This window comes from Rhinoderma darwinii, chromosome 11 (genome assembly GCF_050947455.1).
Source record: "Rhinoderma darwinii isolate aRhiDar2 chromosome 11, aRhiDar2.hap1, whole genome shotgun sequence".
NCBI classification, from domain to species: domain Eukaryota; kingdom Metazoa; phylum Chordata; class Amphibia; order Anura; family Rhinodermatidae; genus Rhinoderma; species Rhinoderma darwinii.
The window spans coordinates 26,859,831-27,126,484 of record NC_134697.1 but is presented as its reverse complement, the minus strand read 5'-3'; the positions used below and the strand labels follow the sequence as shown (position 1 = coordinate 27,126,484).

General features: G+C 42.2%; 8 protein-coding genes across 11 annotated transcripts in view; 6 read left to right on the top strand and 2 right to left on the bottom strand.

Moving 5' to 3' along the window:
* LOC142662932 (uncharacterized) overlaps nt 1-29,156 on the top strand; it is a 130,310-nt gene extending 101,154 nt beyond the window's left edge. The window contains exons 48-67 of the mRNA XM_075841226.1: nt 2,811-3,036; nt 4,104-4,230; nt 4,795-5,020; nt 10,628-10,754; nt 11,764-11,885; nt 12,269-12,326; nt 13,028-13,111; nt 13,789-13,965; nt 15,823-15,904; nt 17,129-17,285; nt 17,758-17,832; nt 20,081-20,243; nt 22,119-22,324; nt 23,683-23,898; nt 23,983-24,107; nt 24,246-24,336; nt 24,938-25,006; nt 25,160-25,262; nt 27,739-27,795; nt 29,013-29,156. Coding sequence (XP_075697341.1) covers nt 2,811-3,036; nt 4,104-4,230; nt 4,795-5,020; nt 10,628-10,754; nt 11,764-11,885; nt 12,269-12,326; nt 13,028-13,111; nt 13,789-13,965; nt 15,823-15,904; nt 17,129-17,285; nt 17,758-17,832; nt 20,081-20,243; nt 22,119-22,324; nt 23,683-23,898; nt 23,983-24,107; nt 24,246-24,336; nt 24,938-25,006; nt 25,160-25,262; nt 27,739-27,782 — 2,478 coding nt within the window. The 3' untranslated portion in view covers nt 27,783-27,795; nt 29,013-29,156. The remainder of the gene's footprint in view (nt 1-2,810; nt 3,037-4,103; nt 4,231-4,794; nt 5,021-10,627; nt 10,755-11,763; nt 11,886-12,268; nt 12,327-13,027; nt 13,112-13,788; nt 13,966-15,822; nt 15,905-17,128; nt 17,286-17,757; nt 17,833-20,080; nt 20,244-22,118; nt 22,325-23,682; nt 23,899-23,982; nt 24,108-24,245; nt 24,337-24,937; nt 25,007-25,159; nt 25,263-27,738; nt 27,796-29,012) is intronic.
* A 25,029-nt stretch (nt 29,157-54,185) lies between these two features.
* Nucleotides 54,186-71,363, top strand: LOC142663640 (CUB and zona pellucida-like domain-containing protein 1). Its single transcript, XM_075842387.1, is given in 9 exon segments — nt 54,186-54,369; nt 56,446-56,575; nt 57,834-58,036; nt 62,441-62,588; nt 63,183-63,394; nt 65,032-65,204; nt 69,006-69,391; nt 69,496-69,761; nt 71,112-71,363. Coding segments are annotated over 9 exon segments (1,872 nt in total). The 3' UTR covers nt 71,282-71,363.
* Nucleotides 71,364-78,942: 7,579 nt separating this feature from the next.
* Nucleotides 78,943-89,435, bottom strand: C11H10orf88 (chromosome 11 C10orf88 homolog). Its single transcript, XM_075843199.1, has 5 exons — nt 89,029-89,435; nt 87,334-87,622; nt 84,056-84,262; nt 81,432-81,757; nt 78,943-80,768 (listed from the first exon to the last, which is right to left on the bottom strand). Exons 1-5 carry the CDS (start codon nt 89,175-89,177, stop codon nt 80,525-80,527), a joined length of 1,215 nt encoding a protein of 404 aa, XP_075699314.1. The 5' UTR covers nt 89,178-89,435; the 3' UTR covers nt 78,943-80,524.
* Nucleotides 89,423-166,894, top strand: LOC142664175 (disintegrin and metalloproteinase domain-containing protein 9-like). The gene is made up of 23 exons (XM_075843200.1): nt 89,423-89,522; nt 103,253-103,521; nt 113,035-113,123; nt 118,343-118,410; nt 123,308-123,386; nt 123,955-124,034; nt 125,035-125,203; nt 126,302-126,364; nt 135,626-135,697; nt 136,302-136,471; nt 138,293-138,377; nt 138,449-138,573; nt 139,256-139,427; nt 139,558-139,647; nt 142,199-142,394; nt 142,779-142,884; nt 143,964-144,138; nt 144,573-144,653; nt 151,761-151,866; nt 153,740-153,866; nt 163,235-163,334; nt 164,413-164,462; nt 166,431-166,894. Exons 2-23 carry the CDS (start codon nt 103,434-103,436, stop codon nt 166,522-166,524), a joined length of 2,385 nt encoding a protein of 794 aa, XP_075699315.1. The 5' UTR covers nt 89,423-89,522; nt 103,253-103,433; the 3' UTR covers nt 166,525-166,894.
* Nucleotides 166,895-181,807: 14,913 nt separating this feature from the next.
* PSTK (phosphoseryl-tRNA kinase) lies at nt 181,808-192,603 on the top strand. Its single transcript, XM_075843198.1, has 6 exons — nt 181,808-182,056; nt 184,553-184,838; nt 187,073-187,271; nt 188,342-188,420; nt 191,142-191,235; nt 192,005-192,603. The coding sequence occupies exons 1-6, from the start codon at nt 181,820-181,822 to the stop codon at nt 192,226-192,228; spliced, it is 1,119 nt and encodes a 372-aa protein (XP_075699313.1). The 5' UTR covers nt 181,808-181,819; the 3' UTR covers nt 192,229-192,603.
* A 617-nt stretch (nt 192,604-193,220) lies between these two features.
* Nucleotides 193,221-204,650, bottom strand: IKZF5 (IKAROS family zinc finger 5). Of its 4 annotated transcripts, none has more exons than XM_075843193.1 (4): nt 204,381-204,649; nt 200,989-201,157; nt 197,528-197,767; nt 193,221-194,871 (listed from the first exon to the last, which is right to left on the bottom strand). In XM_075843193.1, exons 2-4 carry the CDS (start codon nt 201,119-201,121, stop codon nt 193,934-193,936), a joined length of 1,311 nt encoding a protein of 436 aa, XP_075699308.1. In that variant the 5' UTR covers nt 201,122-201,157; nt 204,381-204,649; the 3' UTR covers nt 193,221-193,933. The 4 variants fall into 4 exon arrangements, with proteins under 4 accessions (XP_075699308.1, XP_075699309.1, XP_075699310.1 ...); XM_075843194.1 differs by having other exon boundaries at nt 204,395-204,649; XM_075843195.1 differs by having other exon boundaries at nt 197,528-197,710; nt 204,381-204,648.
* A 120-nt stretch (nt 204,651-204,770) lies between these two features.
* On the top strand, nt 204,771-223,316 carry ACADSB (acyl-CoA dehydrogenase short/branched chain). Its single transcript, XM_075843197.1, has 11 exons — nt 204,771-204,880; nt 206,990-207,158; nt 211,430-211,530; nt 213,891-214,097; nt 214,395-214,565; nt 216,011-216,136; nt 216,525-216,617; nt 216,948-217,037; nt 217,799-217,936; nt 219,052-219,151; nt 222,353-223,316. Exons 1-11 carry the CDS (start codon nt 204,851-204,853, stop codon nt 222,421-222,423), a joined length of 1,296 nt encoding a protein of 431 aa, XP_075699312.1. The 5' UTR covers nt 204,771-204,850; the 3' UTR covers nt 222,424-223,316.
* A 35,655-nt stretch (nt 223,317-258,971) lies between these two features.
* Nucleotides 258,972-262,125, top strand: HMX3 (H6 family homeobox 3). Its single transcript, XM_075842386.1, has 2 exons — nt 258,972-259,521; nt 260,433-262,125. Exons 1-2 carry the CDS (start codon nt 259,221-259,223, stop codon nt 261,047-261,049), a joined length of 918 nt encoding a protein of 305 aa, XP_075698501.1. The 5' UTR covers nt 258,972-259,220; the 3' UTR covers nt 261,050-262,125.
* Nucleotides 262,126-266,654: the final 4,529 nt, after the last annotated feature.

Sequence of the window (266,654 nt, the reverse complement as noted above, 5' to 3'; positions counted from 1 at the left end):
TACAGATAGAATACCAGCTGCTTGCTTCTTCCCTAAATAGTTCTTGCATAATTTGGAGGTGTGCTTTGGGTCATTGTCCTGTTGTAGGATGAAATTGGCTCCAATCAAGCGCTGTCCACAGGGTATGGCATGGCATTGCAAAATGGAGTGATAGCCTTCCTTATTCAAAATCCCTTTTACCTTGTACAAATTTCCCACTTTACCAGCACCAAAGCAACCCCAGACCATCACATTACCTCCACCATGCTTGACAGATGGCGTCAGGCACTCTTCCAGCATCTTTTCAGTTGTTCTGCGTCTCACAAATGTTCTTCTGTGTGATCCAAACACCTCAAACTTCGATTCGTCTGTCCATAACACTTTTTTCCAATCTTCCTCTGTCCAATGTCTGTGTGCTTTTGCCCATATTAATCTTTTCCTTTTATTAGCCAGTCTCAGATATGGCTTTTTCTTTGCCACTCTGCCCTGAAGGCCAGCATCCCGGAGTCACCTCTTCACTGTAGACGTTGACACTGGTGTTTTACGGGTACTATTTAATGAAGCTGCCAGTTGAGGACCTGTGAGGCGTCTATTTCTCAAACTAGAGACTCTAATGTACTTGTCTTGTTGCTCAGTTGTGCAGCGGGGCCTCCCACTTCTCTTTCTACTCTGGTTAGTTCCTGTTTGTGCTATCCTCCGAAGGGAGTAGTACACACAGTTGTAGGAAATCTTCAGTTTCTTGGCAATTTCTCGCATGGAATAGCCTTCATTTCTAAGAACAAGAATAGACTGTCGAGTTTCACATGAAAGCTCTCTTTTTTTAGCCATTTGGAGAGTTTAATCGAACCCACAAATGTAATGCTCCAGATTCTCAACTAGCTCAAAGGAAGGTCAGTTTTATAGCTCCTCTAAACAGCAAAACTGTTTACAGCGGTGCTAACATAATTGCACAAGGGTTTTCAAGTGTTTTCTAGTCATCCATTAGCCTTCTAACACAGTTAGCAAACACAATGTACCATTAGAACACTGAAGTGATGGTTGCTGGAAATGGGCCTCTATACACCTATGTAGATATTGCATTAAAACCAGACGTTTGTAGCTAGAATTGTCATTAACAATGTATAGAGTGTATTTCTGATTAATTTAATGTTATCTTCATTGAAAAAAACTGTGCTTTTCTTTAAAAAATAAGGACATTTCTAAGTGACCCTAAACTTTTGACCGGTAGAGTACATATCGTTCAGCAGACACCTATCTCTTCCCACTCCTCTAGAAACATATACACTTGGTACGGCAGAATGTTCATGTTTATTTCCATAAGGAGAAGGCGGAGAGGGGATTTAGCTAATGACAGCCACTTCTACCATCAGGAGACAGATCGTCGTCCAATACTGCCAAAATCTTCAGGTTTCGCCAACTTTGATCTGAAGGATAGTTCACATGGCGTTTTTTTGTCGGTGATTTTGACAAGGAAACCGCATCGGAATCAACATTAAGAAACGCCCCAAATCGCCCCCTATTGACTTCAATGGGAGGTAGAGCCTTTTTTTTTTCCTGGGCAGCTCGTGGATGCTCGCGAAAAAAAAAGCAGCATGCTCTATCTTCAAGCAGTTTCCGCGTCTGACCTCCCAGTTAAATCAAAGCGAGGTAGAAAAAAACTGCTGCACTCGTTTGGAGCATTTTTTGTGTCTTTTTTCCGCAGGTTATTTCATTAGATCCAAGAGCTGCAAAAGCAAAGAAAAAAAAAGCATCAATAAATACTGGCAATTCACAACCTGCCTCAATATTCCTGAATGAATTTTGAGGCAAATTTTTTCTGCCTCAAAAATAGCTGTGTAAACTCACACTAATGTGTATGGCCAGCTGAAAATGGAAAACACATTTATGGCCTCTCCTCAGGATAGTCTACATAAGGCCCCCTGAACCTGGCCGGAGCCGTGTGTACGGTCCGTGATTACGGCACAGACGGTCCGCGGACAGTCACTCCGATTATAAAGTATAGGAGCACGGTCCGTAAGTGGAAAAACATAGGACATGTACTATTTTACATAATATTACAGAAAGACCTAGATAAGCTGGCAGCATGGGCAAAACATGGCAGATGAAATTTAATGTTGATAAATGTAAAGTAATGCACTTAGGACGCAATAATAGCATTAATTCATATACATTAAATGGAATAAAACTGGGGATAACAGAACAAGAGAAGGACCTGGGTATTCTGGTAACAAATAAGCTAAGCAGCAGCACTCAATGCCAAGCAGCAGCTGTAAAAGCAAATAGGATTTTAGGGTGTATAAAAAGAGAGATAAAAACCTGTGATTCAAATGTAATATTACTCCTCTATAAATCCCCTGTAAAGCCACGTATTGAATATGGAAATCAGTTTTGGGCTCCACATTGTAAAAAGGATATAGGAGAACTGGAGAGGGTTCAAAGGCGGGCTACTAGATTATTAAATGAGAAGGGAGGTGTCGCTTACAATGAAAGGCTAGAAAAATTGGGCTTGTTCAGCTTAGAAAAAAAGACGTCTTAGAGGTGATCTTATTAACATGTATAAGTAGGTGTGTGGTCAATACAGAGAACTAGCACATGATCTGTTCTTTCCAAGGACTCTACAAAGGACCAGGGGACATTCATTGCATGTGGAAGAAAGATGTTTCTGACATCAATATATGAAAGGATTCTTTACAGTTAGAGTGGTCAATCTACGGAATGCCAAAAGGTAGTGATAGCAGATACTATGTCGGCATTTAAAATAATGCTAGAAGATTATTTATTGACGAATGACATTGAGGGTTATAATTAATCTAGGAATGAATGACAGGTAATTTACTGTTGAACTTGATGGACCTGTGTCTCTTTTCAACCTGCGTAACTATAATTTTAGACATAATAAAAGCCAAATTGTTATTTCTTCATTTTTTTTTTTACAGGACTTGAGCCTAAAAATAATTACAAGTGCTCATATTAAAAGTTCCAAAATAGAAGGTGGACCATTATTAACATTCAGATCATCAAGTCGTAAGAAGGTCTTTGTAATAAGCAGTAGTACAGGTACAATATTAAACTCTTTATTTTTATTCTGTATTTATAGAAGCAAATATATTGCTTCACTTTACAAGAAATTCAGAAGTTATATTTGTATTATTATATATCACTCCCAATATTTATCAATCAATTACACATACAGTATTTCCCTTTATACTCCACAGTGCCCATATAACAGAACAAGCTAAAAATCCCCCATAACAGAGCAAGCCACAGTGCTCATATAACACTACCCGCTACACAGTGTGCATATAAAATCTATAATGCCCCTATAACAAGGCGGGTCCCAGTGCCCCCATAAGTGTCAGCCACATGGCTGGCGCCTAGAATATCTAGTAAATATTTCTTATTGACTGGAACGCTACTAGCGAGGGCGAGAAGACGACTAGTAGGGGACTACTTGCAAATTTTAATTGCAAAAGGTTTTCTTTAATGGCTAACTAATGGGAAAAACGTATAGACATAACGGCAAATAGTTATTGCTGTATTTTAGACAAGATAAAAACCTCAATCTTAAGTAAGATCAGGCATAGGAAATTCCCAAATCAGTTCATAGATAAGAGTGTGAAGGTTTCAATACCCTCTAATCCAGATCAGGTTCATAAAGACGAGACCAACGCCATGTCTGTACACTAGACTCCTTAAAGTGCCCCTCACTATCATTACATTTTATATTACAGAAATTAACGTCCTAGTTTATGCTGATTGATTACTAAATTTCATGTGATTGTTTGATACAGAGATCATGTATTCCCAAGATTTAACAGACTCTATTAACACTGACGTCATGGGTGCCATTTCTACAGGTTCCATAGTGAATACAATCAATCCCATTCTTCCGTCATTTTATTTTCAGGCAGAAGTTGAAAACCTCTCTTTGTCATGTAATGATCACACAGGTGCACAGCACGTTACATTATCATAGAGTTCTCTTGTAACGAACCATGCACCTGTATGATCATCCCATGACAGGTGAAAGATTCCCCTTAGCTCTTTCTCCCAACAGGCCCTTCATTTCATTTATATTTCTAAACCATTCATTGTCAATTGGCCTTTTCCTTTTTCTTCCTTAGAAAGTGTTGATGACGATGACCATATAGTCATGAATAGAATCGTCATACCTAATAAAGTGCAGAAGCAGAAGTCAGTGACAAGACATTACTTTCCTGAAACATGGATATGGAAACTGGAAGCTGTCGGGTAAGACTCTGTTTCATCAGACTTTCGGCTAATGCAGGGGAGGAAATAAATGTATTCCTCTCTTTTAACCCTTACCAGATATTTTTTTTGAAATTAGCTATTGTGGTGATCATAGGGAGTAGAAAGCATTCCACACTGAGAATGGCCTGCAGAAGCTGAAGAAGCAGTGGTTGCCTTTGCCAATTCTTCTGTCGATTTTGTAATAATATAGAGCTAATATGCAAACACTTGACGTTAAGACCGTCACTGGCCAGCGCCATTTGCCCACATATCACTTGTTAAAAGAGTAACATGAGGTATGTTCTAGGTTTGGTAGTAAAGTGCGCAGTATAATCCTAAACTGTTTGCTGTAATCACTGGAATAGGTTAAATAGAAGAATTCATTTATTTTAGCCTTCTACTCATTGAGTATCCCAGCTCTGGGACCGAAACCTATCGGGCGGCCGAAGAGGTGGCCGTCTGTATTGATCCCTATGGGAGTTACGGAAACAACCGAGCAAGCGGGCTCAGAGGGATCACACAAAAGTAATTTCCTTTTTTTTCTTCCTTATCTGCTCTAACTAGGGACTCTGGGATTGCCGTTCTCCATGATGCCGCTCCTGACACCATTACAGATTGGCGTGGTGGGGCTTTCTGTATGGGTTCTGGTGGTTTTGGGCTTTCTCCATCTGCAACTCTTCGAGTTTTCCAGCCTTTCTTTGTGGACATCACTTTGCCATATTCTGTGATCAGAGGAGAAACTTTTACTCTTAAAGCCACAGTTTTTAACTACTTAAAACAGTGTATAAAGGTAAAGACCAACATGGTTCAGTCACAAGAGAATCAATACAACAGTGAAGCGCATGAATCATAAATATAGTTGGAAGAAATTTTGGCAATTGGATTGACATAATCTGTCATTGATTTAACCAGTGTCTGAGACATAGTCTAGTAAATAGTATCTCTCAAAATGTCTCTTATAAAACAGGCATAAGATCATGGCCAGGTCTAACCTAATGCACGTGTGCTCCGTATTTATAGGACTAAATTCTGTCAGCAGATAAGCGTGAACTTGTAGCACCACCTGCAATGAGAGACACATCCCATTTAAAGTCCCACATTTTCAACAGTATTAGTGATCATAAGCAGCCTACTACTTTAGGCACATGGCCTTATTGTGGATCCATGTTGTAGGGATCTGTAATACGACGCACCCTAAGGCCGAATTCAAATGAGCGCACATCTCGTCCGTGTGATGGCCGTTAAAACAACTGCCGAACGCATGTATTTCACACGTTGTTTTAACGGATCGAGTGAAGGGTCCGTTGAATAATAGGACATGTCCTATTTTCTTCCGTTTTCACGGATCCCTCGATAGACTTAAGTCTATGGGGATCCGTGATTGCTGCCATAATACATGGATTATAAACACAGTGATGTCACAGTACAGGATAATCAACACAGTAATGTCACAGTACAGGATAATCAACACAGTGATGTCACAGTACAGGATAATCAACACAGTGATGTCACAGTACAGGATAATCAACACAATGATGTCACAGTACAGAGATAATAAACACAGTGATGTTGCAGGATATATATAATAGACACAGTGATGTCACAGTTAGGCCTTAGTCACGCAAAAGTGTCTTATTTGCATCTGCAAAAAACTGACCATTTTTAATGCATATTTCCATGTTGCATAGTGTGGTTTCCGTGGGTCATTTGTTTTTCTTGTCCGTTTTTCTCCTCTGCCAGCACTACCTTATTTCAGTTTTCTTTTGTTTCTGAATTTCTTTAGCAACTGATCCTTGAAAAAAAGGACAGCACACGGATGTCGTCCGTGTGGTGCCCATTTTTCATATGTACCCTTAGACTTTAATGGGTGAGTCTGATCCGCAAAAACAGATTAGTTTAGGACATACTGTTAGTTTCTCGAAACAGACATACTATATGCTATACTAATAGCCCCATTCAATTGCATGCACTGGCGTAGCTATAGGGGTCGCAGCGGTCGCAATTGCGACTGGGCCCCGAAGCCAGGGGGGCCCATGGTCCCCCGCACCACATCAATAAAAAGTTACTATAGTAACTCGGGCCGCGGGCCCCTGTTACTATAGTAACATACTTTACTTACCTTCCTGGTTCCGGATCGCAGCGGAGGTCCTGACGTCAAGCGCTGTGCGCAGCGCATGACGTCACAGCGCTATGCGCCGCACACAGCATCAAGACGACAGAACTCCCGCCGCGGCCGAAGAGGAAGGTAAGATTAGCCCTGACTGGCGGGGTCCGACTCCCGGGACCCGCCAATCAGCTGTTTTGAAGGGGCCGCAGCACTCGTACGAGAGCTGCTCCCCTTCATTCCTGTCACTTCATTCCGGTCACACTGTGAATCGGTGTCGGCGATTCACAGTGTGAGCGAGTAGTGAAATGAAGGGGAAGCAGCTGTCGTACGAGTGCTGCGGCCCCTTCAAAACAGCCGATTGGCGGGTCCCGGGAGACACATCAGCTATTGATGGCCTATCCTGAGGATAGGCCATCAATGTTTAGGGACTGTACAACCCCCTAAGCCTACGATGTAGCAGGCTTAGGGGGCCCATGAGACAGGATCACAGATTGTGTGATCCTGTCTGCTGGGCCCTGCATCTAAGCCAATCACATGGTAGGCTTAGATACATGGCCCATGCGTGATCCTGTCTGCTGGGCCCTGTATCTAAGCCAATCACATGGTAGGCTTAGATACATGGCCCATGCGTGATCCTGTCTGCTGGGCCCTGTATCTAAGCCAATCACATGGTAGGCTTAGATACATGGCCCATGCGTGATCCTGTCTGCTGGGCCCTATATCTAAGCCAATCACATGGTAGGCTTAGATACATGGTCCATGTGTGATCCTGTCTGATGGGCCCTGTATATAAGCCTACCACACTGTAGGTTTAGATACAGGGCCCCAGCACACAGTAATCTTATACTGTATAAGATTACTGTCTGCTGCACCCTGTATCTAAGCCTACCTTGTGGTATCACACACAGTATCACACATGGGCCCTGTATCTAAGCCTAACACATGTGTTACTAATAATTTTTTGTGTGTTTTCTTACAGGTTCGGTCGTTGGACTACGTCGGATTCCAGGACTACTTCGATGACAGCTTTTTTTTTATTATCAATAAAATGGTTAATGAGGGCTGTGTGTGTTTTTTTTTTATTTCAATAAAATATTTTTTCTATGTCTTTGTGTTTTTTTTTAAACTATATTACTACCGCCTTAGTAATGGCCGCCGGCTGATTGACAGTATCCATTGCTAAGGCGGGGCTTAGTGTTAGCCGGTGCAGAGGCTAACACTAACCCCCTTTATTACCCCGGTACCCACCACCACCAGGGGTGCTGGGAAGAGCCAGGTACGATCCAGTACCTGACCATCTGTAGTGATGGTCGGCCACTGGGGTGGCCGCAGGCTGGTATTATCAGGAGGGGAAAGGCCAAAAACAGTGGCCCTTCCTACCCTGGTGATGCTAGGCTGCTGCTGCTTTATTGTATCTGGTTGGTTATGAAAAATGGGGACCCCACGTCATTTAAAAAAAAAATAATAATAATAATAATTGGAAAGAACGATGTGGGGTCCCCCCCAATTTTCATGACCAGCCAGATACAACACAGCAGCAGCAGGCAGCATTACCAGGGTGGGAAGGGCCACTGTTTTTGGCCTTCCCCAGCCTAATACTACCAGCCTGCGGCCACCCCGGTGCCTGCCCGTCACTACAGATGGTCGGGTACTGGTTCGTACCCGGCTCTTCCCAGTACTCCTGGTGGCGGTGGGTACCGGGGTAATAATGGGAGTTAGTGTAGCCTCTGCACCGGCTAACATTAAGCCTCGCCTTAGTAATGGAGGTTGTAAATCAGCCGGCGGCCATTACTAAGGCGGTGATAATAAAGTTTAAAAAGATACAAGGACATAGAAAAAATATTTTATTGAAATAAAAAAACACAACCCTCATTAACCATTTTATTGAGAATTAAAAAAACGCCGTCATTGAAGTCCTCGAATCCGAAGTCCAACAACCGAACCTGTAAAAAAACACAAACACACAAAAATAATCAGTAACACTTAGGGCAAAGCCACACGTGGCGGAATTCCTCTTGAATTCCGCAGCGGACAATGCGCAGCGTTAATCCGCAGCGGAGCCGTTTGTCCATTGACTTCCACTTTTATTTAGCAGTGTTCGTTTAGACGATGCGTAAAATTCCGCTGCGGAGCATAGGCTGCGGAACGGAATTTCGTGTCCGCAGCATGCTAGAGCTGTTGCGGAGTTGTGGCGGACTGGTTGCGGACTCATGGCGGAATTTCTCCATTGACTTCAATGGAGATTCTAAATTCCGCAATGAAGTCCGCAGCTGTCATCCACATGTTATGTGTGCTGCGGATGCGTCTTGCTTTTTTGACATGACATTTCTTCATTCTGGCTGGACCTATGTATTTCTAGGTCTACAGCCAGACTGAGGAAGTCAATGGGGCTCCCGTAATTACGGGAGTGTTGCTAGGAGACGTCAGTAAATAGTCACTGTCCAGGGTGCTGAATGAGTTAAGCGATCGGCAGTAACTGTTTCTGCACCCTGGACAGTGACTACCGATCCCAATATACAGCAACCTGTCAAAAAAATAGAAGTTCATACTTACCGAGAACTCCCTGCTTCTGTCTCCAGTCCGGCTTCCCAGGATGACGTTTCAGTCTAAGTGACGGCTGCAGCCAATCACAGGCTGCAGCGGTCACATGGACTCACGCGTCATCCAGGGAGGTCGGGCTGGATGCCGAAAGAGGGACGCGTCACCAAGACAACGGCCGGTAAGTATGAAATTCCTTTACTTTCACTAGGGAAAGTGCTGGCCCTTCTCTCTATCCTGCACTGATAGAGAGAAGGGAAGCACTTTTCCCGCAGTCCGCAGCAGCTAGTCCGCATCAATTTACTGCACATTTTGGGCAGATCCGCCGCAGAATCTGCAACGCAGATTCTGTGCGGCATTGATGCGGACAGTTGCGGAGGAAATCCGCCACGTGTGGGCATGCCCTTAAAGAAGCAAAATTATTATTCTTAACTATCCTGGGTCCAGCGCTGGAGACGCAATGTCAGCGAGCTGGGCGCTGTATCTAATCCAATCATGTGTGATACTGTCTGCTGAGCTGTGTATCTAATCCAATCATGTGTGATACTGTCTGCTGGGCCCTGTATCTAATCGTATCTTGTGTGATACTGTCTGCTGGGCCCTATATCTAATCCGATCATGTGTGATACTGTCTGCTGAGCCACTGTATCTAATCCTATCATGTGTGATACTGCCTTCTGAGCCACTGTATCTAATCCTATCATGTGTGATACTGTCTGCTGGGCCACTGTATCTAATCCTATCATGTGTGATACTGTCTTCTGAGCCACTGTATCTAATCCTATCATGTGTGATACTGTCTGCTGAGCCACTGTATCTAATCCTATCCATAGTTTATAGGGTCGTAGTGCTATAGATATGCTATGCTGTCTCATATACACACTTTTTTTTGGGCGGACACATATGTATTGGGGCTATTTCCCCTGACATTTTAAGCCCTGAGGGTATGTTCACACGGCAGCGTCTGTTACGGCTGAAATTACGGTGCTGTTTTCAGGAGAAAACAGCACCGTAATTTCAGCCGTAATGGCATGTGCAGGCGTCTTTCGCTGCGTCCATTACGGACGTAATTGGAGCTGTTTTTCTATGGAGTCCATGGAAAACGGCTCCATTTACGTCTGAAGAAGTGACAGGCACTTCTTTGACGCGGGCTTCTTTTTTACGCGCCGACTTTTGACAGCGGCACGTAGAAAAAAATGACCGTCGGCACAGAACATCGTAAGACCCATTCAAATGAATGGGCAGATGTTTGCCAACGCTTTTGAGCTGCATTTTCGGACGTAATTCAATGCTAAAACGCCCAAATTACGTCCGTAAATAGGGTGTGTGAAACCAGCCTTAGTGACGCCCCCGGCTGCTAGTGCTGCATTGTTGGGTCACTTAGGAGACCCAGCGATGCAGCTGAAAGCTGCGGACCGTCGGCCATGAGAAGTTTGCGGGGGGGGGCCCAGTAAGAATTTTTGCATCGGGGCCCATGAGCCTTTAGCTACGCCCCTGATTGCATGGGTTAGTGCACTATCCGTTGTTAAAACAGTCAGCACACTGATGAGAAACACGTTCGTGTGAATAAAGTCTAAAGGGATAACTGTCTCAATGTCGTTACAATACAGGAAACATGCACACAGTGATGTCAGCATGCATGGAGTGACATATAACTATACTTGGTAGTGAAGGTCTTTTGCTAAATGATTTGAATTGCAAATGAACTCTCTGCAATACAATAACTATCAGATTTTATTTTCTTACTGACAGGTTAGGACTACGCTTCAGCCCTCTGCAGAGTTGGAGGAGAGACCATGTAATGACTGTCAATATAGCAGCTGCCTCTGTGTAGATGAGAGCAAAACCTTCTACTGGAACCTAAAAGCCTCCAAACTTGGTAATGTCCTACAGTGAAGATGATTTGTCCAGTTTTCTATTACACCATGGGTGAGATTTATAAAAGCTAGTACAAAGAAAAAGCCAAAAACATCCAAGCAGATTACAGCTCACATTTTCGAAGGTAGATTGTTTTTATGAGAAAATACTTTTCCTATGCATCAGTTTTCAGTGGCACACTTACAGTACCATAGAGGCAGAATGGTCCGCTTTAGGGAGGGTGCCCTGTGAGGTTCCACAGGTTGCAACAGCCTCCCTAGCTGATGGGGATGCCAGGGGTTACCTGGCACCCAAAGATTGCAAGCCCCACAAATCTTAAAGGGTAACTAAACTTTCAAAAAACTTCGGACATTGCATAGTGACATGTCAGAAGTTTTGATCGGTGGGGGTCTGAGCACTGAGTCCCCCACCGACCGCTAAAATGAACCAGCAGATGCGCTCGGGTGAGCTCTGAGCCGCTTTGTTTCTGATCGGCTTTTTTCGGAAAGCCAAGCAATTGGTGTACGGGCTCAATAGAAAATCTATAAGCCCGTATACCGCTCGCTCGGCTTTAAGAAAAAAGCTGAGCAGAAACCAAGCGGCTCGCTATGACATGTTAGAAGTTTTTTCAAAGTTTAGTTACCCTTTAATATTAATTGTATAGCAGTATTATTTAGAAATTGCAAGGCACTGTTATTAGATTACTTTATATATGAAGCTATTATTTGGTCACTGTATGTTGGTATTATCTGAGCACTGTGTGGTGGCATATACAATGTGTGGCACTGCTGCTTGCACTGTGTAATTGTATGGAGGTGTTATATAGCCAGTGTCTATCACTATAATTTGGGCACGATACTTTCTGTATATTAGGCACTGTATAGTTTTTTGTACACTAAGACAGTGCAATAAATGCAAAGGGCACCAGGAGAAAATACTGCACAAGGAGCAAAAGTAAGGCCAGCCCTGCATCTAAGATATGAAATTTATTTTTTACTTACATTAAATATTATTTTTATTGATATATCCAGGGCAGGTGAATATTACTGTCACAACCGAAGCTCTGGATACGCAAGATTTATGTCACAATGAAGTGCCTATTGTCCCCAAACAAGGAAGCATCGATGCAGTAGTTAAGCCATTGCTTGTTCAGGTCAGTTTGTTGGTTTAAAAATTTGACATTGTAAGGGCTCATGCACACAACAATGCCATATATATGGACCCTGTATGGCGGCAAGTTGTGCGCCTGCATATAGTACCTCCATGAGTTCCCGTATACACCCCTAGGAGTAACCCTTCCATCATATGGCATGTGACGAGCATGCCATAATTAGTTTTTACCAATTCTCACAGAATCCGTGAGCAAAAAAACCTCTGTGTGTTAGAGTACAAATTCGGAGGCACATGAACGCATGAATCTGTACCACACGGATTCATACGACCATGTGAACGAACCCTAATAGTGGCGTATGCTAAATAAAAAGACATGTTCTATGCACCTTGTTCTTACCAGCTATATATTGGATTTCTGTTCAGGCAGGCGGCGTGTTGGAGGAGAAATCGTACAGCTCTCTACTGTGCAGCCAAGGGAAAGGTAAGAAAAAAAGTGTAATACAAGTGCTATTTTAGCCATGACGAAAAGAGGGTCAATAGTTTCTCTACCTAAACGTACTTATACACAAATTCACAAAGCATATATGGCAGCACACGGAGAACATACGGCTTCCTAGTATGGAGCTGTAGCTATTGGACAATCTATCGCTAGCCATCAATTTGTCAAGGCTCATAGCCGAATTGGCATTACGTTAATGACGGGAGAAGGGGTTAACTGATGGGGTAAGACATGACAGCCAATATAAAAAAAGTGCAGATGGTTTTTGGTATCGGATCAAAGATGAAGAGGCTTTGGACAATCCTGAAGGGACTCACAAGTTTGTGTTGATATCCGCACAGGGGGTGGACTGCATCAGCAACCAAAAAAAAGTCTACAGTTGTGTCAAAACTATAATAATATTTAGAGTCAATAAGAGACAAAGAAACAAGATGATGGTGAAGTTTATGCCACACTGGTCATTATTGTCATACTTATAGCCATGTGACATTCATTGTAGACTACCGTAGTCAGTGTCATTCTTCTATTATAATGCTTACATTTGGAAACACAGTCTTTTTTAGTGCACACTTACTCCTCATATCTACAAATCCCCAGATTTAATAATTTTATGCAACAGCTCATCCCTCCAAAAAAATAGGATACCAGCCCTGCAAATTTCTATATGTGTTTCTTTGTCCTAGATGATTCTAAGGTGGAAGAGATCTCACTGAAGGTTCCCGAAAACATTCTGATGGATTCCGAAAGAGCCCATATTGCAGTGATTGGTAAAACTGAATTATAATACTCGCATAATATGTATCATTTCGTGTATTCGTTTCTGATTATTGTTTTGTGAGCAAGGAGAAATGTAATATAGAGGCAGTCCATGCTGCTTCGTGGAGAGAAGGGACTAACCCTGGTGTCGAGAACATGTGCAGGACTCCCCTCCCTAGGGTAACTGCATTGTTAGCAAATATGGCGGTGGAGAATTGATCCAAGGTTCATGGAAAGGATGTCAAAGGATAAAACAAACACCATACTTTTCAGTCCTGGCAGGGAAACCCAGCAGCATAATGGGGGGTCCAATATGGAGCCCACTCTCTTTTATGTACGCCACTGAGTGTGAGTGAATATATTAAAGTTGAGAATCCATCTTTGGCTGGGCATTGCATGGCAGGACACTGTGTTTTGTACACATAATAAGATTTTTTTATTCCACCAACAACGTTTTATGTAAAAGGACAATATTCTATGAAACTTAATTATATAATTTATGATTGCAACACAGAAATGTGTGCACTGCTGGATGTAGGCCCAAAAATAAATTTAATGACTACAACCCACAGAAGAATTAAAAATAGAACACATGTTTAGTGAACATCTTCTGCTGTCTTTTTTAGCAATATTTTAGAAGAATTTCGCAAAAATAAAAAAAACTTAACTACCAATTCTATTCCAACAGGAGATCTCATGGGCACAGCAATGCAAAATTTAGACCGTCTTCTGGCCATGCCATATGGATGTGGAGAACAGAACATGGTCCTGTTTGCCCCCAACATTTTTATCCTCCAGTATCTGGAGAAGACTCATCAGCTGAATATTGAGATTAAAAATAAAGCCACTAATTTCCTGGAGAGCGGTGAGTAACTGTTTTTATACATTAACCTTTATACTTGAAGACAGTTTTCCTCAGTCATCTGGATCATTGTGACTTACCATGACATCATTCCTAGTGTAGTTGTTCAATAAACCCAAAACAATATGGCTGGTACTACAGATCAGCCCCATTCAAGTGTAAGGCATTCTGCTGATCAGAATCCTGCGGGTCAGACCTGCCATGACCAAATATTAATAGCCAGTCTTAAAGGGGAAACATGGCAGTAAGTGTAAAATTTTACTGCAGTGCCCCCACAGGGAAAATTAAGCGTTGCACAGTGCCCATTCAAATCAATATGTTGTCTATATAATGCAGGACAGGACAGGTCCGCCAGAACGAGAGATGCTATTTATAACCGCTCTCCCCCCTTGTCCAGATGTGAGGATCCCAAACAGAGAACTTCCCCTTATTAACTCAGTATTCCCTAATTGGTTATTTGAAAATGAGTCTTCTAGTCCCTTTAAAGGGAATGTGTCGCTAGAATTTTTTTTTTTTTGTTAAACAGTTAGTATATAAATGATTACACATTGTTCTCATTTTTTTAATTTTTTCACAAGTCAGGAAATATTATAAATTAGATTCTAATTTATAACATTTCCATGTGCTGGTCACTAGAGGAAGCAATTCCCAAAATTGCAGCATTGGCATGTGGTAAAGCAACCTCATTGCTTTATGCTGCAAATTTGGAGTAGACACACTCGCTCTAGCGTCCTCACACAATCCCCCCTCCTTTATCCTGGCTAGTGCCAGGAGAAAGGAGGGGGTTGAATGTTCAAACCTCCTACACTGTGTGTCGCCATTTTTTGAGCGAATGCACAGTGTAGGAGGATTAGATACAGTGGTAATCACACAGTATAACACGAACATACACACACATCACATACACAAACATAACTTACCTGCTCCTGCCGCCGTCGCTGCCGCTGGCTCGGCTCCCTGTCCTTGCTTCCGAACATATTGACGGAATCCGCGACCGGAAGTAGTCATCTTACTGTCCGGCCGCGGCTTCCGGTCCACATGAAAATGGCGCCGGATGTCGCTCTGCCGAAGACCTTCCTTTTGGTCTGTGTGGGAGTGGCGCATGCGCCGTTCCCACACAGACAGCATACACTATAGTGAGTGGAACGGCTCCCGTTCGCATTCTCTATGGGGATGTATGTGCCGTATTCCATCTCTGTATGTGTCGTTAATCGACACATACAGAGATGAAAAAAAAATGGCAGCCCCCATAGAGAAGTAAAAGAAAGAAAAAAGTACAACACAAAAACACAAATAAATAAAATTAATTTTAATGACATAATAAAAGCAATAATATATATATATATATATATATATATATATATATATATATATATATATATATATATATATATATATATATAAATTAGTGACACCTTCCCTTTAAGGACGACTTGTATGAGACTTGAGGAAGTCTGTATATGTATATTGTATTACAGGAGAAAGGAACCTTTTCAATAGAGCCATTTACAAGTTGGGTTAAACCAGTCAGTACTGGGAGTCTACTCTATGCAGCCTCCCTGGGTATTGTATGCCACTTTCATTCATGGCAGCAGTGCTGTAAATTTACCATAAATGATGGCATGAACACTATTGCAGTTATCCTCCATGGTGATTTTCCAGTTCAATTGTAAAATTCATGATACAAAGACATTTCAACCCCTGTTATCCATAATAAGTTAATGCCTATCTGATCATAATTTTGGTTTAGCCAAACTATACAATGTCAGATTATAACATTATAACTCATTTTAACCAGACAATTCTGCACCATTTTTTGAAATTTAAAAATGTGAATTTGATTTCTGCAATTCCATTCAGGATATCAGAGGGAACTGACTTACAAACGTGAAGATGGATCATACAGTGCATTTGGAAAAAGTGACCCAAGTGGAAACACCTGGTTAGTTATAACTATTAGCATTGTCTCTTAAAGCAAGTCAGTTCATCGAGAATTGTGCTGCTATAATGTTGTGATTGCATAAGAATTCTCTTTTATTTTCTAAGCCTTGAGTGAGTATTCTACAGCTGCCATTTACATTTATATGGAGCAGTAAATTGGTATGAAGTGTTAAATGTAGAGTGAACTTGTGGATTGCCCATGGTAGGATGTACAATGCCGGATGGGCGGCAGATGAGATGACATTGTTTTGTCCCTTGTGACTGCTGCAGTCAATCACAGGCTGTAGCGGTCATATGGGGCAAAATTACATCATCTCAAGAGGCTGGGACATGTTGCTACGGAAGACAAGGAGAGGTGAGTATGACATTTTTTGTTTATTTAGGGGTGGAATTACAATTACCCAATTGCCCTGTTTGACTTTCTGATGTCTTCTCGGACTATATCCAAATTTGATACAGTCCTAGAAGGCATCAGAGAGTCACACAGGGCAATCAAGGCACCTCCGATCCATGGCAAATTTAGCAAATTGGACAGTCAATTTGGTAGAATCGACCCCGAAACGGGAAATTCGCTCATCTTTACAAATAATCTTTATGGTTCATTATGGGTTTCCCTTTTTTACATAAAAGAAGTGTTTTGTTTTTTAAACTGTCCTGAAAAGAGAAGAAATCAGGTTGGCACTGGAATACCACATTAATGAAGCAATGGCAGGACTTCAATATTTCATCTTTACAATTAATGTGCTGAATATTATTATCATGACTACACTGAAATCCTCACTGGCGGAAACAACATCTTCAACATACATTTTTATTTTTTCATTGAAGCATTAACCTAAGAAGGCAACAGCAGTGTGCGAAAGTGGATGGTGATAGCCAAGGAGAGTCGATCCAAGAACTCACCAAGGGCACATAAGCAAACTGGACAGACAATGGCAGCACTCGAATGTGTAGATAAATAAAATAAGGTTATTCACCAATGTAACAGGCAATGTTTCCACTCCACCAAGGCTTTGTTGAGGTAGCTGAAACATTGCCCATTACATGGGTGAATAAACTGACATCATTTTTCTACACATCAGAGTGCTCCCATTTTCTGTCCAGTTTGCTTATATTCGCTGTCATGTAGCAGCTGACTATATGACAGTCTTGTATATTAAAATACTAGGAGATGTGGCAGCTATTTACAAAACTAATCTCTTCTCATTTTTACTATCCTTTGCAGGTTGACTGCCTTCGTAGTGAAATCCTTTAGTAAGGCTCGACCATACATCTTCATAGATGAGTACCACCTTAAACATTCGTTCTCCTGGTTGACGAAAAACCAACAAGCCGATGGCTGTTTTAGGAGTGTAGGACGGCTTTTCAATAATGCCATGAAGGTACACTGAAGATATGTTTATTTATGTACGTCGTGTATTACCTAACTATGGGTGCTCTAGAAGACCAACTCTTTGAGAGGACCAACTTTGATCTAGACCAGATTTTTCTTTGACAGATTCCTATTTCCCTTATATTGTATTAATCTTCTTTGTACAGTGAAACCTCTTTGACACAATCACACAAAATGTTCTTCTAGACTTGTGATCTGCTCAAAGCAGAGGGCCAGCATTCATAGGATATTAGGGAATTTAATCTGTTACAAAAAATCTGCTAAATATGGCAGAAAAAGAGCAGAATATACTGAAAAACTTTTCTATATATGCTTTTTGTTGGAATAAATGTAATAAATTAGAGCTTTGGAGGCAGTAAACCATTCTGGAAAAGGCTATGCACTTTAAATTATTGCTTCTGTTATTGTCTATAGCTCCTTTGCTTATGTGGTTTCATGCAGAATACTCTGTTTTCTTAAAGGGCGGAGTAACCGATGAAATCTCCCTCTCGGCATATGTTACCATAGCTCTGCTGGAGGCTGGTGTATCTATAGAGGTAAGTGGTCCAATCCATTAAATATTGTAAAATTGTTGTAACTTCACACTACCCCTGTCATGACTTATACTCTATATTATATTGAATTGATACCATGTATGTTCTTGTTCATATGGAAAAAATAAAAATATATAATTATAAAAAAAAAAAAATATTGTAAAATACACATATCTCCCCCTACTCCTCCTCCCTGCACAGTGACCTCTGCATAGACCACAGACCATGCATCAAACATTCTCGAGATAACCCTACAGTGTATGTGGCTGCTGTAAATGATGCACACAGCAGCTGCTCTGAGCACAGCCGTCAGTCAGCTGGAGTGACGGATTTAATTTAAAGCACATAGATGCAGTTTCTTTTGCATAGTGGATGCATAGATGCTGCATCTCAAAAAACAATCATTTTTTAATTAAAGTGTATTATAAAAAAAAAATTCATGCATAAATACATACATTAAAAAAATTACAGCAAAGTCCTTTATATAGTCATTTATGTAGTCATTTATGTAGTAATTTATATGGTCATTTATGTAGTAGTTTATATAGCCTTTAACGGATTCCCGACCGCTGGCTGTGTTTTTACGGCCAGCGGTCAGGGTCCTTAAAACCCGAGCCATAGACTTTTTACGGGGCAGCTGAATGTCGGGTCTCCGGCTGTCAGTAACTGCCGGGGACCCTGAGGAAAGGATAGAAGTTTCGCTGCTTCTGTCTTCTCTGATCACTTGTACACAGCGCTCAACGAACGCTGTGTATAGGAATAGAGGCAGCGGCCGCGCCGCTGTCTCTATTCCTCCCGGTGATCATGTGGTCACATGATCACCGGGTGCCGTTACTGACAGACTGCTGCTGGGTCTTACTAGACCCAGCACAGCCCTATTAGTGACAATCGTCACTATGAGAGGGCTGATTTCCCCTGTAACTGGGGCTTCAGTGCAGCTCCAGTTACAGTGGAAAAGATGGTGTAAAAGAAAGAAAAAAAATATATAAAGTTCCCCAAAGGTCTTTTTTGACCTTTGAGGGACAGACCATAGTAATAAAAAAATAGTAAAGTCAAGTGCAAAAAAAATTAATAATAAATACACATAAAATACTCACCCCAAAAAAAAACATTCCCCACCCCCGCCAATCATTGTTGTAACGCTAGCGCTGACCCAATTACCCTAATATAGACATGTAATATATTAAAATGTACGGTAGACAATGACGATCACAAATAAAAGGTCTATTTTAGGGTAATACTTTGTTATTACAAAAAAAAAATAGCTGAAACGTAAAAAAGCTTATTTTTTTACTATTATTTTCAAACTTTATGAATAAAAATTCTAAAATAGCAAAAAAGGTGCGTATAAAAATGATAAAAAAAAGAAACCTGCATTGTCTATGGAAAAAACTTCGCAAAAATCACGTCGTAAGCCCAACAAACAAAAAAGTTATAGCCATTTAACTAACACGTGCTAAAAAGGGCTAAACGGTGTCTGGTCCTGAAGGCGCAAAATAGCCCGGTCCTGAACTGGTTAATGTTAGTTAAATTGGTCTTCCCACTTTAGACATATATGACATATCCATTGCCCTTTAACCCACTTCTACAAGCCAAAGCAGGCAGAAGCAGCCAAATAAAAAGGAGACCAAATGTGTGCTCTTGTATTCAGTTACCATGGCTTGCGGATTGGTGGTCAGAGGACCTCCCACCTTTTCCCAATAGTTGGGGGTCCCAGAGGTGGGTCCTCCTAACCATAACACATTTTAAATATCTAAACTGGGAAAACCCCCTAAAGGGGTTTTCCGATAATCATTATTTATCACCTATCCACAGGATATCTGATTGGTGAGGGTCTGCCCAGTTGGGACCCCCACCGATTATGAGAACAGGCCTACTTGCCATTTCTGGGAGTCCCATAGGAATGGAGCGGTAGTGCGAATGCCCGATTAATGCTCCATTTATTTATAGGGAGCTGCCGAGCGCTATTTTCTGCAGCCCCATAGAAATAAAAGGAGCGGTGGCTGAGCATTTGCACTACTTCTCCATTCATATGGGGCTCCCTGGACGACAAGATAATCCTGTTCTCGTGATCAGTGGGAGTCCCAGTGATTGGACACCCACCGATCAGATATTTATTATCTATCTTGTGGATAGTTGATGAATGCTGATTATGGAAAAATCCCTTTAATTGTTGAAAAAAAACAAAAACACTTCTACCATGGTTACCATCTAAAAACATACTCTAGTGAGATATAAACTTCTGTTTCAGGATCCTCTGGTCAGAGATGGAGTGTCTTGTCTGATGAAGGCAGCTGAGAAAGTCAGTACTGTATACAGCCAGGCTCTGTTGGTCTATGCCTTCACTTTATATGGAGAAACAGAGCTCAGGAAGGTTTTGATGGACAAACTTGAGGCACAAGTTGTTAGAGGAAGTAAGTGATGAATGTATATGAATTCTGCTCAAACCCAAATAAGAAAACCCTAAGGTGGAGAAAGGAAAGGACACATTAAATGTTAGCAAAGCAATCCAGTTCGCTGCCCTAGTTGTGTGTTATGCTGCCCAAGGAAGAGTGGCTTGTTGGCCACCTGGGATCCTATCAGTCATCCCCCACCTACAGTAGTTAGGTCCCTAGTTCTGTCCGAGCTCAATTATTTACATACACATATTCAACAGCAAAATTTAAACATCCAATATTTGGGATCGCTTATATGTAATGACATACAAAAATCAGCCAGAATATTAAAACCACTGACAGGTGAAGTAAATAACATTATTATCTAATTACATGGGCCCCTGTCAAAGGGTTGGAATATATTAGGCAGCAAGTCAATAGTCAGTTCTTGAAGTTGATTTGTTGGAACAGGAAAAATAGGCAAGTGTAAGGATCTGGGCGACTCTGACAAGGGCCAAATTGTGATGGCTAGATGACTGGGTCAGAGCACCTCTAAAATGGCCGGTCTTGTGGGGTAGTCCAAGGAAGGACAACCAGTGAACCGGCGACAGAGTCATGGATCATGGGTGCCCAAGGATTATTGATGTGCGTCGGAAGGCAAAGCTAGCCCGTCAGGTTCGATCTCACAGAAAAACGACTGCAGCATAAATTGCTGAAAAGGTTAATGCTGGCTATGATAGATAGCGCGCTGTGTTTGGGTCTGCATAGCTTCCAACCGGTCAGCACCTCAAATGGGCCCGTTACCATCAGAATTGAACAATGGACAATGGAAAAAGGTGGCCTGGTTTGATAAACCATGTTTTCTTTAACTTCATGTGGACACTGGATGTGCATGCGTCGCTTACCTAGGGTAGAGATGGCACCAGGATGCACTATGGAAAAATGCAAGCCAGCGGAGGAAATGTGATGCCTTTGGTTATGCTATGCTGGGAAACCTTGGGTCCTGGCATTCATGTGGATGTTACTTTGACATATACCACATACCTAAAACTTATTACAGATCAAGTACTGTACACCCCTTCATAGCTACTCTATTCCTTGATGGCAGTGGCCTCTTTCAGCAGGATAATGCGCCCTGCCACAGTGTAAAAATTGTTCTGCAATGGTATAAGGAACATGACAAAGAGTTCAAGGTGTTAACTTGGCCTCCAAATTCCCCAGATCTCAATCCGATCGAGCATCTCTGGGATGTGCGGGAAAAACAAGTCAGGTCCATGGTGGCCCCACCCTGCAACTTACGAGACTTAACCCCTTCCCGACATTTGACATATCCATACACCAAAGTCAAGTAGGGGAAGTATGGAACGGGCTCACGGAGTGAATCCGCTCCATACGATGCCGGTGTCGGCTGAATGTTACAGCCGACACTTCAGAGTAACAAGCGGGATCGCGCTGGAGCGTGATCCCGCTTGTTTAACTCATTAAATGCTGTGGTCAATAATAACCGCAGCATTTAAATCGTTAGAAAGAGGGGGGCGACCCCCTCTAACAGCTGATCGCGCTCCCCGCAATCAAATCGAGGGGTGGCGATGGTTGCTATGGCTGCCTGGGGGCCTAATGAAGGCCCCCAGGTCCGCCATATTTGTGCTCCTATTAAGCCCTCTGTTTCCATGAATAAGTATGGAAATCTTTCACCCGCCAGGGATTAATAAAACCAAAAAACTCATTTAGCTCTTGCAGACACCAAATTATTGCATTTCAGCTTAAGTCTTGTTATAATTACTGATTGAACTTCTTATATATATTACATGAGCATATATATATATATATATATATATATATAATTGACAAAATTAACAATGGGCGGGGATGGTCCGTGAGGTTTGATAAAGGCAATCTTTATTTTCCATGCAGATCGAGAGTTGCACTGGGAACGCGAGTCCAAACCTCAATCTGAAGACTCATACTGGTACCGTGCCCCATCAGCAGAGGTGGAGTTGACCTCCTATGTGCTCCTGGCTCTCCTTTCTGGTCCAACTCAAGACTTGGTCAAAGCTTCTCAGATTGTGAACTGGCTGAGCAAGCAACAGAATCCGTATGGAGGATTCTCTTCCACTCAGGTACAGAAGTCACTTTATTAGCATTACGTCAAGAATACTTAAAGAAGTTGTCCATTTATTTATTTATAGAATATGAAATCATAACATTTTCTAATATAAGTATATTTAAAATTATGATCACGTACTTTTTTGCATACCAGTGCAGTTGACCCGTCTCTGCACTGTAGAATACTGTAGACCACAGATCAGTCTTGTGTTATTCATCCATGGGCTAATTGAATAGGACAACATATGGCGTCAGTGTGATTATTATTATCGTTATTGGAACAAATACTTCACCGTCCGTATATTTTCTTCTATAACATGGACCTAGGTAATGTATAAAGTGTCTGCCTGTCAATAGGTGATTATGTCATTTTGTTAATAAAGTTGACTGTTAAAAAAAACACACACTAGACATAGAGGGGAAAGGGAGAAGTATGCTTGAGCTGCTACTACACAGACACTGGCAGACATAACGCCGAGATGCTGCTGTAGGTAGAAATACTTTATAACTTCTGCTTCAACTGTTATATACCCGGGCAGTGATCAGTGACCACCAGGAATCACATGACATGTGGTGGGTGTCACATGACTGATGCTGTCTTCAGTCCATTCAGTTAGCCCATGGATGCATTACACAGGAATAATTGTTGTTAGAAGAAACATACGTGAGAAGAATTTGAAATACATGTATATTACAAAACTATATGATTTTCAATTCTATGAATAAATAAGTGGAAAAAAGTCATAACTGGAAAATACCTTTAAGCAATGTTATAATATAGTAAAATGGAAGGCTTACATGACACTGGTTACAAACCATTTTTTTCACAATTATACAAAAGTTTTCATCGTTATCATTATGTTTTACTGTGACACAGTTATCATAAAGAGTCCGTGTTGTGGTGCAAATCCCAGTAAAGTTTTTGTATCATAATTGTTAATGTCAGACAGATAATATTCCTATAATGATCCTTGTAAGTAAAACTTACACAGATACAATGCATTCACGAGAATACATTTTAGCAATTTAACACAATCGGAGAGATTTATTACTACTGGTCAACTTTACATTTCCGCCCACTTTGTCCAACACAGTCACATGTGCTAAAATAAATTGCACAAGTGTAGAAATAAGGCATTCAGACTGAACGCCATGATTTGCAAATTAGCCAGAAGATTGACATAAAAATATTGATAAATCTGCTCCCCTACGCAGGAATGTAAGCGGTATAAGGTTACATAACGCTTTAATAATGGAGCTCTATACATTTCAACTTGTTTTACATGGACAAACTTTTTGCCAGTCAGACATTAAAGAAATATATAGTAGCTACTCACCTGATGTCAAATTAATATCCCTTATTTCTCTACAGGACACGGTGGTGGCACTTCAGGCTTTGGCCAAGTATGCAGAGGCCACGTTCAGTGACAAAGGGGATGTGACTGTGACTGTAACTTCCAAAAAAGATTTTATGAAGCAGTTCCACGTAAATAACAATAACCGACTTCTTCTGCAAAGTACATCATTACCTTCTATACCGGGAGAATATACGTTGAGGTCTTCAGGGAGTGGTTGTGTCTATGTACAAGTAAGTTGGGTTTTTGTCTCATCCTTCATCTTTGGTCTACCATCTACAGTCCATTTATCTGAACTACATTTCCTACTCTGACAGACAATCCTGAGATACAACGTTCCGCCACCTAAACGAGAAGAAACATTTGCCATCAACGTGGAGACTCCATCAAGTGAATGTGCAGAAGATTCATTGGCAAAGCTGGAGATCAAAATCACAGCTCAGTGGGTGTCTTCTCCTGTCTTATAAATTTTTATGCTTTGTCATGCATTCTATATTTTAATGTTTTTCAACGCATGTTTCAATTTGCCATGATGTCATCAATAACCTTTGAGTTGCTTTCTGTTGTTTTTACTCTGTAGATATACGGGTTCTCGGGAAAAATCCAACATGGTCGTTATAGATGTAAAAATGCTGTCTGGATACATTCCAATGAAGAGCACAGTGAGAAAAGTAAATTACGTTTTCATACTCCTCATTGTCAGTTACCAGAGTATAAGTATTAACTTTCCAAAGACTGTTCTTTCCAAAATAATGCTGACCATACGCATTAGATCGCTATTGGCCGGATGATCATTCAGCTAACAGTGAACATACTCAACTCCCCCATAAACATGCCCAACTGGATTGATGGAGCATGCATGTTTATTTCAATGGGGAAATAAGCTGTCACATACATCTCCATCTCTGGCACCACTTATCTCCTGAGGGAGCTAAGGATTGAGTATGTTAAAAACCAATATGGCTGATTCTTCTTTCCTTAAACAACAGATATCAAGGGACAGCCAGCTGCCCTCCCATACACATTAGACCATTGGTTGATCCTGTTGAAGCTGGTGGGCTCTGCCAACATATATCTAATATGTATGGCCTGTTTTATACAACGCCAGTCTCCAGTGATATCATAACTAGAAATGGATCAATCACCAGGTCAGAGTTTTGCAGTAAATCAGAGCGATTCACATTTTAGAAAATCTCGAAGAACCAAATTTTAAAAAATTCACTCATCTCTAATCATAATCTGAACTTATATCTGATTTTATTTTTTTCACAGTTGGAGAAAGAGAAATTGATAAAGAGAAGTGATATCCAGACTGATATGGTGACCCTGTATCTGGAAGAGGTTAGATCCCAGATATGCCATTCACTATAGAAGCCAGTTGATCAGTATTGATAAGACTTGCCTATGTTATAATAACGGTAACTTAGTTATCACAATGACTTTCTCGCCTTCTTATGGTCCACCATGTTCACATCTGCATCTTTTTCCTTGTAGCTGGGAAAAGATTCTGTCACTCTTTCATTCTTTATTGAACAAGATAGTAAAGTCAAGGACCTGAAACCAGCCATAGTGAAAATCTACGATTACTATGAGACCGGTAAGATCTTCCTACTGTGTTTATAAACAGCCTGTAAAAAAAGTTACTTAGTGGTCAAGTTTTTATGTCAGCACAGGGTTACACTGCGGCTACGTAGAGGACAGTTGGGGATCTTCAATATGGCAGCATTCGAGTAATTCAAACTTTAGGGAGATGTGGAGCTACATGTGACCAAAAGTAGAATTTACATTTTTTGCCAGGACACGCTCGGGCGACTCATACAGTTTAGGGGTATCAGACCCTCCCTGCTTCTCCCCATAGTAAAAATCTGACACAATTAACTCACCATGTCATTGGTACAGGCAAGTTGGAGGAGATGCCCCCGGAGCAAAGACACATCAAGTACGGTACTTCACGCGTTAGACCCTCTTCATCCCCCTATTTCTCACTTAAGATGGCACCATCATCATGAAGGCTGAGAGAGTAGAAAAAACTCAACCACTCTGCAAGCCACATTGATTCTGCTCTTAAAGAGGCTCTGTCACCAGATTTTGCAACCCCTATCTGCTATTGCAGCAGATAGGCGCTGCAATGTAGATTACAGTACCGTTTTTATTTTTAAAAAACGAGCATTTTTGGCCAAGTTATGACCATTTTTGTAGTTATGCAAATGAGGCTTGCAAAAGTCCAAGTGGGTGTGTTTAAAAGTAAAAGTCCAAGTGGGCGTGTATTATGTGCGTACATCGGGGCGTTTTTAATACTTTTACTAGCTGGGCGCTCTGAAGAGAAGTATCATCCACTTCTCTTCAGAACGCCCAGCTTCTGGCAGTGCAGACACAGCGTGTTCTCGAGAGATCACGCTGTGACGTCACTCACAGGTCCTGCATCGTGTCAGACGAGCGAGGACACCGGCACCAGAGGCTACAGTTGATTCTGCAGCAGCATCGGCGTTTGCAGGTAAGATCGACTTACCTGCAAACGCTGATGCTGCTGCAGAATCAACTGTAGCCTCTGGTGCCGATGTGGCCGACATGATGCAGGACCTGTGAGTGACGTCACAGATCTGCACTGTCAGAAGCTGGGCGTTCTGAAGAGAAGTGGATGATACTTCTCTTCAGAGCGCCCAGCTAGTAAAAGTATTAAAAACGCCCCAATGTACGCACATAATACACAGCCAGTTGTACTTTTACTTTAAACACACCCACTTGGACTTTTGCAAGCCTCATTTGCATAAATACAAAAATGGTCATAACTTGGCCAAAAATGCTCGTTTTTTAAAAATAAAAACGTTACTGTAATCTACATTGCAGCGCCTATCTGCTGCAATAGCAGATAGGGGTTGCAAAATCTGGTGACAGAGCCTCTTTAAGCCACATGTGGCTTATCAGATACAGATTGTGGACTGCTGGTCTAGACTATTTATTAAAATATTTTGTGCCAATAATTTGCACATTTTGTACCAAACGTAACACTCTTATCTGGCTATTAATTTCTAACATTATAATATGTATAAAACATTTTCTGTATGTAGAACTATAAGAGTCTTTTTTGTCCTATCCCTGAGTTATAGCACCTACTCTTGCCAGTCCCCGCCGTGCACTCTTTTATGCATTGATATTTGTGATACAAGAAGTCATAGGAGACTCAGAAAGTGCTCACTAAAGATCTTACCAGAGTTTGTGGGACAGGGACTGGCTGATACAGGGACTATAACACAAGAATAGGCTAAAAAAGGTAATCAACTCTACGTTAGAGCCAGACCTGTTCTTAAAGTTTTATCTAAATAGGAGGTCCAGTCCAGTTATGGCTCCAGGCTGCCAGAATTGTAGTATTTAATCCTATGGCTGGGTAAAGGAAAGCATTATGCTGGCACTATTTGTGAGGGGGTGGGCAATCATTTATAGATGGACACTGCTGACACTGTTTGTGGGTTGGTACTCTACCGGCATGGTTTATGGGGTATATGCGGTTAATGGAGGCACTCTGGCTGTTGATCTGGGGTGTAGTCTGTATTTGGGACATACCATAAAGATAGTGCAAAAAAAAAAGAAAATGTAGAGGACAAAGAGCAAGAACAGAGGAGGCTAGGAAGTAGTATAATAGACTGGGGAACATGGATACAAACCTAAGCTGCAGACCAGCTTATAAGAGACTATAGGAAGGGGCAAGTCACAAAAAGATTACAAGATAATAGAGATGTGGGTCGCCATTGGAAATTCAAAAAGATCATGTACGTGTGTTAATGTTGAGTGTATGAGTGTCTCCTCTTGATCTCTGAGAAGTCCATGGAAGGAATTTTCTGAGATTTAATAATGATCGATTTTGTAGCCAAATTATTATGTTTTCAAACAATGAAGATCCTGTACTATGATCACTGGGCTACATTGTGCAATAATGCCCCTTATAAATTCTGATCATTCAATATGTGCTAAAACAAATCACTAGTTCTCGGTGCACACCGGCTGTGGGATATTCCACTGTAAGAACTTTAAATCTTTTTCCAGTCAAGTTACTGATTTTTAATACCTTCTTTCAGATGAATATGCAGTTACAGAATACAATTCCCCTTGCAGTGGATAATAGTTAAACCGAGGTAATAAAAAAAATATAAAATCATTATTTGCCTAAAAATTATGTGTACACTTTTGCAACCATTTTTTATTGCAGCAATGCATCTAAAATAAAAAATGACGCAACCTTGCAGATAGTCCTGATAAAAAATCTAACGTTTTGTGTATACAGCTCTTCTCCAGAGCGGTGTCTCCATGGTAACAAATATAAACAAACTCTGTGTACGCATGTCATATATTATTCCACTCCCTCTAATCTACAGACTGAAGAAGAGGGGCAGAAGGAAAAGTGGAACACATGACTGCACATAAGTTTAGAAGCTGTAGACACAAAAGGATAGGAGATTTTTAATCAAGTCTCAACTTTTTATTTTATATTCACTATTAATAATATTAAATTTGCTGGTAAAAGTGTGCAAAAGTGATTCTACCAATAACATACATTGCTGGCGTTCATTTTGTAGAATTCTTCACATTTTAATGTGTGTCCAGTTCAGTATTCAATATTCACAGTAGAGCTATTTTGTACAGGGAGTGCCTGATGTCACTTTTTTTGTGACTTGTGACTATAATGTTTCTTAATGAAAATTTATCTTTTCGAAAGACAATAAAGGTAAATAAGAAAATAAGAGTCATTTCAAGGGACGAGGTCCTCACCCTACTCTGTATAACAGGAGAACAGGGGTGACCTTAGAAGTGTGTGACCTGCACAGGACGCATCAGCTGCCACTGCTGGAGGAGTGACACAGAGGGCCTGGTACCCGAGGCTGTTGACAATCATGAATCTTAATATTAATAGTATAGCAGTATTTTTAAACATTGTATAACACTGTTATTAAATTACTTTATGTATGGAGCTGTGATTTAGTCACTCTCTGTTGGTATTATATGAGCGCTGTATGGTGGCATTTCCTATTTGGCACTGCCAACAGAATGTACTGCACAGGGCATCGTCCAAGGTATAGTCAGCACTGCAGAGGGGGTCTGGTCCTCCATGTCCTATTGTACCTATTTTCAAATACTTTTCATTTGAAAAATTCAAAAAAATTCCTCTATATGGTAAACATGAAAAAAATAATTTTGGGTTCTATATAAGAAGAGTGGCAGAATTTAGGATGTATGAATTACAATGTAACAATGTTGTGGAAAACTGTGATGTCCTGATGAGTAGAATTAACATGAGTAATAAGTCTTTGTTGGTTCCGTAAGATGAATCTCACTTCATTTACTTTTATTCCAGGAACGGGATCCAAAAATTCAAGATGATGAATCATTATAATGTGACTATTTACATGTATAATGACAACAGGTCTACAGGCTACAATGAAAAAGATCAATATCAGATACATTGTATGGAACCTAAATAAATAACAGTTATATGAAAGATGTAATATCACTGTCTTGTCTATAACCTACTTATTATTTTATAATTTTTCTATTATCAAAACTTCTTTCCATTTACATAATCTAAATTGCACAAGCACCATAGCGTCCTTCCCACCATATGTTATCTACATAAAGCCACAAATGACAGGAGGGGAAAAGGAGAACATTTCATAGGCACTGATCTCGGGAATGGTGATCGCCTGACCGCCATTATGCAAGGCGTGGTGACCAGCTGCATCCAGATGGAGATTGAATGGAAAGGTGGCTGCCCATGTGTGCATAAATGCTGTTTATAGCGGTTTTTAAGTCATATGCAGTGTTTCTAGGATATATAAATAACTTTTTTTTTTTGTTTGTTTCCCTGTGTCCTTGTCGGTGCTGCTGCTGGGTGACAGTCTGTAAGAAGAATTACTCTCCTTCTCCCTCTGGCAGCTGACAACATAATCCCTTCTTACTTCCCCTGCAGATAGGTAACATGGGATACATAGTGAAGAAATATACTGTATGGCATCCACCGTATACTCTCCCTTACAAACCAATGAAAAAATAATGAAATACAACAATAAAGGCTGAGTGGTCACGTGCAGGGTTCATATCAGCTGTCAGGATGCAGAGCTTTACAGTCATAATAAGCTAAGGAGGATTCTCCTCATATATACTGCCATGCTACTGCAGAATCTCTGCTCCTTTCCTGACAAGCAGGGCAGAAAGTTATTTCTAAAGGCTGCTCTGTGGTGAACAGAGAATCACTATGCAGAGATCTGGTACTGGGTAGAGTGACAGAGAATGCGTGTCCACCAGTACTCATCTCAGTAGGTGGACATGCACATTGCTATATACTTTGAACACTAGGTGGCTTCCAATGGTGGATCATCTTTGAGCGTTTTGGGCGTGAATTGCGGCAAAAACCGTGACAAAACGGCATTGTGTATATCCTGTAAAGGACCTGCAGACATAAAGGTCACATGACCTTATGTGTGCAGTATTTATTACTGATTAGAGACCTGCTGGTCACCGGAGGTCCTAGAACAGCAGCAAGAGAGAAGATCGTGAGGTGAGCTGCGAGGTGAGTATAAGGGGATCATGGATTTTTTTAAGGGGTCTGTGTTTAGGGGGTCTGTATTTAGCTGGTCTGAGTTCTGTATTTAGAGGGTCTGGTATAGGGTCTGTATTAGTTTAAGGGGTCTGTATTTAGGGGGTCTGGTCTGGGGTCTGTATATTTAGGGGGTTTGGTCTGGGGGTCTGTATTTAGGGGTCTGGTCTGGGGTCTGTATTTAGAAGGTCTGGGATCTATATTTAGGGGGTCTAGACTGGGGTCTGTATTCGTTTATGGGGTGTGTATTTAGGGGTCTCGTCTGGGGTCTGTATTAGTTAATGGGGTCTGTATTTAGGGGGCTGGTCTGGGGGTCTGTATTAGTTTAGGGAGTCATGTCTGGGGTCTGTATTTAGGGGTCTGATCTGGGGTCTATTAGTTTATTGGGTCTGTATTTAGGTGGACTGGTCTTTGGTCTGTATTATTTTAGGGGGTCTGGTCTGGGATCTGTAATAGTTTATTGAGTCAGGTCTGGTCTGGGGTCTATTAGTCGATGTGGTCTGTATTTAGGGGAACTGGTCTGGGGTCTGTATTAGTTTAGGGGGTCTGGTCTGGGGTCTGTGTTAGTTGGTCTTGGGTCTGTATTATTTTAGGGGGTCTGGTCTGGGGTCTGTATTAGTTTAGGGAGTCAGGTCTGGAGTCTGTATTTAGGGGTCTGGTCTGGGGTCTATTAGTTTATGGGGTCTGTATTTCGAGGGACTGGTCTGGGGTCTGTATTATTTTAGGGGCTCAGGTCTGGGGTCTGTATTTAGGGGTCTGTATTAGTTTATGGGGTCAGTATTTAGGGGGACTGGTCTGGGGTCTGTATTAGATTATGGGGTCTGGTCTGGGGTCTGTTGGTCTTGGGTCTGTATTATTTTAGGGGGTCTGGTGTGGGGTCTGTATTAGTTTAGGGAGTCAGGTCTGGAGTCTGTATTTAGGGGGTCTGGTCTGGGGTCTATTAGTTTATGGGGTCTGTATTTAGGGGGCCTGGTCTGGGGTCTGTATTAGTTCAGGGGGTCAGGTCTGGGGTCTGTATTTAGGGGTCTGACCTGGGGGTCTATTAGTTTGTGGGGTCTGTATTTAGAGGGACTGGTCTGGGGTCTGTATTAGTTTAGGGGGTCATGTCTGGGGTCTGTATTTAGGGGTCTTGTCCGAGGTCTGTATTTAGGGTGCTTGTTCTGGGGTCTGTATTTAGGGTGCTTTGTCTTGGGTCTGTATTTGTTTAGGGGACTGCAATAGTTTAGTATTCTAATATATTAGTCTGAGTAAAAGGGGTTATCCAGGCACATCGATAGGTCACCAGTATGAAAAAACAGTCCGTGCCCAGACAACCCCTTTAATGTATGGTTCTGGGCTTGGTGTCAGAATTTTTGTGTTTCTATAGAGGCTGAAAATGGCTGCAGAAGCGAGGGGCAAAGATGTCTCATCAGGAGAAGTCGCCATACCAGTCTGTGTCAGATGTAGAAGAAAAGAGAACGACTCCCATCAGAGAAGACGTCACTTGTGAGTCACTGGATCCGTAGAGGATCTGTCCGCTCTCCTGACATGTCTGTTGTGGGGAATCCTAATATTCCAGATAAAGTCTTTGCATACCCAGGACTAATAGACAAATGCGTGTTTCCATTTCCATTGTCAAGGGGATGTGTCCGTACACAGTGTGATACAGTCAGCAATGGTTGGAGACTGTCAGTATGTAGGGACAAAGCCCTTTGACTAGAGGAATCATAAAACTAATTTGTCAATGCTCTTACAGAAATATGGTATTCACTATAGACACAGCAGAGTGGCGGTGGGGAAGGGGGCCCCAAGTTTTGGAACAGCCCAGGGCCTATGGTCTACTTAATCCGCCACTATGTAAGTAAATCTCATAACTTTACTGGATCATTATTTTTAACAACATGTAAATGGAAAACATTGTTAATTGTCCTATGATCTATACAGTGAATATGATATTTAATGGTGGGACAACCTCTTTAAGGGCTAGTAGAGAGATTTTTGGATGAGAGTCGATCCAAAGAGTCTGGGAAGGCTGGGGAGTTTTAGGATCATTGTGAATGGTATCATTTAGAATAAAAATCACTAACTGCATCAGCTCTATGTTAAGGGCTGATAAGAAGAGGACTCTATAAAGATAGACCGCCTGCTCTGGTTTGTCATATGATACATAGGGTCATTGATGATAATAATAAAGTCACCATGAAGCAGCACATGGTCTTGAAGCATTTTCCTTATCAAATTGTAACATTGCCTGTGAGGTACACAAGCCCAAGAAATCTCCCCTTGACAGCTTAAAGTTTCGTCTGGGAATAAGCGAGGTGAGGGTTTTCTTGGTGGAGTATGACCCGGTGGAAAGAGTGAGATATTCGAGGATTGAAATACCTTAGCTCCACCATCTGAGTTGGAAAGGAGGTCTGTTGATCCATTTTAGGAGATGATGAGGGAAATTGGGAAATTCCCACTTATAGGCAATTTTGTGTTAACAGTAAATGTGGGTAGTCGATTGGAATTTTCTTATTCCATAATATAAACATGACATTGCAGTCTGTTTTTAATTATTCTATTCATCCACCTAAAAATAGTTACAGGATCATAAGTAAAAAGTTATCCCTTGTTAAGATATTGTTTAAAATTGTGCACATACCGGCAGTTGTCATTCATGGATACTGTATGTAATGTACCCACTTTATTATGCACTAGTTTTAATAAATCTTCCCCACTGTGTCACTGTCATCCAAAATATAGAAATCTCCGCAGAATCACCTGTCATCACTAACTCTGGGGCATTATATACTTAAGTCATAAGGCAGCCATCTTATATACATTATCTGGCTAGGAGTTTGTGGACACCTGACCATAACACCTTCTGCATGTGAGCTTGTTGGACAACCCAAACCATGGGCACTAATATGGAGTTAGGCTCCATTTTGCAGCTATGGCAACCTCCACTTTTCTGGGAAAGCTTTCCACAAGATTTTGGAGCGTGACTGTGAGAATTTCTGCCGATTCATCCAGAAGAACATTTGTGAGGTCAGACACTGATGTTGGAGGAGAGGGCCTGGCTCACAATCTGAGTTCTAGTTCATCCCAAAGGTGTTGATGGGGTTGAAGTCAAGGTTCTGTGCAGCCATTCAAGTTCCTCCACACCGAATGTGCACCACACGCTTCACCACTCGATGGCTCTGCTCTGTGAGTTTGCATGGTCGATCACTTTGTCATGAGCTGTTGTTACAGCAACGTCACACTAATAGAACTTACAAGGGACCGGGCCGATCTAGAAAATCTGAAATGTCACAGACTGACTTGTGGCAAAGGTGGAGTCCTATGACAATGCCATGTTTAAAGTTAAATGAGCTCTTCAGTATGACCCATACTACTAGCAATGCCTGTCTATGAAGATCGCATGGTGTTTGCAATAACACCTCCGTGGAGGTCAGCTATAACCTATTAAAGTGGAGGTGAACAACGGCAGGTGTTCAGTAGAGTTTGCTAGGGTCAGGCAATATTATAACTTTTCTGATAATAATGATATTAACATACTAGTCCTTCCCATATATTAATATATGAACTCATATATTATATAGATTCATTATACACAGAGTGATCTATTTAAGCATTTTTTTATTTTAATGTTGAAGATTATGGCTAATAGTTAATGAAAACCCAAAATTTAGTCTCTCAGAAAATTAGAATATTGGGTAAAAGTTGAAGATTGTAGACTCATGGTGTCATACTGTAATCAGCTAATCAACACAAAACACCTGCAAAGGTTTCCTAAGCCTTTAAATGGTCCAACAGTCTGGTTCAGTAGGCTACACAATCATGGGGAAGATGCTGATTTGACAGTTGTCCAGAAGACAGTCATTGACACCATCCACAAGAAGGGTAAACCACAAATGGACATTGTTAAAGAAGCCGGCTGTTCACAGAGTGCTGTATCCAAGCATATTAATGGAAAGTTGAGAGAAAGGAAAAAGTGTGGTAGAAAAAGGTGTACAAGCAACAGGGATAACCGCAGCCTTGAAAGGATTGTCGAGAAAAGGCCATTCAAGAATCTGGGGGAAATTCACAAGGAGTGGACTGCTGCTGGAGTCAGTGCTTCAAGAGCCACCACACACAGACGTATCCAGGACATGGGCTACAACTGTCGCACTCCTTAAAGATAACGTCAGAAGCGTCTTACCTGGGCTAAGGAGAATAAGGACTGGCCTGTTGCTCAGTAGTCCAAATTCCTGTTTTCAGATGAAAGTAAATTTTGCATTTCATTTGGAAATCAAGATCAAGTGGAGAGGCGTCAATCCAAGTTGCTTGCGGTCCAGTGTGAAGTTTCCACAGTCAGTGATGGTTTGGGGAGCCGTGTCATCTGCTGGTGTTGGTCCACTGTGTTAGTGCAGCCGTCTACCAGGAAATTTTAAAGCACTTCATGCTTCCCTCTGCTGACAAGCTTTATGGAGATGCTGATTTCATTTTCCAGCAGGACTTGGCACCTGCCCACACTGCCAAAAGTACCAATACCTGGTTTAATAACCACAGTATCACTGCGCTTGATTGGCCAGCAAACTCGCCTGCCCTAAACACCATAAAGAACATATGGGGTATTGTCAGGAGGAAGATGAGACACCAGACCCAACAATGCAGATGAGCTGAAGGCCGCTATCAAAGCAACCTGGGCTTCCATAACACCTCAGCAGTGCCACAGGCTGATCGCCTCCATGCCACGTCGCATTGATAACACCTCAGCAGTGCCACAGGCTGATCGCCTCCATGCCACGCCGCATTGATAACACCTCAGCAGTGCCACAGGCTGATCGCCTCCATGCCACGCCGCATTGATGACACCTCAGCAGTGCCACAGGCTGATGACCTCCATGCCACGCCGCATTGATAACACCTCAGCAGTGCCACAGGCTGATCACCTCCACGCCACGCCGCATTGATAACACCTCAGCAGTGCCACAGGCTGATCGCCTCCATGCCACGCCGCATTAATGACACCTCAGCAGTGCCACAGGCTGATGACCTCCATGCCACGCCGCATTGATAACACCTCAGCAGTGCCACAGGCTGATCGCCTCCACGCCACACCGCATTGATAACACCTCAGCAGTGCCACAGGCTGATCGTCTCCATGCCACGCCGCATTGATAAGACCTCAGCAGTGCCACAGGCTGATCGCCTCCATGCCACGCCGCATTGATGCAGTAATTCATGCAAAAGGAGCCCCGACCAAGTATTGAGTGCAGATACTGGAAATATTTTCAGTAGGCCAACATTTCGGTATTAAAAATTAGTTTTGAAATTGGGCTTATTTAATATTCTAATTTTCTGAGAGACTAAATTTGAGGTTTTTATTAACTGTTACCATAATCATCAACATTAAAAGAAAAAAATGCTGGGAATAGATCACTGTGTGTAATGAATCTGTAGAATATATGAGCTTCACTTTTTGAACTGAATTACTGAAATAAATTAACTTTTTGATGATATTCTAATTAATTGAGAAAGATTAGTATATATCACAGATTAATACCAGATTTCAAAGAGTATGCAGAATAATATTACAAAATGATACAAAATAATCTGTTCCCCATGGAGCTATTAAGGTGGTTCCACATGCAGCAGAGCTTTTACACTATAAACTTGGGCACAAATACATAGCAAATCCGCTGAATTCATTCTTCATGCCAAAATGTATTTCGACATGGGAAAATCCATGAGAATTCTACAACAGAATAGGCATTCAAAATCCACAGCATGCCCTATCATCCGCGCAGATTTTTTCTGTTTTTTTTAACCCTATCCACATGTATTATATTGTAAACGGTCGTGAATTTTCAGTACATAATCTGCAAAAAAAATCTGTCAAAATTCAACCACGTCTGAATGGGGATTTACTTTCCTCATTCTTAACAATGACAGCCCTAGTGTCCCTTTTAAAAAAGGCAATGTTCTCCTGTACAGATCACTTTTTTTTATGGAAGTTGATGCCTGGGCTGCACTAGACCTTTATGGTCTTTTTTTCTGTGATTTTTTTTAAATTGCCCACTGATGGGTTACCATGGAAAACAATGGGCCTGCAGATCTCCAGTGCTGGGGCATGCTGGTCACTTTAGCTAGAAGAGTACTATGTATGATACACATGCACTAATAGGACATATAACAAGGTGTTGGTGTAATGTTAAGGAGGACTTGGCAGCACTCTGTAAACTATATTTACTTTTCTTTGTAAATAGTGCCCAAAATTAGGCTCTCACATTCTCTTACGAGGGAACGATTTAGCTTGGGTATATGGCTCTATCTCGGGCAGACTGCCCTCCCTCTGACAGAAGCAGAGACCTAACCAAGGTAAAGCTTAGAGCCAAATATCTCCACTTTAGTCTTTTCCCTACTATACACACAGAGCCCTCTTTGGAGCTTTGCTGTACTGAGCTCTCTCTCTTAGTATGACAGATGTGTTGACCTTGACAATCCCTTTTAGACACTATTCACATCTGAAGTCGCTTTTTCTTTTTTATGTTCCATCATAGGATGTAAAAACATTAGCGCCGTTTCCGTCGCATGAAAAAACAGAAACCAACGGTGATGGACGGAACCCATAGACTTTAAAGGATTGCGTCGGGCTTTCGTCATATAATACTGAGCTGTTGTAAATGGTTGTATGCTGTAATACACAATAAACTGTAATGGATGCCAAGTTATACCACCTTTAATAAGAAAGGAGCTTAGATAGTTTCTCATACCAACATATTAGGCTGCTTTAAGGGGACCTGGCACCTCTTCTGACATGTCTGTTTTAGTAAATACTTGCATTTCCCATAAAATAACAATTCTGATGTACCTTTTATTAGAACTCTACATTGTGATATTCCTCTATTATTGCTTCCGGAAATAATTGTGTTATTCCTGCTAGAAAAATGTATGAATAAATTGACATCTGGGCGTTACCATTCCACTGGTCAAGGGTGTGTACAGATTCCGACCTTGTCCAATCAGTGCTGAGTGTGTAGGGACAAAGCCTATTGACAAGTGGACTGGCAAAATTTATTTATCAACTTATTTATACATTTCCAGGAGAAATAACAGAGGAATGGTACAATGCAGAGTTCTTAGGAAAGATGCTCCAGAATTGTTATTGGGATAAGCCTTTAGAACATACGAGACCAAGAGAAACTTTATAACATGTAAAAATATTAAATTAAAAGTCAAGGAAGAATCTTCATACCTAATTCACACACTACACTTGCATCTTCACTATGGTCACAATTGTGAATTCTCCATGGCCGGCGAGGACACTGCCACAGGACAGGCTCTGTGCCGATACAGTTCACATCATCCAGCAAAATGCTTCCACTGCCACGACCAAAGCGCGCCAATGCTGGAGCCTGCAGAGCGCGCCCACAGCCCAGCTGCCTGCACACCACCACAGCTGAGGACAGACCCCAAAGGTCATCACACACCGTTCCCCACGCACCCTGGTACGAAACTTCTAGACGTCCCTCACAGCGATGACTTCCATTTACAAGGCGCAAGTTGAGATTAATCTCTAAAGACATGAGAAGAAAAACATTTAATGAACCCTGAATTTGACTTTAGGAAATTTGCATCATGCATTCTTAAAATGGTTCTTTTATTTTTTACCTACATTTTTTTACTGCAGGGGATGGAGCTATATTTATAACTATGGCATTGAATAAGCATTTACATGTGTAATAAGAACTCACCAATCATGTTTTGTCTTACTATTGTGGTAGGCAACTCTACAATATAGCAAAATAAAAAGAAATACAAAATGTCATTTAAAGAAACAATAAAATATGAAACAGTGAAATGGCGGCAACGGGACATAATCTAATAGAAATAAGGAACTTTCTCATTGTAAATATTTTGGGGGATAATATTACTGTGTGTGTTACCTGGGGGTTTTGTTGGTTGAGAACCAGCGGCTGTGAGGAAAAAGAACAAAATATTATAAAGGGACATATTATCCACTAGACATGTACCATCAGAAACCACCTGGAAGCGGAGAAATCTTTCAATATTCTATTTCTCAAATTCTGAGTGATCTCGGTCTATTTTAAAACATGTTTAGCATTGGAAGCAGAGATGTCTGATTCTATAAATACTTTTAAATGTACCGGAATAAAGCTTGGATTTTTTATCCTTATTTTTTCCGTTGTATAGTTACCAATTTTTCTGCCTGCAGGCTCCATGTAAATGTTCAGAAACCTTTATAAATCCATCTAGTGAAATACAGTAAATAATAGAAGGAGAAGGGGGATGCTGCTGCAGTTATTTCATTGTTTTTCCCTCTGTGAGACTGTGTGCTGTGAGAGGAAAACTACATCTTATTTGAAAAAAATAATTTTGTTTTAATTCCCAGCTCAATTCAAATAAGTTCTGTGAAAAAACTATGGGGTCAAAATGGTCACAACAACCATATTTGAATTCCTTGAGGGGTGTAGTTTCCAAAATGGGGTCATTTGTTGTTGGTTTCTATTGCTTTGATACCTCTGGGGCTCTGCAAATGCGACATGGCACCCGAAAACCAATCCAGCAAAATCTGGACTCCAAAGAACAAATAGCGCTCCTTTCCTTCTGAGCCCTCCCATGGGCCCAAACGGCAGTTTATCACCACAAATGGGGTATTGCCGCACTAAGGAAAATTGGGCAACAAAATGGGGTATTTTGTTCCCTGTGAAAATAAGAAATTTTGATCACAAATTACATTTTATTGGAAAAAATTTAATTTTTTTCATTTCACAGCCCAATTGAAATACGTGCTGTGAAAAAAATGTGCGTTCAAAATGGTAACAACAACCATAAATGAATTCCTTGAGGAGTGTCGTTTCCAAAATGGGGTCACTATTGGGGGATTCCTACTGTTTTGGCACCTCAACACCTTTTCAAACCTGGCATGCTGCCTAAAATATATTCTAATAAAAAAGAGGGGGGAGTTGAAGAGAGACATCTAATGGACTCAGAGTACTGAGCACAAAATAAGCCTCTCCAGGAAGAGCCCGAACACTCAACAGGAATGAAAAAACAAGATGTGTTATTTTAAGGTGAACAGATGGATGGAAAAGACCCTAAAACAAAGGTTGGACACAATTTCTGGATCCACTTCAGTTAATTTCCACCTACAGCTGACTAGGGAGTGACAATAGTTACCCTTTAAGGAATCTGGAAAATCTAGGTGACAGCTCCCGAGATCTGTAATGGTTTTCCATATACTAGTATACGTTATCAAATGTTTCCAGAAGCATATACAGCTGAACAGAATTTTTAACAGCTTGACAAAAGTGGACAACAGGTAATATTTCAAGGTAAAATTGCGTTTTAAAACTATATTAAAAAAAATAAATATATATATATATATATATATATATATATATATATATATATATATATATATATATATAAAATAAACTAGCCATCATCGAGTATTTACCTGAGCAGATAACTGCGCTGTCCTCACTGTGCACACAGTTATGCGTCCCCAATAGCCGATGAGAACACTGACTAAGTGCAGACTCATTTCCAATACAATGCACATCATCCAAAACAATATTACCAATTCCTTCACCAAACAGTGCTAATCCGGGGGCCAAGACAGCCGTGCCACAACCTAATTGTCTACACACAACCATCGCATCTTTGATGTCCCATAAGTCGTCACACACGGTGCCCCACGAATGATTGTAATATAGCTCCACGCGGCCCGCACATCGATGCCACCCATTGCTTAAGCGCAGCTCTTCAGGGAATACTAGAGGGATGTAAACACAAATTATTCAATGTTAATAATGTAAACTTCAACAGCTATCATACACTATATAGTCAAAAGTATGTAGGTGTTGCTCCTAATTATTAGGCCTGATTTACAAGAACATGTCCATTTTACGTCCGCAAAAAACGGACCGTATTTTATGCATTTCAGTCCCATGTGGCATCAGTGTTCCTGTTTTGTATTACTTTTTTTCTCAGAATTTCTTTAGCACAGCACACAGATGTCGTCCGTGTGCTATTCGTGTTTTTCACTCACACATTGACTTCAAAGGGTGACATGGTCTGCAAAAAACGGACCAAAGTAGGACATGCAGTGAGTTTCACACAATGGACACACGCTTCGTGAAAAATCACGCATGTCTGAGTAGCCCCATTGAATTGCATAGGTCCGTGTGCTGTCCGTTTTTTTAACGTTCGTCTGAATAAGGCCTTAAGTTCAGTTATTCCAGCTTCACCCATTAGGAAAAGATATATACAATGAAGCCCACAGCCATGCAATCTCCATATACAAATATTGGTAGCAGCATAGGTCATACTGAAGAGCTCACAGACTTTAAACGTGGCACTGTCATGTGTTTTGGGAGCTTCAAGAAATGGGTATCCATGGTTGAGCAGTGCACACAAGCCTAAGATCACCATGCACAATGCCAAGCATTGGCTGGAGAGGCGTGAAGCCCACCACCACTGGACTCTGGAGCAGTGGAATCGTGTTCTCCGGAGTGATGTCACGTTTCCCTATCTGGCAGATTCTCAGGGTCTATGGAAGATTCAATGTCCAGTGGCAAGAGGGTGCAAACAGCAACAGTAATTAGGTAACAGTCCAGGTTAGGTACACAGATAAACAGCAATGGGTAGTTACATGAGAGAGACAGGACGACAAGCTGGAAGCTCAATAGTCAGGCAATCAGAAAGTGCAAGGGCTAGACCTTTATAGGAAGCCAAAAGGGTGAGACCGATCTAGCAATAATCAAGGCACGGAATCCAGAGAGGCAATAATCAAGAGAAGGAAGACACTAAATCCAGCACTGGAGCTGTCCAACAGCACCAGCAGCTCAACAAAAAGAGTTAGAGCTCATTCAGACGAGCGTAAAACTCGTCCGTATGCTGTGTGTGAAAATCACGCCCAGCACACTGACCCATTGATTTCAATGGGGTCATTCACACATGCAGGAGTTTTCACGCAGCGAGAGTCAGCTGCGTGAAACTCGCTGCATGTCCTATGTTGGTGCGTTTGTCACGCACCTACGCGCCCATTGACATCCGTGTGCTGTGCGTAATTTACGCATCAATTCCATTGAAAAAAAAAAAAGATGTGCTTTGCGAGTGCGTGAAATACACATGCCACTCGCAAAGCACAGATGCAATAACGCAACGCACACGGACCAGATTTACGCGCATATTTTACGTGCGTAAATCTGTCACGCTCGTGTGAATGTGCCTTAGTGCCTGGGACACATGAGTTACCGGGTTTGAATCCTGACACTGATGGATCAATCTGGGTTTGGTTGATGCAGAAATCCCCCCTCTGATAGCCGAAAGCCACAGTGCTGTACTGTCTGCTTATTGATCTTAAGGGACACCAGGTGATAGTTTAGTTCCCCAGTATAGCTGGAGCTCCCCCAGACTGTGATAATCAGAATTATATAATACAAATATATAAAAGTCAGGCCCAGAAAAATAATGTTTCAAACTATAAAATATCATTAATCAACCAATAAAATCAATGATTACTCACTTTCAGGTAGAGGTCCAGGCAAACTGAAATGTTCTTAAAAAAAATAAAAATGTATATTTACAACACACCAATATAGTAGAACTTCCCACAAACAAAAAGGTTCTGCTTCATTTCCAGAAACTGCAGCACACTTGGACTGTGTCTGTATTACAGTTCTTCTCCAATGAAATGAATGGGACAGATACTGCAATACCAGACACAACCATGGACAAGAGTGGCACTGTTTCTGAAAAACAAAAAAAGGAGACACTTTTTTCTAAATCTCAACAACCTATTTTTCATTTCCAAAATGCATCTCTTTACTAAATTTATATCAATGATATATTATCATTCCCCCCCCCCCCCACCACTTTCATGGCACTATACAGTATGGCATTATTAGTTACACACTGTTATTAGGCCATTGTGGCGGCACTGTTTTGTGCACTGTATTGTGATATTAATATATAATAGTTTCGTTATTTCAGCTATTCTTCCTTTCCAACCTTCCAAAAAAAGGGCCCTAACACAATGTTTGCCAAGGGGCCTCCACAGACCTTGATATAGCCATGCCTCTTAGAGGTAGCAAAAGTTCGACTTTCTAATGTCTAGGTGTCCGGTGGGATATCACATAAAAGCATCAATATATTAGAGTTTTTGACATGCAAGTCTGTACACTAGTTTTATTTGCTGAGGGTTGTAATATGTGACATCATCAATTAATTAAATGTTGAATTTTAATTCCTTATACCAATTTTATTCAACAATACGCAATCATTTATGAACATTTTATATATATATATATATATATATATATATATATATATAAAGAATTATCTAAAGAGTACAAGTACCTGAGCATATGACTCCAACATGCTCCAGAGGGCCACAGTCGTGTACATACCACCCACGATGTAAGCACTGCCAGAGTGTCTGCTCAGTTCCAATGCAGCTTACATCATCCAGGATGATATTCCCACTGCCTGGTCCATATCTAGCGAGGGGCAGGATGACGCTGCCACAACCAGCCTGTCGGCATACCACTTCTGCATCGATTCTGTTCCAACCATCATCACATACCGGGGCCCATGCTTCTCTGTGGTACAGCTCCACACGACCGGCACAGGCATGCTCCCCCTGTGCCAAGCGCAGTGCCACCGGGGCGGTATCTCAAGAGGATAGACAGAGAAATCGTAACTTCTTTTTAATATATATATTTTTGCTTTGTCTTTCAAGCCCTGGCAGTGAATAATACATTTTATATTATGTGATCCTTGCATTTCCCAACATACAGATCCAGAGGTATAGCTGGGGGAGAGGGGCTGGCAAGATATGTGCCCATGGTGCTGAGTCCTATGTTGGGTGCCAACAAGCCACTTTTTCTTGGCCAGGGTATTTAGATACAGGGTTAGGATAGCAAACGAAATCTTTCCAAGGCTATAGGATAGCCTAGCTACAACTCTTCCTGTCATTAGTGTATAGGGAAATGTTGGGAGTGAGGAGGATATCCAAAAGATAGCATCATATTTTTTGAAATAACCACAAGTTGGTGAAACACAATGAATCTGGTACACAATGTACATTAGTAACATTAGTAAAGCCAGAGACGTAATAATTATCGATAACATACCAAACAATTTAACAATTTTTTTTATCTATGGTACTAAAACCCATTCTGCTCCATCAGTCGGAGCACTTATTGTTTGTGCGGAGTACCGTATCTATCAACTACAGCAAGAAATTGGTAAGAAATTCATATGTTTAAGTGCATCCTAAGTTTTGGTCTATTTTTGACAGTTTTTTTTTTAATTAAATGCATTTCTCAGAACCCCCCAAAAGCGTTTTTAACCATTTTCACTGATATAGCAAATAGTCTGATCAGTGAGGACCCAGAGGATGTCTAAGGGGCCACTACACTCAGTAGAGCACAGCGGCCCTTTAAACTCTTTTTCTGGCCATAAAATAGTAAAGTAGCCAAAGTTTGGCAATTATGTTCACTTTACTTACAGAGATATTATTATAGTTTCTAAGGAGTTTACGCCAAAGTGACAACCGATACAGCTGTTTTCATTATTCCAAAATGGCGACCCCCAACAAGACAGAGTAATGAGAATATTTCTGCAAGTAAAAGAAATGTAATGATCAAACTTTAGCTGCTGCTCTTACTTCTGGTTTACTAAAATGTGGCAATTTTTAGGTCTTTAGTGAAAATCCTCTATAAGTTTATAATATCAACAATGTACCAGGAGGTACCACTACTATATAATACATATCTCCCACCCTAATACTATATTAAAGAGGTACTCCAATCTTAAAAATGTATGCAGGGGTGGGACATGCTCTCTTAGTGCCCAAGGCAGGGGTTTCAGAATGTAACCCCCCTTTGGTCCCAGAAGTTCAGGATGATATCTGTCGAAAAGACAATCATTGATTTAATTTTATTCCTAATTATTTAACATACTCCCCATTTTCCTCCCTCCCTTTGCACATGTTTATTCCTCAATGCTGGGCCAACTGGCCACCCTGCCATATATCTTTGTGACAGGAGCCATTTCCTCACCAATGTACTAAAAAAAAGCTTCATCGTAACCTGGCACCTATTGCATTATAAGCTCCTTGGATAAAGCACCCCATTGGTTATATAATGAAACCTGAAACTTTTCTTATTCTTAAATTGTCATGCCCCTCCACTCAATGTTGCTCTAGGCAGCTGCCTACTCTGCCTGCCCGTCAGGGACTGCAAGTGCCGAGAACAGGAGGATGTGAGTTAAGAGAGCCAATAGGTGAGTGGGACAAGGAAGCAAATAGGTAAGGGTCTCAAAGGTGGATATGGCATATCCCGTGGATGTTTAAAATGAAAATACCCCTTTAATCTATAATACAGATATCACTCACCATGCTGTACTGTTACTGTAGGACTACTGGACACTGTTAAGCAGGAAAAAGATGAATTTAAGAATATGTACAATTATAATCATCATCTAATGAGGACACATTTATGAAACACTCAAATACCAAATATAGTAGAAGAGTAATGGACAGAGATAATGTAAAAAAGCATGACAATTGTTGTGGACAATATGGAAAACAATTTCTCCGGTACTCCTCCTCTGTAACCCAAACTGGTGGGCCAATCTGGTAGACCCAGCCCATCTATGCATTACAGGATTAACCATTCATTCAAATGTCAGGTATGTACATGGTTGGACTGAACCACCAGAGGACCAGGGGATCGATCCTCCAGTAGGCACAGGTTTTGACACTGCAACCTCATTTGAAGTGAGAATTAAGCTTTTACAGAGAATTAGCATACCCCTTTCTACACCCCCTTCCCAAAAGTATTACTTGCCTAGAGGCCAATATTTCCGAGACTAGCTAGGCTGTAGCAAGCTCTATGCTGATGAGCCATCCAGAAGTCTGTATAAAAAATAATATACTGGACTGTGCAAAGGAGCAAGTACTTCATGTGTATATTCTTAGGTAAGATTTCTGGTCAAATGTGTTGTGACTGCGGGGGACTAAAAAGGGAAGTGATGGTATGAATTTTGTGTACTCCGCCAGACTGCAATTGCCACTTGGAAAGTTGCCCTAAAAAACGTTTCCATGTAGCCCCAGTCTAATAATCTTGGCACTGCTACATATGCACATGTAATAAAGATCTCATCTATCCAGTCAATCAGTGCCCCGGTTGATGCTAGATACAAACTCCACATTCACATAAATCCCCAGCATTTACATATTGGGCAATATCAGAACTCCTTGATTAAAGCGCGTCATTTGGTATGCGATACATCACATTGTGACATCTTAGTACTTCAGGCAAACATACTACATTATTTGGGCTCACAGAGCTATCAAAATACTCAGCAATATAGCTTCAAATATCTGGATAGATAACAAATTCAGCTCTGCTACATCTGTATATACAGTTGTTACATAACATACCAGTGAGTCTTCTTGCAGTTGTACTGATAGCAGCTGTGGAACAAGAAATTATAGAACTGTTGAACAATAAGTAGAGATCATAGAACAGACATGGAAAAACGTGTGATGTTTCCTGTAGCAACCATGTTGGTTATCATTTAATAATAAACTGTTTAACTATTGAAGGAGTTCTCTAGGTTTTATAAAGGTGGATTACCATTAACTCAGGTCAGAACTAAATGTGCTGAAAAAGTGGTCCCCAAGCTGATACAATATCTCTATCTTACTAGAGGGCTGGGGTTGCAGCCACAATGGAGGGGTGCACTTATAGACCCTAGAACCTTGGGGGTGCTGGCGCCCACTCTTTCTTATAAAGAAATACCAGTATGTATTCCCTGTACTGTGACATCACTGTATTTCTTATCCCTGTAGTGTGACATCACTGTGTTTATTATCCATGTACTGTGACATCACTGTATTTATTATCCCTGTACTGTGACATCACTGTGTTTATAGTCCCCTGTAGTGTGACATCACTGTGTTTATAGTCCCCTGTAGTGTGACATCACTGTGTTTATTATCCCTGTACTGTGACATTACTGTATTTATTATCCCTGTACAGTGACATCACTGTGTTTATTATCCCTGTACTGTAACATCACTGTATTTATTATCCCTGTACTGTGACATCACTGTATTTATTATCCCTGTACTGTGACATCACTGTGTTTATAGTCCCCTGTAGTGTGACATCACTGTGTTTATTATCCCTGTACTGTGACATTACTGTATTTATTATCCCTGTACAGTGACATCACTGTATTTATTATCCCTGTACTGTAACATCACTGTGTTTATTATCCCTGTACTGTGACATCACTGTATTTATTATCCCTGTACTGTGACATCACTGTGTTCACTATTCCTGTAGTGTGACATCATTGTACTGTGACCTTACTGTGTTTATTATTCCCGTAATGAGACATACCCGTGCTGTGACATCACTGTATTTATTATCCCTGTAGTGTGACATCACTGTTTATTATCCCTGTACTGTGACATTACTGTATTTATTATCCCTGTAGTGTAACATCACTGTATTTATTATCCCTGTAGTGTGACATCACTGTGTTTATTATCCCTGTACTGTGACATCATTGTACTGTGACCTTACTGTGTTTCTTTTTCCCGTAATGAGACATAGCCGTGCTGTGACATCAGTTTGCTCATTATTTCTGAACTATGACACCACTGTGTGCATTCGCCTTGTACTGTGTCATGAAGCATATAAATTATTCTTATGCTCTGACATCACTGTGTTCCATAGATAATAGATCTGACATCATTGTGTTTACTATCCATGTTCTTTAACATCACTGTGCGCATCCTTCCCACACTATGATTTCAAGATGTGCTTTTACCTTACACTATTGTTATCACTGTGATTGTTATTCTTGTTTGGTGACATTGTGTATTATCCCTGTATAGTGATACACTGCAACTGTGATCATTATGTGCATCATCCTTGCGCTATGACATCACTATTGAGAAGAATAAAAATAATCATATAATTGGGACCTCTTATGACATTTGGAATATTTCCAATGGTTTTCAGCCTGTGATTCTCCAGCTGTGGTGAAACTACAACTCCCACTGTGCCTTCACAGCTCCTTCTTAGAAGTTGTAGTTTCACCACAGCTGGAGAGCTACAGGTTTCAGACTACAGGCCTAGGGCAATAGATTTACAGTATATCCTGACAATGTGTTACAATTGCAGCTTACCTGTGTCGTGCAGAATCCATAGCACACACAGTAATACCAGCGACCTCACCATCCTGAACTTCTCCGATTGTAGAGGCGGCGCGCTGAGCCTTATATAAGGGGCTGGAGATGGATACAATGACTGGAGGAGAGATCATGTGTCTACGACTCCCTGGAGAGGGATCCATTTAAAACGACATACAAACAGTACGCAATTGAGTTTCTTTGGATGGTGACAATATTCCATACTATTGTCAAAACAGCAACACCCTGTGTAATGTGTGACGGATGTTTAACTATTTTATGGCGTTAATCTTTAGCAGAAAAATATTGGATTTGAATCTGCCCGATCCTTTGTCTCTTATTGGAGATAAAAAGGTCTCTGCTGGCGCTTATCATTGTGCCTATTAAAATATTTCAAGGCCATGTACAGCTTTTGGATCTAAGCCTTTATTTCCCATACTGCTCATATCAGGGGTGCACCAGCTACATCACAGGAGCATGTGGTCTGCAAGTGCAATGCTGTTCTGTGCGGCCCCCAGCCACTCTGACACCCACATTTTTTGGGGACTCATCTCTGTTCTGGAAGGAGATAGACGAGGTGAAGAGGTGGCGACGCATGAAGACGGCTCTTTCCATTGTACTCCCATAAACTATATTTGAGATGACCGTGCTTATGCGTGTCCACCGTGATTCGTACTTTCTAAGGGGCATAACGGGGGAGCAGGGGACCTGCATTCTTACAATAAATGGAATCCTCGGAAGTGGAACCCCCACCTATCAGACGTTTATGGTGTATATTGTTGATATGACTGAGATTTGAATACCCCTTTATGTTGTATTGCGGCCCTTGGTAATGGTAAAATCTGACAATGTGACACTCGGACTAAAAACGTTTGCGCACATCAGGTATATATGAAGTTTGCCAAAATCTGAGGTTTATGGTGCGTGCCCGATGGAACCCTGGTATCTGCCATCAGTGGGAAGAAGAATCAGACAGATTGGACTTTAACCTGCCTGATCATTTGGTCCTCTGGAGGACTGGGAGATAAGTGGCGCCAGATACATTCGGCAAACTATAGTGTAGTCTCACCTTTCCCGAACCTACATGAGAATATATATTAGGCAATAGCTTAAAGGGTTTTTATTGGGGTAAAAAAAAAACTCTGCTCCCAAAATGTTCAAATACCAAATTTCTCGATATAATGACGTCACTATTTTCTTACTGCCGCTGTTTGGGTCCCCCATTGCATCTCTGTTTACATGTCTGTGTTATGGCATGTCATCTATGGGGAGGACACAACAACTGAGTGGGCTGGTCAATCATAGCCCACTGTGATGATGTCACTTTGCATGACATATGACTGCAGTGGCTGTGATTGGCTGGTACAGTCACGTGATGCACATCATAATGGTGTTTAATGTCGCCAAGGGACCTAACCTGTGGCAGTGAGGAAACAGTGAGTACTGAAAATTTTGAAATGTATTAATTTAGCATTATGGGCAGAGTAATTTCTTATTATTTTTTTTATCCATTGAAAACCCCTTTAATTAGAATTCCCCAATATAGTGTTATTATAGGAAAACAACTCCCTCAATATTACACATTGCCATAGCCTTGAAAAGTCCTATATTATATTATGATTTGCCATTTACAAGAGTAGTTGTGGATTGTCAATGGTCTGAAAATGTATAAGGTAACCCAAGGGAAGTTCTCTGCAGCTCTGGATGTGTGTTATTAGAATACAGGTCAACTAAAGGGAGTCTTATACAGTAACACAATATGGGGGAACTACTGTTTAAGAGATTCAATACTATACTTGGACGTATTGAGGGTGCAGAGGGTGCACTGTTACCTAACACTCACACCATGGGCCTGGTACCTGAGTGGGCACAACGAGTCCTCTGCCACATAAGATAGTACACGGTAGGTGCAATACCACCTTACTGCATATTAGTGCCAGCCCAGTGTCCATAACATGCACTGACATTACCACAATATAATGTATTACTAAGTGCACTTAACACCTTGCGTATGTCTGAGTCCTCTGGCCTCCTATTATGTTAGGGCCAACGAATAAGACAATAAAGATGTAATTTAACCCAGGAAGATTTCTGAATAGAATATGTCGTCTATGCTGCCACTGAGTGTTCCCTGATCCTTTTCTTAAATGAGGTCAATGGATAAATCTAACATATTACCATTTGATCTCATAGACACAACAATAAGAAGGAAAGAGATAACAATACAACTGAAAGCACACAACACTTGGGGTAAAAAGATCAAAGTGATTTTCTAGGTCTGGGAATAAGATAATATCCACATCTAGGTATAATAGATTACTAGATCAAATGTACATTTACTTGTGAACAGTTCACCTATAGAATTAAGCTACATAAAGGTTGAGCAAATCTGTATATATTTTATTACTTATCTTGTGCTAATCCTAAATTACAGTTTGTATCATAGACAAGAGCTGTAATCACAATTCTGCTGGCTGCAGAGCTGAAATCCTCAAGCAGTTCAGTGCGTGTAAAGAGTTTCTTCTAGTGGTTTGAAGTCTCTGAAGTATATGTAATATACCTGAATAGGAAAAACTCAGCTATGCTGTTAGCGCTGTTTCTGACAAGTATGTCGACTAAATCCAATGACAACTGTGACAATTGTGAATGCAGCTCAGAAATATAAGGTCTCCTGCACCCATTTTCTTGTGGTGTTCTAAAACGCATATAATAAAACAGAAGACGTTTAAAGCAGTTTTTTAGTGTTGTTTTTACGTGTATTTTTGGTGGCGTTTTTTATCTAGTATCTTTTGTGAAAGCATTTTTCATGGTGTTTTTTACATTCTACAGAGAAGCCTATGGAGAAAACCATCTTAAACAACACTATACCTAAAGCATGATAAAAACACCACTGACCCTAGAAACACTACAAAAACTGCAAAAATCAAAACGCTGTGTAAGTAGGTGTTCCCAAATTTCACGTTAGCCTTAACCCCTTAAGGACCAGACCATTTTTGGGCTCGAGAACCAGTCACATTTTTGGTGTTTTCAGTTCAGTATTCCGGACCATACAACTGTTTTATTTTCGCATCAATATGGCTGAATGGGGACTTTCTTAAAAAAAATGTATCCTGTTCATTTACCTAAATAACATGTATATATTTAAAGTATAGGTTGTTACACATATGGGGATATTAAATATGTGGGGGTTTATTTATGTCATATGTATTTTTTTTATATAAAATCTTTTTTTGTATTTAATGTAAAAAATTGTGTTTTGTGTCTATTTATTTTATTTATTTATACAAAACTTTGTTTTTATCTTTTACTTTACATTTTTTTGTCCCATACAGGGACTTTAACGTTACATTTTTATTTTAATTTTTTTTCATTTTACATTTTATTTTTATATACAATATACTGGTTTACTTCTGCCTGCCAGCATATTGTGTCAAAGCATAGAAATATGCACAGACTACAAGTGTGCCCTAATAGGCTTTATCAGGTCCTGGGCTGTCTTCAAGGTAACGCCAGACACGTCCCATTATGTCACAATCACCATTATAAGAGGGCCCCCCCCCCCTTGTACAGTGCTGCCATCATGTTATACAGGTTAACTACTGGAATCTGAGCTTTCTCTGATCTCGGGAGTTGCGTCAGTAGCAGGGCAGTGTATTACGGAACTGCTCCTGCCGCTGGTATCACAGGTGCCCTGGCAGTCCCTGCAAGATTACCATGATAAAAATGTACGTTATGGAGCGGCAACTGACAGTCACCCATGACTCACACTTTTGTCATAGGTCAAGAACAGGTTAAACTAATGCCTAGCTGCAGCATTTTAGCCGTGAAAAAAACAAAGCAGAAAACGCTCTTGAAAATGCTGGAAAACGTTGTATGTGAAACCGGCCGAATGCAGGTTGTAACTCAAGATCAGTAAAGATCTACTGAGCACAGCTGTTCTTGCTCTCCTGTTAGCCTTCCTGGACATCATTTTGGGACAACCCCTTTAATCCAACATGGAGATTCTGAGAAGTTGAATTGAAGGTGACAGCTTTCAGACATTCCATGGATTCGCAAATTACTGCCATTAATTAATCCGGAATTTCTCTCAGGTAGTTTCATCTCTTACCGCCCTAACCTGGAAAGAAGCTAATACCCAACATTAGTCAACTTCTGCGGTTCAAGCCTTCAGCCATCTCATGTCCTGCTTCCCTTCAAGCTCAGCCCTTCATCATCCAGATCCAAATAGACCATTTTACCTAGAGGTTGATGCCTGCTCGATTTGAGTTGGTGAGGTTCTCTCCTAGCAGTCTGAAAACAATAACTACTCTCCATCTAGCTTCTTCTCCAAAAACTTTTTCCCTGCTGAGAAAAATTATCGGTGACCGGGAGTTACAGGAAGTGAAATTCACCTTGGAAGAATGGCAACATCTTTTCGAAGGTGCTAAATTCCCTGTGTCGATTTCCATTGACACAACAATCTGGAATACCTCCAGTCCGCCTATAAACGTAATCCATGTCAATCATGTTGGGCACTCCTCTTTTTGCAATTCAACTTCATCCTTACATATCATCCAGAAGAAGAATCACAGGGCAGATGATCCCGGCAGATCCTACGATCCATCAGACTCTCTCTAAAGACCCAGCACATATCTCCAATCCAAGCTGCACTCTTGCAATGACCAATGTTTTCCCTGAAATGCCTCAGAGACGAAGATTCTTGGTTTCTCCTGACTTACATGGTAAGGTATTATCCTGAGCCCTTTCCTCTCTGCTGTCAGGTCACCCGGGAGTCAAGCGCACATGTGAACTACTCTCTCGCTATCATTGGTGATCAGGTTGGAAACATGATGTCAAGGAATATAATTTTTTCGCTTGCACCATATGTGCCCAGTTCAAGCTATCCAGGCAGGCACCTTCAGGTCTCCTTTAGTCATTGCCTTTAAAATCCAAACCCTAAACTGAGATCTTGATGGATTTCATTACCGACTTGCCTCCCACCCAGAAATTTACTATCATCTGGGTATTTGTGGACCGGTTTTCTAAGAAGGCCCACTTTTTACCTCTACCCGGATTACAAGGTCGGTTCATATATTCTTCAGAAAGATATTTCGTATTCATGGCCTTCGTCTCCAATTGCATAATGTAGTTAGTCTCAAAGTTCTATGTTTCTCAAATGTTCCTCTAGTTATGATCCTCAGAGTAATAGTCAGATGAAACACATTTACCAAGTTCTCAAACAGTTTCTTCGAACTTTTACTTTCAGTCATCAGGATAAATGTCTGAAACTGCTAACTTGGACCTGAACACCTCGCCTGCAGATTAAGGTACATTCTTGTTTGGCTCTTTGTTCCTTATCATAAACCTGACCTTGACACCGATCGTGACCTTGATTCTGTTTTGGCTTTCACTTCTGTCTTGCTCCTTGGATTTGTCTCTTGCTACCTGTTGTCCTACTGCTGGTTCTGACCCTTTGCCCATTCTCAGATTTACGATTCCTGCCTCATCTTCTAGCTTGTTGAATCATGATCGCTCTCCTCTTGTCTCCATTCCTAACTATTCTACAGTTGCCTCAGCACATTTGCTGCTAATCGTTGACTATTCAGGGGACCTCGACCTGGGAAACCGACATTCTTGTGGCGTTTAAGGATGAAGAACAGGGAGATTCCTTAGACTCTGCCCAGCCAGTGCCAAACTGATTGCAAGGATCTAACTCTCCGTTGAGAACCATAATAAGCAGCAGAGAATTACGAATAATAGTAAGATCACAGAAAATTTGTGAATGAACATTTACAGAAGCTTGTTCTTCAAAAAGGTTTAGAGACTGCCAAAACAAAATATGACCTTTGTTCCTTAGGTTAATCTCCAGAGAAAAATAAATTAACTCTCTTGACCTTATACCAGGTGTATGTGGCAAGCCAAAAGTAAATAGTACATAAGAGTTCAGCAGATTAGAGGTGGGGAAAACATCCAGCTTTCCATGTTCAAGGACTCCGATATCAGTGTATTACAGCATAGTGCACCTCATTAGCTTCTCTGCACCTTCTAGGTCCAACTCTACGTTAAAGGGGTTGTCTGAAATTCGAAAAAAAGGTTTATCATTTTTTTTACCCCCAGAAACAGGGCCACTCTTGTCAATGGGCTATGTTTAGTATAGCAGCTCTGCCCCAACACCAGACACAGTCCATGGACAAGAGTGGCGTTGTTCGTTTTGGTCACTTATGACAGGACTTTATATCAGGTGGACTTAATCTAACTACCTGGGAAAGCCGAACTTGGTTCTTGCTTACCCCTCCTTCTTTCCTGGATCTTTGTGTTAATTCTGCACCCCTGTTTGCTAACATTGTAGGGCCAGTGGAGAGGGGATTCCTACGCAGGTTCTGAGCGACCATTTAAATAAGGGATGCAGCCAAACTGGACCCCCACTCTCCATAGCCCCCATAGTAGCCAGATGGGTTGCCTTTATGGTATGCAAGCTCTTATCTTTAAGGTAAATGGAGAACGTTTTTCAAAACCCATTAAAAAAATTTTGTTTTTTTGTTACCTGCTTCTAATTGTTTTTAATGGAAACAAAGTGTTGGACTATTTCTGCTCTATCCTGTGCCAATTTTAAGAATTGCACTGTATCAAGTATACACGTGAAGGATGTTTATACTGAACCATGCATGAGAAAAAAGCAGGTGTTGATTTCCTACATATGCCTATGATTATGATCTACACTGAGAATCACCAGCTGCCACTATCACAATGGGCCCCAATGAAATCTTATGAAGGACGTGGCAGGTCTACAAGCCAGTATATATATGTAATTATTTACTTTCCGTTACACAAAATTCATGTGAGCTCTTTAACGAACAACTTCTTCTAAAATGTCTCCTGCGGGGCATCTAATAACCCTGCTTCTTTTTGTCGCCACTTCAATAGCACAAGAGAAATCTGTAGTACCTGAGGGTAAGTAATGCCCATAATAACTATAGACGCGATAATTTTGTGTTATTTTGCTATAAACCAGTATCCTTGTATCCTACTTAGAGTGTTTTTCTAGAAGCCACAAAGAGCAAGGGTTGTCATTTTTACAGTATTCCTGGGAAAAGTAAATAGTTTTAGGGTTCTCCCGAAGTGAAAACATTAATAATTACCACTCTCAATATCAGTGCATGTAGTGTTGTACTGGATATTTGCATTACAGGTACAAATCCCCCCATTTTTCGAACACCACCTTTAAAGGGGTTTTCACATACATGGAATATGCACGGGGTCAGGAGAACATGGGTTCCTTACCCCCCATTTTGCCAGACATGACCACCCAGCAATGGCTGCATGCAGCGGCAGTAAGTGGCCACACATGTTCTCACTTCATTCCCTCTTCAAGTCTTTGAAAGTTAGGGAGGACCCCAGTTCTCTCGATAGAGGTGAAACCCCCACCTAAAAGCCATTTATATGCTATAAATGCCTAAAACCCTTTCTAAGATTAAATATTGTAACATTATTGCAAAGAATAATTATACATATATACTACTATTATTACATTATTATTGCATTACTGGTAATACAGAGGTTTATTGGCCAAAAAATGTATACAATGAGACTTGGGGATAATTCCTCTGACAACAATCTCCCAAACTCCACTAAAAGCATGCTTGTTCAGGTTGGCCAAACGGCCATGTTATTTCTTTGGTGATAAGTGGCCACCAAACTCCTTTGGCAAAGCTTATTTTAGGGTGAAAAACTGATCGAATTGGTTGAAATCCCATCTTTCCAATCTGGGTTTCCACCAGGGTAAATGTCAGGAGAGGGTTGGCCAATTACTACAGACATGAGACTATCGGCTGGACCCAGCAACAAAAATCTGATGCCTATGGCCGGTCTTACAATGAATGACAAGTCTGACTTTCCAATCATTGTATACAAGTATTTTGTACTAGGACCTTGAGTATAGTGGTGGGTAAATCATGCCAAAATAATGTACAAATTTGGAGATTTCATACAAGAATAAAACAAAGCCGGTCTAGGAGACTCCTTATCTCTCCCATGGAAGGTGGTTCTCAGTTCTCACAGTAATGTAGCAACAAAGTTAATAATGAGTTTAGGCTTCTCGGAAGATATAGATTTTTATAGCTAATAAACAGGAGTGACCCATACAATAATATACACTTACTGTGGAAATTGTACAAGATTTACCATCACCACAACAAACAACATAAGCTCCGTCTTTGACCTATCATTGGCTTTATATTCCACATATCTTGATAACCGTTTTTTTTTTTTTGCTATTTTTATTTATTTTTACTCTATGTATTGTAGGAAAAAAAATCGCACAGCTGTCTATAGGGAACATCTATATTTGCCTAATAGGTTACCAATCAATGCAAATCCAGGAATAGATGGATGGATGGATGGATGGATGGATGGATGGATGGATGGATGGATGGATGGATGGATGGATGGATGGATGGATGGATAGATAGATAGATAGATAGATAGATAGATAGATAGATAGATAGATAGATAGATAGATAGATAGATAGATAGATAGATAGATAGATAGATAGATGATAGATAGATAGATAGATAGATAGATAGATAGATAGATAGATAGATAGATAGATAGATAGATAGATAGATAGATAGATAGATAGATAGATATGAGATAGATAGATAGATAGATAGATAGATAGATAGATAGATAGATAGATAGATAGATAGATAGATAGATAGATAGATAGATAGATAGATAGATAGATAGATAGATAATTCAAAAACACAACAAATATACGAGAAATGTTTTTTGGAAGTAATATATTATCAATAACACCCCACACAATAGGGTAGTAAAAGCTACTTTGAAGGATAATTTTTGTTGTAGTCCCTCCAAATCACATAGACACATCAGGACCTAAGATGAGAATAGATTGAGAGTTTTTACAATCTTCTAGAAGTTTCTTTTTCCGATTCTTGTATAATTCAAGAGCGGGTGCTAGTGACTCAATAATAGATATCTTAATTATTATTTTTCCTCACACATAGCGCGATGTGGAGCCAGCTTTGCAGACCCTTTTAAACCTGTACAGATCCAAGTTCATGAAGATATTGAATGCACCTGGAACATAGAAAGACCAAACAGTGAGAAAACAAGAGTCATCTTCTCCATCCTTGAGTAAGAACAAGTACATCATGCACTTTTTATTGGTCTTTTTGTGGGTTATTTTTAAGGCTTGCAGTTATTATGGGAGAAATCCTTGAATAATGGGTTGTTATAAAATGAGTAAGAATAATAAGTGTACGTAAAGTCATCAATGACCAGTGTAGGTCTGGAAAAGAATGACCATGTAGAGTCAACCAGTAATGATCCACGTCAGAGTAACACCAGTTATACATCTAATATAAGAGTCCCGGTAGGAGAATTCCACCTCTTCCTCCTTCACGTAGGTCACTATGTGGGCATCAGCCTCTGAGTACATTAAGGCTGGGTTCACACGACCTATTTTCAGGCGTAAACGAGGCGTATTATGCCTCAATTTACGCCTGAAAATAGGGCTACAATACGTCGGCAAACATCTGCCCATTCATTTGAATGGGTTTGCCGACGTACTGTGCCGACGACCTGTAATTTACGCGTCGTCGTTTGACAGCTGTCAAACGACGACGCGTAAATTGACTGCCTCGGCAAAGAAGTGCAGGACACTTCTTTGCAACGTAATTTGAGCCGTTCTTCATTGAACTCAATGAAGAGCAGCTCAAGATTTACGAGCGTCTCAGACGCCTCGCATAATACGAGGAGCTTTTACGTGTGAAACGAGGCAGCTGTCTTCTCCTGAAAACAGGCTGTCATTTCAGCCGTAAAAGCCTCTCACCGTGTGCACATACCCTCATGGTTCCGGGCACTGGTTACTTTTTGAGCGGCATTCCCTCGGCAGCAGTTATTTTCCATGCAACATAAACTTAAACACCTATTAGCTTAAATCGTGCAATATGACTTTTATATCTAGGAAGAGGAACCCTTTAAAGAGTTTTGTCCAGTTTGGGACGGTCCCAAAAGCAATTATCTTTTATCAGGGAAAAAGAAATGGGGCATTTCACAGGGTCCATTAATGTCAATGGACAGAATATGTAATGCAAGGATTAGGGCAAACCAAGTAGGAAATTCATTTTAAAGGGGTTGTCCAGGATTAAAGAAAATAATTTGCTTTTTACTAGAAACAACGCCACTTTTGCACATTGGCAGCGTCTGGTATTGCAGTTCTTCCCCTGTTAAGTGAATGGAGCTGAGCGGCAGCACCAGACACGACCCATGGACAAGAGAGGTTCTAATTCTGGGGGGAAAAGGAAGCAGTACCTTTGCTCCTGGTTAAACCCTTTAAGTACTCTAGTATTTGGTTTTATTTATGTACATATTCTCTTACATTTTTTTCCAGCTTGAACCCATCTGCAGATTGTTCCCAAGAAAATATTACTATCTTCAATGAGAACTTTGACGTTTTGGGAGTGCTGTGCCCAAACTCTCACAGGATCGCTGTGTATGAATCTCCGGGCAACGTATATGTCAGGGTGTCCACTGACTCCACGGCACATGTGAGGACGGCTTATTTCTTGTATTATTCTGTTACTCCATCAAACGGTAAGTGATTAACGTCACGTGGTGGAAAATAACCAATCAAATCGTTATGTAAACCTATAAAGGTGTATAAAGACGTAACTATGATTCAGCATGTCCTGAGAAGTGGTAAGGGAGATATCCGTGTATCTATGGGGACATAACATTTGTTTCTGACTAATGTGAATCTATTCCATTTTCTAGAAACTTTTTGGATATTACATTGCCTAAACATTTTGCCAGTTGTTATTGTGATTTACCTCACTCAACAATTTTCCATGTGGCGCAATACAAAATGTCAATGCTACTGATTTCAACTGCAAGAAGAATTATTTTTTGCTGTCATGAAAAAATATGTTGTTCCAGAGGAATAAGATGGTTATCTCAATGGGAGATCTTTTTTTCCTATGACTATTTGTAGAAAAAAATGTCTTCATCCTACACCGCATTCCAAATTATTATGCAAATGTTATTTTTCGCTGATTTTCCTAAATAGTCGATGCAAATGACAGTCAGTATAATCTTCAAGCCATCAACCGTTGGAGTATAATGCAAATTTTATTGAACAAATGTCTTAATGATAACAGATTTTTTTTTAGAAGTGAAAAACCTCAAAATGCACTGTTTCAAATGATTATGCACAACAGAGATCAAAACATTTTAAAGGTTGTAAAGAGAACTAAAATGGTAATTTGTTGAGTTTGCCGCATCAGGAGGTCATATTTACAGAAATCAAAAGCTCTTTCAATCAAAAAAAACTTAGCAGGCCAAGTTACATGTTAACATAGGACCCCTTCTTTGATATCACCTTCACAATTCTTGTATCCATTGAATTTGTGAGTATTTGGACAGTTTCTGCTTGAAAATCTTTGCAGGATGTCAGAAAAGCCTCCCAGAGCTTCTGTTTTGATGTGAACTGCCTCCCACCCTCATAGATATTTTGCTTGAGGAGGCTCCAAAGGTTCTCAATAGGGTTGAGGTCAGGGGAACATGGGGGCCACACCATGAGTTTCTCTTCTTTTCTGCCCATAGCAGCCAATGACACAGAGGTATTCTTTGCAGCATGAGATGGTGCATGAAGATAATTTTGCTACGGAAGGCACGGTTCTTCTTTTTGCACCACGGAAGAAAGTGGTCAGTCATAAACTCTACGTACTTTGCAGAGGTCATTTTCACACCGTCAGGGACCCTAAAGGGGCCTACCAGCTCTCTCCCCATGATTCCAGCCCAAAACATGACTCCGCCACCTCCTTGCTGACGTCGCAGCCTTGTTGGGACATGGTGGCCATTCACTAACCATCCACTACTCCACCCATCTGGACCATCCAGGGTTGCACGACACTCATCAGTAACCAACACGGTTTGAAAATTAGTCTTCATGTATTTCTGAGCCCACTGCAACCGTTTCTGCTTGTGAGCATTGTTTAGGGGTGGCCGAATAATAGCTTTATGCACACTTGCAAACCTCTGGAGGATCCTACACCATGAGGTTCGCGGGACTCCAGAGGCACCAGCGGCTTCAAATACCTGTTTCCTGATTTGCAATGGCATTTTAGCAGCTGCTCTCCTAATCCTATTAATTTGTCTGGCAGAAACCTTCCTCATTATGCCTTTATCTGAACGAACCCGTCTGTGCTCTGAATCAGCCACAAATCTTTTCACAGTACGATGATTACGCCTAAGTTTTCTTGAAATATCCAATGTTTTTATACCTTGTCCAAGTTATTGCACTATTTCACGTTTTTCGGCAGCAGAGAGATCCTTTTTCTTTCCCATATTGCTTGAAACCTGTAGCCTGCTTAATAATGTGGAACGTCCTTCTTAAGTAGTTTTCCTTTGATTGGGCACACCTGGCAAACTAATTATCACAGGTGTCTGAGATTGATTACAATGATCCAAAGAGCCCTAAGACACAATACCATCCATGAGTTTAATTGAAAAACAAATAATTAAATGTTTATGACACTTAACCTCTTAACGCCGAAGGACGGATATATCCGTCCTCAGCAGCTGCTAGTTCACGCAGGAGGACGGATATATCCGTCCTGTGATGGCGCGGGTACTGAGACTGTACCCACGCGATCAGCGGCAGGAGCACGGCTGTTCTACACAGCCTGGCTCCTGCTGCAACTGCCGGAATCGAAGCGCGCTCCGATTCCGGCAGTTTAACCCATTAAATGCTGCTGTCAATAGTGACAGCGGCATCCAATGTGTTTGACAGAGGGAGGGAGCTCCCTCTGTCACCCCATCGGCGCCCCCACAAACAAATCGCGGGTCGCCGTCGGGTTTCCATGATAGCCGGGGGTCTAACAAAGACCCCCAGGTCTGTCTTCCGCAACTACCTGTTAGGCGATGCCGGAGGCATGACCTAACAGGTTGCCTGTCAGTTTTACACTGACAGGCAATAATGCTTTGGTATACTAAGTATACCAAAGCATTATATATGCGATCGGCACATCGCATAGTGAAGTCCCCTGGTGGGACAAAAAAAAAAAATGTCAATAAGTTAAATAAAGTTTGTGAAAAAAATAAATAAAAATTACAGTGAAAATCAAATAAAACTACTTTTTTTGCCCAAAAAGTGGTTTTATTTAGTAAAAGTGTCAAAACAAATAACACATACACATATATGGTATCCCAGCGATCGTAACAACTTGACCAATAAAATGAACACATTAATTAAACCGCCGGATGAACGGCGTCCAAAAAAACGCAAAAAACAACGGCAAAATTTGCTCTTTTCTCCCATTCCCCCAATAAAAAATTAAATAAAAATAAATCTATAAGTCCTATGTACCCCAAAATAGTACTAATGAAAACTACACATTGGCCCGCAAAAATCAAGCCCCCATACGGCCACATGTACGGAAAAATAAAAACGTTACGGCTCTTGGAATGCGGCGATGCAAAAACAAGTAATTTTTTTCTAAAAGGCTTTTTATTGTGCAAACGTAGGAAAAACATATAAAACCTTTACATATTTGGTATCCCCGTAATCGTGCCGACCCATAGAATAAAGTTAACATGTTATTTACGCTGCATAGTAAACGGCGTAAATTTATAAAGTGAAAATCAATGCTGGAATAGCTGCTTATTTTCAATACTCTCCTAAAATAAAGTTAATAAAAGTTAATCGATATATTATAAGCATCTAAAAATGGTGCAATTACAAAATACAACTCGTCCTGCAAAAAACAAGCCCTTATACGGCGATATCGACAGAATAAAAAAAAAGTTATGACTCTTGGAATGCGACCGTGAAAAAACAAAAAATAATCCTTGGTCATTAATGTGCAAATGGCCCGGTCATTAAGGGGTTAAATCCAATGTGCATAATAATTTGGAACATGGTGTACCTACATGACGTCTTGTACAATCTTATGTTTACAGTCTACCTTGAAACGTCAGTGTGTTCTATAGTACAATGTTTCCCAACTTCATTCCTCAAGTGCAACTTAAAGGTCATGTTTTTAGTCTTTCCTTAATGCTGCATAGGTGATACTGTATATCTGATTTCAGACAATAAAATGCACTTTTTAACAAGAAAATAAATCAGTGCTCAGCTCGATCACAGGTAGAACTGTGCGGCTCTTCATAGTGGCACAGTCTCTCCTTCCCTGATGGCAATCATCTACATGATCAGTGCAGGGCAGTAGGAGAAGCTGGAAGCGATGGGTACGTCGCATTCAACTTCATATCATAGAGATAACACGGCAACTGTTCACAGTCGTACAGTCCCACCGATCAAGAGAACAAGGGACTTGAGTTCCCTAAACGAACAGTGCGGCGGTCACGGATGTGCCCTACCGCTCAATTAATTCTCTATGGAACTGCCAGAGATAGCTGAGTGCTGTACTTGGCTATCTACGGCAGTCCCATAGAGAAAAAATCACCGCTCCTTAATTTTGGGACTCGGGACACCGATCTCTTGATTGGTGGGATCCCCAGCAATCAAACACAGGATAGGTGATAAGTTGTGGTGGTGGGATAAGCCCTTTAACTTCTCCACTTCCTTAAACTATCAGAGAAGTTTTATTTAGCATGAAATATTTTTCTTCCTAATTTCTGTAGTCTAAACCTGGGTGCGTCCTTATAGTCCAAAAATATGGTACTTATAGTTAGTGCATCAGGAACGGCAACAGGGTGTTCTCTCTTTGGTACATCCTAAAATCATAACCTGTTTGGGCGTACTTGAAGACTAGAGATGAGAAACACTGCTATTGTAGAAAAAATTCTTGGCAATAATTGAGACATGTAGATGCACTGAGGTCACCCCAATAGAGAGTTAAGTGGTTGATGTGGCAATCTGAGCTCCAACCTGAGTATATTAAAGTAGTGTGTGAGCACGTGGTCAGCCTAGACTTGTAGGCCGTGTACTATTTATTTCCTTTATTTAAAGGATTTTACCTCTTCTCGTCTTCTCCTCAGATATTGACTGCGGAGGAAACATCAATGGTTATTCTGGAACCATCTCCAGTCCCAATTATCCCAATCGTCATCCAGACTTTGCATTCTGTGTGTGGCACCTAGACGTACCAAAGAATACAAAAGTGAAGCTGTCGTTTAGTGAAATCTTGTAAGTTTCACATGTACCGCCTAAATAAATATGAACCTTCACACGACTTGCAGAAATTTCAAGCGTTCCATTCATCTGAATGGGTTTTGTAAAAGAAAAACCTGCACGTGCTGCAGAAACCACCCCGTTCAAATGTATGGGATGGATTTTTCAGTCGCAGAGATTTCTGTATAAAATCTGTTGTGTGTGAACTTACCACAGGATAGATCAGTATATGATCGGTGGGGGTCCGACACCTGAACCCCACACCGATCAGCTGCTCCGGGGCACTGGATGTCCATGTCGGAAGCAGATGGCTCCGGTCACAGAATAGCGGTCGAGCTGCAGTGTACGGAGCCATCTGCTTCTGAAGATATTGTATTTTTTATAACTGCAGGATCAGGTTTTTAGTATCTAGTCTGTAGACGCATAGGTCTGCATAGGAGCTGTATACAAAAAATGGTAAAATGCTTTTAATCACCAGTTTGGGAAGTTGCTTCATTTTCAATTTTAGATGTATTGGAGCAAAACAATATTGTGGTTGTAAAAGTATATACACCCTGTGTCATCCTGTTTACCTTTAAATATATTTTTCCTTTTCCTCCATCAATATAGTATAGAAACTGATGCAGTCTGTCGATTTGACTTCATTGCAGTCTATGACGGTCCGGACACTAATGCTCCTCCCCTGGATGTACTGTGTGGTCGTACAGTTGCTGAGTTGGAGACAACTTCCAGTTCTTTGACTTTGATATTTAGCGCAGATTATGCAAACTCCTATTTTGGTTTCTCTGCTGACTATTCAGCATTGCCTCAATTTAATAACGGTAAGAACAGAGACAATACATGCAAACTATTGTGAATATATATATATATATATATATATATATATATATATATATTATGACTTCTCTCATGGCCTCGGTAAACCACTGAATATAAAGGATCAAGTGCAGGATTTTTCTTAAGGGGGCTGCATATGGAAGGGTATATTAGAATGGAGAGTATCACAGGGACAAATGGATGGTTTTCATGCATGTCTGGTTAGTTCCCCTCTGGGAGCAGGTAAACAATATATCTAGCGCCACCTATTGGAGGTAGCTTCCCTGTAAGTCAATGTCCGACTTACCGGTAAGCTATTTCCAATAGGTGGCGCTGGAGAGATTCTTTTCCTCCTCCTGGAGAGTAACTAACTTGTATTTGCAAACTTTCTTCCCATGGAGCATAGCCTGTAAGACTTCATACCAGCTGTGTGTCTTTAATAAGAACCAGCACCCCCGAGCCATACATGCTACATGTGTAGACTCAATATCGCACGAAAACAATGTATGGTATAACCTACTCCTGCCTTCAAACTACTTTTTATGACACAAAGAAAACACCAGCTCTATCTTGGGCTGACTTTAGACTTATTATATCATAGAATTAAAAGTAATACATATTTGGACTGCAGCAAAATATATGGCAGACTATAAGGGCTTCAGACATTTCAGATGAATACTTCACCATTTAGAGTATATATATATATATGGATCCTATAACTCCTGAAATCATCATCCCATATGGTGGTATGAAACATCACTGGGGGTTAGGTGGCAGGTAAAAGGGTATACATGGGCACATTGTACTGCTAAATGTGGGAAAGTTTGAGAGATCATTATTAATAAATGGTCTATAAAAGGGGGACCCCCAACGATCTCCAATAAGCACCAGTCTTTTCATTGTTAACACAGCGGGATGTCCGTACGTGCGACTGTACTTGTTACTGCAGCTCCTCTCCAATTAAGACAATAGGGCTGAGCTGCAATATCAGGCACAACCTCACTTACAGTCAAAGCCGCTGTTCCTGGATAAACATTGAAGGCTCCACGTTGTTCCAGAGAATGCTACAGACCCATTTTTTTTTTACTGGTCGACGGATTACCAACCCCCGCAGATCACACGTTGATGGGCTATCTTTAGGATAGGCCATCAATGTATATTCCTGGAAAAACACTTTAAACTCTATAATAATATTATTTACCAAATGGAGAGATTAAATTCATTAGGAAAATATGCAGATTATGAAACAATAATAAAGACCTTAAGTCTTATGCAAATGGCAGAGCTTGGACGTCGGCACACAGAGTCCCTGTGGTTGTGTATTAGGGACTTGTAGGCCCTCTTTGTACCTCTGTGAGGCGCCATAATCTTTTCTGGGAGTAATGCTTCTAGGGAAGAATATCTCTGTATGGCTTCAGAGTTGTATAGGGCCTTAAATACATGATCCATTGCATGCCCTATTACTGAGCCATAATATGGTGGTGTGCATGAGGAATACTATTACAATTTGCAATGGAATTCATTGTTTTTTTTAAAAGTTACTTTTTTAAGAACTAGCACCATCCTCAAGCACAGTATTTTGCCTCTATTTTTGTAATGACTATAACCATAATCGTTTATGGTATTTGTGCTTATATTGCAGGCTCCTTGTCTTGTTCAGGTGACTCCATGACGGTGGTTCTCAATCCCGATTATATCAATTCCCTGGGATATAGTGCCTTTGACTTGACACTAAATAATAATTCCTGTGTTGCTCAATCAGCCAATCCTATAGTATTTGAGGTTCCATTCTCAGGATGCGGCACAGTTAGAAAGGTGAGAAGACGATGTTTTCACTATTCTAGGCCACAGTAACAAAATTGAACAAAGGGTTTTCTGATCTTATGGAAAACACAAAAAAGTAAAATGTGTCTGAATGGTCACTCTATAGTGTCACTATGGCTAAGTAATAGTCATTTTTTATTGTCATTATGTTGCCTTGCACTGCGCAGCAGTGTTGTTTTAAATTGCTAGTGTTTGCTCTGGGCCGGATTACTATGTAAAGGACTACAGTTCCCATTATTCCTCTCTCCTCTCATAGATATTGCTTATATTTACAGCTGCCTGCATGCCGGTCTATTATATGCCCAGCATGTGAAACCTAATCCCTCCGCAGACAAGGAGGAGGTAGTAGAGCAACAAGCAGTGGAGATAAGAAGCATGTGATGTGTGATGTCCCATACAACAGAAAGGGGGGGGGGGGAGGGAAGCAGGAGATAAACACCATGAGCATGGTAATGTGACTGCATGCGAGACTGGTTTAAAGACGCATTTCAGCTACAGACAGTACATCACTAAGTGATTCTTCTTACTGCAGTTAAACCATTTTTACATCATTTCTAAAGATCGGATGACTCATGTGTATTACAGAAGGTGCGGAGGGGTCCACTTTTATTCTGTAGATTTCCACACATACAGGCAAACTGCACAGTGAGTGCATGGAGGTTTGTTGTAGTCCCTGCACAGTAGGTGGGAGCCTCAATAGTCAGGGAAATACTGTCAAGGACTTTAACTTTCACTCTGAGTGGGTGTTATGGCAGTCAGAAACCCCATTGATCAGTAACTGATAGCATATCTTAGCGCTTTGACATGACATACCATAGTGAGATTTCTGTGTATAAACATTTATCTTCCTGAGGTCTACCATTTAAATAAGAGTGAACTGCTTTGTAAATCTCGCCACATATGGGTTGCGCTAAACAATACTATGGTTGACAAAGATTATGTTCCTAAAATCCTATGTTACCTTTAAATATAGAATTTCCAAAATTTGAGGCCTCATTAAGAACTTGTCTGATCTGAATTATGTTATAGTCTTCTGTAACTAAAGCGTCATTATTATATAATTAAAAGCTCTGCAACTTTCTAATGAACTTTAAATTATTTACCATTTTCAATATCCCTGCTTGCTGACAGTGAATGACAGCATTGAAAAGGGCTTTAAAATATATATAGGCCTAATACAATTTTGACACACTGCTTTGAGATGTATCTTGTGTAAGCTAAACAGCTAGGATACCAGACTGATACATTTTACCTCCACTGATACATTGTATTAAACTAAAGGGACAGGACATAGATTTGTGCTGCTGATAACAAACCGTATGTAGCTTACAGAGGAGTGGATACAGGGTCAGACTGGCCCACCGCAGAATCCACCGGTGTGCCTGGGCTCTAACACAATAATGGGCCTTTAAAAGTCCAGCAGAAGACAACCCAATTTGGAGCTCCTTGAAGCCAATAACTTTCCACTAGGGTCTATTTCTTATGGGTATGAGTCACAAATAACCTATTAGAACTTATTGATATGTCCAGTGTGCACAATGAGAAGAACAAGGACTATGATGAAATATAAAGTGGACATTGTTCTACAGGGTGGGCCATTTATATGGATACACCTAAATAAAATGGGAATAGTTGGTGATATTAACTTCCTGTTTGTGGCACATTAGTATATGGGAGGGGGGAAACTTTTCAAGCTGGGTGTTGACCATGGCGGCCATTTTGAAGTCGGCCATTTTGTATCCAACTTTAGTTTTTTCAATGGGAAGAGGGTCATGTGACACATCAAACTTATCGAGAATTTCACAAGAAAAACAATGGTGTGCTTGGTTTTAATGTTACTTTATTCTTTCATGAGTTATTTACACGTTTCTGACCACTTATAAAATGTGTTCAAAGTGCTGCCCATTGTGTTGGATTGTCAATGCAACCCTCTTCTCCCACTCTTCGCACACTGATAGCAACACCGCAGAAGAAATGCCTCCCGATCTGACCCCCTTAGACTTTTATCTTTGGGGTCATCTGAAGGCAATTGTCTATGCTATGAAGATACGAGATGTGCAGCAACTGAAACTACGGATACTGGAAGCCGGTGCTAGCATTTCTTCTGCGGTGTTGCTATCAGTGTGTGAAGAGTGGGAGAAGAGGGTTGCATTGACAATCCAACACAATGGGCAGCACTTTGAACACATTTTATAAGTGGTCAGAAACTTGTAAATAACTCATGAAAGAATAAAGTAATGTTAAAACCAAGCACACCATTGTTTTTCTTGTGAAATTCTCGATAAGTTTGATGTGTCACATGACCCTCTTCCCATTGAAAAAACTAAAGTTGGATACAAAATGGCCGACTTCAAAATGGCCGCCATGGTCAACACCCAGCTTGAAAAGTTTCCCCCCTCCCATATACTAATGTGCCACAAACAGGAAGTTAAGATCACCAACCATTCCCATTTTATTTAGGTGTATCCATATAAATGGCCCACCCTGTATATAGATGGAGGGTGAACCATCAGAATAGTCTCCTTTGGTGGACACAAGGAAGCCCAGTCCGACAAAAAGTGGATACATTATAGCAAGTCCTGAACTGTGAGATTTTATAAGGTCTATACATGTTCTCTGCCTCAGAACGTGAACAAGAACGTTTCCATTCTCTGACAGCACACAGAAATCTTGGAAATGGTGAAGTACAGTATAGTAGAAAGTAACAAAACTTTTGATTATAAAATTAGGCTATATTTACAAATGACTGGACAATCCCTTTAACCCCAGAAAGAGCAGGTTATTTAAAGAGGCTCTGTCACCAGATTTTGCAACCCCTATCTGCTATTGCAGCAGATAGGCGCTGCAATGTAGATAAGAGTAACGTTTTTATTTTTAAAAAACGAGCATTTTTGGCCAAGTTATGACCATTTTTGTAGTTATGCAAATGAGGCTTGCAAAAGTCCAAGTGGGCGTGTTTAAAACTAAAAGTCCAAGTGGGTGTGTTTAAAACTAAAAGTCCAAGTGCTGCGTGTATTATGTGCGTACATCGGGGCGTTTTTAATACTTTTACTAGCTGGGCGTTCTGATGAGAAGTATCATCCACTTCTCTTCAGAACGCCCAGCTTCTGGCAGTGCAGACACAGCGTGTTCTCGAGAGATCACGCTGTGACGTCATTCACTTCCTGCCCCAGGTCCTGCATCGTGTCAGACGAGCGAGGACACCGGCACCAGAGGCTTCAGTTGATTCTGCAGCAGCATCAGCGTTTGCAGGTAAGTCGATGTAGCTACTTACCTGCAAACGCTGATGCTGCTGCAGAATCATCTGTAGCCTCTGGTGCCGATGTGTCCTCGCTCGTCTGACACGATGCAGGACCTGTGAGTGACGTCATAGCGTGATCTGGCAGAAGCTGGGCGTTCTGAAGAGAAGTGGATGATACTTCTCATCAGAGCGCCCAGCTAGTGAAAGTAGTAAAAACGCCCCGATGTACACACATAATACACGCCCACTTGGACTTTTACTTTTAAACACACCCACTTGGACTTTTGCAAGCCTCATTTGCATAACTACAAAAATGGTCATAACTTGGCCAAAAATGCTCGTTTTTTAAAAATAAAAACGTTACTCTTATCTACATTGCAGAGCTGATCTGCTGCAATAGCAGATAGGGGTTGCAAAATCTGGTGACAGAGCCTCTTTAAGGTAATCCAGTAGATATGATTTACACATAAAGGAGTATATGAGATTGGCAGATTTCTATTGTAGGAAGGATTTTCCCTTTAGATGAAATGTTTCTGCTTCCTTTTGCTTAGGTGGAGGATCATCTCATTTACTACACAAACACAATCTTTGCTAGTCCAGGCGGTGGTCTGATCACAAGGCGTAAATCGATTCAGTTTATTGTGACCTGTGAGCAGGACAGTGACTCTGTAGTAGAGATCATGTACAGGACAGAGGACGACATCATCCACGAACAACAGGAAAGTGGGAAATATGACGTCAACCTGGCCTTCTACCCAACACAGGACTTCATCTCTCCAGTTCTGGAATCTCCTTACTTCATTGAACTTAATGAGACAGTATTCCTCCAAGCTTCAGTAAAGACTCAGGATCCAGACCTCACTGTATTTGTAGATACCTGTTTTGCCTCCTCTGAGGCAGATTTCCAAGCACCTAATTATGACCTGGTCAAAAACGGGTAAGAAGGAAGTCCCCGGATAAAAACCCATACAAGGTTAATAACAGGATTTGTGTTTGCACGTGTAAACCCCAATTAACACCCTTTATTTTTTTTTTATACAGATGTGTAAAAGACGACACTTATCATAACTTCCCTTCTGGCAGCGGTTTTGCCCGATTCAGCTTTAGCGCATTTAAGTTCCTGAATGCAAATAAGTCTGTGTATCTCCAGTGCCGCGTTGTAATATGTGACATCGGTGACTCTGAATCCCGCTGTAATGAGGGCTGTATTACCCGTCAGCGTAGAGAACTGGGCTCCAAGGTTTGGAAAACAAATGCTGTGCTTGGACCAATCCGTCTGAAGCGTCATAGTGAACCTGAAGCTGCAGGTGAGATGCTCTACAACAAGGGCGGCAAATGTTTCTGGCAAACAAATTATTTTTTAGTCTAGTCCAGGTCAAGTGATATACAGTACCGACCAAAAACAAATTAGGACCCCCAAAACCCAACAACTAACATGTTACCTTATTATTGACCCCAATCAGAGGCATAACTTTAAGGCACTGGGCCCCAAAGCAAAATCTGTAAGAGGGCCCCTCAACTATCTCAAGTCATTCATTTCACTAATCCCCTTATTTGGGACAGAAGGTCCTTATGGGCCACATCAGGCTCCAGGGCTCAGGTGGACCCGCAACCTTGGGACTCTCTACAGCTACACCACTGACCACAATGTTTCAGAAAGCATGCCACATAGGATCTCAATATGTCAGCCTCATGTGCACTATGTACAGCCTTTCTGTCCCTTCAACAACCTGTGCCAGCAGCAGACGTCCTTTTACAGCCAGCAACAGTCACGGATCACCCCCCCTAAACAGTGACAGCCCTTGCTAGACCTCTGCCGCCTGCCTAATCTCTGTACCCTTCAAGAACCCCACAATGCGAATACAAGGGGAGCATGATATGAGTGCCTGTTCTCAGACCCTCTATACCTGTGATCTCCAGCCATTGCAAAAATACAACACCAAACACGCCCTGACAGAATGCTGGGTTGTAGTTGAAAAGACACCATTTGGAGACCACGACTATAAACACGGGCCATTTAATTCTTTTTTTTCTCTAAGGAAAGTGAGGGATAAAGGGCCTTTTACACCGGCCGACACTCGGCCGAAGCAGCGAGCGCCGATCAACGAGACATCGTTGATCGGCGCTCGCTTGCTCCTGCCACACAGAGCTATGGATGGGGACGAGCGGTCGTTACTCCGATCACTCGTCCCCATACATTATCATCATGTCAGCAGTGTGTCTTCCTGTTTACACAGGACGATGTGCTGCCGACAACGATAATATTTCACTTTTTTAAAACGATACGACCAGCAGATGATCCAGCGTTTGCTCAGTCATCTGCTGATGGTTCCCTTGTTTACACAGGGCAATTATCGGCATCAATATGAACGCTCGTCACCCAGTGTAAAAACCCCTAAGCCAATTGCAAGATTTTGCATCACTAGGACATTTGGGGTAATTCTGTGCAATATTCTGCCCACCCAATGGCAAGTAGGGCTCGATATCTCCCCATCATATTGACCTGTAAATTGGACTTTGTATGGGCAGTTGAAGCAAACCGATGTATACAATGTGGGGCCATGTGGATGAAGTATCAGACTGGAGAATTAACTGTATCATGTGATTCAACACCAATCACTAAGATTATCTTCTAAGAATTTTTGTTCTTTCCACAGGTTCTCTTGGTGACAAGAAAGATGATGTTGTCAAGACAGATCAGGGCGCCTTGTATGTTGTGGGCATCTCTGTTCTGGGGGTCAACGTCCTCATATTAGCACTAGTGCTGATGAGATACTACAAAAAGGAGCCCACCGAATACAGATACCTCCCAGTGGCCACACAATAACCCATGACTCCATACAAAATCTGCTCTTCAATGCTCCACGCGGGGCAGAAAACCTTCTGAAAATAAAAGTACAAAGCATAAAGTTCTCTCTACACATTCCTGGGTGGCTGAGATTTCAGCTCACATTATAAGAACTAGCCTTATTGTGCCGGTTATTTCATTAGTACTAGCATTTAGAGGAAATGGTCAAAACAGTTAGGGTATGTTCACACGAGGGCGTCCATTACGGCTGAAATTACGGGGATGTTTCAGCCTGAAAACATCCCCGTAATTTCAGCCGTACCGGCATGTGCAGGCGCTTGAACGCCGCGTCCATTACGGCCGTAATTAGCGCTGCTATTCATTGGAGTCAATGAATAACGGCTCCAATTACGGCCAAAGAAGTGACAGGTCACTTCTTTGACGCGGGCGTCTATTTACGCGCCGTCATTTGACAGTGGCGCGTAAATATACGCCTCGTGTGAACAGACAAACGTCTGCCCATTGCTTTCAATGGGCAGATGTTTGTCAGCGCTATTGAGGCGCTATTTTCGGGCGTAATTCGGGGCAAAAACGCCCGAATTACGTCCGTAAATAGTGCGTGTGCACATACCCTTAGGCTGAATTCACACAGGACGGAAATCTGCTGCTGAACATTTTCCAGACTGAAATCAGAGAATGTAGCGGATTGTCAAACCTGCAGCATGTGCAGTCTGCTCTGGATGTTCAGTGCAGATTTTAGCCTTTTCAATGTAGAAATGGTGAAACCCGCAGCAAAATCCATACGTAAAACATGCAAATTTTGCTGCGGAAAATCAGCATTTCCATCCCGTGTAAATCCAGCCTTATATGGTGTTATAACCTGGCGTAGGGACTAAGGCGGCGGAGTATGATACAGGGATTGTCCCTTTGGCATTAACTCCGTGTCATGCTCCGCCCACTCACGCCCTGCACCACACAACATTAGTTTTGTCCTAATGTTACCTTAAAGAGGCTCTGTCACCACATTATAAGTGCCCTTTCTCCTACATAAGCAGATGGGCGCTATAATGTAGGTGACAGTAATGCTTTTTATTTAGAAAAAACAATCTATTTTTACCACATTAGGAGCGATTTTTAGCTTTATGCTAATTAGTTTCTTAATGCCCAAGTGGGTGTGATTTTACTTCAGACCAAGTGGGCGTTGTACAGAGGAGTGTATGACGCTGACCAATCAGTGTCATGCACGTCTCCCTATCTACTCCGCGCATAGTGACACTGCGTTGTTCACGATGTGCTGTCTTATACTGACATATTAACGTTACTGAAGAGTTTAGACCGTGACTAGACATTCCTTCCAGCCAGGACAGGATGTCTATTCACAATCCCAGCACTTCGTTAATGTTTGTTTGGTATTTACAGCAGAACAAAGCGTAATCTTGCGAGATCATGCTGTAAATGACAGGTTACAGCGAGATTACACTTTGCTCTGCTGTAAAAGTACCACAGGAACGTTAACGAAGTGCCGGGATTGCGAATAGACATCCCATCCTGGCTGGAAGGAATGTCTAGTCACTGTCAAGACACTTCAGTAACGTAAATATGTCAGTATAAGGCCTGATTCAGACGAGCGTGGCGTTTTTGCGCACGCAAAACATGCAGCGTTTCGCCTGCGCAAAAGCCACTTACCTGCTCTGTGAGGCAGCATCATTGGATGCGCGGCTGCGTGCTTTTTGCGCAGCCACCATCATTATGACACACCCTTTGGATGTTTGTAAACAGAAAAGCACGTGGTGCTTTTCTGTTTACATACATCCTTTTGACAGCTGTTGCGCGAAACAGGCAGTTCGCACGGAAGTGCTTCCGGGCGACCTGCGTGGTTTTCACGCACCCATTGACTTCAATGGGTGCGTGATGCGCGAAATATGCCGAGATATTGAACGTGTCGCGCTTTTTACGCAGCGGACAAACGCTGCACAAAAAGCACGGACTGTCTGTACTGCCCCATAGACTTGTATTGGTCTGTGCGTGGCGCGTGAAAAGCACGTGACCTGCACGGACGCAATTCACGTTCGTGTGAATTCGCCCTAAGACAGCACATAGTGAACAATGCAGTGTCACTATGCGCTGTCTAAATGAACGGACAGAAGTGTATGACGCGGATTGGTCCCTGATTGGTCAGCGTCATACACTCCTCTGTACAACGCCAACTTGGGCATTAAGAAAGTAATTAGCATAAAGCTAAAATCACTCCTAACGTGGTAAAAATAGATCGTTTTTCTAAATAAAAAGCATTACTGTCACCTACATTATAGCGCCGATCTCCTTATGTAGGAGAAAGGGCACTTATAATGTGGTGACAGAGTCTCTTTAAGTTGTTCCATTCCCAGAAATAATGTGGAGTTGCAGGTATTTAATCCACAGAATAGAGTAAATCTGTACTTTAGTTTTTTTGTTTAAATGACCACTCCCATATGGTCAGTACCTGCTTTAAAAAGCGATGTTCTATTCGGACAAAGCAATTTTTGTAACAATTTTTTTTTATCTTTGCATTCTGAAAGCCATAACTTTTTTTTAAATTATTTATGCAAAGTGCTTGTTTTTTTAAATATGAGTTGTATGTTTTAGTGGTAGCAATTTGGGTTACATATAACGTATAACATTTATTTATTTTTTGGGGAGCTGGGGGGGCATGTACACCATTGTCTGTTGGAGTTTTGTTTTTACGATATTCACTGTGTGGTTTTTAAAATATTTTTCATTTATTTTTCTCCTAAATTTGTTGAACTTTTTTTTCGTAAAAAAATTGAAATAAAAAGAGACCCAAATGTAGTATGCACCTCAAAGTGGTCCCAAACTACAGCACGCCCGGCAAAAAACAAGCCCCAACACTGCTCCATCAATGAAAAAAGTAAAAAAGTTATTGCTCTCAGAATATGGCGACACAAAATTAGATTTTAATTTAAAAAGTGCAAAAGTTGTAAAATATATATTAAAAAATATAAAAAATAAAACGACAAATTTTATATCTCAGTAATCTTATCTTAACCCACAGAATAAAGTCAACATGTAGATTTTTCCGCATGGTGAACGCCGTAAATACAAAACCCCCAAAAAAACAGTAGAGAAAATCCTTTTTTTCAATTCATCCGACAAAGATGATTTTTTTCTGTTTATTACATGGTACAATAAATGATAGGATTAAAAACTAAAACTCGTCCAACAAAAAACAAGCCCTCATACGGCTATGTCAACTGAAACATAAAAGTTATGGCTCTTGGAATGAGAAAAAATTAAAATTATAAACGGTTGCGGCGGAAAGGGGAATTCTCATGTTAGAGATTTATGGCATATCCAGAGGATCTCGAGAACGGAAGTACCCCAACACCATTCCGGCCTAGTGATGCGACGCCACATCCAGGTGGAGACTCAGTGCAGAGGTGACCAGGATGACGGAAACAACCGAGCTCGCGATCCCACGCAGTTTCTGCAGTCCGGAACACCTCTCTATTTGAGTCTACAGCTGGATGGGGCAGCCTCACCGGGCAGGGACCTGTTATAGAAATAGATGCGGGTCCCAGCTCGGAGACTTCTCGATCAGACATTTATGGCATATCCACAGGATATATGATAAATGTCTAAGATGGGAAGACCTTTTTAAAACATACAATCTAGGCACCCAAATTATACACCAATTATTCCTACCCAAGATATAAATTCAAGATAAATAATAAAATAAAAATGTACATTTTGGTGACGGTTTTTCCAATCTTAAATAGTGAAGGGGTTAAGTGAAAAAGAGATTTTAGCGAGTTCAATTTATATTTAAGTCTTGGTTGTTTTAAGAGGAAGACAGACGATTTCCCAGTGGGTGTCCTGAACCTGAACATTTACTCATCGACCAAGTGTGCGATCATCAGTCGCTGCCGCTGGAGCCACAACGCAGAATTCTCAATGGTCCCTACTGCACATTATGACATACGGCAATACATTACATCCATTTACCTTGTGTACATATCAGTAATGTACGTTATAGTAACACTTCTAGAAACAAGTCCTAGGTTCCTAAGGCTTTATTCAGTCAGCCGTATTTGGTCCATGATATATGGTCCGTATGTCGGTAGTATTTCCAGAACTGACCACAGTTCAGGGAGCGGGACTCCTAGCGTCATAGAGAACGATGATGCTAGGAGTCCCTGCCTCTCCATGGAAATACTGTCCCGTTATGTAATCAAGTTTTCAGTACATGACCGTAATCTCGTAGGGAGGAAGGGACTCCCAGCATCATAGATAACTATGATGCTAGGAGTCCAGCTCCCTAAACTGTGGTCTGTCCGAGAAATACAGCCGACACACAGTCCGTATTTCACGGACCCAACACGGCCATCTAAATAAGGCCTTAGTCTAAGGCGCTACACACACGAGCGTGTTTGGTTGACAGTTGTCCCGCAGCGCGGCAGTGACACCTAGCGTCATAGATAATTATGATGCTCGGAATCCGGCTCCCTGCAGTGTGTTCGGTCCGGGAAATGCGGCCGACGTACGGACCGTATATCACGGACTGAACACGGTCGTGTGTGGGGCTCCCAAGTAGAAACTGGTAGCCCAAATATAAAGTATCCCATAAATGACAGCAGTCACTTGTACACATCAATAGTCGACTAAAAAGACGTCAGCATTTTCTTGGAATACTTCACCATCGTTTTCCTATTTGCTGTACTTATCTCATTTGGGTATACACAACAGATGTGACTGCTCCCATCCCAATGCTAAAGACAAACAACATTTCAGCTGTTAACCCTTCATCGCATACCTGACCCTGACACATGCCAAGTCCGAGCGTATGTGATATCTCTCACCAGGAGTAAGCTGGAGTCCGCGGCATTTCTAGACGACATGTTGGTTTCTTTGGCTCCTGGGTTAATAAATACATTTACATACAGCAATGTCTTCCAGCCAGTAACTAGTCAGCTCTTGCAAAACTACAACCCTCAGCATGCCCTGACATATTAACACAATAAATACTGCACCTGTTCCCGTTGCAGGTTGTTCTGGGAACTTTCACTCGCCAGTATTTGGAAGGTGAAACCAAGGGTAGGTCCAAAACATGGAAGAGGTGGAAATCTTTCCATTATAGTTTTTCTCTTTATGTCCACTCCGAGGTTTCAGCCTACAAATACTGATGCAAAATACTGATCAAATAATGGAAGTGTAAAAGAGGCCTCAAGGAAGGAACAAAACACTCAAGTACCATTCTGGAGGCTGTTTTGAGCACCTCAATATGCCAAATGTGAAAATATAAAAAAGGAGAGGTCATAACTCAACATCCCCCTTTCATTCACTGCAGCGATCAGACGATCACCACAGGTCCAGCCATTGAAGATGTGGGTGACCACAAATTGCCACAGCAGCGGCCACTGGAGAGGGGGGGGGGGGGGGGTGTGATATTACATAGCGCCCATTTACATGGCCGAGCGGAGTCCTCCAGGGTGTCACCCGTTTATAGCTACTCTCCAGTAACCCTTCGAAGACTCATTCTCCTCTGTATATGTGGCGCAATGTCCTGAGAATAATGCACTGACCCTCCGGAGAGCTTGTGCTGGACTTGTCTAAGGGTACGGTCTCACGCAGAGGCCGCTGGGGGAGCAACAAGCGGCTGAAAACCATGCGGACTTGCTGTATGACGAAATGTGCACGGTTTTGCGAGTAAAACTGCGGTTTATCTGCAAAATCGTGCGCCCATTAATTAATCTACAATGTCAGAAGATTTTGCAGGTAAACTGCAGTTTTATTCGTAAAAAACATGTGGCCATAAAAACCTTGCCGAACAGCATGGCTGTGTGGTTTTCAGCTGCAACGCAAACGCCTGTTGGCCACTACGTGAGAGGGTACCCTGAAGATCCAGAGATGCGGTGGGAGAGAGCAGCAGCCTGAACCAATCATAAAACAGGAGGCAGATGTCAGACTACCTCAGGCTCCCTGTAGCTGTGCTGTAGTCATAGATCACAGCTGTGGGGTCAAGGTAAAAAGCAGCGAGCATACAAATAAAATAACATTGGAAACGTTTGTGTCTCAGATTTGAAGTTTTTGTATTAGATTATCAAAGACTCAAGAATAAATATTCTAACACGGATACAATGTAAACAATCCAATGTGAAGTCTGCAAAATTAAAAGGGGGCAAACAACCAAAATCAAATCATTATTTATTGTGTAATGTCTCAGCCCTTGTTCTGCTTTACATCCACGGACAGCAAAGTCCACATCATCGAAATACTGAGAGCAGGTAATCCAAAAAGAGAATTAAAGGGTTGTACAGATTTAGAAAAACACAGCAGCTTTCCTCTAAAAACAGCGCCCAGCGCCACACCAGTCCATGGGTTGTGTCTGGTATTGCATCTCCGTTCCATTGGGGATGATCTGCAATACCACAGACACCCTGTGGACAGGTGTGGCGCAGTGTTTAGTAAAAAGCAGCTATATTTTCCAAAACTTGTACGACCCTTTAAAAGGTGCGGTGTCATGAAGACAACCCCTGTCCATAAGCCCTAATATCATAGAGGGGCAAAATCAGCTGATCCTCGCTCCGAACTGAAAGGGAATTTTTCTGATTAAACAACCACTTTAAGGCCTATTTCACATGCCAAAAAACGTCCGAAATCGCTTCCCATTGATTCAAATAGGAGGTGGAGGCATTTTTTTCCCCACAAACTGAAAAAAAATAAGTGACATGCTCTTTCTTCTCGTGGTTCCGTCTCTGACCTCCCATGGAAACCAATGGCAGAGGCAGAGAAAGCGTTTTCCGTGACGAATAATGTGGCAAAGAAGGTGCAGGCAGGTCAAAATCTGCCTCAAAGTTCCTGAAGGAATTTTGAGGCAGGTTTTTATGCCTGCAAAAAACTCAGTGTGAACATACCCTAAAGAGTTTGTAAGGTTATAGATAAAAGTTTACAGTATGGTTAGTCATAAAATCTGAAAATGGAACAAGTCAACTACAGGGAATATTAAAAAGTATTGGGAAACTGTTGATAGTAAAAGTGCCTGATTATTATTCCATATAATGCTTCCAAACCCGAGGTGCTTTTCAGCATAGTGGGAGTCATCATGGGGTCAATGCGGATACCATCAATCTGCAAGTGAGAAAACCCCTTAAATACAAAGGTTACACATTACAATAAATACTGCTAGAATAGAAATATATATATAGTGGAATATTTGAGTTCACACGTTTTAACAATACCAATACCAGTTCTCTAGACATACAAGAACGCGGCAGTCAACTGGATGCATTCAGACAATACAGATGATTTTTTTTGTACATACAAAACAAAAAAATAAGAGAATGTCAATTAAAAATGATAAAAGGATTTTCAAAAATGCACTGAATAAGTCAAGATGAAAAAATATATGGGCCTGTTCACATCAGCGTTCGGTTTCCGTCAGACATTTCCGTCGGAGGAAGCCATCAACGGAAAGGCAAACTGAAACCATGACCTCCCGTTTGCATTACCATTGATTTAATTAGTAATGTTTCTGTTGCAAATGGTTTCCGTTTGTTTCCGTTCCGTAAGGTTTCCACCATAAAAAAAAGAAGGAAACGAAACCCTTACAGAACGGTAACAAACGGAAACCATTTGCAACGGAAGAATTACTAATTAAATCAATGGTAATGCAAACGGGGAAACTATGGTTTCAGTTTGCCTTTCCGTTGATGGGTTCCTCTGACGGAAAGGTCTGACGGACCCTAACGCTGATGTGAACAATCCCTAACAGCTTTCTTAAAACCATAGGCTTAAAAACAGCAAGTGTAAAGAGGACCTGTCACCTCTCCTGACATGTCTGTTTTAGTACATAATTGTATTCTCCATTAAATAGCAATTCTGGATCATCTTTCTGCATTGTGTTGTTCCTCTGTTAATCCTCCTGGAAATGCATGAATAAATTGATAACTGGTTGTTACTATTCCCCTTGTCAAAGGGGTGTGTCCCTGCCCAGTCTCACTCTGTCAGCACTGATTGGGCAGTGTCAGCCTGTGTAGGGACACGCCCCCAACTGGTAGCACCCAGTTATTAATGCATTCATACATTTCTAGGAGGAATAACAGAGGAACGAAACAATGTAGAGTTCTAAGAAATATGTTTTAGAATTATTATTTCATGAGGAATACAATTATTTACAAAAAAGACATGTCAGGAGAGGAGACAGGTCCTCCTAAATTTCTATTTCAATTTACAACACCCAACATTCAATATCAGCTGTTAGTAACTCTGTAAATCATTAGCTTTATTTCTCTTGTGCCAATCCTCAGTTGAATGAAGTTTTCGTAACGATAACTAAAATTTGGAAAATGAATTATGGTTACCAGAGAACAGTGCATTGTGGGAGCTCAGATAACAATGACAGCTCAGCTGTTAGGACAAGTTTGACAGTAAAGGGGGAGATTGAGCTGTTCCCAAGAGCAACCAGAAGAATTTTGAAAGCAGCTTTGTATATGGAATAAGGAATACTAAAAACACAGGATTGGTCTTAAAACAGTAAAGCAAAGTATTTGCAAAGTTACTCCCCATTTTAAGAAGATCTACAAGTGTGAAAAGTTGTTTAAAGGTTAAAAATTAAAAAAGTGTTTTTCCAAGTATGTTATGGTCTATTGCAAGGATAGGACTTCAAGATAAAAAGTGGGGGATCCCAAAACTACTGTAACGAAGGGGTATTTTCTCTGCACAGCTTCATTCCCAAAAAAGGCTCCGTGCAAAGATCTGCAAAACAGCCGCATACAAGTGAATGGGGTCCCTGCCAATCCTGCATAGTGCGGAGCCACGAGAAAAAAAAATCAGAACGGGCCAATACCCTTTACTGGCGTTTCAGCCCCTTCGTTCTAGGTATGGTGGGAGGTACCAGCAGATGTAACACTCCCACAGATCAAAACATTATGGCCTATACCAAACCTTGCCGAACTGGAAAACCCCTTTAATGTCCATATAATACAGCATGTAATACAGTCCAGATAAGCAGCACCTATGAAAATACATGACCATCAACAATAGACTTGCAAAGATGGGAAGGTAACAACATGTTAACACTTGGTAGTGTGTAATGAAACGCTATAGAGAAGTTAACATGGCATTTGGAGCTATAGGACAATATTGATACTGCATTATTCAATGTTCTCAGGTCATTACTAGAGACCCGTCAATTTAATTACAAGAATTCACCATTGAACTTACTGATCTAGATCTCTTAGATCATTCAAGTGCTCGAGCAAGAAATCCCACATGAGGGTCACATGACTAATGCTGGGCCAATTCACAGTCTTTATGATGATCGCGCTCGCTGTGGCCATTGACTAGTTTTTCTGCGGAGTTTCTGGATAATGAATTGCTTTGCATTAGATTTATTAACCCGTCCAGTCTAGTGTCCAGATGTTCCTGCAAACTTCTCATCCTCTGATCGATATGTGACATAAGTGTCCTCTCCATACGTTCCATGTGGACAGAAAGAAGCTTCTCCAATGCCGGATCAGTCTTTTCTTCTCTGCAATAAAACAGAACATTAACTAGGGATCTCTATGTCTATATCTCTCTATATCTATATGTCCTGTCCTGGAATCCAGCTAGTACAATGTAACCGGCTCTTAGTTGTGCAAGAAAAATAAGTTTGGGCCTCTGAATGTAAGTAATGTGTCTATTCACTGACAGCAAGCAGAACTCTTGAAAATTGTGAGGAATTAAAGAATGTATATTAGAAAGTTTTATTATATCCTAAGGATAGGCCACCAATTTTTTAAATCCTGGATAACCCCTTTAGTCGACCTCTAAATTTGTCGCAACTTCTGCCGTCTGTGCGGCGGAAAGGGAAATTATGCGAGCTGGCGTAGAATTCCTTATAATTGAAGTAAATTATAGTAAATGTGGTGGGTCATGGGTGGCACTGCCCCTTCTCTAGACTCCACTAAAACAACAACACATGTTGTGAGCACAAACTGCGACTTCTGATGCACTTGAGACTTTCTACGCCAAAAAAACTTACGTAGAAAAGCCGATTTGTTCCCTCCTGGGGATTTAAATAGAATATGACATAACGGATTGTGTAAATTGATCCTAAACCACTAGCGAAGATCTGATGGCTTGGTCGCTGTACTGGAACAGATGAGCCATATAGGACTACTCTAGGTATACAGCGGAAAGAGATACTTACTTTGGCGCCAAGCAGGACTCTTGCCTAGTTTCCCCACAAAGATTGCGCAGAAGAGGCACCAAAGAGTCAGGATCCGGTGAACCTGCAGCCGGGCCCAGTGAATTTTGCAGCAGTGAAGACATGATGGATCTCACATTACTCTCAGGACTTGTCACATGTGGAGCCGAGTGGTGAGACGCAGAGGCTGGACCTTCATTTTCCACCTTTGTATCAGGAATCTTGCCGGCCAGAAGAGTCTGTTGTCTGGTCTCCTCCATCTTTTGATCCCTGCCATGCTGAAAACTGCTAAAAAGCTGCATTAAGTGAGCTCCAAGAGGAGCCTGATGCTGCAAAGAAGAAAGGAATGAAGATGATTAGTAATCGCAACTGCAGATCGGCCAAAAATTCCACAGAAATGCTTTCTATGAACATCAACATTGATAAAATAGAAGTGCGTTCTGATGAGCCCAAATTTAAAAGGTGTTTAAAATCAGTTCTTCCAGGCACGCAACGAAATGTATGTAGGAATTCAGATCCCAAGAAAGTTTACTTCTGTTTGTCCACATAGCAGTCTGTATGGATAAGGTGTCTACCAAGAGATCAGTAGCTGCACCTCATCCATGTAGCCTGGAACATATATGTATTTTAAGGGAAACAGTCCGTTTTAAGGCTGGGTTCACACGACCATGTTACGTCCGTAATGTACGGAACGTATTTTTCGGCCGGAAGACCCGGACCGAACACAGTGCAGGGAGCCGGGCTCCTAGCATCATAGTGATGTACGATGCTAGGAGTCCCTGCCTCTGCGTGGAACTACTGTCCCGTACTGTAATCATGATTACAGTATGGGACAGTTGTCCTGCAGCGAGGCAGGGACTCCTAGCGTCGTACATAACTATGATGCTAGGAGCCCGGCTCCCTGCAGTGTGTTCGGTCTGGGTCTTCCGGCCGAAATACGTTCCGTACATTACGGACGTAACATGGTCGTGTGAACCCAGCCTCAGGCTTCAAAATTGCTGACAGCACGATATAGGGGGAAGGGGACACGAACGATTGCCTCGGTCATGCACGGTGCAAGACAGAAAAACCAACATTTCATTCTCCCAACGCAGCGGTCGCAGGTGCCGCTCTCTGCTCTGAGTGACAGCTGTAGGGGCCAATGAGGAGACGGCTAGAGCCATCCCACAGAGCAGAGAGGAGGGGCTGGCTGTGTGCAGAGAAGAGAGAGAAGTAGAACTTGTACATCAAGTGTTTGCCCCGGTGGCACTCGCAACCACAGCGCTGGGGTATTAAACATCAATTTCTCAGCCATGCAACATGAACGACCGAGAGAAAATATATGGTTACAATGCCCTCCCACTCTTCTCTATCATGCTGACAGCAGTTATGGGGGATCAAAACTGCTGACAGTTTCCCTTTTTTTTAAAGAATTTATTTTCAAAAACTTTTACACGCCTCGCACGGACCTATGCTAGTCTATGGAGCAGTGCAGACAGTCAGTGATTTTTGCGCAACGCGAGTCCGACAGGTTCTATATTTCTGCGTTTTTCGCGCATCACGAACCCATTGAAGTCAATGGGTGCGTGAAAATCACGCAGAGCACACGGAAGCACTTCCGGGTGACGCGCGTGATTCGCACAACAGCAGTAAAAAGTATGAATGAAAACAGAAAAGCACCAAGTGCTTTTCTGATTACAAACAGTGTCATAATGATGGCGTGAAAACCACGTAGCCACGCATCATAATCTGCTGAAGCACGGAGCTGTTAAGTACCTTTTGCGCACGCAAAACGCACACGCTCGTGTAAATCCGGCCTTAGTGAGGACCCCTGAGAGATCTGGAGCACCGAGCAGGTCCTCTAATCCAGAGAAACCCAGCTGAGGTGACGAAGAGCCAAATTGAGAACAACAGGCATATCGTAGCTGGAGATAATGAAAAAAACATGTCCCTGAAATGTGATATCTCTCTTGAAGTTCAGAAAAGGATACAAAGCCAGAATCTGCATTACATATCTGCCCCAGAAACGTGACCCCTGCCCCTGACCATATCACCGCTCCCGGCAATGATTCCAGATGAGGCAACCAAGGATTACTCCATAGTGGAGTCCTAGGGGAGTATGAGGGGACTGTAGTGACCCATAGCAGAGCATGTGCTGTCCTCCAGGCTACAGCCACCGACCGAAGTTTGAGTGGTATACAGATCGGGGATTTAAGTCTGTAGAGCAAATTTGTTAGACTTTCATAAGATGTCACAAGCGTCCCTGCTAGTGCAGTGGCTGCATTACTCAGATCTATATCTATCCACCAGCGGGCAATCACCACTTGAGAAGCTAAATAAAAGGAATGAGGATTTGGCGCCTCCATACCGGGCTTGCAACAGACTCAGTCTAAACCAAGGAACTCCACCCTGCCAATAGAATATTCGCAGTATACTATCCAGCTGTTTAAAAAAAATAATTGTAACACAACAGGGCAGGCTCGAAATAGATATAAAAATTTAGGTAAGTATATCATCTTAAATAAATGCTGACAGTTTCCCTTTAAATGGTACCTACAATGATGAAGCAAATGATTCACAGGTTCCTTCTGTGTAAAATCGTGCAAAAAGCGATATTGTAGTCCCGTGATCTCAGTGGACGGACTCACCTTTTGCTGGGCACGCACCATGGTCATGAGCTGCTCTGCCCCAGGTGACAATTTCCCACCCATGCTGTCCATAATACTCTGCACACGATCTAGATTAATGGACGGCCCTGGCAGATATGGCACCGGAGAAAATCTTTCAGGGACGGAGGTCATTTGCACGGAAATCTCCCTCACTAGGACCCGGCACCTGCCACCAAGTGACAGCAGCTGAAAAAGGAAGAGAGAAAAGTTACCATCAGGCCAGGGCAGAAATCAAGTCTAGTCCTAGCGGTATTTTATATAGACGTTTAGTGAGTGCTACTAATAAATACTGGCCACAATGTAACCCACGAGAAGCAACACACACAGACCTTTCATTCTGTACTACATATGAGGATTACCGGCACCCTAGATGTTCACCTCACATGTATATTTCAATATGTATTCTTATATAATATATATGCTTATGTCTATACAGAAAGGGATCACGTGACAGATTTTCTAAGATGTCCAAGATTTAGACAAGATTAACTTAGACCAAGCAGACTGAAGATGCGCCAAATTTATCACTGCGGGGCACGCTCTATGATAAATTTGGTGCATCTTGCTCGACGGGCTAGACATATTTCTCTACCTTATACCAACTCTGGGTTGGCTTAGATTTCGTTTGGTGCACTTTGGCACATTTTAACCCCTTTGCGTAAAAGTGCTATTAAGTCCGGGTGCGGGGGGTGATGTTTGAAGCGCGATTCATATGCTGCGTGTGTTGGCTGTATTTTACAGCAGACACCCGGTACTAACAGCCAGGAGCAGCGACCACGCTGTTCCTGGCTGTTTAACCCCTCAAATGCTGCGGTCAATCGCGACCATAGCATCTGAGGCATTGAAAAGAGGGAGGCAGCCCCCTCTGACAGCTCATCGCCCCCCACAGTGAGATCGGGGGTGATGACGGTTGTTATGGCAGCCCAGGGGCCTAATGAAGGCCCCCAGGGCTGCCATCTCTCTGCCTCTGTTAAGCCCTGCCTGTAAAAATGACAATATACTGCAATACGTTGTGTAAAAAAAAATAAAAAGTGAAAAACATTTTAGTAATGAACAAAAAAAAAAAACTAAAAAAAAACCCCCTTTTCCAATTTTCCCCCTAAAGTAATGTAAAAAATAAAAAAAGTTAAGAAAATTGGTATCGCCGCATCCGTAAAAGTCTGAACTATGACAATATAGCGTTATTTGATGGACACGGTGAACGCCGTCAAAAATAAAAATGTAAAACGCCAAAATCGTTGTTTTTTTTGTCAACTTCGGTCACAAAAAAAGAGTAATAAAAAGTGATCAAAAAGTTGTACGTACCAAAAAAATGGAACCGATGAAAACTACAGCTCGTCCCGATCAATTGGTGAAAAAATAAAAAAAGTTATGGCTCTCAGAATGTGGCGACACAAAACATTATTTTTTTTTAAACAAAAAGTTAATTATCAATAAAAGTAGTAAAATATAAAAAAAACCTATATAGTTTTGGTATCACCGTAATCATATTGAGCCACAGAATAAAGATAAGTTGTCATTTTTACCGTAAAAACGAAACCCAAAAAACAATTGAGGAATCGCAGTTTTTTCCATTTATTCCTCTATTTTAGGAGAGAATTGAAAATAAGCAGCTATTCCAGCATTGATTTTCACGTTATAAATTTGCGCCGTTTACTATGCAGCGTAAATAACATGTTACCTTTATTCTATGGGTCGGCACGATTACGGGGATACCAAATATGTAAAGGTTTTATATGTTTTTCCTACGTTTGCACAATAAAAACCCTTTTAGAAAAAATGTACCTGTTTTTGCATCGCCGCATTCCAAGAGACGTAATTTTTTTATTTTTTCGGCAATGTGGCCGTATGGGGGCTTGATTTTTGCGGGCAAATGTGCAGTTTTAATTAGTACTATTTTGGCGTACATGGGACTTATTGATTAACTTTTATTTTATTTTTTATGGGGGGAATGGGAGAAAAAAAAAAATGTTGCCATTTTTTTTTTACGCCGTTCATCCGGCGGTTTAATTAATGTATTCATTTTATTGTTTGAGTCGTTACAATCACGTGTATAACAGCCGTGCTCCTGCCGCTGATCGCCTGGGTACACTGGCACTACCCACGCGATCAGAGGACGGATATATCCATCCTAATGCAGGAACTAGCACCTGAATAGGACAGATATATCCGTCCTTCGTCGTAAACAGGTTAAGGCCAGGAACACACACATTTTTGATGCAGTTTTTGGATCAGTTCTTTAAGCCAAAGCCAGAAGTGAACACAAAAGAAATAAGATGAATGAGTCTTTTCGTTATACCTTTCCTTTCATTGGGACCCACTTCTGGTTTTGGCTCAAAAAGCGGAGCCAAAAACGGCATCAAAACTGTGTGTGTGATCCTAGCCCAAAACTGGGAACGTGAAGAGAAAGTCTGATGGTCCGGGGCAGTGAGCGCCACAGAATGGGAGCACAGGAGAAGTCCTGCGGACAGGAGTAAGAGGTTGTAATAAGGTAAGAGGAGAGTCGTAGGTCATTGACTTAGCACAAGTAGGTTGGAGATGAGGGCGGAGATGTATGACGGTGCAGCGTTGCAGGGAGAGCTTTGTAGATTAGGAGGAGAGTTTTGAATTTCATTTTTAAGATTAAGAAACAGGTAACCGGTGTAATGAACAACAGAGAGAAGTAGTTGTTTTCTTTTTCTCATCATTTCTATAGCAACTGTTGCCTGAATCACGCACAGCACCCGGATGTGCGTCCGTGCGCTGTCCGTGATTTTCACGCACCCATTGACTTCAATGGCTGCGTGATGCACAAAAAACGCACAAGTATAGGACATGCAGTAAGTTTCACGCAGCCGACACACGCTGCGTGAAAAACACTGAATGTCTGAATTGACTTGCATAGGTCCGCGTGACGTGCGTTGTTTTAACGCACGTAACACGGACGTGAAATGCGCTCGTGTGAATTAGGTCTAAAGGATACAACGAAGTTCTATCATAATAAACCATTTTTTAACAAAAGTCAATTCAAAAAGTGCTAAAAAATATTTTAAACACATTCAATAAGGTGTACATAGCCTTTAATAAGATTAGTAGAACTTCTTAGTTTAGAGTAAGATGAGTTTAGAGTATGAGAAATAAGGAGGAGCAGGATTTGGAGACACTCCGCAGCTACGAGCAGGAGAGCAGAGAGTTATATTCTTCTGGATCAAGACGGCAGAAGATGTAAGAACCCCTGGGAAGCAGCTCTATGTACTTTATCATCTATAGCTACGTACCTTGACTGTACACGACGGCACAGGGAACTCAAACTTCAGGTGAGTTTTATACAAAACAACAGGGCCGTCTTCTTCACTGCTGGTCAAGGTGCTCAATCTCTCCCCTCGGCTGGTACCCAAGTATTCATCGTCTTGTCCATCCTGGGAACCGCCGTAAATCTCGATAGTCCTTGCTTCACTGCAGAGAGTAACCCCCAGTATTCGATCTTTCCCTTGTGCTGCACACAGTAAAGACAAGGTGCATGGACTGTCCCCCTGTGATAGTAGTTCTAGAAGCACACAGTGGTCTCTGAAAGAAAGCACAACACAAAACGTGAAATAGGGACAGGAAAGGAGGAGGAGGATGCCGGAAGCTGATGGGGTTTGTGAGGATTTGACGTGTGTGGTCTGTCCTAAGGAAATGTCATAAGTCTTACAGGTTAAGGATCAGGCCCAGATACCCCCATCGATCAGCAGAAGGGGGTCACAGAGCTCAAAGCCCCTGCAGTGCCATTTTCCTTGTGTCTGAGCCTGGAACTGCAGCTTAGCCCCATTCAAGGGAATGGGAACCACATGGTCGAGAGTGACAAAGTGCCAATTACTGAAGTGAAGGTGCCACAGAGCACAAACCTCACATTAAAGGGGTATTCTGCTTAAAATCCATTGGAAAGGTGGTAACTGCTAGATCAGTAAGGGTCCACCAATCGCAAGAACAGGGGTCCTGCGTCCGCAAAACTGTTGAATGGAGCAGTGGTCGAGCACGGACCCTGCCGCTGCATTCAAAGTCTATGACAGTGGCGGAAACTGCCAAGTACATCGGTCTTACGGCTATGCGGGGGGCAGATAACATGGGAACCCTGTCCTGTCAATTGATAGAGGTCCCAGCAGTCGGATCCCCACCGATCTAGCACTTATCATCTATCCCTTTTAATGGCCTATCCTAAAGTTACAAAGAAAATGTGGAAACCCACTCAATGCAACCTGCAGCACCTCAGTATCTCGCAGCGGTGGGGGCCTCGCCGATTACTAGAAAGGTCACGTAAACCAACAAACTGTCAAAATCTCAGCCATCCCAATCCATAACAATGACACACCGCAAGCTATCAGTGCTCAGCCCCACGTAGCGGCTCCAGCGTGACTGATAAGCGGCCATATTGCACCCAGAACAAGCAACAGCATGCAGTTTTACTACAAATCTACTCGGTTTCGCCTGTGCTTGAGAAGTTTCACCTGCAAAAACCCCACGGACAAATACGAGCATTGCAAAACCGCATCGATCCACAATAAAACGGCACGTGACTGCGGATTTCAGCTACGGGCAGATATAAAGGAGCTTCCCAACCCATAAAATGAACTCCGAATAGGCAACAAACCAGTCAAAACAATAATAAACTAATCTTAAGGTCATTTCAGCGAATAAAGTGATGCATATCGCTCCATGATCGTGGAGGTCCGACCTTTAGGGAACCCTTACCCTTCCTTTAAATGAATGGACTGCAGCGCTGGTTTAGTTCAGTGGCCGGGAACGCCGCTGTGGGAAAAAAAAACAGTCAAGGGGCCGGACTGCTTAAACCAGCACTGCGGCCCCTTCATTCTCAGGATCGGTGGGGGTCCCAGAGGTTGGACACCCACCAACCAGAAAGTGATATATCCTAGAAATATAGTATCACTTTAGATGGGGATGACTCTTTCATTCAGAATGTAGTGAGGTCTCACCTAGAGGGATCATCCTCCTCTTCAGCAGGAAAGTCAGCACCGGACAACTTCACCACAGATACCAACTCAGCCTGGCACTGCCAGGAGCTGGCACACAGCATAGGAGGCTGAGGGCGCCCACCCAAAACTGCAGAGAGAGGTCCAGACATCACCGCGCAGGGACAGCGCACGGAGGAGTAAGGAGACGTACAGACAAGACCTTGAACGTTACATTGCTAGGAGCGCGGTATGATAAAGGGATAATGACAGGCAGCCATGACGGCCGTATACCAGCGATACAGCGGAACTGAAAGCTGTACGTAGATTAGCGATGAAAATCAATGACAGCAGCGAAGAAGGAAGTTCCAGGGAAGGGGGACACCATTCCTGACACACAACTTCCGGTCGCAGCCGGAAGCTTTGCCTGCAGTCAATTGCGGAACGCACGGGCGGCCATTTTGCTGTGGTCCGAATTCTCTTTACTGAGTCACATGACTTTGCGGCGTATCTGATTGGTACATATGTGTCACGGGGATATCCCCTGTTGGACGTGTGACGTCGTTTTGTTAATTGTGGGCTGTGGGTCACTTTTAACTGTTATGAGAGATCCCAGTGTGTGTGCATGTCTGCTATATAGATTGTGAGGTGGATTCATGGGGGGGCCGGCTGTTCATATTAAGAAATGTTACATTATAGATTGACATGAAAATGATAAATGTAACCAAAAACAAGTTATAGTAAAATTCCTTAAATTCGGCATCAATGAGACCTGGCATCAAAGGTGCCAAATACGGTCACCACCAAGTCGGTCCTGGTAATAATTTTTTATCGGCAATGGCAAGTTCTTAGTAATTTTGCTTAATCCAATCTAATCACATCCTCTGCTCTGGGGACCGCGCCTATCTTCAGAATGGGGGTCACCTGACCCACGTCCCATATGGTCAGACAGCCGCCACATCCAGACGGAGAATCGATAGATGGGCGCAGCACTATCGATTTATTTTGGGGGTTATACACAAACAACCGAGCAAGCGCAGTCACCTCTCCATTGATTTCCGCCCGGATGCGGCCGCGAGACGGGGGTGAGGTGACTCCTGTTCTAGAGATAGGTGTGGGACCAAGAGATGAGACGCGCATCTATCGTACATTTATGGCATATCCTATGGATATTTGTAATAAGATGTACAGATTACTTATTATCTAAAATGGAACTTTGCAACTTTTCCACTTCATAAAACGTGAAAAAAGTAAACCCTTATATCTCATTTATCTGACATTTACGGTATATACTGTGGATGTGTCATAAATGTCCCTGATAGTGAAACCCCTATAATGGGCCAATTCAAACGTTAGTTTTTTTTCATGATAAAAAAAATTGCAGCATTCTCTATCTTTATCTGTTGTCTGCGTCAAAAACAGACGCTACACGGACGCCATCTGCTCCGTTTTTCACGGTTGGTTGCGTACACTTGAGAAGTGGAGCCGGAGCAGTGTGGTCCTGAATTTTAGACCAGGTCTAAATATGCGCGAAAAATATCTCACAATGCTCTTTATGCTATAAGCAATAGAAAATGGCGTTTCTGTGGTCATGTGACCATCCTTTGGGTGTTTTCAGTGGATTGGGACAATTGAGGACATTCTTCAGTTTTTTTTCACTGACATGAAACACGGATGGCATTGACCCATTAACTATAATGTGTCAGTGTTTAGTCCGGGTGCTTTCTGTTCTATACCCGGACAGCACCCAGACGTGAAAATCATTTGTCTGAATGAGCTCCTCAGGTGGAGAAGCTTCAGGATAGAAGAGCAAAATAAATTGTAAGCCCAAAATATGATTGGCGCTCGTTTGCTCCTTTCAGATAGAGCAATGATTGCTTATATATAGGGATGAGCGCTCGTTACTTCGATCATTCGTCCCCATTTTCGTCATGTGCTGCCGCAACAATGATTTTTAATGCTGCATAAAAGAGCAGCTCAGCCGTTAAACGAGTGTTCACTCGTTCATCGGCTGATTGTTGCCCGGGTTTTAGAGGGCAATGACCGGGAACGAGCGTTCATATGAACGCTTGTTTGCCCAAGGATTGGCCCGTGATAGGGCCTTTAAGGGTTTGGGACAATTGTACCTAATCTCAGGGCTGCCATAATAAAAATATCTTGGCCCCATACAGAAATGGTCATGGCCCTGAAGTGCATGTTATGTAAATTAACCTCCATCTTGTACCCTATTGTGTAAATTTAGTGGACACCTAAGAAGGCTCTTATACTTCTTCTCAAGAAGTGCCCCGCGGATTTTGAAGTGAATGGGAATAATATAATCTTATGCAGCCTCTCAGGCCCATACCATATAGTTACTGAGACTATGGGGAGGGGGTAAAAGAATACTAAATGTGTATTTGAAATTATGTGAAATGAATGGAACCAGATCTGCATATCATTCCCTATTAAACAAGGCCCTTACATTTTATAAGAAAACTTTGTAGCTCCAATGTTATGGCTGGTTGATAGTGGGTGGGTGGCAGTTCACAGGTGACTTCTGGCCCCTTTTTTGCCAGGGCTCCTGACAGTAGTGCCACCTATGCTGTCCCGATGGTTCCCTAGTAGCAGATTCACCAGCCTTTTGGAGAAGACGACATTGGGGAAGTTTAGCAAATTTATTACATGGACATCCAATGGGAATAAAGACACGGACTCAAAGATGTAAGGGGCAAAAAGAAGATTTTATTTTGTTGATTTTATGTGTTCACAAGGTTATTACTTCTTTTTGTGGGGAATGTTATGGCTGAGTTGATCCAGAGGAAGGCGAAAACCCCTAAGAGGAAAGAGCCAATTGTCCTCATGTAAGGGGGGAAAATTCCTTCCTGACCCCAAATATGGCGATCAGAATAAATCCCGGGATCAAAGCCAATGTGTACATCTATCTGTTCTATGTGTCTGTGTCAATACTTGTGTCTATGTGTGTATATATATAGCCGCTCTGGTAAGATCACTGCTACTCAGCAGGCCCCAGGTCTACAATATATGGCTATTTTTCCTGAACTCACCAGGTCTCAGATGGAAAAAAAGCACAAGCCACTCCTGGGGGTGTAGAGGGTCTTCAGGAGGTAGTGATGTCTGATGCCAGCCAGAGGTTAGAGGATGGAAAGCCAAGGTCCTGGGGCAATAACGTAATGGAAAATGCGGCATATAGATAGTATAGAGAGAGGATGTTATAGGCAAGCCGAGGTCATACACAGCAGAGGCATGGGTCAGGAGGCACAAAGTTCTGAGCAGTAGGCACGGGCTGATCCTGCAAGATGGAACATCACTTCTAGAGAAGGAGGATCTTACCAGGCCCAGCTTGGTGATGTGAAGGAGAATCCGGCCACGGGGTAAAGGTGTTTTTTATCCTCCGGGTGTTGGTTCTCCAGAACTGCCTTGAATGGTATAAATGGAGGCTGTGCTCTCCTCCCCTCCAGTTCCTCCCAGCCAATAGTGTTAAAGAATGGATGGTCTCTGATGTTCTTATACACACCCAGCCGCTTCTCAGGATTCTTACGCAGCAGTTTTTTTTGGCAGATGTTTTATGTCAGCATTCAGCCGAGATGGAAATGTAGGCCTTGTGGTGGTGATGGATTTGTAAGCCTTTTTCATGCTGAAGCCATTGTAAAATGGGGAGCGTCCTGCTGACATCCAAGACACAATTCCCAGGCTCCACCAGTCAACGGCTATGTCATAATCCTTTTCCAGAAGCACCTCGGGGGCCATATAATCGAATGTTCCCGTCATTCCATTGATCTTAGTGGAGGAGGTGACGCCATCTTAGGCAAGCCCCAAGTCTATGATGCGGATGTATCCATCTTTATCCAGCATGATGTTATCTGGCTTTATATCTCTGTAATTAAATAAGACAGATGACACATAAAAAAAGAGAATGGAAAATCAACCCAGCGAGGCAGTAATACAGGAGACATGGGATGTACCGCTGCAGAACCAGGCACAATGCAGGACTCTGGGAAAGCTGGGTGCATTATTTACAGCATTGAAGAAAACCGAGAGATGTGGGGAAGTTCTGCTTACCGGTGGACGATGTTGTGTCCATGGAGGAACTGGAGGCCACATACCATCTCTGCTGTGTAGAATCTGATGGGGAGAACACAGTGTAGTATCAATGACATAAAATCCTTCTCTAGCAGATCCCTAATATCATGTTATTATCAGTGTCTGTCGCCACCAGCAGAGAAGAGGCGCTGTTTATGGCAGCCTGTACACCCTTCGTTCTCTGCATTGTTCTTTGTCTGACCTGTCAGGTCCTCTTTTTTTCCACCCTTTAGTCCACTGTCTTTTCTGTATTGTTCCCTCTGTCTCCTCATCAGTCATTTACTTACCTTACATTGCCGATGTCCAGGCAGCCGCACATTGTGATTAAATCCTCCAGGCTGCCGCCAGACAGATACTTGGTGATGAAATAGGCTCGGTCCTGAGACTGATGTGCGGCATAGAGGTGGCATAAAAATGGGCAGTCTCGGGCCTGCAGGAGTATCCGTCGCTCTCTCATTAAAGTTGCCGCATTGTCCCCTCTTTTGTTGATAACCTTGATAGCCATGTAGGTGTTTTGGCTGGGGACTGATGCCAGGATCACCTGAAGAAAAGAAATGAGAAATTATAATTGGAAGTGGTGACAGGTGAAATGCTTATACCTTTAGTACATGGGTGATTTATCTGCTGGGGTCTCTGGTTGTTCTATTGCCTAAGAGAGAGGGGTGGACGGACTGTGTGGTGGTTAGTTAGGTAGTGCCCAGGACGCTACCGCTGAGCTAAAGTAAGCAAACATAATGTAGTGTCTGTTCTTGGGTACTTTATGGGGTCCACTTTTAAGACTATTGAACCTTACCCATACGACATAGGTATAACTGGAGCAAACTGTATATAGGACTGTGGGGTCAGTGTTCTTATATAGATCCACATTGGATGCAGTAGGGTTGTAATGAAGGAATAATGGTAATTGGGGGACCCTAATAAAGACTTTACATTGGGACACAGGAGCTATAAGTTACAACCCTGACAATGCACCTTTCCCCAACTCTTCATTCCCTGAGATCATCTCTCCAGCACAGTAAAATACCCCGTTCTAGCGGATGGGACCTAATGTGGAGGCTTATTACAGCGCAGCACTATATATAGAAGGAGCTGCTGATACCAATCATCCATAGCGATACATATGATACTGGGGGTTCCCAGAGCTGGGGATATATGATATAAAGGAGTGATAGAGTAAAATGGCGGATAACAGAAAACAATAGATTGCACTCAGTTGCACAGCTGAATTTAGGTACACTGACCCTTTGACAGGAATTAGGGAGTTGAACACCTATAGAGACATGAGTGCTAAACCCAAAATGCAATAAAAATTACATAATAACAAAAAGAACAAGTTACAGACCACATAAAACAGAGAATGGATCATGGACAAATATCTGGTCACATAAGTAAGGAAGATGAATGATCCACCAGACTTGTAGCTCAAGTTATAATAGTGGGGGCAGGATGGTAAAGCTGACAGTAAAAAAAGAAGAGTAAAAGTAATACATTGTAAATCACTGCATACAAAACCTGCAACCCTATCAACAATACAATAGTTTGTAGGGCAAGAGCCTCAGAGCAGTATCCATGAATACCCAGAACACCTAGGAATTAAGGAGTTATAAAACTTACTTCACCAAAGCTACCCCTACCCAACACCTGATGAAAGGTGAAGCGACTGATGTTAATTTTGGGGTAGGGGGTGGATGTTACAGGGTCCTGGCTGCTACCCAGCCTTGGCTCCTCATCCTCTAATACTCTGGCTTTCTCTCCTCTCTTCTTCTTTATCTCTATAAATCCGCTGCCGTCCTCTTCCTCTTCTCATCTTCTCTCTTTTTCTCGCCGTCTCCACCATGTCCAATGGTCGCCATTTTCGGTAATCCCGCAGAAAACAAAGATGTCCGTCCAATCACTGCCGTTGACAGTTGAAAGTAGATGGCAGTTGGCCGTGTGCAGGTGACATGATGTCACAGCAGAACCATGAAACATCAGGTGGCACCTGCCTGCCAGTGGGCCATGTACCCGCTCTGCCATATGCACTGTGATATGGGCATCATGAGTGATAGTCCAGTGTCCAGAGCAATGGAGAAATTCATGGCTGGTTCTTCTAGTGTTGTATTATTAGTAGATGGGGCAGGTGATGTGACTTTAGTGGTGCTCATAGTTCATCAGAAACTCTGCTGGAATTTAGAATAAGTGCAGTTGTGTGGAAATATAAATGAAGCGTTTGGAGCAATAAACCATAAATTATTCTTGCTGCTAATGACAGAAATAACAAATCCTTGTGAGGAGCCGGAGCCGGCCCACAAACAGCAGCCAGGAACATTGTGGCCTATTAGGCCTTATTGCCAGACCAACCCCTGTAAATGGAAGGGGCGCCCTTGGTCCTTTGTGTGATATTGTACACTACCGTTCAAAAGTTTAGGGTCACTTAGAAATGTCCTTATTTTTGAAAGAAAAGCACAGTTTTTTTCAATGAAGATAACATTAAATTAATCAGAAATACACTCCATACATTGTTAATGTGCTAAATGACTATTCTAGCTACAAACGTCTGGTTTTTAATGCAATATCTACATAGGTGTATAGAGGCCCATTTCCAGCAACCATCACTCCAGTGTTCTAATGGTACATTGTGTTTGCTAACTGTGTTAGAAGGCTAATGGATGATTAGAAAACACTCGAAAACCCTTGTGCAATTATGTTAGCATCGCTGTAAACAGTTTTGCTGTTTAGAGGAGCTATAAAACTGACCTTCCTTTGAGCTAGTTGAGAATCTGGAGCATTACATTTGTGGGTTCGATTAAACTCTCAAAATGGCTAGAAAAAGAGAGCTTTCATGTGAAACTCGACAGTCTATTCTTGTTCTTAGAAATGAAGGCTATTCCATGCGAGAAATTGCCAAGAAACTGAAGATTTCCTACAATGGTGTGTACTACTCCCTTCAGAGGACAGCACACGCAGTCTCTAACCAGAGTAGAAAGAGAAGTGGAAGGCCCCGCTGCACAACTGAGCAACAAGACAAGTACATTAGAGTCTCTAGTTTGAGAAATAGACACCTCACAGGTCCTCAACTGGCAGCTTCATTAAATAGTACCCGCAAAACGCCAGTGTCAACATCTACAGTGAAGAGGCGACTCCGGGATGCTGACCTTCAGGGCAGAGTGGCAAAGAAAAAGCCATATATGAGACTGGCTAATAAAAGGAAAAGATTAATATGGGCAAAAGCACACAGACATTGGACAGAGGAAGATTGAAAAAAAGTATTATGGACAGACGAATCGAAGTTTAAAGTGTTTGGATCACACAGAAGAACATTTGTGAGACGCAGAACAACTGAAAAGATGCTGGAAGAGTGTCTGACGCCATCTGTCAAGCATGGTGGCGGTAATGTGATGGTCTGGGGTTGCTTTGGTGCTGGTAAAGTGGGAGATTTGTACAAGGTAAAAGGGATTTTGAATAAGGAAGGCTATCACTCCATTTTGTAATGCCATGCCATACCCTGTGGACAGCGCTTGATTGGAGCCAATTTCATCCTACAACAGGACAATGACCCAAAGCACACCTCCAAATTATACAAGAACTATTTAGGGAAGAAGCCGGCAGCTGGTATTCTATCTGTAATGGAGTGGCCAGCGCAATCACCAGATCTCAGCCCCATAGAGCTGTTGTGGGAGCAGCTTGACCGTATGGTACGCAAGAAGTGCCCATTCAGCCAATCCAACTTGTGGGAGGGGCTTCAGGAAGCATGGGGTGAAATTTCTCCCGATTACCTCAGCAAATTAACAGCTAGAATGCTGAAGGTCTGCAATGCTGGAATTGCTGCAAATGGAGCATTCTTTGACGAAAAGCAAAGTTTGAAGGAGAAAATTATTATTTCAAATAAAAATCATTATTTCTAACCTTGTCAATGTCTTGACTATATTTTCTAGTCATTTTGCAACTCATTTGATAAATATAAGTCTGAGTTTTCATGGAAAACACAAAATTGTCTGGGTGACCCCAAACTTTTGAACGGTAGTGTATATACATATATATATATATATATATATATATATATATACATACACTTCTGAGAAGACCACCCCTGTTCTAGTGGTATATATATATATATATACATATATATATATATATATATATATATATATATATATATATATATATATATATATATATATATATAGAAAGGAGAAAGCAGCAGCACTCACACAGTAATCATAGATCAGGTGCCAAGCAAAAACGTCCCGATACTTGGACGTAATGTCAGATATAGCAAAAGAACTTCGCAGCACTCCAAGTAGAAAAAATGGTGGTTTATTCAATCCAAGTATAACAGCAACGTTTCGATCCTACAATAGGATCTTTCTCAAGCCTAGTGACACATCTAATACTACAAACATATATAGGGTAGAGACCACCCATCGTATATAACTATGATGCTAGGAGCCCGGCTCCCTGCACTGTGTTCGGTCCGGTACTTGCGGCCGAAATACGTCCGTCAATTACGGACGTAATTAGTGTGTGTGCACATACCCTAATTGTAATTGCATATCAGACAATTGATGACTGGAAATATTTACCACTATTTGGGCAGTGTCCTTTTGTTGCTGTCTTGTACCGGTTTCTGCCCCTTCTGGTATGTCAATTTCTGGAAGCGGGTTCTTCCTTCCTCTATTTCTCCTGCGGCCGGCTCTTCTGGTTTTCTTCTTTTTGAAATTTCCATCGGGTTGCAATCTAAAAAATCATGATCATTTCTTGAAGGGTATTTCCTGGAATTTTCTTGAGTGCGTGTATCGCCCTTATTATAGCTTGGTTCTCGTATTTTTTTATCTCGCCTAGGAGCACCATCCGTATAATTAAAGGAATTATCCCATGTGTAGACACGACCTGATTGGTAGTCCGATTGATCACGGAACCATTTTTTCTTCTTGGTTTCTTCTATATCCATCCTTACTTTATTGAGTGTTATACGTAACTTATCCATATGAATGTTGAAATCTTCTATCTGTATGAGCGTTTTTAAAGTTCTCTCCAGATCATGCACCTTCTTTTTTAGACCTTTTTTCCATTAGATGGTTATAGCCAATGAGCTGTCGATGTAATGCACAGAGTAGCTGTGTAATCCAGAGAAGCCAGTGGTGCCATATTTGCTTTTTATTGCAATTTTTTATGAATATGTCGAGAACGGTAGGCCCTAGAGAGCTGAAACCCGGTGTAAAACCTTCAAAAGCAACTGATTTACTTATGTGCAAAATTTGGTGCAGATTGGTCCAGTCATTTGGCCGTGCATAAAGAACAGACAACAGAAATTAATTTATATTCATACATATATATTTCATTTTATAAAAAAAAATGTAATCTTCTGTGAGTAAAACAGACACCTGAGACAGGTCCAAAGGGCACATCCTCTCAGTGTGAAGTGGTTTATATTACAGGGTGGGCCATTTATATGGATTCACCTAAATAAAATGGGAATGGTTGGTGATATTAACTTCCTGTTTGTGGCACATTAGTATATGGGAGGGGGGAAACTTTTCAAGCTGGGTGTTGACCATGGCGGCCATTTTGAAGTCGGCCATTTTGTATCCAACTTTAGTTTTTTCAATGGGAAGAGGGTCATGTGACACATCAAACTTATCGAGAATTTCACAAGAAAAACAATGGTGTGCTTGGTTTTAACATTACTTTATTCTTTCATGAGTTATTTACAAGTTTCTGACCACTTATAAAATGTGTTCAAAGTGCTGCCCATTGTGTTGGATTGTCAATGCAACCCTCTTCTCCCACTCTTCACACCCTGATACCAACACCGCAGAAGAAATGCCTCCCGATCTGACCCCCTTAGACTTTTATCTTTGGGGTCATCTGAAGGCAATTGTCTATGCTGTGAAGATACGAGATGTGCAGCAACTGAAACTACGGATACTGGAAGCCTGTGCTAGCATTTCTTCTACGGTGTTGCATTTGTGAATAGCATCATGTTAACTTTGTGTAAAAAAGACAAATTTCAGAAGCAGGCTGCCACACTTCCCTTGTTGGTACTTCTTTTCCTTAATTTCGAAGTGCACAGAGAGGAGCTTGCAGGCATTCAAGGATAATCCATATAGAGAATACAGAGCAGCTGTATCTAAAAAATCTAAAATCATTTTTAATAAAAAGTATTTGTGAGGTTGCACCAAACACACTGATACGCCATTTTATTTAAAAAAAACAAAAAAAATTTGACTTGCAAAGGTGTACATAGCCCTTAAAGGCATGGTGTTGCCAGAAAAACATGTTTGTTTTTTTTTAATTAAACATTTAGTGTGTGGGTGATTAAACATTGTTCAAATTTTTTTTATTTTTTTCACGAGTCAGGAAATATTATAAATTATTTCTAATTTATAATACTACCCATTTTTGGTCACTAGATGGAGCTATTTCCCAAAATTGCAGCATTGCAACATTGGGTAAAAAGCCCTCGCTCTAGTGAGCTCTCAGCATCCCCCCCTCCTTTATCCTGGCTAGTGCCGGGATAAACGAGGGGTTTGAACGGTGTAACCTCCTACACTGTGTGTCGCCATTTTTTGAGCTAACACACAGCGTAGTAGGTTTACATACAGTAGTAAACACACACAAACACTGACATACATTGAAATCTCTTACCTGCTCCTGCCGCCGCGGCTCCCTCCGGCCCGTCCGCTCCGTTTGCTGCCGCTGTTCCATGTGCACAAGTCCGGAAGCCGCGACCGGAAGTAGTAATATTACTGTCCGGCCGCGACTTCCGGTCCACAGGAAAATGGCGCCGGACGGCGCCAATTTCGAATAGGACTGTGTGGGAGCGGCGCATGCGCAGTTCCCACACAGACGCCGTACACGGCAGTCAATGGGACGGGAGCCGTTCGCAGTCCCTATGGGACTGTGGCTGCCGTATTCCATGTCTGTGTGTGTCGTTAATCGACACACACAGAAATGGAACAAAAAATGGCAGCCCCCATAGGGAAGAAAAAGTGTAAAAATAAGAAAAAGTAAAACACAAACACACAAATGAATATAAACGTTTTTATGAAAGCACTAACATCTTTAACATATAAAAAAATTATTTGTGATGACACTGTTCCTTTAAGAACACCTCTATTTGAAACGCGTAAGCGTCTGTCTACCCAACTTGCGCTTTGTTCACTTTCATTTTTATTTTTTTTAATGAGTTGCCAAATACATTTTATATTTTTATAAGGATGTGCTGCAAAATGTTTCCTTTTTTACCTATATGCTAACTATATGTTTGCCTTTATAATGTCATATTACACTCTCTTGTTGCTTTTATAAACTGATTTATTCTAATTACTACATGTGCAGCCTCTGGTAAAACATTTTATATGTCACTTAGAGTAAATTGCAGCAGTCTAATTACATTCCATATTCCTAATGCTGTCAGTAATGGTTCAGGCTTCGCCACTTTCCAAATCTTTCCATTATTCAGCCGAGAAGTAACTAACAGATCCCAACATATTGAGGGATAGTTATGGATTCTGGTTATCAGAAGCAGCTGACCAGTTGATGGTACAATTCTTGGCCTTTTTACATCTAACAAAGTAATTATACTCCCTACTTCTTCTGGGGTATAATTAAAGGGACTGAACCATCAGAAAATATTATTTAGATCAGTTTTTTATTTTAAAAATATTTTTATTTATTTACAACTAACCACTGGACCACACACAATAGGCTGGTTTTTCCTGTATTCTGCATCTCACTTGTCAGCTTTACTGTGTAGACTGTGTAGCAGAGGGCAGGGCATTTAATGACAGATGATAGCTTTATTGTACTGGTGGAGACTTAAAGAGGCTCTGTCACCAGATTATAAATGCCCTTTCTCCTACATAGTCTGATCGGCGCTGTAATGTAGATAACAGCAGTGGGTTTTATTTTGAAAAACGATCATTTTTGAGCAAGTTATGAGCAATTTTAGATTTATGCTAATTAGTTTCTTAGAGACCAACTGGGCGTGTTTTTACTTTTGACCAAGTGGGTGTTGTAAAGAGGAGTGTATGAGGCTGACCAATCAGTGACCAATCAGCCTCATACACTTCTCATTGTTCCAGCCCAGCATGATCCACAGCACAGTGTGATTGTGCAGTGAAAGAAGCTGGGCTGGAACAATGAGAAGTGTATGACGCTGATTGGTCACTGATTGGTCAGCGTCATACACTTCTTTACAACACCCACTTGGTCAAAAGTAAAAACACGCCCAGTTGGTCTTTAAGAAACTAATTAGCATAAATCTAAAATCGTTTTTCAAAATAAAAACCACTGCTGTTATCTACATTACAGAATATGTAGGAGATAGAGCACTTATAATCTGGTGACAGAGCCTCTTTAAGGTCCTCTTACATCCTGGGCTGTGTAAACAAGCGCCGATCAACGAGACAGATCGTTGATCGGCTCTCGTTTGCTCCTGTCACAAGGAGCTATGTATGGGGACGAGCGGTCGTTATTCCGATCGCTCGTCCCCATACATTATTATCATGTCAGCAGCGCGTCTCCCTGATTACACAGGGAGATATGCTGCCGACAACGATAATATTGAACGTTTGCTCGTTCATCTGCTGATCACTGCCCTGTTTACACATGAATGATCGTTTGCCCGATAATTTGCCCGTGTAAAAGGGCCTTTAGATAGGGCAAGATAGTACATCTACACACTATAGACACAGATAAGGCTGTGTATGCAGCTCCCCTGTCAGTCGATGGTCTCTAGCGGAGAGGCTGGACTTCCTCTCCTTCTGGAGACTTTATTAGTCTGTTGATATTTCTCTGACAATTGACTCCCATTTTCTGCAGCTGCCATAAAGCACACATACCCCGCTGCACTGTGTATACAGATAATGTGTGCCTCCAATATGACCATCCTCAGGGAGGTTTTTAAACAAGTAAATAGCTACAACATTTAACAAAAATTATCAAACACATTATTTTTCTTCTACAGACTTACATCTAATGCTTCCCGGTAGTGTGGCTTTTACTCCTTTTCAATCTGAACACTATGGTGGCCAAGCTAACCTAGCATTTCCCATTTATCCATATCCACTTCTCCCCAAATCCTTAAAGGGGTTGTCCAACGCCAAAAAAAGAGGTTCTGTGGCGTGCAAATAAAATGTAGAATATAATGCAACTTACTAATATACTCTAATTATTAAAACTTTACTGATCGGCCGATTTCATGGGCACACAGGAGGGGAAGGATGCTCCCTGCCACCTGAAGCTGTGACAACACGTTCCAGCTTCCAGCATAAGCTCCAAACATCCTTGACAACGTCACAGCGGGTGAAATCGGGCGATCAGTGAAGTTTTGAAAATTAGAGTATATTAGTAGGTGTCTTTATTTCACATTTGTACATCCCAGAACTTCTGTATCCTGTTCTAGTGCCGTGCTGAGCTGTAGTCGTGTTGTGCTGTATACCATGCCTGTCCTGCTTCTCCACGCCTGACGTCCACCTGCTGCTAAGTTCCTGCCTAGCCTGCCTTGCCACTGTCCGAGTTGCCACAGGTACCCTATACGAACTATAGACAGAAGGTTTGAGAAAGCGTGTCTACGCGAAACAACTCTTGCCTGTAATCTGTGTACTCCGTCTCTCCCCCCACTTCACTTTGTGAGCAATAAAGCATTTGAAAACGTCAAATACGGTGAGTGCGGCTCTATTTCCTTCTTGATTCATTGTGAACTATGGACTTTTACCTGCGTCCTGTTGGCCAGCTGCCTTACCGCCAAGACGGTACGGCCCAGTGGGTCCACGAACCCTACGTGACATGGATGTGGATAAAGGGGAGACGCTAAGTTATCTTGTTTGATCTAACACCGGCCTCCTTAGTGTCCAGATTTTTTACAAGGAGTACAAGCCACACTACCGGGAGACTTAAAGATAAGTGGATCCTGGATTATTGGATCCTCCTGTGACAATCGATAGCCACCCGAGTAAACGGTGAGGTTGTGGGGAGCTCCAGGACAACTTATTCCATTGTGTCTGTAAATAATATTGTGTATTCTGTTCTCACTTCTTAGTAGTCGCTGATAAGATAATAATACCGTTGTATACAAGGCTGGCATTATCCGGTATGTAAATAAGCCTGTGCTGTCTTACATTGACCTCACATACAGTATATATTGTATACTGAGTCATTCTCAGTGAATTCTTTCCCATTCAAGGTTTGTCTACAATAGTGAAATAACTGGTGAGACTGGTTCCTGCACATGCCTGATAGCCGCAGAGCTCTCCAGTGCAAGTTATGAGCGAACTCTCCTTCTCTACCTGCCAGGGAAGGGTTGAGCCCTGGCTTTTCCAGTTTTGCAAAATGATTGTGTCACAAGGCCACGGACTGTTTTTGCGATGAGGAAACCAAAAAAGGACAAAGCACCATTTCTAAACATGGGGGAGAGGTGGCTGCTACTGAGTTTTCTTTACCTTCTGCTGAGAGGTGAGTGACTTGGGTTTTTTGGCTTTACAGATATGTCTCCTATAGACGCAGAAGTGCTACGAGTAGTGACAATATGATCTAAAACTATACACATAGCAGTAACTGTGTCTGATATTCTTAGTAATGGACTGCTTTCATATTTAGCATTATTCAGGGGTGTAACAAGTAACCATGGAGCCCCATAGCAAAATATGGATGGGGGCCGGGTCCATTAGACTGAAAGGCTTATGATTACTTTGGTCTCCACTCTGTCCTCTATGTCTTTTCCTTGGTTTCCCAGGATCTGCATTCATTTTTCCACTTTCTTTTTTCATCATGCACAGTTATCACTTACTACAGCTCACCTCTGGGTGGAGATGGGTCCTTTAGTTTCTGGGTCCCATATGAACTGGTATGCATGCCATCCTGGTAGTTACACCCATGTCATTGCTACCATTGTTAGGCTCCGCTCACACCTGCATCGCAGCTTTCTGTTGTTCTGCTCTGTCAGAGGAGCAGAACAAGGAAAAACTGGAAGCGACGGTTTCGTGGTTTTACCCAAAACAATAGTGCAGCATTCTGAGCTATTGTTTCTGGTCATCACTGCCGGATCTGCGACGAAGGCCCCTAACGGAGCCTCCAATGCATATGTGAACAGAGCCTTACCTAGTCTGATAGATGACTGGTTATACATGGTAATTATTATTATTATTATTATTATTATTATTATTATGTATATTATTATTAGTAGTAGTAAAATTATTATCATATTATTATTTTATTAATATCCTCGGAGCTCAGAGAAGCTGCCTTATCTAGGTCAGAACTATGCATACTGAGATACTAATGACATTATAGATATGGGCCTCATGTACACGACCAAACTTCAGATCTGCATGGTATATGAATAGGTAATGCAGTGCCTATATCCTGCCCTGGAAGCACAATGCACCATCATGTGCCTCTGATTTTATAAAGTTGTAAGCTCCTTTAAATGCTGTAATACAGAGGTATTCTCCACTAGAATCATTGTAGGTCACCTTCAAAATTAGAAGCTATGTGTATGTACAGATGGATACACAACAAACATAGTGACATAGTCCCCTAACATGCTTATGCCATATAGTCCCCACCTCTTACACATTCTCCAGCCTGCACCTAGACGAGTGGTTATTAGGACAAAATAGTAAAAAATAATCATTGGCTAATAGTAAAGGCAACTCTGGCATTGGGAGATGGCAAACTGGGTAGATGCACAGGGCGCCAAGCCTCTGAGGGGCCTCCTGAACTCGGCAGTCTACTATAGACTGGGCACATACTGAGATGAAGGAGGGATGGAGAGGAGAGGTGGACTCTGACACTGATCGTACCATCCTCCTACTCTGGAGATGGGACTGAGCAGGATTTATCTAGGGGGATGACGGGGCATGTACACCAGATCCTTGCTGCCCCAGGGGGCGCCAACAAGCCGCTCTGCAAGGGAATTAAGAAACAGAGCTAAGGCCCGGGTGAAGGAAAGCCTACCTACACCTCTAGACTGGCGACCCCTTCTAGTAACTGTAGCTGAATGTTTAGTTAATGAAAATCTACCAAGGAGTGCCCCCCAGCTCCAGAGTAGAAGGATTGAATTAGTAGATCTGTCTTGCTCCTCGACGATGGTCTTTCCTGAATTCACACACTGTGGAATTGCTGCAGATTTATGAATTTGCTTTGAAATCTGCGACGGAAAAAAGTCAGCAGAGTGTGGACAACAGCAGTGGAATCTGACAGGTCCCAGACCCTTTATTCTGTAAGGGCTGTAATATTAAAACATACTTATCAAAATTAGAACCTTTAGGGTGCGGGACATTTTAAGTCTACCCTTTTAGCTATGTAAACCTTTGAACACTACTTTTTTTTTTAAATAAAACAATGTATCATGGTGTTTGATGCAACTTTTTCATTGTTTTTTTATAAAAAAAATGTTTTAACTTTTTCAGATACAGCTGCTTTGTATTCTGAATACATAGAAGTTGTATCTTGTGCTGAAACTTGAATCCGTCAGGTCCGTTGGACTGACAGCTTCAGGGACAGCGGAAAAATTCTGAGAGCCATAACTGTTTTATTTTCCATCGATTGAATGGCATGAGGGCATTTTTTTTGCAGGACAAGCTGTAGTTTCTTTTGGTACCATTTTTGGGTATATGTGAGGTTATGATCACTTTTTATTGCATTTTTTGTGGGAGATGAAGTGAACAAAAAACAGCGATTCTAGCATTCTAATATATATTTTTTTCTTACGCCTTTCACCGTGCGGGTTATAGACGGGGCGATACCAATTATGTTTATTTATTTAATTGTTTACAATGCTTTAGGGGGAAAATTGGGAAAGTGTTTTTTTTTTTACTTTTAATAATTTTTTTGTACATTTCTGCTTTTTTTTTTGTTAGTCCCCCTAGGGGACTTGAACCAGAGATCATTGGATCGCTTGCACTATATACTGTAAGGCTATGTTCACACGCTAAAATAAAAACGGCCGTAAAATACGGAGCTGTTTTCAAGGGAAAACAGCCTCTGATTTTCAGCCGTTTTTAAAGCATCAAACGTTTTTTGATGCGTATTTTACGGCCGTTTTTGGTGCTGTTTTTCTTTTCACCCAATGAAAAACAGCTCCAAAAACGGCTCAAGAAGTGACTTGCACTTCTTTCTTATGGGTCGTGGGAACGGAACGCCGTTTTTCCCAGTGAAATCAATGGGCAGATGTTTGGAGGCGTTGAGCCCCCGTATTTTTTGCAGTTTTTCAATGTGTTTACGGCCCAAAAAACGGCTGAAAATAAGCTGTATGAACTAACCCTAAGGCCTCATGCACACGACCGCACAGTATTTGCTGTCAGTAAATACTGGACGGACGGGCCGCGGGCGGTCCGTGGAGTGCACCCTGCATTTGCAGCCGTGCTCACATTAAAAAGTATAGGAGCACGGTCCATAAGTGCAAAAAATAATACATGTCCTATTTTTACAAGTCATTTCTATGGCCCGGACATACAACCCCGTAAATATACGGGAAGGTATCTGTGGCCGATAGAAATTAATGGGTCAATACTTTATCCATAATTACTGATCTGTAATTAAGGATAATAATTACGGTCGTGTGCATGAGGCCTAATTGTTTTTAAAAATCATTCTAAACGTATCCCAAGATGCACTAACAATGGACATACGTCACCTGTCAGTGCAACCAGGCTCAGGCTGACAGCGGTTACTCCACGCACATGTAATAATCTTAGCACTGGGTGGAACGCTCGTCAGTCTGGTATTACGAGTCATACTGTTACCGTATATGTCGTATGCAACTAAGGCACAAAGATCTGTGCTCTAATTACTTTAAGGCATATGTCCGGTTTCAGCAAATAATGTTATTTTTTGTACAATTAAATGTTATACAATTTTCCAATATACTTTCTGTACGCATTCCTCACGGTTTTCAAGATCTCTGCTTGTTGTTATTCAGTAGGAAAATTCATTGTTTACTTCCAGTGGTTTTCTGTCCATGGTCATGTGGTGGACACACAGGTGCTGGGATCGTTAGAAGACACAACTCTGATACACATACTGTAACGACCTGTGCACCATCACATGACCATTGACAGAAAACCACTGCAAGTAAACAATGAATGTTCCTACTGAATAAACAACAAGCAGAGATCTTGAAAACCGTGAGGAATCAATTACAAAACGTATATTAGAAAATTGTATAACTTTTATTTGCACAAAAAAAAATTCATTAATTTTCTGGACAACCCCTCTAATATCCTACAAGTCATTCGCAGGTTTCATACGGGAATATGATGGCTATGTCAAATATCTTCTATTTTTTGTTCACTAAATGAGATCCCTTGATAAAAAATCCATCAAGTATATTTTTCTAGGTCACACCCAGATTAATTATTTTATAGAGGTTGTCGGAGATTACTGTTATGTTACTTTAAATAACATGTGTTTCTAATCGATCATTATTAAAAACGGTGCCCCCTACATTACTTTTTACATCCCCACTCCGGCTGACCACAGACTCATGTTATCATTGTGGCTGTAGCTCAAACATGGCTCCAATCCTTTACCCTGTACTTTATACAGAGCAGAGTTACATACAATGGCCCTGTGACCTGTCGCTGTAAAATGAAGTGGCCACATGACAAGGTCAGATGTCAGCTGTACAGGGATCTAGTCCATACAATGTACAGATAGAGAGGGAAGACGTATTGGCTAAGCAGTGGCCGTAATGTCCACCTGTATAAGTAGTAATAAAGTGGACATCATTTTTTACAAAGTTATTTCATTTGTAGTAAAATGGCCACTTATAAAAATAAAAACTCCCTGAAAACCCTTTGAAAGGGGTGTCTGGTCTTGAAAACCCATTTCCAATACCCTTGTAGGGACTACATAGTTATTAATGGGAAGTCTCCCTTTCAGGACCCGTATCTTTTAGCCTAAGCGGAGTTCTTTCTCTGGAGGTCTCAGGACATCCATTCTTTTCAATTGGGACTATGGAATTCTTCATTTCTCCTGTGGTGGCGCTGTAAGGCAATTGAACCCTTGCTGCTGGAGTCCCCCATAGTTTACAGCTGATCATTGGGGGATCTTAGTGGCAAGACATCCTGTGATCAACTTTTTGTCAGGGGAAGCTTCTAACAAAAAGGGAATATTTAAAGCAGAAAACCCCTTTAATAATTATCTAATATGAGGCATTCATTTCCCCAGTGCTTATTAACTGAAGGAAGTGGAGCATCATTGCATACAACTATGGCAGATCACTGGGAGGTCAGGCATTATTGGATGTTGTTCCAACATACTAGGAATTTGATAAAAAAAAACAAAACTTCAGAATTAGGATGAGACACAGTTAATATGCAAACAAAAACATAGCTAAAACCCAGACATACCATAGAAGGTGGGTAAGGCAGGAACAAGCAATTCAATACCGTACATACATATAATACAGTCACAACAAGTATAAAACTAATATGTAAAAAGTTATTACACAGTGGCTAAAGTGCAAATGCATATGATGAAAACCATTAAATCCACATAAGGCCTCATTCACATGACCGTAGCCATGTGCACGGCCGTGATTTTCATGTCGGCCGGCCGCGGAGTGTCACCCGCGAGACACCTGCAAATCGCCAGCTGTGCACATGGCCACGTCCATTATTTCCTATCAGCCTGGACCACAGAACACGGCCGTAATAAGACATGTCCGTTCTTTCTACAGTCCAGGCTCCGGGGCCATGCACGGACCGTGGAAACCACCGTCGTGTGCATGGCCCATAGGAATGAATGGGGCCGCAATTCTCCCGTGGATTTTCACGTTCGTGTGCATGGGGCCTTAGGCGGATGGACGTCATGTAAAGTGTTTATATTTCAATACATTTCAGTTATAAATATGTAAGAGTATGTATAAACAAATGAAAAAAAAGATTATGTTAAGTATACATAAGATCTTCCGTTCATTCACCACACCCGACGAGTGATTTGCCATCGACTTTGTGTGGGCGTGAATGGTGTTTCAAACAGACAGGTTTATAAACTTCACGCCGCCAATCCCAGAGTGCCAAAAGTATGAAATTCAGCTGAGTGTACCTGATTATGCCCGAGAATCATGGTCGTTCCTATTTCCAGCGTACAAAAACGCATGCGCGCTAAACCATGGCGATATCAGATGACAGAGCACGTTCAACGTAAGATGGTGTTTGTCATATGTTTTGTATTGGGCATGCGTACTTGAAATCCTAAAGATCGTACACTTATTTTTTAGAAGACCTTTACTTGTATCTAGGAGGCACTTTTTTTTTGGACATGCGCAGATGGAAAGATAGGGAATGAAAAAAATGTCAAGTTTGGTTGCAGACCTATCCAGGTATCTGACATGGGAGACATCAATTCATAATAAATAAATTTGTATTGAAATACATTGATCTTGATTTATAAATATATATATATATATAGAAAGATCACAGAGAAATATATTGTTAAGTTAAATGTGCATTTTCTAGACCTGATCTAGATAAGTATCCAACCAAACTTTATGATGTTTTGCTTCAATATCTTTGCATCTGAGTATGACATCCATCCGCCTTTTGTGGGTTTAAGGCCACGTTCAGACGTGGCAGAATTGCTGTTCAATTCCGCTGAGTACAGTCCGCAGTGGAATTCTGCAGCAGCCATTTTTTTACATTTCTTTCTATACATTTTTAGGAAACTTAGTTCAGACGTTGTGGAAAATAACTGTGCGGAAATCAGGCTGCGGTGCAGAATTTCCCCTCCGCAGCATGCACATTATGTGGCGGAGAAGAAGCGGAATTTCACTGCAGATTTCAGCTTATGCAATGCAAAAACTGATCTGTGGCACGTCCGCTGTGATATCTGCAATATCTGAATTACCTGTCAAATATGCAAATGTTGCTGCAGATTCGCTGCGTAATTGCCCCAAATCTGCACCAACATTTGTAACGGAAAAATTGAGCCACGTCTGAACATGCCCTAATGGTTTTTATCAAATGCACTTGCACTTTAGCCACTGTATAATAACTTTTTAGATAGCAGTTGTATACTTGTAGTGACTGTATTACATGTATTTACGGTATCTGTATAAACCGGAGTTGCTTGTTCCTGCCTCACCCACCTTCTTTGGTACGTCTGTAATGTCTATTTTTAGAAATCTTTTATGGCATTTGGATAAATGAATAACGTTTATATCTTTGTTTGCATATCAACTGGATCGCTAATTGTTTTCTTTTTTGGTGTTCTATTTAGTAAGTGTGCATCGACCGTCTATATATCTAGCAGGGTTTTTTTTACTATATAGTTTAGGTGTTTGATTGAAAGGTTGAGTGAAAGGATTAGATAAGCAACCAGGGCCAGATCAAGTTCAGTGGCGGTCTTGTGTCACAAAGGAATGTCTGACTAGGGTTCCTTGGATTCATCAAAGGCGATAATTCTGAGAACTACCCCCCTTCTATACATAACATGCGCACATCCACTTTTAATTTCATACTAAACTTTTTATCATTGCACTCACAGAACATATAATCAGTACAATCAAATAGGTAATTTGTTAATTAACCCATAACAAATAGACCCTAGTGGCAAGTGATTGCCTTCAATTTCGGCTCCAAAAGAAGTTCTCTTGGGGCCCATTATTGCATCAGTCTGGGCCCCACTGAAGGGCCCCGCAACCCTGCTGCTTAGGAATAAAGGCAAAGCCTAGGAATAAGGGCCATACACTATTGTGACATCATCACAATAGAACATAACTTATAAATGAAGACAAGCACGATTGTGACATCATCTCAATAGAATACAGTTTCTAAATGAAGACAATCTATATTGTGACATAATCATAATAGAACATAGCTTAAAAAATACATAGGCTATTGTAACATCATCACATTGGAACACAGCTTATAAACTAAGGCACAGGCCATTGTGGCATCATCATAACAGAGCATATAAATGAAGACGCAGGATAATGGTCACATTTTCACAATAGAACCCAGCCTAGGAATAAGGATACATACTATTGTGACATCATAACAACAGAAAACAGTGTATAAATGAAGTCTATTGTGACATCAACAAAACAGAACACAACTTATACATGAGTAAACAGACCATTGTGAAAATATCATAAAACAGCACGGCCTAGTAAATAAGTAATAAAGATACAAATTATTGTGACATCATCAATATAGAAAACAGCTTAGGAAAAAAACACTATTGTGACATCATTAGTTTATAAAGGAAGACCCAGGCTATTGTGACATTATTACATCAGAGCACAGCCTAGAATTATAGATATAGACTACTGTGACATTATCATAATAGAACACAATGCATAAATGACACAGGCCATTGTGACATATTAGAGCACAGCCTAATAATCAAGACAAATACTATCTATATTATACAAAACGCGGGAATAAAGTGAAAATATTGTGACGTCATCAACATAGGACACAACTTACAAATGAAGACACAGTGTATTGACATAGCCCAGAACGGACAAAATAAAAAAAAAAGATGACCCTAAGGGCATGACCACACGTAGCGGAATTGCTCTGGAATTTTGCTGCGGACAGTCCACAGCGGAAATCCGCAGTGTACACGTTTCTCCATTGCCTTCCACAGCTTTTTAGTTGTGTTCGTTTACATGTTGCGGACAATTCCGCTGCGTAGCATAGGCTGCGGCGCAGAATTTGGACATGTAGCAGATTTTTTGCGGACTCATTGCGGAATTTCTCCATTGACTTCAATGGAGAGTCAAAATTCCGCAATGAAGTCCGCAGATGTTATGTAGATGTTATGTGTGCTGCGGAGCGTATAGGTTTTACTAACATGACATTTCTTCATTCTGGCTGGACCTATGTATTTCTAGGTCTACAGCCAGACTGAGGAAGTCAACGGGGCTCCCGTAATTACGGGTGACTACGTGTGTGCACCCATAATTACGGGTGACTACGTGTGTGCACCCATAATTACGGGTGACTACGTGTGTGCACCCGTAATTACGGGAGCGTTGCTAGGCGACATCAGTAAATAGTCACTGTCCAGGGTGCTGAAAGAGTTAAGCGATCGTCAGTAACTGTTTCTGCACCCTGGACAGTGACAACCGATCACAATATACATCAACCTGTAAAAAAAATAGAAGTTCCTACTTACCGAGAACTCCCTGCTTCTTCCTCCAGTCCGGCCTCCCAGGATGACGTTTCAGTCCAAGTGACGGCTGCAGCCAATCACAGGCTGCAGCGGTCACATGGACTGCCGCGTCATCCAGGGAGGTCGGGCTGGAATAGCGAAAGAGGGACGCGTCACCAAGACAACGGCCGGTAAGTATGAAATTCTGTTACTTTTACTAGGGAAAGAGCTGTCCCTTCTCTCTATCTTGCACTGATAGAGAGAAGGGAAGCCCTCTTCCCCTCAATATGCAACGGCTAGTCCGCATCAATTTAATGCCCATTTTAGGCAAAGCCGCAACAGAATCTACAATGCAGATTCTGTGCGGCATTGATGCGGACAGTGGCGGAAGAAATCCGCCACGTCTGGGCATGCCCTAAAGGAGCGATAGGGGTAGAAGCCATTCTTGTATAACTAATTTGACCATAAGGGCAACAGATTTTCCAATTCCTCTCCCTTTAATAAAATGTTACTTTTATTGCTTAAATTAAATCTTATAACTAATTAAATTTGTAAAGCGCACAACTTAGCGTCCTGCTATTATGATGACCAAATCTACTGGTCTATACTAATATTTTAGATTGTAATAACCTATGGATCGACATCTAAAAATCACTTATAAAGGTATGATTTACAGTATTTCTGCAATCCACACTGTTATCCACACTAAAAAGCAGGATTGACTTGCCGAAATTTAAAATAACAGATTACGGAGTTCCCCGACATGTTTTGCAGAGAACACAGCTTCTTCAGGGGTCACGGGGCTATTTCACTCTGATAGAACACAGACATGATTATGATATTTATGTATTATATCTTCAGGGTATCACGTTTCTGGACTGCAAGACCATGAAATTGTTTTTCCAGAGCGCGTGGTGAATAGAGTGAGGAGAAACGTGGATCACAGCACAGTAAGCACTATTCATGTCATTCTGTTGTGTGTGTGTGTGCTTAGAAAAACATGGCTGCTGTCTATAGGAATAGCGCCACTCTTGTCCACAGGCTGTGTTTGGTATTGCAGGTCAGCCCTATTCGAGTGAAGAATTGTGCTGATTTTATTGGTGTTTTCTTTCATTTAAAAAATAAACCCAAAATATAGCTGGTTTGTGGCAGCCCAAGAGACACAAATTTAAAGGGAATGTGTCGCAAATTAAACCTTTTTTTTTTTAAGCGTCGTTACTTATTTCTATTATATTTTTTACGTTTTTTGCTGTATTTTTTATTTATTTTTTCCGTATGGTGGAAAGTATTAAAAATGAAATAATAATTTGACATGTTTTCCAATGTTGGCCACCAGGGGGAGCACTTCCCAGAATTACAGCAAGGTGAATAAGGCAAAGCAACCTGACTCACAACTGCTGTAAATGTGGGAGGGAATCTCACCCCCCCTCCCACAAGCCAGGAAAAGGTGTCTTCAAATTGCTAAGCAGTGTCCGGCAGCCATATTGGGTGTGATTCTGCAGCTGGAAGAAGTTATAGGACACACCAAAAGGCTAAGTGTATGTTCACACGCTTACTAAACAAAGGGAAAACAGCTCCTGATTTTCAGCCATTTTTTAATCAAACTCGCGTTTTTTAACGGCCGTTTTTGGAGCTGTTTTTCTATAAAGTCAATGAAAAACGGCTCCAAAAACGTCCCAAGAAGTGATGTGCACTTCATTTTGGTCGGGCGTCTTTTTACGTGCCGTTTTTGGAAAAGTACCACGTAAAAAACGCCCTGTCGGAACAGAACGCTGTATTTCCCATTGAAACCAATGGGCAGATGCTTGTAGGCGTTCTGCTTCTGATTTTTCAGCTGAAAACATTGTGTGTGAACATACCCTTAGGGTATGTGCACACGCTAACTGCATTTACGTCTGAAATGACGGAGCTGTTTTCAGGAGAAAACAGCTCCGTCATTTCAGACGTAATTGCTCGTACTCGCGTTTTGCGAGTCGTCAATTACGCCCGTAATTTGGAGCTGTTCTTCAGTCAATTCAATGAAAAACGGCTCAAATTACGTCCCAAGAAGTGTCCTGCACTTCTTTGCCGAGGCTGTCATTTTACGCGCCGTCTTTTGACAGCGACGCGTAAAATTACAGGTCGTCGGCACAGTACGTTGGCAAACCCATTCAAATGAATGGGCAGATGTTTGCAGACGTATTGGAGCCGTCTTTTCAGGCGTAAATCGATGCGTAAAACGCCTCCATTACGCCTGAAAATAGGTCGTGTGAACCCAGCCTTAGAATGATGAAAGTGAAGTGAATGACTTTTCTTTTGACCGGTTCACACGCCGTGTATTTGACGTTTTTTTTTTGCACATTTTACGTGCAAAAAAGCACATAAAAAACGCTTGATTACACTTGATTTTGCGTGTTTGGTGGATTTGTGTGTGTGTGGGGGGGGGTGCTCGCCGCTGATTCTTCAAAACAGCTGATAAGCGGCTATGAAGTATCAGCGGCGCCCGTGCACACTCCGCTCTGCCACACACACACACGGGAAAAGTCTTAAAGGGGTCGTCCAGGAAAACATGGCGCCGCACCTGTCCTCAGGTCGTGTGTGGTATTACAGCTCTGTCCTATTCACTTCAATGGAGGTGAACTGCAATACCAGACACAACCTGAGGACAGGTGCGGCGCTGTGTCTCCAATCCGGACACCCCTTCTGTCCTGAGATGACACGACGGGGGAGGCGGGTGTCAGAGCCACCCACCGCCATCACTGCAGACAGAACCACACCACTACGGCATGAGGGCAGGGCTTGTCCTGAGTGCACTGTCTCTTGTTATGGACAGATTTATAGTCACATGAACCCCGTCTGATGAATCGGTAACCTAGGTCCGATCACATGACAGAGGGGGATCACCAAAAACCCTGTGCACCCTCAGCCCGTCCATCCAGCCCTTTCCTGGTTATATCTGCGTCTGGGAAAGCTGGGTGACCACCATTACCCCTCATACTGGAGTGTTTAGGGATGTGACTAATGAACCTCTCACACTCCAGTAGGAGGGGTAATGGTGGTCACCCAGCTTTCCCAGACCCCTGAACGGTAAATCTCTCTAGTTGTGCTGAGACTGTTTGGGAATGTGACTAATGAACCTCTCAGTCTCAGCACAACTAGAGAGATTTATCGTTCAGGGGTTTGGGAAAGCTGGGTGACCACCATTACTCCTAGTGGAGTATGTTTGGGTATGTGACTAATGAATCTCACACTCCAGTAGGAGGGGTAATGGTGGTCACCCAGCTTTTCCAGACCCCTGAACGATAAATCTCTCTAATTGTGCTGAGACTGAGAAGTTCATTAGTCACATCCCCAAACAGTCTCAGCACAACTAGAGATTTATTGTTCAGGGCTTTCCCAATACAGTTGCATCATGTGTCCTTCATAGAAGGGGGGGGCGTTAGGGGGGGGCGTCGGGGGGGCCCGTCGGGGGTCACGAGAGCGGGGGTCTGTGAGATAGAGAGTGGGACATGCAGAGACACACATCTTACCTGCAGTGCAGCTGGTCTTCAAGATGGCGCCTGCTCTCTCCCTGCAAACAGCTGCTCTGCTCTGTGTGACTCTGACCTGCGTCTGCGCAGTACAGAGCCAGAGAGCAAAGTCAATGGAACGGCTCCCGTTCATTGACTCCTATGCACTGTAGCTGCCGTATTTCATCTCTGTATGTGTTGTTAATCGACACATACAGAGATGAAAAACAAAATGGCAGCCCCCATAGTGAAGTAAAAGTTAGAAAAATGAAAAAAGTAAAACACAAACACACAAATAAATAAAATTTTATAATAAAACACTAAATGCAAATTGATATCAAAAATTTTTTTTCTGTGACACTCGTTCTAGCTGGCAGTACTTATTAGATAGACCACCAAACAAATGCATGGGGGCAAATGCATCAGGCAGGTTGTATTTTAACATAATCCTTTTCCCTTCCAACCTAATGCCCAATGCTTTGTTCTTTTGAGGGATAAGTTATCTGCAAATCTGCCTGGCTGCCACTTATCTCTTCTCCCTATGGCAGTAGAAATGCATGCACGTTTATGGAGGAGTCGGGAACAGAACAGAGGTATATGGCCAGCTTTAGAGGCTTATCAAAAGCCTATTAATAATACTTGATCCTCAGCAGCTTCTTATCCCCTGGATCGTTGTGCCAGGCCAAGAGAGCAATACAGGGTGCTCAGGTTTCGATATGAAGCCTACCTTCTTTTGCATTGTATATAGGGCATAATACCCAGTATATAAACTAAATAACATGGGGTGGAGGATCTTCTGTCAGGTCCCATTTAGGGCTAGAGCCAAGTAATGGCTGGTTTACACAGATTTCTGTCTATAATGAGTGCCGATCGCCAACAATAAGAGGTCGATCGTCGCTTGTTTAAAGGCTCTATACACAAGGGCCAATGTAAACTGCATTAAGATGAATGATCGTTAATACGGATTAAACTGCATAGTGACAAACAATTTGTCTCCATACAGCTTACATATGGTCGGCAGCTCTTCCCCTGTTTACGCGGGGAGAGGGGCATCCGAATATGATGATTTTTAGGGCTGCATAAAGGATGCGATCAGCCGACGAACGAGCATTTGGGTAGGCAACCTAAAACAATTGGTGGAGGTGCCGACTTGACAAGGTGCCTGTGCACCTATAGTAGTGAGGCTGTAAGGGATGAATACCATGGTATAAAACCCTAGGCTAAATCTTATATTATTTGATGCTACTACGCGGGTCTAAGGATTTCAGATTTTCTTTGGCTCCAAGATACCTGCAATGTCTTGAGGTTTATTATTGCAGGAGATCTGGTGCACTTTGGCCTTCATTGCTTACACAAGTCACGTAACTGACTGTAAAATATATTTCCTTGTTGATAACAGATAACACATATATGTGGATCACACCCATAAAACAGAACTTCTATGAGCAATGTCGTCATGGCACGTCTAAAGTACTGTATATTATAGGTCTTGTGAAATTTTTGGATTTGATTTACATGAGTCAAGTGTTGTCACCAGTAAAACAAACATACCTTGTTGTCAGGATCACCTTATGTAAGCAACTTACTTTTTTTTAACCAGAGGCCAGTACAGAAAAATGTTCTTATCTCTTATATGCCACATGAGCAACTAGGTATCTGCCAAGGGTGCCACATAAATGGCATAAGAATTGGTTGAAATGGATTCCTAAATACTTTCCGATTGAACCATGAGACCGATGAAAGTATTTGGTACACAAATTGAAGGTGGAAGAATTATTGTTTTTATTTTTGATGCTAGTGGCTATGTGCGGTGCGACGTTTCGGTCACATTGACCTTCATCAGGCACTGAGCCGTTCTGGGGACTGTTGTAAGCTGTGAATGGCGCTTGCATATATATGGCGGCTTGCCGCTTGTTGTGACGCCACAGTAAAATCACAGATACACTGTGGTATCATTCTTAGAAGAGCCGTAATATAGAAAATGTATGCTACATCTTTATGCTATATTGTGAATGGGAGGAAGCTGTAATACTGTGAACCGCCACTACAGTGTGTTGGCGTTTTACAATATGAGGAATTGTAAGCGCACGAGACCCTTCGGTGCTCAATATCAAACAAATACATTTTTCCAGGACATTTTTCCGTCCCCTTTATAGATCATGCACACGACCGTGTGTGCTGGCTGGGTTCCATCAGTGATCCGCCGTGGAAAGATAGAACATGTCCTATCTTTCCACAGATCTGAGAATTGGGTCTGTTTTCACGGACCCGATTCACCCGCTAAAGTAAATGGGTCCATGTAAACTATCGGGTGCCACACGGATGCTGTGAAAAACGGGCAATGGGCATTATTCATAGGTGTCAACTAGACAACTTGCCATCTATGGCCATCTTTACGTTCTTGAGACTCCAGGTAAAAAACAATTCATGTAAAAGTATACTTTTTTTTTACTTTATGTCTAAAGGTGTCTCAAACTATGTCATGATGTAAACTTTTCTAGAGTTTTTCTTCAAATATTAATTCCACCCATAGATGTAATTATTATTGCAACCTGAAAGTTCAATCAAATATCGGAGGGCAGTAAATAAAGATAATGGGTGAAATTAATTGTTTACATGTATTGAAGCAACAAAGAAGTGACATGAAGTGAAACTCAGCTATTTAACATTTTTATTTTCAGGACGAAAATGTATCCTATATCATCCAAACCTCAAATGGTACTCTAATCCTCAATCTACAGAGAAACAGGTATGGAATACATCACTTCTAATTCTATGTAAAAATTATAAAGGTAGCCGTTATTAATTTTTATTATTATTATATATTTAATTATATAACATTGAAATACCGGTTGGAGAACTCGTTAGGCCAGGTTATATGCTTGTGAGAAGAGGAAAGATTTCAGTGAGTGATCAAAGGTTTGGAGAGTGTGGGATGGAATGAGGGAGGGAGTTCCAGGAGAGAGGGGAAGCACAAGAGAAGTCTCATGTGGAGTGGAAGCTGTGAATTAGAGAAGAATTGTAGGACAGGGCAGTATTGGGCAATCCTGAGGGGGATTTTGAATTGGATTCTTTGTGTGATTGGCAGCCAGTGGAGAGATTGAAAGAAGGGAGTGATATTAGTCTGTTTTCCGGTAGACCACAAAGAAAGGTGTTGCAGTAGTTCTAGCTATAGACATTGGAATTTATTTTTTGGGGCAGATTCCTAAAAATTTGGTGACCAATTAGTGAAAATAAGCATAAACTGTTTGGGAGACCCCACCAAAATGTGTGAAATCAGCCATAAAAATATCTAATGTCTTTGGCCACCATAGGCCAAGAAAATCATCAAGGAGGCAAAATGGAATCTTTTTTTTTAGATCAGTTGAATTTTGGTAATCTTATAGAGGAACAAATAAAATGGATTGTGATTGAGGGACACATAAAAACAGGTATGATTTTTTTATCAGTAGTAAGTTAAGTTACTGCATGTGTCACTGAAGCACAATTAGAGGCTGTTGGTGTGTAACAATAGACTGCTCATTAGCTATATTTGTCATTAGCGCTTCATTTATGAATTTTGGATACAGGCAAAGCTGGTGAATTGTATGTGTACAGTGGCGTACTCACCATAATGGCAGATCACGCCACTGCTATGGAGTCCGTCGTGTGAGGGGTGCCCAGCACTGAACTACTCCTGCTTACCGACATAGAGCCATTGCATTTTCCTCCAGCCACCACTAAGGGAGCTCACTACATAGAGATTTTTATAGTTTTTATTGAGTTCAATAGTAGCTATATAAATTCATATTCACTGAGCTCCTCCTAGTCATATCATGTACTATGTGAAAGATAGATATAGATCAGCAGCACAGGACAGATTTTTCAAACGGGTGCACGTCTCCTAGGTCACAGTCCAAGGTGGCCCCTCAGTCAAGGCAAAAAGAAATTGAGACAGCACTACCAAATTTTCAAAGCGAAGATCCTTTTATTCCACGGTGCAACGTTTCAGCTCAGATACGAGCCTTTCTCAAGCATAATAGTGTGACATACAAGATGCATATATATGCAATACGAAATCAAAAATCAATTACACAAACATAGTAAAATTGTGTAGTAGTGATACAGCAAATATACATAGCATTATAACAATAGGATCCCCTATGAATATGCTGATACACACATAGGAAAATAAATTTAAAATTTTACATGTGTGTAGTGTAAATAGTGCATTTACTATAATAGGGCCAATCAATCAGATGGGCTACATGTGTATAATAACATGTGACAATGTTAAAAGACAGGTGTACATAATAAAGTTTAGATTAAAAACATCTTACCCTCGCTGGATCGGCTGATAGCATCGTACACTCTCTACTACGTAGGTCTAAACATTACGTAATCCTATCACCTGTGAGTATGAGTCATCGCATGGTGCGTCGTTAAGTGCATGCGCATGGCCCACTGAAGGCGTTAATCGCCATATTGGAAGAGGGCCATACACCCTTACATGTTCCACATGAAAGGCGTCAGATCCTGTCAGCTTCGGATGTGAGTCACGGAACATATCGTCAATTCGCGACTGCGCAATGCTCACTCAGGATCCTCGGCGCCATTTTAGAGAAGGGCAATACCATTCCATACATTACAAGTCCATCTTATCCACTCTCAAATCTAATTGGCCATATATATAATAATATACAAAAAAATGTGAACGAAAACTAAGAGTAAATATTATGTCACAGATCATTAATAACCATACCTCATATCAAAAGATACAGATGGGGATTTTAAACACATTAGACTAAATATAGGACTCATAATATATAAATATAAAGACTAGCATATCACCAGAAGAGATATTGTAGAGGGAAGTCATGGACAAACATGTATGGAAAGACTTTTCAAGATAGGATGCATATAGTCAAACATAGGAGTAGTGCATATATATAGCTTCAACCGATCCTTGAGGCAAAACCTTGAGAGTAACATCTAGAAGAAAGAGAAGAATATTAGTTAATTTATAGTACATCAGCAGTATATATCAGACCTAAATGTTATAAATGATATATAGAATATTATTATAGTAAAAAAAGGTCAAACTATTTGTTAGTCTCCTAACACACAGAGGAGGGGGAGGAATACAGGGAAAATGATGAATCCACGGGCAGATGTTCATATCGGAGTATAACGCTGGGCTATCTAGAGAAACTTGGGAAGATCTTGAAATCTATATTAAGACCTCTAGGGAATAAGGTGTCTAGTTTAAAAATCCATTCCAACTCCAACCTTTTCAATTTAGAGATCCTGTCTCCGCCGCGTCTATGGCGCGGTACATGGTCAACGATGTATAACTTAAAGTCATTCTCCCCATGGTTTTTTTCAACAAAATGTTTAGGAAGGGGTAGGTCAATTTTCTTAGTGCGAATAGTAGACTTATGATTGTTTATGCGTTTTCTGCAATCTAGAGTAGTTTCACCTACATACAATAATTTGCAAGGACATTGAATAATATATATTACATGATCCGATTTACATGTAAGATGATGTTTAATTTTATAAATAGAACCTTTAGTGGGATGAATAAATACCTCGCCCTTGACCATATTCTTGCAGTTATTACACCCTAGACAGGGAAAACAACCAAATTTTTTGGGGGCTAACAAGGACTGATGATTCTTAGTAATAGAGCCCACATCTGCATGTACTAGACGATCTCTTAGATTTTTGCCGGTTTTTTTGTTGTCATCAATACGGCTTGTATATCAAACATTTTATATATCTTATAAATTGGGATTATTATTATGTTCTGTCACTTTTTCCTATATGTTAAATGTAATTATGTTAAATGTAACTACCATATTGCTCTTTTATCTAATTGACGCATATTTTTTCAATCATTCGTGTTTGTTTTTTGTTCTATTCCTTGTAGCAAACTCCCTGTGTCCCCTCCCCATTTCCTCCTGTGATTGGTCGGTTTTTGATTACTGACATGTGTATATATATGGGAGATGTTCATTTGTGTATGTTCATGGCCTGAGGAAGACGCAATTCCTGCGTCGAAACGCGTAGCCTACCTCTCAATAAACATCGATATTGACATTAGCAGCGCCTTGTATCGGTCCCCCTTTTTTCTATCCTTTACTTGGGATATTAGTAATCATTTTGGCCAAAAGGACGCAAGCTCGCAATCCACGACAAGGATCCCCAGACTTGCGAGTCAGAATGTTCCTGATGTACAGACAGAACCGATAAAAACAAGGGGACATATACAAAACCACCGAAAAAGGCCATACTTACAAATGGCCAAAATGATTACTAATACCCCAGGTATTTTTCATTATTACATATATTCGCTTCTCTTGGACACAGCCGGGTCTTTGATGCTGGGAGAGCATGGTGTGTTGTTGTTTGGCATAGCAAGCAGGGTAGCCCGCTCTATGAACTATCAAGGCTTCACAAATAGGCTTCTACCTGGCTATACACGTTGTGCCTCATGACGTACACACTATCCCTCCATGTTTCACACACTTGCACCCCATTATCCATTTATTTCTATTGAGGCACTTCACTCATTACTGCCCCCTATATTTCACTTATAGTATTACACTTGCACACACACTATTCATTTATTATTTCTTACTACACATCCCATGCACCACACACACCACTCCCCTCAAGACCAGTGGGAGTGGCTATTATTATTTAAAGCACCTGCTCACTCCATCAGCCCTTCTGACCTGGCTGTGTCCATTTGTAAGTATGGCCTTTTTCGGTGGTTTTGTATATGTCCCCTTGTTTTTATCGATTCTGAATCTGTTACACGCTGCACAGAGGAGAAATATTGGAACACCACTCAGTATTAACAGAGCTTACCCAATAAAGATCTCATATAAAATTATGGTGAACATTAACTTAAAACTTACCAAACTTTTTAGGTGACTTTTCAGAATAAGCTGTCATATGTATGTACATGAGGAATAACACTATTTCTGGCTGTCATATGACTTTTATTTTACATTATTTAGCAGTTTTCCCCTCTGCAGGCTCTATCTTTTATTCTCAGTTGTCCCTCAGCTAGTGGGTGGGGGCATAAAGGCTATCATGTCTTCTATACACTTAGAGATATGAGAGCAGGATTCTCTTCGTCTTTCTAGCACCTATATGTATAGAAGCTGCAGAAGCATGGAGGACATCATAAAGCAGTAATGAGCAGTGTAACTGTGAATTTCAGCACTGGGGTGAAGCAGTAACACTTACCAAAAGCTGCTGCACGTCAGTATGTGTATTTCTTACTCGGCTCCTGCTCCCCCCTCCCTTCTTCATAGACTTGAATGGGCAGCTTCTGTGTCTTTGTGTCTCCTCCCTCCTCCTGCTCACCTCTCCTTAGACTTGGATTGGCAACGTGTCTGTGTCTCTTTCTCTCTCTGCTCCCTCCTCCTACTCCTCCTCCCATTTAACACAAATGTTAACAGTAAGTAAATTTGATATATATAAGGTATACTATTAAAACAGCATACATTGTTAGTGTCCATTTAATAAAAAAATGTGTTGGAACTCTCAGTGGGGAATGAGGCCCATACTTTTTGCTAAGGGATATGGGATTTCTGTTGAGAATTTAAAATGTAGACACTGATCGTGTTCTGTTTATTTGCATTCATCCATAGAGATTTTGTGAGTAAAGACTTTGAGCACTTTACCTACAGCAAAAGTGGTGGACTGAAGGCCCTCAATCGCACAGTACCGGTATGTTTCATCACAAGTGTCTCAGTTGTGGATGTGTGATGAGTGATCAGTATTCTCCATCAACCCACTCGTGCTACAAAGTCTGTCCTGATCTCTCCAGAAGTTAAAAATAAAAATATATAGTTTTGATAAACTATAAGGACCGGTTCATATCAGCGTTGGCTTTCCGTTCAGGGGTTTTGTCGGAGGTTTCCATCGTGGAACCCCTCAACGGAAAGTCAAATGGAAACCTTAGCTTCCGTTTGCATCACCATTGATATCAATGGTGACGGAAACATTGCTAATGGCTTCCGTTTGTCACTGTTCCGGCAGGTTTCTGTTTTTTCAACAGAATCAATAGCGCAGTCGACTGTAGTCCTTAGAGCAGGTGTTCAATTCCCAGTGGCACCACCACAGGGGAAATGAAAATCAATGGACTGTCTGTATAACGCGAGAGATGGCCTTTATTTACCCAGAATTCCCTAAAAAAAAAGTATTTTTTAAAACAGACAAACCCCTATCACAATAGATGTTGTCTTTTTAGATATATTTCAGATGACAGATTAATATTAGGTGTTTTTATTTGCAGAAGTACTCCTGTTATTATCATGGACAGGTAGAAGGAATAGAGAATTCTGTTATCGCACTCAGTGACTGTCATGGTCTCAGGTTAGTTCCCATACATGTACTTTCATTTACCAAGACAAAAACTTATTATGGTGAGAACATGTATGAGCTGGATATGAACTCCAACCCAACATAACACAATTACCACTTAAAGAATATGCCGTTCTAGTTCTGAGTGGAGTTGGCATTATAGAACAAACTACTCTTTCCTAATCTGATCCTTCCGCCCAATAGATTGTATGCCTTCCATAACAGCATTTTTATATGGGTGGTTGTCCTGAAGTCATCCATTTGACTGGTCGAAATCCAACCTGCTGATCTAAATCACGTTCCTCCCCCCCCCCCCCCCCCCGCGATGGCAGGCGTCATGGAACGGTTTGCCAGTCACCATACACATGAAATTATTGTCAACGACGCTTCCGGCCGCCCGCCGTGCTGAGAGATGCAACACGGCACCGTCCACTTGAATAGGGCTGTTTTGCAGTTACCTTCACATCGAGTGGCAAGAGCGGCGCTGTTCAAGTTAAAAGCCAAAGGGACCTCTGTTTCCTCGTTCGGATCAGTGGGGGTCCTAGAGGTTGGACCTTCACCGATATAATGTCCTAAAATATCCTAGCAATATGCCATAACATGATATGATAGTTATACCCCTATATTCCCGCATCTATACAGTAATGTACGGTCAGCTGAGGTGGAATCATGTATTAACACCTATTTAGATAGCAGTTTGTCAGAATGCGTACATAATATTGTCAACTTTACTAAGAGGATGCTTTATTTTGTAATGAACTGCAAAGGGACCGCATAATAACCCAAAAATATTGAAAGCTGCCGCACTTGCTACTTTTATTTTCTCTGAACTCTATAATTTATTCATTCTTGTTAAATGCAACTGGGAAATTAGCAACACATGATATAGGTTCATGGCTCTCATCTCCATTATACAGTTGTTTTTTTCTTTTTTGGGGAATTCATGTTGGGTTTTTTTTTGTGTGATAATGTTTTACTACTGTTATGGTAACTACTTATTTATTCATGACAGGGGAGTCATGTACTTGAGTGAGGAGCATTACGGGATTGAGCCTATGGAGCATCCCTTTCATGGAGCACACCGACTGTACCGGATAGATGAGCCTGAAGGGTCCTCTATGTGCGGTGTGGGGGCGGAAGCCATGGACACTTTACTGCCATCATATTTTCAACTCCGTAGGGTAAATGCCTAAATGTCTTAATGCCATTTACATCTTTATGTTGTTTAATGATTCAAGCCATGTATAAATAGCTTCTTTTTTTTTAACAATTTTTTCCCAAATGTTTTACTATTTTCTTCCAAAATGTTTCTATGTAAAAGATTTTAAATGTTCGCTTACAGAAACGTTGACCAAATGGAGGACTGTGCCGGTTTTACATAGAAGTGAGCCGTGAAAAATACCCCAAAAATCCACAAGGAACACAACTTTCCACAGGCCTCAAAACTGTCTAACAGTAAAACTGTCTTTGTTGCCCATAGCAACCAATCAGAGCTGAGTTTAAGAAATGACAGCAGAGCTCTGATTGGTTGCTACGGGCAGCAAGGACAGTTTTACTGGTATGTCCTGTTCACACTGAGTTTTTTGGCATTGTTTTTTGATGCGCTGAATCTGCGCCAAAAATGACCGAAATCGCCCTCATTGATTTCAATGGGAGGCAGAGGCGTTTCTTTTCCCGGGTGGCTTTCGGGCGCTCGTGGGGAAAAAGCAGCATGTCAGTTCCAGCGTTTCCTGGCACTTTTCACTGCGTTTTTTGCCCGCGGTCCTTGCATTAGCTTCAATGGCCATGAGCGAAAAAACAACCCTGAAAAAAAGCGCAGGTAGTTCAAAATCTGTCTTAAAATTCCTTCAGAAATTCTGAGGCAGATTTTTTTCTGTCTGCAAAAACGTGTGAACAGGGCAAGACAGTTTTGTTATCACGCCTTGTAGTGGGGCCAGTTCGGCCAATGCATTTTTCTTCTCTGTATATGAATGGGATTGTATTGATTCCCGTCCACACACAGCACTAGTAAGCCAGGCCATCGCTAAAGGAACATTTTCAAATATGTTTTACTCAAAATAAATCTCAACTATGATTGCCAGTGCCGAAAAGTGTGAGTGAAAATAATGCAGACTCCATAAGACTTGTATAAGCCATAACATAGATATAACTTTTGAGGTTTACCACTATGGGTGACCTATTTTATTCATTGTATATCATTTTTGTATTATTGCTGCCTGGTTGTTATTCTGTGTATATTGCATAAATATATTGAGTGTTTTTTTATGTCTGTGCAGAAGAAGCGAGATGTTCTTGCAATAACCAGTTACGTAGAGCTTGGAGTAGTGGTGGATAATCTTAGGGTAAGAAATCAATCTCTATGTTCTTCTCCATATGGCTTATCATGTAGAACATGAATTTTACAAAACAGAGGTCATCAAGATACACTAAGTGGCTATTTTATCAGAGACACCCATCTAGTAGGGGGTTGGACCACCTTTGGCCTTCAGAACCACAGCAATTTGTCATGGCATAGCTTCCACTAGGTGTTGGCTGCAGTAATATTGGCCCATGTGGACAGGATAGCTTCTCGCAGTTGCCTTTAAAGTGTCTTTCATGTAAATATCGGCCATGAAGGGTGAACTTTCTCGGCCACAATACTTAGGTAAGCCCTACTGTTCAAACGTCCATCCACAGGTATCTAAGGAGCCAGGGTGTGTCAAGATAACGTTCCCCACACCGTTACTCCAACTCCACCAGCCTGAACTGTTCACATCTGACAGGAAGCGTTCATCGATTCATGCTGTAGCGTCAAATTCTGACTCTGCATATTGCCCCAGAAATCTGGATTCATCTGACTAGGCGATGTTTTTCCACTGCTCAGTGATGCCATGTTTGCCCTCTTGTGCCTACTGGAGTCTTGCCTGTCTGTTTGGCACTCAAACTGGTCGCCTGCTGTTATATCCCATCAGTGCTAAGGAACGAGTCGTGTTGGCTTGGTTTCTTCTGTATCTGGAAAATTCTACAATAAAAATTTAGATTATGAAAAAAAAGAAACGAGTCGTGCATTTGGACACGTTAGTTGGGGCACCTGCGTTGCATTCAACTGCAATTTGCTTGACTGTGCACTGCCTGTTCGTCAGAACAATTCTTGACATCCTCCTATCACCCCTTTCGTCGACGAGTTGTTGACATTTACAGGTCCCCTTTCGCTGGATATTTTTACTTGATCACACCATTCTTGGTATACTTTCAACACTGTTGCATGAGAAAACCCCACAAGGTTGGCAATTTGTTAAATACTCGCCCCAGCTGGTCTAACACTGATGACCATGCCTTGCTCAAAGTCGCTCAGCTCACTCTATATTCGAGTTCTAATGTGAAACTGATCCACAGAAAACTCGCTCACATGATTTTATACTGCGTCCGGGGTGATGTGTCTAATTTCCATACAGGGAAGCTCCAATCCTGAGAGGCAGGTGTCTCTAATAAAGTGGCAATTCAGTGTATATTCCAGTGACAACAAAATTCAACTTGCCCCTTGCTGCATAAGTGTTTTTATATTTAAATATAAATATATATACATATATATATATATATATATATATATATATATATATATATATATATATATATATATATATATATATATATATATAGCAAAGTCCTCCAAAATACGAGGCAGCACACCTTGATAGTGAAAAAGTGGATTTATTTACCACAAGCATGTGGTGAATAAATCCACTTTTTCACTATCAAGGTGTGCTGTCTCGTATTTTGGAGGACTTTACTTGGTATTTAGGGACACTGGTCACGTGTCCTAACGGGAATATTGCACCCTGACCGCACGTATTTGGAAAACGGTGCTGCTTGTTTATCCTTTGTTTTTTATATATATATTATTTTTTTAATTTATTTTTATATATATATATATATATATATATATATATATATATATATGTATATGTATATACATGTGTGTATATATATATACTGTATATATATATATATATATATATATATATATATATATATATATACTGTTCCTTCTTAATGAATTAGAATATCATTTATTTCAGTAATTAAATTCAAAAAGTGAAGCTCATTATAATGACGGGGGTGGGGAGACAGACAAGTGAGCCCTAATCTACCCACCACTCAGTCCCTGCCTACTTGCAACGACCTGCCCTAGGTGACGGGGTACAACTGGGCGACGGTCCCTATGCTCAATAAGTGCACGACAGACAAACAGACAAGGGTACACAGAGCTAGGGGGAGAAAGGGGCAGTTGCCCACGGCATCACCGTGAGCAACAAGAGAAGTGAACAAGCCGAGTCAAACCAGGAGAGTACGAGGTGCCAAACGCAGAGCAGAAGAGTAGTAAACAAGCCGAGTCAAACCAGGAGTGTACGAGGTACCAAACGCAGAGCAGGAGAGTAGTCAGCAAGCCGGGGTCAATATGAAGCAAGGACAATGGTACAAGCAGCTGCAGCAGAGCCAGGAAACCAAACGAGAAGAATCACAAGCAAAGGAGGAACAGGAAAGGCAGGTATAAATAGACAGAGGGCGGGAGCTAGCTCCGTCTGGCCAGGCTGTGATAGGTTCTCCCACTCCTAAGCCTGCCACCCTGAGTGGTGGAAGATGGAGTCAGTCTCACAGACATAGAAGCAGGTGCAGACTGATTATCTATGGGCGTTAACCCCGAAGCTGTGCCTGGCAGATCCTTTACAGTACCCCCCTTTTATGAGGGGCCACCGGACCCTTTATAAGTGGACCTGGTTTACTGGGGAAACAAAGGTGAAACCTCCTGACCAATATCCCAGCGTGAACATCCCGAGCGGGTACCCAAGTCCTCTCCTCAGGCCCGTATCCTCTCCAATGGACCAGGTACTGGAGGGAGCCTTGGACCATCCTGCTGTCCACAATCTTGGCCACCTCGAATTCTGCCCCCTCAGGGGTGAGAACAGGGACCGGAGGTTTCCTCGAGGGAGCCAAGGACGGGGAGCAGCGTTTAAGGAGGGAGGCATGGAACACGTCGTGTACTCGAAAAGATGGGGGCAACTCCAGTCGGAAGGAGACAGGATTGAGGACTTCAATGACCTTGTACGGTCCTATAAACCGGGGAGCAAACTTCTTGGACGAGACCTTAAGGCGCAAATTTTTAGACGATAGCCACACCAGATCCCCGACCATAAACAAGGGGTTAGCAGAACGTTTTCTATCTGCCTGAGTTTTTTGTATGCTCTGGGACGCCTCTAGGTTCTTCTGAACCTGAGCCCAGACTGTGCACAGTTCTCGATGAACGACTTCTACCTCGGGATTGTTGGAACTACCAGGTGAAACGGAAGAGAACCGTGGATTAAACCCAAAATTACAGAAAAAGGGGGAGACCCCTGACGAGTTACTGACCCGGTTATTAAGGGAAAATTCGGCGAGGGGAATGAATGAGACCCAATCATATTGACAGTCAGAGATAAAACACCTTAAATATTGTTCTAGAGACTGATTAGTCCTCTCAGTTTGGCCATTAGTTTCAGGATGGAAGGCAGAGGAGAAGGACAGATCAATCTCCAACTTTTTACAGAAGGCTCTCCAAAACAATGAAACAAATTGTACCCCTCTATCAGAAACAATATTGACAGGGACTCCATGGAGACGCAGGATGTGTTTGACAAACAAGGTAGCTAACGTCTTAGCATTGGGTAGTTTTTTGAGGGGCACAAAGTGGCACATCTTACTGAAGCGGTCTACTACAACCCACACCACCGACTTGCCTTGAGATGGAGGCAAATCGGTGATAAAATCCATGGAGATATGGGTCCAAGGTCTCTGGGGAATGGGCAAAGAACATAGTAAGCCCGCTGGTCGGGACCTGGGAGTCTTGGACCTAGCACAAACTTCACAAGCGGCGACGTAGGCCTTAACGTCTTTAGGCAACCCAGGCCACCAATAGTTTCTGGCAATGAGGTGCTTGGTACCCAGGATGCCTGGATGGCCAGATAGTGCAGAGTCATGATTTTCCCTAAGTACCCTTAGCCGGAATTGCAGGGGAACAAACAGCTTGTTCTCAGGAAGGCTCCCGGGAGCTGAACCTTGATCAGCCGCAATTTCAGAGACTAAATCAGAATCAATAGCGGAAATGATTATACCTGGAGGCAAAATACAAGCAGGATCTTCCTCCGAAGGAGGGCTGGCCATGAAGCTACGTGACAGTGCATCAGCCTTAACATTTTTAGACCAGCCCTATAGGTAACCACAAAGTTGAATCTGGTAAAAAATAACGCCCAACGAGCTTGTCTCGGGTTTAGCCTCCGGGCAGATTCTAGGAAAACCAGATTCTTGTGGTCGGTAAGGACCGTTACCTGGTGCCTAGCCCCCTCCAGGAAGTGGCGCCACTCTTCAAATGCCCATTTAATGGCTAAGGGTATGTTCACACGGCCTATTTACGGACGTAAATCGGGCGTTTTTGCCCCGATTACGCCCGAAAATAGCGCCTCAATAGCGCTGACAAACATCTGCCCATTGAAAGCAATGGGCAGACGTTTGTCTGTTCACACGAGGCGTCTATTTACGCGCCGCTGTCAAATGACGGCGCGTAAATAGACGCCCGCGTCAAAGAAGTGACCTGTCACTTCTTTGGCCGTAATTGGAGCCGTTATTCATTCACTCCAATGAATAGCAGCGCCAATTACGGCCGTAATTGACGCGGCGTTGAAGCTCCTGCACATACCGGTACGGCTGAAATTATAGTGATGTTTTCAGGCTGAAACATCCCCGTAATTTCAGCCGTAACGGACGCCCTCGTGTGAACATACCCTAAGAGTTCGCGGTTGCCAATATCATAGTTACTCTCAGTGGGTGAAAACTTCCTGGAGAAGTAGGCACAGGGACGGAGATGGGTGAGGGACCTGGTACCCTGGGACAAGACAGCCCCCACTCCCACCTCGGACGCGTCAACCTCCACGATAAAAGGCTCCATTTGGTTGAGCTGAACCAGCACCGGGGCCGAGATAAAGCACTTCTTAAGGACCTCAAAAGCCTGGAAAGCCTCAGGAGGCCAGTGGAGGAGATCAGCACCTTTGCGAGTGAGATCCGTAAGAGGCTTAGCGATGACCGAGAAGTCAGCAATAAACCTCCTGTAATAATTAGCGAACCCCAGGAAGCACTGTAACGCCTTCAGGGAGGTAGGTTGGACCCATTCCGCCACAGCCTGGACCTTGGCGGGGTCCATGCGGAATTCATGAGGAGTGAGGATTTGGCCCAAAAATGGTATCTCCTGCACCCCAAACACACATTTTTCGGTCTTTGCAAACAGTTTGTTTTCTCGAAGGACCTGGAGCACCTTCCTGACATGCTCAATATGGGAGGACCAGTCCTTGGAAAACACAAGTATGTCATCAAGGTACACTACAAGAAATAACACCAGGTAGTCTCTTAAAATCTCATTTATGAAATTCTGGAAGACCGCGGGAGCATTACACAACCCAAAGGGCATGACGAGGTATTCGAAATGACCTTCGGGCGTGTTAAACGCAGTCTTCCACTCATCCCCCTCTTTGATGCGGATAAGGTTATACGCCCCCCGTAGATCAAACTTAGAGAACCATTGGGCCCCCTGAACCTGATTAAAGAGATCAGGAATCAGAGGAAGGGGATACTGGTTCCTTACAGTGACCTTATTCAAGCTTCGGTAGCCAATGCATGGCCTAAGACCACCATCCTTCTTCCCTACGAAGAAGAAGCCAGCACCTACCGGAGAAGTAGAGTGGCGAATGTAACCCTTGGCCAGGCATTCCTGGATATACTCTCTCATGGCTTCACGTTCGGGACAAGAGAGATTAATTATCCTACCCTTAGGGAGCTTAGCTCCTGGTACCAAATTGATTGTGCAATCATATTCTCTATGAGGAGGTAACACTTTGGAGGCCTCCTTAGAGAAAACATCGGCGAAGTCCTGAACAAACTCAGGTAGCGTGTTCACCACCTCAGGGGGAGAAATAGAATTAACAGAAAAACATGACGTCAAGCATTCATTACCCCACTTGGTAAGGTCCCCAGAATTCCAGTCAAACGTGGGATTATGCAACTGCAACCAGGGAAGGTCTAAAACCAATTCGGACGATAATCCCTGCATTAACAGTACAGAGCACTGCTCCAAATGCATGGAGCCAACAAGGAGTTCAAAAACAGGGGTATGCTGTGTAAAATAACCATTAGCAAGAGGAGTGAAGTCGATACCCACTACCGGGACAGGTTTAGGCAAATCAATCAAAGGCATAGCTAGAGACATAGCAAATTCCACAGACATGATATTAGCAGAAGACCCTGAATCCACGAAGGCACTGCCGATAGCAGACCTACCACCAAAAGAGACCTGAAAGGGAAGCAAGATTTTATTACGTTTCATATTTACGGGAAATACCTGTGCCCTCCCCGATGATCACTTAGGTGCGGAAGTTCTCCGGCTGCATTCTTACGCTTAGGACAGTTGTTCACTTAATGCTTGTCATCCCCACAGTAGAAGCAGAGACCATTCTTCCTGCGGAAATCTCTACGTTCTTGGGGGGACACGGAGGCCCCGAGTTGCATATGTACCTCCGAGTCTTCCGGGGAGGAACGAAGCAACTGAACCTCGGGAGGCATCATGGGGGAGTCAGAGGAGAAAACATCAAGACGTTCAAGTCGTCGTTCCCTGAGACGTCGGTCAAGTCGTACCGCTAAAGCCATAACCTGGTCTAGGGAGTCAGAAGAGGGATAACTAACTAGCAGATCTTTCAGGGCGTTCGATAGACCCAACCTAAACTGGCACCTTAAGGCAGGGTGATTCCACCGAGAAGCTACGCACCACTTCCTAAAGTCAGAGCAATACTCCTCAACAGGTCTTTTACCCTGACGTAAGGTCACCAGCTGACTCTCGGCAAAAGCAGTCTTGTCAGTCTCGTCATAGATGAGTCAGAGAGCAGAAAAGAAAAGATCAACGGAGGAAAGTTCAGGGGCATCAGGAGCCAAGGAGAAGGCCCATTCTTGGGGCCCTTCCTGGAGCCGGGACATAATTATACCCACCCGCTGGCTCTCAGAACCTGAGGAGTGGGGCTTTAAACGAAAATAGAGCCTACAACTCTCCCGAAAGGAGAGAAAAGTCTTCCGGTCCCCTGAGAACCGGTCGGGCAACTTGAGGTGGGGTTCAAGAGGTGAGGTGAGGGGGACTACCATGGTAGCATCAGGCTGGTTGACCCTCTGAGCCAGGGCCTGGACCTGTAGGGAGAGACCCTGCATTTGCTGAGCCAGGGTCTCAAGGGGGTCCATAGTGGTGTCAGGGACCAGGGTAGACTAGGTATGGGCTTGTGATTATGTAATGACGGGGGTGGGGAGACAGACAAGTGAGCCCTAATCTACCCACCACTCAGTCCCTGCCTACTTACAACGACCCGTCCTAAGCGACGGGGTACAACTGGGCGACGGTCCCTACGCTCAATAAGTGCACGACAGACAAACAGACAAGGGTAGACAGAGCTAGGGGGAGAAAGGAGCAGTTGCCCACAGCAACACCGTGAGCAACAAGAGAAGTGAACAAGCCGAGTCAAACCAGGAGAGTACGAGGTGCCAAACGCAGAGCAGAAGAGTAGTAAACAAGCCGAGTCAAACCAGGAGTGTACGAGGTACCAAACGCAGAGCAGGAGAGTAGTCAGCAAGCCGGGGTCAATATGAAGCAAGGACAATGGTGCAATCAGCTGCAGCAGGGCCAGGAAACCAAACGAGAAGAATCACAAGCAAAGGAGGAACAGGAAAGGCAGGTATAAATAGACAGAGGGCGGGAGCTAGCTCCGTCTGGCCAGGCTGTGATAGGCTCTCCCACTCCTAAGCCTGCCACCCTGAGTGGTGGAAGATGGAGTCAGTCTCACAGACATAGAAGCAGGTGCAGACTGATTATCTATGGGCGTTAACCCTGAAGCTGTGCCTGGCAGATCCTTTACACTCATACATTATATAGATTCATTACATATATATATATATATATATATATATATATATATATATATATATATATATATATATATATAGAAAAATAAAATTTGCAGCCTCTGGCTTGACAAAGATCCTACTGTAGGATTGAAACGTTGCTGTTGTTTTGGATTGAATAAACCACCACTTTTTTTCATGTTGGAGTGCTGCAAATTTTCTTTTTCTATATATTACTATACGTCCTAGGATCGGGACGTTTTGCTGGGCACCTGGTCGATTATTCATTAGTGAGTGCTGCTGCCTTCTTGTTTGCTATATATATATATATATATATATATATATATATATATATAATTTAGATGACAAGGTGCGGAGTAGAACCAGAAAATCAAGCCGAAACTTTCCATTCCGTATCTTATGAATATGCCATGAGTTTCTAATCGGTGAAAGGTTGGGCAGCTAAGACCCCCACATCTCAGAAGAATGATGGTCCAGTGTAATTCACCGCTCCTCTGGAAGATATAGAAAATGTCAAGAAAGCTTGCTTGGTTGTTTCTGTTGTTTCTGTTGCACTCCAAGCTATCCACTTTGGTTTAGGATGGCAGAGGGGTGTCGTGTGTCCCCCATTCTCCCAATCTGTGAAGCTTCAATCATTGGATATGCTATGTCTTTCGCTGGAAGAATACCTCTTTAAAGTCCATAATCCATATAAACACATGTTAATGGAGCAGGGACAACTTCTCCCCATGTGTCTTGTCTCTTTACATGTTTGTTAGGTGTGTCCGATTTACAACTTGTAGCCTGAACAGACCTTCCACTTACCTTAGAATCCCATTTCCTTGTAGACGTCTAAATGAGGGAATGGGGATAGCACCCCCTGTAGGTGATAATTTGTAGCAGTCATGGGGATGTCAATTTTCATTCCCTATATCCACCTACTGAAGCATGAGTCATTGAAAGGCTGGATTCACATGTAGCTGAATTGCTGCAGATTTTACATATGGATTGGCGGGCGGAAAATCTGCAACGGAATACATGAGCAGCAAAGTAGAGGACTTTTCTCAAATTACAAATTTCATTGACACGCTGCAGAATATTTCCACACAGAAATAGACCTTCAGTGTAAATTTTTAATTTTGCAGCATGTCAATTTCTACCACGGAAAGAGCAAGGATTCGTGGCAGATCTTCCCCATTGAAGTACAAATTCACAAGCAAATCCTTGTGTGGCGGATTTTGCTGCGGATATTCTGTGTATCTGCAGCAAAATTCGCAAGTCCAGAAAAAACCCCAACTATTTTCAACGTTTTAAAATAAAATATAATCAGGAGGCCGGGTGTACATAGATGAGAAAGGGACTAGGGATGATGTGTTGCTACGGGAGCGCCAGAGGAGGTGAGTATAGTCTTTTTTTATATACTCTTTCTGCAGTGGAAAATCTGCTTCAAAATCTGCACAATTCGGTGTTGATTTTCTGGAGGATTTCCCTGCGGATTCTAGGTTGGAATTTTCAATAAAAAAATCCAACCTGCATGGACATACCCTTAAAAAACAATTTTTATTGATATTGCCATTTTTGGGTCCAAAGCGTTCCCCTAAAAGCCATAATGTCCCTAAGGTGGTTATATCTTCTGTTATATCTTCTTCTATGTCTTCTTACAGTACCAGGCTGATAAGTCTAACACCACAGCAGTGGAAGTGGAGACCATAGAACTGGTGAATATTGTTGATGGGGTAAGTTATTTCATTACTTTATACCAACTAGAACATATGCCAAAGAGTACAAATATTGTATACATCAATGTAATAGTTATGCAAAGTGTTCACACATGCCTGAATTATTTTCAATGATTTGTCAGTAATTCTTGCGGCCAAATTTTAAAAAGGGTGTGTAGGATAACGGCCATCTAAAAGATGGTTCTGCTGACAGTTTTCACCCCCGATTCAGCCATTAACCAGCAATATCGCCTTAGCCACGCATGCATTTTCATTTTCTAATCTAGGTTCACACCACATACGGTCGGAACATTTGACGGCACCCTTTGCATACATATAGTTGCACTCCAATTTTAAAAACGTATACTGTGTGGTATACGGTACTTTTTTTTTTTTGCATACTGAAGTGTTTATTCGGCTATGTTTTTCAATACAGTTAAGACAAAGGTATGCCAACCCTAAATAAACTTTTTGGATATATGTCTGGCTAATGATAGTCTATGGCCACGTTAGATGTATAGAGAATTTCCTGCTGTATATACCAAGACATTGATCCCAAAACGTAGTGAGAACCTTAGTCTAATGTTGTTTCATTATCTAATGATGTCCTCTATGTTCTCAGATGTTTCGCCCCCTTAACATTCGTATAGTCCTGACTAATTTGATCACGTGGTCCACCGAGAATCCCTTTGATGTAAATTCAGGAAGCGCTGGGGATGTGTTGGGAAGATTTTCACAGTGGAGGGATGAAAACAAAAGCCTAAAGAGATGTGACATCTACCATCTTCTCATGTGAGTGATCACATATTTCTTAGATACAATGCCACTATCTGGACAACAGCAACATTGCTCATAAGCCAATGTCACACCCAGAGCTCTGGTCTTGAAAATGATATGCAGTCAGTGTCGGAATGGGGTGCCTAAGGGCCACCAATGGAATTGATTTCAGGGGCCCAACCTACAGTTACAACGAAATATTATCGGTTCATTTTTAGTTCTTGTGAACACGGGCACACGTGCATTTTGGCACCCAATATAGAGTGCACAGACAGAACTAAGATATTTAAAAACAGAGGGTCACTTTAACCCCATAATACCGAACCCCATTAATGCCCAACATGTTAAGGATTTTACACACCATTTTGGTATTCGAGGGGTGGTCCCATAAGGACAATGACTGTCTGTATGACCTATTATGGCATATGGACGTCATGGATGCCCCCCTTTCCCCGCCCGGAGACAATCCCTTTAGGGATGAAACAAATTTTTGTCTTTGCCTCCCCACATTCCATTAGGTCAAGCTTTTCAATTTTTTTCATAGACGTAAGGTGTACGAGGGCAAGTTTTATTTTATGGTGGAATGCATAAAAAATGGACTATTGTTTCTTTTTATGCCGTTCACTGTGCACAATGTTGTACAGGTCTTTACGATTATTGCAATATTAGATAGATAGATAGATAGATAGATAGATAGATAGATAGATAGATAGATAGATAGATAGATAGATAGATAGATAGATAGATAGATAGATAGATAGATAGATAGATAGATAGAAAGAAAGATAGATAGATAGATAGATAGATAGATAGATAGATAGATAGATAGATAGATAGATAGATAGATAGATAGATAGATAGATAGATAGATAGATAGATATGAGATAGATAGATAGATAGATAGATAGATAGATAGATAGATAGATAGATAGATAGATAGATAGATAGATAGATAGATAGATAGATATGAGATAGATAGATAGATAGATAGATAGATAGATAGATAGATAGATAGATAGATAGATAGATAGATAGATAGATAGATGATAGATAGATAAGATAGATAGATAGATAGATAGATAGATAGATAGATAGATAGATAGATAGATAGATAGATAGATAGATAGATAGATAGATAGATAGATAGATAGATAGATAGATAGATAGATAGATATGAGAGAGATAGATAGATAGATAGATAGATAGATAGATAGATAGATAGATAGATAGATAGATAGATAGATAGATAGATAGATAGATAGATGATAGATAGATAGATAGATAGATAGATAGATAGAGAGATAGATAGATAGATAGATAGATAGATAGATAGATGATAGATAGATAGATAGATAGATAGATAGATAGATAGATAGATAGATAGATAGATAGATAGATAGATAGATAGATAGAGCGAGCTGTTGCTCTGTCTTTCACCATACTTATACTTTCTCCATACTCCATACACTGAGGCTCAGCTTGTTCAGATTGGCTGCTGTGTATGAGCAGAAGCTCACCAGAAAGTTAGTGCATGGAAAGCTGAGATTCTAAACTATACACAACAAAGCCACTAATGACAAAAAGGAGATTATTATGTAACACCCAATCTGATTTAACCTAGCTGACTGATGTTATCCAAGCCATGACTCGGCCATTAAGAATGTGAGGGTGAGACCGTCTATTGCACATAGTGACGCTGCTATACTAGGAAGCATGGAAAGGTTTCACACTTATAACTGGGTACCTCTAAAAGGGCCGGCTTAACATTATATTTTACAGTCACATACTATATTATCTCCCAATCAATAATTACATTATATGCTTTATGACTTTCAGAGGGCACGGTGCTTACGGTAGTGTGGTTGGCATGGCATTTGTTGGCACAGTATGTTCACCAAGATATGCCACTTCCATTAGTGCGGTAAGTAAAGTTTTAAGTCTCAAGTGTTTGCACTTTTTTGTAAGACGCTTACCATTGATTTGTCTGTACAGTTCAGTGCTGGAGCCACTCCGCAGTCTCATGCCACTGTAGTTGCTCATGAACTTGGGCACGTCCTTGGAATGAACCATGATGATAATCGATGCCCAAACAACTATATAATGTTTGGTACAGACAAGTAAGTATTTCAAGTAGAAGACAATGTCAATATCTGTTATTTAATAATGTTTCATACATGTATTGTGGATAAGGGTCCTCTTACAGTGTCCAACATGGTCTGTGTAAACGAGCGCCGATCAACGAGACAGCTGGTTGATCGGCGCTCGTTTGCTTCTTTCACAAGAAGTTATGGATGGGGACAAGATGTCGTTACTCTGATCGCTCGTCCCTATACATGTCTATCATGTCGACAGCACATCTCCCTGTTTACACATGTGCTGCCGACAACGATAATATTTTCTGCTGTGTGACCAGCCGATAAACGAACATTTGCTCGTTCATCCGATGATCGTTGCCCTGATTACACAAGGCAATGATCGTTCACATGAACGCTCATTTCCCCGATAATTGGCCCATGTAAAAGAGCCTTAACTGAAAAAGCCTATTATCACTTTATCTAGTGGAACTTCTTCTATTATCATATAACCCTTTTATTAATCCCTATGGCTTTATACGTGTACACCATTGACACAGATAAGAACTATTTTATATATTGCACATGTTTATCAATTATTTACCTATACTATTTTATTCTGTGATAATGTAACGCTTGTTAATAGGAGCTTTTCATGAAGACTGAAACATCCAAAATTCTTAGACGTTGACTTTAATCCCGCCGATTCATTCATTTTCGTTTTCAGTAACGCTCAGACATTTAGTAGCTGCAGTGCCAATGATTTTGAAGCGCTAATCGTGAGAGGTCAAGGGACCTGTCTGCAAAACCCACCAGATCCAAACCAGGTGCTCAGTATACCTGTGTGTGGGAACAATGTAGTTGAACGCGGAGAAGAGTGTGACTGCGGATCTTCAAAGGTAATAGGAATAGTTAGAGTTTATTTGCACAGGTCGCTTTTGTCAAGATTTCGGAATTTTGTGTACAGTTTTGTCGCGCCGTTCAGAAACTACAAAAAGTGCATTTCAACTTTTGTTTGCTTTGCTGTAGGAATGCCAGAATCCATGTTGCAATGCTGCCACCTGCAGGCTAACTAGTGGATCACAGTGTGCCCAGGGATTATGTTGTGAGAATTGCAAGGTAAAAAGATCCAACTAAATAAAATGTTCTGCAATGACATGTGTTGTTTTGAACATGATTATTATTCAGTTGTTTCTAATGATTATTTACACTTTTTTGTGTTTTTTATTTTGTTTGTTTACATACATTGTAACATCTATACCAAGAGTTATATTAGTCCTGTTCTCTAACGAATGCTTGGAAAAAAAAACCTGTGCATTTAGGCTCTGTTCACATTAGTGTTTACCCTTTGTCGGGGTTCCCGTTTCTTTTTTACAGCAAGAATAGCGTAGTACTTGTCATGACATTTTTAGCCAATCACATGACAGATAAGAAAACCTGCTTATCTTGTAATTATTACAACATAACATTATTTCCGCTGTGCCTTTAAAGATCTGTCACTAGTAATGCCCTTTCTCCTAGCTAATCTAATAGGTGCTGTCATACTGATAATACTAGTGAAACTTTTATGTCCTAAACAACCCATATATATCAATGGTTCGTGTGAAATGAAAACCAAAATAACCTGATGAGAACCAACACGACCTGTAAAACTCAAATATAAACTTTATTGTTAAACATCGTTAAAAAATACACAAATAAATTTAAAATCGAGCATACAGCCTTCACAAAAAGAGAGGGATTCAGGAAAAACACGGTACATGAAATGGATATACAGTCTGTGTCAAGGTCTTTCATATAATGATATAGATTGTTGGTACATAACAATATAAATGAATCTTAGTAGCCATAAACAATAATCAAGTACACAGGTATGAACACATAGTATAATGAACAAATGTATGTAGTTATTTCTAAATAGGAAATAAAAATTGTGTCCCAAAACATTTATTATTTTAAAAGTTATGAGCTTTTTTCTAAATATGCAAATGAGGCTATACTTGACAAGTGTGAGGTAACAGCAGCGATTCTCCTGAGGTGGAGCTACCCCACGGCCTCTGACGCTGTCCTATCAGCATGAAGCTGCTTCACACAGTGTGAGAGACTGAGGCTGGAGGGAAGGGGGATCACTTCAAATAGCCATATCTCAGGCTGTGGACCACCTAGAACAGCAGTTCTGCTGTCATATGAAAGATGAGATTCTAATCTTTCAGCTGTGAAACAACCAGAGATATCACCAGTTGAATACACAGTCGGGAATGGAAGCTGTATACTATATGATCACATTGTGTTGCTGGGCAAGGAAGGGGGAGAAGCTGTAAGCTGATTGGACAGCGTCATACAGAAAACATTACACCACCCAGAGGGAAAAGAAAGAGACACCTCCTATTTGGCTATTAGAGTCACATTAGCATATTTAGAAACATAACTTTGCAAATAATAAAAGTTTTTGAAAAAATGTACACTGTAGTTATCCACATTATAGCGCCTATTAGATTAGTTAGGAGATAAGGAATTAATAAACTGGTGACAGATCCTCCTTAAGCATAATATACAGTTATTGGCAGCATAAAATATTTCTCCCTATACAACTAAAAGTTCTAAAATGTAAAGAGATAATCGCTTTCATTGTCCATTTTTCAATGTTAGTCCGCCCTACTCAAATAAATTACAACAACGTACCCCCGAGGCCCATTTACTGTGCGGCACCTACTGAAGCTTGGGGGATGCTGGTTCTCATTAAAGAGGCACAGCTGGTAGGGAGTCTTACAGTCTATGCCCTATGGGAAAAGTATGAAAATGAGCTCTCCTCCAGAAGAAGGAATACCATGTCTCTAGTGCCACCTATTAGAGGTAGCTTTCCTATAAGTCAATGTCCGACCCATAGAAGAGTCTTCAAACACGACTAGGGATTTTAGCCAAGCCAGAGCCTCCTCCAAACGGAAGAGAAACCCATCTGTAGATAGATGTTTCAGGGATTTTGCCCCTCATCAGTACAGAGCAGGGTGCTGACTGGTTAGGTGAGAGGACTTTCACGTAGCGCTCAAGGGTTTCTGGGAACATAGCCTGTAAGACTCCATACCAGCTCTGTCTCTTCAATGAGAACCAGCATCCCCTGAACGCTACATGAAAGCTCTCTCACCCAGCCAGTACCCTGCTCTGTACTGACGAGGGGCAAAAACCCTGAAACAGTTGTCTACAGATGGGTTTCTATTCCTTTTGGAGGGGATTCCGGCTTGGCTAAAATCCGTAGTCGTGTTTCAAGGCTCTTCTATGGGTTAGACAGAACCTATTAAAAGTACAGCCTGAGAAATGTGCAAGAACCCCTTAGAGCAATATGACGTGTACCCCCGGGGGAAATGTAGAATAACAGGCCGGCCATTCAAATAAATGCATGGATAGTCCTGGTCTGCAAGAGACTATCTTTATGAGAAGCCCCTAATAGAGGGGTTCCCAAGTGAAAAAGACATTCTATGACCTTCGTACAACCCTTTAAAGATTAAAACCAGAGTCATATTCAGACTATCTGGCATACACTATAAAGAGCGTTGATAAATATCACTGCTGCAGGAGAAGAAGGGGGAACTGTATGGATGCAATACATTTATTGTCCTTGGTCGTTTACAGCATTGCCTTAAACACTGTCTACTGATTTGTCTTTATGTTTCAGTTTAAGGTTGGAGGAATACTTTGTCGAGGTCGGTCAAACACATGTGACCTGCCCGAGTACTGCAATGGATCCTATGCCCTCTGTCCTGTTGACGTTTATATAATGAATGGTTACCCCTGCAACAATTCAGCTTCCTACTGCTATAACGGAGTGTGTCAGAACTATGATGATCAGTGTCGGGCTCTGCTGGGTGCAGGTAAACATTTACTTGTCACCTTCATATGTTTAAGGGGTTCTTCCGCCAAAGACTTTGATGCCATAAAAGTCTGATCAGTGGGACCGCCACAATCACTAAAGCTGGAATGCTCCATCACCGATCCTGGTGGAGAAGTTGGCACGCATGGGCGATCAGTCTCCATTAAAGTAAGTGGGAGGTACTGGAACATGCCAAGCAATGCGAGAACAGCCACAATCGGGAACGAGGACAAGGTACCCCTTTTCTTTGTTCTGTAGGGTTCCGGTGATTGGAAACCCCCACCAATGAGACTTTTAAGGCATCGCTAGTCGATAAACTTTTTTAGTGAGAAAACTTTTTTATGCAAAAGCTTTATAGTGATAATTGTTTATTTGTCCCACAAAGGTGCAAGAAAAGCTGCGGATATATGCTTTAAAAAGATAAACATAAAAGGAGATCAATATGGAAACTGTGGGGTCGTATCTGGAAAACCCCAAGCCTGTACAACAGCGTAAGTAGCTCTTTAAGAGTACTTATCATTGCAGAAAAATAAAATCACAATCACTCCTTAGGCAGCTGTAGATGTATATTACATGTAATGTAGCCAGAAATGCTATAAGTAACCTGTATATTTTGGGGTCTTCTCTTTTCCCTCTGCTGGTTTCTGTAAATTCGCTTTTGATCTCTCCATATTTGCTGAGTCGGGGGGCTATTCCTGGTGTGATGTCGGAGATGTGCTGTGTTTTAAGCTGGCAATACACATGAGATAAAAGTCTTCCGAAATGGACGATTTTGTCCATTTCAGCCGAATAACATTTTAAAAATTAACATGAACAATCAATGGTCAACTTCTGTCTAACAAAAATGTGATCGACCAGTTTGGAAAATTTTGGCTGAGGTCAGCATGAAACTACATGTGTATGGCATGATCGACCAAATTTGGACGATCATTTGCCACTTTGCGCACTTTTTTTTTAAGCGGACTCCCTGATTGGCCACTTTATTCTCTTCTGTTGCTGGTGGGACGATTCGTACGATTCATTATCCGCATACATCAGCTGTATCCCTCCTGCTGCTCCCTCTCCCCTCTCACACCATGCTGTCTCACACACAGTCAGAGAAACTGCAGCTGCATCCCCCTCCTCCCTATCTAGCAATTCCCAGGGATTTCTGTTGCTGGATATCTGACAGTAAGACTGGCCTCGTTTCCCATAAAAACCAATCAGAGCTCAACTTACATTTTTTAAACTGATCTTGAAAATTGCAAGCTGCACCGTTATTGGTTGCTATGGGCAAAAAACGCCAAATGTGGCATAGTATTCTAAGCAAAGGACCATTCAAATCGGTTTTCTCAGAACGTTGTGTCAGATTTTCAGTAACAGAAATCTCTGAGCAGCGTCGAAGGGGTTTATTCGTTCTATAGAGGTCTATTATTCTGGAAATTGGTGGTGGTCCAAGATCACAGATTTCCCCAATGTGATCTTCTCATATGTATCTACTGTGGGATATATCAGAAGATCATTCTGATTGGATTTCCTCTTTACATGCGAGATGCATGTCATGTTTGTACTGTTTTCTATTTTCATCTAGTGACAGTCTGTGCGGTAAACTACAGTGTGCAGGAACGTACGAGCAAAAACCGAACAGCACGATCATTATCACCAACTACAATGGGGAAAACTGTATTAGTGCAGACTTTAGCCTGGGCCCTGACGTGCCTGACCCTGGACTTGTCCACCAGGGAACCTCATGTGCAGAAGGAAAGGTCAGTTCTAATGTGACAACATCAATGCCTTATATTTGCATGCCCTTATTTTTAATTCATAGAAGAAAATATTATATAAGAGCAGATATGTCCTCAACATGATGTACACTGCAGTTTCAAATATACAGTTCTTAAAGGAACACTCCAGGCTAAACTGATGCAATCTTATGCAGGGCCTGAGGGGGCTGTGGATGACACAAGGATTTTCTCTTTGTGTGCTTAGAATCCTTGAGTCATGCACTATCCATTATCTGGACATGGTCCATATGTAAACGAGAATGTTGCCATTCATTGACGGCAGGCAGAGATCTTGAAAATTGTGAGCAGTTGAAACACAAAGTATATTAGAAGGTTGTATAACTTTTTATTGTGGAATAATTTAACTTGATTTACATAAGACCGGACTCACAGTGATCCCTTATGATTCTTGACAGGCTTGTGTAAACTATAAATGTGCCAATGCCTCCGCTTTAGGATTCAACTGCGACATCAAAGGAAAATGTAATGACCATGGGGTGAGTAATTTGTTCCATTTACCATATATATCCCCTATATAAAGCGATCATCCTGCCAGAATCGCTGCAACAAAGCCCAGCAGAACTCTAGGGGTGGAGAATTCTAGCTGGGGTGGCGGAGTATTTAAACTAGGGCTGAGGAGGGAGGTCAATGTAGAAAAAAAAGGGGTAGCCAGGTTAGAGAGGGGTCAGACTATATTGGTGGGGGGAGAAACAGAATGTGGGGAGAGGACTAGACAACAGGATAAGGAGATCCTTTCGTTACAAAACATCAGTGTAAATAAAAAGGCCCGATTAATGTCAAATCACATTTCTGATAATAAAAGTGAAAAACTGACAGGCAAGTTAAAGTGTATGTTCACAAATGCCAGAAGTCTAGCAAGCAAAATGGGGGAGCTGGAGGCCTTGATACTGGAAGAAAATATAGATATAGTTGGTGTTGCTGAAACATGGCTGGACTCTTCACATGACTGGGCTGTAAATCTACAGGGTTTTACACTTTTTCGGAAAGACAGGGCAAATAGGAAAGGTGGTGGTGTATGTCTGTATGTGAGAAGTGATATGAAGGCGAGTGTGAAAGAGACAATAGTGGGTGAAGACTGTGAGGAGGTTGAAACCTTGTGGGTGGAACTAGAAAGGGAGGTAAACACTGAAAAAATTACTTTTGGTGTAATCTATAGACCCCCCAATATAACTGAGGAGATGGAAGTTCAGCTATATAAACAGATGGAGCGGGCTGCACAGGCGGGTACTGTAGTGATAATGGGAGATTTTAATTTCCGGGATATTAATTGGTGTCATGGTTCGGCTTCAACTGCAAAGGGGAGACATTTCCTCAACCTGTTGCAGGAAAATTTTATGGGCCAGTTTGTGGAAGACCCGACTAGAGGTGAAGCTCTGTTGGATCTGGTCATTTCTAATAATGCAGATCTTGTTGGGAATGTCAATGTTCGTGAAAACCTCGGTAACAGTGATCATAATATAGTTACATTTTACCTATACTGTAAAAAACAAACACAGGCTGGGAGGGCAAAAACATTTAATTTTAAGAAAGCCAATTTCCCCAGGATGAGGGCGGCAATTCAGGATATAGACTGGGAAGAACTAATGTCAAATAATGGAACAAATGATAAATGGGAGATTTTCAAATCTACTTTGAGTTATTATAGTGCAAAATTTATTCCTACAGGTAACAAGTATAAACGACTCAAATTAAACCCCACATGGCTTACACATTCTGTGAAAGGGGCAATACATGACAAAAAAAGGGCATTTAAAAAATACAAATCTGAGGGTACAGCTGTAGCCTTTGTAAAATATAAGGAGCTTAATAAAATCTGTAAAAATGTAATAAAATTAGCAAAAATACAAAATGAAAGGCAGGTGGCCAAGGATAGTAAAAAAAATCCCAAAAAATTCTTCAAGCATATAAATGCAAAAAAGCCCAGGTCTGAACATGTGGGACCCCTAGATAATGGTAATGGGGAGTTGATCACAGGGGATCAAGAGAAGGCAGAGTTACTAAATGGGTTCTTCCGCTCTGTATATACAACTGAAGAAGGAGCAGCTGATGTAGCCGGTGCCAGTGCTGTTAATATATCAGTTGATATACTGAATTGGATGAATGTAGAGATGGTCCAAGCTAAATTAAATAAAATAAATGTGCACAAGGCCCCGGGACCAGATGGGTTACACCCTAGAGTTCTTAAAGAGCTTAGTTCAGTTATTTCTGTCCCCCTTTTCATAATATTCAGAGAATCTCTAGTGACTGGTATAGTGCCAAGGGACTGGCGCAGGGCAAATGTGGTGCCTATTTTCAAAAAGGGCTCTAGGTCTTCCCCGGGTAATTATAGACCAGTAAGCTTAACATCCATCGTGGGGAAAATGTTTGAGGGGCTATTGAGGGACTATATACAGGATTATGTGACAATAAATAGTATTATAAGTGACAGCCAGCACGGTTTTACTAAGGACAGAAGTTGTCAAACTAACCTAATCTGTTTTTATGAAGAGGTGAGCAGAAGTCTAGACAGAGGGGCCGCTGTGGATTTAGTGTTTTTGGACTTTGCAAAGGCATTTGACACTGTCCCCCATAGACGCCTAATGGGTAAATTACGGACTATAGGTTTAGAAAATATAGTTTGTAATTGGATTGAGAATTGGCTCAAGGACCGTATCCAGAGAGTTGTGGTCAATGATTCCTACTCTGAATGGTCACCGGTTATAAGTGGTGTACCCCAGGGTTCAGTGCTGGGACCCCTACTATTCAACTTATTTATTAATGATATAGAAGATGGGATTAATAGCACTATTTCTATTTTTGCAGATGACACCAAGCTATGTAATATAGTTCAGACTATGGAAGATGTTCATGAATTACAGGCAGATTTAAACATACTAAGTGTTTGGGCGTCCACTTGGCAGATGAAGTTTAATGTAGATAAATGTAAAGTTATGCATCTGGGTACCAACAACCTGCATGCATCATATGTCCTAGGGGGCGCTACACTGGCGGATTCACTTGTTGAGAAGGATCTGGGTGTACTTGTAAATCATAAACTCAATAACAGCATGCAGTGTCAATCAGCTGCTTCAAAGGCCAGCAGGATATTGTCGTGTATTAAAAGAGGCATGGACTCGCGGGACAGGGATGTAATATTGCCACTTTACAAAGCATTAGTGAGGCCTCATCTAGAATATGCAGTTCAGTTCTGGGCTCCAGTTCATAGAAAGGATGCCCTGGAGTTGGAAAAAATACAAAGAAGAGCAACGAAGCTAATTAGGGGCATGGAGAATTTAAGTTATGAGGAAAGATTGAAAGAATTAAACCTATTTAGCCTTGAAAAAAGACGACTAAGGGGGGACATGATTAACTTATATAAATATATTAATGGCACATACAAAAAATATGGTCAAATCCTGTTCCTTGTAAAACCCCCTCAAAAAACAAGGGGGCACTCCCTCCGTCTGGAGAAAAAAAGGTTCAAGCTGCAGAGGCGACAAGGCTTCTTTATAGTGAGAACTGTGAATCTATGGAATAGCCTACCGCAGGAGCTGGTCACAGCAGGGACAGGAGATGGCTTTAACCCCTTTAGGACACAGCCTGTTTTGGCCTTGTGGACACAGCCTATTTTTTAAAATCTGACATGTGTCACTTTATGTGGTAATAACTCCGGAATGCTTTTACCTATCCAAGCGATTCTGAGATTGTTTTCTCGTGACATATTGTACTTTATGTTAGTGAAAAAATTTGGTCGATAAATTCAATATTTATTTGTGAAAAACTTCAAATTTTAGCAAAAATTTGCAAAAATTTGCATTTTTCTAAATTTAAATGTATTTGCTTGTGAAACAGATAGTAATACCACACAAAATAGTTACTAGTTAACATCCCCTATATGTCTACTTTATGTTTGCATCATTTTTTTTCACGTACTTTTATTTTTCTAGGACGTTACAAGGCTTAGAACTTTAGCAGCAATTTCTCATATTTTCAATAAAATTTCAAAAGGCTATTTTTTCAGGGACCAGTTCAGTTCTGAAGTGGCTTTGAGGGCCTTATATATTAGAAAGTCCCCATAAATCACCCCATTTTGAAAACTGCACCCCTCAAGGTATTCAAAACCACATTCAGAAAATATTTTAACCCTTTAGGCGTTTCACAGGAATTAAGGCAAAGTAGAGGTGAAATTTACAAATTTCATTTTTTTTGCCGAAATTCATTTGTAATAAAAAAAAATCTGTAACACAGAAGGTTTTACCAGGGAAACGCAACTCAATATTTATTGCCCAGATTCTGCAGATTTTAGAAATATCCAACATGTGGCCCTAGTGTCCTAATGGACTGAAACACAGGCCTCAGAAGCAAAGGAGCAGCTAGTGGATTTCGGGGCCTCCTTTTTTTAGGAATATATTTTAGGCACCATGTCAGGTTTGAGGCGGTCTTGTGGTACCTAAACAGCCGAAACCCCTCCAAAGTGACCCCATTTTGGAAACTACACCCCTCAAGGCATTTTTCTAGGGGTATAGATAGCATATTGACCCCACAGTTTTTTTGCAGAATTTAGTGGAATTAGTCTGTGAAGATGAAAATCACCTATTTTTCTGTGGAAACATAGAATTTTTTCATTTTTACAAGGAATAAAGGAGAAAAAGCACCCCAAAATTTGTAAAGCAATTTCTCCCGATTACGGCAATACCCCATATGTGGTCGTAAACTGATGTTTGGACCCACAGCAGGGCTCAGGAGGGAAGGAGCGCCTTTTGGATTTTGGAGCGCAGATTTTGCTGGATTGGTTTTCAGTGCCATGTCGGGTTTGCAACGCCCCGGAGGGACCAAAACAGTGTAAACCCCCCAAAAGTGACCCCATTTTGGAATCTACACCCCTCAAGGAATTTTTCTAGGGGTATAGTGAGATTTTGGCCCCTCAGGATCTTTTTTAGAGCTAAGGTGACCAAAAAACAGCGATTTTGGCGCTTTAAATTCTTTATTTATTACAGCGTTCACCGTGCGCAATAAATTACGTTTTAATTTATTCTGCCGGTCGGTACGATTATGGCGATACCATATGTGTATAGATTTTTTTACGTTTTGCAGCGTTTGCACAATAAAATTAAGTTTCTATAAAATAATTTATTTTCTGGGACACGCTATTTTGAGCCGTAACGTTTTTATTTTTTCGTCAAAAAAGCTGTGGGAGGTCTTGTTTTTTGCGGGACGGGTTGTAGTTTTTATTGGTACCATTTTGGGGTAAATGCGACTTTTTGATCACTTTTTATTCTATATCTTGGGAGGGGTGGTGACTAAAAAATAGCGATGCTGACAGTTTTCCGTTTATTTTGTTTGCGGCGTTCACCGTGCGGAAAAATTAACATTATAGTTTCATAGATTGGGTCGTTACGAACGCGGCGATACCAAATATGTGTACTTTTTTTTTAACGTTTTCATTTTTTCCCTATAATAAATGACTTATTATAGGAAAACAAAACCTTTTATTTTTACACTTTTATAAAAAAAATTTATTAACTTTTTTTTACTTTTTACACTTTATATTTTTGTTTATTAACTTTTCTTTTACTTTTTACACTTTCTTTTTTTGACCTGCAGCTCTGATCGCTGCTAGAATACATTACACTACCTAGGTAGTGTAATGTATTCCAACTGTCAGTGTGACGTCACAGTCACTCTGACAGTTGGTCTACGAGGATCAACAGAGGCTGATCCTCATAGGCTGACATACATGGCAGACCTGGGGGCCGTTGTCTGGCCCCCGGGTGCCATCACAAGCATCAGAAGCCCCCACGATTGCATGGGGGCTGCTGATGCGCTACAAACCCGCTACATGCGGAGATCGCAATCGAGCCCCGCATGTAACGGGTTAATTGCCGAAATCAGCGGCGATGAGCCGCTGATCGGCAACACTGGAGAGTGTCAGCTGTCGGGGACAGCTGATCTCCAAGTTCCCGATGCACACTGTCGCCGACAGTGTGCATCGGGAACGGCACAGTGACTTTCTGTCACTCTGACAGGAAGCCTATCAGGACCAGCCGAAGGTTGGTCCTGATGGGCTTCTGTCCATGGCAGACCCGGAAGCCATTGTTTGGCTTCCGTTTGCCATACTAACTATCGGCAGACCCCGCGATTTCGGACGGGGGTCTGCCGATATGTTAGAAACCCCTAAAATTCGGCGATTGCACCCGATCGCCGAATTTAAGGGGTTAATGCGCCGAAATCAGCGGCAAAGGACCGCTGGCCGGCAAGAGGGGAGTGTCAGCTGTCGGCGACAGCTGACCTCCTGGTTCCCGGTGCACACTGTCGCCGACAGTGTGCACCGGGATTAACTCAGTAACTGTACGTCCTCGTGCGGGAAGTAACTTCCCGCAACGACGTACAGTTACGTCCTGGTGCGGGTAGGGGTTAAAAAAGGGTTAGATAATTTCCTAGAACAAAAAAATATTAGCTCCTATGTGTAGAAATTTTTCCTTCCCTTTTCCCTTCCCTTGGTTGAACTTGATGGACATGTGTCTTTTTTCAGCCGTACTAACTATGTAACTATGTAACTATGTAACGCCACGTAGAAAAAAAAACACTTTAAAAAAACTGCACCAAACTGCAATGTGGAAACAAAGCCATTCCTTAAACAGGACATAGGCTCGGACCAGCTGCAACTTCTTCTGTTTCCTTGTGGTTTCCTGTTCTGGTAATTGCACGTTGCACCACCATTTTATTGAGTTTGTTTTGCTTCTAACCCGTACAAGTACATTCACATCTCGCAGAACTGTGTTGGTTTTTAGTGCAAAATTTTGCAGGAAAAGTTCAGTACAATGCAAGTAAAAAATGTGAAAAACAATATACTTGGGTAACCTTGCCCCGGTCATTCATATAGGTCATGCCCCAAACCTAACTCCTTTGAATTAGGTTGTAATATCAATCCCCAAAATTAATTTAGACCCCCAAATTGAATATAGATCCCAGACTTAAACCTTTTCGGACCGGATCCGCAGTTACTTACCTCTCTGTGCCCCTGCGGCATGACGCCTTCACTCCTGCGAGACTCGCTTGCACTTCCAAGAGAGATTATGCTGTGGAAATCAGAATCAGATTTGTGAAAATTGGGTGAAATCTGCTGCAAATTCCCCAGTAAAATGTGCATGAGAATCCGCATGATAATACATGCATCTTTTTTGGGGTACAATGCGAAGGAGACTGTACGGGGGCACATAGAATCCCTGCAGCTTCGTAGTATGTAATGCCTCTAGGGGGTATACCTCTGTGATACGGCATCCAGTGGAGCATGCCACATTTATTATTTATGAAATCATAGGCTTACGGTAGTAGAGTAAGGACCCAGAGAAATCTATGGGTGTCCTATTATGTCTTTTGTACAACTTGAAGGTTATACAGAGCGCAATACGACAAGAGGCCTAACCCTGACCTGAGTAACACAGTACTGTGTCAGTCAGAGCTACAATGGTAGGACGGATGGTGCTTACCAGGACAATTCCCAGTGTAGCCCTAAATGACTGTCTGTCAATCAGTGGTGTATGTTGGTTTTCTCAATCTGAACTGATACTAATGACATTATGTTAATTCTTCTTTAACATTAGGTGTGTAATAACAATGGGAACTGTCACTGTGATGATGGCTGGGCCCCCCCGTACTGTGACAGATCCGGCTATGGTGGCAGCATTGATAGTGGCCCTACACACATTGGTAAGTAAGAAAGGGCTAAGTTGGCTAACTTAGGCCATGTTTGGCTGGTGCAAATGTCTGCAGAAAAATTCCGCAAGACGTCTCCATCAAAGCTACTATAAATCCGTACGCTATTTTTGCATTCGAAATTCCACATTAAATTGAAATGGAGGAAATCTGGTAAATATCCACACGGGATCCATGACTGAATCAGAATTCTGTAGCTTGGAAATTCTGATACATGACCTAAAATCTACACCGGTATGTTTCTGCAGCATTCCCCCCAAAAAACTGTGGTATCTATGGTTCAGAATCTGTGAGGACACTCTGCACCAAATCCGTAGAGTGTGAACCCAGGCATATACTCTCTGGCAATACCACAATAGTGATCTGGGATAAACCCACTCCATTTGTTACGCATTTTAGCGTCTGTATTATGGCTGTAACACCGGGCCCCCCACCCGGTGGTTCAACTGAACTCAACTCAGATCACCAAGGTCCAGGTATTGCGGCTCTAAGGAAAACACAGAAAATGTCTAATGCAAAAATGCAGTCGCATTACAGCTGTCTCGATGTGGCTGCAAAACCGCATTGAAGCCGTGAAGTGTGGCTTCACATGTAGCCGACTTTCATAAAAAAAAATCTGCAGCGAATCTGCACTAAATTGTTAGGATTTTAGTGTGGGTTTCCCTGCGGCGAGAAAAACCAAATACTATACTCACCTTCCCTAGCAACGCTTACCCTGTCCCTCACCGGTCTCTGTGCGCCCGGCCTCCAGCGATGACGTGTTGTCACATGTGACCGCTGCATCCCGTGATTGTCTGCAGAGGTCACATTTTGACACAACACGTCATCGCTGGAGGCCAAGTGTGCAGAGACTGACGGGGCCAGGGAAGAGTTGACACAGGGGCGCCAGGGAAGGTAAGTATAGTGTTTTTTTTATTTTAAAATATCTGGACTTGCAGATTTTGCTGTAGATCCACAGGTAATAGGATTTGCTTGTGTTGTTTTTCTTCCCTATTGAATTCAATGAGGAGAATCTTCAACAAATCTGTGCCCCTTACACAGCAAAGATTGACATGCTGCAGACTTAAAAATCTGCACCGGGGGTCAATTTCTGCACAGAAAATGTCTGCAGCATGTGGATGAGATTAGTTTAACTCTCATCCATTTAATGCTACTGTATTTCGCTGGAGATTTTCTGTCTGCAAATCTGGATGGAAAATCTGCAGCAAATCTTCTGCATACGAACGTAGCCTTAGGCTACATGCACATGTTGCGTATTTTCAGTGCGGTTTTTACATTTTGATGTGTAAATGGCGTTTTCATGCTGCGTGTTTTGGTGGGATTTTCCTCTGCACCAGGCAGATATAATTCGCAAATGAAAACGCAAGATAAATTGACATGCTGCAGATTCTAAAATCTGCACCGTAGGTCAAATTGCGTGCGGGAAAGTACCGCGGCGTGTACATGAGATTGCCTGGAATTTCATTGTCTATGCTGGTACTGTATTACACTGTGGTTTTGCCGCACACAAATATGCGTGGCAAAACCACACGTGGTATGCATCGTGTGCATTGACCCTCCGGGTACAAAGTCTAAGTAGCAGTCACCTTGGGACTAATGATTGTGTTCTATACAAGGGCACACAACCTGTTGATATGTAGCTATTCTGCAACTACAAGTCCCAGCAATGTTTATATACTGGTGTTTACAAGCAGAGACTCCAAATCCACACGGAGCACAGTGCCACCAACTGGGATATATGATGGGTTTCTTACTTTCTCAGGAGGAGTCATGATTCGTCAGCGCTGAGACACGTGATTGAATCTGCCTTGTGTGTCTCCAATTTACTAACAGCAATCTGATCATTTTATTTCTTATGTCTTCCCAGACACCTCCTTACGTGATGGACTGCTTATCTTCTTCCTGCTAGTTCTGCCAGTCCTCATCCTCATAGTTGTGATGTTCATAAAGAGAGACGCAATTAGAAGGAGGTTTTGCCGGAAAAGAAGACACAGGTATTTGTATTAACCTGACATTGCGACATACATAGGTGTACACAGAAATCCTAGGGCCCCATAGCAAAACAGAGTGCACCCCACCCACACTGAGAACTCCATTAAATATATTATGTGTTTCTCAAAGTTAATGTCCAACATAACGTTTTTAGGTCCATATTGATTGCATGTTATACCAGGATTAGAGGGCGCTGTTTTTCTGACTTGATAAATAATATAATTCTGGCTGCATACAGACACCACTAGGGGGAGCTAATTGCAAATGGATTTAAACAGCTAGTATTGAACTGAATGGGAGCTGTATAAATCTTCATGCAGTGAGCTCCCACTTGTGGCAGCTGCAGGTATCCACTATGATAGTATCACAACAAGTAGAGGAAGCACTTCCTTTAATGATTGGCCATCTGGTTTGGAGTAATAGTTGATCTTGAAAATCCAATCAAATTCAAAAAATTTAATTCTCTATGCGCTTATCCTTTTCTTTAGAAATGCTGGTGTCTATATTTCTTTTAAATGAGCACTTAAAGAGTAACTGCACTTTCTGCAAACTTTTGATATGTCATATAGACATATCAAAAGTTTGGATCGGTGGGGGTCCGAAAGCTGAGACTACCACCATCGCTGAAACGAAGGTGCAGTCATTTCTGAGCAGGTTTTTAAGAGATCAATCAGCATCTTCAAACATCCTACTGATTTTTTTTTATATTGTGTAATAACTATAAGGGTCAGTTCACACTACGTGTGTTGCATAAATACTGTGGATTTTCTGCAACAGAATTTGTTGCAGAAAATCCGCAGCAAATACAGTAGCAGCAAAGTGAATGCGATAAAACAAATGTCATCCACACGCTGCGTAAATACTGAGTGGAAAAAACGCTCAAATTTTATTTATCATTTTATTCCGCAGCATGTCAATTGTATTTGCGTAAACGGTAACTGGTGAAGATCACCTGTCTCACTAGAAAGAATAGGTCAGGAAGACCACATGGGTGTACACCACCGTATATTGCTGAATATTAAAGGGAAGGGAAAGAGAAAGATGTGGTCTAAACTAAATGGTAAAATAAGTAGCTTTATTAGGTATGCATTAAAATAAATGTTAAAAGTCCATTGGTGCAAACAGTATATGTGAGTGACCCCCCAACTCACATACCTGGGCCTGAAAAGGAATTAGATATTGTATGAAAGATGCCACTAATTGTAATGTCAAGTGATTGTACTACCGCTGTTGAGCACTAGGTGGCACGTGTCACTGCACTGAACTGAGAGAAATAGCTCCCGATGAGCCACTAGCACTACCATGCGACTGTACTGCAACACAGTGTGAACATGAGCTTGCTGTTTACGCCCTCCAGTTGAGGTCTCAGTGAACCAAAGCGTAAGCGTGTGGCGCAGTAATGGCTGCAGAGCTGTCACTTGTATAACAAGGTAATCGCCATACTAAATGACAGAGGGCTGTGTGATGGTAGAATTGATTTTATTATGAAGCAAAGGAGTATATACAGGTGTTGGGTAGCAAGTAGGAATGGTTGAAAACTGCTCGTGTTTGTATATCACATCTGCAGAGCGTGACAGTGAATGAGTCAGGGCAAATAACCTGCCACACCATCACACAGAGCTGCCACGGCACAATTTAAACAGTTTCAGGCAGCTGAATCTCCACGCCGCCGTCCCTGGCGACAGAGCAGTAGCGTGGAAAACAGCCGGGGTTGCCTAGCTGTGGCCGCGCTCAGCATCAGCTGAGAGGCGGTGTCACAACACTCTGCCAGAGTGTGACTCAACTGTCAGTGGAGTCAAACTTAGCATGTGTACTGTTTCTCAGGGCGGAGCAGTGCCTCCAGCGCTGAGAGATCAAAGAGCCCCGCAGGACAAGCTGTCCTGCAAGGCAATAGCCCTATTGTGCACGGGGTAGGCGCCACTGACGAGACCGCACGGTGAGTTCACCGGCGGTCAAATGGAGCGTAGCGGCTGGTGAGAGCTTACACCCAGCTGCTCGGGAATAACAGCAGGGTGTGCTGCGCTGACAACACACTCGTGCTGTGAGCCCAATGACGAGACCGCACGGTGAATTCACCGGCGGTCAAATAGGGCGTAGCGGCTGGTAGGAACTAACACCCAGCTGCTCGGGAATAACAGCAGGGTGTGCTGTGCTGACAACACGCTCGTGCTGTAAGCTGAACAGCCGACTGCTGTCAGCAGTGCAGTGGAAGCAGTTGATAGTGGATTAGCCTAGGTATGGCAGCTATGGCCCTGTTTGCACCAAGGAGACATTAAGATATTGGAGCACCCGACGCGCGTTTCGCCAGCATTCTGGCTTCTTCCAGGGGTGGGAGGCCGCCATTGAAGTGCCCTATAAATAGGGTCCTTCCTGATTGACAGTCTCAGAGACCAATCAGAGACCTCAGTCTCGACTGGTATAATATGGGTAGGATTCTCTATAAATTATTACGAGAAATTGCAAAAATTATTAGCAGGACACCATGACTGCAAAAAACTATGACAGGTTGATGGAAAAATAAAGAAATAAGGAGGATATATATTGAATTTTTACTTTCTAAAAAAACTGTCATTTTAATTTTATTATAAATTTAAAAATAAAATGGATTGTATATTGAATGGCATGTAAATCCTATGATGGTAATGACGGTATACCTCGGACAGCGGAGAAGAAGGAAAATATATATATATATGAATATAAATTGAATGGCAGCACGAGAAGTATATACTGATATAAATCTATTACAGAAAACATCCGAAGCCAAAATTTTCGTTGAGTCCAAATGGACTCACTGTTTTCATGTTGAAAATCCATTCACTTTCCTTTTTCAAGAGTGCTTGGTCTAAATTGCCCCTTCTGATGCCCATGCGTATTTCACACAAGGCCCAGCCTTTGAGGGTTGTCCAGTTGGAATTGTGAACATTCCCGAAGTGTCTGGCTATAGGGGTTGGATTAAATGGCTTATTTTTGATCCTGAAGTCCTGCTCATTTTTTGCAAAATTGATTATGGAGTTAATGTGCTCACGGATCCGTATGCGCAGTTCTCTCTTGGTTTTCCCAATATATTTGAGACCGCATGGGCATTCGAGGCAATAAATTACTCCAGAGGTGGAGCAGCTCATATGGTCAGAGATCCGATGGACATTACCAAAGGCATCTGTGAACTCTCGTTTGTCCACTAGTACCCGACAGGCTCTACACATTTTACAAGGGTAGAAACCAGGATTAAGTACTGGCCTATTCTTGCTTGTTCTTGAAAAATGACTCTGGACCAGAACGTTTGAAATGGTCTTGCATTTTCTGTATCCCAGAGAGACCCTACTAGTGAGAAGGTTGTTGAGTACTGGGTCACTCAGTAAGATGTTCCAGTGACGGTTTAGAATGAGTGTCATTTCATCCCAACAGTCATTAAAATCAGTGACAAATCGTGGTTGAGACCGTTCTGTGTTAGTCTTTATTTTTGGAGTCAGCAGGGTTTCCCGATCTGTCCTCAGCGCCCAGTTGTAAGCTTTCTTGATGTTCCTTTTACTATAGTTCCTACATAACAGTCTGTTCTTCAATTCTGTTGCCCGAGTCTTGAAGAGCTGAAAGGTGGAACAGTTTCGTCTGAGCCTCAGGAATTCTCCCTTTGGAATGCCTCTGATGGTGTTAATGGAGTGAGCACTTGTGGCATCCAGAAGGCTATTGGTGGCTGTTTTTTTGCGATAAAGATCTGTCTCTATTATGCCCCGCTCGTTGGCAAAAAGCCTAACATCCAAAAAGGGAATCGACTGATGGTCATATGTTAGGGTCAATTTGAGGTTAAAGTTGTTGGTGTTCAACACCTCTACGAATTCTTCAAGTTCCCTAGGAGAGCCATTCCAGATGAGTAAAATGTCATCTATGAATCTGCGCCAGATATTAATCCTGGAGGTAAAATTCTCCATTTCGGGACAGAAAACGTGACATTCTTCCCACCAACCCAGATACAGGTTGGCAAAGGTGGGTGCCACCGCTGCTCCCATGGCTGTTCCTCGTAGTTGCAAATAAAACCTGCCATCGAAAAGGAAATAATTGTGTTTCAAAATAAACTTTAGTGCACGTAGGACAAAATTCTTCCGAGATGGATTATAGCCCTCCTTTCTATGCAGGAAAAATTCAACCGCTGCACAGCCTACCTTGTGGTCTATGCTCGTATAGAGGGACTCCACGTCGCAAGTGGTGAGCCATTCATCCACCTCCAGGGAACTACCATTCAGGTCTTTGAGCACCTGCATGGTATCCCTGGTGTGGGAAGGTAACTGGTATACTAGTTCACGTAATTCTTCGTCTAACCAATGGTTACATTTTTCGGTCAGATTACCCACACCAGAGACAATTGGTCTCCCTGGGGGGTTAATGGGATTCTTGTGCACTTTTGGGAGGAGATAAAATGTTGCGATCCTAGGGTGCTGTACCTTCAAGAAATCCCTCTCTCGAGCAATAATAGCCCCCTCTTCAAAACCATCTTGGATCATCTCATTATATTCCTTTAAGAATTGTTCAGTTGGGTCGCCCCAGAGTGGACGATAACAGGCTTTATCTAGTAGTTGCTTCTTGGCTTCCAGTAGGTATTTTTCTTTGGACCAGATGACAACATTGCCCCCTTTATCTGAATTCTTAAAGACAACGTCTTCCCATTGACGTAATTCCTGGAGTGCCCGTTCTTCATCTGGACTGAGATTATGAGAAAGCTGTTGCCCAGATAATGACAATAGATCCTGGGATACTAGGTCAACAAAGACTTTGATGGCCGGGCAACCTTCTAAGGAGGGCATGGTAAGGGTTTTGGACTTAACCTTTGATTTTTTATGAGAGGTGGTCAGAGAATCAAAAACACCTTCACATTGTTGGGTAGAATTTTCCAACAACAGTTCCTCTAGGTCTCCCAGTGTGTTTATTTCTACTTCTGAAAGACAATCCAAGTGAGCAGTATTTGACTGTCCCCCATTAATGATCTTATTTGGTCTATTAAACATTTTTTGGTAGAACAGTTTCCGCCCAAAGAGGTGAAGATCCTTGATTACGGTGAATTTATTAAGCTTCGTGGTTAGACAAAAATTAAGGCCCTTTCTAAGGACTGATAGTTGGGGACCCGTGAGGACATGACTAGAGAGATTGATGACTCTCAAACATTCCTCACTGGAATTTGTGTTACTATGAATCACTTTTTGTAGGGTCTCTGAGGTTCCTTCCTCCGTTGTTGTGAGCCCCTGAAACCCCACCTCCCTCTGTCCCGTAAAAAAGGCACCTCGATGGTAGTGTTGTCAATGTTTCTATTGGGATTTCTACTCCTGCTGAATTGTCTACCCTGGGTTGACTGTGGATCTGATTCCGGGTCTGATATATCTGTCCCATCTGTGCCTGTGTCAGAAAACTCATGTGGGTCCAGCGTCTCTTTGTGAGTTTGTATGTTAGTAGGTCTCCCAGTTTTGAACCTCTGGGATTTTTTCTTTCCCCAGTCATATATATCTCCTCTGGAGTAGTCTCCCTTGTCTCGTGAGAATTTCTTCCTTTTCCGGTTTTTAATTTTAACTTCAACAGTATCTATATAATCTAATGTCTTTTTGAAAGCCTCTGCAAACGGTGTAGAGCCCTCATACTTCTCCAAGCTGGGTGTAAGTACTGTAAGGTCTTTCTCTACCAAATTAAGAATATGGGTTTCGTCCTCAATAAGTATGCCCATAAGTGTATTGGAACACACTGTAAGGGCTGATTCCCATTTCTCTTTGAGTCCTGGTTTGGACAGTTCGTATGAGGGAAAGAGTGGGATACGCAGGCCTCTTGAGATAAGGCCCTGTTCTAGGTATTGTTCCAGTGTTATTTTGGTCCAGGTGGATTGTACCTGCCTTATCTGAAGGTTTTTAAAATTTTTAATGAGATCGTCCATATGTAGCTCCATTGATTGTGTCTCCTGAGTGTAAGTTCCACTATCTGAAAAAATACTGCCAACATCCTCCTTCTGGCGTAACTGTCTCTGTTTGAGTTGGTCTATAATGCTCGTCTGAGCCATGGTGTCCTAGAAAAATTGATAAGTGGATATGGTGATCGGAAAGTGTCCAAGCAGGACACGGTAGTATATAGTAACTGGTGAAGATCACCTGTCTCACTAGAAAGAATAGGTCAGGAAGACCACATGGGTGTACACCACCGTATATTGCTGAATATTAAAGGGAAGGGAAAGAGAAAGATGTGGTCTAAACTAAATGGTAAAATAAGTAGCTTTATTAGGTATGCATTAGAATAAATGTTAAAAGTCCATTGGTGCAAACAGTATATGTGAGTGACCCCCCAACTCACATACCTGGGCCTGAAAAGGAATTAGATATTGTATGAAAGATGCCACTAATTGTAATGTCAAGTGATTGTACTACCGCTGTTGAGCACTAGGTGGCACGTGTCACTGCACTGAACTGAGAGAAATAGCTCCCGATGAGCCACTAGCACTACCATGCGACTGTACTGCAACACAGTGTGAACATGAGCTTGCTGTTTACGCCCTCCAGTTGAGGTCTCAGTGAACCAAAGCGTAAGCGTGTGGCGCAGTAATGGCTGCAGAGCTGTCACTTGTATAACAAGGTAATCGCCATACTAAATGACAGAGGGCTGTGTGATGGTAGAATTGATTTTATTATGAAGCAAAGGAGTATATACAGGTGTTGGGTAGCAAGTAGGAATGGTTGAAAACTGCTCGTGTTTGTATATCACATCTGCAGAGCGTGACAGTGAATGAGTCAGGGCAAATAACCTGCCACACCATCACACAGAGCTGCCACGGCACAATTTAAACAGTTTCAGGCAGCTGAATCTCCACGCCGCCGTCCCTGGCGACAGAGCAGTAGCGTGGAAAACAGCCGGGGTTGCCTAGCTGTGGCCGCGCTCAGCATCAGCTGAGAGGCGGTGTCACAACACTCTGCCAGAGTGTGACTCAACTGTCAGTGGAGTCAAACTTAGCATGTGTACTGTTTCTCAGGGCGGAGCAGTGCCTCCAGCGCTGAGAGATCAAAGAGCCCCGCAGGACAAGCTGTCCTGCAAGGCAATAGCCCTATTGTGCACGGGGTAGGCGCCACTGACGAGACCGCACGGTGAGTTCACCGGCGGTCAAATGGAGCGTAGCGGCTGGTGAGAGCTTACACCCAGCTGCTCGGGAATAACAGCAGGGTGTGCTGCGCTGACAACACACTCGTGCTGTGAGCCCAATGACGAGACCGCACGGTGAATTCACCGGCGGTCAAATAGGGCGTAGCGGCTGGTAGGAACTAACACCCAGCTGCTCGGGAATAACAGCAGGGTGTGCTGTGCTGACAACACGCTCGTGCTGTAAGCTGAACAGCCGACTGCTGTCAGCAGTGCAGTGGAAGCAGTTGATAGTGGATTAGCCTAGGTATGGCAGCTATGGCCCTGTTTGCACCAAGGAGACATTAAGATATTGGAGCACCCGACGCGCGTTTCGCCAGCTTTCTGGCTTCTTCCAGGGGTGGGAGGCCGCCATTGAAGTGCCCTATAAATAGGGTCCTTCCTGATTGACAGTCTCAGAGACCAATCAGAGACCTCAGTCTCGACTGGTATAATATGGGTAGGATTCTCTATAAATTATTACGAGAAATTGCAAAAATTATTAGCAGGACACCATGACTGCAAAAAACTATGACAGGTTGATGGAAAAATAAAGAAATAAGGAGGATATATATTGAATTTTTACTTTCTAAAAAAACTGTCATTTTAATTTTATAAATTTAAAAATAAAATGGATTGTATATTGAATGGCATGTAAATCCTATGATGGTAATGACGGTATACCTCGGACAGCGGAGAAGAAGGAACGCGTTTGTGTGAATCTAGCTTTCTGCTGAGTTTACACGTCTCGGATTTGTCGCAGATTTTCATTGTGGATTTTACCATTTGTAATGCAAAAGGCTGAGATCTGCATCAAATCCGCAACAAAATCTGCGACGTGTGAACTCAGCCTTAGGTATCAGCTGCATGATGGGACAACCCTTTATATTTACTGCCGTTCAGTAGAGTATGGAGCATACATTACACAGGAGTCCCGTAGATCAACCACAGTCTCCAACATCTAGTTCTGAAGGGGGAGAAGACATCCTGGCATTTGAATACTCTGCCCCCATCCAAAAATATTATTCTAGAAAGGCTTCTTACTAGATAACGGACCATTGGGCAACGCATGAGAAGGGGTGTATATCATTTCTGGAAGCAACTGGAGATTTTCCTGACCCTATGAGACCATACATATATTATTGCCTTCTTTTACTTCTCCAGACATCTTCACATGAGTTTTAGGCTTGATTTACACGGCATGGAAATACTATGGATTTTCTGCAGTATTTTTGCAGCAAAATACGCACTTTTTATGTGCGAATTTTGCTGCAGATTTTCCCCCTTCAATTAAAAGGCTGAAATACGCTGTAGACATCCGGAGCAGAATGAGCGAAAATACACACAATGCTCTGATTTGTTCAAACTTCATCCACATGGCTGGAACTGTAATCCGCTGTGAATCCAGCCTTAGGGTCAGTTCACACTTTGCGTAAATACTGCGGAAAATCCGCAGCAAATACAGTAGCGGCAAAGTGGATGAGATAAAATAAATCTCATCCACACGCTGCTTAAATACGGAGCGGAAAAAATGCTTAGAAATTAACATGCAGTGCAGAATTTTTTTGCGCAGCATGTCCATTTTATTTGCGTAAACGCTGCTTATTTGTTGTGAGTTTTCCACATTGAATTCAACCGGGAGGTAAAACCCACAACAAATAGCAGTTGCACCGATTCTGCCGCAAAAAACGCAACTCAGAAAAAAAAAATCTCATACTTGCCCAGAAGTCTGTGTTCCTTCCTCCAGGCCGGCCTCCTGGGATGACGTTTCATCCCATGTGACCACTGCACCCAATCCCAGGCTGTAGCGGCAGTCACATGGGATTAAACATCCTCCCAAGAGGCCGGCCCGGATGACGTCAGAGGGCCGACCTCCTGCGATAATGCTTCATTCTATGTGACCGCCGCTGCATCCAAACACAGGCTGCGTCATCCCAGGAACCCGGCCCTCTGACATCAGAGATCCCCCAAGCAGGAACAGTATGTGGGCACCTTGCTATCAAATGCCCTACCTCCCTATGTCTCCCTAACAATCCACCAGTATTTGAGAACCATCAAATTTATTAAACCAGTCCCTTTGAATGCAATCTAATAAACAGTAGGAAGCTGCTTTTTAGGTGACAGGGGTCCCCCATACTAAATTGACCCCCATGCAACCGCATAGGCTGTATTGGTGTGCCTGTCTTAACCAGAACTTATTCCATTTATTCCACCTTTTGCCTTTTTTTGTATACAGAGGTGGAAATGAACAAAGACAAGTGCAGAACACCAATGCCAATCGCAACCAGAATGTGAATGCCAATCATAACGCTGCCGGTAACATGCCAAGGAACCAGGTAACAAATACCCAACTGGATACTTGTATTTATACACACATGATCACACACGAGTAGATAGACCTGGTGTTAAAGACAATGTTTTATGAATTCAAGAACTTCTATATCAGGAAAAGTCATTTTACATACAACCATCGGGTCTATTAGGACCCCAATGTTTATACCTCCCATGCGCCACCAGCCTAGTGTGTTTCCGTGACTCCAAAGACTCCCCCAATTGATAAATATGAGAAATAGATATTGATCAGTAAATTAGTTACTCCAGTCTTAAATAATATTTTGAAGGTTTCCGCTATATCCAGTGAGCTTTTGTTTCTCATATTCAAAATAGGATCAGATTTTTAGAGTTTCTTAAAAACTTAAGAAGGTTTTAATCGGGCCGAACATAAAATTTCATTGTTAAACCTCAGATTGCATGTTCTCTACCAGTCCATCAAATCTACAGTTTAAGCGGATAATCATCTAAGTATCAGGGTATGTACACACGCTGTGTTTTCAGGCTTATTTCGGAGAGTAAATGCCCCGAAATACGCCTGAAAAACGGTAGCTGAACACCTACAAATATCTGCCCATTGAATTCAATGGGAAAAATGGCATTTTGTTCAGACGCCCCGTAAAAAGAAGGAGCATGTCACTTCTTGAGCCGTTTTTGGAGCTGTTTTTCATTGTGTCAATGGAAAAACAGCTCCAAAAACGGCTCCAAAAAACGCCTCAAAAAAACATTTTTAGCTTAAAAAACGGCTGAAAATCAGAGACTGTTTTCCCTTGAAAACAACTCAGATATTTTCAGTGATTTTTGATTCTGCGTGTGATCATACCCTGAAGGGATTATTAGGGGTCCACAGAAATCCTAGGGCCTTATAGCAAAACTAAGAGCTCCACCTAATGCACTACATAATTATTAAAGTTAAAGGGGTTTTCCGGGTCTAATTTTTTCCTACAAACGCCCCTTATGTCGCTGTGCTGATCTTTACTCCACCCCAAAATGAGTAGACGGAATACTGTGCAAGGGACTAAATAAATGTTTTAATCCCCATAATCTAACAATTCTGTAAAACTTTTTGTTTTATTTTTGCAGGACAAGTCTTTTTCTGATGTCTTTACTATATCGCATAACTTCCCACAAAGGTTTGTCAGATCTAAGTTTATTACTCATTGCTATTTTTGCTCAGAAATGAACAGTTTTTGGTAGCACAGGAAGCAGTTTGTAATCGGTCACCCGTAGACTTCTATTGGTCCTTCTATGATCCCTCTATATAAATACAATTTCATACAGAGACATACAGAAAATAATTGTAGCATGCTTCATCTGACAATATTGTAGAAGTAAAGGGGACCGCATATTTTTCAGTATATCGCTTTTATTGTGGCCAGTGTGACATACAGAGAATAGGCAACGTTTTGACCCGTAAGACTATTTTCACACGTGGCATAATTGCTGCAGATTTTTTACATCTGGAAAATCCACAGCATATTACAGTAGCAGAAAAGTGGATGAGATTAACAGATTGCTAGAGAAAGTTTCCGTGCAGAAATTTACCTGTTGTGCAGAGTTAGGCTGGATTCACACGACCATGTTACGTCCGTAAAGGACGGAACGTATTTCGGCCGCAAGTCCCGGACCGAACACAGTGCAGGGAGCCGGGCTCCTAGCATCATAGTTATGTACGACGCTAGGAGTCCCTGCCTCGCTGCAGGACAACTGTCCCGTACTGTAATCATGTTTTCAGTACGGGGCAGTAGTTCCACGGAGAGGCAGGGACTCCTAGCATCGTACATAACTATGACGCTAGGAGTCCCTGCCTCTCCGTGGAACTACTGTCCCGTACTGAAAACATGATTACAGTACAGGACAGTTGTCCCGCAGCGATTTTGGGACTCCTAGCGTCGTACATAACTATGATGATAGGAGCCCGGCTCCATGCAGTGTGTTCGGTCCGGGACTTGCGGCCGAAATACGTTCCATCCATTACGGACCGAACATGCTCTTGTGAACCCAGCCTTATTATATCCGTAGCATGCCACTTTCTACTGCAGAATGGTTGCGCATTTGTTGCAGATTTTCTCAATTTAGTTCAACAGGGAAGTGAAAAACCGCAACCAATGGCAAATGTTGCCATTTTTGATCAAGAATAGCTGCATTTCCACAGCAAAAAATTGCAACTAGATGAAAACACAAACCCTTTTTCCAATTTAACCCCTACCTGCACCGCAACGTGCCATTACGTCGTCGTGTGGGCGGTGATATATGGAGTGCATTCACGCACTGAGCGCGTTCCATATGCTGCAGGTGTCAGCTGTATATTACAGCTGATACCCGGGACAAACGGCCAGGAACAGCGATCTCACTGTTCCTGGCCGTTTAACCTCTCAAATGCTGCAGCCAATCGCGACTGCAGCATCTGAGACTTTAAAAAGAGGGGGTTTTACGCCTGGAATTAAGCCCGAAAATACGGCTTCAAAGTGTCGGCAAACATCTGCCTATTGAATTCAATGGGTCTTACGGTATTCTGTGCAGATGGGCTATTTTTTTACGCGCCGCTGTCAAAAGACGGCCGCGTCAAAGAAGTGCATGTCACTTCTTGGGACGTATTTGGAGCCTTTTTTATCATTGCCTCCATTGAAAAACAGCTCCAATTACGTCCGTTATGGACGCCGCGAAAAACGCGTGCACTTGGCAAAACATCTGAAATTCAGGAGCTGTTTTCGTCTGAAAACAGCTCCGTAATTTCAGACGTATTTTACCTTTGCGTGTGAATATACCCTAACAGGTCGAATTGTTGCTTATTCTCTGTATGTCGCCTTGGGCATAATAAATACTGAAAATGATGTTGTGGCCTCTACTACCTTTCGGGATTTATGTTTGGGAGTGAAGACCATCCCATATGTGCGTACTTGCATCCTGCCAGAAAGGTCTGTTGCTGTTTCACCTTTTTCACAACTGCGGTGACTATTGTAGAAGTATTCTTAGGATAGACCTTTAATGTGTGACCGGTGGGTGGCCGACCTCGGGCCAAACATTCAGAACAGAATTGGCCATTTTAGGGCATTCATACTTTGCTAATTTGAATACTTTTTTTTGTCTTCATTTTACAGACAACCTGTGCCGCCCAGAAGACCTCCCCCACCCTCCCGTCCTCCTCCTCAACTAGCCACAGCCCCTCAGTATGACTGGCCAGATAACGTCTGACAACAGTTCACACTGAACTAAACACCTCAGAACCAGTCACTGATAACTCTTAGGACAGAACCTTATTTCAAGACTTTTGCCAAAGTTCCAGACGGAGCGAATAATTCTGTGAATGGTGCTGCTAGATGAATGGATTATGTGTAGAGCGCTGATATAGTCTCATATTGTAATCATGAAGAACTGATTGTGAGGATAACCCGGGATGAAGGATTCATGATGAAAGCTACTAAATCCAGAACAAACATATTTAACACATCTCCCTGAAGGAATATTGCTTAGAAATGCACTTTTATGAGATTTCTTTGGAAACCTGTATATACAATTCTGTTTTTTTATGATGTCATAATGTGAAACCTTTATTATTTCTTTGCCTCAGCTTTTTATTCGAATACATTTCTGAAACGTAATCCTTTGTGGCGTCTCCAGTTCCTATCAAACTGATCAGTTCGAGCGTCTGTGTTGTCACTCGTTTCTTTGACATTTTGTGCCTGCGTGATGTCACTGGTTGTTTGCAAATGATAGGCTTGTGATGTCACTACTTTATTATAAGCCTATGGAATTAGGCTTCTTTGATGTCTTTGGTTTCCTGCAAACTGGTAGTTTCTCCTGGTTCTGTGATGCTACAACATTGTACTGATATATACGTGGAACTCCAGTATCAACCCTACTGGAACAAGCACTACAGTATGGGCACTGATAAATGGGGTACACATGCCCACTGCTAGGAATGGCACATTTATATAGGCACTTATGGCTGGCACAGTAGCATCGACACTGCTGATATATGGCTGGCGATACTATTGCTGTCATGACTGTATGGACACTGATAAATGTAGGCACATTTGTATGAGCATTAATATGGGCTGGCACTACAGTTTGAGCACTTATAGGAGGCTAGAACATTACAATGGCACTTATATGGCTTACACAGATCTGGGATCTGATATTTAGCTGGTACTTCAGTATAGGCTTTAATAGGACTGATACTATTGTATAAGTAGGTCTTGATATATTGTTGGCACAATTGTATGGGCAATATAACATGACTAGTGCTATGGACAATTGAATGTGACTGATAATATTGTTTGAACATGGTCACTACCTAATGCTGACATAACATGTAAGATATCTGTCGGTCAAATGCTCTCGCGGCTGATGTGCAACTGGGCTCCTCAAGGCAATAAGAAGCATTTCGCAAAGTTATGCAAAGGACTCAAAGTGTATACGGGGCCTAAACTCTCCAGAACGTGTATATTATATGAATCTCCTGGGACCAGGGGCGTAGCTAGGGGGGGCAGGCGGAGTCCCAGGCGCAACTAAGAGGGAAGGTGGGGAGGGGCGCCAGGGCCGCATCGTCCATGACGGCGGCCTGCTGCCTCTCTGAGAGGGCGGCGACGCCACTGAAACCAGCCGCCACCACCCCGTTTTGTACTATAGGCGATGAATGGGCGGGTACGTTCCGCCATTCAGCGCCTTTCAACGACTCAAGCGGCGTGATTACTTCTTTGCGCCGCTTGTGTCGTTGAAAGGCGCTGATTGACAGGGCAAGCGATGTGCCAGGAGCCTACCTGAAGGGGTAGAATTCGAGGTGGCCAAGATTGTGGACAGCAGGATGGTCCAAGGCTCCCTCTAGTACCTGGTCCATTGGAGAGGATACGGGCCTGAGGAGAGGACTTGGGTACCCGCCCGGGATGTTCACGCTGGGGTATTGCTCAGGAGGTTCCATCTTCGCTTCCCCAATAAGCCAGGTGCACCTAGAAAGGGTCCAGTGGCCCCTCTTAAAAGGGGGGGTACTGTAAAGGATATGCCAGACACAGCTTCTGTGTCGACTCCCGTGGGTAATCAGTCTGCACCTGCTCCTAAGTCTGAGAGAGTGACACGATCTTCTACCAGTCAGGCTTGGAGGCTGAGGAGTGGGAGAGCCTATCACAGCCTGGCCAGACGGAGCTAGCTCCCGCCCTCTGTCTATTTATACCTGCATTTCCTGCTCTTCCTTTGCCTGTGATTCTTTTCTGTTTCCTGGCTCTGCTGCTCCTGCTATCATTATTGACCTTGCTTCATTTTTTACCCTGGCTTTACTGACTACGCTCCTGCTCTGCGATTTGTACCTCGTACACTCCTGGTTTGACTCGGCTCGTTCACTACTCTTGTTGCTCACGGTGTTGCCGTGGGCAACTGGCCAATTTCCCTTAGCTTCTATGTACGCTTGTCTGTTTGTCTGTCGTGCACGTAGAGACCGTCGCCCAGTTGTACGCCGTCGCCTAGGACGGGCCGTGCAAGTAGGCAGGGACTGAGTGGCGGGTAGATTAGGGCTCACCTGTCTGTCTCCCTACCCCGACATTACACACCCATTCCAATTTCATTCTGCCTGACTGTAGTTTGCGCCGCACGAGAGACATGGAGTGATATGGGGGATTACAATCAGTGTACAGGGGTGCAGCTTATGACAGTGCTATATAAACTATGTGAAATAAATACAATGATAAACCGATAGAAATCTACCTGTGCCTAATAACACTGGGAATACACACAAACTTTTGCATGCTCACGGCGCGACACAGAGTCACTGGGGTGTCATGGAGAAGGGTGGCCATCACGTAACAGATGACGTAGCCCCATGTACATACAGGGAACACGGTACGTATCATAGGTATGTGTGTAACTAATACATATACATTCGTTGGTTTGCATTACGAGCAGCAGCAACATTAAAAGAGACAACATCTTTTCTACCCTCCAACATTTTTAAACGCAAAAAAGGTACAACATGGCCGTCTGAGAGAGAAAGACAGCAGTACATTTTATGTGTTGCCTTCGGTGTTACAGAAAGACAACCACTAAGGTTTCCTGTAGGGCTCATGAATTCATGCCAAAGAGCAATACAAGATGGCACACAGAGCTTTACTGCGTAGCCATGTGCATAAGGTCTAATAGTGTGTGCCCCCCAGAGTGCCTGCCCCAAGATGCCCCCGAGAGTACCTGTCCAAAGATGGCCCCCAGAGTTTCTTCTGCAGATACCACCCCCCAGATTGAGCGCCAAAGATGTCTACCAGAACCCAGTCTGCACTTTCCTCTTGCTCCGGGCTAGGGAGCAGTGTTGATATCATTGTACACATAAGATATATCATCAATAAGGTCTGATAGGTTATTTGTGAATCATCCAATAATAAATAGACCCTTAGTGGCAAGTTGTTGTCTCCAAAATTATCTCCAAATAGCGGTTGTCTTATGACGGTCTTTTGGGGCCCAATATTGTCTCAGAGCCGTAACTGCTTTCTTCTTCAATTGATCTGATTGACTCTTCTAAACTTAAAGGGTTTTTCCATCTCATGAAGTGATGGCATATTACTAAGATATGCCATCAATTTCTGATCAGTGAGGGTCCAACTGGTAGGACCCCTACAAATCCTGAAAATGGAGGGACGGCATTACTGGTTTAGTGCTGTGTCCCCTTCTCTGTTTTTCCTTGTACAGCACCAGGCTGCAGTACAGCCTTATTCAAGTAAAAGGGGACGTGCTGCAGAGATAACTATGATAGGATCAGATTTTTAGAGTTTCTTAAAAACTTAAGAAGGTTTTAATCGGCCGAACATAAAATGTCATTGTTAAACCTCAGATTGCATGTTCTCTACCAGTCCATCAAATCTACAGTTTAAGCGGATAATCATCTAAGTATCAGGGTATGTACACACGCTGTGTTTTCAGGCTTATTTCGGAGAGTAAATGCCCCGAAATATGCCTGAAAAACGGTAGCTGAACACCTACAAATATCTGCCCATTTAATTCAATGGGAAAAATGGCATTTTGTTCAGACGCCCCGTAAAAAGAAGGAGCATGTCACTTCTTGAGCCGTTTTTGGAGCTGTTTTTCATTGTGTCAATGGAAAAACAGCTCCAAAAACGGCTCCAAAAAACGCCTCAAAAAAACATTTTTAGCTTAAAAAACGGCTGAAAATCAGAGACTGTTTTCCCTTGAAAACAACTCAGATATTTTCAGTGATTTTTGATTTTGCGTGTGATCATACCCTGAAGGGATTATTAGGGGTCCACAGAAATCCTAGGGCCTTATAGCAAAACTAAGAGCTCCACCTAATGCACTACATAATTATTAAAGTTAAAGGGGTTTTCCGGGTCTAATTTTTTCCTACAAACGACCCTTATGTCGCTGTGCTGATCTTTACTCCACCCCAAAATGAGTAGACGGAATACTGTGCAAGGGACTAAATAAATGTTTTAATCCCCATAATCTAACAATTCTGTAAAACTTTTTGTTTTATTTTTGCAGGACAAGTCTTTTTCTGATGTCTTTACTATATCGCATAACTTCCCACAAAGGTTTGTCAGATCTAAGTTTATTACTCATTGCTATTTTTGCTCAGAAATGAACAGTTTTTGGTAGCACAGGAAGCAGTTTGTAATCGGTCACCCGTAGACTTCTATTGGTCCTTCTATGATCCCTCTATATAAATACAATTTCATACAGAGACATACAGAAAATAATTGTAGCATGCTTCATCTGACAATATTGTAGAAGTAAAGGGGACCGCATATTTTTCAGTATATCGCTTTTATTGTGGCCAGTGTGACATACAGAGAATAGGCAACGTTTTGACCCGTAAGACTATTTTCACACGTGGCATAATTGCTGCAGATTGTTTACATCTGGAAAATCCACAGCATATTACAGTAGCAGAAAAGTGGATGAGATTAACAGATTGCTAGAGAAAGTTTCCGTGCAGAAATTTACCTGTTGTGCAGAGTTAGGCTGGATTCACACGACCATGTTACGTCCGTAAAGGACGGAACGTATTTCGGCCGCAAGTCCCGGACCGAACACAGTGCAGGGAGCCGGGCTCCTAGCATCATAGTTATGTACGACGCTAGGAGTCCCTGCCTCGCTGCAGGACAACTGTCCCGTACTGTAATCATGTTTTCAGTATGAGACAGTAGTTCCACGGAGAGGCAGGGACTCCTAGCATCGTACATAACTATGATGCTAGGAGTCCCTGCCTCTCCGTGGAACTACTGTCCCGTACTGAAAACATGATTACAGTACAGGACAGTTGTCCCGCAGCGATTTTGGGACTCCTAGCGTCGTACATAACTATGATGATAGGAGCCCGGCTCCATGCAGTGTGTTCGGTCCGGGACTTGCGGCCGAAATACGTTCCATCCATTACGGACCGAACATGCTCTTGTGAACCCAGCCTTATTATATCCGTAGCATGCCACTTTCTACTGCAGAATGGTTGCGCATTTGTTGCAGATTTTCTCAATTTAGTTCAACAGGGAAGTGAAAAACCGCAACCAATGGCAAATGTTGCCATTTTTGATCAAGAATAGCTGCATTTCCACAGCAAAAAATTGCAACTAGATGAAAACACAAACCCTTTTTCCAATTTAACCCCTACCTGCACCGCAACGTGCCATTACGTCGTCGTGTGGGCGGTGATATATGGAGTGCATTCACGCACTGAGCGCGTTCCATATGCTGCAGGTGTCAGCTGTATATTACAGCTGATACCCGGGACAAACGGCCAGGAACAGCGATCTCACTGTTCCTGGCCGTTTAACCTCTCAAATGCTGCAGCCAATCGCGACTGCAGCATCTGAGACTTTAAAAAGAGGGGGTTTTACGCCTGGAATTAAGCCCGAAAATACGGCTTCAAAGTGTCGGCAAACATCTGCCTATTGAATTCAATGGGTCTTACGGTGTTCTGTGCAGACGGGCTATTTTTTTACGCGCCGCTGTCAAAAGACGGCCGCGTCAAAGAAGTGCATGTCACTTCTTGGGACGTATTTGGAGCCTTTTTTATCATTGCCTCCATTGAAAAACAGCTCCAATTACGTCCGTTATGGACGCCGCGAAAAACGCGTGCACTTGGCAAAACATCTGAAATTCAGGAGCTGTTTTCGTCTGAAAACAGCTCCGTAATTTCAGACGTATTTTACCTTTGCGTGTGAATATACCCTAACAGGTCGAATTGTTGCTTATTCTCTGTATGTCGCCTTGGGCATAATAAATACTGAAAATGATGTTGTGGCCTCTACTACCTTTCGGGATTTATGTTTGGGAGTGAAGACCATCCCATATGTGCGTACTTGCATCCTGCCAGAAAGGTCTGTTGCTGTTTCACCTTTTTCACAACTGCGGTGACTATTGTAGAAGTATTCTTAGGATAGACCTTTAATGTGTGACCGGTGGGTGGCCGACCTCGGGCCAAACATTCAGAACAGAATTGGCCATTTTAGGGCATTCATACTTTGCTAATTTGAATACTTTTTTTTGTCTTCATTTTACAGACAACCTGTGCCGCCCAGAAGACCTCCCCCACCCTCCCGTCCTCCTCCTCAACTAGCCACAGCCCCTCAGTATGACTGGCCAGATAACGTCTGACAACAGTTCACACTGAACTAAACACCTCAGAACCAGTCACTGATAACTCTTAGGACAGAACCTTATTTCAAGACTTTTGCCAAAGTTCCAGACGGAGCGAATAATTCTGTGAATGGTGCTGCTAGATGAATGGATTATGTGTAGAGCGCTGATATAGTGTCATATTGTAATCATGAAGAACTGATTGTGAGGATAACCCGGGATGAAGGATTCATGATGAAAGCTACTAAATCCAGAACAAACATATTTAACACATCTCCCTGAAGGAATATTGCTTAGAAATGCACTTTTATGAGATTTCTTTGGAAACCTGTATATACAATTCTGTTTTTTTATGATGTCATAATGTGAAACCTTTATTATTTCTTTGCCTCAGCTTTTTATTCGAATACATTTCTGAAACGTAATCCTTTGTGGCGTCTCCAGTTCCTATCAAACTGATCAGTTCGAGCGTCTGTGTTGTCACTCGTTTCTTTGACATTTTGTGCCTGCGTGATGTCACTGGTTGTTTGCAAATGATAGGCTTGTGATGTCACTACTTTATTATAAGCCTATGGAATTAGGCTTCTTTGATGTCTTTGGTTTCCTGCAAACTGGTAGTTTCTCCTGGTTCTGTGATGCTACAACATTGTACTGATATATACGTGGAACTCCAGTATCAACCCTACTGGAACAAGCACTACAGTATGGGCACTGATAAATGGGGTACACATGCCCACTGCTAGGAATGGCACATTTATATAGGCACTTATGGCTGGCACAGTAGCATCGACACTGCTGATATATGGCTGGCGATACTATTGCTGTCATGACTGTATGGACACTGATAAATGTAGGCACATTTGTATGAGCATTAATATGGGCTGGCACTACAGTTTGAGCACTTATAGGAGGCTAGAACATTACAATGGCACTTATATGGCTTACACAGATCTGGGATCTGATATTTAGCTGGTACTTCAGTATAGGCTTTAATAGGACTGATACTATTGTATAAGTAGGTCTTGATATATTGTTGGCACAATTGTATGGGCAATATAACATGACTAGTGCTACTTTATGGACAATTGAATGTGACTGATATTATTGTTTGAACATGGTCACTACCTAATGCTGACATAACATGTAAGATATCTGTCGGTCAAATGCTCTCGCGGCTGATGTGCAACTGGGCTCCTCAAGGCAATAAGAAGCATTTCGCAAAGTTATGCAAAGGACTCAAAGTGTATACGGGGCCTAAACTCTCCAGAACGTGTATATTATATGAATCTCCTGGGACCAGGGGCGTAGCTAGGTGGGGCAGGCCGAGTCCCAGGCGCAACTAAGAGGGAAGGTGGGGAGGGGCGCCAGGGCCGCATCGTCCATGACGGCGGCCTGCTGCCTCTCTGAGAGGGCGGCGACGCCACTGAAACCAGCCGCCACCACCCCGTTTTGTACTATAGGCGATGAATGGCCGGGTACGTTCCGCCATTCAGCGCCTTTCAACGACTCAAGCGGCGTGATTACTTCTTTGCGCCGCTTGTGTCGTTGAAAGGCGCTGATTGACAGGGCAAGCGATGTGCCAGGAGCCTACCTGAAGGGGTAGAATTCGAGGTGGCCAAGATTGTGGACAGCAGGATGGTCCAAGGCTCCCTCTAGTACCTGGTCCATTGGAGAGGATACGGGCCTGAGGAGAGGACTTGGGTACCCGCCCGGGATGTTCACGCTGGGGTATTGCTCAGGAGGTTCCATCTTCGCTTCCCCAATAAGCCAGGTGCACCTAGAAAGGGTCCAGTGGCCCCTCTTAAAAGGGGGGGTACTGTAAAGGATATGCCAGACACAGCTTCTGTGTCGACTCCCGTGGGTAATCAGTCTGCACCTGCTCCTAAGTCTGAGAGAGTGACACGATCTTCTACCAGTCAGGCTTGGAGGCTGAGGAGTGGGAGAGCCTATCACAGCCTGGCCAGACGGAGCTAGCTCCCGCCCTCTGTCTATTTATACCTGCATTTCCTGCTCTTCCTTTGCCTGTGATTCTTTTCTGTTTCCTGGCTCTGCTGCTCCTGCTATCATTATTGACCTTGCTTCATTTTTGACCCTGGCTTTACGGACTACGCTCCTGCTCTGCGATTTGTACCTCGTACACTCCTGGTTTGACTCGGCTCGTTCACTACTCTTGTTGCTCACGGTGTTGCCGTGGGCAACTGGCCCATTTCCCTTAGCTTCTATGTACGCTTGTCTGTTTGTCTGTCGTGCACGTAGAGACCGTCGCCCAGTTGTACGCCGTCGCCTAGGACGGGCCGTGCAAGTAGGCAGGGACTGAGTGGCGGGTAGATTAGGGCTCACCTGTCTGTCTCCCTACCCCGACATTACACACCCATTCCAATTTCATTCTGCCTGACTGTAGTTTGCGCCGCACGAGAGACATGGAGTGATATGGGGGATTACAATCAGTGTACAGGGGTGCAGCTTATGACAGTGCTATATAAACTATGTGAAATAAATACAATGATAAACCGATAGAAATCTACCTGTGCCTAATAACACTGGGAATACACACAAACTTTTGCATGCTCACGGCGCGACACAGAGTCACTGGGGTGTCATGGAGAAGGGTGGCCATCACGTAACAGATGACGTAGCCCCATGTACATACAGGGAACACGGTACGTATCATAGGTATGTGTGTAACTAATACATATACATTCGTTGGTTTGCATTACGAGCAGCAGCAACATTAAAAGAGACAACATCTTTTCTACCCTCCAACATTTTTAAACGCAAAAAAGGTACAACATGGCCGTCTGAGAGAGAAAGACAGCAGTACATTTTCTGTGTTGCCTTCGGTGTTACAGAAAGACAACCACTAAGGTTTCCTGTAGGGCTCATGAATTCATGCCAAAGAGCAATACAAGATGGCACACAGAGCTTTACTGCGTAGCCATGTGCATAAGGTCTAATAGTGTGTGCCCCCCAGAGTGCCTGCCCCAAGATGCCCCCGAGAGTACCTGTCCAAAGATGGCCCCCAGAGTTTCTTCTGCAGATACCACCCCCCAGATTGAGCGCCAAAGATGTCTACTAGAACCCAGTCTGCACTTTCCTCTTGCTCCGGGCTAGGGAGCAGTGTTGATATCATTGTACACATAAGATATATCATCAATAAGGTCTGATAGGTTATTTGTGAATCATCCAATAATAAATAGACCCTTAGTGGCAAGTGGTTGTCTCCAAAATTATCTCCAAATAGCGGTTGTCTTATGACGGTCTTTTGGGGCCCAATATTGTCTCAGAGCCGTAACTGCTTTCTTCTTCAATTGATCTGATTGACTCTTCTAAACTTAAAGGGTTTTTCCATCTCATGAAGTGATGGCATATTACTAAGATATGCCATCAATTTCTGATCAGTGAGGGTCCAACTGGTAGGACCTCTACAAATCCTGAAAATGGAGGGACGGCATTACTGGTTTAGTGCTGTGTCCCCTTCTCTGTTTTTCCTTGTACAGCACCAGGCTGCAGTACAGCCTTATTCAGTAAAAGGGGACGTGCTGCAGAGATAACTATGAAAGCAGACTCATCGTTAAAGCAACACTGCAGCCCCTTCATTCTCAGGATCGGTGGAGGACCCAGTAGGGTTGCCACCTTCTTCATAAAAAATACTTGCTAGGGAAAAGGGGATGTGGTTGGGGGCGTAGCTTAACACGCAGTGTGATTTCACACTTAAAGCGTACCTCCAGTTATTAAAACTGGCCTCCACACAGTATGACGCCCCCATAACTGCCTCCAACACAGTACAATGCCCCTCTAGCGCATCCGACACACAGTATAATTCCCCTATAGCTGTCCCCACCCAGTATAATGCCTCTATAGCTGACCCCCACAGTATAATGCCCCCATAGCTGCCCTCCACACCCGGTCAAATGCCTTTTTTGTGACTAATAAAAATAATAACATAAATACTCACCTAACCCCGTTCCCACTAAAATTTCAGGAGATCCCCCTGCTCCTCCGGTCTATGTAGTATGTGGCTTTGTGCAGACATGCACGATGACGTCACTGCATCATTACTGTCTGCCCTGAACCACTCACGTCCGGCTTTATGTAGTAAATAGTAGAGCAGGGAGCTGTCGGCTCCCTGCTCCACCATTGGATTCAACTGTATCTGCGTCCTGAGGAGGCAGATACCATAGAAACCGGGACATGCAACATCTAAATCTGAAAAATACATATGGCAAATGAAAAATACCGGACTCCTATAAGGCTGTTAAAAAAAAATATACTGGCACCGGCCCAACCATAAAAGTATCGGTCAGGCTGTTAGAATATATCGGCCCGGTGGCAACCTTAGGATCTAGCAGTCTGGTCCACAACATTTTAGAACGTGATGGCATATGCTAGTGATACGCCATCACTTTATGAGATCGGAAAAACCCTTTTAGGATTTGTTCACATCTGCGTCAGAGATACCTTAGGGGCCTCCGTCGCAGATTCTGTTATTTTTGGTGGACAAAATGGCAAAGCATGCAGTACTATTTTGTTCAGCATAATGACAGAAACCATGATGGAAACCTGACGGAACCCATTAAAGTGTGGCTAAACGTTCGACAAACTTCTGACATGTCAGAAGTTTGGATTGGTGGGGTCCGAGCACTGAGACCCCCATCAATCGCTAGAACGAAGCAGCTGAAGTGCTCGTGTGAGCGCTCAGTGTATGTTCGGCTTTTTCCGGAAATAAATGTTATCGGTGTACGGACTCAATAGAAAGTCTATGAGCCCGTACTCCGATACATCGGCTTTCCGGAAAAAGCCGAACAGACACGAAGTGGCTGAGCGTTCACACGAGCACTTCAGCTGCTTCGTTCTAGCGATTGGTGGGGGTCTCAGTGCTCGGACCCACTGGCGTAGCTATAGGGGTCGCAGCGGTCGCAATTGCGACCGGGCCCCGAAGCCAGGGGGGCCCACGGCCCCCCGCACCACATCAATAAAAAGTTACTATAGTAACTCGGGCCGCGGGCCCCTGTTACTATAGTAACATACTTTACTTACCTTCCTGGTTCCGGATGGCAGCGGAGGTCCTGAGGTCAGGCGCTGTGCGCAGCGCATGACGTCACAGCGCTATGCGCCGCGCACAGCATCGAGACGACAGAACTCCCGCCGCGGTCGAAGAGGAAGGTAAGATAGCCCTGACTGGCGGGGTCCGACTCCCGGGACCCGCAAATCAGCTGTTTTGAAGGGGCCGCAGCACTCGTACGAGATCTGCTCCCCTTCATTCCTGTCACTTCATTCCGGTCACACTGTGAATCCGTGTTTCGGCGATTCACAGTGTGAGCGAGTAGTGAAATGAAGGGGAAGCAGCTCTCGTACGAGTGCTGCGGCCCCTTCAAAACAGCTGATTTGCGGGTCCCGGGAGACACATCAGCTATTGATGGCCTATCCTGAGGATAGGCCATCAATGTTTAGGGAATGCACAACCCCTAAGCCTATGATGTAGCAGGCTTAGGGGGCCCATGAGACAGGATCACAGATTGTGTGATCCTGTCTGCTGGGCCCTGTATCTAAGCCAATCACATGGTAGGCTTAGATACATGGCCCATGTGTGATCCTGTCTGCTGGGCCCTGTATCTAAGCCAATCACATGGTAGGCTTAGATACATGGCCCATGCGTGATCCTGTCTGCTGGGCCCTGTATCTAAGCCAATCACATGATAGGCTTAGATACATGGCCCATGCGTGATCCTGTCTGCTGGGCCCTGTATCTAAGCCAATCACATGGTAGGCTTAGATACATGGCCCATGTGTGATCCTGTCTGATGGGCCCTGTATATAAGCCAATCACATGGTAGGCTTAGATACATGGCCCATGTGTGATCCTGTCTGCTTGTCCCTGTATCTAAGCCTACCACACTGTAGGTTTAGATACAGGCCCCAGCACACAGTAATCTTATACTGTATAAGATTACTGTCTGCTGGACCCTGTATTTAAGCCTACGTTGTGGTAGGCTTAGATACAGGGTCCCACAGACAGTATCACACATGGGCCCTGTATCTAAGCCTAACACATGTGTTACTAATCATTTTTTGTGTGTTTTCTTACAGGTTCGGTCGTTGGACTACGTCGGATTCCAGGACTACTTCGGACGACAGCTTTTTTTTTATGATCAATAAAATGGTTAATGAGGGTTGTGTGTTTTTTTTTTTTATTTCAATAAAATATTTTTTCTATGTCTTTGTGTTTTTTTTTAAACTATATTACTACCGCCTTAGTAATGGCCGCCGGCTGATTGACAGCATCCATTGCTAAGGCGGGGCTTAGTGTTAGCCGGTGCAGAGGCTAACACTAACCCCCATTATTACCCCGGTACCCACCAACACCAGGGGTGGTGGGAAGAGCCGGGTACGATCCAGTACCTGACCATCTGTAGTGATGGTCGGCTACTAGGGTTGTGGCAGGCTGGTATTATCAGGAGGGGAAAGGCCAAAAACAGTGGCCCTTCCTACCCTGATGATGCTAGGCTGCTGCTGCTGCTGCTTTATTGTATCTGGCTGGTTATGAAAAATGGGGGGGACCCCACATCGTTCTTTCCAATTATTATTATTTTTTTTTTAAATGACGTGGGGTCCCCTGGTCCACTGGTTCGTACCCGACTCTTCCCAGTACTCCTGGTGGCGGTGGGTACCGGGGTAATAATGGGGGTTAGTGTAGCCTCTGCACCGGCTAACATTAAGCCCCACCTTAGTAATGGAGGTTGTCAATCAGCCAGCGGCCATTACTAAGGCGGTGATAATAAAGTTTAAAAAGATACAAGCACATAGAAAAAATGTTTTGTTGAAATAAAAAAACAACCCTCATTAACCATTTTATGGAGAATAAAAAAAACGCCGTCATTGAAGTCCTCGTATCCGAAGTCCAACAACCGAACCTGTAAAAAAACACAAACACACAAAAATAATCAGTAACACATAAAGAAGCAAAATTATTATTCTTACCTATCCTGGGTCCAGCGCTGGAGACGCAATGTCAGCGAGCTGGCCCTGTATCTAATCCAATCATGTGTGATACGGTCTGCTGAGCTGTGTATCTAATCCAATCATGTGTGATACTGTCTGCTGAGCCACTGTATCTAATCCTATCATGTGTGATACTGTCTGCTGGGCCACTGTATCTAATCGTATCTTGTGTGATACTGTCTGCTGGGCCCTATATCTAATCCGATCATGTGTGATACTGTCTGCTGAGCCACTGTATCTAATCCTATCATGTGTGATACTGCCTTCTGAGCCACTGTATCTAATCCTATCATGTGTGGTACTGTCTGCTGAGCCACTGTATCTAATCCTATCATGTGTGGTACTGTCTGCTGAGCCACTGTATCTAATCCTATCATGTGTGATACTGTCTGCTGAGCCGCTGTATCTAATCCTATCATGTGTGATACTGTCTGCTGAGTCATTGTATCTAATCCTATCATGTGTGGTACTGTATGCTGAGCAACTGTATCTAATCGTATCATGTGTGATACTGTCTGCTGGGCCACTGTATCTAATCCTATCATGTGTGATACTGTCTGCTGAGCCACTGTATCTAATCCTATCATGTGTGATACTGTCTGCTCAGCCACTGTATCTAATCCTATCATGTGTGATACTGTCTGCTGATCCGCTGTATCTAATCCTATCATGTGTGATACTGTCTGCTGGGCCACTGTATCTAATCCTATCATGTGTGATACTGTCTGCTCAGCCACTGTATCTAATCCTATCATGTGTGATACTGTCTGCTCAGCCACTGTATCTAAGCCTATCATGTGTGATACTGTCTGCTGAGCCACTGTATCTAAGCCTATCATGTGTGATACTGTCTGCTGAGCCACTGTATCTAATCCTATCCATAGTTTATAGGGTCGTAGTGCTATAGATATGCTATGCTGTCTTCTATACACACTTTTTTTGGGGGCGGACACATATGTATTGGGGCTATTTCCCTGACATTTTAAGCCCTGAGGGTATGTTCACACGGCAGCGTCTGTTACGGCTGAAATTACGGTGCTGTTTTCAGGAGAAAACAGCACCGTAATTTCAGCCGTAATGGCATATGCAGGCGTCTTTCGCTGCGTCCATTACGGACGTAATTGGAGCTGTTTTTCCATGGAGTCCATGGAAAACGGCTCCATTTACGTCTGAAGAAGTGACAGGCACTTCTTTGACGTGGGCATCTTTTTTACGCGCCGCCTTTTGACAGCGGCGCGTAAAAAAAAATGACCGTCGGCACAGAACATCGTAAGACCCATTCAAATGAATGGGCAGATGTTTGCCAACGCTTTTGAGCCGCATTTTCGGACGTAATTCAATGCTATAACGCCCGAATTCCGGCCGTAAATAGGGTGTCTGAAACCAGCCTTAGTGACGCCCCCGGCTGCTAGTGCTGCATTGTTGGGTTACTTAGACCCAGCGATGCAGCTGAAAGCTGCGGACCGTCGGCCATGAGAAGTTTGCAGGGGGGGGGGGGCCAGTAAGAATTTTTGCATCGGGGCCCATGAGCCTTTAGCTACGCCCCTGCTCGGACCCCCACCAATCCAAACTTCTGACATGTCACTATGACATGTCAGAAGTTTGTCAAACGTTTAGCTCCACTTTAAGGTCAATCGTAGGCCCTATGATTTGAGAGACAATAATGGGAAGCCAACAAAATGAAGCTTTTTTGTGGGGACCTCATTGCTTTCTATGCATTGTTGTAACACTATTTGTCACAGTGGGAGATATCATAATTATGTCGCTCTGCTGTTCAGATTAATTTCCATAAAGATTATTAAAAAGGATATGCACATAAAAACTACAGGTCCCACAATTCTTCAGTACTGGAAGAATAATGATCATGTGACCTCCATTTCTGATTGGAGCACAGGACTGTCAATCATTTTCCAGATGCATGCGCACGCCACTAAGAGTTACTATGGATGAGACGGACAAAAGCTCTTGTATCGGACTGTGTGTCTTGTGCGGGCTTCCCGGGGCAGGAAAATCAACCTTAGCTCGGCAGCTGAAAAACAGGCACAATCCATTTACTGTTGTTATAATATCCTATGATGACGTTATGCCAGAGGAAGAGTCGGTCAACGATTATCGCGATGTTTCGTGCCAGTCTAAGAATAAGGGCGGAAGAGAAGTAGGTTAAGTAACCAATCAGAGCCATTCATAAATAAACGCTCAATGGCTTATCCAATCAGAACTTGTGATGCATGTTATCGCTTCTCGTGTTACAATCCTTAGTTGCCGTGTGTTATGGGGTTTCCTATGTGTTGTCCTAGCGTCTCGTAATCATCGCATCTCTGGAGGATGCTGTAAATAATGATAGTCGCTACGTTATAATGCACACTCCAAATACAAAATCAGTAGTAAACATGAAGCCTTTCCGCTGTTCCCATCTGTCAAGTTATTAAATAGTCTATTCAGCTTTCCAAGTATCCTGAAAGGCAAATCTGACCTGCTTAGTTACAGATTGCATATGACCCATAATTATATATTTCCATCACCCCCCCCCAAAGGAATATAGACCCCTGTCCAGACCCACTAAATAAATACTGAGCCCCCAGACCCTTAATAATAGACCCCCTATAGAAATACATACTTTAGACCAGACCATCTATAGAAATACAGATCCCAGCCAGACCCCCTAAATACATGGACCCCAGACCTCCTCCAAAGGGTTTTCCTATAATCAATATTTATCAGCTATCCACAGTATAGGTAATAAATATCTGATCGTGAGGGTCCGACCTCCGGTAACCCCACTAATCACGAGAATTGGCTTACCGTGCACAGAGGTACTGCACATGCTCGGCCACCGCCCCGTTGGCCATTCTCCAGCCCCATGGCCAAGCATGCGCAGTACCGCCCCATTCATATGGGGCTCACATGAATGGCAAGGTAAGCCCGTTCTCGTAAACGGTAGGGGTCCTAGCGGATTGATCCCCACTGATCAGATATTTGTCACTGATAAATACTGATAATGGTAAAACTCCTTTAATACAGACCCCCTGACCAGACATGCAGACACTCACTTTTTCCCATTCCGGGAGTCCTCTTCACTCCAGAGGCTCCGCCGCACACGACGTCCTGAGGCCGACCCCGGTGTTATGGCGTTGTCTGCAGCGGCGCCTGGGAGCGGGCTGCAGGAACAGTGAAAAGTGGGTGTATGTTAGAGGAAGCGGTGCCTAGGGGATTTGCCTGCTTGTCAGGGAAGTCTCCTGGACATTCTGTGAGGGTTGGCAGGTATGTCATAGATTCTCCCGCAGCCACTATTATATCTGATGGTACTGATAGCCGTGTTTAGAGGCGTACATAAGAGTTGTGGACCACATAGCAAAGATTAAAATGTTGTCCAGTTTTGCCATCCAGGAAAGAAGGGGCTCCCCTACACACCCTTTCCATGACCCTTGGGCCAATTCTCCACCCTCTTTGCTAACAATGTAGTTCTTCTGGAGAGGCGCACCGGTTTGTGGCACCCAATAGCAAAAAGCATTGAACAACCAGGGCTGGGCCCTGCTTTCTCCAAAGGCCTCATAGCAGCTTGGTCTGTCTCTATGGTGCATACGCCCTTGGCCATGTTGGTTGTTACCCAGCTTTCTCAGAAACAGATATTACCAAGGCTATGTTCAAATCTGCGTCAGGATCCTCCGCCGCGATTCCGTCATATTTCACGCGAAGAATAGTGCAGCATGTAACGCTATTCTTCCCGTCAAAATAACGGACACGATGACGGAACCAGATGGACCCCATTATAAGTCATTGGTGTCTGCTGTGCGACAGATCCAGCACCGCGGATGTGAACAGAGCCTAATAAGGGGCGGAAAACAGATAGGTAATCCCTAATGTCCAGAGAGCTCTGCAACTTTCAAAATGCGCCACTGGAAATCCGCTGAAACCTTTCTGAGAACGGTTTAATAAATCAGGATTTCATAAATGGCAGCACAAATGGAGCCGGACCCATCTTTAGGCCATGTGTTGACACGGGGTGGATACGCCGAGTTATAGCACGCTGCGTATCAGCCCTGTGCGCCGCAGGGAATTCCGGGCGAAAAAGCGCACTAGACTGTGGTGCAGTTTTTCGCCCTGGAATGTCCGCTGTTGAAAACTGCAGCACTTAGCTGGCCTGCCTCCTGGGATAACGTTTCATCCCAGGTGGCCGATTTGGAGGAAGAAACACGGACTCCTGGGTAAGTATAGTAGTTTTTTTTTTTATTCAGAGTTCCGCTTTATGCGGCGGAATCGCTGCGAACCTGACGTAACAAACGCAACAACTGCTATTTGTTGCGGGTTTTACCTCCCATTGAATTCAAAGGGGAGAACCCGCAGCAAATATGCAGCGATTGCGCAACTACAATTGACATGCTGCGGAATAAAATTCTACACCGCAGGTCCATTTCTGAGCGTTTTTTCCGCTCACTATTTCCGCAGCGTGTGGAAGAGATTTGTTCAATCACAACCACTTTCCTGCTACTGTATTCTGCTGCGGTTTTTCCGTACACGCAATTCTGCTACGTGTGGACAAACCCCAACACTGCACAATGACACATTATAAGGTCTGCAGAGGTGACCCCGAATCTCAATACTCCGTCTTCATCATCCCACATATAAGCAGAACTTCTCTTTTCCTCCTCAGACGTCGCTTTGGAAGCAGCAGCGGCAGCACCTTCTGCAGTGTCTTGAGCATCTTATAACCGCTCTGATCTCACGTTCAGCTTTAAAACCCCCAGGTGGGAAAATGGAAGGGACTTGGAATCGGTTTGTTCAGTGCTTGGAAAGTCAAGGCTTAATCTCTGCCAAAAAAGACTCTGAATTCTGTTGTTTGTCTATGAATGTAAAGTCCGGTCCTGTCTATTTCATATTGGATGATAATTTCTACTATCAGAGCATGCGGTATGAAGTCTTCCAGCTGGCCCGTAACTGTAAGTGCCTCTTGTGTTATTCATAGATTACTACAAATTACTTTTTACATTTCTTCATTTTTTCCCCCCTATATTTCAGTAGTGGCCCATGTGGGGTGCTGATAAAATCCACCATTAAATACATGGCAGATTAATAGGATGACTTGAGTAGGGTCGTCACCATGCCAGAATTTGGACTTCGCTACCGATACTTTGTGTAGTGTCACGATTATCTATACCAAAAAGATACTTTGCCAACATTATAGTATAATATGAAGCACGTGGTATTATGAATTTAGAACCTCCATGTGCCTCACATTAATAGTAATTAACCTCATCATGTACCTCACACATTAACCCAATGTTGCCCCTTATGATTGTGAGGTACGTGATAGGGTTTATAACTATTAATGTGAGGCAAATTGAGGTACTAAATTCATAATACCATGTGCCGCACATTAATAATAATAAGTGACCCCATCATTTCCCTCACATTATTGCAACAATGTGGACAGCGCGGTCAAGCGACCCATGCACTGGCACGTCATCAGTAACCCACTGCCTGTGCTGCCCACAGCATTCTCCTCCCTCGCTGTCCCTTAACGTGTGGGTACCTGACTGACTAGGAGGGAATAGAAGGTGCGAATTTCACACACCGAGTCCCTTCTTGTCAGACTCAGATCATCATTGGTGGCAGTGGAGAAAGGAAGGAGCAGCGCTCCTCCCGTGATGAGGCCAGCGACGCACTAACAAGCGGCAGTTCGGGGCGGGCACTAAAGACAGAACATGGCAGAGGTTGCGCAGTGTGCGGGCCGTGTTCTCTGTAGTACTAGTGAGCGAGGCCGGCTGCTAAGCTGCGCTGCTGCACAGTTTAGTATTGAAACAGGTGAATTCATGGTATTGAACCATTTGCCCCCGCACAGTCTCGAAATATCATCGTAAATTTTATGCATTGTGCCGCCCCGGACCTGATAAATCATTGACCGGTGATTGATAAGCAATACAGATACAATTTATATGTAAAGGTGACAACAAGATGAATGTTATCCTCAGCCCACGTGGGCCACTAATGCAACGTAGGGCAAAATTAAATATAAAAGGTAAAAGCATCTTCTTTAAGTTGTAAAAGGCCAGGTAACGTTTAAAGGGGCTTCCCCTCTACAGACATTGATGACATATTGATAAGGATATTCTATCAATGTCTTATTGATGGGTCTCCAAGCACTATGACTCCTAACGTGGCCTAGAACGAGGGTGCCGCATTGCTACTAGGGTACCGGCCACAGTGCCTGTGATGGGAACAGCACCTTGTCTGTACGGGAACATGTGGCTCGGCTGTTTTTATAAGACTATAATGCTGAGAACCGCACAAATGCTGCTTCTCCGCCCATGCACAATGTGATCTTTTACCTATCCACAGCACTAGGAGTCCCGCCGGACATCCCAGGGGCATGCCATAAATGTATTTTATTGATATATACCTCTTTTAAGCAACATAGACCAAGCAAAAAATATAAGAGGTTCTTTTGTATCCCTTTTCTCTCTTGAAGGGGTATTCCCAGGATTGATATTCATCACCTATCCACATGATAGCTGATAATTGTCTGATTGGTGGGGCCCCAATGAGAAAGGGGGTCCTGAACCCCGTTTGTCCTTACTGCTGTACCGCAGTGCGGAGGCTTGCTGCTGCTCCATTCAATGTCTATGGGAATGATGGAAACTCTCTCGCTCGGCTGTTTCAGTCAGTCTATAGACAATGTATGGAGCAGCGGGCGCATTTGCTCAAATGACGCTCCATTCAAGCTTCTCACTACAATGGGAGGAATAGGGGGGTTCCGGATCCCTGTTCTCACAATCGGTTGTCCCAGCTCTAGGGCCCCCAGTGATCAGACATTTATCACTTATCCTGTAGATAGGTGATAATTCCCGCTTCTGGTAAACCCATTTAACGTAGCAATTTGCCCCTCCAGTGCAGGCAGTCATTGCGTGGATCGAGCATACACATAATGTACAATCGGATGAAGGTCCTGTGGTGGATGGTATTCAAACACATATTACGTGCATGCTCAATCCGTGGTAGACCGTCATGTAATGCTACATTTCCCCTAAGAAATGTCTGGCTGGACAAACCCTCCCCTGATAACGGCGGATGACCCGGAGAACAGTTTTTAGAGACGTCCGTTGTCTACGTATACGAAAGAACACACCTGGGTGACATCACTGACTGGTCCTCTGTAATTGTTTTTATTTTCCAGATTCTCTCGGATTCTGTCAGTTATATTTGTATTGTCCTGTTGACTGCTGCTCACTACGGAATAACAAGAGACCGAATCCTGTCACGGACAGAATAATAATTTTAATGGACTCCAAACTAGAGAGGCCAAATCCTGAAAAAAACACATGGGAGAAAGACAGCCTGAGCCTGGACAGCTCCAATGGCATCAATATGGATGAGTAAGAATATAATTAGACCTCTTAAGACATGGGGCACAGACACGTCCACAATGTCTACCTGTAAAAGACATTCATGTAAAGGTGGTTTTCCCATCTTGGACACTTATGGCATATCCACAGGATGTAAGTCCCACCCTTATCTTTACAACAGGGCCCCCTGAACCCCATCCTACCTTCTCTTACTCGCTGGTCTCCGGTCAGTGACTGACGGGGTGGTCGAGAGTACAGAAACAGCCGAGCTTGCTGAGCTACTTTGTTTCCATAACTCTCATGAAGGTGAAAGGGAGTTACGGAAACCGCAACGCTCACCTACTCGGCTGTTTCCGTACTCCCAACAACCTCATCAATCAGTGGCTGGAAAGCAAGAGAAGGTAGGACAGGGGCCAGGGAGCCCCATTCTAGAGATCGGTGTGGGTCCCAGAGGTAGGACCCGCACCTATCAGACATTTATGGCATATACTATGGATATGCCATAAATGTCCAAGATGGGACGCATGGGGTCAAAATAAAGTCACGTACTGAAGTATAACTTTTGGGAAAAAAGAGGAGGGGAACCTCCAGCTCACCTTGTAAGTACAGGTTGGTGTACTATGGTCTCCGCACGGATCCTCGCGTCGGCACACGTTGTGTGAGATACAAGAGGAACAGGTCGTTTGGATCCAGCGTAGCTGCAACTAAAAAGGAACTTGTTCCAAGTTTAATGAAAGTTGTATTAAAAGAGGTCATTCGGAGTGATGTCCTCAAGTGCTGGGAGAGAAGTGAGAGGATTGAGGAAGCCTACGCGTTTCAAACGCTAGCTGCGTTCTTAATCATGGCTGGGATGATTAAGAACGCAGCTAGCGTTTTAGTTGCAGCTACGCTGGATCCAAACTACCTGTTCCTCTTATAACTTTTGGGCCTAGAGAAAAATGTCAGTAAGCATGAAGTGAAACAGACTAAATATAACTTGTATTTCCCCAGAGTCCTTTTAGAATGAATATATTAGTGTGTCCCCCAAATGTGTCGCTGGCCACTGGGATAGTAGAGGATGTCTTCTATAATGATGCCTCTGTTGAACTTTTATATGGCAGATTTATTGCGAGAATCAAGAATTTAATGAATCAAGCCCTGGAGAATCCAGTTATACCAATGGAGGATGATGAGGAGAAGGTAAGCGGTGATATCTGAACCTTACAGGAAGTGTAAAGAACCCGTACATTAGTTGCTATTAACCTGGCACTGTACAGATCTGCTGACTTGTTCTGGACCTTAGAGGGGTTGTACAAGATTAATGAAACATGGCCTTTTTCTTCATTGCCACAGATTGTGTCTGGTATTGCTGCTCAGCACCATTCACTTCAGTGGAGCTAAGCTGCAATACCAGACACAACCCATGGACAGGTGTGGCACTGTCGCTGGAAGAAAGCAGCCATGTTTTTCTAATTAACCTCTTGAAACCAAAATCAATGTAAATGTGCAGCCCTGTACTAAAATTTGTGCTTTCAGCGCATCACCTTCTATATACAGGTCCTTCTCAATGAATTAGGAGGTCATTAAAAAGTTAATTTATTTCAGTAATTCAATTCAAAAAGTGAAACTCATATTATATAGATTCATTACACACAGAGTGATCTATTTCCAGCATTTTTATCTTTCAATGTTGATGATTATGGTAACAGTTAATGAAAACCCAAAATTTAGAGTCTCAGAAAATTAGAATATTATGTAAGCCCAATTTAAAAAATGATTTTTAATGCCGAAATGTTGGCCTAATGAAAAGCATGTACAGTATATACCCTCAATACTTGGTCGGGGCTCCTTTTGCAGGAATTACTTCATCAATGGGGCGTGGCATGGAGGCGATCAGCCTGTGGCACTGCTGATGTGTTATCAATGCGGCGTGGCATGGAGGCGATCAGCCTGTGGCACTGCGGAGGGGTTATCAATGCGGCGTGGCATGGAGGCGATCAGCCTGTGGCACTGCTGAGGTGTTATAGAAGCCCAGGTTGCTTTGATAGCGGCATTCAGCTCATCTGCATTGTTGGTTCTGGTGTCTCATCTTCCTCTTGACAATATCTTATAGATTCTCTATGGGGTTTAGGCCAGGCGAGTTTGCTGGCCAATCAGGCGCAGTGATACTGTGGTTAGTAAACCAGGTATTGGTACTTTTGGCAGTGTGGGCAGGTGCCAAGTCCTGCTGGAAAATGAAATCGGCATCTCTATAAAGCTTGTCAGCAGAGGGAAACATGAAATTCTCTAAAATGTCCTGCTAGACGCTGCGCTGACTCTGGACTTGATATAACACAGTGGACCAACACCAGCAGATGACATGGCTCCCCAAACCATCACTGACTGTGGAAACTTCACACTGGACCGCAAGCAACTTGGATTGATGTCTCCCCACTCTTCCTCCAGGCTCTGGGACCGAGATTTCCAAATGAAATGCAAAATTTACTTTCATCTGAAAACAGGACTTTGGACCACTGAGCAACAGGCCAGTCCTTATTCTCCTTAGTCTAAGTAAGACGCTTCTGACGTTGTCTCTGGGTCATGAGCAGCTTGACCAGATGCACGGACTCCAGCAGCAGTCCACTCCTTGTGAATTTCCCCCCAGATTCTTGAATGGCCTTTTCTTGACAATCCTTTCAAGGCTGCGGTTATCCCTGTTGCTTGTGCGCCTTTTTCTACCACACTTTTGCCTTCCTCTCACCTTTCCATTAATATGCCTGGATACAGCACTCTGTGAACAGCAGCTTCTTTAGCAATAGTGGCTTACCCTTACCCTTGTGGATGGTGTCAATGACTGTCTTCTGTACAACTGTCAAGTCAGCGGTATTCCTCATGATTGTGTAGCCTACTGAACCAGACTGTTGGACCATTTAAAGGCTTAGGAAACCTTTGCAGGTGTTTTGTGTTGATTCGCTGATTAGAGTGTGACACAATCTTCATCTTTTACCCAATAATCTAATTTTCTGAGACAAAATTTGGGGTTTTCATTAACGGTTAGCCGCAATCTTCAACATTAAAATAAAATGCTGGAAATAGATCAATCTGTGTGTAATGAATCTACATAATATATGAGTTTCACTTTTTGAATTGAATTACTGAAATGAATTAACTTTTTGATTATATTCTAATTCATTGAGAAGGACCTGTATGTTAAATCTTCCTGCTGGGACCCCAAGTGATCAGTTGTAATCTCCGCGGCAGCAAGTGTTAAATTCCCCTGCAGTGCCACCACAGGGAGAATAAAGTATTACATTGTAATACAATGCTGTTTGCGTAATGTATAGGCATTTTGGATCCCCCGCAGAGACGCCCTCTATAGCCACCCTACTTTGGATAATAGATGATGGTCCTGAAAAGGGCATTTCAACTTTAATAACAGAATTCACTAATAAGATATTTGAAATTAGGTTTTGTAAACCAGACATGTCAGGTATTAGCAGAGCGAGAAGAGCTCTGGTTGTAATGCGTGTCACTACAGAGGACTCCACTCCCCTGTACTGCTGAGACATAACACGGCAGCCCCACTGAGACGCACAAATGATTTTTCCTAATTCCAGTTTTTAGGAAGCATTGTGTGCAAAGAGTTTTAAGTTTTGCTTTTGGCTAGTTTTATACAATAGGAAAACGATTCTTCTATTGTATTTAATGGACTGGCGAATCGGTTGGAACAATTCGCTTCTCTCTGCTCAGCAGTATACCGTATTAAGGGCCGTTTTTTGTTTTTTTTAATGTTAGCGTTCTCATTCATATAAAGTGGTCTGGCAAAGTGGGCACAACTACTAAGTCATATAACAATATATAATTATCATTATGCCACCCCATAGGTCTACCTCATCCATTACTGACAGTCCTTCACTGCTGTTTCCCCATATCTGTTTACAGGAGAGGGACCGTGATATTTGTGCAGCTAACGTCCTCCATCAAGCAGATCAAACTCTTCGACGGCTCACGTCTGAGACCATGCAGACGGTGAAGGGTAAGCGATTCCTTATATTGATGCAGTCCTCTTCTCCATTATACAAATCTGATTTACACAAGTGATTTGGCAGCTTTGGAGAATATTATCTTTATTCCGTTTTAAAAAGCATCTGCACTTTCCAAAAAAACTCTTGATATATCACAGAGACATATCAGAAGTTTGGATCGGTGAGGGTCCGGGTGCTGAAACCCCTACAGTCGCTGAAGCGAAGGTGCAGAAGCACTCCGCTGATCGCTTGGCACCTCCATCCGTGATCGACACTTCTTGTTAAGCTAAAGACGAGCTCATAGATGTTCTATGTGAACCTGACGAGGAGCGCCGATCACAGCTGAAGGTGCAGGGCGATCAGCTGAGTGCTTGTGCACCTTTGATCAGCGACTGTAGGGGTTTCAGCACACGGACCCTCACCAATCAAAACCATTAAAATGTTGCTTGACCTATCACATTTTTTTTTTGGAAGTGCAGTTACTTTATAATGTATTAAAAGCATAAGATCAGCCATTGTTTTGTTACCCCTCCCCAAAATATATATGAATTATTTTGGGGAGGTGTAACAAAACATCAGAAATTCTCGTAGCCATAACTGGGTAATCTATCATTTATATACATGTAATGTGTAATGGTAACCTTGAATTTAAACATGTTTTCTGGGATTTTAATACTGATGGCCTTTCCTATATAGGAAAACCAAAATGATCGGCATGCTTTGGCTTCTCTTTTATATCTCAGCGGGTTATAACTACTGTTTTTACTCTATTTATTTTAGGGTTGGTCTCCGCAAAGGATATTAAAAAGATTGCACAAGAACTACAGCAGGCAAAGTCTAAAGCCTTGAATCAGCTACGGCAAACTGCTACAGGGAAGACTCCTACCTCCGATAATATCTCCAGCGTACAATCCTCCTTTAGAGAAGACGTAGACTGTGTTCTGCAGAAATACTTGCTCCAGCTTCAGGCGGATCGTCACACAGCTCAGCCTACGGTCTCCTAGTGATAGGCTTTCAATTCCTTATTATGTGTGTGCACTGGTTCATATTCCTAAAATGCAAGTTCATCTACCATGACATCCCGCCGCTCATGTTCTGCAGGTACGTAGAGGACAAAATTGAAGGATTTACTTTCAATTCTTGCAACATTATTTAGAAGTACTTGGATTTAATAACTTGAATGTGTCTAGATCAGACTCCACATTTGGATCTAAATTTTTTAATTTGTGCTATGAGCTATCTGGGTTTCAATACAGTTATGTAAACTAGGTCTTATGAATTTATGCTCGCCTATCAACCAGCATGTGACCACTGTACCTCTCCATGCTCTACTTAAATCAAGATTGGAATTTACCTATTGTTAAAGTTTAGTTGTTTTATCCAGGCAAATTCTGTGTGAAGTTACTGCCGCTATGTGTCTCCCTTCCTGTAATCTGCTGTCCACCCCCTGTTGTCAGGTATTGGCCATCCCTTGATACAGAGCAGCAGAATTGTTGGACTGCAGAAGGTGGGGGCATGTCACTTCACTGCCTGGCTATAAGTCTATCGAGTGGGGAGGGCGAAGCAGAGAAAGAGAGACACACACAGACACGCTGCCCATACAAGTCTATGTAGAGGGGAGGGGTGAATAGGGGGATGGAACAGGAGCAGAGTGAGACAGACCCCGGCTGCTGGTAAGATTTCTATGTCTCCTTCGTGCTGGATTCCCAGCTACACTACTCATTACTGCTGTATAATCTTCTCCATGCTGCTGCTTCTATATATGTGATTGATCGAGATAGGAGAGCAGGACTTTCCTCTTCTCTGTGTGCAGTGTATAGAAGACATGATAGCGTTCAGAATCACAGACAACTAGGATAAAGCCTGCAGAGGGGAAACTGCTAAAAAAATAAATCCAGAATACAAGTCATATAATGGCCAGAAAGCGTTATTCCTCATGTACACACATATGATAGGTCATTCTGAAAAGTTAGGTATGCCTTAGAGGACACTGGTGAAGAGGGTAGACAACACACATTTATTAAACAGCGTGGTTTACAAAGAAGTTTGACTCTTTGGAGCAACACTAAACACTGTGAATAGATCTGTACAGACATATTTAACAGCCAGTGGGGATAAATTAATGTATAAAAAACACTTTTTCCAGTTGGAAATCATCATAATTAAAACTTAAGTGACTTCATTCAAGCCCTCCATACACAAGGCCGCTAGAAAATAAAATGTAGTATCCCGATAATGGACAATAAAAGATCGTACTGACAGGGTCTACGACATTCATGGAGATCCCAACTAACAGTCTCTTTTTATTCCGTAAGTACGATAATAGTGAGATTTCCGCAACGAAAATTAGTTTTATTCAAACGAGCCCCCCCCCTTACTCTCCAAGGAGGGCAACACGAGGACAACAGACAACTGGGAAGACAACTAAACATTAGGTGCCTAGTCCAGTTCATAAATATCACATAATTCATTTCTACAGGCATCTGTCCTTGAAGACAATGGCCAAAACTTTCTGGCCTCTTAACCCGTCTTGGTTCCCTCAATACTTTCAAGACAGACGTTTTTTTATTTTGTTGTCTACAAGTCAGACCAAATGAGAGACACATATATACTTACATCCTATACATATTCCTCAAATGACAGGCACTCTATAGACAGACTGTCTCCTGAGGAGCAGAGTGAGATAAAAATGTAAAAGGCCACTAGAAGTCAGTGTTGGCTATGTTGACCTCGAGCAAAGTGGCAAGCAAAGTCATACTTGTTTTTGCATTTGCAACCGCAGATGTTGCATTGGAAAGGGTTTTCAAATCCATGGCATCCCATGTGGATTGTATAGAGTATGTTATCTGCGAAGTACATGTCACAGTGTTGGCAGTGGTGCAGAAGTTGTGGATCCTGGACTGGTAGGGCAGGGGCTGGTGTGCTAGGTTGGCTGTTGCTAATGCTGGGGGTGCTGGTCCGGCCACTCCGCTCGCTGCTTGGGCCAGCCATTGGGCTACAGTTCCTGTGATTGTGTGCTGGACGGACCTCAGGGCTGGCTGGGGAAGAACCATGAGGAACAATGGTGGAGACCGCACAGGCCGGCGCTGGAGGCTGCTGGATCATGAATGGTTTCTCATCAGGACATGGTCCTGTGTCTGGTGAAGCAGGGTTTTGAGTATCTGGAGGAAGGCTGGAAAGCTGTCCTGCCAAAGTGGATAGCTGGTTTAAGGGGTTGTCAACCATGAGCTCTTGTGGATCCCTAGACAGTCCGGATCCATGCGTGGCCTTGGCTAGGTTCTCATAGGCCTCGCTGTGGATGCTGGGGATCTCATGGGAGAAGTCAGTCAGATAGTCTGCCTTGTGCACCACCATGGATGGTGGGCTGAGGTTAATAAGAGTTCGACGACTGTACCCCAAGCTGCTGACTTTTTTCTGGAGCACACCCCACATTTTTTTGTTGCCAAGTGTGGGACGTGTGCCCTTAATGGGCAGCATCTTGTGCTTACGGCGCCGATGGTGGGACAGGTTACTCCGGTCACTGCAGCGGAAGGAACATAACTCGCACTTGTAAGGCTTCTCCCCTGTGTGGGAGCGCATGTGAGCCTCAAGGTGGCGCTCATAGGCTGATGCAAAGGGACACAGGTGACAACGGTGTGGTTTCTCACCTGGCGGAAAAAAATAATAAACAATATTATACAGGTGCATTTTTTCTCTAAAAACAGAAAATGTCAAAAACACAAATGTGTCAGCAAGATTAAGACAGAATTCGGGAGCCAATCTAATTTAATTCAGTATTTAAAGGGTTCTGCAATAAAATAGAAAAACAAAAGCTCCCTGCACATTTGCAAAACATGTATCCGTTGGGTCCCATGTTACTGATGAATGCCACAAGTGTCCTTTTAGCACTTGCTGGGCTTTTTTTTTTTTATTCATTTTATATAGTGCCAACATATTCAGCCGCACTGTACAGAAATTGTCATCAATCGCATCGTCCCTGTCCCATTTGGGCCTCACAATCTAAATTCCAAATGAACCTATCAGTGTGTTTCTTGAAGTGTGGGAGGAAGCCCGTGCGAACATGGGGAGATCATACGAACTCCATGCACATATTGTCCTTGGTTGGATTCGAACACAGGACCCCAGGGAATAGTGCTAGCCACTGAGCGGACCTTTTTAGTCAGCATACTTTCTTTCACCGTATAGGAGAGCGTAGTTTGCACGCTTTCCTATACAGGAGAATACAGTAAAAAAATATATATATGTATACCGGGCCTTTTACAGTGGCACCCGTGCTTCGACACTATTGATAAATCTCATCCAAAGCTCTAGTTCTACATATGCCTTTTTTCAAGTAATAGTCAAGAAATTAACCGAAAATCTCAAACCGAACGCAAAGCTCCAATATATGCAACTGTATACCATACTGTTACATATGTAGCCAATAGACATGTTAAAAAAACAAACCGTCTACTACATTTCAGTACAGTTAAAAAAATATATTGACACATACCAACCAGATGTATGCCAAAAGGACACTCTTTTGGCGTACGTCCTGCCCATTATGCCTGGCCTATAAAAGAGGAGCCACTGCTGAGAGTACACACCAAACACGGTGAAGTAGGTTCTGTTCACATCATTACGGACTATTCCACTAGAGATGTAAATTCTGGAGCATTTCCCAAAGTATACCTCTGACGTATGCCACTTTGTGACGTAGGCCATAGACTCCCATGTTAAAAAAAAAAAAAACTTAAAGAGCCTCTGTCACCAGATTATCAAACCCCTATCTCCTATTGAATGTGATCGGCGCTGCAATGTAGAGAACAGTAACGTTTTTGTTTTTTGGAAAAGCGATCATTTTTGGCCAAGTTATGAGCAATTTTATATTTATGCAAATGAGCTTTTCAATGGACAACTGGGCGTGTTTTCTCGTATTTCCAACTGGGCGTGTATTGTGTTTTTACCAACTGGGCGTTGTGAATAGAAGTGTATGACGCTGACAAATCAACGTCATACACTTCTCATCGTTCCCACCCAGCTTCTTTCACTGCAGACACACCGCGTGACGTCACCCACAGGTCCTTCAACATTGTCGTCGAACAAAGAAGATACATCGGCTCCAGGCGTCCAAAAGGTTAATATGCTCGTCTCTAGGGAGTTTGCTATGCTTACCTGCACATACCCTGCACTGTACCCTCTGACGCCTGGAGCTGATGTGTCTTCTCTCTTCAGATGCCAAGGTTGAAGGACCTGTGGGTGACATCATCATTCCCAGCCAGCTTCTTTCACTGCAGACACAGCATGACGTCACCCACAGGTCCTTCAATCTTGGCGTCGGAAGAGAGAAGACATCCGCTCCAGGCGTCAGAGTACAGTTGAATTTGCAGCAGCATCACCATGTGCAGGTAAGCATAGCAAACTCCCTAGAGACGAGCATATTAACCTTTTGGACGCCTGGAGCCGATGTATCTTCTTTGTCCGACGACAATGTTGAAGGACCTGTGGGTGACGTCACGCGGTGTGTCTGCAGTGAAAGAAGCTGGGTGGGAACGATGAGAAGTGTATGATGCTGATTTGTCAGCGTCATACACTTCTATTCAAAACGCCCAGTTGGTAAAAACACAATACATGCACAGTTGGTAAAACGAGAAAACACGGCCAGTTGTCCATTGAAAAGCTAATTTGCATAAATATAAAATTGCTCATAACTTGGGCAAAAATGATTGTTTTAAAAAAAACAACTTTGCTGTTCTCTACATTGCAGCGCCGATCACATTCAATAGGAGATAGGGATGTGATAATCTGGTGACAGAGGCTCTTTAAACACGCGGTATATGTTTTTTTGCAGGATGCCTCTGCATAGAAAGGTGTAGTAGGTTTACGCTTTTCCATACAGTGCAAAGAAGAAAAAAAAAAGGCATCCTGGCCTAACGGAGGCCAAAAGGACACTCCGGCTTCTGTCGTGTGAATGTAGCACTATGGATACGTGTGGTGTATACGCTGGGATTGTTACCTGGAAAATACAGCATATGTGGGACTCGTACTTGATGTGAACAGAGCCTTAGTTTGATAAACTTTAGGCTAGAGCTCCACCACACCAGGAGTCGCCTTAAAAAATGTCCGTAAAACTGCAGCAGTGATGCAACTACAATATTTCTGACCTAGCGGCCATAAAAAACATAAACACTGACACCAGGATAATGTTTGTAAGTCAATACACCTTTGTGACTTGCAATAATTATCCTACTGGATGTAAATCTGTAGAATGAGAAGACAGGTACCCCCTCCCCCCCCCCCCAGTGCATACAGACAGGGTCCTACCTGTGTGTATGCGTATGTGCTCTATGAGACGAGCGGTGCCCTTGCTGGCATAGTTACAGTAACGACACTTTAGTTTCCCATCATATGTCCGCTCAAAGCCATCCACCAGCATCCCGGCGCTATCATCCAGAGACACCTCCACAGACGGGTGGTCCAGCCCATTCTGATCACTGTCTGTCCCAGCTGCCGGTAGAGCAAGGCACGGAGAGTTAGCGGTGAACACATCGTGGTTTGGTTGCCCTGATTTATAGAAAGTGAGTCAATGAATAGAACCTCTCTGCCATCTGTCACGAGGAAAGGGTCAGCACACAGATACAGATACATGATGACCGGGTGAATATGGAATAGTTTATACAGTACAATGTCCTCATGGATTATGGGGATGAATAACAACCTATGAGAATCAACTCTTGATGCCGCGGCCAAGAACAATGCGGCAAAAACGGCATACGGTTTACAGGTGAAGCACATGGTATTACGTGCTCCACCTGTACTTGCAGCGAAACCGCAGCTAACAGTGTGCAGTTTTTGCCCTGCAGTTCTTGGCCGCACGGCAATTACCGCGGCACATGTACGAGCAGCGTTATTGCTGGACAATGGCTTCTCTCATTTAAATGAAGCTTATTTTTTGTAAAGTGAAAAATTATGCACATTTTTAATATACTTAACATTCCAATTACTCTCTATTCAAGATCTCTGCTGCCTTTCATTGAATGGAAAAAAATACGTACAGCCCTGATACTGAGAGTTTGCTACAATTGTATCCAGTCTAGACAATCCTCTGTGTGCTAAATGCATCAGCAAGCACAAATCTCCTTCCTGCCTTGATAGTTTGCTACAATGTATCAGTTCAGGTAAATTGTATCAGCTAAGCTTGGGGCAAAAAAAATGCACCGAGCTGTAATTTTCCTCCTGGAATGCCCGCTGCGGAAAACTGCAGCACTTAGCCGGCCTGCTAGCGGGCTGGCCTCCGGGGAGAACGTTTCATCCCAGGAGAAAGCTGCAGCGGTGGTCACATGGGATGAAGCGTCATCCCAGGAGGCCGGCCCTCTGACGTCATCCAGGCCGGCCTCTTGGGAGGATGTTTCATCCCATGTGACCGCCGCTACATCCTGTGATTGGCTTCAGCGGTCACATGGGATGAAACGTCATCCCAGGAGGCCGCACTGGAAGGAGGAACACAGACTTCTGGGTAACTATGATTTTTTTTTTCTGAGTTGTGTTTTTGCGGTAGAATCGCTGCGAACCTGGCATAAAAAAAACGCAACAACTATTTGTTGCAGGATTTACCTCCCCATTGAATTCAATGGGGGAAAACCTGCAACAAATAAGCAGCATTTACGCAAATAAAATGGACATGCTGCGCAAAAAAATTCTGCACTGCATGTTAATTTCTAAGCATTTTTTCCGCTCCGTATTTAAGCAGCGTGTGGATGAGATTTATTTTATCTCATCCACTTTGCCGCTACTGTATTTGCTGCGGATTTTCCGCAGTATTTACGCAAAGTGTGAACTGACCCTAAGGCTGGATTCACAGCAAATTACAGTTCCAGCCATGCGGATGAAGTTTGAACAAATCAGAGCATTGTGTGTATTTTCGCTCATTCTGCTCCGGATGTCTACAGCGTATTTCAGCCTTTTAATTGAAGGGGGAAAATCTGCAGCAAAATTCGCACATAAAAAGTGCGTATTTTGCTGCAAAAATACTGCAGAAAATCCATAGTATTTCCGTGCCGTGTAAATCAAGCCTAAGACTCATGTGAAGATGTCTGGAGAAGTAAAAGAAGGCAATAATATATTGTATGGTCTCATAGGGTCAGGAAAATCTCCAGTTGCTTCCAGAAATGATATACACCCCTTCTCATGCGTTCCCCAATGGTCCGTTATCTAGTAAGAAGCCGTTCTAGAATAATATTTTTGGATGGGGGCAGAGTATTCAAATGCCAGGATGTCTTCTCCCCCTTCAGAACTAGATGTTGGAGACTGTGGTTGATCTACGGGACTCCTGTGTAATGTATGCTCCATACTCTACTGAACGGCAGTAAATATAAAGGGTTGTCCTATCATGCAGCTGATACCTAAGGCTGAGTTCACACGTCGCAGATTTTGTTGCGGATTTGATGCAGATCTCAGCCTTTTGCATTACAAATGGTAAAATCCACAATGAAAATCTGCGACAAATCCGAGACGTGTAAACTCAGCAGAAGGCTAGATCCACACAAACGCGTCCATTTTGCGTGCGTAAAAAAAACGCGTTGAGGAAAAACAGTGACATCCGTTTTTATGTCCGTGTTGGTGCCCATTTTTTTTTTCTCTGCATTTCTTTATTAACTGGTGCGTGAATCACGGACAGCACATGGAAGACGTCCATGATTTTCACACACCTATTGACTTCAATGGGCGGCGCGGTCTGCAAAAACGGACCAAAATAGGACAGGCAGTGAAAAATTACACGTCTGAATAGCCCTATTGAGTTGCATAGGTCCGTGTGCGGTCTGTTGTTTTCACGCCCAGCACACGGACGTATACAACGTTCTGAATAAGGCCTAAGGGTACGTTCACACCTGGCAGATCCGTTCCAGAAATTTCTAATGAAAAATCAGTTTCACACATCTAAATGGGGTCATTTCTGCAGCATGTGCATTACTTTTTACAAACCCTATTCAGATATTTGGGACAGGTTTTTTTCAGTCGCAGAAATGTCTGCAGCAAATCTTCCGCTTGTGAACAGACTCTAGAAGGGCATATGGAATGGACAACCCCTTTAACCACCCCCATTATAAGGATTCGGTAATATTGGAATTAGGCTAGGACTACATTTGGTCACACCCTCAATGTTTCCTGCGCTGGATTTCTTGCAACGTTGCAAGTTCATTGCGGTAACGCACATGTCTGAATGTCGCCACGTAGCCCTAGCCGCATGAGTTCAGATGACCAGTATAACCTTGGTATCTCATGGCAAAAAAAAAAATTTAAATATGGGAAAGTATTCGTGAGGGGGTTACATGAGGAAAATAAAAGTAACCCATGGCTACTCATTCAATGGAACCGATGACATCATTAGGCACCGATGACATCACTAGGGTACAGATAATTGCTATCAAGAAACAACTAAGAGTAATTTGTAAAGAGAATATCTTGTAAATACCAGCCCTGGAGTCGTCTTTTGTCAAGTTGTTAAAAATGATATTCAGTATCCATGGAAAAACTGGGTGACAACCAATATGGCTGGCAGGTCACCTGACACAAGGGTTGTCACCAAGCTGGACTAAGATAAGGCTGAAGAGAATTTTCAACAAACTGACAGAAAAAGACAGCGACTTATATTTGCTGAAGTGTTTTTTGTAATTTAGGGGAAACGCTCCTAGCCTGTGCGCTATGCAGAATGTGGATTCTTGTAGTATCATGGAATGGCCGTGATATGGTGGTGGGTGATTATGAAGCGTCGGCACGTCACGTACCTCCTTGTAAAGTGTCGGCCTCCTTGTCTCCGCTCACAGAGCCGGAGATCATATTGACGTGGTGCGTTTGCTGGGTGAGGTATTCCTGGAAATCCTTGACAAAGTCCAGCGCTTCTGGTTTTTTCTCACCCATATTCAGTTTTGGTGTGTTCCTGCAGTGGCCCTCTGCCTGAAAGGAAAGAAAAATGGAATCACTGAATAAAAATAAAGGGGGTTTCCTACCAGAAACATTGAGGGCACAGCTCTAGGATACCTCCGCCAAGTCTGATCAGTGGGGGTCTGACTAACCAACGTCTACAACGAAGGGGTTGGTTGCGCGAGAAAGTGCAGCTGATAATTTTGTCGTTTTCCCTGAAACAGCGCCACTCTTGGTCCAGCAGTGAGTGTAGGAACTGCAACACGGCTCTAGGACAGATACCTACTGATCAGAGAAATGGCATATCCTATTCATCTACTATCAATATATGCCAGGCCAGGATAACCCCTTTAGGCCCGGATCACACACACGGTTTTGGTGCAGTTTTTTTTAGCCAAAATCACAAATGGACCCGAAAGGAAAGGAATAAAGAAAAGACTGGCCACTTCTGTGTTTGGCTAAAAAAATTGCATCAAAACTGTGAGTGATCAAGGTTTTAAAGTGATTGATGTGAAGCTACACCTTTACACCTAGGACCAGGTTCATAGGCAAATAGGAGCTGACAGGTTTCCTTTAACACGGACCCTATAGTCAACAGATCTAAAATCGAACATCTTTGGGTTATATGCTCAGTACCTTTCCTGAAGTTTTTAACAACTGCTCTGTAAATATATATCGTGCAATGTATCCAAAACTAAACTGCTGCTGCTAGAAGCCATCAACAAGCTGCTGTTTATGGATCTAGTCTTATAATGTTCCTCTATTTAGTACTCTGAATTCATTATGTGTCCTGCTGTGAAAGTAAATAGTAGGCCATGTTCACACGTAGGGTAAATACTGCAGAATTCCCAACCGGATTTTCTGTGCCTGAAATTCCGCAGCGTATTACAGTAGAAGCAAAGTGGATGAGAGTAAACCAATCAAAAAGCGGTCAGAAATTGACATACTAAACAGAATTTCATTCCGCAGCATGTCAATTGTTGCCAAACCGCAGCAGAATTTCAGCACAGAAAAAATGGTTGGAGATTCCGCCGTGTTTACGCTACGTGTGAACATGGGCTTAGGCTTCCTACACACACACAAACACACTCGTGCTTTTTTTGGCCAACTTAAGTTTCTTAGTAAAATGGGAGTGTAGGAACTGCAACAAAAATAATTTTTTATTGCCATTTTTGGTGGCGTCTCTTTTTTGCTAATAGTGTTTTACTACCTGCGGTTTTTTTAGGTGGCGTTTTTCACATGATGTAATTAAAAGATCATGTGATGCAAAGATTCCTCTTTGCAACATATAAATTGATTCTGAAGAAAATGCCATTAAAAAAAAAAACCACATGCGGTTTTGTTTTTTTTGGAAGAGCAAAAAAAACCTATGGCAGTCTAGGGGAGAGAAACTTTACTAAATGAAGGAGAAAAAAAACAGTCAGGCTTGCTGCAATTTTGAAAACCCGCCACGGAGTCAAAAAATGCGAGACAAAAAAACACAAAAAAAACACAACACACTGTTTAGTGTGTTTAATATCTCCCTCTTGACTACAGCTGGCCGAAATGTTTTTGAAAAAAAAAAAAAAAGCCATTAGAAATTGGCCATTTTTCCTATAAAATCAGTTCCATTTACCTGTACGGGGTTCATAGACTTCTGCAAGTTCCATACAGCCACAGAAATATGTGCAACACAATCTGTTGCGTGTGACTGCACCCTTACGGCTCTACTGAACCCCAGCAGATCAGGTGTCTTGACTGGTTACCGGCAGACTACAAGAAGTCTCCAGTTCTTGCACCTCCACTTTTCTCTGCACTCAGAAATCAGTGCAGTAAAGCCGGAATGGAGCAGAATTCATCTGACAGCCACTCTGTCACCCACTTCTCCTGCCTGGGTTGTCATAGGCACGTGCGCCTTGATATCCAGGGACGAATTGTGCAGACAGTTCTTTACTGATTCATGCTAATAGTTACACACACTTTAGGGCAAGGCCACATGTCATGTCAAAACTGCTACGCTTGGACTCAACTTTATTTCAGCGTTCACATGTGACATGAATCATTGCACATCATAGATGCTATACACAGCGCATGCTCGGATCTATCGCATCACATGGACCCCTATGATGAAGGACTATACAAACTACACAGACATTGCTGGGGAAGCGGGGAGAGAGATTTGACTACCCGTCAGCGGCAGGACACAGCTCCTTTATGTCTCCTGCACAAGTCTGCTGTACGCCCACCCACCAACACAGGGTGTAGTGTGTTCAGCGCGCTCGTATCCTAATGTAACAGCCAAGTGTCTGTACACAGATCCGGGCGGCCTGAGAGAAGAGTGTACAGGAGGCCATTATACAATGCACTGCACATCTACCCCCGTATTTATCATGGATTACAGTCATAAAGACCCTGACACTAAACATAATGTGGAGCAGCGTGTATACATCCTCCAGACAGTGACATAAAGCTGGGATACATTATAACATCAAGAATATATATGTCTTTATATTATGTGGATCCTCTACAGTCCTGCACGGAGTAGAAGGGTCAGTAAACACACTGATCACACGTATACACGGGTTAGTATATAGTGATGTCCTCACATGTGTGTGTGTGTGATGAAATATTACATAGTGATGTCATCACACATGTACCTAGATTAACTATGTTGTGGTCATTGGATTACTACACCCAAAGGGATGCCATCAAGCAGACGTGACACTGATCACACATATACATAGGTTAGTATAGATATAGTGATGTCCTCACGTGTGTGTTTGATGGAATATTATTATATAGTGATGTCATCACACATGTACGTAGAATACTATAGATATAGTGATGTCATCACACATGTACGTAGAGTAGAATACTATAGATATAGTGATGTCATCACACGTACGTAGAGTAGAATACTATAGATAGTGATGTCATCACACGTACGTAGAATACTAGAGATATAGTGATGTCATCACACGCGTACTTAGAATACTATATAGTGATGTCATCACACATAGATTATTAAATTTAACTATTAACTATAGTGCCATCAGTGGATTACTACACATAAAGGGATGTCATCACACATGTGACACTGATCACACATACACATGGGAAAGTACAGATAGTGTTGTAATGACACATGTAAGATTACAGTTACTATGCGGTCACACATACATATAATAATACAGAGTACAGACAACACTATTATTGTTGTGGACTGTCCACTGACGTCACGTTACAAGGCCCCGCCCCCTCTAGAGGTAGCACACACCCTCTTGCCGTTACCGTGAGCTCCTTACAACCGGGCACCGCATTCCGCCTCCAGTGTAGATTTGGACGCCGGTGCGGACCACTGCCCGTTCTCACCGATCAATTCTGTTGTCCGGGCCCAGGCAGATCAAAGTACGCAAGCGCACACCGGAGCCCACCTCCATGGTCACGCGTGTTGTCGTCATGACGCTTCTTTGCCGAGCTGCATGCTGGAAGTTGTAGTTTGCGCTCATAATTTAAATTTCACATAATAAACAATGAAATACCCGTTCTTAACTATTGTCGGAAGATCACCAGACGTCCTGCCTTATATTTGTCTAAAAAAAAAAAAAAGAGGAGGGGAGTTTGAAAATTTTGAGAAACTGGGAAGCAATAGACAGTAATACTTCCTGGTTGTCCTGTCGCGAGATCTGATACTCGACTATGGTACTTACTAAACACTCGCGAGAGTAGTGCAGTGTGTGACGGGCAATGGCTGGAGTTCTGTGTCGTAGCGCTCAGGTGAGAAGGACAAGGACTGACAAGTTTTGTTTTTTCCCCGTTCTTCTAAATTGTTTTGGGAATTTGCACATATTTCCATTGTCAGTCATGTTCATAGAGACCCGTCAGCAGAGATACCATCAGTGGGTGACGGCAGCTGGGACCCCACGGTGCTCTTCATATAAATAATGTCTGCATGAAGGTGGCTAATACATTTATAGGTAGCAGCCAATCAGATTACTTCTTTAATTTTCAAAGGAGCCTCGTAAAAAATGAAAGCTGGAATCTGATTGGTTGCTACGGACAACCGCTCTGCTTTTCCTTTGCACCAGTTCTGATAAATCTCCCCAATATACTATTTACCAGTTTCTATAACGTGTGTTGTCTTATTTTATTTTTTGTAGCCTCCGTGGATACAAGAAGTGGTGAAATTATAGACTAATAGTATTGGAGTAGAGTAGAGTGGAGTTTGGCTAGCAAAAGATTTTACTTCAAGCGACCCTTCAGTCCCAAAAATTGAATGGACTATAGATTGGTAATGTATAGTCAATTTACCTGCTGCCCCGCTCCTGAATAATCTGGCCTCCATTCCTTCGTTTCCGTTCCCCGCTCTTCAAAATGGCTGCCGTAATCTTCAATGTGGACAGCTTCTTTGGAAGTCTGAGACATGCCTCCGATGGACCGGCACTGATAACGATAGCCCCTGTGTCCATCAGCGCCGGCATCAGGTCTTGGTCCATTGGGGGAAAGTGGTGGAGATGGGGCTCAGACTTCCCAAGAAGCTCTCCATGTTGAAGACTGCGACGGCCATCTTGGAGAATGGAAAACGGGGAACCGGAACGAAGGCCGGATCGTTCAGGAGAGAGGCAGCAGGTAAGTTGACTATACATTTCCAATATATAGTCAAAAGTCTTTAGGGGATTGGAGGGTCGCTTTCATTCTCCAGATTAGATCTGATCCCATTTGTTGTACTAAATATAGCAATATTGCAGGGGGGTGAATTATCCCTTAGGCTATGTTCACACGGGGTATTTTGCCGAGTTTTTTGACGCGGAAACCGCGTCGCAAAACTCGGCAAAAACGGCCCGAGAACGCCTCCCATTGATTTCAATGGGAGGCGTCGGCGTCTTTTTCCCGCGAGCAGTAAAACTGCCTCGCGGGAAAAAGAAGCGACATGCCCTATCTTCGGGCGCTTCCGCCTCTGACCTCCCATTGACTTCAATGGGAGGCAGGAGAAAGCGTATTTCTCGCTGTTTTATGGCCGCGGGCGAAAAACGGCGCGATAATCATCGTGAAAATCGGCGTGCAGGGAGAGGAATATCTGCCTCAAAGTTCCAAACGGAATTTTGAGGCAGATATTCCTCCCCCAAAATACTCCGTGTGAACATAGCCTTAGGCCTCGTGCACACAGCCGTGCACGTGATTACTGCCCGTTATTACAGCTGTGGATAGCCACCTGCACTTTCGGCCCGTGCTCGCATACAAAGTATAGGAGCACGGTCCGTAAAAAGCAAAAGATAGGACATGTCCTATCTTTTGCGGCAGCTTTCTACGGCCCGGACACCTTCCTGTAAATATAAGGTGTCCGTGGAAGTGAATGGGTCCGTAATTGCAGACAATTTTTACAGTCGTGTGCGTGGGGCCTAAAACTGTGGCTTAATGGCTACTTGAGACACCCAGTGGTATGCGTCCTGAAGATCGTACCGTGAGGAAATCTGATGATGTCTGCTTCGTGGCATTTTCAAAACATATGCGCCATCAGACAACTTTTGCGGCTACTAGACTGCTGCGCTTCACAGAAGTGACTGGACAGCATTACAACTCGGGGAAATATAAAGTTACATAGCTCATCCTAAATGTAAGGCAAACCAGGCTTCATGTGGCGTAAGCAGCCATCGAGTTCCAGTGTAAGGCCGGGTTTACACCATGCTTTAAGTCTATATTTTTCTTTACTTGCTACTTCTCCTGCCTCTCGATAATAAAGCAGTTTTCCAGGTTTGTACCCGGTGAAGGAAGATCGATGTCTCTGAATAGTGTAAACGTACATAACCAATAAAAGCGTCTTGCACTTGAATTTATTTGACATTGTTCCATCACTTTGTACTGATGAATTATTTTATTGTGTTTTAGTTACTGGGCGGAGGGTTGCGGTGGCGGCCCTGCTTGGCTACATCCCACAATCTCTATGGTCGCTTAAGATCTTCTAAATCAGATGTGTTGGCTGCAGAACCCGGGGAAGGAGCTATATATGCTCCTCTGGAGACATTCACAGAAGAAGAGGTCATGCTGAGAGACATGGGTAACTATGGAAGAAATACATCTCATTGCTCGTTCATCATCACAGAGCGGCAAGATAAAAGACTATAAATTTAAAGGGATATTCCCATCTTAGTCGTTTATGGATTTAGCGCAGGATATGCTACGAATGCATGATAGACGCCGATCTAGCCTCTGGGTGGCTTGCTCTGCTCTTTTCTTAAAGAGGCTCTGTCACCAGATTATCAAATCCCTATCTCCTATTGCATGTGATCGGCGCTGCAATGTAGAGAACAGTAACGTTTTTTATTTTTGGCCAAGTTATGAGCTATTTTATATATATATATATATATATATATATATATATATATATATACAAATGAGCTTTGAAATGGACAACTGGGCGTGGTTACGTGTATGACGCTGACCAATCAGTGACCAGTCAGCGTCATAAACTCATCTCCATTCATTTACACAGCAGCGATCTGCAGCCACATACACAGAGATTAACGTTAATCAAGTGTCCTGATAATGAATACACATGATCATCCAGCCTGGACGTCATGTGTACTCAGAATCCTGACACTTCTGACTCTTTTCTGTGAGATTCCAGCAAGCCATGCGTAATCTCGCGAGATTACGAGGTAAACGAGATTTCATTTCCCTTGCTGGAAATCTCAAAGAAAAGAGAGTCAGAAGTGTCAGGATTCTGAATACACATGACGTCCTGGCTGGATGATCATGTGTATTCATTATCAGGACACTTGATTAACGTTAATCTCTGTGTATGTGGCTGCAGATCGCTGCTGTGTAAATGAATGGAGAGGAGTGTATGATGCAGACTGGTCACTGATTGGTCAGCGTCATACACGTAAACACGCCCAGTTAAAAACACAATAACGAAAAAACACGCCCAGTTGTCCATTTCAAAGCTCATTTGCATATATATAAAATAGCTCATAACTTGGCCAAAAATGAACTTTTTTAAAAAAAAAAAGACCGTTACTCTTATCTGCATTGCAGCGCCGATCACATGCAATAGGAGATAGGGATTTGAGAATCTGGTGACAGAGCCTCTTTAACTCCCATAGACTTCAATGGAGAGAGCTGCGTGCCTCCTCTCTATTGATTATAGCAGAGAAACCGTGCGATGACGTACGCTTTGGATCGGTAAACATGAGTTGTCGGGGAGGGTCCCGCACTTGTCAGGCATTTCAGAAATATCCTCTGGATACATATTAAATGCTTAAAGAGGCTCTGTCACCAGATTTTGCAACCCCTATCTGCTATTGCAGCAGATAGGCGCTGCAATGTAGATTACAGTAACGTTTTTATTTTTAAAAAACGAGAATTTTTGGCCAAGTTATGACCATTTTTGTAGTTATGCAAATGAGGCTTGCAAAAGTCCAACTGGGCGTGTATTATGTGTATACATCGGGGCGTGTTTACTACTTTTAGTAGCTGGGCGTTCTGACGAGAAGTATCATCCACTTCTCTTCAGAACGCCCAGCTTCTGGCAGATCACGCTGTGACGTCACTCACAGGTCCTGCATCGTGTCAGACGAGCGAGGACACCGGCACCAGAGACTTCAGTTGATTCTGCAGCAGCATCGGCGTTAGCAGGTAAGTCGATGTAGCTACTTACCTGCGAACGCCGATGCTGCTGCAGAATCAACTGTAGCCTCTGGTGCCGATGTGTCCTCGCTCGTCTGACACGATGCAGGACCTGTGAGTGACGTCACAGCGTGATCTGCCAGAAGCTGGGCGTTCTGAAGAGAAGTGGATGATACTTCTCGTCAGAACGCCCAGCTAGTAAACGTAGTAAAAACGCCCCGATGTACGCACATAATACACGCCCACTTGGACTTTTACTTTAAACACGCTCACTTGGACTTTTGCAAGCCTCATTTGCATAAATATAAAAATGGTCATAACTTGGCCAAAAATGCTCGTTTTCTAAAAATAAAAACGTTACTGTAATCTACATTGCAGCGCCGATCTGCTGCAATAGCAGATAGGGGTTGCAAAATCTGGTGACAGAGCCTCTTTAAGTCGTCTTCTCATTTCAAGATGCTAAAAATTCCACTTAGCCATTTGTAGGGTTATCAGAGAGGGAGAGAGACTGGTTGTATTAGCAAATAAGTATTTACAGAACGTGTACAGGATATTTGGAGCCAATAAAGGGACTTTAGAGGGGTGGTCTAGGATTAGAAAATTATGACAACTTTCGTCTAAAAATAGCACCAAACCTGCGTTGTTATTGCAGCTGAGCCCCATTTACTTTAATGAAGCTAAGCTGCAATACCAGACCCGACCCATGAATAGTAATGTGGACTTTTTTTTTTTTTAAGGCAGCCTGTCGCATCGATCATGCTGTCCAATTGACAGGTAGCATGTAATAGAACAGGAGGAGCTGAGAAGATTGATATATAGTTTTGTGGGAAAAGTTTCAGTGTAACTTATATTTTATTGATATAAATCCCTTCTCACACTGGGCTTAGGAGTCCAGTGGGTGGTCCTACTAAGTAATTGACCGTTTCTGTATGCAAATTTATGCAGGGAAGGCTGTGAGTAGGACCGCCCACTGGACTCTTTAAAGGAACAGTGTCATCACAAATTATTTTTTTATATGTTAAAGATGTTAGTGCTTTATTAAAAACGTTTATATTCATTTGTGTGTTTGTGTTTTACTTTTTCTTATTTTTACACTTTTTCTTCCCTATGGGGGCTGCCATTTTTTTTCCATTTCTGTCTGTGTCGATTAACGACACATACAGACATGGAATACGGCAGCCACAGTCCCATAGGGACTGCGAACAGCTCCCGTCCCTTTGACTTCCGTGTACGGCGTCTGTGTGGGAACTGCGCATGCGCCGCTCCCACACAGTCCAATTCGAAATTGGCGCCGTCCGGCGCCATTTTCCTGTGGACCGGAAGTCGCGGCCGGACAGTAATATTACTACTTCCGGTCGCGGCTTCCGGATTTGTGCACTTGGACCAGCGGCAGCAAACGGAGCGGACGGGACGGAGGGAGCCGCGGCGGCAGGAGCAGGTAAGAGATTTCAATGTATGTTCGTGTTTGTGTGTGTTTACTACTGTATGTAAACCTACTACACTGTGGGTTAGCTCAAAAAATGGCGACACACAGTGTAGGAGGTTACACCGTTCAAACCCCTCGTTTATCCCGGCACTAGCCAGGATAAAGGAGGGGGGATGCTGAGAGCTCACTAGAGCGAGGGCTTTTAACCCTATGTTGCACTGCTGCAATTTTGGGAATAGCTCCATCTAGTGACCAAAAATGGGTAGTATTATAAATTTTGAATTAATTTATAATATTTCCTGAATCGTGAAAAAAATAAAAAAAATGTGAACAATGTTTAATCACCCACACACTAAATGTTTAATTTTTTTTAAAAAAACATGTTTTTCTGGCAACACATTCCCTTTAAGGGAACCTGTCACCAGCAATTTCACCTATTGAACTCTACTCACCCCTCGCTGGACCCTGCTGACAAAAGTTCATTGGCGTTATCCCCTCTCCTTAACTCCTCCGACCGTAAATAACGGTCTGCAAATATTTTACGCCTTTTATGGTAATAATCCGTCACTCTCGTTCGTTCCTCTTCTAAAGCCTGCCCACTGCCGAAAACCGGCCCACCCCGAATGTTGTCAATCAAAAGTAAGGAGGCGGGGTAAACTCTGAAAGGCTTTAGGAATGAAGATGTGATGCTTTTCTAGCGAAGATATTTTTTTATTGTGTTTTTTTGCTCATTAGCATGTGGTGCGGAAACACTAAAAAACTGAATACTGAAGGTATAGAGCTACTTAGAAGATAATTATAGGTTACATAAAAATGATTTTTGACCCACTACCACCAGGTATTGCTGGTTTAATAGGAGAAATTCTGGTGACGGTTTTAGAGCATTGAGTGAGCAGGGATTTATATCCATACAAAACAGCTGAGCTCTGATTGGTTGCTAGATGCAAGAAGAACCGCTTTGATAAAACTGTCTAATCGAGGAACTGGACTTGCCCATAGCAACCAATCACAGCGCAGCTTTTATGTTCCCTGAGCAGTTTAAGAAATGAAAGTTGAGCTTTGAGATTGGCTACTAGTTTTTCTACTAGAGAGTATTGATAAATGGGCCGAATTAACCTAAGTTTATTATTCAATTCATGGCTGATTTTGTCGGATGTTTCACAAGTTAAAAAGTCGTATCTAATCCCTGTCCGATATGCTGATGACTTTGATCAGTTGATAAGACCTGTGCTATGTCTGCTTTATCCTCTTGCGTTTTTTTTCTCTTCTCACAGTACGAAAATTTGCCCAGGACCGTATCGCCCCGCTTGTAAAAACCATGGATGCTAACTCAAAACTGGACAATTCAATCATTCGAGGGCTGTTTGATCTCGGGGTTGGTATTCTTACTATTAGTTGAAAGTTGACCTGCTTTCCATTGTTCGGCAGTTGTAATTGATTAATTTTCACGTTTTTGCCACCTTCTGTATTTTCCTTTGCGTCAGTGAAGCTGATAAAGTTAGATTGGCGGTCCGATCGCTTTAAAACTACAAGTACCAGCTAGGGTTGCACGATGCATCGGAATATCAATACTATTTCTACGCTGTCCTCCCTCAAATAGTTCAAAACCGTGAATTCATGTACACGGCCGCACAGCTTAGTATTGTAATACGTATATTTGGTCACTGGCATGATGTGATGCGGCTGGCGCTACATTAATGAGCTGCCGCCGGCTCTGAATACAGAGAACATGGCGTGTGCAATACAAAGCGCCCCCATATTCTCTGTCTTCAGTGCCTTCGCCACCGCTAATTAGTTCAGCGCTGGCCGCATCACGTCCTGCTGCTCGTGCCGACATCAGTAGCAGGGCAATGTAATACACCGCCACAGCCCCGCTCTAACGGTAGAGATCAGAGCAACATCTGATCTCCGCCGTTATCCCCTTGAATGCCACGATCAAAGCTGACCGCAGCATTCGGTTATAAGTGGGTAATACAGTCTTGTAATAGGAAATTTGCTTGCCGGTGAAATTCTGGAGCAGCAAATTTTTACAGATTCGCTTATCTCTGTTGACCATTATTTCTTTGCTGTGACATCGCTGTGTGCATTATTTTTGTACTATGCTCATTATTCCCCTGTTCTGTGACATCACGGAGTTATCTCTTAGCTGTGAAATCACTATCCTTATTTTCCATGTACTGTGACATCACTATGTGCATTATTATTCGTTTGCTTACGTTGCTTTTGTATTCGTGTGCTGTAACATGACTGGATTTTTTTTTTTACCCTGTGATGTCATATATGCATTATTACAGTGTTGTGACTTCACTCTGTGAATTATCCTTATACTGGGATATTAATAGCCAGAAATGTAAATCAGATCCTCGTTGCACAACTTTTCCAATAATCATTTGTCGGGGGCCTGATACTGATTTACTGTCTGTATTCTATCCCTGAGCTGCATTTCTATGGCCTCCCACACACGAGCGTGTTTGGTCCGCAGGTCGGCCGCAATTCCCGGACCGAACACACTGCAGGGAGCCGAGCTCCTAGCATCATAGTTATGTATGACGCTAGGAGTCCCTGCCTTGCTGTGGGACAACAGTCCCGTACAGTAATCATGTTTTCAGTACGGGACAGTAGTTCCACGGAGAGGCAGGGACTCCTAGCGTCGTATATAACTATGATGCTAGGAGCCCGGCTACCTGCACTGTGTTCGGTCCGGGAAATGTGGCCGACATAAGGACCGTATATCACGGACTGAACACGCTCGTGTGAATCCGGCCTAATTCAGTTGGTTGTTGCTGGAAACGGTCAACAAGCTTGTTGGCAGACATACCCCTAAGGCCAGGTCCACACGGGTCGGATTTGCTGCAGAGAATTTCGCAGCAAATCCCAACTAGGAATCAGCAGAGGATTTTGCAAGATAAATCCACACCAAATCGTGAGGATTTGCAGCTGCGGATTTTTTTTGGCGAATTCTGTGAGAAGCCGGATGTCATTCATTTTAAATCCGCACGAATTTTGCTGTAGATCCGCAGACAACATGCAGCAAAATCTGCAACACTAGCGTTTGATTATGGATTTTAACTTCCACAACAAAATCCTGCTCCTTCTCTAACAAATTTATGTTTTGCGAATTTAAAAATCCACATTGCACAGAAAATATCCGCAGCATGTTGATAACTTTCGGTAGTCTCATCCACTTGCCTGCTACTGTATTTCGCTGTGGATTTTTCCGGCGCAAATCTGGATGGGAATGCTGCAACATTTCCATCCAGTGGATTAAGGCTTCATTCACATCTGCGCTAGGGCTCCGTTCCGTCTGAATCAATAGAGTAGTCGACTGCGCTATTGATCCCGTCAAAATGACAGAACCCTTGCACAACGGAGACAAAGGGGAACCATTGGCACAGGATCCGTCATCATTGAAGCCAATGGTGATGGAAACAAAAACCTATGGTTTCCGTTTGTGTCTGTCATTAGCGTGAATGAAGCTTTAGCTGAGCAATTCTGAGCTGTGCCTGGTGCAAATCATCAGTGACAGCTTTGTCCAGACATTGAGCCAGAACTTGAATGGAGCTAAAGTGCAATACCAGACACCGCCCATGGACAAGAGTGACAACTGATCAGAACGTAGGGACTTTCATTTGTCTAAACTGATTGGTTATGCTCTCACTTTATCAATTCTACAATATCTTATGTCCCTATAGCTTTCATTAGTTTAATCTTTAACCCTTTCCTTTCTCTTTTCAGCTGATGAGTGTAGCGGTGGACCCTAACTATGGTGGCACAGGAGCGTCTTTTTTCTCCTCTATTCTTGTGATTGAGGAATTAGCCAAGGTGGACCCGTCTGTGTCCGTTTTCTGTGATATTCAGAACACACTCATCACGACATTGTTCCAGGAGCTAGGTACAGAGGAACAGAAAGAGACTTACCTGCCCAGGTTGTGCAAGGACATGGTAAGAGACGGTTAATTGTTTGATTATGCCGACATGAGATTGACGACTGATAGCACATGGTCTTCTGGCTTTCTTCCAGAAACTACGCCACTCTTGTCCATCGACTGTTTCTGGTATTGCAGCTGAACCCCATTCACCTGAATAAGGATGAGCCGCAATACCAAACGTGGCCCATGGACAAGAGTGGTGCTGTTTCTGGGAGAAAGCAGCCATGCTTTTCTATACTCATACGTTCCGGACTGACTTTGTCACTTTTACCCTTTAAATGTGGAGCTTATTTGTATTTCCTCTGTGTAGGTGGGCAGTTTTTGCCTTTCGGAGGCTGGTTCTGGCAGCGACGCGTTCTCCCTGAAAACCACAGCTCAAAAGCACAAGGATTATTATGTGATCAATGGCTCCAAGATGTGGATCAGTAACTCCGAGCAGGCAGGGGTCTTCCTTGTGATGGCAAACGCAGACATATCCGCTGTAAGTTCTTCTCCTCTGACACATCTGTGTATCCTCTCCATTTCTAGGCTGTTGGCTTTGTTTTTATTCATGATCACCTTTCATTAAGATTACTTATTGCTTCTACTGTTTGCTTTACCGCATACTGAACTATAGTGAGCACTTGACAATGTCCAAACCGTGGGAGGAAGCGCTCCCTTCTAGGAGATTAACTACCAGCATGATATGGCTGCCGGCAGGGAACAATAATTTACATCCCAGTGTGGCATAAATGTAGAGAAGATCAACCTTAAAGAAGCACTCCACTTTCTTTTTTTATTGAACCCTCAATTTTGTACATTATGAAGTTCACGTAAGCGGCGCTGGACCCGGAAGATGCGGGGATCGGTAAGTATTTTTGCACACAGCACCCCACTGAAACACCAATGTACAAATGGAGGGTTCAATAGAAAAAAATAAAGTGGAGTGCTTCTTTAAGCGTATTCCTGTTTTATGTAAATATAGTTTAAACACTGTATCATGCTGTCATAAAAAGGGTATTCCCATCTGATATCATATATCACTAGGATTTTCCCCTGCCAATCCAGAGAATGAAGTAACAAAGGACGCTTTGTCTTTTTTTCTGCACTGTGGTGCTCTTGGCCATCCACTGTGCAGGAAACTGCAACACCGCTGTATACAAGTGACTCCCTGCCCAGCAGGTGGCCGGGAGTCCCCCTTTGCAGGGAAACTCTGAAGGAGCCGCCATGCTTAACTAGTTCTCACTAATCAGGAGGTTCTTGTATATTCTTGGGATCATACCATCACTTATTATGGTGAGAAACCCCTTTAAAGGCTATGTACACCTTTGAAATCATATATATTTTCAGTGTGATTGGTGGCACTTTCAAAATACTTTTTATTAAAAAAATTAACTTTTTGAGATACAGCTGCTTTGTATCCTGTATACAGAGCAGCTGTATCATGCGCGAAGACCTGAATCAGGCTGGTTTGCGGGACTGACTGGTTCAGCGACTGAGGGTCCTGCGTGGATCCACCTGTAATCGATCACATCTAAGTTATGAACTTCGATGTAATTGATAGCAGCTCGATCCTGCGTGTTAGAGACACACCGGACCTGCTGTCGATGAGCCCGTCGGTCCCGCAGACCTGACAGGTACAGGTTTCAGCGCTAGATCCGGCTGCTCTGTATACAGGATACAAATCAGCTGTATCTCAAAGTAAAATATTTTTTAATAAAGTATTTTGAAAGTTGCACCAATCGCCCTAATGGACAATCTTATTACAAAAAAAAAAAACGGAACTATTTTTGAAAGGTTGTCCATAGCCGTTGTCGTTATAACTACACCGGGGGACCTGGATGAAACAACCCCTTTAATTTAAGGAAACGTGGCTGAACTGCAGATATGTTGATAGATAAGAGGACTCCGTTTTGGTAACTTTACTTTTCTTTGTATGTTTTTCAGGGATACAGAGGAATCACATGCTTTATTGTTCCCAAGGAAACTGAAGGACTGCACATTGGAAAAAAGGAGGATAAACTAGGACTCCGAGCGTCTTCAACATGTGCACTGACTTTCGACAATGTTAAGGTATGACCGTTTCTGGCGCAAGTTATAGTAAATTTGGCGGGCAGCAGAACGTCACGCACCCTTCTGCTATGCCTCGACCACTAATAAATTTCCCCCATTATGTATTGAAAAACTTGTATTAACTTTTTTTTTCGGTGGGGGGGGGGGGGGGATTGTTACAGCGATACCGAGTGATGTCTTGTCCATAGCGATTTCACTGTGATTGGCCACTGCAGTCAGTCACTATGGATGTCACAGGTGACTGAGCAGACTAGCAATCTGTAACAGAACCCCTTTAAATTCAGGCTTTAGTAGTAGGAGATGACAAACTGAACATTACAAAATTTGGCGGGCTCTCGTTGCATGTCACTGACGACCAGTCCATCTCTCACTTCATTTCTTTGTGCAGGTTCCAGAAAGCTGTGTGCTTGGCAAGCTTGGACATGGCTATAAATACGCTATAGGAATGCTGAATGAAGGCCGGATTGGAATTGCAGCCCAGGTGATTGGATAGGTTGCTGGTACATGTTCACTTCTCTTTTTAGTCGTCATAACTACTGAGATATTTGCTTTTAGTTTGGATTCACGTCACAGATTTGGTGCAGATTTCCGGCGAGGATTCTGCATAGAAAATCGGCACCAAATTTACACTGTAACTGGGATTAAAAAATCCCATTCACTTCCAGTCAAACAGCAGAAACATTATCTATCAACGATTACTCTGCAGATTTGACGTAACATTATTATCTTTGGGTTAGTTAAAAAAATAAAATAAAAAATATATATTATAATTTTTTGGCTTTTATACAATCGATGTCTGTTTCGTTTTTAGATGGTGGGTCTGGCTCAGGGGTGCTTTGATCACACAATCCCATACACCAAGCAGAGGATACAGTTTGGGCAGAGAATTTTCGACTTTCAGGTTTGTGCCTGTTTTTATTACTTTCCTTGTCTCTGCTTCATCTCCTTTTAATATTCAGCCCATCTATGTCTCCGCTGTATGTAACTGTCCGGTTTTTGTATATTTTATCATTACAATAACCATCTTGTGGGTTGACCGACAAGTATCTAATGTAATATAAATGCTTTCTCCTGACACCTGATTTAATAATTCTATAATGCATTATTTGGACCCTTGTGACTTTACTTCTTGCAATACTGTGCGTGCAATATCTCACATCCGTCCCTGCCTCCAGTGGGGTTCACAATCTTCCTTCGTTCAGGCTTGTACATCTGCTGTAGGGCCAGTTTCATAGGAAGCCATTTAAATGGAGTTACCTGCACAATCCGTTTTAATAGTAGGCAGAGGTTGTACCTCCATCAGGTTCCCCTTCTAGCCAGCTCACAAATGTGCATCAGTCATTGCTCCAGAGAGACGCAGGTGTCATTGATATCATTGGCTCCCTTTAATGCTTTGCTTGCCCCACATCACTACTGCATTTACACAGCACTTTATCTGGGGAAGGGGGTGCAAGGACTAAACTTGACATCCCCTTTTTTTGTCTTGAAGGTGTGAGTGGTTTCCTACCCCACCTTCAAGCCATTTAAGTTAAAGGGGATGTCAATGTAATGACAGGGAAAATGTGCAAACTCCCTGCAGATGTTCCCCTGGTGGTATTCACCCCTGTATCCCCAGCAGGATAGCACAAGCCCTCTAGCTTTTTGTTCTTATGCACTCTGCAGGGTATGCAGCACCAGATCTCGCATGTAGCCACCCAGCTGGAAGCTGCACGACTACTAACCTACAACGCAGCCAGACTAAAGGAAGCCGGAAGACCCTTCAAGAAGGAGGCATGCATGGCAAAGTACTTTGCATCTGAGGTAATAACGTTCTGTTTTATCAGTTCAATTACTAAAGCCTTTCAGTTTCCTTCCGAATCCGGACAATAAAGAACAGATTATAAATTATTCCTACTAAACTGGTTTATGGAAGGCACAGTAAAAGCCAAACGAGGCAAAACTGCTACACTGTGATCTGCTGAGCCTGCGGGGAGGTGCATGACACACGGATTGTCTCTCTGGTTGTCTTTGAGTACCTGTGTCATGCGCTGCCCCCTTATGCCTTGCACTAGGCATAATGCAGTGTTGCCCCTGTAATAGTATGGAGAAACACATTTGGAAACATTCAAAATCTTCCATTCTACAAGACTATGATATTTCTTTTATCACCAACAGGTGGCGCCACAGGGATGGAATTCAAATATTCTGTAGACTAACATTATTGTTAGAAAGTTATGTTCTTGTAGCCCACCCAAAACTGTGTATCTTCAAGTTAGCTGGAAGATTCTGATGATTGGCTTAAAAATAATAAACAAAGGGAATAATATCTCAATACGTCCGCAGTAAATATAAAAAACTTGCATCTTTGTGATATATCTTCATTAAAAGTGGTACTCTGGTACTCTGCCGATCATCTCGTCCCATTAACTTGAATAGGATGAGCTGCGACACCAGGCACAGCCGTTCATACGGATAACCCGCTGTACCGGTCTGCGCCATGTCTGCCTTATTGTTTACACAGGCACAGTGGCTTGTCCCGGACAACTCCTTTAAAACCAGGACCTCCATATTGAACATATATCTGCCTAATACTTCCATATGATTGTGTGTTCAAGATTAGGGCTAGGGGACCCCCGGACCAGTCCCAGCAGTACACCATTACATACTCCAGGTACTTAAAAAGGACACCGAATAAGATCAAATCGGCTCGCCTGCTTTTTAACCTTCTCCGGGTAGCAACAGAAAAAATGTTTCTCTCTACACGGCAGGAGTCAAACTGAAATAGAAGTGAGAATTGCAATAACGGCAGTGCTGAGATATTACAGCGATCCTAGGTTTTACACTTGCTGACTATATATCCATCGAGCTTCACTTTACATCTTATACCCTATTTTTATACCTTAACTGCAAATCATGTTTTCACTGTTTTCCCTTAGGTGGCTGGAATGACAACCAGTAAATGTTTGGAGTGGATGGGAGGTGTCGGATTTACCAAGGATTATCCGATTGAAAAATATTACCGGGATGCAAAGATAGGTACGATGTGATGGAAAATGAACTTGCTATAAATGTATTTGGATGACCGTCTGTGTGAAATTCCTCTCGTGTTAGTCAGGAATGAGTAGCTGGCTGCGCGTATAAATATGCGCTGTCTATTCAATGCAAGTGTCGAATATTTCGGATATTTAAAGGAACACTAAGGGCGGGTTCACACATGGCGGAATTTCACTTAAATTCCGCTGCGGACACTCCGCAGCGTTAATCCGCAGCGGAGCCGTTTCTCCATTGACTTTCACTTTAATTTAGCAGTGTTCGTTTACACGATGCGTACAATTCCGCTGCGGAGCATAGGCTGCGGAGCGGAATTTGGTGTCCGCAGCATGCTCTGTCTGTTGCGGAGCAGTGGCGGACTGGTTGCGGACTCATGGCGGAATTTCTCCATTGACTTCAATGGAGAGTCAAAATTCCGCAATGAAGTCCGCAGATCTTATGTGTGCTGCGGAGCGTATTGTTTTTACTACCATGACATTTCTTCATTCTGGCTGGACCTATGTATTTCTAGGTCTACAGCCAGACTGAGGAAGTCAATGGGGCTCCCGTAATGACGGGAGCGTTGCTAGGAGACGTCTGTAAATAGTCACTGTCCAGGGTGCTGAAAGAGTTAAGCGATCGGCAGTAACTGTTTCTGCACCCGGGACAGTGACTACCGATCTCAATATACATGTATCTGTAAAAAAACATATAAGTTCATACTTACCGAGAACTCCCTGCGTCTGTCTCCAGTCCGGCCTCCCAGGATGACGTTTCAGTGTAAGTGACGGCTGCAGCCAATCACAGGCCAAGCACAGGCTGCAGCGGTCACATGGACTGGAGCTTCATCCAGGGAGGTCGGGCCGGATGCCGAAAGAGGGACGCGTCACCAAGACAACGGGCGGTAAGTATGAATTTCTTTGACTTTCACTAGGGAAAGTGCTGTCCCTTCTCTCTATCCTGCACTGAATAGGGAGAAGAGAAGCACTTTTCCTGCAGTCCGCAGCGGCCAGTCCGCATCAATTTTCTGCACATTTTGTGCAGATCCGCTGCAGAATCTGCAACGCAGATTCTGTGCGGCATTGATGCGGACAGTTGCGGAGGAATTCCGCCTTGTGTGGTCATGCCCTAAACCTAGAAATGAATGATAAAAGTAAACGGGAGATACACGTGCACATAGTTTGTCAATCCGCATGTTCCTGAAACAAACCGTCTGTAGAGAACACGCGTATTCATTTCCTTCTGATTTCTTCCATTTCGTTTGATTGGTAAGATGGTAGATCCGTTTGTTATCTACTATTGCAGAAAGAGCAGGGGGGAGGGCTCCTGCTGCCGCCAGTTTCCTTACAGACAGACACGGGATTGTGAAGAGGGGAAGGGAGGAATAGCTAATCTCCTAGGACACACCGAGAACGTTTCTTTATGTATTTTTCAGTTTTTATATCCATCTGAGACAGGATATGATTATGGGAGATATTGTAGGGACGTGTGTGTTTTTTCTATTTTATAGTATTGACATTTTATATGACTATATTTTACATAAAATTCTGAAGATCGGTAAGGAAAGCTTAAGGTGCAGCTCAGTGGTCAGCACTCTTTTGTAGAGCTTGGGGGTGTTGAGTTTGAATCCAACCATAGGCGACCCTTGCATGTAGTTTGTGGGTTCTCCCTGTGCTGGCGTGGGTTTCCTCTGGGTTCTCCAGGTTCTCCAAAACATGAGCTCGAAAAACATGCTGCTTGGTTATATTGGCTTTCTATGCATTTCCCCAGCCTGTGTCGTCTTGTGAGCCTAAACTATGGAAAATTAGCCCCATGGGGAAAATGACTGACTGATGTGGATATGAGGGTGTGAGGCCGGATTTTGCGCGCACAAAAGGCACTTAACAGCTGCGTGTGTCAGCCCCGTATAATGCGCGGCTGCGTAATTTTCGCGCAGCCGCCATCATTATGACACTCCGTTTGGATGTTTGTAAACTGAAAAGCACGTGGTGCTTTTCTGTTTCCATTCATAGTTTGACAGCTGTTGCGCGAATCACTCTCGTCCCACGGAAATGCTTCCGTGTGGTTCGCGTGATTTTCACGCACCCATTGACTTCAATGGGTGCGTGATGCGCGAAATCCGCACAAAGAACGGACATGTCGTGAGTTTTTCGCAGCGGACTCGCGCTGCGTAAAAATCACGCAACTGTCTGCACGGCCCCATAGATTAATATAGGTCCGTGCGACGCGCGTGAAAATCACGCGCGTTGCACGGACGTATATCCCGTTCGTCTGAATAAGCCCTTATGTTTAACTAAACCAGAAATAAAGCTTTGACTTTGGGGCCAATGTATTTGTTATATTGGAGAATAGCAATTCCTTATTATAGCGTTATTCCAATAATAATAAGGGCGCTAGAACACGTGATCAGGTTTTTCTCCTATGCCGTTTTTTAAACCAAAACCATGAATGGGTTCAAATAAGTGGAGAAATAGTATCTGTCCTATAGAGTGTATTCAGATGCTGCTTCTTCTTCTTCTTCTTCTTCTTCTTCTTCTTCTTCTTCTTCTTCTTCTTTTTTATTTTTATTTTTTATTATTATGCAGTTGCGGCTATTACAGGTGAAACAAAGGATTGTTTCACTTATAAAAAAAAAAAACAGAAAATAGCAGTAATACCACACGTGATTATGCGGTTTTAAATCCAATGTCTGAATATACCCCTATACTTATGATTCACACCTGGTTTTGGCTTTAAAAAAAAAAAAAAAACGGCATAAAAACCACCTGATCAAAGCCTGCACGTGTACTAGCACCCTCAGGGTACCCGCAAACCTGGCGCGGTTTGTTGCAGAGTCACAGTGGAGTTCACCCCTTTTACATTGAAAAGGCTGAAATCCGCAGTGAACATCCAGAACAGAAGGAGCAGGCCGGTTAGATGCTAGGATTTCCTGCGCGGAAAATGTCCAGCCATGTGTGGAGGAGGTTTGGTAAATCTCATTCACTTCGCTACAACAGTCTTTCCCTGCAGATTTTCCAACCGCAAATCCAAATGAAAAATCTGCTATTGTGTGGACACCCCATTCACATAAACCACTGGGCCGCTGCACATTTATACAGGGGCACACTTTCTTGTATTTCTTTTATCATCTTGTATAAGGTAAAAATTATATCTCATTCTTAACATGCATTGGTAAACTTTATAAAATAAAATCCTGTTTTTATCCAGGTACAATATATGAGGGAACCTCCAACATCCAGCTGAGCACAATTGCCAAGTTCATAGATCAGGAGTACTGAAAAATAGCGTTACAGCATCGGATCCATCTTCAGGCTCATTGGCTGATCACCTAAGAGGAGATCTATTTTCCAAAACATGAATGTCTACATCTGTATTAATGCAAATCCATACCATGCACATAAATACTGGTATCGGACTTTTTAATTTTACTGTCCCTTTAAACAAGATCAAATTACTATTCCATATTGCTGGTTGTACAGTCTCTGTCCTGATTCATGAAATCTTGTGATCATGGTAAATCTTATGAATGTCTGATCAAGGTTTGTATTGGTTAGGGTATGTTCATACACACTAATTACGGACGTAAATCGGGCGTATTAACCCCCGAATTATGTCTGAAATTACGACTTGAAAGCGTTGACAAACATCTGCCCATTGAAAGCAATGGGCTGACGTTTGTCTGTTCACACGAGGCGTATATTTACGCGCTGCTGTCAAATGACGGCGCGTAAATAGACGCCCGCGTGAAAGAAGTGACCTGTCACTTCTCGGGGCGTAATTGGAGCCGTTATTCATTGACTCCAATGAAAAGCAGCGCCAATTACGTCCGTAATGGACGCGACGTTCAGGTGCCTGCACATACCGTTACGGCTGAAATGACGGGGCTGTTTTCTCCTGAAAACAGCCCCGTAATTTCGGCTGTTACGGACGCTGCCGTGTGAACATATCCTCACAGTCAATCTAACAGAGCAATAGGAAATGTTGTTGGGGTAGAGTTACCTTTTAATTTATTTCTAAAAAGTTGGGTTTTGTAATAAAAAAACCTCTAGATGAGGGGTTCAATGTAAACATTGGCGGTACTTGTTACAACTGGTAGCACTTTCTTTTAATTCATTTTGTATCTGTGTTTCTCTAAAGAAAAGTTTCAATAAAAAATTTAATTTTGTGTCAATTTTGAAAGTCCTTTTGCAGACAGTGGAAGCCAAACATTGTCCTGCTACTCACCTGGTCTCCTCTCCCATGAGTGTGAGTGATTTGTATGGAAGCCACGCGTGCAAACACTGGACCAGCACAAAGTGGACCATACTTAATTCACACCCGCGTCAGTGTTTCCATTGTTCTGCTTCATCAGAAGAGCAGAACAACGAAAACGCCGGAAGTGTCGGTTCTATTACATGAGACACCATCGACCGCCATGATGGAACCCATTGACTTTATTGGGTTTCCGTCACGGTGTCCGTGATTTTACTAGAAACAATAGCACAGCATGCTGCAGTATTTCTGGCTGGATCTTTGATTAAGGCCTTATTCACACGAGCGTGTGCGTATTGCGCACGCAAAAAAAGCTGCGTTTTGTGCGCCTAGCAGTTCCGTGTGGCATCAGTATTTGGTGCGCGGCTGCGTGATTTTCGCGCATATGGCATCGTTATGGCACGGTTTTTATGTTTACAAACCTAAGCAGGAGGTGCTTTTATGTTTTCATTAGTTTATTTTACAACTGTAGCGTGAATCACGAGCGGCACACGGAAGTGCTGCCGTGCGTGATTTTCACGCATCCAATGACTTCAATGGGTGCGTGCTGCGCAAAAAAACGGCCAAGTATAGGACATGTCGTGAGTTTTACGCAGCGGACACACGCTGCGTGAAAATCACGGACAGTCTGAACGTCCCCATTGCCTAACATAGGTCCGTGCGGCACATGTGAAAATCACGGACGTAAAATACGTTTGTGTGAATAAAGCCTAAGGCTTCTAATGGAGCCTCTAATGCGGATGTGAACAGGCCTTAAGATGGGAGTGGTATTTGGGTTATCCTTTGTGTTCAACACATACAGGAACCGTTGTCGGTCCAGCTGGCTGACTGATTCGGCTTACAGTGGCGCTCTGCAGCTTCTGTGTATACTGCATACAAAGAAGCTGCATTGCAAAAAGTAAGAAGTTTTTTTTTTTTTTTAATATGTCAATTTTAAAAAAATTCAAAACGGCGTAACCCATGCATTTCATAAAACAAGACAAAAAAAAAAAAAAAAAGCTTACACATCCTCAAACGGCTAGGGACACCGTTGTTTTTTTTTTTTTCTTCTTCTTCTCGGCTTGAAAATGGGTCGTGTGAACATACCTTCGTAAGGATGGCCATTCATCCTCGTTTCCGCTGCAGCTGGCTAAACCTGCAAACAGCTCACTTTGACAGGGGTCTCGAGAATTGGACCAACAGCTTATCCCCACCGCAGCTCTCCAAATAAATACTTTGTCTATTATGAGACCACTCCTTTTAAAGAGGCTCTGCCACCAGTTTATAGCTTCCCTATTTCCTACCTAATCTAATAGGCGCTTTGATATTGATAACTACTGTTTTTTTGTTTATTATTAACCAAGTTATGAATGTTTTTCGATTTTATGTTAAACTTTTCTAAATGCCCAACTGGGCGTTTTGTCTTTTTTCTCTTCACCAAGTGGGCGTTGTATAGAAAAGTGTATGACTAACCAATTGGCATCCTACACTTCTCTTCATTCCAGCCCAGCTTGATTCACAGCACAGCGTGATCTCATGAGATCATGCTGTGATGTCACTTCCTCCTGCAGGCCCTTCTCTGAAGACTGAACAGACACCGCTTCCAGCCACTGCAGATTTGGATAAACGTCCTGGCGTGGTACACACCTTTGCCGGGACCTGAGAGATTATTACACCACTGGGATGCAATATGGATCATGTATGTCTGTGCACACATTTTAATTGCTCTCCATAGACTTCAATGGGCATTTTCCACCCGCAAAACTAATAAAACTAGTTTGTGCTTCGTTTTTAAAATATGTGCGTGTCTTATAGAATAGACTCCTAGATTAACATTAAGGCATCATTTACACGAGCGTAATATACGCGCGTGCTTTTCACATGTGTCGTACGCACCTATATTAGTCTATGGGGCAGTGCAGACAGTGCGTGAATTTTGCGCAGCGCGAGTGCGTTGCGTAAAACTCACGACATGTCCTATCTTTGTGCGCTGTTCGCGCATCACGCACCCATTGAAGTCAATGGGTGCGTGAAAACCACGCATGCCGCACGGAAGCACTTCCGTGCGAATTGCGTGATTCGCGCAACAGCTGTCAAACGCTGAATGTAAACAGAAAAGCACCACGTGCTTTTCTGTTTACAAACATCCAAACGGAGTGTCATAATGATGGCGGCTGCGCGAAAATCACGCAGCCGCGCATCATACACTGATGACACATGCAGCTGTTAAGTGCCTTTTGCGCACGCAAAACGCCGCGTTTTTTGCGTGCGCAAAATGCACACGCTCGTGTAAATCAGGCCTAACTCTGTATTACAGAACGCGTATCATACTGATAAAAAAAAAAATATACGCTCGTGTGAAAGCGGCCCAAGGAAGAGAAGGACTTGGTGCAAAGTGTATGTCTTTATTTTTTTAATTCTTTAAATTTAGAGCATCATAAATACAAAAAAAATACTCGGTCCTACGCCTGTTAAATATTGTTTGACATTTTTACTTTTACCATTTCCTGATGCGTATAAAAAAATAAGGATGTGTTAATCCCAATGAAACAATTTTCTAAACAGCCAATTAGGCAGTCAATGAATTGGAAAAGGGATTTTTGTTTTTTTTGCATAAAAGTGAACCCCAGTTACTTGAACACAATGGACCCTATATCCAGATCATTCATCTCCAAAGGTTAAGATGGCTTTATTAGTGAGCTGCAGATATTTATGTTCGAGTTACGTCTCAGCAGGAGCATTGCAGCTTGTAAGAGGCAGATGAAAGGAGCGCAGTGGGAGCTGTGTGTATATGGAAGGGGTCTCTTTTTGTGTCTTTTTATAAACTCACCCTTTACTTAATTTCCTCACTGCCAGGCCTGTCCCAGTTAATAAATGTAATTGCTGTCTTTCATGAAAATACTATTATCCTGATCACACGTTACAGTGGCAAAGCGGTTTTCTCTTTAAACACCGAGCCTCTCGCCTCTAATTATTCCCCTATCAAGTGGCCCCCGCACAATGGAGCAGCGTGTCCGGAGCAGCGAGGAATGAGAGTGCAGGCAAGCAGGGAACAATGCACAGATTACACATTCATTTCCTGCTGAAAACTCAAACAATTTGCTATCTTTAAAAGATGAAGGGGAAAAAAAAAAAGTCTTCAGTGTTCCCTGAGTCCATGATCATTGACTGTCGGAGATAATACCGCACTTCCTGCAGTCTTCATAGTAATCACATCTTTAGATAGATCTTGGATGAGTTGTTACATGCTGCCTTTTATTTCATGTGTTTTCTGTTATGTAATAGTAGGGTGGATGGAGGGCGCCATGTATGACGGTGGTTTTTATTTGCAGCCACTGGTCAATGAAGACCAATCCCCCCCCCCCCCCCCCACACACAGCAACCAACGTCCAGATATGTATATAGAGCAACAAAGACAACGCTGAAACACAGACGATGATACATTGTAGCAAGGGGCTTAAATAATGGGATTAAATGGGTTGTATGAGATTAGAAAAACATGGCTGCTCCACCACCCACCCACATACGCATGGATTAGGAGCACCTGTTGTACGGCAGGTTCAAGGGCTTTTGGGTCTTCTTGCCACGCCATTCATCTTGTAGGTAGCAGGTGATTTCTAACGTCCTCTTTGCATTCAGACTGGTGCAATATAATGACATCACTCGTCCGGGTGGTGCCGCAAACGGAGCACCAGGCTGGAAGAGGCCGCTAGATGCTGACGTCGGAAGGGGACAGGTGAATATATGAATGTCATTGATTTGGGTGACTTTAAAGAAGACATCTGCTTTCTTGACATGTCTATTTTTGTAAATAATTCTATTTCCCATAAAATAAAAAAATCTGGAGCATCTTTTCTTATAACTACTGGATCGTTCCTCTGTTATTCCTCATTGAAATTTATGAGAAAAACTGACAATTGTCAAAAGGGCGTGTCCCTACGCCGTCTCACTCTGTCATCACTGATTGGACAATGTCACTGATATTCCCCCAGCTGGTAGTACCCAGTTCTCAATTTGTTCATAAATTTGTATGAGAAGTAACGGAAACGGCACAACGTAGAGTTCTAAGAAAAAATTCTCCAGAATTGTTATTTTACGGGGAGTACGCTTATTTAGGCCCCGTACACACGACCAGAGAATTAATTCGTAATTATAGGCCGTAATTACGGACCCATTCACTTCTATTGCCGAAGGACACCTTCCCGTACGTTTACGGGAAAGTGTCCGTGCTGTAGAAAGGCTACGCAAAAGATAGGACATGTCCTATTTTTTCTTTTTACGGACCGTGCTCAAATTCTTTATATAAAACTTTAAAATAAAACTTTTGCTTCACAACTGACGATTTTGTGGAAGAAACAATCTATTCACACTTGAGCGCCCGTAAATAGGAGCATTTTTTCTTTAAAGTCTGCTTCATTCCAAAAACCACGAGGAGGAAGATTCCAAAGATGAATCCACTCGATGCGGTTACGGCTCCAGAGGCAAGCACAGTGTGACCAAGCCCGAAAGGGTGCAACTACCTACAAGCTACAAAGTTAAGTTGTGCTAGCGACATTGCACAACTTACTAAGAGGAGCGCCGTTCTCTTTCTTTTTTTCTGTCTTTGCACAAGAACTTTTTTCCATGATACTGTTCCTCTTTGTAGGATCCACTCATGCAGTTTTTGGTGCAATTGTTGATTCAGTCTTTTGAGCCAAAGCCGGGAGTGGATATAATAGGTATTAAAAGCATACAGAAATAAATCTGTTGTATCCATTTCTGTCTGTCTTAAAAAAAAAACTGCATCAAACTGTGTGTGTGATCGTGGCCCAATAGTGTCAGACAAGTCGTAAAGCAGTTTCATGTTGTGTGCAAAAAAATAGGGGTATACACCACCCGAATCATTGTTTTTTTTTTGGGACATTAACAAAAGAAGCGTGTTTGTGTCAAATATGGATTAGACATGTTTTTTTTACAAATCAATTGAGCGTTGACTTCCTTACATTTTTCTCTCAACCAAAGTATCAACCCTAAGGCTGGGTTCACACGACCTATTTTCAGACGTAATGGAGGCGTTTTACGCCTCGAATTACGTCTGAAAAAACGGCTCCAATACGTCGGCAAACATCTGCCCATTACTTTCAATGGGTTTGCCGATGTACTGTGCCGACGACCTGTCATTTTACGCGTCGCTGTCAAAAGACGGCGCATAAAATTACAGCCTCGTCAAAAGAAGTGCAGGACACTTCTTGGGACGTTTTTGGAGCCGTTTTCTCATAGACTCCAATGAAAACAGCTCCAAAAACGGCCGTAGAAAACGCCGCGAAAAATTCCGCGAAGAAATGCGAGTTGCTCAAAAAACGTCTGAAAATCGGGCTGTTTTCCCTTGAAAACAGCTCCGTATTTTGAGACGTTTTTGACTCTGCGTGTGAACATACCCTTAGCTGCGATCACATCAGTGCAAACACGGGGCATTCTGTCGGTCAACTTCTCTAACGCCGGGTTCCCACGTGGCGTAAACGCTGCAGAATTTTTGCAACGTAATTCTGTGCGGAAATTCCGAAACATTTACAGTAGCAGCAAAGTGTATGAGATTTAGAAAATCTGCCCGGGCTGCGGAATAAAACGCAGATTAAACGTTAATAAATAGACCTGTGGTGCGGAATTTAAAATCGCAGCGTGTCAATTTCTTCTGCGTTTTCGTTGATTTTCTGTTGCGGGTTTTCCCCCAATAAAATTTAATGGAGATGCAAAACCTGCAACAGAAAGCCAAGTGTTGCGACTTTTGCGGTGTATTCGCAGCGATTAGGCCGCAAAAATCACAACTACGTAAAAAGAAAAAATAAACATACTTACACAAACGTCTGTGTTTCCTCATCCAGTCCGGCCTCCTGGGATAACATTGCATTCCATGTGATCGCTGCAGCCAATCACAGGCTGCAGCGGTCACATGGGCTGCAGCATCATTCAGGCAGGTCGGACGGGACTGCACAGGAGGGACATGTCGCCATTACACCGGCCTAGGTAAGTATGAGCGTTTTTTTACCGCTGCTTCCCGCAGCGGAAAATCTGTTTGAAAGAACACACTACGACGTGGTGCAGTTTTTCGGACGGAATGTACTGTGGGTTCCAGGTTGGATACGCTTGCGCAGGTTTTACGCAGCGTATCCGACCCGTGGGAACCCGGCCTAAAGCTTAAGCTCCGACTGCGGACACTTCACTTGTAGCAACTCCCAAAGCAGTTTTGCCCGTAACTTTCACATCTTGAACACACCTGTCCGGATGATGTTTTGGGTTGTTATCCTGCTGTATTGTGAAACCACAACCAATAAGACGGGAGCCGTAGGGGATGGAATGGCGCACTAGGATATTGTGGTAGCACTTGGAGTCCATGATTTCTTCGATTTTTAGTAAGTCAGCTACCGCACACCTCCAAAACATCCCCAGATCATAATGGAACCTACTCCATGCCTGACTGGGCTGAATGTAAGCGCTCCCCTTTCATACGACGGACAAACTTCCGCCTCCTAGGCCCAAACATCTCAAACTTCGATTCATCTGTGAAAAGAACCTTCTTCCACTAAGGCTGGGTTCACACACCCTATTTACGGACGTAATTCGGGCGTTTTAGCCTCGAATTACGTCCAAAAATACGGCTCCAAAGCATCGGCAAAAATCTGCCCATTCATTTGAATGGGTTTTACGATGTGCTGTGCCGACAGTCATTTTTTTTACGCCCGCGTCAAAGAAGTGCCTGTCACTTCTTGAGACGTAATTGGAGCCGTTTTCCATGGACTCCATAGAAAAACAGTTCCAATTACGTCCATAATGGACGCAGCGAAAAACGCCTGCAACATGCCATTACGTCTGAAATTCCGGAGCGGTCTTCTCCTGAAAACAGCTCCGTAATTTCAGCCGTAATGGACGCTGCCGTGTGAACATACCCTAACAAGTGGTCCAGCTCCTGTGCTGTTTAGTCCACAATAGCCTCTTCTTTTTATTAATGGGCCTACGCAACCATTTTCACGCTACAACACATCCCATCAAGCCACTGGCTACAAGACAGGGTTTGAGGGTATGTTCACACGCAGTGTTTTCAGACGTAATTCGGGCGTTTTACCTCCATTACTCCTACAGACATCTGCCCATTGCTTTCAATGGGTTTTATAATGTTCTGTTCCTACAGAGGTGTTATTTTACGTGTCGCTGTCAAAAGATGGCGTATAAAAAGGCGCCCGCGAAAAAGAAGTGCATGTCACTTCTTGGGACGTTTTTGGAGCCGTTTTTCATTGACTCCATTGAAAAACAGCTACAATAACGTCCGTAAAATACGCAGCGAAAAACGCGAGTTGTTACAAAAACGTCTGAAAATCAGGATGGGAGTATGGGAGCACGGTCTGTAAAAAGCAAAAGATAGGACATGACCTATCTTTTGCGGAGGCTTTCTCAGGGAATGTTCACACGCAGTGACCAAAAATGTCTGAAAACACGGAGCTATTTTCAGGCGAAAACAGCTCCTGATTTTCAGACGTTTTGTAGCAACTCACGTTTTTTACGGCCGTTTTTGGAGCTGTTTTTCAATGGAGTCAATGAAGAACGCCTCCAAAAACGTCCCAAGAAGTGTTCTGCACTTCTTTTGACGAGCCGTCATTTTACTCGCCGTATTTTGACAGCGACGCGTAAAATAAAGGCTCGTGGGAACAGAACATCGTGATTCCCATTGAAAGCAATGGGCAGATGTTTGTAGGCGTATTAGGGGCGTTTTTTTCAGGCGCAATTCGAGGCGTAAAACGCCCGAATTACACCTGAAAATGAGCCGTGTGAACATACCCTAACTGTTCACACTGAACAGATTTGCTGCAGTATTTGAATGCATTTTTTAATCCAAAACCAGAATTGGATCCAGGAGAGCAGATCTATAAGACCTTCATTTATATAATAAGTTCTGTTCCTGATTTGGACTTAAAAAAAAAAAAACACATGCAAAACCTGCAGCAAATCTGCACTGTGTGAACGAGGCCATAGCGGAAGCACAGGCCACAAATACGTATGTATATTATTATGCACTGCACGTGAGGTTTGGCCCCTACGATGGAGTCGTCCCTCTTTCGATGCCCCCAGAATATGTGCTGACTTTTGTAGTACATTTGGTTACTGGACCCCCCCCCCCCCAGCCCCCCATGTCTGTGAGCTCGCTGTGACCTTTCTCCCTGAACGTATTGACTGCTTTCATGGAAATAAAGAAGACGACAAATTAAGGACAAATGCAAGAATCTGTAAAACCTCCTGTTACTGTCTGAGACACGCTCTCTGCCCGGCTCATAAATTCACCAGGGTGGAAAAAGAAAGACTTATCGCTGAGTTTAGCCGTATTTTCCATGGGAATGGCACCTTCCAACCATTATGCTGGTATTTATTTGATTCTGAAGGAGAACAAAAGCCAGCTCCACAAATAAAGAAGATTAAGGAGCCGCCTGCGAGTGGCGAGCGCGCTTTAAACTCTGAATGAGGTGTCCGGCATTGACTTACTGTGTCCAAGTGCCATTTGTACAGTGTGAAAAGTAGGAGTATTTCTCGCAGCTGTCAGCGCTCACAGCGGAGCGAGCGTGTGAATGATGCTCTGAGAGGTCGCGCGCTTCAGTACATCACTCCTCGCCACACTGTATCAAATGTATCAATCCAGACCCAAACTCTTCATTTACTGAAACCCTGTGTGATGAATCCTTGTGTATCTTTCTCATAGAAGAACAGAGCCCAATAAACCTTCACAACTGGACTCTATTATGTAATTTATTAACTAGAAAAATGAAAGATTTCAGAACGCGCGCGCGCACACACACAACTTAGACTGTGTTTATATCATCGTTGGTTTCCGTCAGACCTTTCCATCGGAAAAACCCATGAATGGAAAGGAAACAGAAACCATAGCTTCCGTTTGCATTGCCATTGATTTCAATGGTAAGGCTGGATTTACACAAGCATGTTCGGTCCGTAAAGGACGGAACGTATTTCGGCCGCAAGTCTCGGACCGAACTCAGTGCAGGGAGCCGGGCTCCTAGTATCATGGTTATGTACGATGCTAGGAGTCCCTGCCTCGCTGCAGGACAACTGTCCCGTACTGTAATCATGTTTTCAAATGTTAGTGGGATGGAAAAAAAACAGCAATAGTTTTTGGGGATTTATTTTCACAGCGTCCGCAGTGCGGAATAAATAACATGTACATTTTATAGTATGGGTCGTTACGGATGCGGTAGTTCCAACTACGTGTTTTTTTTAATAAATCTTATTTTTTTTAATAAAATATTGTATAAGGAAAAAAGTTTTTTTACATAGAATTTTTTTGACGTTTTCTGTAAACTTTATCTGACTCTGAATTAACTTCTTTTTTTTTTTTTTAGTCCCACTAGGTGGACTTGATCATGTGATCATGCCAAGATTTTGGATGCAGTTTTTGCCTGTGCGTTTTTTACTAGTGAAACAAATCAGTTTCACCTGTAAGAACCGCACAGGCAATTAACCACGATTCTTGATATTTTTTACCGTGCGGACAAAAACATCTCATCTAAATGCACCTTATCACTGACACAGCCTCCGGCAGAGCCTATTTGGCTCTAGAACATGGCATCCCATCGGCACATCACAAACGTGTCATAGGGGCGCCGATGGGCTTACAGAGGTATCCCCCTCCCTCTGTAAAAAATAAAAACACTTAGGTGCCGCGGTCACTTCTGACATTGTGGGGCTTGTTCCTTTCAGCTAATAAAAACTATATGGGCAGTTGGCCATTGTGTCTGTGGCTTGGCACTATTTACTAAAGCAGGCAAGCAGTGGACCCCTTATTTTTTTTTTTTTATTGAGGCCGGGCCCCTGATGGCAGCTCTAGAGATATGACATGCACATGTTGTGTGTAAAACGCGTGCATTACAAATGCTACAAATAATAGACACATGTTGCATATACATTACATGCTATACATATAGTGTAGACAATCATCACATATAACATGTCATGCGGACATCCGTGGCACATTTATGCGCCATCAAATGAAAACAACCTAAAATGGACATTTGATATGAAACTTGCCATCCAGTGTAAATGCTGCTCCCTTGTATCTGCACGGTGTATGATCTACGTATGGACTTCCAGTTAAGCTACGATGAGCTGTGCTGCGGCTTTGGCTTTATGTAGGGATTGATAGTGAGGAACGGTGACTGATCCATGACCTCTATTGATTGGAGTCCTGGGACTCAGCTGCGCTCTGCAGACCGGTCAGCTGAGGAGAAATTGAAAGCCCCAATGTCATCCTCATCAATAACCCTTTTGAGGGTGACTGAGAGATGGACTAAGAAGAAAGCCGGAAGAACATTAACCAAAATACCAGAATCCCTACCACATATGCTGGCAATAAGTAATCCTGTGTGCTGGTACTGGCATGGTTAATCATATGAGTATAATAGAGAATGTATGAGATTAGAAAACAAGGTGTATGGGAGTAAGGCCCTGTCTACATCACATTTGAGTCCTATGTTTGGCGTATACGCTGGGAAAGGCCCCTTGGGTAGGACTTCATTCACCCGGCAAAATAGCGTCCTTGTGGCCTCCATCAGACTGGTAAATGTTGGTATAACTTTTTTTTGCTGTTAGAAAAGAGCATAGTCTATTACACTTTTCTATGTAGAGGCAGCCAGCAAAAAAGCATATACTGCACAGTAAGCCAATGGGTGACTAGTTCCTATAAAGTTGTATACATCAGGGCCATCCGACAGTGGTATACATTGGGCGATACTCCCCACTTACACATCTGATGGAAGATTAAAATTTGTTGGGAACAATAGCGATAAGCACTTCTGGAGATCTTATTGGTGGTCTGAGGGTGGGCCACTTACATTGCCGCCTATAGACATCTGTCTGTTTATGGCTAAGCCAAATCTCTGTGGAAGTACAGCCCTGTGATGGTGACATTAGCACCTAATAATATGTAAGAAATGCCTATCTTGACAAAACACAACTACACCAGGACGGGCCAGGTAGCCAATGCAAATAAAAAAACTTTTGCTGGTGCCTTTTAGTGATGTTTTTTTAGTGATGTCTATGAAAGTTCTTGTTGTCTGGTCACTAACAAAAATGTAACTGGTTCCTACAGTAAATTGTCCACCCCTGGGAAAAAAAAAACAGTTACATAAGTTGAAAAATATTTATGTCATCATAGCGATAATGGGGCCCCCATCTGGTGCTGGTCAACACTACCAAATTTCTAACCATCTTTTTCCATGATCCTTGGATTAAAGGGGTTTCCTCATGAAGAAAACCCCTGTCCATCTGCCTTATTACTCCATATGACCATCATAGAGACCCGCTCAGGGCCGCCCTCTATGAGCCAGAAGAGCAGGTAGCCATCAAATTGCCTGCCGTGTAATTCTACATTTCTACAAATTCCTGGCTGGCGTGGCTTCCCCTGACCGGGGGTCCTGGGAGACAACCCCATTATTTTTTTATTTTTTTTCTTATTCAAAGTTTTTATTGAGTTTCAATACACAGAGTTACAAGACATAGTGGAGGGAAGGCCTCCACACAGTAAACAGCCCCATTAATTTTGCATAGTTTTGTTTATATGGCCTGTTAAGAGGGTACTCCTGCACAGCTTTCCCCCTCCCATTAAAATAAGGGATGCACTCGACATGGTCTGGGTCCTCTCTTTCCAGGGTCCCCATAGCAGCCATGTGGTCTGGCCATGCAAATGAGGTCCTTAATGCCCAACTGGGCGTTTTTTAATTTTCAACCAAGTGGGCGTATGACAAAGAGGTGTATGACGCTGGCCAATACGCATCATGCACCTCTCTGCCTTACACCCAAGCTAGATTCACTGAGCAGCGCGGTCTCGCGAGACCGCGCTGTGACGTCACTTCTGCCCACAGGTCCTTCATCCCTGCGTCTGAAGACAACATCTTTCGTCTCCCTCCAAGCCGATGCGAAGTCCCAGTCGTCGGATCGGTAGTAGCAGCAGCCTGGAGGGAGTCGAAAGATGTTGTCTTCAGACGCAGGGATGAAGGACCTGTGGGCAGAAGTGACGTCACAGCGCGATCTCGCGAGACCGCGCTGCTCAGTGAATCTAGCTTGGGTGTAAGGCAGAGAGGTGCATGATGCGTATTGGCCAGCGTCATACACCTCATTGTCATACGCCCACTTGGTTGAAAATTAAAAAACGCCCAGTTGGGCATTAAGGACCTCATTTGCATAAATGTTCTAAACGCCATAACTTTGTTAAAAAACATCGTTTTTAAAATAAAAACACATTGCTAGTAACTACATTCCAGCGCCGATAAACTGATGTAGGAGATAGAGCATTTTTATTCTGGTGACAGAGCCTCTTTAACACTGGGCCACCATGTAGAGCATTCTTGGCCACCTGGTGCCAAAACAGAATGGACTCTGAGCCACCATGGTGTGAATACTGTCCCATTGGATCACCAGGGAGTAGACACTTGACACAGGACCACTGGGGAGTAAATGCTTGGCCATTAGGCCACCAGTGGCAAAACAGCATGGAGCCTGAGCCGCCATATTACGAAAACTATGCCAATAGATTCACTAGGGTTCAGAGACTTGACACCAGAGAGTAAATGCTTGGTCATTGGACCACCAGGGGCCAAAACAGTCTGAACATTGGGTTACCATAGTGTGAACAGCAATCCATTGAATCAGTAGAGAGTGGATTCTATCCCAATGGAATATTCTGTAGGGTAGTTATTCTTCCTAGGATGTATTTTGCTGCCGATGGCAATCAATACAATGCTTACTTGAAATTCTTGACCATCATTTCCAAGAATGTAAAACACAGTTGGAATCTGATTAGTTGCCTTCGGCAACAGTTTTTTGTTTTGTTTTTTTGCCATATTTTACTATATATGACTCCAGGTTTTTGTGTTCTAAAAGTATGAAAAGTATTTTTTTTAATGTACAGCAAAATGTACAATTTTTAACATAAATTTGTTGGAGAGCATGAAGGTAATGTGCCCCATGAAGGTTACTGTGTCCTCCAAACAGAGGTGCATGCACCGGGCCGGTCCGTCGCCAGCACGGAGCACTATACATCCATCATGCATCACATTACGGTGATTGGGAGATATCCTGCACATGTGTAATGTTTAAAAGCAAGAGAAAGTGGGGAGTTAACTGAGCATGCAAAAGCTTTCAGAACGTAATGCTGAAATAAATTGGGGAAACACACTGGGGATCCCTCACCGGGAAATGCTTGAGAAGCCCGATGCCGATAAAATGCATAAGGATAAAAATAAAATACAGCCAAGCGCCAGGAAAAAAAAAAGCTATTCTATAAATCAGGGAAACGAGAGGTTGGGTGAGGGAACAAGGGGAGTTAAGAGTAATTTCATTCTTAAACGAGCCAATATGAGGGAATTTATTTTTGAGCAAGAGAATCTACAAAACGCATTAACCCATTCTCAGCCGGAGGGAGCTTTCTGAAATATTTTTCTCAGCTGCGTTTTTTTCTTTCTGAGAATTCAGTAGGATTCGAGGACTGTGCTATTTTCTAGATGAAGAACCTTTTATAGGGTTTATGACAATTTTTAGCTGGTAGGCCATGTTCCTATAGTGCAGTTGTGATTTAAAGGGGTTTTCCCACCTCTGGGACCCGCACCTATTTCTAGAACGGGGGCCCCTAATCCCCATTCTAGCTTTGTCTGCTATCGCTGACTCCCGGCCACCTCCTGACTTTATGGTCGGGAGTTACGAAAACAGCGTAGCTCGCTGAGCTACGCTTTTTCCGTAACTCCTATAGTAGTGAATAGCAGTTACGGAAGCAGAGTAGCATGCGAGCTGCGCTGTTTCAGTAACTACCATTCAGTTATATGGGGCTTTACGAAAACAGCTTAGCTCACCGAGCTATGCTGTTTTCACCTTCATGGTTGGAAATCAGCCGACACACACAGAGGTAGAATGGGGTTCAGGGGTCCCGTTCTAGAAATAGGTGCGGATCCCAGAGGTGGGAGCCGCATCTATCTGACATTTATGACACATCCTGAGGATATGTCATAAATGTCCCTCGTGGGAAAACCCCTTTAATTGTTGCATAGATTATTTTTGTGGGCCACAACTAGAAGTGGATCCCAAAGAGAGGAAAAGTATAAAGGAAAGCTTTATGCTGGTATCGCACATGACATTTAGACCAGGATCACACAGGCAGTTATGGTGCAGTTTTTGGACATGTGTCAGTCTTTTCTTCCATCCGTTTGAATCCACTTCTGGCTGTGGCTCAAAAAACTGAGCTGAAAACTACGCTAAAAACTGCATCAACAATTAGTGTGTGATCCTGGCCTTAAATCGATGTGATCGACTAGAGGTGGATCCTGCATGTCAGAGACACGCAGGACCCGCTGACACTCAACCCATAAGTCGCACAGACCTGACGGATTCAGGTCTTAGCGCATGATACAGCTGCTCTGTATACAGGAAGCAGAGAAGCTGTATCTCAGAAAGTAAAAATAATATTTAATAAAAATGCATTAGGCTTCGTTCACATATCTATTAGGTCTCTATTCTGACGTTCTGTCGGAGCCTTCCGTCAGAACGGAGCCCTGACTGAAACAAACGGAAACCATAGTCAACTTCGCTATTCATTCCGTCGAAATGACAGAACCCTTGCACAACTGAGACAAACGGAAACCATTTGCACCGGATCCGTCACCATTAAAATCAATAATTATGGAAACGGAAACCTATGGTTTCCGTTTGTGTCAGTCAGGGCTCCATTCTGACGAAAAGCTCAGACAGAACATCGGAACGGAGCCCTGACACAGATGTGAACGCAGCCTTAGGTCATGGCCACACGTGGCGGAATTCCTCCGCAACTGTCCGCATCAATGCCGCACCTAATCCGGGTTGCGGATTACGGCTGCGGATCTGCCCAAATGTGCAGTAAATTGATGCGGACTAGCTGCTGCGGACTGCGGGAAAAGTGCTTCCCTTCTCTCTATCAGTGCAGGATAGAGAGAAGGGACAGCACTTTCCCTAGTGAAAGTAAACGAATTTCATACTTACCGGCCGTTGTCTTGGTGACGCGTCCCTCTTTCGGCATCCAGCCCGACCTCCCTGGATGACGCGGCAGTCCATGTGACCACTGCAGCCTGTGATTGGCTGCAGCCGTCACTTAGACTGAAACGTCATCCTGGGAAGCCGGACTGGAGACAGAAGCAGGGAGTTCTCGGTAAGTATGAACTTCTATTTTTTTTACAGGTTGCTGTATATTGAGATCGTAGTCACTGTCCAGGGTGCAGAAACAGTTACTGCCGATCGCTTAACTCTTTCAGCACCCTGGACAGTGACTATTTACTGACGTCTCCTAGCAACGCTCCCGTAATTACGGGAGCCCCATTGACTTCCTCAGTCTGGCTGTAGACCTAGAAATACATGGGTCCAGCCAGAATGAAGAAATGTCATGGCAAAAAAGCAAGACGCATCCGCAGCACACATAACATGTGCATGACATCTGCGGACTTCATTGCGGAAATTAGAATCTCCATTGAAGTCAATGGAGAAATTCCGCCATGAGTCCGCAACCAGTCCGCCACTGCTCCGCAACAGACAGAGCATGCTGCGGACACCAAATTCCGCTCCGCAGCCTATGCTCCGCAGCGGAATTTTACGCATCGTCTAAACGAACACTTCTAAATAGAAGTGGAAGGCAATGGAGAAACGGCTCCGCTGCGGATTAACGCTGCGGAGTGTCCGCAGCGGAATTTAAGTGAAATTCCGCCACGTGTGAACCCAGCCTTAGAAAGTTGCACAAAACACACTGATTGACCTTTTTATTAAAACCGTAGGTTGCCGGGTCTCTAGGCCAGTTCCACAGCGTAAGTTGTACGCAATGTGTGTATGTAGCCTAAGTCTGGGGGTCGAACAAGCTATTTTTGATGTGTTTTTAATGTGCAGGGTTATGCAGAATTGATATTAGTAAATCAAAACCTATTAACCTACATTCACATAATGCCATTTTTATGGTTTTTTTGTGTTAGACATGTCTTATTTAAAATTTGCAGCATGCTGATGGCCTTTTTGAGACAATGCTGTTTGTGGAAACTATTTTCTACTTTAATGGAGAAAATTACATTGTAAAAAAATAAAAAATGTTATATGCAGTACTACAGATGTAGTTCCTTTGAATAATAAATACCCCCAATGACAGCGAAAAAAAAACCTCAACCTAGTATGTATGAGGTAAGGAAATATTGGGTGGCACCTGGTACACCGATGCAGAATATTTTGGCGTTAAATAGTTGGAACTAAATAAATTAAATAAATAATCTGTGTTTCGGTCCAAGGTGAAAGACACTAGTGAATTTATTTTCTTCTTCAAGTCCTCGCCCTAACACTAGGGGGCAGTGGCTGCTTTTGGCCGATCCTTTAAACGGCATATTCACCTGCAAGCACAATTTTTTTGCATCGTATCAACTAGTAAAATAATCCATGGATGATAAGCATCTCTTATTGCTCTAGGTAGCACATAATTAATGATCATAACCCCTATTATCCTACCTTTTACATAATTATCGCATAATGGCCACAGAATGTAAAAAAAACATTTAGGTTCTTGAGTTGTTCTCTTTTGCTAAGTTTTGAGGTTCATAGGTAGATATGATATGTGCACCACCCCCACTTTCTATCTTTATATAGGAGGACCATGGACTATGCAGTATAATTGATAGGATTCAGCCCCAGACCTGGATCTATGATGAGTGTCACATTATTATGGTATTAAATGATCCTGTTCACACAGCTGCAGTTTCTGAGACCACAAGACTAATGGTTGTTGTAGCTGAGGTTTAAAGGTCACGTACATCTGTTCTGCTCAGTACAATATCAAGCAGACGAAAATACAGAATACTGTTTGGTTTCCTTTACATTTTGGTATTATATTATAGGGTTGATGTCTGCAGCAATGAAGAGGTTAAAGGCCTGCATTTGGACAACCCCGTTTTTATTTTGTCAGCTGCTATTATGGGGGGACCCTCTGCTCATATACTACAGGGAAAAATTAAAAACAACACGGTGCCCATTAAAATAGATGGCAGTTCTTGACAGCAAAGAGCCGCACTTACAACTATACCTAATGGGAATTTACCACCAATATAAATGATCTCTAGGATTGGTGGGGGTCCGAACGCTGGGAACCCCACTGGTCCTAGAGGTCGGATCCCCACCAATCAGTGACATAGAATATTCTGACGATATTTCATACCTTATATTGATTTAATAGAGGAAGATCCTATTCAGGTCCTACCCTCTATTAGCTCAGAAAACTTAAAATCCTCTCTAAACCAGACAAACCCTTAAAGGGCACGTGGCGGATTTGTTGCGGAATTGCGCTGCCGTTGGGCTGCAGTGGAAATCCTCAGAAAACTTTTCTTTCTTTGGTTTCTACGGCTTTTTAGTGCAGACGTTGCAGAAAACAACGGTGCAGAAATTAAGCAGCGGTGCAGAATTTATGTTCCGCAGAGTGCTCAGTTTGTAGCGGAGAAGCCGCAAATTTTCACTGTGGATCTCATCGTTTGCAATGCAAAGGCTGAAACCTGCTGCAAGTCCGCAGAGAAATCCACCATGTCCGGATGAACCCATACATATGCAAAATGTACAGCAGATTCGTTGCATAATTGGTGCAAATTTGTGGCAAAATCTGCAGCAGAAAATTTCTGCCACATCTGAACGTGCCCCAACAGAACAGCCTGAGAGCCAAAAAGGATCCAATCTATTTTAGCAAAAAATGATGCTTTCCCTAAATGCCTAGTAGATGAGACATTGCCGTATTGTCATGTAAATTACATTAACCCAACGTCCTCACCCGAGTGAAGGTTCTTCCCATATCTCTGGGATGTGTCCCTGAACTATCCCTAATAGCGTAACCTGTCTGTCTGACGGCAAGTCTTATTATTTATTTTCGCTGTGTACAATACTATGGGGTGATCCTTGCAAGAAAAGAAGGGTGCCTGCCTAAATCGAGGTGGGGGAGGAGGGACAGTGAGTCCTGATAGGGGTGATTTTTTTTTTTAATTCTTCCCCCGGGAACACATTAGTCTATCAATCTAATAAATTGGAAAGCTATTAGCAGGTCCGGTTTATGCGTCTCAAGCTGTTAACTAGAGTTTGATGAATTGCGTTCCTTTTGATGGGATATGGAGGCCTGATCTGACTGGCTTTTGTGCTGCCATAAATTACAGGGCTGCTTCCCGGAGAGAATCTCCCCTGCAGGCTGTGGCTGCTCCCAGCACACCGCGCACCCTCTGCTTTATGGAGCCATTTAGCCAGCAAGCTCCTCAGCAATCCTAGCCTCCAAAAAATCGAAGCATAATCAAGGTGTATGTTTGGAAAATTTATTGTTATAATTTTCCCCGAGTAATCTCCTCCATTTTCCCGGCAGCTCTAACTCATAGATCATCATCTAAGAGGCAAAATGAATAGCAGTTTAAAATTTATCGGTCTTTGATTCTCAATTATACGTGTTTATGGCTTCATCTGTCTTCGGTGGCTTCAACCTTTTCCATTCCGATGGAATATTATTTGTACGAGATCCATTAAATTCACAATCCAGCCCTAATGGTCGGCTGTAGCATTTTCAGAAGGAAATTTTTGAAAGGTGCCGTGCAAAAAAAAAAAGCGCAGCTGTTATGACATTAGAAATTGCCTTATTGATGGCTCCCCTCTCTGCCGCTCTCGGTGCAATTTGTAATCTGGTCCATATCTATATCTTAGGCTGACAGCTCCAGAACAGCCCTTTAAGCCCCTCACACATCATCACACTCGGTGACAGAGGGCGTCCAGACCGAGTCCATTCACCCTCAGAAGACTCTCAGAGGAATAAGTGGCTACAAACACGCCCAGATTAGGGTTATCCTCCCTATGTGTCTCCCATGGTGGACTTGTTTATAGTTTGCTTCATAAAGGGCGGCCGAAATGTCAAGTTCCCAAAAACGGAACAAGGGACTAACTCTAAACACTAAGCGTCATTGTACAAATACAATCAACAAGCACTTGATCCGCCTGCCCTGGGATGATGGGAGTGGTGGCATAAGCACCAGCAAGAGGCCTCGCTACATGGCTCACCGTGTTTTGTATTATGTATGCCTCTTATTCGAAATACACGTATGTTAAAACATAACCTTAATGTATTGTCACTAAATACAGTGCATCTACCATAGAGGCAGACCGCAGAACTGCTGTGGGGTTACCACTGAACTGCTCTCCTTGCTGGCTGTAACAATGTGATAGTGGCTAATTTCCGCCACCACTAGGGGGAGCTCACTGCATACAGATTTGAAGAGCTCCCATTGAGCTCAATACTAGCTGTATAAATTCATATGCAATTAGCTCCCCCTAATGGTGGCTGCATGCATGAATTTTAACATTTATCAAGTCAGAAGAAATTATTATGAAATTGATCAGCATTAAATTTTGGATATATATACAGAGAGAGAGATTTCTTTATTTATTTAGCAAAGTGTCCTAGAGGGTATGCTTTTAACTAGTTTTACAATTATAAAAATAATTGTAAAAAAAATAAATAAAATCTACCTCCGTCAAACCCTCCCGCCTGTTGTCATTGGTCGTACACAATAAACACGACCTACAAATACATTTTCACACGATTTGATCTTTTGCTGCCATAGGCTTATATACTGCATAAACGGGATACTCTATAGCTGGGGACCACAAATAGAGATGACGGATAACAATCTATCTCAGCCCTCTACACTTCTATAAACTCTATTGCAGTTTGTGGCAGTGCAGCATTTTGACTTAGGGGGCATTCTACCAAAGCAGCTTATTTTCTAGTGCTCAAGTGATTCCACCTTCATAGGCAGGAAGGTTTATGAGAGATTTAGGTATCCGCAGTCCTAGGAGAATCTCAGGCTGTAAAGCATAACATAGGAACCTCCAAATATGCCTGGCTGTGAGCGAGGAGAAGAGCCATAGAAATTGGGGAGAAAAATAGCAAGAAATATGATATGGTTGGATTTGCATTTGTTGTCAGTCGTTCTCCTAAACTTTATGGATTATGATAAATGATGTGATAAGTATCTGTTGTTATTCGTTGTAGGTATTGTATACTTTCCTTGGTTTTATTTTTCAATAAATTCAGTTTTAAAAAAAAATAATAGAAATAATAAATAAAAAATAAACAAAAAATTAGAAATAAATAAAAATAGTAATAATAATAAAAAAAAAATTAAAAAAATATATATATATTTTGTCTTCTGTATGTGTGTGTATATATATATATATATATAGAGTTAATATTATAGGGTGACCTGGCTCGTGCACCCCATATGGCGAAGCCACAATTTAGGTACAGTGACATTATATGCAATAAATACATACATAGGCCTTGTTCACACAGTGCAGATTTGCTGCAGATTTTGCATACATTTTTTAAGCTAAAACCAGAATTGGATTTGGGAGAGCAGACCTTAAAGGCCTAGATTCTGTTCCTAGTTTTGGCTTAAAAAATACATGCAAAATCTGCAGCAAATCTGCACTGTGTGAACAAGGCCATATAGTATGTTCTGTCTGCATTCTGAAAGAATGATTTATGGCAATGCTATTCAATAGCATTATTATTTAGACAGAAGTTACCCCTATTGTCAAGGGTGCAGGAAAGTGTCAGTATATATGGGCATGGCACTGAGTCATTGTTACGAACTACAGAAGATTATACATGGGTTACATGGGACTATGCTTCGGCAGGAACTCTACAGAGTCTAGGGCATTATAAAAGTACTGTGTACTTTACGCAGCGTTCTCCCATTATACTTAAAGGGACCCCTCTCTATGAGCCATAGCAGAAAATAGTTCACAAAGTACATCTCCCGGGCGGACCCAGTCCATCATGTATTCCATGGTCGACCAGTCATGTGACTTGCTGGCATGTAATACTACTTTCTCCCTGTAGGGTGGTTGACAGTGATTGCGATCAGCTGGCTGTTGTGCCTGTCTTCATGAGACAACCCCTTTGAATGGAGCGCTGCAGTGAGATGACCCACAAGCAGAATATATGCCAGTCCAGCCAGTCCTCGGATAAGTGGGTATTGGTGGTGTGCGAATGCCCTAGGAGGTAGCATATCGTTTTGCTATGCTGCCCTCTCTCCTGCTATGTGCCGTATGCATACCGGCATTATATTACCCTACATATTGTTTCCTACAAAAAAAATAATGTGTGAATTTTATTAAGACTGGCGTTTCATATGCCAATCTTAAAGAGGCTCTGTCACCAGATTTTGCAACCCCTATCTCGTATTGCAGCAGATCGGCGCTGCAATGTAGATTACAGTAACGTTTTTTTTGTTTTTTAAAACGAGCATTTTTGGCCAAGTTATGAGCATTTTTATATTTATGCAAATGAGCCTTTCTTAAGTACAACTGGGCGTGTTTAAAGTTAAGTGCAACTGGGCGTGTATTGTGTGTGAACATCTGGGCGTTTTTACTTGTTTTACTAGCTGGGCGTTGTGAATAGAAGTGTATGATGCTGACGAATCAGCATCATACACTTCTCTTCGTTAACACCCAGCTTCTGGCAGTGCACAGACAAACAGCGTGTTCTCGAGAGATCACGCTGTGACGTCACTTCCTGCCCCAGGTCCTGCATCGTGTCGGACGAGCGAGGACACATCGGCACCAGGCGACAGAGGCTACAGTTGATTCTGCAGCAGTATCGGCGTTTGCAGGTAAGTCGATGTAGCCTCTGTCGCCTGGTGCCGATGTGTCCTCGCTCATCCGACACGATGCAGGACCTGGGGCAGGAAGTGACGTCACAGCGTGATCTCTCGAGAACACGCTGTGTGTCTGTGCACTGCCAGAAGCTGGGTGTTAACGAAGAGAAGTGTATGATGCTGATTCGTCAGCATCATACACTTCTATTCACAACGCCCAGCTAGTAAAACAAGTAAAAACGCACAGATGTACACACATAATACACGCCCAGATGTACACACACAATACACGCCCAGATGTACACACGCAATACACGCCCAGATGTACACACACAATACACGCCCACTTGGACATAACTTTAAACACGCCCAGTTGTACTTAAGAAAGCCTCATTTGCATAAATATAAAAATGCTCATAACTTGGCCAAAAATGCTCGTTTTTGAAAAAAAAACTAAACGTTACTGTTATCTACATTGCAGCGCCGATCTGCTGCAATACGTGATAGGGGTTTGAAAATCTGGTGACAGAGCCTCTTTAAACTGAAGTATGTCGGAGTGAAATGCGCCAAAGAGGCGCACATCTCTTAATACATTTGGTACATCTTGGGCAGGGTTTTGGCCCTCTTTCCCAACAGGGCTGTCCAAGAGCAGGGATGCCAGTATTAGTAATTCTTCCTCATTGCCTTTCCACAAGGAATTGTATTATAGAGCTCTACGGATAACACCATGTGCCAAATGTTACGTTCTACATCTATAACCTCAAGATTGCAATGGTAGCAAAAGGGTTAAGTCTGAGCCGCATTTTTCACATTCCTCATTAACAAAGGGTTAACATCTGATATTTTCAGATTTTTAATGTTCCCTCTTGTATCTTTAATTTCTTTTAAGTCAATATTTTGCACAAAAGTCTAAAAAAAATCCCACAAAAAATGCACACGAGGGGGTAAAAAAAAAATCAAAGTGCATTATTTTCCACATATTAGTTTTTATATATATTTTGTGGATTGCAAATAAAAGTCAAGGAGAAAGAATTGTTAGTGGGGTGAGATTTTTCATCATTTGCTTGTTAGATGGTGATGGATGTTTAGCTATAAAAATACCTAAACTAAAACCTTTAGCCATCCAGCAGCCTACTATTCTCATCATCGCTTTAATAGGAATCAGTGACTGCTCAGCACCATTTGTCATTTTCACACAGGAAGAATCAATATCTCGGCTATGAAATTAATAATTTAACACTCCCCCATACATTATTTTCCCTTTCAGTTCCTGTTAAGTAGAAGTTAGGCCGGGGGAGCCCGAGCGCCTCTCATCAGAGGAACAGCTGCCCCTCCAGCTAGACAAAAGGTGGAATATTCATCAAGTATCAAAAGCTCCATATTCTATATAAGGGTCTTATTCTGCCTTCTAATTGGCTGCAGCCCCCATGATGTCACAATGACATCATCAGAGAAGTAAATACACCACACACTGTATCATAAACACACCATTAATTACATGTACAGGGTTTCTGGTCTCAGGGCAGATTATCAATTTTTACTCATTACATATTAATATAATATTCTACATCTATCAATCATTGTTGAAGTAATCGGTGTGTATTGACTTTGTAGTTTCTTTTGTGGTTTTTCTCAGTCTAGCATTTTGTATTAAAAAAGGACGGGAGGAAGCAAGAGGGGAGCAAACGTCAGGTCATACACTATCGATCAAAAGTTTAGGGTCACTTAGAAATTTCCTTATTTTTGAAAGAAAAGCACAGTTTTTTTCAATGAAGATAACATTAAATTAATTAGAAATACACTCTATACATTGTTAATGTGCTAAATTACTATTCTAGCTGCAAACGTCTGGTTTTTAATGCAATATCTACATAGGTGTATAGAGGCCCATTTCCAGCAACCATCACTCCAGTGTTCTAATGGTACATTGTGTTTGCTAACTGTGTTAGAAGGCTAATGGATGATTAGAAAACACTTGAAAACCCTTGTGCAATTATGTTAGCACCGCTGTAAACAGTTTTGCTGTTTAGAGGAGCTATAAAACTGACCTTCCTTTGAGCTAGTTGAGAATCTGGAGCATTACATTTGTGGGTTCGATTAAACTCTCAAAATGGCTAGAAAAAGAGAGCTTTCATGTGAAACTCTATAGTCTATTCTTGTTCTTAGAAATGAAGGCTATTCCATGCGAGAAATTGCCAAGAAACTGAAGATTTCCTACAACGGTGTGTACTACTCCCTTCAGAGGACAGCACAAACAGGCTCTAACCAGAGTAGAAAGAGAAGTGGGAGGCCCCGCTGCACAACTGAGCAACAAGACAAGTACATTAGAGTCTCTAGTTTGAGAAATAGACGCCTCACAGGTCCTCAACTGGCAGCTTCATTAAATAGTACCCGCAAAACGCCAGAGTCAACGTCTACAGTGAAGAGGCGACTCCGGGATGCTGGCCTTCAGGGCAGAGTGGCAAAGAAAAAGCCATATCTGAGACTGGCTAATAAAAGGAAAAGATTAATATGGGCAAAAGCACACAGACATTGGACAGAGGAAGATTGGAAAAAAGTGTTATGGACAGACGAATCGAAGTTTGAGGTGTTTGGATCACACAGAAGAACATTTGTGAGATGCAGAACAACTGAAAAGATGCTGGAAGAGTGCCTGACGCCATCTGTCAAGCATGGTGGAAGTCATGTGATGGTCTGGGGTTGCTTTGGTGCTGGTAAAGTGGGAGATTTGTACAAGGTAAAAGGGATTTTCAATAAGGAAGGCTATCACTCCATTTTGCAACGCCATGCCATACCCTGTGGACAGCACTTGATTGGAGCCAATTTCATCCTACAACAGGACAATGACCCAAAGCACACCTCCAAATTATGCAAGAACTATTTAGGGAAGAAGCAGGCAGCTGGTATTCTATCTGTAATGGAGTGGCCAGCGCAGTCACCAGATCTCAACCCCATAGAGCTGTTGTGGGAGCAGCTTGACCGTATGGTACGCAAGAAGTGCCCATCAAGCCAATCCAACTTGTGGGAGGGGCTTCTGGAAGCATGGGGTGAAATTTCTCCCGATTACCACAGAAAATTAACAGCTAGAATGCCAAAGGTCTGCAATGCTGTAATTGCTGCAAATGGAGCATTCTTTGACGAAGTTTGAAGGAGAAAATTATTATTTGAAATAAAAATCATTATTTCTAACCTTGTCAATGTCTTGACTATATTTTCTAGTCATTTTGCGACTCATTTGATAAATATAAGTGTGAGTTTTCATGGAAAACACAAAATTGTCTGGGTGACCCCAAACTTTTGAACGGTAGTGTATATTTGCCTCAATTTTACAGTCAGAAATTAGGGCTAAATGCCCGATCGGCCCAAAAAAATCTGAATTCATGGAGAGCAGGGGATTCCTCATGGGACGCTACTGTGTCAGGACCGGAGATACCAGTTCTGTCTCCCACCATTCTTAACACCTGTAAGTGAGAGGGGCATCATGACTCTAGTGATGCTTTCCCCTTCCCTTTCGGTACCAATAAAGAGTGGGAGCCCTGAACTGGTTAACTCTGCCCATGAAGATGGTGTTGGACCCAGCTTAAGCTGGCACCACAGTCCACAAGCCCCATAGCACCCGTAGGTGATACTTTTGGTGCATATGTCCTTGTTGCATAACATAACTCCACCTGATACAAGCCATAATTATTTCCATTGTAGCTCACCCTATAATGGTTCCTAAACGTTGGAGAAGTCATATAAAAATTTAAATCTTGGCCCGGCCACATTTGCTGACTCTGCTTTCCTAGATAGTGTCCTATCAATCCATGATGATGGGTCCTCTCAGCCATTGGTGGTATATACATGGCCTTCAGAAAGGTTTTGGCTGGAGGTCTATACATGGAGACGGCCTTCAATCTTCAAATATCCTAAACTCATTGTTACTCCCCACAGAGTCAGGTAAGATACAAGGATCAGTGGCTGGTTTGAGGGTTTCAAGGTGCCATGGTTGAACTGACATTGATGCCATGAAATATAAATGCCTTGATGGTGTACACTATACGGACAGCCAAGTGCAATATCAGACACAGATCATGTCTAACTGGAAGGCTACAGGCCCAAGAATGCCAATGATACAGCAATGAGATTACTTAATGATACTGGGCCATGCCACCTGGCTGCATTACAACAGTCCACATCATGGGCAGACTTAGGGTGATCTGGGCCCCTGAGCATTAAGGTCATCGGCCCTTTGCCAACCAATATAGCCGTGATAGACTTGGTTTAGGGTTAATAAGTTGCATTTGAAGAGCGCTAATCACTTTACATTAAGGAGTATTGTGGCCTTGGGACCTTGGGCACTGCCTAAATGGTCAGTTTGTAGCTGGTCCAGATTCATGTACACTATATAGACAAAAGTATTGGAACACCTACGCATTACACGTACAGAAGCTTTTATGACATCCCATTCTAGATCTATAGGCGTTGGTCCCAACTTTGCATTTAAAACAGCTTCCACTCTTCTGGGAAGGCTTTCTACAAGATTTTGTAGTGTGACTGTGAGAATATTTTCCCATTCATCCAGAAGAGCATTGATGAGGTCAGACACTGATGCTGGGTGGTAGAGCCTGGCTTGTAATTGCCATTCTAGTTTATCCCAAAGGTGTTGGATGAGGTTGAGTTCAGAGCTCTGTGTGGTCAGTCAAGTTCTTCCACACCAAACTCACCCAACCAACCACATGTTAAGGATCTGCCAGGCACAGCTTCTGTATCTACGCCCATAGGTAATCAGTCTGCACCTGCTTCTATGCCTGTGAGACTGACTCCATCTTCCACCACTCAGGATGGCAGGCTTAGGAGTGGGAGAGCCTATCACAGCCTGGCCAGACGGAGCTAGCTCCCGCCCTCTGTCTATTTATACCTGCCTTTCCTGTTCCTCCTTGCTTGTGATTCTTCTCGTTTGGTTTCCTGGCCCTGCTGCAGCTTCTTGGTCTATTTGACCCTGCTTCATATTGACCCTGGCTTACTGACTACTCTCCTGCTCTGCGTTTGGTAGCTCGTACACTCCTGGTTTGACTCGGCTTGTTCACTACTCTCCTGCTCTGCGTTTGGTACTTTGTACACTCCTGGTTTGACTCGGCTCGTTCACCACTCTTGTTGCTCACGGTGTTGCCATGGGCAACTGCCCCTTTTCCCTTGCTTCTGTGTACCCTTGTCTGTTTGTCTGTCGTGCACTTATTGAGCGTAGGGACCGTCGCCCAGTTGTACCCCGTCGCCTAGGGCGGGTCGTTGCAAGTAGGCAGGGACTGAGTGGCGGGTAGATTAGGGCTCACTTGTCTGTTTCCTTACCCCCATCATTACACCACATCTGTATGGACCTTGTGCACTGGGGACAGTCATGCTGGAACAGAAAAGGCCGAACCCCAAACTGTTCCCACAAAGTTGGAAGCTACAATTGGCCAAAATGTCTTGGCGTGCCGAAGAATTAAGATTTGCCTTCACTGGAACTAAGGGGCCTAGGCCGACCCCTGAAAAACATCCCCATAGCATTATCCCACCTCCACCAAACTTTAAAGTTGGCACAATGCGGTCAGGCAGGTAACGTTCTCCTGGCATTCACCAAACCCAGACTCGTCCATCAGACTGTCAGATAGAGAAGCGTGATCCATCACTCCACAGAACACGTTTCTACTGCTCCAGGGTCCAGTGGCGGCGGCTTTACACCACTCCATCTGACGCTTGGCATTTTGCTTGGTGATGTAAGGCTGGCATGCAGCTGCTCGGCCCACATGACATGAAGCTCCCAGAGCAAAGTTTTTGTGCCGATGGTAATGACAGAGGAGGTTTGGACTCTTTTATGCGCTCAGCACTCGGCGACCCCGCTCTGTAACTTTACATGGTTTGACACTTCGTGGCTGAGTGTCTGTGGTTCCTAAACGCTTCCACTTTACAATAATATCACTCACAGTTGATGGTGGAATATCTAGGAGGGAAGACATTTAATTAACTGTCTTATACAACGGCGGCGTCCTGTTACAGGACCACGCTGGAAAAAGGCGACTGCCTGGCGAGGTGCTGGATATTACACACCTGTGGCAATGGAACTGAATAAAACCCCTGAATTCAATGATTACGAGGAGTGTCCCAATACTTCTCTCCATATAGTGTATATGTAACATCATCTTTACTGTTATGTCATATTATTTTGAAATTGACTACATCAATAACCCTAAATATTTGAGTATAAAATGGTGCAAACCTCCTGCCGCAGTCTTCAAAAATAAATGAATGAACCCACTGATCAGTTCTTGTATAGAGATGAGCGACCAAAATGAGAACAAACAGTGAACATCATCTGTGCATTTTTAAGTAAATCACTAACTTATGGTATTTTGTAATAGCCTATTAAGAAAATGGATGTAGCAATTATAACGGTGACAACCGCCGACAATTTATTTTTCACATTTAAAGCGACACTTATGCTTTAGTGGGTATCATAATAATGGAAAGCTAAAGCCCATAATCAATGCAATCCTTTCTCTTACGTCAGTAAATTACACTTCACATTAGTAAATCATGCTCTGAGATTAAACTCGGCTTTGGCGATCAAGCTGTTACTATGGTTACGGTATCCTCAAATATCGTAAAACGGTTTTGTCTCTAAACTCGCACCATACGTGTTTTATCCTTTATACAATGGCGGGAGTAGGGGTGCAGGTAGCACTGAATTGGTTAATGGATGTGAGCAATCCTGGCAATCGGGTAATTTATGGTGGGTTGAATGTGGGCATGTGGTCACTGAAACCATAGATCACTGCATCAAATTTTTATTGGTTTAAAGAATGTGCTCGGACTGAATTATTATCTGACCCCCCAACCAAGATTAAGTCAGAAGAAAGTGACCTAAGAAACAGAGGACAATTTATGTCAGGCAGTGAAATTACTCCTGATATATAGGATTTATAGTTCATTTCTGTCAGTCCTAATACAAAATAATACCTTGTCTTGTATGGCTGTGGACACATGCATGAGTATATAAGTATATATCTAACCTGGCACCCTGCAAGTAGCAGATTATCAAGACGTTCTGATTATTGGACTGATTTAGAGGGGTGCTGTAAATAAAAATTTATTTTAGAGAACATTTCCATCCTAAAAATCACCAATAAACCCTGGCAGGAGTGTAACCGTAGTGGATGTGGAGGCTGCACGCAACGTTATTCCTTTAAAATGACAGGAATCTGACGGACCCTTATGTAAGTCAATGGTGTTCCGTTGGGCGCAGGTGGTATCAGTCCATACAAAGGATCCGGTAAAGCCACACCGCAAATGTGAACATAGCCTTAAGGCTCATGCACCAACATTGAGAATGATTTTGCCTGTGATATAGATCCGGTCCGTAACAATTCTGGAGCATCTTTTCTGCATTGTGCCGTACCTCCGTTATTCCTCCTAGCAATGTATAAACTGAGTGTTACCATTCTTGTCTATAGGATGTCAACTATGATTGGATAGTGTCTGACTGTGTAGGGACATGCCTCATTGACAAAGAAATGGTAACACCCATTTGTCAATTTATTCATACTTTTCCAGGTGGGATAACAGAGGAACACTCCAATTCAGTGATCTGATTAAAGATGTCCCAGTATTGACTAAACGGATGTTAGGAGAGCTGATAGATACCCTTTAAGAGAAAAGCAATATTATAGGAAAGAATACCAGTCCAATGGAGCTATTATTTTTTTGTGTTGGCTTTGTACTGAATTTTTATAGAAAAAAAAACTCCCATATGTATGTCTCTTCATGAAATTGGAAGCCTAGTGAGGTACAGTACATGGCTCATGCACCTCTATAGAAGCCCTATTGCTGCTCCATACAAAACGGAGTCGTAATACGTCCGTGTGCATAAGCCCCCAAATTCACTAGAAATTAACACGAACCGCCAATCACACTGCACCTCCATAGAACGGACAGCAGAGGGCGCTCAAGCATCGTTTTTTTTTTTTTCTCCCTTTACCTAAAGAGCCACTAAAATGTACAAATTCCTGGCTGTTATTTTTGATTTTTATGACTTATTTACGTTCTGTGTAGATTTAACAATACTGTTAGCGTTTGAGAATGCGTTTTAGAGATCATATTTCGTTATAGAGCATCCATAAAAATGTAAAGACGCCTCCACACACGGGGAGCCATTTTTTGTGGTTTGTTTTAATATAATTCGCCTGTAAAAAGAACGATTTTGTTCGGAGGGAAGATGAAATACCGCAGACGTTTCCATACGGTGGAGGGAATGTAACAAGCTTTTTAAAGAGACCATTGTCATTTTTCCCGCACACATTGAGTGTCACAGGCGTTATACTAAAATAAATTCAATAATGATCACATTCAGCAAAAATACATTTATTCCAGAAAAAGTAACATCTGTCAGGAGCAAATGATGCCGCTACTGCTGGTGCAATCCAAAAGCGCTGCGTCCTTTTAGATTTTAGGTAATAAATAACACCATGACTGACAAAAATGTCTGTTCTTAGCAGAAATGGATGGAACGATAGATAGATAGATTAATAGATAGATAGATAGATAGATAGATAGATAGATAGATAGATAGATAGATAGATAGATAGATAGATAGATAGATAGATAGATAGATAGATAGATAGATAGATAGATAGATAGAGAGAGAGAGACAGATAGATATGAGATGATAGATAGATAGATAGATAGATAGATAGATAGATAGATAGATAGATAGATAGATAGATAGATAGATAGATGATAGAGAGAGAGAGATATAGATAGATAGATAGATAGATAGATAGATAGATAGATAGATAGATAGATAGATAGATAGATAGATAGATAGACAGATATGAGATAGATAGAGAGAGAGAGATAGACAGATAGATATGAGATGATAGATAGATAGATAGATTGATAGATAGATAGATGATAGAGAGAGAGAGAGATATAGATAGATAGATAGATAGATAGATAGATAGATAGATAGATAGATAGATAGATAGATAGATAGATAGATAGATAGATAGATAGATAGATAGATAGATAGACAGATATGAGATAGATAGAGAGAGAGAGAGAGATAGACAGATAGATATGAGATGATAGATAGATAGATAGATAGATAGATAGATAGATAGATAGATAGATAGATAGATAGATCGATAGATCGATAGATAGATAGATAGATGATAGAGAGAGAGATAGATAGATAGATAGATAGATAGATAGATAGATAGATAGATAGATAGATAGATAGATAGATAGATAGATAGATATTAGATAGAGAGAGAGAGAGAGAGATAGACAGATAGATATGAGATGATAGATAGATAGATAGATAGATAGATAGATAGATAGATAGATAGATAGATAGATAGATAGATAGATAGATAGATAGATAGATAGATAGATATTAGATAGATAGAGAGAGAGAGAGATAGACAGATAGATATGAGATGATAGATAGATAGATCGATAGATAGATAGATAGATAGATATTAGATAGATAGATAGAGAGAGAGAGAGAGAGAGAGAGAGAGAGATAGACAGATAGATATGAGATGATAGATAGATAGATAGATAGATAGATAGATAGATAGATAGATAGATAGATAGATAGATAGATAGATAGATATTAGATAGAGAGAGAGAGAGAGAGAGATAGACAGATAGATATGAGATGATAGATAGATAGATAGATAGATAGATAGATAGATAGATAGATAGATAGATAGATAGATAGATAGATAGATGATAGATAGATAGATAGATAGATAGATGATAGATAGATAGATAGATAGATAGATAGATGATAGATAGATAGATAGATAGATAGATAGATAGATAGATAGATAGATAGATGATAGAGAGAGAGAGAGAGAGAGAGATAGATAGATAGATAGATAGATAGATAGATAGATAGATAGACAGATATGAGATAGATAGAGAGAGAGAGAGAGATAGACAGATAGATATGAGATGATAGATAGATAGATAGATAGATAGATAGATAGATAGATAGATAGATAGATAGATAGATAGATAGATAGATAGATAGATAGATAGATGATAGATAGATAGATAGATAGATAGATAGATAGATAGATAGATAGATAGATAGATATTAGATAGATAGATAGAGAGAGAGAGATAGACAGATAGATATGAGATGATAGATAGATAGATAGATAGATAGATAGATAGATAGATAGACAGACAGACAGACAGATAGATAGATAGATAGATAGATAGATAGATAGATAGATAGATAGATAGATAGATAGATAGATAGATAGACAGATATGAGATAGATAGAGAGAGAGAGATAGACAGATAGATATGAGATGATAGATAGATAGATAGATTGATAGATAGATAGATGATAGAGAGAGAGAGAGATATAGATAGATAGATAGATAGATAGATAGATAGATAGATAGATAGATAGATAGATAGATAGATAGATAGATAGATAGATAGATAGATAGACAGATATGAGATAGATAGAGAGAGAGAGAGAGATAGACAGATAGATATGAGATGATAGATAGATAGATGATAGATAGATAGATAGATAGATAGATAGATAGATAGATAGATAGATAGATCGATAGATCGATAGATAGATAGATGATAGAGAGAGAGATAGATAGATAGATAGATAGATAGATAGATAGATAGATAGATAGATAGATAGATAGATAGATATTAGATAGAGAGAGAGAGAGAGAGATAGACAGATAGATATGAGATGATAGATAGATAGATAGATAGATAGATAGATAGATAGATAGATAGATAGATAGATAGATAGATAGATAGATAGATATTAGATAGATAGAGAGAGAGAGAGATAGACAGATAGATATGAGATGATAGATAGATAGATCGATAGATAGATAGATAGATAGATAGATAGATATTAGATAGATAGATAGAGAGAGAGAGAGAGAGAGAGAGAGAGAGAGATAGACAGATAGATATGAGATGATAGATAGATAGATAGATAGATAGATAGATAGATAGATAGATAGATAGATAGATAGATAGATAGATATTAGATAGAGAGAGAGAGAGAGAGAGATAGACAGATAGATATGAGATGATAGATAGATAGATAGATAGATAGATAGATAGATAGATAGATAGATAGATAGATAGATAGATAGATAGATGATAGATAGATAGATAGATAGATAGATAGATAGATAGATAGATAGATAGATAGATAGATGATAGATAGATAGATAGATAGATAGATAGATAGATAGATAGATAGATAGATAGATGATAGAGAGAGAGAGAGAGATATAGATAGATAGATAGATAGATAGATAGATAGATAGATAGATAGATAGATAGATAGATAGATAGATAGATAGACAGATATGAGATAGATAGAGAGAGAGAGAGAGAGAGATAGACAGATAGATATGAGATGATAGATAGATAGATAGATAGATAGATAGATAGATAGATAGATAGATAGATAGATAGATAGATAGATAGATAGATAGATAGATGATAGATAGATAGATAGATAGATAGATAGATAGATAGATAGATAGATAGATAGATAGATAGATAGATAGATATTAGATAGATAGATAGAGAGAGAGAGATAGACAGATAGATATGAGATGATAGATAGATAGATAGATAGATAGATAGATAGATAGATAGATAGATAGATAGATAGATAGATAGATAGACAGACAGACAGACAGACAGACAGATAGATAGATAGATAGATAGATAGATAGATAGATATTAGATAGATAGAGAGAGAGAGAGAGAGAGAGAGAGAGAGAGAGAGAGACAGATAAATATGAGATGATAGATAGATAGATAGATAGATAGATAGATAGATAGATAGATAGATAGATAGATAGATAGATAGATAGATAGATAGATAGATAGATAGATAGATGATAGATAGATAGATAGATAGATAGATAGATAGATAGATAGATAGATAGATAGATAGATAGATATTGGGTAGATATATATATTTATACGATATAGATAAATACATGTCATTGATATAGATGGCCACATGAATATAGGACTTTTTACACATATACATAATGTGGGATTTGCGCACTGATGATGATTATTTCTGTGCTGTGAGTTCGGGGCTTCTGAGATGATTCTGCACATGAAGTGTTAATGTTACTTTTATATACCAGACATTAGACAGAGACTGCACACATTCCCACACTGATCGCTGATCCAGATCCTATTAAACAGATAATAACGAGTATCTATCCTGACTATTATAGTAAGGAGAAGATTGTGGCTCTATGGTCAGTGACTACTGTGCTCCATATACTTGTGTCATGTGACTATGATCATAGATTTGATGCCCAAATACCTGTCATGACAACAGGCTCATAATCACAGAAGAGATCCACCAGCCATGCACTGTCACATGTGGCGTCATAATACACTGAAATTATTCTAATATATCTGCACTGTCACATAAAAGGAGCAATACACAGACCCAGCCTCCTAATACACAAGTTCATCTACCCAGTATATGTTCTAAATAGTGAACTGGATTTTTAAATTTATGTATATACTGTGCACTGCAAGTGCCAGACATGTCCTGCATTTACACAAGAGAAAGTAAAGACATTGGAGAATACTGTACAGTTATTACAAGGCAGAGCTGCAGGCCATATATATACACCACCTGTAAACAAGAAGCTAGATAGATAGATGATAGATAGATGATAGATAGATAGATAGATAGATAGATAGATAGATAGATAGATAGATAGATAGATAGATAGATAGATAGATAGATAGATAGATAATAGGAGTCATATACACAGAACAGGCAGAAAGATAGTGAAAGAGATAAATAGGTAGAATAGAAAAAATGACATAGATAGACAGACAGGTATGAGAGACATAGAGAGTGAGGGGGTGGTTAGATAAAAATGAGTAGATAGATATAATAAATACAGATAATTATTTTATATTATTTAGATAATTGAATATATCACAAGAATTACATTTCTATAAATTGACATATAAAAGGCCAAGTACATTGTAATTAACTGGCGCAAATAATCTACGTCATTGCAAATTCAAGAGGTGATATTTAGTGCAGCAGGAGGTGAAGTTTAGTGCAGCAGGAGGTGTAATGTCGGGTGAATGTTTGTGCAGTTTCTTTTAGATCGATGCCATGGAGATAGAACATAGATTGCCGAATAAATCATCTCATTGACTCCATCAAGGGATAAAGGAGCAGGGTTTGCGTCAATTACCATATGGATATTTATTGCAGGATCAGCGGCAGCAACTGATCGTTATGATGTCGATAGACAGAAATCTTCCAATCACATTATATTTTTATACAATAGAATATATTATATACTATACTGTTTAACATATAACTGAGCAATACTTGGGGCACATGGTGTAGGTAGAGTGGGTAGAGCTGGAATTAGGTAATATTATTTATGGAGTTTTAGAAGTATAGCGCAGGAGATGGTGGAGAAGCTGGTGCCAACTGCAATGATCTGGCAGGACGTAGTCCCTTAATGTGCCCTATATTTTGTGTCTAAAGCAGAAGTGCCAACTTCCACAGAGCTGTCTTAGTTTGTGCCAACAGCCAGATCTGTGTCATTTGCCTGGTGCACTTGTAGCGGTGTTTAGTAAATCCCATCTCCTTTGTGCTAACAGTCCTTGTCCTCATTTGCTTCCTAATTGGACTATATAAAGCCAATAAGAGGAGAGTCCCTGCAGCCTAGAACCAGAGCACTGAGTGAGGAGTTGGGTAGTGCTGCTGCTGTGCTGAACCCTCCTCCTCCTCCACCTCCTGGTCCTCTTCCCTCCATCCCTCCTCCTCCTCCTCCTCCTCCTCCTCCTCCTCTTTGACTCTTCCTTCTCTTGCTTTTTCCCAGTTGCTATCAGCCTCCCCAGTTTGCAGGTGCTGACTGCTACTCCCTGGATGGCTGTTTAGTTTGTCATTGTACCTTGCTGGCCTTTCTTCTAAATGTTTGCTTGGGAGTTGTAGTCCCCTTGCCAGCTTCTCACCAGTTTCTACAATCTCCAGGATTGGGGGGGGTCCATAGGAGAGAAAAGAAAAAAACTTTAATTTTTTTTATTTTTTTCGTTGATGGTTACTGCTGACCTTAGCCATGCCTGAAACGGGACAAGAAAGCAATAGCACCCCGGCCAAGGAGTCTCCATTCTCCATCAAGAGCCTCCTGACTTGTGAGCCACCTAAAGCAGCTCGTCCACCAAAAGCTCTCTTCACCCCTATCAAAGGAACCTTGGATGGAGCAGCCTTTGCCTTATCCCCCCTGACAGATCTGTCCTTTCCCAGGCTGGAGATCCCAACTCAGAGGTTCGCTTTACCTACACATTACTTGGAGAGGTCCCCTGCTTGGTGGTACTCCTACACCTTGACGCATGGAGGTCATACCCACAGGACTGAAGGTAAATAATAGTTTGTGCTAGGGTTATATGAAAGGGTTAAACTGACTAGGTGTATAGAGTACAATATATAATCCCATCATTGCTCCATAACTAGAAAAAAGTAGCTCCAAAACGATACAAAATTCAAATATCGTACGATATTATCGAACGATCATATCGATCCTCAGCCACCGATCCAAACTCTTAGTGAATTTCATTAGCTCAGAACAATACAAGAGGCAGGTTGGAATGAATTTCTAATAATAATACTTTTTTTGGGGACGAAAGAGGAGACACTTCAATTAGCTGAGACTGGAATGAATAGGTTCCTGGTAATGTCCTAATGGACAGGTGTATTAATAGGGAGCTAAGTGCTGCTGAGTTTCAGATGTTCTCTGATGGCTTTTTTCGGGCAATGAAGAAGAGTTTGATGGATGAAAAGAAAGATAATGAGATAAATAGGAGGTAGAGGAAATTGAGCTTTTTTTTAGGCGCATTGGACTCATCATCTCACATTACCTTCCTCTTTTCTGGATCTGCATATTACACATAGCGCGTTGGGTGGAAGACAATTATTCAAATAAGGAGAACTAACTGTATAAAAGGGATATATATATATATATATATATATATATATATATATATATATATATATATATATATATATATATATATATATATATATATATATATACATATATATATATATATATATATATATATATATATATATATATATAAATTAGACCTCTATTTAATCATCTCATGTATGGTGGACTATATATAAATGTTGCTGACCTTATTCTGGGCTTGGTAATTGTATCAAGTTCCTTTGAAGATATGGTTGCAGATAAATTGGTTGTAATGATGACATAATAGATAATGTTATTGGGACACTGATTAATGACTTCTCTGTTTGTTTGTCTGGATAGTTCCTGAGAAAAGCCTTTTGCTTGGTCCTTCTTCACCTGTCTCTGGTGGGGAAAGAGAGTCTCCAGAACCCATCCATAGCCTCAAAAAAGACCACAAAGAGAGAGACTCCAAAAGCCCAGAAGAGATCATCCTGGAAGAGAGTGATACTGAAGAAGGGGGCAAGAAAGATGAGAGTGGTGAGGACTGGAAGAAAAGGGAGGACAGTTCAGACAAGAAGCCCTGTAGGAAGAAGAAGACCAGGACAGTGTTCTCCAGGAGCCAGGTCTTCCAGCTGGAGTCCACTTTTGATATGAAAAGATACCTGAGCAGCTCAGAGAGGGCAGGACTGGCAGCTTCGCTCCATTTGACAGAGACCCAGGTCAAGATTTGGTTCCAGAACCGTAGAAACAAGTGGAAAAGACAACTGGCAGCAGAACTTGAGGCTGCCAATCTGAGCCACGCAGCTGCCCAGAGAATCGTGCGAGTGCCCATATTGTACCATGAGAACTCATCCAGCGCAGAGAGTGCAAATTCTGTTGCTAACGTGCCAGTCAGCCAGCCCCTCCTGACTTTCCCCCATCCAGTCTACTACTCCCATCCTGTGGTCACATCAGTCCCTTTACTGAGGCCAGTCTGAGGGCATTTCTTTGGCACCAAATTTTTTCTGGTAGGGATGGACATACATTTTATAAGAACTTCTGGTGGACAGGACAATCCACCAACATTCAAAGCTGCAGGACTTCTCTGAAATATTTGTAAGTATTGAAAGTGTCTCGAGTTCTGCGACAATTTGAAGGAACTCACAAACGAAGACTTAAAATACAGGTTATAACATTTTTTATTTTTTTTAAAGTGAACAAACCCCCGAAAATGATTTTATTATGTTTAACTAAAAGGGCAAATATTTTACTCCATTTCTTATCCAATGTGCCAAATACTGCCCCCCCCCCTGGCACCAAGTTATTACACAGTAGCAACGAGCACTGTATTATGTTATTGTGTTCTGGATGCATTCACTGTATACTAAATTGTTTTGCTCATTTTTGTAAAAATGTTTGTGTTTAATTATTGTTTTTTGTTGTTTTTTAAAAAAAAAAAAAAACCACTGAGCTGTTATTTATGATATAAATCCTTATTTCTGTCTTCAGAGCCTCTGGTCTTGTTCTTTTCATCCAGAACATTCTCTCTAATAGACTTGTTGACGACTTGAAACAAACTGTATAATTATTATTTTGTTTGTTTTGTTTTTTTATGTTATATTATATATTTTTGGATTGTGCAATAGGAGAAAAGAGATGGTTCACAGCCCTATTTATCGTGATGGTCACATTACAAAAATAAAATATTTTTTTTCTCCAAACATTTCACTATAAAATACAAAAAATAATATGAAATAAAATGCATACACACAAATCATTTGCATATTTAAAGGGGCATGAGGGTGGAATGTGCTGTGTACAATGAGAATATGAGCTGGGATTTGTATTAAGGGACAATCAATGATGTCATTTAAGTTATTTTATAAATGTACAGTATCCATACAAGTACAATGTGGGGTTGGGGCTGCTCGTGCCCTGCTCTTCTTCTCCATGACTTGTTGCTATGAGGAGAAATGCTCGAGCAGAGCGCACATGCAGCTCTTTCCTCACCTGTATCTGGGACATGTTACAGAATTTTTTTTTAATAAAATATATTTGTAAAAAAAATGAATGTTTGTTGTGAAAATGAAATAAAATACAATTTCTTTATTTTGTCTGTGTGTTCTTTTTATCTGTCCATGGTGCCAGAACGCATGGTTGGGCATTTTACCTCCAAGTATCATATGTTAAGGTGACTGTTTGTATCTATATATGTGCAAATAATAATAATAATAATAATAATAATAATAATAATAATAATAATAATAATAATGTTACATTCCTGCAAAGTACATTTTGTCATTTTATATTAAGATGTTTTTGAAAGAATTATAAGTAAAGTTGTGGGTTTAATGCAAGTCACAAATTATAGTAATGAATTTATAAATAGAGTTAGAGTTCTGCAATATTATATATTATCATTATTATATATTATCATTATTATTATTAGTAGTAGTAGTAGTAGTAGTAGCATGATACTGTATTATAATTGTATTATATTTAGCATTTTTATTATTAGTAGTATAATTTTATAAAATGTTATATTAATATTATTATTGTCATCATCATCATTATCACTAGTAGTTTATTATTGATCATAATAATAATAGTAATACCAAGTAGTAGTAGTAGTAATATTTGTAACTATTAATATTACTACTAGTAGTGACACTATAATAATGATTTTAATTATTATTATAATTATCAATATTAGTACTAGTAGTATTTTATAATTTTGTTATTATTACTACTAGTAGTATAATACTTTATTCTAATCATATTATAATAATTATCAGTAGGAATATTATATACTACTATTATTATTACTAGTAGTAATAGTTTTAGTAGTACCATTTTCTATTATTATTATTAATTTATTTAATTAGTACTATATCACCAGTATTTTTTTATTATTATTATTATTATTATTTTAATTCCCACTATTTGATGATGATTATTGATTATTATTATTATTAGTATTTTATGTATTATTATATTTACATCGCCACCTTTTTTGTTATTGCTATTATTTTGTCATCATCGCCATCATCATCATTTTATTTTCACCTGCCTGATAATAAAAAAATAAAAATTATCAGCTGCCACCAGCTTTATGCACCTAAACATTTCCCCCATTAAACATCTCTCCACTCTTGGATACTTTTAATCAGTACAATTGATGAGGTGAAGATCCATACTGAATGTCTGTGCTTACCTACCTAAAGAAGATGAAATAAAAATCTATCAGCCATTGTGAGTGAATGTAGCAAAGTGGAACTAATTCTTCCGCCATCTGTTCCTATCTCTCAGCATGGAAGGTGCATTGCTGTTCATGATGGAGGGATGATGTGTTTCAGCCTTGCCTATATAGCATCAGTGGTGATAATTGAGATACCTTCTTCAATTCTACATACAACTTTTCTAAATATTTTCAGATTCCATCAACCAATTAAACATTCTAAATAAGAAATGGCAGTGCACAGTAAGTTGTGTATACATAACACAAGTGTGTGTGTGTGTGTGTGTGTGTGTGTGTGTGTGTGTGTGTGTGTGTGTGTGTGTGTGTGTGTGTGTGTGTGTGTGTGTTTGTCTATTAGATTTGAACCTGTGTTTCAATCAGTGTTCCTATCCCACATCCCTGGCAGAGCCACTTGTGTTGTGATGTTGATAAAGATGATATCAGGAGAGAAGTACTAAACCCTTATAATTTGTGTGTGTTTTTGTTCAATGCAGACTGAATACTTTGAAATGTAGCGTTTATTTGAAGTAACCCCTGGCATGTGACCCAGCTGGAAAATAAACCTTGATATTTGAAGTCATAATATGTTGCCCTTGTGTATGTGACAACATAGGGATGCGTCCACTGTTTGCAATACTAACTCCAAGACAAGTCAAAGGGAGCTCATTAAAGTGTTTCAATCCCAAACAAGCGCCAGATTTCACAGAGATTATTCACATGTTACCAAATCACAAGAAAATAACTTCTTTATTTAGGGTTTAGTGGCTGCAAAACGCTCCCTGACTTTTCCAGTCTTTGCTAGAAGGAGAAATAGAAGGAGGTTGTAACCAGAACAAGCCGATGAGTGTTATTGTATCAATCCTCAGCCCTGCAAGGACAGGTTCGGTTTTGCCCCACAGACCCACTGCCCTGATGATAGGACTGAGAGGCATGGAGCAATGGAATCCTGATCTCCCTCTAGCTCTCTGGATGATACAAGATCATATGTAGATTGTGTCCAGGTACCAATTTTCACCTGTAGTTGTTATCCCTGTCAACATCCAGGGGATGAGATACCAGGTACCACAGATAAGTATCTATTTTACCTTTATATTTACCTTTTTAGGATGATGCAGATTTTAGATTTTTTGGTAGACAAATTGTATTTTCTGTGCTCAACTGCTGTACAATAATCCTTAATCTATAATCTAATAATCTATATATCTTGTCAAATACAGATTGTTAAAAATATTATATCATAGGGAAATATATATCAATAAAATATAGATAAATAAATAAATAAATAACACGTAGACTAATATAACAATGGTTTATATAAGACTGATCAAGCTCAGTAAAATGTGCACAGCAACACATGGTGCCGTTTCAACTTTGGTAAGTAGATACATAGTAGACATATAGTAGATAGCAGCTATGAGACAGAATAGATATGAGATAGGTAGATATGAGATAGATAGATAGATAGATAGATAGATAGATAGATAGATAGATAGATAGATAGATAGATAGAGAGAGAGAGATAGATAGATAGATAGATAGATAGATAGATAGATAGATAGATAGATAGATAGATAGATAGATAGATAGATGATAGAATAAGGATAGTAAGAAAAATAGATAACTATACATATATGAGATATAGAGATTGATAAGAGAAAAAGTAGACATATACATAGGTAGATACATGTATACATACATATGCTGTCTGTATATATATATACAGTATATGTATATATATATATATGTATATGTATATATATATATATATATATACATGTATACATACATATGCTGTCTGTACATACATATATATCGTATTAAAGCTAATACTAGATACATATAAAGAATATATATATTAGTACAAATAATACAATATAAAACATTTAAAAAATAATATTTTTCTAAAATTGTGTCCCCACCTATTTTGTACCTGTTCTTGCTGCATATTGTGTGTTGCACATATATATTCTGTTCTATATAATTTACATGTAAGGGACTTCTTCTTATCCGGGTTGCATTAAGGGATTTTCTACAGTAATGACCCTGCAATTAGTCGCTGGAGTGTCGTGATTAAATCGGACATTTCCTGCGCTGGTGAAGCTAGAGAGGTAACTAGTAAATGAGGGGCATTAGGGAGGGCATGTATAAAGGGATTGTATGTGCAGATAAGGAGCCCGGATTCTCCCACCTGTGTGGAACATCCATATCCCCTGAATACAGCAAATTAAACTATTAATGGAACAAAGAGGAGTCTTTACAGCACAGATCATTGTGCTCCCCTAAGAGACAGCACTCGTGGAGCGGGCATATTCATGATGGGTAAAATAAACAGCTGCCCCTCTTCTTCTTCTTCTTCTTCTTCTCTTCCTGAAGAAATGTAATTACATGGAGAACATAGAGCAAAGCTGGAACAAGTGCTTCATGTATCCTTAGAAGTGATCTCCACAATGTTCTGCATGGAAGGGAGAGGGCTCACGGGATTATTTTAATGATTAAAGTGCGCAATTGGCACACAGAATGGCACAGGACGCAGTTTGGATGAATGGTACAGGCAGAATTTGTTTTCTTTCCAAAAGTCCCAGTTTTATAATGTCACCTGGGTACAGTGAAAACAATATCTAGCGTGAAGATGTTATTTTGTTAAGTTCGTTCATTGTGCCATAGCACCTAGTAATTGCAATGCACTGCGCCACTAAACGGTGCCAGGGTGGCACCGCACATCATGCTTTATATTGAGACATCTTAAGGTGGTGTTATAGTTATGGTATTGTTATCTGAGCTTAAAAACATAAAGGAAAAATTATGGCTTATGTTATTATTTTATTCAGTTCATCTTTTATGCCATATTACCCATAAATTGTAATGTATTTTATTGCATTATGCCAGGGTGGCATCACATAGAAAACTTTAAACTCACGCGGATGCTCTAGTTTTATATAATCTGTTTATAGAAGCAGATAGGAAGAAATACCATGGGAAATGGTAAGATTTTTTGGTAAGTCCTTCTGCTGTGCCATAGTGCAAACTAATAATGATACCCTATGCCAAATAATGCCAGAGTGGCATCACATACAACGCTTTATATCCAGACACGAGCAAGGTGACAGAAATACAATGGGTAATATTATTTTACTTAAGTTCTTCCGTTGTTCCATGAAACAAATGCAGTGTCCCAAAATGATGCAAAGGTGGCATTATATAAAGCTGTATATGCCCTAGCAGGGAAGAGTAAATGAAGTACAATGGGCAATGCTATTATTTGGTTAAGTGTTCCCGTTGTGGCATAATTCTCTGTGCCAAATGAAGCTTTATCTTCAGACGTATTCAGGTGATGCCCTTTTAGAGCAGAGAGAGGGAAATGCCAT

What these genes read in the sequence shown, in the direction of transcription:
- C11H10orf88 (XM_075843199.1), bottom strand. Translation starts at nt 89,177, where the DNA reads ATGTCTGGACCTCTCTCTGCAGTTTTGGGTGGGCGCCCTCAGCCTCCT. An exon ending in GAGGAGGATGATCCCTCTAG is followed by an intron (nt 87,623 to 89,028) that starts GTGAGACCTCAC and finishes GCTTTCTTTCAG; the next exon opens with AGACCACTGTGTGCTTCTAG. An exon ending in TGCCGTCGTGTACAGTCAAG is followed by an intron (nt 84,263 to 87,333) that starts GTACGTAGCTAT and finishes TTCCTTTTTCAG; the next exon opens with CTGCTGTCACTTGGTGGCAG.
- LOC142664175 (XM_075843200.1), top strand. Translation starts at nt 103,434, where the DNA reads ATGAGGAAACCAAAAAAGGACAAAGCACCATTTCTAAACATGGGGGAG. An exon ending in TCGGGCTCTGCTGGGTGCAG is followed by an intron (nt 142,395 to 142,778) that starts GTAAACATTTAC and finishes TGTCCCACAAAG; the next exon opens with GTGCAAGAAAAGCTGCGGAT. An exon ending in TAGTGGCCCTACACACATTG is followed by an intron (nt 151,867 to 153,739) that starts GTAAGTAAGAAA and finishes ATGTCTTCCCAG; the next exon opens with ACACCTCCTTACGTGATGGA.
- PSTK (XM_075843198.1), top strand. Translation starts at nt 181,820, where the DNA reads ATGCGCACGCCACTAAGAGTTACTATGGATGAGACGGACAAAAGCTCT. An exon ending in AGAATAAGGGCGGAAGAGAA is followed by an intron (nt 182,057 to 184,552) that starts GTAGGTTAAGTA and finishes TTTCCTCCTCAG; the next exon opens with ACGTCGCTTTGGAAGCAGCA. An exon ending in CTTCCAGCTGGCCCGTAACT is followed by an intron (nt 184,839 to 187,072) that starts GTAAGTGCCTCT and finishes TTTATTTTCCAG; the next exon opens with ATTCTCTCGGATTCTGTCAG.
- IKZF5 (XM_075843193.1), bottom strand. Translation starts at nt 201,121, where the DNA reads ATGGGTGAGAAAAAACCAGAAGCGCTGGACTTTGTCAAGGATTTCCAG. An exon ending in GGCCGACACTTTACAAGGAG is followed by an intron (nt 197,768 to 200,988) that starts GTACGTGACGTG and finishes TCTATAAATCAG; the next exon opens with GGCAACCAAACCACGATGTG. An exon ending in GCACATACGCATACACACAG is followed by an intron (nt 194,872 to 197,527) that starts GTAGGACCCTGT and finishes TTTTTCCGCCAG; the next exon opens with GTGAGAAACCACACCGTTGT.
- ACADSB (XM_075843197.1), top strand. Translation starts at nt 204,851, where the DNA reads ATGGCTGGAGTTCTGTGTCGTAGCGCTCAG. An exon ending in CCAGGTTGTGCAAGGACATG is followed by an intron (nt 214,098 to 214,394) that starts GTAAGAGACGGT and finishes TCCTCTGTGTAG; the next exon opens with GTGGGCAGTTTTTGCCTTTC. An exon ending in CAAAGTACTTTGCATCTGAG is followed by an intron (nt 217,937 to 219,051) that starts GTAATAACGTTC and finishes GTTTTCCCTTAG; the next exon opens with GTGGCTGGAATGACAACCAG.
- HMX3 (XM_075842386.1), top strand. Translation starts at nt 259,221, where the DNA reads ATGCCTGAAACGGGACAAGAAAGCAATAGCACCCCGGCCAAGGAGTCT. An exon ending in TCATACCCACAGGACTGAAG is followed by an intron (nt 259,522 to 260,432) that starts GTAAATAATAGT and finishes TTGTCTGGATAG; the next exon opens with TTCCTGAGAAAAGCCTTTTG.